Raw genomic sequence first — 288,358 nt, 5'->3', positions numbered from 1 at the left:
CGCAATGTACAGCCCCGCTTGAAGTCATTGTTTGCTATCTCCTGCAGACACACGGACTGGTGGCTCTGGGTGGGATGGAGAACCATCATAAAAGATGTGTATTGTCTGAGGTGTTTTCAGAAAGGCTCTTAATGGGGCTGTTTAATAGCGTGCTATTCATCTCTACAGGTACGATCCACTGGGAGTTACCCTTTTATTATATAGCAGGACGTTGGTTGATGCAATAAAAATAATTATTCATTTTTTGACTAATAAATGCAAAGTCGGCCGCTCAGGTGGCACAGCGGTAAAACACGCTAGCACACCAGAGCTGACATTTCAAACTCATCAATTCGAAACTCAGCTCTGCCATCCGGCTGGGCTGGGCGGCTCCATGAACAACGATTGGCTTGTTGTTCATTTAGGGAGGGAATAGCCGGATAGGGACCTCATAACTGATGCAATTATGACCTCTGCTGGCTGGTTGATGGCACCTGCACAGAGTTGAGGAATAATGCTGATCAGGGTGTGGCTCTTCGTACACAAGCTGATCGGCATATGAACTCGCCTCGTGCAGGTGAAAAGATGCAGTCGGCTTTATACTAATTCAAAAATTTGTAATGTGAATAATTTGAGTCATTTGCGTTCGAGCTTTCTTCGTGACCATGGTAAAGCAACCACTGTTTCATGTACTTTGTAATCGAAGAATAAATGCCTAGGTATGTCATATACTAAAGTAAAAGTTAAAAAAATTAAATAGCATATTTGACAATAACAACAAATGTATTGTTTGCTGGGCGATCAGGTGGCACAGCGGTTAAACATGCTAGCACACCAGAGCTGACATCTCAAACTTGTACGTTCAAATCTCTGGACAGTGATTGGTTTGTCTATTGGGTTGGATTGCCAGAAGGAATTCCTTTAACTGGTGTAATTACGACCTCTGCTGGCTGATAGATGCACCTGCACAGAGTCAAGGGATAATGGGGATCAGTGCGTGACTCTATATACAGGATACTGAGCACCGTATGAACTCACCTCATGGAGGTGAAAAGATGCAGTCGGCTACTGCATACGTGTCGGAGAGGGTGTGTTAGTCACGACTCTACTGGGTCAGGAGTGGAGGTCTGCAGCAGTAGAGGAAGTAGGAATGTAATCTGGCAACTGGATATGACAAATTATACCGATCAGCCATAACATTAAAACCACCTCCTTGTTTCTACACTAACTGTCCATTTTATCAGCTCCATTTACCATATAGGAGCACTCTGCAGTTCTACAATTACTGACTGTAGTTCATCTGTTTCTTTTCATGCTTTGTGAGCTCCCTTTCATGCTGTTCTTCAATGGTCAGACCACCACAGAGCAGGTATTATTAAGGTGGTGGATGATTCTCAGCACTGCAGTGACACTGACATGGTGGTGGTGTGTTAGTGTGTGTTGTGCTGGTATGAGTGGATCAGACACAGCAGTGCTGATGGAGTTTTTAAACACCTCACTGTCACTGCTGGACTGAGAATAGTCCACCAAACAAAAATATAACCAAACAGCAGCAATAGATGAGCGATCGTCTCTGAATTAACATCTACAAGGTGGATCAACTAGGTAGGCTTATCCACTCATACCAGCACAACACACACTAACACACCACCACCATGTCATTGTCACTGCAGTGCTGAGAATGATCCACCACCTACATAATACTTGCTCTGTAGTGGTCCTGGAAGAGACCTGACCATTGAAGAACAGAATGAAAGGGGGGTAACAAAGCATGCAGAGAAACAGATGGACTACAGTCAGTAATTGTAGAACTACAAAGTGCTTCTATATGGTAAGTGGAGCTGATTAAATGGACAGTAAGTGTAGAAACAAGGAGGTGGTTTTAATGTTATGGCTGATCGGATAATTGTTGGAATTGTACAGTGTGAACTTGCATGGCACTCATAAACACACTGGACAGATGGAGTCATAAAGTCCACTGAACATTTGCCAGTTTATGAAATCGTTGAACAGAATAGCAGCACCTGTGCTGTACGTTAAAGCTGGATACGTTAAATGAATAATATTTATGGTGAATCATAGGTGCAGACCTGTTTGAGTTCAGGACTTTGACTCAAGTCCAACTGGAGTTAAAATTTATATGTCTCGGACTTGACAGGCTCTCAAGTCAGACCTGGGCTATCTCCAAAACTGCCTGCTAGCATACTAAATAGCGTGTCAAAATATCACGCCAATACTGAAGTCAGACTCGATCGTCTGAGACGTGATAAACAGCATGCAGTACTAAACTCGATTAGAGCTACCAATCTGTATTCCACACACTCTCCCCGGAGAATACTGGTGCTACATGTTATACAATTGTGAAGAAAAGTCGGTAGGATTGAGATTTCAATGATTTCCTGTGACTCAAGGACTTCTTTGTCTGAAAACACATTAACAAATTTGAATTTTTTCATAACTGTTTTCTAAAACATGCAAGGTCAAAAATATACAACCCCAAATCAGAAAAAGTTGGGACAGCATGGAAAAAGCAAATAATAAAAAAAAAACCCAGAGTTTCTTATATTTACTTTTATTTGATTGCAGACAGGATGAACCTGAGATATTTCATGTTTTATCTGCTTAACTTCATTTCATTTATTAATAAACATCCATTCCTGCATTTCAGGCCTGCATCACATTCCAAAAAAGTTGGGACAGTAAAGCATTTACCACTTTGTAATGTTGCTATTCCTTTTCACCACACTTAAAAGACGTTTTGGCACCGAGGAGACCAAGTGATTTAGTGTTTCAGGTTTTATTTTGTCCCATTCTTCCTGCAAACACGTCTTAAGATGTACAACAGATGCGTATAGTCAAACTAGCCCTATTTATATTGGCACAGACAATTTCTGTGATTATGACTGACTATCGCTATCCACTTGAGGACATGTCAAACCCCCCCACAATAAACTGTAATAAGTACTTTAATTTGTTATGTTTGAAATAAAAAATTTCCATTTAAATGTATTTAATATTTAATTTGACCAGCTCCACTTACCATACAGAAGCATTTTGTAGTTCTACAATTACTGACTGTAGTTCATCTGTTTCTCTACATACTTTTTTAGCTCTCTTTCATGCTGTTCTTCAATGGTCAGGACTCTCCCAGGACCACTACAGAGCAGGTATTATTTGGGTGGTGGATCATTCTCAGCACTGCAGTGACACTGACATGGTGGTGGTGTGTTAGTGTGTGTTGTGCTGGTATGAGTGGACAAGACACAGCAGCGTTGCAGGAGTTTTTAAACACCTCACTGTCACTGCTGGACTGAGAATAGTCCACCAACCAAAAATATATCCAGCTAACAGCGCCCCATGGGCAGCGTCCTGTGACCACTGATGAAGGTCTAGAAGATGACCAACTCAAACAGTAGCAATAGATGAGCGATCGTCTCTGACTTTACATCTACAACGTGGACCAAATAGGTAGGAGTGTCTAATAGAGTGGACAGTGAGTGGACGTGGTATTTAAAAACTCCAGCACCACCACCATATGATTGTCACTGCAGTGCTGAGAATGATCCACCACCCAGATAATATCTGCTCTGTGGGGTCCTGACCATTAAAGAACAGGGTGAAAGAAGGCTAAAAAGGTATGTAGAGAAACAGATGGACTACAGTCAGTAATTGTAGAACTACAAAGTGCTTCTATATGGTAAGTGGAGCTGATAAAATGGACAGTGAGTGTAGAAACAAGGAGATGGTTCTAATGTTATGGCTGATCAGTGTATCTTTTAACTTTAAATGTATTAGTGCAAGGGGTGGCACTGTGGCGGAGTGAGTAGCACTGTCGCCTCACAGCAAGAATGGTCTTGGTTCGATTTCCTGACCGATCGTCAGGGTCTTTTCTGTGTGCAGTTTGCATGCTCTCCAAGTCCAAAGACATGCAGTCAGGTTAACTGAAGCTAGAATAAATTACCATGAGTATGTGTGTGTGTGCCTTGTGGCTTGTGGACTGGCGGGGTGTTTCCTACCTTTTACCCAATCAATCAGACCCACCGCAACCCTGACCAGTATAAAGTGACAATAAATTAATAAATGAATAGATGAATAAATGTAATACAAACTAATTGTAGAAACTGGAGGACCTTGAAATAGAAGAATAGTCTCAAAAGTAAGACTTAGAGGGTTATTATGACCACAGCTGGGCACCCAGGTATTGCAAAGGTCAATTATGCTAGCCCACTATGCTGAGATCTAGGGTTCAAATCCCCAGTGCTGCTATCGGCCGGTCAGGCGTTTACATACAGACATGACTGGCTCTGTCTAAAGGAGAGGGAATGGCCAAGGCCTAAGATTTAAGGTTTAAGTAGAAGACATGGAGTCATTTCGGACTGCAATCCAGTCCAATCTGGAAATCTAAACTAGGCACAAGTGGGCAACCATAAGCGACAATGTCATTAAGGCGTTAATGGGTCTGTTAGTAGTCTGTTCTACACTATAGCATGTTCTCACCATGTCTGTACATGTTTCCCTTGTGGATACTCTGCCTTGGACCCAAACTCATAAAACCATTCCATTAAGTAAATTAGGTTTCCTGGCATGGGCTCGGGACCTAATGCGACCACGACCAAGATCGAATCGATTACTGAATGTGAATAAATTATTTAATAAACGATTTGTGAATCCAAACTGATTAGAGCCATAGAAGACTAATGTTCATGTCTTGACACCAGGGGGCATCATTTACTTCATTTCATTTCCATCTTTTACCTCTGCTTCATCCTGGTCAGGGTTGCGGTGTGCCTGGCTTAGCTGGAATCACTGGGCGCAATGCAGTAACCTACCCTGGACAGGACGCCGATCCATCTCAGTGCCTCGGTGTACAATGGAGGTCTTTAAATCCTTCAGCTAGCATAATTGTACGACTACCCTGCAGGGACATGCCATACTAATGAATTCTCACTAGCTTGTCAGTACCAGAGCATAATGTTATGCCCAGTCCTCATTTGAACCCCATTGATTTTCCCTTCCCTGCTATTTTCCCCTCTGCCCCTAGAGAGTTGTCGCTCCAGGGGGCTTGTGGGTAATTCAGAGCCTGGTTTGATCTGAAGAGACTAAAAGGTGAGTGAAGTAAGCTTGTTCTCGTTTTTTTAGGTCTGACAATGGCACATAGTGAAAGAGAGAGATACAGGAGTCTAGTAATTGTATAGCTATAGATTCAGAAGTGGATTCTTTTATAGGATCTACTGGCGTGTCAGCGATTAGAATAAGTTTAAACACTGGCGTAGTTCCAATACCTGTCCTTAAGTGTTTGGTTATAAATTAAATATGGTTCTTCAAGTCTTTGGGTGGGTAGCACCGTCACCGCACAGCAAGAAGGTCCTGGGTTCTATCCCAAGGCGGGGCGGTCTGGGTACTTTCTGTGTGGAGTTTGCATGGTGTCAGTGTGGGTTTCCTCCCACAGTCCAAAGACATGCAGTCAGGTTAATTGGAGATGAATCTGTCATGAATGTAACCAAAGAGTGTAAAACATGATGTTAGAATCATAATGAATATACACTGATTAGGCATAACATTAAAACCACCTCGTTGTTTCTACACACACTGTCCATTTTATCAGCTCCACTTACCATATAGAAGCACTTTGTAGTTCTACAATTACTGACCATCTGTAGTCCATCTGTTTCTCTGCATGCTTTGTTAGCCCCCTTTCACGCTGTTCTTCAATGGTCAGGACCCCCACAGGACCACCACAGAGCATGTATTATTTGGGTGGTGGATCATTCTCAGCACTGCAGTGACAATGACATGGTGGTGGTGTGTTAGTGTGTGTTGTGCTGGTATTAGTGGATCAGACACAGCAGCGCTACTGGAGTTTTTAAATACCGTGTCCACTCAATGTCCACTCTATTACACACACCAACACCTAGTTGGTCCACCTTGTAGATGTAAAGTCAGAGACGATCGCTCATCTATTGCTGCTGTTTGAGTTGGTCATCATCTAGACCTTCATCAGTGGTCACAGGACACTGCCCACGGGGCGCTGTTGCTTTTTGGTTGGTGGACTATTCTCAGTCCAGCAGTGACAGTGAGGTGTTTGAAACTCAATCAGCGCTGCTGTGTCTTATCCACTCATACTAGCACAACACACACTAACACACCACCACAATGTCAGTGTCACTGCAGTGCTGAGAATGATCCACCACCCAAATAATACCTGCTCTGTGGGGAGTCCTGACCATTGAAAGGGGGCTAACAAAACATACAGAGAAACAGATGGACTACAGTCAGTAATTGTAGAACTACAAAGTGCTTCTATAAGGTAAGTGGAGCTGATAAAATGGACACAGTGTAGAAACAAGGAGGTGGTTTTAATGTTATGGCTGATCGGTGTACAGTGACATTTAAATAGTTCAAACAAATGTACAAATGCTCTTACTGCATGTGACCGAGGTGTAGAAAACTTCAATTAAATACAGAAAATGATTGGTAATTATGATTGTTGGCCACCTGAGCGGCCCTCTGTGGGTGTTTTTTTTACCAACCATCCTATAATGCTATCTTGTCTTTCTTCACCATTGAGCTTTTACTTGTGACAACTGTCCCTTGTTGCTGATGCAATCTCTCCATAATTTCTCAACCACCTGTAGGTGTTAATTAATTACTCCAGATATCGTCTGGTACCCTTTGGTAGCATTACTAAACCTATAAACCATCACTGAGGTACTGAAAACCTTTCTTTATTGCTTTTGAGTCGTAATTACAAAGTAAGCACATTATTTTTCGCTCCCACAGATAAGCAATGAGCCCGCCTAAGGTGTAGGAAGAAGCCACATTACATAAACACTGTTTGTTTTTTGTGTTTGTGGGGACGTGAACGAGCGCCGAGCGAGGCAGAGTTGAGCGATAGGAGCAGCCGAAGCGTTCATTAAGGTGAGCCATTAGCATTCTTTCAATTGCACCATATCTTGAAGTCTAAATGAGGGTTGGGACAGGACCCTGAGGAATCCTGCTCACAGGGTAATGAGTAAATAAATATATGAAAATATGATATTTGAAATAACCGAGCTTTAGCCCGGGACCTGATGATTCATAAATGCTTCATGGCTTTTTTATGACTACTTACAATTCAAAGCTAGTCGAGGTTTAAGAACCGCATGAGTGGCCCTTTTTGTACTCATTGTACTGTATGAAATAAAACGACAGACTTTATATCATCATAAATGTCAGAATAGATGATGATAAAAAGACACTACAAAAGACACCTTCCTGCCTTGAGCTCAGTGATCCCAGGTATTTCCTGGAGCCATCGTGAGTTGCTAATGGTTAATAAAAAGTATAATCTCCAATAATAGATGTGTAATGTGGGATATTTCTAGCTGTATGCCTGGATTTGGGCAGTTTATCCCATTGTTTATGGCCGATAATGGCAAGCTCTGTCAGATTAGATGATGGCAAGCATTTATGAACTGCAATCTTTTAATTTATATTTTTCCCCTCTTTTTCCTCCAATTTTTATCCCTCAGTCCAGTCGTGTCCAATTACCCTGATTGCGTCCTCTATACTGATTCGACCCTTCACCGCTGACTGAGGACGCCTCTCAACTGACTTGCGCCCCCCCTCCGGCACACACAGTCAGTACAGACTGCATTTTTCACCTGCACAAGTCGAGTTCATACACTTGACTGGCACTGTGTATGGAGGGTCACACCCCCATCAGCATTATTCCTCAGCCCTGTGCAGGAGCCATCAGTCAGCCAGCAGGGGCCGCAGTCGCACCAGTTATGAGGACCTATGATCTGACTTTCTTACCCTCTAACCCTGAACAACAGCCAATCGTTGTTCATACAGCCGCCCAGCCTAGTTGGAAAGGCAGAGCTGAGATTCGATACGATGTATTCGAAACCCCAACTCTGGTGAGCTAGAGTTTAAGGAGTTCTTTAAGGACGGTCTTGTATTATCTGCACTCAATGGTTTCTCAGTTTTTACTAGTCTTCCTTTCCCTGCTGCTGAGAAGCACCCCACTAGCACGATGCTGCCACCACCACGTTTCACTGTAAAGATGGATTTGGCCAAGTGATGTGCAGTGCCTGTTTTCTGCTCAAACAGACGGTATTGCTTGAGAAACCGTCATGCTACTGTAATAAATATAGTAGCATGGGCTGGGGAGTACATCAGAAAACCATTGTCACTTAACAGCAGCTTGTTACTTGGGAAAATAGATGTCGAGTTTACTGTGCCACAAATGAAAAGGACCATACCATCGTTTTGTTAATAGTGGAATGTGCAAAAGCCACATCTGTCATGGTATGGCGGTGCATTAGTGCTCGTGCCATGGCATATGTGTGAAGGTACCATTGTCCCGGTTGTGTATTTTGGGATTTTAGAGAGACACATGCTGCCATCAAGGTGACGTCTTTTCCCGGAAAGTCCAAGATTATTTCAGCAAGACAGTGTAACAGCGTGGCCTTTTAGACCCAGTGTGTGCTTGACTGGCCTGCCTGCAGTCCAGATCTATAAATGTATAGCGCAGCATGAAGAGGGAAATCAGACAATGGTGACCACAGACTGTGCAACTGATTGTCTCATATTAAGCAAGAATGGAGAAAAATGTCTCCTGCAAAACTGCACCAGTAAGTGTTCCTAGTTCTCAAACCATTAAAAAATCGAATTAATAAAAAAGTAATGAAACACAGCGCTAAACACGGGTCTGTCCCAACTTTTTTGGAATGTTTTCCAAGCATTAAATTCTAAATGTGTTTATATTTACACAATACACTACAGGTGATCAGTAAAAACATTGGAAATCTAGAATGAACAAATCACAGATTATTCTTTTTATTGGATTTTACAAACTGTCCCAACTTTTCTGGAAATGGGGTTTGTAATCACACACAACCAACATTCTCCACTTGCTCGTATTCCGGCTTCATTAGGGTGCTGTGGCTTCCTTCCTCTCTTCCTCTCTTCATTTTCATCAAAACATTGCAGATGAGGTCCTGAGCCCAATTAATCAAAGTGCTATGCTTCCTCACACACACACACACACACACTAATCAATCAGCCCACCGTGCATGCTAACGGACTTTCACCAATCCTGGCAGGTCTGTCAGCCATCACACACACGCACACGCACACGCACACTTCTGTGATCATCCAGCGTGACACATTTACAGAAAATGTCTGTCACATTCAAATTCACTCTTTCACACACAAATGCGGTGCTAACCACGCCCACACACCACACATTCAGAGATGTTTGTCACATTCATATTTATTGTTTTACACACACTTAACCCCCCTCCCACCCGAGCTCTCTCATCTCAACACCACACATTAATTTCTCACTCACTTACACCGATCAGCCATAACATTAAAACCACCTCCTTGTTTCTACACTCACTGTCCATTTTATCAGCTCCACTTACCATATAGAAACACTTTGTAGTTCTACAATTACTGACTGTTTCTCTACATACCTTTTTAGCCTGCTTTCAACCTGTTCTTCAATGGTCAGGACCCCCACAGGACCACCACAGAGCAGGTATTATTTAGGTGGTGGGTATGAGTGGATCAGACACAGCAGTGCTGATGGAGTTTTTAAATACCGTGTCCACTCACTGTCCACTCTTGTAGATGTAAAGTCAGAGACGATCGCTCATCTATTGCTGCTGTTTGAGTTGGTCATCTTCTAGACCTTCATCAGTGGTCACAGGACGCTGCCCATGGGGCGCTGTTGGCTGGATACTTTTGGTTGGTGGATTATTTTCAGTCCAGCAGGGACAGTGAGGTGTTTAAAAACTCCAGCAGCGCTGCTGTGTCTGATCCATTCATACCAGCACAACACACACTAACACACCACCACCATGTCAGTGTCACTGCAGTGCTGAGTATGATCCACCACCTAAATAATACCTGCTCTGTAGTGGTCCTGTGGGGGTCCTGACCATTGAAGAACAGGATGAAAACAGGCTAAAAAAGTATGTAGAGAAACAGATGGACTACTGTCAGTAATTGTAGAACCACAAAGTGCTTCTATATGGTAAGTGGAGCTGATTTTATTCTGGTCAGGGTTGCGGTGGGTCTGATTTCTTTGGTGAAAGGCAGAAAACACCCTGGACACAGGGCACACACACTCACACCAAGGGAAATTTCAGTAGTTACATTCAACCTGACTGCATGTCTTTGGACTGTGGGTGGAAACCAAGGCTCCCGGATAAAACCCACATGAACAAAGAGTAACATTTATTAATAAATAATAAGTATAATTATTATTTTGCATTTTTTTCCAATTTTCCTCCCAATCTAGTCGTATCCAATTACCTGATTGCATTACGCTTCCTCTCTACTGATGCTGATCTCCATTTGATTGAGGAGAGCGAGATGGCTACTGCACACGCCCCCTCTGACGTGTGGACTAGCCGACTGCATTTTTTCAGTTCATATGCAAATCAGCTTTGTGTATGGAGAGCCACACCCTGATCAACGCATTATTCCTCGACTCTGTGCAGGCGCCATCAACCAGCCAGCAGAGGTCGTAATTGCATCAGACTCCCCAGCCTGTATGAACAACAGCCAATCGTTGTTCATGTAGCCACCCAGCCCAGCCGGATGGCAGAGCTGAGATTCTAACCGACGAGTTTTCAGCTCTGGTGTACTTTGTCAGTGTTAGGGTTTTGTTTATTGGGGTTATGTTTAGGATAATGTATGGGTAAAGTTAAGGTTAGGGTTATGGTTGGGGCTATGTTTAGGGTAATTGGGTGGGGTTATGTCAGTGTTTTACCGCTGCGCCACCTGTAGGGCCTCCTTTTGCGGCCAATACAGCGTCAGTTCGTCTTGGAAATGACATATACAAGTCCTGCACAGTGGTCAGAGGGATTTTAAGCCATTCTTCTTGCAGGATAGTGGCCAGGTCACTATGTGATGCTGGTGGAGGAAAACGTTTCCTGACTCGCTTCTCCAAAACACCCCAAAGTGGCTCAATAATATTTAGATCTGGTGACTGTGCAGGCCATGGGAGATGTTCAACTTCACTTTCATGTTCATCAAACCAATCTTTCACCAGTCTTGCTGTGTGTATTGGTGCATTGTCATCCTGATACACGGCACCGCCATTGGATGCACATGGTCCTCCAGAATGGTTCGGTAGTCCTTGGCAGTGACGCGCCCATCTAGCACAAGTATTGGGCCAAGGGAATGCCATGATATGGCAGCCCAAACCATCACTGATCCACCCCCATGCTTCACTCTGGGCATGCAACAGTCTGGGTGGTACGCTTCTTTGGGGCTTCTCCACACCGTAACTCTCCCGGATGTGGGGAAAACAGTAAAGGTGGACTCATCAGAGAACAATACATGTTTCACATTGTCCACAGCCCAAGATTTGCGCTCCTTGCACCATTGAAACCGACGTTTGGCATTGGCACGAGTGACCAAAGGTTTGGCTATAGCAGCCCGGCCATGTATATTGACCCTGTGGAGCTCCCGACGGACAGTTCTGGTGGAAACAGGAGAGTTGAGGTGCACATTTAATTCTGCCGTGATTTGGGCAGCACCCGAACATCCCTTTCAGACAGCTTCCTCTTGCGTCCACAGTTAATCCTGTTGGATGTGGTTTGTCCTTCTTGGTGGTATGCTGACATTACCCTGGATACCGTGGCTCTTGATACATCACAAAGACTTGCTGTCTTGGTCACAGATGCGCCAGCAAGACGTGCACCAACAATTTGTCCTCTTTTGAACTCTGGTATGTCACCCATAATGTTGTGTGCATTGCAATATTTTGAGCAAAACTGTGCTCTTACCCTGCTAAATGAACCTTCACACTCTGCTCTTACTGGTGCAATGTGCAATTAATGAAGATTGGCCACCAGACTGGTCCAATTTAGCCATGAAACCTACCACACTAAAATGACAGGTGTTTCAGTTATTTTGTCCAACCCCTGTATTACCTTGGTATGTGTTTCCAAAATATGCTTCTAATCCACTGGGACCCTGACTAGGATAAAACTGTTGAATGAAACAATGAATGAATGAATGAATGAAAGGAGAGTAAACATTAAAACAAAGAATAATCCCTGGCTTTAAAAATGGTATTAGAGACCAAGGATGGATGCTCTCACACCTTGTTATCTTCAACACGGAGTAGATTTGTCCAGGCTGGTGAAAGTGGCACAGAAAAATGCTGCCCATTTTTGAACAATAGTACCATTTCTGTTCAGCTTTCTGCCAACTCCATGTGATAGGGCTTTGACATTACCGAGAGAGAGAGAGAGAGAGAGAGAGAGAGAGAGAGAGAGAGAGAGAGAGAGAGAGAAGAAATAGTAGAAAAGAAAGAGTAAGAGAAAAGACTTAGAATACATTATGATACAAAGTAGCTTACTTCTATAATTTAACCAATAATGTTTTAACACAAAATCAGTGGTCTTAATTTACACCGATCAGCCATAACATTAAGACCACCTCCTTGTTTTTACACACACTGTCCATTTTATCAGCTCCACTTACCATATAGAAGCACTTTGTAGTTCTACAATTACTGAATGTAGTCCATCTGTTTCTCTGCATGCTTTGTTAGCCCCCTTTCATGCTGTTCTTCAATGGTCAGGACTCTCCCAGGACCACTACAGAGTAGGTATTATCTGGGTGGTGGGTCATTCTCAGCACTGCAGTGACACTGACATGGTGGTGGTGTGTTAGTGTGTGTTGTGCTGGTATGAGTGGACAAGACACAGCAGCGCTGATGGAGTTTTTAAACACCTCACTGTCACTGCTGGACTGAGAATAGTCCACCAACCAAAAATATCCAGCCAACAGCGCCCCATGGGCATCAACTTGTGACCACTGATGAAAGTCTAGAAGATGACCAACTCAAACAACAGCAATAGATGAGCGATCGTCTCTGACTTTACATCTACAAGGTGAACCAACTAGGTAGGAGTGTCTAATAGAGTGGACAGTGAGTGGACACGGTATTTAAAAACTCCAGCAGCGCTGCTGTGTCCTATCCACTCATACCAGCACAACACACACTAACACACCACCACCATGTCATTGTCACTGCAGTACTGAGTATGATCCACCACCCAAATTATACCTGCTCTGTGGCGGTCCTGACCATTGAAGAACAGGGTGAAAGCAGGCCAAACAAGTATGTAGAGAAATAGATGGACTACAGTCAGTAATTGTAGAACTACAAAGTGCGTCTATATGGTAAGTGGAGCTGATAAAATGGACAGTGAGTTCAGAAACAAAACAAGGAGGTGCAACAGATTTCCACTTAGTCTGGACATTGTTAAACAACACAGCAAATGTTGGTACCACTGTGTCCCATCTTAATCTTATATTATCATGTTACCAATAAAGAAACTGATAATAAATAACCCAACTGACATTCTAAAGAAAAAAAAACCTCTTTTTGTTTAGAATTGTAAAACTTAAATCAAAATTAAATGCTTACAAAATTCTGGACTGCAGGCAGGACAGACAAGCACTAGTGATGGGTATTCCGGCTCTTTTTAGTTTTTTTGGCTCGGCTCACTAAAAAATGCCGGCTCTTTCGGCTCCCAATTGGCTCCTTAGATTTTTTTGTTACTTAAATTAATTTATTACCAAATTACATGTAAAGTGAATTACTAATGTAAAAACATTGTATCAAATGTTTATTATTTAAATTGCTTTATTTATATACTCAACATGGAACAGAGTGCTACAACAATAAATTATAAAATACAAAAACAAAGACCCATCTCAATTAGACCAAAAGGTCTGATTGTGTATATTATTTCTAAATTTGCATCTAGAGTGAAACAACACAACATAAACAAAGCATCACTTAACAAATTATAAATGAAAATGTGCAAAACAAAAAGAAAAAGCAGTATTTGTAAGTCTTTAGTGAAGGTTGGCATTCAGAAAAACCAAGGACCTCATCTTTGAGGGGTTGATCCTGTTTCTCCTTTCTGTTATGATCTGCCCTGTTTTGGAAAAGATTCTCTCTAAGGGGACAGATGTTGCTACTTCTCTGTAAAAGGGGTTTCTCGTGTCCAAACTTTACTATGTTTCCTGTCACTCATGTTCCTCACCTTTCCAGCGTGTAATGTCTGGCTATGTAAAGCGCTGAGTTCTCGTTCTCTCGTTCTCTCTCTCTCTCTCTCTCTCTCTCTGAGCGGAAGTGAGTGTGAGCGGAGGGCTGTGTGTGTGTGAGAGCGTCGCTGCTGCGTTTGTTTGAGTGAGTCTTTCTTACTTTTTTTCGCTCTCTGTGCTGCTTTTCTGGTTGCTGGTTTATATAGTAGTGTTAGTGTTATTGTAGGAGTGTAGTTGTAGTTAGGGGGGAGCGGGAGGTTTTTTGTTTATATCCGCCGGTTGCCGGTTTTTTGGCCGGTCGCCATGGCGGCGGGGGGGAAAACTAAGTATGAGCAGCTCACTCGAAAACATGCGATTAAACTCGCACCTGAGATAAGGTGCTCTGTAGAGGACTGTGTTTTGGCCGTGGGTGATGTGGTGGAGTGCAGCAGTGTTTTAGCTGCGGCCAGAATGAATAAAGGAGTTGTTATTTTTCTGGACAGTGTTGAAAAAGTTAACACGGTAATTACGACTGGTGTTGTGATTCAAGGAACATTTACGCCTGTAATGCCCCTAGATTACCCCGCTAAAAAGATCACTTTGTCCAATGTCCCACCCTTTATGACTGATGAGGTGTTAATTGCAGAACTTTCCCGTTTTGGCCAAGTCATGTCACCAGTGAAAATGATTTATTTTGGTGGTAAAAGTCCTCGTGCACGTCATGTTGTCTGTTATAGACGACAAGTTTATATGGTTTTGAAAAACGGCACAGAGGACCTGAACGTGAACTTTAAATTCAAAATCAATGGCTTTGACTATGTTATTTATGCTACCACTGACCACATGAAATGTTTTGGGTGTGGGCAGGAGGGGCATTTAAGGCGCTCCTGTCCTTTGGAGACAGGTGAGGGCACGTCACGAGCCACAGGCTCTTCATCTCCTGGAGATGGGGGGCGCTCAGCTGATACAGGTGCAGGAGTAGAGGCTGTTCCTGAGCCTAATGCAGCTGGGGGTCCTGGTGGAGAGGTTGAGCCTGGTGGTGCAGGAGAGGCTGGGTTAGATTCTGGGGCTAAAGTCACAGAGGGGACTAGTGCTTCTGATAGGCAGGTACAGGTTGAAGAGGGGGGTGCAGTATCTAACACAGCTAGTCAGGAGAATTCTAGACCCAATCTCCCTGAAACTGTAGCTGCTGCTAGTCAGGAGGAGAAGGTTAGTAATGCTGGGTTAGTGGAGGGAGGAAATATGGAGATTGATGCCATAACTGATGAAGCACTCTTTAGGGTGCCAGGAAAAAGGAAACTGAAGCGGGCTAGAACCGGGAGAAGTGATGGGAGAGCACAGGGACTTTCCAGGGGTGAAAAGCGCAAAGATACACTGGATAATGATTCAGGTACTTTAGAGGACTCTGACAGTGACATGTCAGAGCTAGGAAGTCAGTCAGGTTCACGAGAGGCTTACACCTTTGCAAAGATAAAAACGTTCCTTAACAAAACTAAGAATGTAAAAGGTGTGATAATTGAGGATTATTTTCCTGACCTCAAATTGTTTATTCAGTCAGTTCGGCCATTGATGAAGAGTAAAGGTGAAGAACGGTTCAGTAAGCAGGAGATTTACAGGTTGAATAAACTGTTGCTTAAACTGAAATTGGAGCTTAACAATGTTGATGGTTTTGAGACAACCTAGCTTCTTTCTGTTTCTCACCTTGTTGTGGCTCATACTGCTACCTTTCTTATTTTCTTTTATGAGTAAAATAAAGGTGGGGTCTTTAAATCTAAATGGGGCTCGCAACATACAGAAAAGAGCAATGGTATATGAATTAGCAAAGCAGAAGGGTATTGATATTTTATTTGTTCAAGAAACACATAGTGATCTTGTCAATGAGGTTGACTGGAGAAAAGAATGGGATGGGGAGATTGTTTTTAGCCATCTGACTTCAACTTCAGGGGGGGTGGCTATTCTGTTTGCAAAAAAATTTCTTCCAATGTCTTTTGAAGTAGAACATGTGGTGCAAGGAAGGTGCTTGATGGTTCTTGCCAAATTTGATAAATTTAAACTGGTTTTGTGCAATGTGTATGCTCCTACTCTTGGTCTTGATAGGGTTCTCTTTATGAACACTGTTAATGATGCTTTGCATAATATTTGTTCTGAAGATTTTTTGTTTATGGGGGGGGATTTCAATTGCACTGAGGATGATGTTTTAGATAGAAATCATACTGAACCTCATGCTGCATCACAGCGAATTCTTAGAGAGTCTCTGAAAGCATATAGCTTGTGTGATGTGTGGAGAGTCTTGAATAAGACTCTGAGGCAGTATACTTGGGCAAAGGTGAGGGATGGTTTTGTGTCTCTAGCCAGATTGGACCGCTTCTATTCTTTTAAACACCACCTTAATGTTTTTAAAAGTTGTGATATCACACCGGTTGGTTTTTCAGATCATAGCTTGGTTTTATGTTCTGTCTTTATTGCTAATATTAAATGTAAGAGTGCTTACTGGCACTTTAATGTATCTTTGCTGTCTGACTCTAATTTTAGGAAAGTCTTTGAGACGTATTGGAATAATTTTAAAATGCAAAAGCAGTATTTTCAGAGTTTACGTGAATGGTGGGATTGTGGGAAGGTAAACATAAGACAGCTCTGTCAGCAGTACACTTTTAACGTCTCAAGGTACATCACTCAGTCAATAAAGTCACTTGAGGCTGAAATTATTGAAATACAGCGACAACTGGAGTTTACTGGAGATCAGGGTCGGGCTGCAGTCCTGGAGTCCAGGACATCAGCCCTTAAGGACCTGTTGGGCGTCAGGGCACAGGGGGCCTTGGTCCGATCGCGTTTTCAAAATCTAACGCAGATGGATGCTCCATCTCAGTTCTTTTTCAGCCTTGAAAAAAAGAATGGACAGAGCCGCTTTATTCATGCCCTGCGCTCGGAGGATGGACAAGATCTAACAGAGCCAGTTGAGATCAGGAAACGGGCTGTGCGGTTCTATTCAGAACTGTACAAAAGTGAGTACAAGCCGGATGCAGAGCTGGCTAATGGTTTCTTTGATGGAATGCCCAAGATCTCTAGAAACTCTAGAGTGGCTCTTGAAAGGCCGTTAGAAGAACATGAGCTATATGCAGCTCTACAGGGCATGAAGGGTGGAACCACCCCAGGCATAGATGGCATACCTGTAGAATTTTACAAGGTCTTCTGGACTGAGCTTGGTGCCGATCTGTTAGCTGTCCTTAATGAGAGCCTGGATGAGGGCTGCTTACCTTTGAGCTGCAGACGGGCAATTATCACCTTGTTACCTAAAAAGGGCAACTTACAGGAGATTAAGAACTGGAGACCAGTGAGTCTCTTGTGCACTGATCTTAAGGTTTTCTCAAAGTGCCTGGCTAATAGGTTAAAGAATGTGATGGGGCAGGTCATACATTATGACCAGACCTACTGTGTGCCTGGTAGATCCATTAGGGACAATGTTTTCTTGGTGCGTGATGTTTTGGACATTTCCAGGATTCGTGGGCTTGATTTTGGTCTCATTTCCCTAGACCAAGAAAAAGCTTTCGATAGAGTTGAACACCAGTATTTGTGGCAGACATTAGAAGTCCTGGGCTTTGGCCCTGATTTTCTTAAAATGTTAAAAGTGTTGTATCAGGATGTTGAAAGTGTTTTAAAGATTAATGGGGGTTTGAGTGCACCATTTAAAGCTTGTCGTGGCATACGCCAGGGGTGTGCGCTCTCTGGGATGCTATATGCCTTGGCCATTGAGCCACTGCTTAATAAACTCCGCTCTAATATCGTTGGCTTAGATTTGGGACGGGGTGGACTATCTAGGCTTCAACTTTCGGCTTATGCAGATGACATTATAATAATTATAAGTGAACAATCAGATGTTGACAAACTGGTTGATATTGTGCAGGACTTTGGGTGTTTATCTGCAGCCAAAGTAAACTGGGAAAAGAGCGAAGCTTTAGCAGTGGGGCAGTGGCCTGGGGGCTTACTGCAGCTACCAAGCAACATGGCCTGGAAAAGAGGGGGGCTGAAATATTTGGGTATATTTTTAGGAGATGACTTGTTTCAGCAGAAAAACTGGGAGGGTACATTGGAGAGAATGACAGGCCGCCTGAAGAAATGGAAGTGGATCCATGGACAATTATCTTTTAGAGGAAGAGTGCTTGTAATCAACAATTTAGTTGCCTCAATGCTTTGGCACAGACTGTCTTGTGTAGAACCTCCTATTGGATTATTAGCACGTTTGCAAACATGTCTGGTGGATTTTTTTTGGGACCGTCTCCACTGGGTCCCACAGAGTGTGCTTTACCTGCCCAGGGAGGAGGGGGGGCAAGGACTCATCCACCTTTCCAGCAGAATGGCTACTTTTCGTCTGGAGTTCCTGCAGAAATATCTGACTGGTAATACGGACCTAGTTTGGAGGGAAGTGGCTAACAGTATTCTACACACTGTTGATGGACTGGGGCTGGATACAGCATTGTTTTTTATGGATTATAAACTATTACACCTGAATGGATTATCTCTTTTTTATCGTGGAATTTTTAAGTTTTGGTCTCTTTTTAAACACTGTCGACTGGAACAGAACTCTCTCTACTGGCTGCTGGAGGAGCCTCTGATCAAAGGGGCTCATTTAGATGTGTCGGCTGAAGGGACCCTTGGTCTTTCACACAGACTCTGTGCCTCAAAAACAGTTAAACTACAGAACTTGGTGGATGTGGCAGGACCGGACCTCAGTAATAATCATGCTGTTGCCTCACTGTTAGGGCAGAGGTCTTCACGGCATGCCAAGATCTTCCTGGACTTATTGAGTGGCAGGCTGTCTTTAGAGGACAAGTCCCTCCTGCAGGATTATGGGAGAGGGAACTTAACACCAGATAAAAAGGACCCTTTTCCAAAGACTGGTATAACACCTAACCTTGAAGGTGTGTCGGGTCCTTTATTGTCTGTTTCAGATTGCCAGGACTTGGACCTCCTCACTGTGTCAGGCCAGGTTTTATACAAATGTTGTGTGAAAGTTTTTAATAAGTCAGTACTCAATGGAAGGCCTGACACAGCGTGGAGGGACAAGCTTGGAGTGGGTTTGGACAAACAGCCAGTGTGGAGGGTATTGTACAAGCCCCCTCTCACAAAGAGATCGGGCGATCTGCAGTGGAGAATTCTGCATGGTGTTATAGCTGTTAACGCTTTTGTTTCAGTTATTAATCCAGAGGTCAGTGCTTTGTGTGTTTTCTGTGGTCTCAGAGAGACAGTTTTTCATTGTTTTTTAGAATGTCGGAGGCTAAAACCCCTTTTTGACACACTTGGTTTGATCTATCAGAGGGTTGGGGTTGATTTTAACCCTATTGTTTTTATATTTGGGGCTGGATATAGTAAAAAAAAAAGAGTTAAGTGGCAGTTGCTTAACTTTTTATCTGGCCAGGCAAAACTGGCTGTATATAACTCTAGAAAAAACAAAATGGAGGATAGATCAGGCCAAGAGGTGTTGCCATTGTTTCTAGCTCATGTAGAGTCCAGGATCCGTTTTGAGTTTGGCTTTCATAAGCTCATGAATACCATTGAGATTTTTGAAATAGAATGGTGTTACAAGGATATTTTGTGTAGTGTGGAGGAAGGAAAGCTAGCCTTGGCCAGCCCCTGGAACTGAGTGTGTAAAAGGTTTTTTTACTGTCTTTGTCTTTAAGTGTCTTAAGTTATTGTATTGTGTGTTTAAATTGTGCTTTTTTGTGCAATAATTGAATAAAGTTGTTTTTTAAAAATCAAAAAAAAAAATCTCTCTCTCTCTCTCTCTCTCTCTCTCTCTCTCTCTCTCTCTCTCTCTCTCTCGTGTGCTCAGTGTGTGTGTGTCTGTGTGTCTGTGTGTGTGTGTGTGTGTGTGTGTGTGTGTGTGTGTGTGTGTGTGTGTCTGTAACCCTCCTGCTCAGTGTAAACACACAAACGCCACCACTCATCTTGACCAATCCCGTCGTTCACTTTAAAGAGCCGGCTCTCACTAACAAGCACACACATACCATGTCTTCGTAGCCATGCTCTTGTAGCACATACAGAACAAGACCTGGCATCGTCTTGCTGAAATAATCTTGGACTTCCTGGGAAAAGACGTCACCTCTTTAAAATCCCAGGGTACACACCCGGGTCAATGGTCCTATCAAACATATGCCATGCCAGCTAGTCACCCATGGCATGGGCACCGATGCTTATCCATGACAGATGTTGGCTTTTGCATAATTTACTAATAACAATCTGGAAACCCTGGCACAGGAAACTTCACATTCGCCAAATAAAAGCTGAACCGTGTGACCACAGCAACCGCAGCACAGGGTGCATTTCTTGATGCCCACACAAAAATACAGAATAAGTGACCATGAACTGGTCATTTACACAATTTTTATTTATTCATTCATTGACTGTTTTATTACTGATTTATCCTATTTAAAGTCGTGGTGGGTTTGATTAATTGGGCGAAAGACAGGAAACACCCTGAACAGTTGAAAACACCCTGGAAATTTAACCCAGTAAGATTTAACCCACAATGTGGCTCAAGAAAACCCAAGGGGCCTGAAAAGTCAGGATCTTTATACACTGTCTGATGAGAGAAGTAGAGACTGAGAAACACTGTCTATTCATGTACAAAATTATAACAAGTATAAAACTTCTGTCCGCTACATATTGAACAATTGGCTTACTTTGTAAACCAGTGATAGGGCCGCTCAGGTGGCGCAGCGGTAAAACACATGCTAAAACACTAGAGCTGGGATCTCGAATACATCGTATCGAGTCTCAGCTCTTCCTGCCGGCTGGGCTGAGCAGCCACATAAACAACGATTGGCCTGTTGTTCATATAGGGGTGGGGTATTAAGCCGGATAGGGACTCTCTCATAACTAATGCAACTACGACCTCTGCTGGCTGATTGATGGCGCCTGCACAGAGATGAGAGAAGAGTAATGTCAGGGTGTGTCTCTCCGTACACAGTGCTGATCCGCATATGGACTCGTCAAAGTGTAGGTGACAAAATGCATACGCCTGCTGTTAAAGAGGGCGTGGATTAGCTTCGTTCAATCAGCCTCAATCAGGGCGGGGATCGGCATTGGTGGAGAGGAAGCATGACGCAATCTGGCAATTGGACACGCTAAGTTGGGAGAAAAAGAGAGAAAATGCATAAACAAAATATATATATAAAAAAACAGTGATATTTTACTAAAGGACAAAAGAGCGATTGTAGCTATTATGCAATTTAATAAGAGAAACTATACATCTACAAGCCCAGTGGGTTCCATTACTTGGGTTTATTTGATTTATTTCTGAATAATATCTTTATCTATCTTATGATATGCTTGATTTTTTTTTTTAATGAAAATTGACTTTGTTTTTAGGTTCCTTAGCATATTGTTAGGGGACGATGGCTAAGTGGGTAGCACTGTCGCCTCACAGCAAGAAGGTCCCGAGTTCGATCCCCAGGTGGGGCGGTCCGGGTCCTTTCTGTGCAGAGTTTAAATGTTCTCCCAAAAACATGCAGTCAGGTTAATTGGAGACACTGAATTGCCCTATAGGTGAATGAGTGTGTGTTTGTGTGTGTGTGTCTGTCTGCTCTGCGATGGACTGGCGCCCCGTCAAGGGTGTTACTGTGTGCCTTACGCCCATTGAAGAGCTGGGATAGGCGCCAGCTCTTCAATGGGCGCAGTCATCTCCTCAGACATGCAAATAAAATTTTGATCTTTTTGATCGTGATTTTGTAATTTAAAATTTATGAATAGAAACAAAACACGAAAGACAGAGATAAAGCAAGTGCATGTCAGAAAGAATAAGAAAAGCTAAAGAGAAAAGAGAGAGATAGCAAAAGAGTTAAAAAAAAATGTGAAGCTGTCCGAATCTCATTCAAGCACCCCTTAAAACCTCCTCAACATGGATCCAATTATGGAGCAGGCCTCACAGTGGTGCTTGTAGGAGTCAATGCAATTGTGTAACCCTAATTTTCCCCACCGCTGGTGCACTGACGCCTGACACCAGCCTGTCAGTGGTGCTAAGCCTCGTCTCTCCGCTCCGACTCTGAAATGAGATCTCTTAGCTGCCTTGATGCGGAGACTCAACATTTCAAAGAGAATCGAGCGGCACAAAATCACCAGCTGAAACAAAATCCATCCAAGCTTTTGCACACTTCTTAAGCAACGATTCTTGGTCTGCTGCCAAGCCTGAGACTAATAGTACGGTCTGTTCTCGAGTGATGGACCCTGCACAGGATACGTTAAAGCTTTAGCACCCACAGCGGTCATTTGTAGTTGTTCTGAACTAGGGATGCATCGATACCATTTTTTCCCAACCGAGTACGAGTACAAGTACATGTATTTTAGTACTCGCCGATACCGATACCTATTTAGAATGATGCAATCTGGAGTATTATGGAAGTGTAGTTTTTAGTGTAAAATAGTGCAGTGGAACAGTTGCTTGGGTTGCCATCACTAATTGTAAAAAAAAAACAAAAAACCCACAGACATCATTGAGAAAGCTTCTGACAAGCTAACGTTAACTATCATTAATAAACGCACATAATTAACGTTGTGCACATCATACATGCGATGCGATTCTGCTGATTGAAATATTTACTTTAAAAAGATAATACAGTCCGATCCCATCTGAGCCGATTCTATCAGCACATACAGTGTATAACAAAAGTGAGTACACCCCTCACATTTCTGCAAATATTTTATTATATCTTTTCATGGGACAACACTATAGAAATAAAACTTGGATATAACTTAGAGTAGTCAGTGTACAACTTGTATAGCAGTGTAGATTTACTGTCTTCTGAAAATAACTCAACACACAGCCATTAATGTCTAAATGGCTGGCAACATAAGTGAGTACACCCCACAGTGAACATGTCCAAATTGTGCCCAAAGTGTCAATATTTTGTGTGACCACCATTATTATCCAGCACTGCCTTAACCCTCCTGGGCATGGAATTCACCAGAGCTGCACAGGTTGCTACTGGAATCCTCTTCCACTCCTCTATGATGACATCACGGAGCTGGTGGATGTTAGACACCTTGAACTCCTCCACCTTCCACTTGAGGATGCGCCACAGGTGCTCAATTGGGTTTAGTCCATCACCTTTACCTTCAGCTTCCTCAGCAAGGCAGTTGTCATCTTGGAGGTTGTGTTTGGGGTCGTTATCCTGTTGGAAAACTGCCATGAGGCCCAGTTTTCGAAGGGAGGGGATCATGCTCTGTTTCAGAATGTCACAGTACATGTTGGAATTCATGTTTCCCTCAATGAACTGCAGCTCCCCAGTGCCAGCAACACTCATGCAGCCCAAGACCATGATGCTACCACCACCATGCTTGACTGTAGGCAAGATACAGTTGTCTTGGTACTTCTCACCAGGGCGCCGCCACACATGCTGGACACCATCTGAGCCAAACAAGTTTATCTTGGTCTCGTCAGACCACAGGGCATTCCAGTAATCCATGTTCTTGGACTGCTTGTCTTCAGCAAACTGTTTGCTGGCTTTCTTGTGCGTCAGCTTCCTTCTGGGATGACGACCATGCAGACCGAGTTGATGCAGTGTGCGGCGTATGGTCTGAGCACTGACAGGCTGACCTCCCACGTCTTCAACCTCTGCAGCAATGCTGGCAGCACTCATGTGTCTATTTTTTAAAGCCAACCTCTGGATATGACGCCGAACACGTGGACTCAACTTCTTTGGTCGACCCTGGCGAAGCCTGTTCCGAGTGGAACCTGTCCTGGAAAACCGCTGTATGACCTTGGCCACCATGCTGTAGCTCAGTTTCAGGGTGTTAGCAATCTTCTTATAGCCCAGGCCATCTTTGTGGAGAGCAACAATTCTATTTCTCACATCCTCAGAGAGTTCTTTGCCATGAGGTGTCATGTTGAATATCCAGTGGCCAGTATGAGAGAATTGTACCCAAAACACCAAATTTAACAGCCCTGCTCCCCATTTACACCTGGGACCTTGACACATGACACCAGGGAGGGACAACGACACATTTGGGCACAATTTGGACATGTTCACTGTGGGGTGTACTCATTTATGTTGCCAGCTATTTAGACATTAATGGCTGTGTGTTGAGTTATTTTCAGAAGACAGTAAATCTACACTGCTATACAAGCTGTACACTGACTACTCTAAGTTATATCCAAGTTTCATGTCTATAGTGTTGTCCCATAAAAAGATATAATGAAATATTTGCAGAAATGTGAGGGGTGTACTCACTTTTGTGATACACTGTACATTCGTGGTTCACCTCGGTAAATCGTAAACGACTCTGAGTCGGCTCCCGCTCTGTGGTAATAACCAGTATAATTAAGCCTGAGCTTTATAAGGTAAGCGAATCACACAGAATGTTCTGTAGTATTTGGTGTTTATTTACAACCGCATCATTCATTATAACAGTAAACACGGAGAGATGACTGAGAAAAGAAACTGCGCTTAAAATGAGTCGACTCCTGAATCACTTGTATCGACACTGTGAACAGAGTATTAAAGACACAACCACGTCCTATAACAGCGGTCGCTGCTTTTGTAACCGGTTATCTTCACTGTTAGCTCTATTTTGAAGGTTTTTTTTTTTTTTTTTCAAACGAAACTAAATAACATTAAACGTGCGTGTGAGCGTGGTCAGTGAGAATAATTCAATCTGTCTCCCGTGGGTGAAAAATGAATTGCTTTAGTTTTAGAAGTAAAAAAATCTCGCAATGTCACGCCCCCCCCCCCCCCCCCCCCCCCCCCCGGTCAGGCACTCACGTCCATTTTATCAGCTCCACTTACCATATAGGAGCACTTTGAAGTTCTACAATTACTGACTGTAGTCCATCTGTGTCTCTACATGCTTTTTAGCCTACTTTCACCCTGTTCTTCAATGGTCAGGACCCCCACAGGACCACTACAGAGTAGGTATTATTTAGGTGGTGGATTATTCTCAGCTCTGCAGTGACAATGACATGGTGGTGGTGTGTTAGTGTGTGTTGTGCTGGTATGAGTGGATAAAACACAGCAGCGCTGCTGGAGTTTTTAAATACCGTGTCCACTCACTGTCCACTCTATTAGACACTCTTTGTAGATGTAAAGTCAGAGATGATCGCTGATCTATTGCTGCCTTTCCTCTTATATTATGTATGCGTATTTGTAGAGTTCCCAAGCCTCCCGACACACATTTTGATATACAATTGCTGCTAACATTTGTACAAATGACAAATAAACTTGAAACCTATTATTGGCAGCATGGTGATTTGGTGGGTACCCCTGTTGCCAAATTTGAGATACAAAATTGCCCCAGATGTGTGTGTTTGCCCTGTGATGGACTGGCAACCTGCCAGGGTGTTACTTTTCACAGAGTGCTGAATAGGATAAAGCAGTGGTAAAACAAACAATGATTATTATTATTATTCCTACTACTGGCTCCCAGTACATAATTACACGTATGAACTATAAACACAGTAAAAAAAATAAGCATGGTCGAGCTTGTGAATTGGTAAAACCTCTGGTTTATGAATCCTAACAGGACTCTTGTTTACTCAGCTATTTTTTATTGTAACTGCATCATTAACATCAACAGTGCTGTAAAAGACACAATATTAAGCTTTAGGACATACAGTCCGTCCATCTGCCCATGCCCCATTTGCTACATGTATTATTATTTTTATTATTGGCAGCATGGTGGTTTGGTTGTACCATTGTCGCCTCACATCAAGGCCATGGTAAAACAAACAATGAATGATTATTATCAATATTATTATTATTATTACTATTAATACTGGCTCCCAGTACAAAATTACACATAGGAACTTTAAACAGCAAAAAATAAGCTTGTTCGAGCTTGTGAATTGGCAAGATTAATTTATTTAAAACTTCAGGTTTATGAATCCTAACATGACTCTTGTTTACTTAGTTATTTTTTATTGTAACTGCATCATTAACATTAACAGTGCTGCAAAAGACACAATATTAAGCTTTAGGACATACAGTCCGTCCATCTGCCCCTGCCCCATTTGCTACATGTGTTATCATTATTATTATTATTATTATAGACAGCATGGTGGTTTGGTCGGTACCCCTGTCGCCTCACATCAAGGTCCTGGATTCGATTCCCAGATGAGTGTCGAATCAGATAAAGCCGTGGTAAAACAAACAATAAATGATTATTATCAATATTATTATTACTATTATTATTCCTACTACTGGCCCAAGTACATAATTACACATAGGAACTATAAACATAGCAACAAAAAAACGCTTGGTCGAGCTTGTGAATTGGCAGGACTAATTTATTTAAAACTTCGGGTTTATGAATCCTAACATGACTCTTGTTTACGTAGTTATTTTTTATTGTAACTGCATCATTAACATTAACAGTGCTGCAAAAGACACAATATTAAGCTTTAGGACATACAGTCCGTCCATCTGCCCCTGCCCCATTTGCTACAGGGTAGGTCTTCAAACACTCAAAATCAGTCTTTCAGTGCACTCTGAGGTAAATGGGCCAGATTAATTAAAACTTGATAGCATTTCAGAGTAGCGGTGTGAATTTTGATTGGTCACATCGACGGTGGAAGGACAGATTCACCACAAGTCTGACATTTAGACCTCACATGCTGTCGCAGTTTGGCTTGGGATGACTCATAAATGCTTTATAGCTTTATTTATGACTGCTTATGATAGGACGATGGCATCTGGCAGAGCTGTGTAGGCTTGTAGGTTGCTTGGCCCAAAATAGGCCCCTGTTGCCCATCAAGATGTTAAATGAGTTCTCGGAGTAAATCCTTTACAGCAAACTGTTCAGCTGCTGTCTTTCAGGCCAAGAATTCACAAAACAGAGCTGAATACAGTGATTACAAAGCATAAAGCAGTGATTTATGAGCTAAATGTTAAAGGAGTTTGCATTTTGCTCTAAAATATGTCAATAAGAGAAATGAAGAGAGATGTTACGGCAATTTTGAAGTCTTTTCACAGATGAAGTGGTTAAGATTATGACATTAGGTCATCATTTTTCTTCATTTTAAAGCACTCCAGTAATGCTCAGAGTCATTGCCCTGCTGCAAAACAAACTTCCATTCCAGATTCAGCTTTCTGGGAATCAATTCTGACCTGACCTCTGTCCTTACAAATGAAAAGCATCTTCAAAGCAAGATGCTACCAATACATCTTACAGTGGGAATGATGAGACCTGGCTAATGTGCCTTCTTATATTTATACCATACATATCACTATATACCACTTCACATTCAGGCAGTAATATTACATTTTAATCTCCCATAAACATGTGATGTTTTTGTTTAGGAATGTTTTGCAAATGTCTCAGTCTTTCAGCTCTTCCATAGAGGTACTTTTTAAAATCTGAGAAACAACGTCAAATCAGTCATGAAGGGCTGTTAATGAGTTGCCTGATTCTCCTAGACCCCAAATACCAAGAACCTAAGTAAACAGTAGCTGTTGGCTATTCCGGTCGGCACAGTGGCTTACTGGGTAGCACTGTCACCTCACAGCAAGAAGGCGGGGTGGTCCGGGTCCTTTCTGTGCAGAGTTTGCATGCTTTCCCCGTGTCTGTGTGGGTTTCCTCCCACAATCCAAAAACATGCAGTCAGGTCAATTGGAGACACTGAATTGCCCTATAGGTGAATGGGGGAGTGTATGTGTATGTGTGTGTGTCTGCCCTGTGATGGCCTGGCGCCCCATCCAGGGTGTTACTGTGTGCCTTGTGCCCATTGAAAAGCTGGGATAAGCTTTAGCACCCCCATCCCGAATGGATAAGCGGTTAAGAAAGTGAGTGAGCGAGTGAGTGTTTGCTATTCCATATAATGGCAAGTTTAAATTCTGTTAGGAGTCAAGTGTGGGCACCACTGGGGCATAAATATTCCAAGGCAGGTGTCCAAACTACGGCCCACTGTTACCATTTTAAATGCCTGGCTGAAATAAAATTAAAGTTGCCCCACTATTAAGCAGGTTACAAAACACACACACACACACACACAGCTGGAACTGTTTGACTGTGTGTTGATGTTACATAAAACAAATCTACACATGTACAGTACAACAGAATTGTTTTCCCACATATCCCAGCTTGTTTAGAAGCTGATGCTGGGGTCAGAGCACAGGGTCAGCCATTGTACGAAGCCCTGGAGCAGACAGGGTTAAGGGCCTTGCTCTAGGGCTCTATATTGGCTGCATGGCAAAGCCTGGAATGGAACCTTTAATCTTCTAGCCCAAAGCTCTAACCATTAGGCTACCACTGTCTTAGCTCTGTAGCTATTCTTACATGGCTTTCATTCACTCATTCATCTGTAATAACCACTTCATTCTGATTAGGATCACTGTAGGTTTAATGCTACTTGTAAACGCTGGGCACAAGACAGAAATACAGCCAGGACAGGGCACCACACTCTCACCCATTCATTCTCTCCCTTACACCTGGGGACAATCTGAACACGAGAGGAACATGCAGTACTTGTCACAGACAGTGACAGGTGTGGAGGTTATGATTAAACCATGTTCTACAGCACCCACTCTACCAGCTGTGCCACAGCAGCACACTCAATATGGAAATTTAAAGTTCAGTTTGTGTCATTACTTTAGAATAATTGTGCAGCTCGTACAGAGGGTGCTGGATAGCAACTTGGGCCCTGGGGACCTGGGTTTGATCCTTACCTATAGCCATTGTCTGTGTAGAGTTTGGCAGGTTGTACAGGATTAAAAGAAATAGTAAAAATAAACCAATAGTTAAGGCAGAATATGTTGGTAAAATTTGTCAATTTTAACTTTACTTTGCATATATCTTGTTATATATCCTTTAACACATACACTGATCAGTCATAACATTCAAACTACCTACTTGTTTCTACACTCTTTGTCCATTTTATCAGCTCCACTTACCATATAGAAGCACTTTGTAGCTCTACAATTACTGACTGTAGTCCATCTGTTTCTCTACATACTTTTTTAGCCTGCTTTCACCCTGTTCTTCAATAGTCAGGACCCCCACAGGACCACCACAGAGCAGGTATTTGGGTGGTGGATCATTCTCAGCTCTGCAGTTACAATGACATGGTGGTGGTGTGTTAGTGTGTGTTGTGCTGGTATGAGTGGATCAGACACAGCAGCGCTGCTGGAGTTTTTAAATACCGTGTCCACTCACTGTCCACTCTATTAGACACTCCTACCTAATTGGTTCAACTTGTAGATGTAAAGTCAGAGACGATCGCTCATCTATTGCTGCTGTTTGAGTTGGTCATCTTCCAGACCTTCATCAGTGGTCACAGGACGCTGCCCACAGGGTGCTGTTGGCTGGATATTTTTGGTTGGTGGACTATTCTCAGTCCAGCAGTGACAGTGAGGTGTTTAAAAACTCCATCAGCATTGCTGTGTCTGATCCACTCATACCAGCACAACACACACTAACACACCACCACCATGTCAGTGTCACTGCAGTGCTGAGAATGATCCACCACCAAATAATACCTGCTCTGTAGTGGTCCTGTGGGAGTCCTGATCATTGAAGAACAGCATGAAAGGGAAACAGATGGACTACAGTCAGTAATTGTAGAACTACAAAGTAGAGCTGATAAAATGGACAAGGAGAAGGAGAAGGAGGTGGTTTTAATGTTATGGCTGATCGGTGTATATAATTTAATGACGGGAGCATCTTAAAGAAGAAGAAGACATAATTTAATGAATAAATTGTATCATATAGACAGCCAATTCTTACTGTGTGGTACTACTATGTGTGAGTAAATATATTTTTATTTGATTAGCATATGATTTATACATAAATACAGTCAGTATGAGGAGTTAATGTGATGTAGTATATTATTATACCTCTTTAAAGAAACCCAATTTTCTGAATCAGACTTCAAAAACTTCTCGGTAAACCAATCTGCTTGGACGATTCCTTCTAAATGAAAAAGGAGTGAGATTCATTGACAATCTTGACTGTTTGCCGACCAGAATTAATTCCCCCTATGTCTCCTACGCCAATCCTTATACTCACTACGGGTAGCCATGTCTTCCAATCAATGCAATTTTAACAAGAAAAAGGTCAGCTCTTCAGGTTTACCATGACAGTGTAAATTGTCATTAAAAGCTCGAAGCAACATAGACAGCGCACTTCCTTTAAAGCAACACTTCTTATTGATCCTACTTCAGTCTGTCAGATTTATTTAAATAAGACCTCAAAGCATCACTTCTCTGTTTCTATCTACAGTATCTGTCCATCCATCTATGTATCTATCTATCTATGTATCCATCCATCCATCATCTATCTATCCATCTATCTGTGTATCCATCTATCTGTGTATCCATCCATCCATCCATCCATCCATCCATCCATCTATCTGTGTATCCATCCATCCATCCATCCATCCATCTATCTGTGTATCCATCCATCCATCCATCCATCCATCCATCTATCTGTGTATCCATCCATCCATTCATCCATCCGTGTATCCGTCCATCAATCTATCTATCTGTGTATCCATCCATCCATCCATCCATCCATCCCTCCCTCCATCCCTCCCTCCATCCCTCCCTCCCTCCCTCCCTCCATCCCTCCCTCCCTCCATCCCTCCCTCCATCCATAGCAATTGCTTGTTTGATGCCTCATTGATGGACCATTTTACTTCCTTTATTATGACCTGGACTGGATTATGTATTAATAAGAGCAAACCCTTGTTTTGGGTGCTTTTTGTACCTGAAATCACTACATTGATGAAACCTTATCTATAATCATTTGCAATAACATGCTTGCATACTTCTCCTAAATTACAGACAAGAAGTTTGACTGACATGTGTCCAACAAAAATTTGATGTTAAATGGCCCGAAGATGTCTTCAGGCTAAAGCTGTCCTTGTCTAAACTTCATGTGCAGAGACGTATGACAGCGGGCATTTAGGGAATTTTTGTTGCTGTAATAACATCTTCACTACCTGTCACAGTTTTCTATCCCTAATCTACTTTTAGAGCTTTCTACACTATTACATCATACAATGACCAATCAGATTGACACATTTCTAATAAATATATGTGCACTTTTACAACTCTTCTTCTCTTTGTGGTCAAATAACACCATTGTTTTCTTTTGATGCATGCCCCATTTAGAGTACAGTTAATGTAGCTATTATTCTAAAGATTTGTGGTCTATCAGCTTTGGGGTAATGGCCCTCTGGTAGGCTGTGTAATGGCTGTGCATTGTCATGAAATATGAAGCGAGGGGTTCATCATTAATGTATGACTGCCTTCCTTTCGCCATAATGTTTTCCTTTTCCTGGCAGAAAGCCGTCTTTGATAATGTGAGACCTAGAGGTGCTCATTTTGGGATGTGTTTAATGGGACGACATGTTTCTTTAAACCCACTATTAAAATTTCTCCCTGCGTGTGTGGAATCAAGGATAAAAAGCAAATTGGCTCTCTGCAAACACGGCTATTTTTTTTTTTTTACTCATTTTTGTGATTAATTATTATAGTAATAGCTGCTGGTATTGTTTGAACTCTCGTGGTCCAATCTTACTGTGAGTGTTTGAGCAGAAATACAATTTTCAAGAGGTTTTTCATCTGCTAAATTTGGTCTGTTTTAATCGAATGACTCAAACCTAGACTTCTTGGCTTGAGCCTCTTGTCCTGAAAAAATAGTCAATTAAACAAAATGTTAATAAAAGAGCTGCACAGAGGAAGTACTGCTCTTAATAAAATGATAATAATAAAAAGTGCTGCACTGCTAAAGACTACCTGGGTGTTTTATAATGCTTTTAGGAAAGTCTTCTGTGGAGAGATTAGATGCACAACATTGTGTTTAGAGTAAGTTGTAGCCTAGTGGGCAGTTCTAGCCTAGTGGTTAAGATGCTGGACTTGTCCTTGAGCAAGGCCCGTAATCCTCAGTTGCTTAGACTGTATACTGTAAGCCGCTTTGGATAAATGTAAGTAGAGGACAATACACTCACCGTGTTCATTTGTGGTAAAGATTTGGTGTTTTTCCAATATGTTAAACACATTATTGTCTTTTAAATAATATTTATTGAATCTTATTGGTTAAAAATTATTATTGCCGCTCAGGTGGCGCAGCGATAAAAACACACGCTAGCACACCAGAGCTGGGATCTCAAATACATTGTATTGAGTCTCAGCTTTGCCTGCCAGCTGGGCTGAGCAGCCACATGAACAACGACTGGCCTGTTGTTCATATAGGGGTGGGACATCAAGCCGGATAGGGACTCTCTCATAACTGATGCAAGTACGACCTCTGCTGACGGGGAAGGAGTATGTTGGTCAGGGTGTGTCTCTCCGTACACAGTACTGATCCGCAGCTGATCTCGTCTAGTGTAGGTGACAAAATGCATACTTATTTTGCTGTTAACATTTTTTTTGTCCTACAAAAGCAGCCTCACAGCTTTGTGATCATTAAGCTACTAATGTAGCAGGGTGACAAATTAAAGAAAATCCCAAACCCAAACAAACTTTGTACTGATTTGCAATGATTAAGCCCAAGTCATGACAGGATAGAGCTTGTCACAACATAACAGACCCACAAGGAGGTCTTTTATAGGGGTCGTGCATTCAGGCTTGAACCAGTCTCTTGGTGTACACTACACATGCACCAGCCCACTTTTATAGGACATTAATAAAAGTCTATTTTATGATCTTTTCAGTAATCAGACCTCACCAGACCTCTTTATCTAAATCTCTGATGAAGGGGTACATTTTCAGAGACTCGTCAAATCCAGTTACGGCACACTAAAGCTGTTTTGATGCCTCAACCTCGTTCCAGGTCTTTATCTTGTTTTTCTTTTCTTTTTTTCTTAAAGTGATCACAGGTTTGTATGTGGACCAAAGTAACCTTCCACGACTAGTGTAAAGGCTTGTTAAGAGAAACCAGTCAACCCATAATCCCTAAATGACTTTATTTGGAGAAATACACATGTTTAAATGATTTAATTAATTAAGTTAAAATGTGAAGAGTAGAATTGTACCTCATAAAAACAGTGCTTGTATGGATCTGAGTGTGTGTGGGTGTGTGTGTGTGTGCATACAACTTGGTGAGCCTATGAGGGAAATGCATCATTGAGAAGGCATTGATTAATTGTGCCACACACAATTAGCCCATCCAATCGAGTGTGTCCTTTTTTCCCTGTGATGGGGTGATGTCAGAATTCAATGATGAGGTATTACTGTTTGTTCTGTTAGCCAGCAGAGGAGATGACTGATCAGTAATGAACTCCATCACTACATTGGATGTTTTTTTTTTTTTCTTCCAAGCATATGGTCAATGGCTTTGATCACATGATGTTTTTTTTTTTCTATTTTATTTATGCATTTTGTGTCTTCTGCTGCTGGGGGATCCCTGATTGCAGTCAAGGAGGGTATATTGCTGCTCTGTACATTGCAGCCCTTAGCGGAACCCTTTTTTACCCATGCACTCTCCACAGGCGCCTCTCTATCTGCTAATCAAGGTCCTTACACAGCGTTTAAAGACCCCAACCACATAGTCCGGCATCCCGCCCTAGCAGAACTGTGTCTGCTGCAGGCACTGCCAATTATGGCCGCTAGATGGCTCCCGCTGTGCCACCTGGGCGCCTTGATCACATTATGTTAACCGTTGTTGTTCCTGTGGTCTCACTGTTGTTTTTAATAAAAAAAACTGACCAGTGCAATGCATGCTCTCATTTTTTATTATAAAAATATCAAAAAGGCACAATTGTTTTCCTCATATTGTATTTTGTGTGAGAATGTGCTCATTAACCACAAACAATTTTTTAAAGCAGTTTTTACCAAGGGTGCAGATAATTCTAGAGCCGGCAATCAATAATTTCTACTTTTCTCTTTGGCAGATCTCCCTCTTCATTACCCCTATATATCTTTTCTTTTCCTTCCTCTATTGTATTTTACTCTTTCCTTGTTTTAAATCCACATTATTTTTCTTTACCACCTTACTGTTTAATTCTGGAACACTTAACATTGTCAGATGAGAACAGGAAATTGATGAGATGAGCATTAATGAAAGCATTCATTCATTCATTTTCTTATCCGCTTATCCAATTAGGGTCACGGGGAGCGGGGGACCCGGACCGCCCCGCCTGAGGATCAAACCCAGGACCTTCTTGCTGTAAGGCAACAGTGCTACCCACCGAGCAACAATGCTCATTAACCACAAATAATTTTTTATACCAATTTTACCAAAGGTGTCTATAATTCTAGTGCAAGCAATCAATAATTTCTACTTTTCTCTTGCAGATCTCCCTCTTCATTACCCCCTTATATCTTTTCTTTTCCTTCCTCTGGCTCTATAGTATATTACTCTTTCCTTGTTTTAAATCCACATTTTTTTTTTTTTTTTTACCACCTTACCAACTCTTTGCATTGTTTAATTCTGAAACACTTAACACTGTCAGCCAAGAACAGGAAATTGATGAGATGAGCATTAATGAAAGCATTCATTTATTCATTCATTCATTTTCTTATCCCAGCTTTTCAATGGGCTCAAGGCACACAGTAACACCCTGGATGGGACACCAGTCCATTGCAGGGCACACACACACACACACACACACACACACACACACATTCACCTATAGGGCAATTCAGTGTCTCCAATTAACCTGACTGCATGTTTTTGGACTGTGGGAGGAAACCGGAGCTCCCGGAGGAAACCCCCACAGACACGGGGAGAACTTGCAAACTCAGCACAGACAGGACCCGGACCGCCCCGCCTGGGGATCAAACCCAGGACCTTCTTGCTGTAAGGCGACAGTGCTACCCACCGAGCCACAATGCTCATTAACCACAAATAATTTTTTATACCAATTTTACCAAGGGTGCAGATAATTCTAGAGCCGGCAATCAATAATTTCTACTTTTTTCTTGCAGATCTCCCTCTTCATTACCCCCATATATCTTTTCTTTTCCTTCCTCTGGCTCTATTGTATTTGACTCTGTCCTTGTTTTAAATGCACATTATTTTTCTTTACCACCTTAGCAACTCACTGTTTAATTCTGGAACACTTAACACTGTCAGCCGAGAACAGGAAATTGATAAGATGAGTATAATGAGAGCAGAATAATGAAATTAACAATGCAGTCTGACCAACAAAATAAAACCAACAACCTCTAAGAATTTCCTATAAAAATGAAGTCTAGACAGTCCTGATAATTTTAGTTTTGTGATTTAAATGAGAGAATAAAAAGAAAAGAAAAGAAAAAAGTCTAATGTGTTGAAAGCAGGATAAAATAATTAAGCAGTGGATGATGATTATAGATGAGCGAGGCTATTAGAGATTCTCCTCACGCTTCTTATTTCCTGCTTCTTGGCCTGTCATCTCTGCCCCATTCAGCCCACATTAAGCAGAGGCTGTACCATGTTTCCACCTGTTCTTGTCTAATACGAAAGCAATAAAATGGCCTTGTAAAACTATGTATAAATCTTTCAGGGTGCTAATAAAAAGTCCCTCCAGGCAGTTAAAGCAGTTGCAGTTGATTGTGCAACACTAAGCATTAGTGTTCTCTGTCTCTTAGAAATAATGCTGTAAATATATCACAAGCAGCCATGCTAATGTAGGCCATCTCTCTGCCCATCATCGGATCTGGTCCTCACGATGTCTGATATACTCTTAAAAATAAGTGTTGTAATGCTGAAGTGCTCGTGAAGTGTCGTCTACACGTTGGACGGCCTTATAAAATCCTTTTAATTATTATATTGTAACAAAGACTCGCAGAAAGCTGTTAGGATGCAAGTGCAGGTTCATTATATATTCTTAAGCAAACAGTCCAAAAACAGATATCAAAATCATAGTCAGAAACAAAGCTATGATCAGTCAGCGCTCAGGTGGCACAGCGGTAAAACACACTAGCACACCAGAGCTGACATTTTGAAACTCAGCTCTGTCATCCGGCTGGGCTGGGCACCTACATGAACAACAATTGGCTGTTGTTAAAACAGAGTGGGAGCCGGATAGGAACTCCTCTTAACTGAGGCAATTACAACCTAGTGGAGGGATAATGCGTTAATCAGGGTGTGTCTCTCCGTACACAAAGCTGATCCGCATATGAACTCACCTCGTGCAGATGAAGAAATGCAGTCGGCTACTGCACACGTGTCTGAGTGGCTTGCTGTCCTTAATCAGGGCGGATCGGCATCAGTAGAGAGGAAGCATAATGCAACTAGGTAATTGGACACGCTAAAAGTCGGGAGAAAAAGGGTAAAAATGCATAAAAAAATGCACAAAAAAAAAATAAATAAAAATAAATAAATAAATAAATAAAATAAAAAAAATTATATATATATATATATATATATATATATATATATATATATAAACTATGATCAGTCCATCTGTAAACAGGTTTATTTAAACAAGGCTATGAAACATGGCAAAAATGGTACAGGCTGTGGTCAAAGGATGAGCCAGTAGAATTAGAACCCCACTCAGGACAGGCTCTGATAACGTTCTGATACTTCACACTGGTCTGCTCACACAAATGGTTAAAATAGGCAACAAACATAGATAGGGGCAAACTCTAGTTTGGGAGGAGTTGTGTCTAAATACTTTTGGCCATAAAGGGTATACATTTAGAGATTTAGGACCAGTCAAAACAAGACAGTTCGAGAGTTATTGTTATTGTAAGACCTGTGAATGGCAGTTTACACTAAAATAAAGATTAAATTACAGCATCAGGAGCTTCCAGGTGGGTTTATATGTGACTGTTAGTGATCACAGCGGGGGTCTGAATGGCGCACTGAAACGGGTCACCAAACAATCAAGCGGGCGACAGCTAGTGCCACAGCAGGAGTGCCACGGCAAGATCTCCCACAGTTAAGAGTGAGACGCAATCAGTTCTCAGTTCACAAAATTAGGCGCATTGCGAACGGAGAGTCAAGTGGGGTTAGCAATAACAACTAAAAGGCAAGTTTGGCTGCACTCAGTGGACAAGTATAATTTATACTAACATCGTCTAATGCAGGGGTGTCAAACTCATTTTCACAGAGGGCCACATCTGCATTATGGTGGCCCTCAAAGGGCCGATTGTAACGTATCCTGCTCTGATTGCAGTCTGCCTTTTAAGTCTTGTATAATTTGTTGTTTTTCTTGGAGGCTAAATTCTGTGTTTGGTGTCAAAATGTCAAATGTATACTGTATATTTATAATGTATATCTACATTTATATTGCACTCCTTTACCACAGACACGGCCTCATAACACAAGAGACGTACCGGTTTCTCTTCTTAAAGCACAAACGTGTATTTACTTTTCCTTCTTTCATTAAATACTCCTCCTTCTGCTTCAATTTTCTATTCTTGTACATTTGGGATTATTTGTAAATATTTCTCAACATCATCTAGTGGCGGGATGCGGTCACTTTGCGGGTCACAAAATCGGCATGCATTGTGGGAGATGCATTTTATGTACGATTGTACATTGTATTTTAAGACAATTGTTTTGCCCTCGCTAAGAGTTTTTTTTCCCTTTCTCAGTTAGACAGACGGACAGACAGACAACTCCCTCCAAAATACAGTTGGGTCGGTTTTATTTGCTTCCCAACTGTACACTGTGTGCATCAGAATGGAGTAAAACTACAAAATACAAACAATAAAAACAATAAAAGAACCTTCATACAGTACATGCACATTTACATTTACATCATTTAGCAGACGCCTTTATCCAAAGCAGCTTACAATTTAGTTACAGTGTACAGTCTGAGCAATTGGGGGTTAAGGGCCTTGCTCAAGGGGCCAACAGCAGCAACCTGGCAGTGGTGGGGCTTGAACCAGCGACCTTTTGATTACTAGTCCTTTACCTTAACCACTAGGCTACCAAACGTGATTGAACCAAACGTAAAATAGCGCTAACGAGTTAGCATTTTGTGTAAAAATACTACATTTACATTTTCGGCATTTAGCAGACGCTTTTATCCAAAGTGACTTACAGTACTGTGAAAGTATACTGTCTAAGCAATTGAGGATTAAGGGCCTTGCTCAAGGGGCCAACAGCAGCAACCTGGCAGTGGTGGGGCTTGAACCAGCGACCTTTTGATTACTAGTCCTTTACCTTAACCACTAGGCTACCAAACGTGATTGAACCAAACGTAAAATAGCGCTAACGAGTTAGCATTTTGTGTAAAAATACTACATTTACATTTTCGGCATTTAGCAGACGCTTTTATCCAAAGTGACTTACAGTACTGTGAAAGTATACTGTCTAAGCAATTGAGGGTTAAGGGCCTTGCTCAAGGGCCCAACAGAGGCAACCTGGCAGTGGTGGGGCTTGAACCAGCGACCTTTGGATTACCACTAGGCTACAACTTCCCTAGTGGGAACACTAATTGCAATAGTAACAGTAACAACCGTATTTAATTACGTAACTGAAACTCTGTAACATACTCGCTAAACATTTACAAACAGCTGAGAACATAAATGCCCGCTACTGACTTTACCCGCGTTCTTTTGCCGCTAAAACATAAAAGTGACATGGTTTCTGCCGCTCAGGTGGCGCAGCGGTAAATTACGCTAGCTCACCAGAGTTGGGGTTTCGAATACATCATATCAAATCTCAGCTCTGACTTTCTGACTGGGCTGGGCGGCAGTATGAACAACGATTGGCTGTTGTTCAGGGTTAGAGGGTAAGAAAGTCGGATCATAGGTCCTCATAACTGGTGGCTGACTGATGGCACCTTCACAGGGCTGAGGAATAATGCTGATGGGGGTGTGGCCCTCCGTACACAGTGCCCGTCGGTGTATGAACTCGACTCGTGCAGGTGAAAAATGCAGTCTGTACTGACTGTGCGTACCGGATGTCAGTTGAGAGGCGTCCTCAGTCAGCGGTGAAGGGTCGAATCAGTATAGAGGACGCATTCAGGGTAATTGGACACGACTGGACGGGGGGATAAAAATTGGGGAAAAAAGAGGGAAAAAAATATTAAAAAAAAAAAAAAAAGTGACATGGCTTCTTAGCGAAGATCAGTTAGTTGCCATGACTACAATGTCAACGGTTGCCGCTTAAAGGCGTAGGTGTCCCAATAAATTATAAGTGCGTCTCTGTAACTACTCGAACCATCACAACAATCATATGTCTTTTAAGCTCTTGTCGGTCACATAAAATGACGTGGCGGGCCGGATTTGGCCTGCGGGCCTCGAGTTTGACACCCCTGTCTAATGCATTTATTCATTCATTCATTTCCTTATCCGCTTATCCAATTAGGGTCGCGGGAAAGGGGAATGCTGGAGCCTATCCCTGCTTTTCAATGGGCGCGAGGCACACAGTAACACCCTGGACGGGACGCCAGTCCATCGCAGGGCAGACACACACACACACCCATTCACTTATAGGGCAATTCAGTGTCTCCAATTACCCTGACTGCATGTTTTTGGACTGTGGGAGGAAACCGGAGTTCCCAGAGGAAACCCATGCAGACACGGGGAGAACATGCAAACTTCGCACAGAAAGGACCCAGACCGCCTCCCCACCTGTGGATCGAACCCAGGACCTTCTTGCTGTGAGGTGACAGTGCTGCCCACTAAGCCACCATGCCGCCCCTAATGCATTTAAAATACACTATATGGCCCAAATTCTTTGGACACCTGACTAAAAGCTTGTTGGACAGATGCTATTAAAATAGGCTGATCTGGATGCAATCTTTTCAGCTGTAACAACAGCCACTTCTCTGAGAAGGCTTCTCACAAGACCTTGTGCTTAGAGTTCTGTATGCTTTCAGTCCCACCATGGCCCTCACCAGGATACAGCAATATAAATTTTTTCTAAGTTTGTATTATTTATTTATTTATTTATTGTTTTTAACACTGTGACATTTTGAAGCTTTAAGTGTTGAATCTGACAAAAAACCACCTTTATGTAGCACAACCCAAGATGTAAAGAAGCTATAATTGATGAAGTATAATTGATTGCATCCAGTATCTTTCCACTCACACATTTTCGGTCTCGCTCTGTTTTTCTCATCTGTTTGCTTCAGTGATTCTCAGCATCTCTGTGGTGCAGGTCATGGTCCGTACAATCATTTCCATGACAACAGTCTGGTGTGGGTCGGTCCAGGAAGCCAGGAGATAATTCTGCACTGTGCACACCTCATTTCCGTAGAAGAAAACGAGGATGCAGAGACACAGAGAGTGAATATAATAGATGGAGAGAGAAATGAAGAAAGAGTGAGAGAGAAGGAAGAGAAAGACCCACATTAACAAGTAGAAAAAACATACGTTTATTCATTAATTATCTGTTTTACCACTGCTTTATTCTATTCAGTGTCATGCTGGGTCTGATTCACTGGGTGAAAGACTGCATGTCGTTGGACTGTGAGAAAAAAAACTGGAGCACCCAGAGGAAACCCAGGCAGACACATGCTCTTCACCTGAATATCAAAACCAGGACCTTCTTGCTGTGAGGTGACTGTGCTACCCACCGAGCCACCAAAACAAACAGAATTCTTTTATATTTTGTAATATTATACTGAAGATGATCCGACTGTGGATCTGTATATGTATACACCGATGAGGCATAACATTATGACCACCTTTGTAATATTGTGTTGATCCCCCTTTTGCTGCCAAAACAGCCCTGCAACTGTGATGCACTGTGTATTCTGACACCTTTCTATCAGAACCAGCATTATCTTCTTCAGCAATTTAAGCTACAGTAGCTCGTCTGTTGGATCGGACCACACGGGCCAGCCTTCCCTCCCCACGTGAATTAATGAGCCTTGGCTGCCCATGACCCTGTTGCCGGTTTACCACTGTTCCTTCCTTGGACCACTTTTGATAGATACTGACCACTGCAGACCGGGAACACCCCACAAGAGCTGCAGTTTTGGAGATGCTCTGACCCAGTCGTCTAGCCATAACAATTTGGCCCTTGTCAAACTCGCTCAAATCCTTACGCTCACCCATTTTTTCTGCTTCTAACACACCAACTTTGAGGATAAAATGTTCACTTTCTGCCTAATATATCCCACCCACTAACAGGTGCCATGATGAAGAGATAGTCAGTGGTCATAATGTTATGTCTGGTTGGTGTGTGTATATATTACACATGATCAACTCTAGTAGGGAATTTCAACACTCAAGTCAACACTCAGTCTACAGTAATTAGCCAGCAGAGGTGGCAGGAAACCAAAAATAAGTACTTGATAACTGTACCTAGGTAAAATTGTAATATGCCATTGTATACTTGATGTATTTCTATCACTTAATACTTTAAACTACTAATTGACCACCAAAGTCTGCTGCGTGGGAAAAGACCGGACTAAGTGGGTGAGGTCTTCAAACGCTGTGCAAGGACCCTGGTTAGCAGACCGAGACGCCTGTGCAGAAGTGGATGAGCCTCATGTGCGAATCCACCGAAGCACGAGCAAAAAAGAAGGGGTTAAAGACTGCGCATGCGTCGGAAAGGGCATGGAGCAGGCAAATATGCCCTCCTTGAACGCAACCGGGATCCCCAGCAGCGGAAGAATAATTAGCTGGGCTAAATCAAGAGAAAAGGGGAAAAAATGCATAAATAAATAGGAAAAATTGCATTTTGAGAATCAATACAATGTATTCAAGATCCCAGCTCTGGTGCGCTAGCCTGTGTTTTTACCGCTGCGCCACCTGAGCGGCCCACAATCTGTGTTCTTAGTTTATGATGGAAAATTTCCCCCCCCTTTTTTCTCCAACTTTAGCGCATCCAATTTCTGTCTGTCAATCATCCTCTCACTAATGCTGGTCCCTGCTCCTGATTGGGGAGGACGAGGCTGCTCCACACCCCTCCGACACGCGCACAGCAATCAAACATCTTATCACCTACACTTGACGAGTGCAGTGCAGTACAGCGCTGTGTACGGAGAGCCACACCCTCTACCACACTCTTTTCCCATCTCCGTGCAGGCGCCACCAACCAGCCAGCAGAGGTCGTAATCGCACTAGTCTGAGAGAGAGTCCCCATCCGGCTTAATCCTGCCCCTTATCTGAACAACAGGCCAATCGTTGTTCATGTGGCCGCTCAGCCTTAGCCGGCAAGGCAGAGCCGAGATTCTATACGATGTATTCGGGATCTCAGCTTTGGTTCCAGCGTGTGTTTTACCGCTGCGCCACCTTAGTGGCGATATTTTGTATTTACTTGCTTGTAGTATTGTGTATTTATCAACATTTATTAACTTTATACTTTTTTGGCTTAATATTTTACTTTAGAAAGATAATTTGTTTATCTTCTGGCTATATTGGGCAGTAATGATAAAATCAAGCATACCACAATGCAGTCTTGAAACACGTACACCAGTAGTGGACAAGCTCTCTGGCTGTAAACTCAAACTGTTATAGTCACCTTTCCAAAAAAGAATGATACAAATCATGAGCAACTATAGATACAAACCATGAGAGCCTGATAAACTACTGACACAACTTTCATTCCCTCCACAAAACCCATGACTCCAGAAGAGAACTTGTCCATAATTAACCCCTTGTGTCTCTGCATTTGTGTTAATTACCCAACAATTACTCTGACTGTGTTGAGATCTACAGAGAAAATAATTGTCAGTTCATAATGTCAAAGGTCAACTGGTTTGGAATTTTTCAAAGCCTTGGCAATTAAGCGGCAGTGTCGAGTTGAGCTTGTATCACTCTCAGACTTGTCAGGCTTGAGTAGAACGAATCGACAGTTTCATTTGGTAAATAGTGCAGGACTATCATTTTTGTCAAACGCTTGATAAAAGAGGGAAGGTCTAATGCAGCCGGCCTCCATGTGAACCCGGGCAGCCATGCGTCATCTGAAGATGTGACAAAGATAATTCACCACGGGCTGAAATGCACATCGGATTTAGATAGGTATGCACTTATTGGTGTGGATCTAGCAGGACGGCTGACTCGCCACCATGCAGCCTTGCTATTCGAGCAAAATCTAGCTCTGGAGCGTTGGCTAAGCCCAATCACATGCGTGACATTTTTATCTTGCTGATTCAGTGGATGAAGTTAAGGCTGATTCCCCTGACACGGCTCATTTAGCATCCACAGACAGCATGGAAGTCCGAGTCAAAAGCTGATTTTTAGTTTTATCTTGTTTTTTGATTCAGCTCAATGTTTAAAAGTGCACTTCATGCAGTTCCTCAACTTTAGCATGGGTATCCAACATAATGTTTACAATGCATACTCTGTAGAGTCTTCTAATAATATTCAATGAGCCTTTTAAGTACATTTTCCCCTTAGTGTTTTATTCATGGCCCTATGTCCTGCTTTGAAGCTTGTGAAGCAAGGTGGACATTTTCCTTTTATTTATGGGTCAGTAAAGTGATTACTTATTTATCTAAATCACCCCAGGTGAAATGTATAAAGGCACACACATCTTATGGTATGCTAATTCCTGCGTCTTTATAAGGCACATGGTGAAATTTCAATTTTCCTGTAGATAGAAGATAAATAGATATACTTTATTTATCATATATACATATACAGTTGTACAGTACAATGGAATTCTTTCCTTACATATCCCAGCTTGTTTGGAAGCTGGGGTCAGGGTGCCCCTTGGAGCAGACAGGGTTAAGGGCCTTGCTCAAGGACCCAACAGTGGCTGCATAGCAGAGCCTGGATTTGAACCGCCAATCTTCCGGGGTCACTGATCCCATTATCCCTCATCTCTGTGCAGGCACCATTAATCAGCCAGCAGAGGTCGTAATTGCATCAGTTAAGAGGAATCCTCTTCGGCATTCATCCTACAGCAGCGGTGTCCAAACTTTTTTCAAGAAGGGCCAGAATTGATAATGTGCCCGAGGGCCAACAGTCCCTGATGACATTATTTTAAAAGATAAAATATGCATATAAATACACTGTTTTAATAATTTTATTTTCACATAGCCAACAACAAAGTAGCCAAATGTAAGCATTCAGATGAACAAATTAGAACATACAGAATAAGCTGTTTGAATTTCTAACAGTAATTTAAAACCGCACTTATTAAAATCCAAGGCAAGAGGAAAGAATCCCACCAATTCACTTAAACCAAAGGCCAATTTACAGGAGCCAGTCCAGCTTTCTTATTTTTTGGGAAATAGAGGGAAACTGGAGTATTTTCAGGAATAACAAGCAGGGCAGGGTTAGAACCCAAGTCTTCAGGACCCTAATGCTGTGCAGCCACACAACCACACTCATGCAGCACTGTGCCATCCACAAAAAACACAATAAAGATTTTATTTCATTTCCCAAATGCATTTTGTAATTATTATTTTGTTATTTTACAAAACATAAACCCAAGTTAAACACGTACAATATACATACTGATAACTTCTTGTAATTTAGCTAGGACTCCTTAAAATCAACCACATTCTGATATCTTTCTCAATTCATTATTAATTCTCAGATTTTTCTAAAGTGTCAACAACAACAAAGCAAACTCAAATTAGCTCTACTAATGTTAATGTTGATCAAAGTGAGGAAAACTGACAGTCCATGACAGCTTGTTGTTCAGATCTCTACATTAATCACATGCAAATAAATGTTGCATGTAAAATGTAAACAAACATATTGCTTAAGTAGTTCATGCCATGGGTTTGTTTTATTTATTCATCTTAGATTTTCTCTAATTAAGTTTTATTATAAAAATGCCTCAATGTGGGATTAGTTTGGTTAATTCAATAAAAATTACTTCCAATGGTTTTGCTGACCAAATTGACAGCATGTTGTAAATATATATATTAAACATCAATTCCAGGCAGACTTGTGCTAGAGTTATCTGTACCTAAGCTAATCTCTAAATACCATCCATTCCATCCAGAAAAATCTGCAAAATTTCAATATCTGGCATGATATGGGGTGATTAGCACCTATCCCATTTCACAGTTGACTTGCATATATGTAAAGGTACCACTGACGCAGAGGTGTATACTGGGATTTTAGAGAAACATGTGCTGCCATCTAGGTGACATTTTTTCCCCCGAGATGTCCATGGTTATTTCAGCAAGACAATGACAAGCCTCATTCTGCACACACCAAAACAGAGTGACAGAGTGCATGTGCTTGACTGGTTTGCCTGTAGTCCAGTTCTATCTTTTGTTATTATTTTATTATTTATTAGGATTTAAATGTCCTGTTTTACACACTTTCATTCATAACAGAAGCGGTAGTTACTCATTACACAAGATTCATCAGTTCACAAGTTAAATATTAAACAGTCATGGACAATTTTGTATCTCCAATTCACCTCACTTGCACGTCTTTGGACGAGCTCCCAGAGAAAACCCTCACAGTCAAGGGGAGAACATGCAAACTCCACAAAGAAAGGACCCGGATCGCTCCACCTGGGAATCGAACCCAGGACCTTCTTGCTGTGAGGTGACAGTGCTACCCACTGAGCCACCGTGCCGCCCCGTCTCTTATTGTAAATGTATGGCATATCATGAATAGCATGAACAGCTTAAGTCTTGTATAAAGTAAGGATGGAGAAAAATTCCACTGCAACATTAATGCCCCCAGTTCCCAAACGATTGTAATGTGTAATGAATAGGAAAGTCAAGTCAAGTCAAGTCAACTTTATTTATATAGCGCTTTTTACAATAGACATTGTCTCAAAGCAGCTTTACAAAATCCAGGACCAACAGATACAAAAACCCCTGTTGAGCAAGCCGAGGGTGACTGTGGCAAGGAAAAACTCCCTTAAAATTACAGGAAGAAACCTTGAGAGGAACCAGACTCAGCAGGGCCCATCCTTCTTGGGTGGCCTGGAGGATACTTTAAATAAATACACGATTTACACAAATCATACAAACACAGAATTAAATGATCTAAAAGTCATAACTGGTAATAAATAGATAAATAAACAATTAAATAATAATAGAGTTGTTATCCGCTCTAGTCTTCAATAAAGTCTGTAGTGATTTCTTGTCGTTGCAATTACTCCAGACCCGTCACATCTGACAGGAGCAGCATCGTTGTCCCGGCAGTCTCGACTTTAATCCTTAACCTCGGCGGGTAAACAGGTTTCCATCAGAATGCCCTCGGGGTAAAACAACAGAGAATGTAGTTAATAATGTAAAATGCTAGTTGACAAACAGTTTTACAGAGAGTTTTAGACTCCGGCAGCCCTAATTATTACAGCATAACTAAAAAGGAGAGCAAGCAGGTAACAAGATCATGAAGGTGAAGTAACACAGTGGAAAAGACGCAACTGTCCTAACCTTTGAGTGTGTTACAGGCGTCAATTTTAACATCTGTTCATATTTACAAACTACTATTATTTTGGTCAGTACAAAGATTAGTTACATAAAGATTCAAGAATATTAACAATCACAGCTTCTTCCCTTCTTTCTTTCCTTCTTTGCTGATCTGACTTCTTCCTCACTTTCTCTTCTTACTTTGCTCTTTATTTTTCTGACTAGAGACTGGGAAGTAGACTGTTCTTGAGCAGTAAATGCAATACCCCAAAATGAAGGCACAGATTCGCACCCCACAGTGTTGAATATTTCCCAGTGGTATTACATCACTCCCTCATCTGGAGGACGATGTCTTCATCTCCACCAGCCCTCAGAGCACCAGGCTTTTCTGAAACATCCACTTGTGATCAAATACGCTTTTCAAGCTACAGCTCAGTTCTTCACTCCACAAAACAATCCAGCGTTTGATGGCTTCTGGTACTGAGTTGCTGAGATGTTTGTGTTCTGTGCTGTATGAGCTGAGGATTCTGTGTTTTCAACTATTCAAATCATTAAAGAAACTTTGTGCTTCCAAATTATTTTTTTTGGTTTAAACTTGATTGATTTTGATTTTGTGTTTAAAACACAACAATTACTGATCGAAATCCAAAATGGCCATGTTAAAAAGACAGCAAAACCACAAAACAGTTATAGCTTCATTTTAGCATAAAACTGTGCAGCAATGTTTGCCTGCAATAAAGTGGTAGCTCAGCAGTTAAGGTACTGTACTAGTAATCAGAAGGTTGCTGGTTTAAGCCCCACCACTACTAACATGAGTGTTTTTTAACCTTAGAATAAGAATATTACCAGCTTTAAATATCAATGATTTACAAGGAGGCGACACGGTGGCTCGGTGGGTAGCACTGTTGCCTCACAGTAAGAAGGTCCTGGGTTTGATCCACAGGCGGGGGGGTCTGGGTCCTTTCTGTGTGGACTTTGCATGTTTTCCCTGTGTCTGCGAGGGTTTCCTCTGGGAGCTCTGATTTTCTCCCACAGTCCAAAAACATGCAGTCGGGTTAATTGGAGACACTGAATTGCCCTATAGGTGAATGAGTGTGTGTATGTGTGTTTGCCCTGCAATGGACTGGCGCCCCATCAAGGTAACATCTGACCCGGCCGCTCAGGTGGCGCAGTGGTAAAGCACGCTAGCTTTCGAATACATCTCAGCTCTGCCATCCGGCTGGGTGGCTGCATGAACAACGATTGGCTGTTGTTCATAGGGTAGGACAAGCCGGATAGGGAATTACAACCTCTGCTGGCTGCTTGATGGCGTCTGCACAGAGTCGAGGAATAATGCTGATCAGGGTGTGTCTCTCCGTACACAAAGCTGATCAGCAAATGAACTCGTCTCCTGCGGGTAAAAAGATGCAGTCAGCTACTGTGCACGTGTTGGAGGGGGCGTGTGACAGTCTCGCTCTTCTCAATTGGGGAGGGGTCAGCTCCAGTGGAGAGAAAGCATAAAGCAATTGGGTATAAATTGGATGCGCTACAATCGGGAGAAAAGGGAAGGAAATGCATAGAAAAAGGGAACATCTGACCCAAGAACAGAGGGGCAAAAACCTATCTGTTGTGTTTTGCTTTAATTTTAAGAATTTATCAGGTTCAACTCATGGAGAAATATCATTTCTTTTTTGTAAATGAGAGTGATCTGAAATGAAATCTGGAGACTGAATTTGAACCAACCAGATGTTAGCACGCTCCCCCACAGGCCTGCTGTGTGGTCTGACAGGGAAAGAAGTGTGTAGCTTCATGTGCGGCTTTATGGCTCTCTCCACTGGATCCAAGCCAGATCTACACATCATGTCAATAATTATAACTCCACTTCCTCCTCCACTTACGATTCTGGCATGGTAGCGTCTCTCTCTCTGCAGGCGGACCGTGTCTTTAATAGGGTGTGTGGTTTTTCAGTTGTTCTTATTAGCATAAGCACAGATCTAGCATGGCTTTTATATTCTACAGTCTGTGTCATTATTAAAGCTTCCTCTGGTCTGGGGAAGTGATACACACTGATACACTGATCTGCATCTGCAGGGTCAATTAAAATATTAAGGACTTAATGAAGCTCTGGCTTGATGAGCGGCGATAAGTGCAGCAGTGCTTGATCTGCTACAGCTACAGCGTATGAACCAATAAGCCCACAGCGCACACTGGCTAATCTGATTAAATAGATGCTGGTCAATGTATGATGTTTCAGACTAATTAATACAGACGTTTTGCTTATTTCATAAGTTAAAACTTTCGTGTCATGTTAATAATCATTGATGTAGTGTCATTAGCATTTTAGCATTTTATTGTGGCATGTTAGCCCATTTTCTTCTTCCTCGGCCTTTGTCCTGTTCGGTTGCGGGGTCGGCTCTCGGCGGATCGTGATCCGCATTGATTTGGCACAATTTTTTACGCCGGATGCCCTTCCTGACACAGCCCTCCCAATTTTATCTGGGCTTGGGCACTGGTTTGTGCATCTAGCGGCTAGGTATCTATAGGACAATTCAGTGTCTCCAGTTAGCCTGGTGGCATGTTTTTGGACTGTGGGAGGAAACCGGAGCACCTGGAGGAAACACACGCGGACACAGGGAGAACATGCAAACTCTGCACAGAAAGGACCCGGACCGCCCCGCCTGGGGATCTAACCCAGGACCTTCTTGTCGTGAGGCGACAGTGCTACCCACTGAGCCACTGTGCCGCCCCATGTTGTTAGCCCATTTATTTGATTTATAATTTTAAGTTAAGCATTAATGAATGAATGAACAAACCATCATTTTCTTCATAGCAACAACAACAAAAACAACTGTTTCATTCAGGTCAGGGTCATGTTGGGTCCAGAACCAGACAGAAACACAGCACAAGGGTAAGGATAATCTAGACGAGATGGGATAGGACAATTTAACATTCAACTGTTTTGTGTACGATTTGGCTAATTAAGCACACATTTTTCTTTCATGAGCATCTTTACCGAATGTGCCAATAATTCTGAAGTGGACCGCATTTGTATTCTGTTTTACAAATGACATGTAAAAGATCCACTCAATTTCACAGCAAAATTGCTTTGGACCCAGATGTTTGGAACAATGTTGCGTAACTAACTGTGGCTTGTATCCAAGCTGTAGGAAAATAGATGACAAAACAAGTTAGAAATATGCTAATGGCTGTCACAGCAGTTTAACTGGCTAGCACACTTCTGCTGAGAGTTTGAGCTGTCAGACTCAGCATGGCCGAGCACTCAACGGACACAATTAGTCATATGTGAAAAGAGATGAGGTGGAATAGTGTCTTCTAAAAGCGGCAACAACAGCGACTCTTGCTGATTGGTCAAGAGGCCAGCACTTGGGTCAGTGTGAGGGTGGTGCCCAATGCGTTGGAACTGTAATATGGATTTGGTTTTGGAATTGATTAAATCAGAAAAAAACTGGGGTTTTAAGTAACAAACGTACCTGTTCCTACACCAAATGTTTCAGTAATAAGTATTACTACTACGGTGGGTTCGATCCCCAGGTGGGGCGGTCCGGGTCCTTTCTGTGTGGAGTTTGCATGTTCTCCCCGTGTCTGTGTGGGTTTACTCTGGGTGCTCCGGTTTCCTCCCACAGTCCAAAGACATGCAAGTGAGGTGAATTAGAGACACTAATTTGTCCATGACTGTTCGATATAACCTTGTGAACTGATGATCCTTGTGTAATGAGTAACTACCGTTCCTGTCATGAATGTAATCAAAGTGTAAAACATTATGTTAAAATCCTAATAAACAAACAAACTAACTACTGAGGTACTAATACTAATAACATAAATACCTAGTTTAGTAAAATGGGTCCTGTAATAGAAAATTGGAATTATTACATTAGGGATATAAATGGGGATATAATGCAAAAATAAAATCCAGGAAAAAATGGAAATGTGTTTTTCTTTTTCTTTTAATTACAATAAAACAATGAAAACTTTTTATTTTTTCATCTCTATTAATTATTTCCTGAAATTCTGTACAAAGTACCAGAAAGCTTTAAACCAGAAAAATAAAACAATGCTTTTTCATTTTCCTCCATTCCAATAACAGATTCCACTTAAGGGACCACATATTCCACTTCCAATAACAAAAATACTAAATTTAGTTCATTTCCAGTTCCAGTAAAAAGGCACCAGTTCTAATCGCAAAGTTTCCAGTTGTAATATGCATTCATGCATGCATGCATTTAATTTCAAGTAACAGATGTTCCAGTAGTACTACAAAGGCACTAATACCAATATCAAAAGTACCTGGTTTAGTAAAATGGGTCCTGTTCCTTGAATATGGTACCACATTTACGATAACAAATAAAACAGCTCCACCACTACCATAGATTTAGGGTTCAAAAACCAAAGGTACTAGTTTTGGCAACAATGCTTTTTGGTTCTAGTGCCAAAGGTATGTGTTCAACTTCAAACATCCAGTTTTAGCATCAAAGACATAATAAAAAAGGTTCCATTTATGAAGAAACCAGTAATAATTATAAATCATAAAAATCATAAAAATAATTCATCACTTTTACTGGTGTCAGTGTAACAATTCCAGCTGTTCCATGATTTAATGAAAAATAAACCAGAACTGGAATCTATATTTCTGCTGGTTCCTGTTTGGCTTTTATTCCCCAATGTGAGCATTGCACTGTTATACAAGATTATTATTCCAATGTTTTCCCCTCCCTAGACTGTGATATTCTAACAGCTCATCATTCCAGTGTGGCTTTGGGTTGTTCTTTATGTCTGATCGGTATTTCTAAATCCATGTGCCAATACAGGCAATGAGTTTGCTCATAAATGAATTATCTGTTCAGTCAATACGCTTGAGCTAATATGGGACTGGGTTGCAAAAGGCTGATATCAGCCAAAAATATTGCTTCTGCCAATTATTTTGGGGTTATTATAGAAAATTGATTGAATGTAGTGCTAAGGGTCTTGTTTGTTGCGGTTAATTCTACCCACTTAATGTCTTTCTGTTTTGCTAGCGTCAGGATTCAGCCTGGATAATGTATACGTTCCTTCCTTCGGGGACTCTCATCATATCTGGCGTAGTACACAATATGTTATATCGACTTTCTGTGCAAGGCCTCTCAGCACAAATTGATCAGGCTTCTTTGCCTAAAAGCAAGCTAATTCCACACTGTGTTGCATGAGTAAAAGTTTAATGAAGCCACCGAGGCGTACAATAAGAGAATAATACATTGCTCCCCTTAATGGCCTTGCATTTCAGTGGTCAGCCATTGGGAAGCATTTAAATTGCCAGTATGGGTGCTGTTAGATTTACTTATCATCGGTTTTAGATGTAGTGTTAAAAAGTAAAGGCCTTCAACAAGACCTTTGATAGGTTTTCTAATGAATAAATCATAACAAACAGTCATTCATCATCTTGTAAGACGCAATCGATGCTGTCTTTTGCCAGGACATGGCTTTTAAATATTTTATACCTGTCAGAGTAGCTTGGAAAGGAAAGTGATGGAAGCAATTAATATCACAGCATTAGTCATCCACATTATCTATATAAAAATTAAAATTGATTGAATGTAGTGCTAAGGGTCTTGTTTGTTGCGGTTAATTCTACCCACTTAATGTCTTTCTGTTTTGCTAGCGTCAGGATTCAGCCTGGATAATGTATACGTTCCTTCCTTCGGGGACTCTCATCATATCTGGCGTAGTACACAATATGTTATATCGACTTTCTGTGCAAGGCCTCTCAGCACAAATTGATCAGGCTTCTTTGCCTAAAAGCAAGCTAATTCCACACTGTGTTGCATGAGTAAAAGTTTAATGAAGCCACCGAGGCGTACAATAAGAGAATAATACATTGCTCCCCTTAATGGCCTTGCATTTCAGTGGTCAGCCATTGGGAAGCATTTAAATTGCCAGTATGGGTGCTGTTAGATTTACTTATCATCGGTTTTAGATGTAGTGTTAAAAAGTAAAGGCCTTCAACAAGACCTTTGATAGGTTTTCTAATGAATAAATCATAACAAACAGTCATTCATCATCTTGTAAGACGCAATCGATGCTGTCTTTTGCCAGGACATGGCTTTTAAATATTTTATACCTGTCAGAGTAGCTTGGAAAGGAAAGTGATGGAAGCAATTAATATCACAGCATTAGTCATCCACATTATCTATATAAAAATTAAAATAGCAGAAAACTCATGGTACTAAACAGGAGGTAGTATTTGTATTTTGTGTTAAAGAGAAAAGTAATGTATTATTATTATAATTATGACATTTAGTATTGGGCACCATGTGGAACATTATGCTGCACAGTAAACAGACACTGATATCCCATTTTCTGCAAAAGTGCACAATTTCTATTTACTTGTTGGATTTATAACAATTTATATAGTATTTGATTTGATATATGTTTTAAATTGTACATTTTTTTGGAAAAGGAATATTTTACAAATTGCAATAAAACAAAAATCTGTGATTTATTAAAACCTTTATAAAACTGACAACAGTACAAAGAAAAGACTCACCACTTTGTGCCAAACTTTGTAGCCAATCATTTAAAAAAATCAGCATTGGAAATAATATTGGTCTTTCACCATCTCTTATGCATAATATTGTAAATAAAGATTCAAGGAATCCAGAGAAACCACTGTTGAATGTGTACAACCTTTGAGCTCTCAGCCAGCATTGCATGAGAAACAGTCACAACAGAAAACATAGCCACATGTGCTTAGGATTACTTCAGAAAACCATTGTTACTTAACACAGTCCGTCACCATCAGGAAATGCAACCTAAAAGGAAAAGCCATAATACAGAATGAGTTCTCTAGGCCCAAGCTCCCACACACACACGGTATCTCTAATGAATCTGACTGCCCCCCAATCTCAATCCGCTCCCTACTCACTCCGCCTTTTCACTCCGCCTCCGTTTGCACGTTCACGTGGAGTGCTCACCACACTAAGGGCTGTCCAAAAGTAATTAGGACGGAGGGGGAGTGGACTATAAAACCCTCCAACAGCGAGTGAACACAAGAGCACACTCAACCACGACACTCCACGGAAGTGCAGCTAGGAAAGGAGAATAGAGGAAACACCTTACAAATGTAGGGTCCGACATCATTTTCAGTAAAATATTATATTAGGTTATTCTCATAAGGTGTTAGGGCAAATTTAGGCACAGTCTTCTTCAGTCATGGAAAGTAATGGAATGTGTGATTGGTTAACTTAAACTTAATAAATGGCAAAATAATTTTACCCCAAATCTTTTTTAACCACAATGCACATACAAGCATGAATTATCACATGACCGCAAGGCGAGAAAAGCATCTATCTGTAGCCATGGTGATGGCAGCTTCCTTCGTCCGCTCGAAAGCAAAGAGGGCGTCCCAAAGTTGACTCCTGAATTTAGACCCTCCCCTTAATTGGAAGCACCCTTCACGGCACAGAGTGTGACTTCATATGGAGTGTCACTCTGTAGTGGAGTGTTAGTGAGGAGGGAACGATTTGGGAAAGGCTGTGCATGTCTTTAGACTGTGATAGGAAACAGAAGCACTGAGGAAACCCACTCAAAACTTGCAGTCTTCACACAGTAAAGACGAAGACCGCTCCGCCTGGGATTTGAAGCCACGACCTTCTTGCTGTGAGGCGACAGTGCTACCCACCAAGCCACTGTGCTGCCTGGGTTTGTATATAATGAGAATAATTATTTAATGTACACTGATTAGCCATAACATTAAAACCACCTTCTTGTTTCTACACTCACTGTCCATTTTATCAGCTCCACTTACCATATAGAAGCACTTTGTAGTTCTACAATTACTGACTGTAGTCCATCTGTTTCTCTACATACTTTTTTAGCCCGCTTTCACCCTGTTCTTTAATGGTCAGGACCCCCACAGGACCACCACAGAGCAGGTATTATTTAGGTGGTGGATCATTCTCAGCACTGCAGTGACACTGACATGGTGGTGGTATGTTAGTGTGTGTTGTGCTGGTATGAGTGGATCAGAGTTTTTAAATACTGTGTCTACTCACTCTATTAGACACTCCTACCTAGTTGGTTCACCTTGTAGATGTAAAGTCAGAGACAATCACTCATCTATTGCTGCTGTTTGAGTTGGTCATCTTCTAGACCTTCATCAGTGGTCACAGGACGCTGCCCATGGGGCGCTGTTGGCTGGATGCTTTTGGTTGGTGGACTATTCTCAGTCCAGCAGTGTCTTATCCACTCATACCAGCACAGCACAAACTAACACACCACCACCATGTCAGTGTCACTGCAGTGCTGAGAATGATCCACCACCTAAATAATACCTGCTCTGTGGTGGTCTTGTGGGGGTCCTGACCGTTGAAGAACAGGGTGAAAGCAGGCTAAAAAAGTATGTAGAGAAACAGATGGACTACAGTCAGTAATTGTAGAACTACAAAGTGCTTCTATAGGGTAAGTGGAGCTGATAAAATGGACAGTGAGTGTAGAAACAAGGAGGTGGTCATAATGTTATGGCTATTCGGTGTATATAGTAATATCTAAATATGTGTAATTGGCTACATACAGATTTTACATATAGACTCCCTGGTCTCTTTTGCAGTCAAGGTTGCATACAAGCTGGATAAACATGCTACCATGCTACATGCTGCTAGACAACATCTCACACTTTTTTCCCTAAATTTTGCTAATTGCTAACAAAGACAGTTCCAAACATAATAGAAAAATGTAAGAACTATGTAGGAGACTTAATTAACATTACAATAAACCACTTTATGGCTACTGACATGAAGTAAGATCTGAAACTAGAGCTTCTGAATATTAAATCCATGGTGCCGGAAGCACGGACTGAAAATTAAATTACCTCAGATAATAGTTTTGATTTACTTAGTCTGACAGAAACATGGCACAAACTGGATGAGAATAGTGGACTACATGAGTCAGCACCCCCTGGATATGGTTACAAACACAAACACCTCTTTCACATTCCTTTCAGGCAGTGGATGATAAGCTACTCAAAATTAGCAAATGAGACTTTCCTTCAGAGACTATCCTGATTTTTAAGGAGCTTAAATATTTTTTTTTTTCAAGTTTAGTGGTTATAACACATCTGGCATTACTTTCAAAATTAAATGTTTAAGATCCAATTGGGGGCAATTTGAAGGCCCCAAAGCTTCCACTCTTATTTGGACCCAAGTCATGCCATTCCAAGCCCTCGAAGCTGCTACCTATAGAGTTCTTTCCAGTCTGAGGCATATACGCTCCTGTGATCTCAAGGATTATAAATGTCAGTCATCACGGGCCACAGGCTCCCACAATTCCAAAGCCTATTGGGATTTTTATCCTCCCTAGCCTTATAAACTCCTGCCCTGGGGTCTAAAATGAGTAATCCTAGGACGCACAGAATTCTGCCACCCGGAGGCTCACAAACTACTGCTCTCCAGTGGCCCACATGGTAATGTGTTCTTTAAGACCACATTACAATTATCCAGTCTAGACCAAACATCTACAAATTCTCACAGGTACAATGCCACAGCTACCCAGTGGTAGGTAAGTATAATAATTGTTACTGACATATTCTCTTTCTACAACTCTAAATCAGGAAAAGTTAGGACAGTATGGAAAATGCTAATAAAAATGCAGTGTTTCTTACATTTACTTTGATTTTATTTGATTGCAGACAGGATGAACCTGAGATATTTCATGTTTAATCAGCTCAACTTCATTTCATTTATTAATAAACCTTCATTCCTGCATTTCAGGTCTGCAACACATTCCAAAAAAATTAGGACGGGGGCAATATAGGGCTAGTAACTAGATAAAAAAACTAAATAATGATGCGATTTTAAACAGGTGATGTCAACAGGTGATTGTAATCATGGTTTGGTACAAAAGCAGCATCCGGGAAAGGTTGAGTCTTTGATGAGTAAAGATGATCAGAGGATCTCCAGTTTATCAACAAATGTGTGAGAAAATAATTGAAATGTTTAAAAACAATGTACCTCAAAGAAAGATCTGAAGGGATTTGCATATTTCTCCCTCTACAGTGCATAATATCATTAAACCATTCCAGGAATCAGGAGGATTTTCAGTGCGTAAAGGCCAAACGAGCAAGCTTAAGCTGAACGCCCGTGATCTTTTATCCAGAGGCATCTAGGATGGACCATCACAAGTGGAAATGTGTATTGTGGTCAGATGAATCAGCATTCCAGGTCTTTTAAAAAAAAAAAAAAAAAAAAAAATGGACGCTGTGTGCTCCGGACCACAGATGAAAAGGACCATCCAGACTGTTATCAGCAACAAGTCATTAACACTTTTGTGATGGCAGCATTAATGCAGAAAAGTACATTCAGATCTTAGAGCAACATGTGCTGTCTTCAAGAAGTCATCTCTTCCAGGGACGTTAATGCATTTTTTAACAAGATAATGCAAAACCACATGGCCAAAGGCATGGCTGCGGAAGAAGAGGGTATAGGCCTGCCTGCAGTCCTGACCTGTCCCCAATAGAGAATTTTGAAAGGAAAAATGCGACAACGACGACCCCGTACCGTTGCACATCTTAAGACATGTTTTCAGGAAGAATGGGACAAAACAAAACCTGAAACACTAAATCACTTGGTCTCCTCGGTGCCAAAACTTCTTTTAAGTGTGGTGAAAAGGAATAGCAACATTACAAAGTGGTAAATACTTTACCATCCCAACTTTTTTTGGAATGTGTTGCAGACCTGAAATGCAGGAATGGATGTTTATTAATAAATGAAATGAAATTGAGCAGATTAAACATGAAATATCTCAGTTTCGTCCTGTCTGCAATCAAATAAAAGTTGTCTACTGAGGATTAAACCCTGATGTCTGTATAAGTTAAATAAGGCAAAATGTAATTTCAATAAAAAATATAAAAGTTTAATTTACAGCAGAGATTTTGAAGATAATCATGAACGACACATGCAAGCGGATGGTCATATTCTTTCATCTTCTAATTTAATCGCTAAAATGATGTGTAGGAGGAAGGAAAGCATCTATCATTTTTAAAATGTTATTGATTCTTAAATAGGCAGGGAGGCAAATTCTGCTGACATGCATAGCTTCTTAAGCTAATTACATGCATTAAACATCACCATGATGATTCATGTCTTAATAACGTGAGGATATTACACTCGCTTCCCAGGGAAATGCTAGCTGCTGTTTTGACATCAGCCATTTCCCCTTCCAAGGTCATTTCTAGTGTTGGGTTTGATCCTGGCTGTCTGGGAAATTGAAAGCATTAAGAAGCGATTCTTCACTCGGGAAGAAATAGGCTTACATTGCTCACTGTCACTGTAGGAAAGCTCAGATTGACATTTGTGTTTATTTTGGTAGGGGAACAATTCCGAGGTTATTACAAAGAACCCATTTAGGGTGAATACAGCTCACTCCGCTCCACAGTTAGAGCGCTCGGCAATATCCGTGCTCCAACAACAAGAGACGCAGAAGAGAAAGAAATGGCACAGTGCAGAGATCTGATTCAATGTCGTTTTGGGGTCAGCGTGTTTGTACATGAATGGTAGTACATTATCACTGCTCTCGTTTCACAGTGTTATGAGTTCATTCTGACTATTTTCGGTTTTATATTCACTGCTCTGGTTTCTATACTTACCACTATACCAATCACTTCAAGAACCTGAGCTGCTAAATACACTGATCAGCCAGAACATTAAAACCACCTCCTTGTTTCTACACTCACTGTCCATTTTATCAGCTCCACTTACCATATAGGAGCACTTTGCAGTTCTACAATTACTGACTGTAGTCTATCTATTTCTCTGCATGCTTTGTTAGCCCCCTTTCATGCTGTTCTTCAATGGTCAGGACCCCCACATGACCACCACAGAGCTGGTATTATTTAGGTGGTGCATCGTTCTCAGCACTGCAGTGACACTGACATGGTGGTGGTGTGTTAGTGTGTGTCGCTCATCTATTGCTCATCTGTTGCTGCTGTTTGAGTTGGTCATCCTCTAGACCAGGGCTGCCCAATTTGGGGCCCGCGGGCCAAACTTGGCTACTGTTTTTTTTGGCCCGCCTCACTATATCAAAGTAGCGCCTACTTTTGTCAGTAGCTGGGAATTTCTTTCAACAGGTGTTGAACTGCCTATAACGCTAGGCTGCAATTCATTAGCTGACCACAATTTTACATGAGACAGTGGATAGAAGAGGGGGGCGCTGTGGAGCTCCTGTCAGCAGACATCAAGTAATCTATGATGACACGAGTGAGGCTGTTAATCATGGAGTGTATGAGGCAGTGGCATACGGATAAACGGAAATTTTAAAACAGTTGGCAGCATGAATATGTTTTCACCGATATAGATTCAACTGCAGTTTGCCTCATTTGCAGATAGAGAGTGGCTGTACTAAAGGAGTACAACATTTGTCAACATTATGAAACAAAACATGCTCACCTGTTCTCAAAGTACAGTACAGTGGCGAGGAGAGAAAGGTGAAGAAAAATATTTTGCTATTTCTTTACAAATTTACATTTGTTCAAATATTTCTGCTCCTAAAAAGAAACATTCTCGATCATGCGTTGAAATCAATAAAAGCACTGTGAATTAAAATAGACAGTAGTGTTTTATTTAACAATAAAAAACGTGATATATTTTAATTTAATGCAATATTTTAAATTAGGGATGGGCGATTTTCACGATTAATTCGAATGAACATTATCACACGATGTTAGAAATGTGACAATCGCGATTAAAATATAACATGTCCCGAGAGTTTAATTCATGGATTCGAACACAGCTGAACTGAATCAAAACTCCCAAGCTTGAGGACCGATCAGGATTGGCTGACCAGGGACATGTGATAGTCACGTGACAGTCTGTGGGAGCATGGGAATTGTAGTCCATATAGTTAAAAGCAGACCATGCCCCCTCAATCCACCCCCATTCAAAAGAGGACAAAATCAAAGCTGAGCTGAGTGCTTACTTGATGACCCCCACCCCCACCCCCCAGTGTAGATACTGATACAGACTCACTTCATTGGTGGAAACAGCACAGTACAGGCTCGTGTTCCTTTTAAGAAACCTGTAAAGAACTTTTTGTGGTTTTGCACTTTTCTTAATGTAAGGAGGTTTTGCTGCACATTATTTAAAGTGAGTTGTTTGTGAGCTGTTCCTAAAAAGGATATAGCTAATTAAGATTTCTATTTTGTTTTGATTATTGTTAATTGTTGTTATATTGTTATTGTTATAAAGTTTGAGTCCTTTAAAAAGATAATCATAGGTGGTGCTGTACCTATTTTTACACTTCTGCAGTCTTTTAAATTAAAATGCAAAAAAAAGAAATCTAAGTCTTTTTTCAGTTGCATTATACAAAAACCAAAAAAACGCAATCGGAATCTTTTTTTTTTTTTTTTTTTGCAATATCGCCCAGCTCTAATTAAAATAACACAACCTTTTAGTTTTGGCCCGTGGCCCTTCACTGAGATTAAATTTTGGCCCTTTATAATGAATTATTTGGGCACCCCTGCTCTAGACCTTCATCGGTGGTCACAGGACGCTGCCCACGGAGAGCTACTGGCTGGATGTTTTTGGTTGGTGGACTATTCCCAGTCCAGCGGTGACAGTGAGGTGAAACTCCATCAGCGCTGCTGTGTCTGATCCACTCATACCAGCACAACACACACTAACACACCACCAACATGTCAGTGCTGAGAATGATCCACCACCCAAATAATACCTGCTCTGTAGTGGTCCTGGGAGAGTCCTGACCATTGAAGAACAGCATGAAAGGAGGCTAACAAAGCATGCAGAGAAACAGATGGACTACAGTCAGTAATTGTAGAAGTACAAAGTGCTTCTATATGGTATGCTTCTATATTTAATGTTATGGCTGATCGGTGTATATCTATGTGTAAAAACACATGCCAAAACAAAACCACCCAGACATAACACCAGTTGTGTTTATAAACTTATACAAATGAAAGGCGGGAACTACTCTAATGCACACTTGTACAAGTTTATAGTTTATCTATAGTTTATCTTTAAACTATAGAGAAGTTCTGTTAGTCTCTGCCATGCTGAAGGCCACAGGCTTCTTTTATCCCAGGGCCCAAAATGTCCTGCCAGTTTGTGGTCTTCACATTACGGCCATCCTGAGACTAACAACGTTTTTCCATTCCAACGCTTCAAGTTTCTGCCAGCCTGAGGCTCACAAGCTTGTGCCATCCTGAGGGCTTTAAACTTATTTTTCCACCTGAATCTAACACCTGCTATCAATTGGCATACTGGCTCCTGCCTTTCTCAAGAGATTTATTAAAACGTCAGGGGCCAAAATAAATAGCAACGAAATATTGCAATGAAATTTTGTCTTTATGTCCGACCATGTTCTTTAAACTTCCTCTATTTCTTCATTTTTCTGCATCCTTTTCTGTTCAATACTGTAAATGTGTTATTTGTTCTAAATCATCCACCAACTAAAGTCAAAAGTTTATATACACATGGAAGGTACAGGTAATATACATACAGTAGTTTTATGGTGTGGAAAGTTTTATATCATTTAATTGAAATCATTTAAACTCTTTCTTTGGGTGGCAAGGCTGGGCGATATGACTAAAAAAGTAGCGATATACGATACAATATAATGTAAACTTTACAAAGTACAATGGCAGACCACTGCCCATATCCGGAGTGTTTACATTTTGTATTATTACAACAAATCAACAGAAACTTACAATTACATTTCTGCTGTCTATTTTAATTCAAATAAATGAGTATTTAAAAAAATCCCGAAAAAAATTCAATTTGATAATGCTTTGCTATCATGGCAAAATGAAAGTGCACAGTAAACAGCAGCACTGCAACCCAGATCAACCACACAGCAGCATAAAATCATAACTGCTGCTTACCTGAGCTTCTCTTCTATAAATTGAGACCAAATCTACAGTATATCCGTGTGTTGTTCCATTAAGGATATAATCCACTTTTTTGTTCTTCATGTTTTCCTTTATGTTCCCAGAATATTTCCAGAATATTTACTGCACAAAACTCTACTCTACTCTACTCTGTTGCGCATCCTCCCTACGGAAGCCGAACCATTTCTAGACAACTGAACCATGCGCCGCTTTTTGGGTATTAAATCTTCGCCACTTCGTTCATTTTTCTCCATGGTTGCCGGACTTATTAGTTATTATTGAGGTAGACCTGAATGAGCTTAATGAACGTGGGGAAAATTAGTATAACGTTGCACACTGATAATGGTGGGCCCACATAATGTTCGAGTGTGTGTGTGTGTGTGTGTGTGTGCGCATGTGTGCGTGTGCACGTGCCCACCCGCCCATGCGCGAAAGAGAGCATGGTAACCTGTGTATCCTATGCATACTCGATATAACGATATGGTCATTTTCAACATTGTGCAAAAAGTAATATCAAATATATCGATATTTTTCTATATCTCGCCCAGCCCTACTTGGTGGGTAGCATTGTCGCCTCACAGCAAACAGGTCCTGGGTTTGATTCACAGGTGGAGCTGTCCAGGTCATTTCTGTGTGGAGTTTGCATGTTCTCCCTGTGTCTGTGTGGCTTTCCTCCCACAGTCCAATGACATGAGGTCAGGTTAATTGAAGCTACTAACAATGCCCTGTGCCTGTGTGTGTTTGTCATATGATGGACTGGCAACCTGTCTAGGGTGTTTCTTACCTTTTGCCAAGTGAATTAGACCCACCGTGACCCTGAGTAGGGTAAAATGGTGGTAAAACAGACAATAAATGAATGAATGAACTCTTTCTTCCATATTAGTGATTTTGTTTCTATAAACAAGGCTAGTTTAAATGTCATGGACAATTTATAACACATACAAATTAGTACATATTAGCTGAAATCCTAATGAATCAGGTCAGTATGAACTGCATTTTGTTGAGTCATCTTAGCATCAGACACCACAAAAGATGCTGCAAATGTCATCCTGCAAAGAGCTTTTAAATTGTTTGACTTTGTGAAACGTCACTTTTGATTTTAGGTATCGTGTTTAAAAGGTCTGTGATCCCTGGATAAAGGAAACAATGGCCAGGATGAAACCAGCTCACTTAGAAAATTACACTACTGTACTCTTTTCTCCCAATATTTCTCTAAGTGATTGATATGTTGTGGATAATGAAGTTTACTGCACATCTTACTTCTGAAATTACTAACAGCAATACTCCAGAATGTTCTTACCTGTTTATATGTCTACTACATCTAATCTATCCATGATTACCAACTTTGCTGAGATACATTGAGCTATAGCATTAAAACCACCTCCTTGTTTCTACACTCACTGTCCATTTTATCAGCTCCACTTACCATATAGAAGCACTTTGTAGTTCTACAATTACTGACTGTAGTCCATTTGTTTCTCTGCATACCTTTTACCACAACAGAACAGGTATTATTTAGGTGGTGGATCATTCTCAGCACTACAGTGACACTGACATGGTGGTGGTGTGTTAGTGTGTGTTGTGCTGGTATGAGTGGATTAGACACAGCAGCGCTGCTGGAGTTTTTGAATACCGTGTCCACTCACTGTCCACTCTATAAGACACTCCTACCTAGTTAATCCACCTTGTAGATGTAAAGTCAGAGACAGTCGCTCATTTATTGCTGCTGTTTGAGTCGGTCATCTTCTAGACCTTCATCAGTGGTCACAGGACGCTGCCCACAGGGCGCTGTTGGCTGGATGTTTTTGGTTGGTGGACTATTCTCAGTCCAGCAGTGACAGTGAGGCGTTTAAAAACTCCATCGGTATTGCTGTGTCTTATCCACTCATACCAGCACAACACACACTAACACACCACCACCATGTCAGTGTCACTGCAGTGCTGAGAATAATACCAAATAATACTTACTCTGTGGTGGTCCTGGGAGAGTCCTGACCATTGAAGAATAGCATAAAAGGGGGCTAACAAGGCATGTAGGGAAACAGATGGACTACAGTCTGTAATTGTAGAACTACAAAGTGCTTCTATATTGTAAGTGGAACTAATAAAATGGACAGTGAGTGTAGAAACAAGGAGGTGGTCATAATGTTATGCCTAATCGGTGTATATCACTATGACAAAGTTAATGACAATTGATTAATTTGAACAAGCACAAACTAACCACACCAAGGCAACACACATAAATACACACACAAAAGGAACAATTTTAAAGCAGTGTACTCTTTCAAGACTTGTATTCTATAGAAATACTTTTCATATTTAGCATATCCTGTTACCAGCTAGTGGTTTCGTGGGTACATTTGCATACTGAGTGACTCAACAGCTGCTTTCACCACATGGTCCAGAATCACAGTAGTTAATAAGGTGTTGCTGTCCCATTCATTACAAATCTAAGTGTGAACATGATGGCATTAAGTGCTAAAAAGGGGATGCTGGGAGTTGTTTTTAGAGTAGGAGTGAACATGACCCTAATGAGTGCATTTAATGAGAGTAAATTAAGATAAATCTATTAGTATATTATTAATTCAATTTAACTTCATTGTCCTTATACAATACAGGGTTGTACAGTATAACGAAACACTGTCAGGCTACATCTCCAGTGCAGATATATGAAAGACAATAGTGCAAAGACAATATGGGAGGGGAAAAAGACAAGGTGCATATATAAAAGGTGCATTGACAATGTGCAAAGACAGGTCTGAGGTAGTGTTAGCAGCTTACACCAATCAGGCATACCATTATGACCACCTTTCTACACTCACTGTCCATTTTATCAGCTCCACTTACCATATAGAAGCACTTTGTAGTTATACAATTACTGACTGTAGTCCATCTGTTTCTTTACATACTTTTTTAGCCTGCTTTCACCCTGTTCTTCAATGGTCAGGACCCCCCACAGGACCACTACAGAGTAGATATTATTTGGGTGGTGGATCATTCTCAGCACTGCAGTGACACTGACATGGTGGTGGTGTGTTAGTGTGTGTTGTGCTGGTATGAGTGGATAAGACACAGCAATGCTGATGTAGTTTTTAAACACCTCACTGTCACTGCTGGACTGAGAATAGTCCACCAACCAAAAATATCCAGCCAACAGCGCCCTGTGGGCAGTGTCCTGTGACCACTGATGAAGGTCTAGAAGATGACCAACTTAAACAGCAGCAATAGATGAGCGATCGCCTCTGAAGGTGGACCAACTAGGTAGGAGTGTCTAATAGAGTGACAATGAGTGGACATGGTATTTAAAAACTCCATCAGTGCTGCTGTGTCTGATCCACTCATACCAGCACAACACACACTAACACACCACCACCATGTCAGTGTCACTGTAGTGCTGAGAATGATCCACCACCTAAATAATACCTACTCTGTGGTGGTCCTGTGGGGGTCCTGACAATTGAAGAACAGGGTGAAAGCAGGCTAACAAGGTATGTAGAGAAACCGATGGACTACAGTCAGTAATTGTAGAACTACAAAGTGCTTCTGTATGGTAAGTGGAGAAGATAAAATGGACAGCAAGTACAGAAACAAGGAGGTGGTTTTAATGTTATGGCTGATCAGTGTATGTAAGTGAACAAGGAGTACGGCTCGGATAAAGAGTTTATTGTAAGCTACATCTACTATACAGCTAAGGTTTGTGGTTATACAATTACTGACCGTAGTCCAACTGTTGTTCTGTACGTATTGTCACCCTGTATTCAATTTGTCAATCAAACAAGACCCCAAAGGACGTGTTTAGATGATGTTTGGGTGGTGGGCAATTCTCAGCACTGCAATTACACTGACATGGTAGTGTATTGTTCTGGTATGTGTGCAGCAAGCGCAGCAATGTTGTTGTGATTTTAACTATTGATAAACTGACTTCTTTATTGGAAACACATACTTTGTTAGCTAGCACTCATCGAAGGTGTAGAGTTGGTCTTATATGTTTGGTTGGGGCACTATTCAGCTCACAGCTTCAACAACGAGTTGTTTACAAATCCCAACAACACCGCCGCACCTGCTACACTTACACTAAAACAGGACACACTGCCAAAATGTACAACTATCATCAGCATGTTAGTGGCATTACAGAGCTGAGAATGGTCCAGAACCCAAGAAATGGACAGTCAAATGGACAAATCTGGATAGTAGGGAGCCCTATGTGGGTCCATTTTGATTAATAAGTGGGGAACCTGAGGTAGGGGTGAGAAAGTATATGAAGCAATAGATGAGCTACAGACAGTAAATGTATTCCCAAAGGTGAATGTCACTTATTAAATATTCCATAAAAGTGCGTTTCATATTGGTGTACCTAATAAAGTACTTAGTGAGTTTATATAATGTATGAATATGTTGATTTACTTATATGAAGTCCATTTGTTTGTCATTCTCAATAATGCTAGTTATACCAAAATATCATTTTTTTTCCTATTGCACAAAATAAAGGACTCGGGCCTGTGGCTTATCACACTCGGTGATCTCCTGATCTCATTTCTTTTCATATAGCCTGCTGGCTGTCTCATATCATCTGTGAGCTCACTGCATAAAGAAGCGTATGGTAAAAAAAAATGCTTTGCATAATGTCTTCCCTCCAAGGTCGAGTAGTAAAGTATTTTTCAGATAATATAAAAATGTGAATACTAATGACGAATAGAAATATGATATTGCTCCCTGGGGGGAAGTTTGCTAACATCAGCAAACGTTAAACATAAGGGGCGCACATAATAAACAGATACATAATTACACAAAGAAATAGTGCAAAAGACACCGGGGCGGAAGATTGATAGTGCCTAACACTAGAATCCAGAGTGGAAAAAACATCAAATGAAAATGAGTAATACTCAAATATATTTGTACAATATTTCTCAAAGTATGTGAGGTCAAACGTGTAGGCCCTATTTTGTTTTTTTTTATTTAATACAATGTTTAAAGTAGGGCTGGTTGGTATGACGGTAGATTCGGTCGTTGATTCCTCATACAATTTAGATTTTTCGTTTACCGCCATACCGTAACACAGTTAATTTTTACAGCTGTAGGCCTCAAAAGGCAGCAAATCATATAATATTGTTCACTGCTAAAAGCACTGGGCAGATTAAATACAGCTCATAGTTTGCTCACAGATAGTTTTAGCATGACAGTGTTAACAGATAACAGAGGCTTCCTCCATATGGTAAAAAAAATAAACAAAAACAGATGGAGGATGAAGAGAGGGAGACCAAATATGCACCAAAAGAACCTTCCAAAGATATGAGGCGTGTCAGCAGTTTAGAACAGACTAAAACACTACTTATAAAACGGATAGTTCCGGTCCTAAAATCTGATTGGCTGAGCCGCGTTCGAAGCCGTTGTAAAATCCCCGATAAACGCACACCTATGACCACCTCACATCGTTCCATATTAATACGCCACTGAAAAGAAAAAGTGGATGTTATGTTCGCCCTCATGTTGCCTAGCAACACTGTTAACGAACTACCTGGGGTCGCGGAAGAAGGCTTTTTGTGTTTTTGTAAATAAAAACATTTAGAAATTGAACATTGTTGTATTTTATTATATTTTATGTTGACCGCCGTTTTATAAAAGCAATAAGCCACTCGAGACCGTGCGTTACTGCTATGATTTTATCACGGGGAAAGACGTTTTAAACAACCTTCCCCGTGATAAAATCGCAGTAACGCATGGTCTCTTGTGGCTTATTGCTTTAATGTATTATATACTATATACTGCACGGTTTGCTGAGCCACAGCTGTAGCAAACAACATTACAAACGCAGTAACAATCCACACATGCAAGGACACAATTCATCTACTGTCACTGGCATGCTAACGCTACCTGGCTAACTACTTGATCTGCACAACGCTCCATAGCACCTTCAGCAACGAACAATATTATATGATCTGCTGCCTTTTGAAGCATACAGCTGTTAAAATGAACTATGTTATGGTATGGCGGTATACAAAAAATCCACATGATACGAGGAATCAAAGACGGTATACCGAATGTACCGACATACTGCCCGGGCCTACTCGACGCCCTTCGTCAAGAAATTTGTACCCTTAAACTCTACGTTTCCCTTAAAGCCAACACTGTGTGGGACTGAGCGCTTGGTAAAATGACATCAAAGCAGGGCCGGCGCTAGGGGGGGGCTGAGGGGGGCATTGCCCCCCCCAAATTGTGTCTTTGCCCCCCCCAAGCACAATGCAAGCAACGGCTATTTTTAAAATTATCTCTGAACCAATCACAAAAATGCATTTTGTTTTACAGGGTGAAGATATTTCCTTGCTTATTCCTGATTGGCTCTTTGAGTCATATAAAAATCGGCAGACTGCCCCAAACAGTTCAGTTCGGCAGTATATGTTCTGTTAGTGTGAGCGAGAGGCAGGTATACTGGTAAACACTTTTTTTTACAGAATTAGTATTCTTTTGTTTTCTTTATATTTTAATTTCTCAATAATATAAATATTCTCACTCATTCCTATTTCCACGTTTGAATATTCTCAGTCTGTGTGTAGGTACATTTGTCAGCTTTGACTTAAATTTGTATTAAAGCCTTTCAAGAACTAATGTTCTATTAGTAATGGCAATTTAATTAAGGGGGCGTATTAAAATGAAATACAATTAGATAATCTTTTTTCTCCATTTACATAATGAACATGTATTTTTTAATCATTGGGTTTTAAGTTTAAGTTCGAAAACATGCATTTTTATTTCTTTACCTCATACATCACTTTAAGCCAGTATCAATAGCTTGGCTGTCATCATTCATGCACAAATCAAGCCTTGAATATATTTCTGGCTTCAAAAACATGACTATCAACATGCCCCCTCATTAGGTTTTACTGCCCCCCCAAGCAAAGCAGTCCAGAACCGGGGCTGCATCAAAGTATTAATATTGACAATATTTATACCAAACAAACCAGCAGAATCTCACAAACACATTTATGCTGTCCGTTTTACTTCAAATAAATGAGCTTTAAAAATCCCGAAAAAGTTCAATATTTGATAATGCTTTGCTATCATTGCAAAATGAATGCGCAGGGTAAACAGCAGCACAAAATCATAACCGCTTACCTGAGTTTCTCTTCTTCAAATTGAGACCAAATATACCCATGTGTTGTTCCATTAGGGATATAATCCACTTGTTTTTGCTTCATGGCGGCCATCTTGTATGTTTCCAGAATACTCCCAGAATATGTAAATCCATTTCCAACTGTGTTTGTCCTCCTAACTAATGAAAACCGTCCAGTCTGTTAAAAGCGGTTAAAAACTTAAACTGGTAATTCGTTATCTAAGATGTCATTATACCTCTACAAGAGAGAGTTTTCATTGCCAGCTCACCTAAATGACGCACATTTGAGAAATCCAAAAACAGTTAGCATATGGTGCTTTGGATAAGAGGAACAACTGAAATCCCGCCCAAAATTTGAATTCGGAAGCTCTGATTGGTTTATACAGCTGTTTATCAAGACATGAACCACGACTGAATCGCTGAATCAAATGCGCACTGATTCATGGAGTTGTTTAGAGTGAGCAAGATGAATGAATCTTTACAATAGGTCAGAGCACAGCTCCCTGATTCGTTTCCAATGAATCATTTGTGGTTTCTGACTCAGTGATTCAGTTTTCTTTTTCACAGACTGACGTGAATAAATGGGGGAGGGATAAATTTCATGTGTATAAACAGAATCTGACAAGGCTTTAGAGCCAAAAAGGCACAAATGTATTAAATAATGACACTATAAAGTACAAATCATTCATCTTATGTATTTTTCCTGCAATATACTGCCAATACTTCAATAAAGAAGTACAGTAATTGTAAAGTGCAGGTTTTATTGTATTTTTATATTGATTTTTAACTGTTTATCAGTTGTGTCAGTGTTTTAATATTATACTTGAGGTACTTTTAGTGTATAAGTGTCAAACACAAAAGTGTAAAAGTGTCAAATACCTTGAAACTCAATGCCTTTTAAACTCAACATCACTCCCAGAACCAACTGATGTTGAGTTTTAAGCTACCACTGTATGCTATTTAATGGCAAGTTCACACTACATGACTTTCCAAGTTGTCAGGTCGCTGTACAGTTCACACTACACAACTGGATCTCTTGTAATCGGGAGTCTTTCGGTGTGGCTTTCACATTACATGACTGATCGGTGACAGGGGGTTTCACACTACACCATCTATCACCAACTGGAATCGCAGGCGAGCTTCTCTGGTCTATTAACCTACGTTTTGTCACGAAAACAAACGCGAGAAGTGACGAGAGGTTAAGTCATACCATGTCCAAAAAACTAGCGAGTGATCAAAGTTGTTCGTGCGCTGATGTGCAGCGTAAAAGCAAAAATAAATGAATCTGAGTAAATTTGGCAATGCGATCAGCAGAATTTGATCTGTTCTGTAGCGAGTTGGAGGTTAATGAATATTTTATTTATAAATATATATTTTATAAAAATATTTTTGTAATGCAGCGTTGGTATTATGGTTTGGCGTGGACGACAAGTTCACAAATATTGTAAAGCTTGTGTGTGCCGATATATTCTGATAGAAACTATATTATCCCCCTCACCACACTCCTTGCCAGTCGCGACCAACTGATCCAGATATTCAACATGCTAGATATCTCTCCTCAATCCTCAGTCGAGCCGCTCGGATCGAGTTGTTGAACAGTTCACACATAGCGATTAAGAGCCGAGTTTAGATTGCCGAGCGAACGGCAAGTTGCTCCCGAGCTGCCACATCTAGCGGCGACATCTGCCACAGACCAGTCGGCGAGCGAAAATCAGGGCAAAAATCGTGTAGTTTGAACTAGGCATAACATCCATCACCACAAAGTCTGGAACAAATACGAGTATGAAGTCTGAATTTAGCATGTTTTTTAAACCACAAAACTGTATATTGCTTTAATTTTAAAGACTTTATCACTTTATTACTCTCTTTACAAGCTTGCATTTTTCATTTTTTTAAAAACTATTTACTACCATGTGAAGATTTTGTTGTCTTTTGTTATTTTCATGCCTCTCTCTTATGTTTTTAATCTGAAGCTTGTTTTGTAATGCACCAGTGAGCCACCATACTCCTGGCATCTTTAATTATTTGCTTATTTAGTCACAGCTTATGAAAAAAACAAAAAGGAGATGACACCAAGCATCTCGAGCCATTTCCCTAAAATTATACATGCTTCTTAGACACTAAAGGGATTTTCCTCTTGATAATAGAGATAAAAAGAACCATTACGGATTTTTGCTAAGTTAATTAAAAGCAAGAGGATTAAGCAACAGAAAAGCAAGAAAATAAAGAATTAAAACAAGAGGGTATTGATAGAGGTGTTCTTATTGCTTGAATTAAATATAGCTTCTGTATCAGTGATCATCATTTTTCCATATAGTGACAAATAAAGTAGGTCTAAACTGTTAAACTAGTCTCAAATGGCAAGGTACAATATGACTACTAATATTGGATCACTACAAAATTTTTGCATATTATTTTGTACAGTAGTATATACATTTAGTCAATATGAATGGGGTATTAAGATGGGTAAGGAACTTCAGCATAACAATTTCTTACCTATGGTTCAGTGACAGCATTTAGGCCTATACCCTTCTCTTGCTGTACTGCACATATGCATCTATTTGTTAAAAATATTAATAAAATATATGAATCTATCTTCAGACTTCAATATATTTTTTATTTGAACTTCAGTTAAGACTGGTTGAGGTTTGATGCCACTCTATAATATCTATAATATCTATTTCTATTTCTATTTCTATTATGACCATCATCCCAAATATAAATTCTTTAAATAGAATCCCAAAGATAAATGGTCAGGACCCCCACAGGACCACCACAGAGCAGGTATTATTTAGGTGGTGGATCATTCTCAGCACTGCAGTGACACTGACATGGTGGTGGTGTGTTAGTGTGTGTTGTGCTGGTATGAGTGGATCAGACACAGCAGCGCTGCTGGAGTTTTTAAATACCGTGTCCACTCACTGTCCACTCTATTAGACACTCCTACCTAGTTGGTCCACCTTGTAGATGTAAAGTCAGAGACGATCGCTTATCTATTGAGTTGGTCATCTTCTAGACCTTCATCAGTGGTCACAGGACGCTGCCCAAAAAGCGTTGTTGGCCGGATATTTTAGGTTGGTGGACTATTCTCAGTCCTGCAGTGACAGTGAGGTGTTTAAAAACTCCATCAGCATTGCTGTGTCTGATCCACTCATACCAGCACAACACACACTAACACACCACCACCATGTCATTGTCACTGCAGTGCTGATAATGACCCACCACCTAGATAATACCTGCTCTGTAGTGGTCCTGGGAGAGACCTGACCATTGAAGAAGAGCATGAAAGGGGGCTAACAAAGCATGCAGAGAAACAGATGGACTACAGTCAGTAAGTGTAGAACTACAAAGTGCTTCTATATGGTAAGTGGAGCTGATAACATGGACAGTGTGTGTAGAAACAAGGAGGTGGTTTTAATGTTCTGGCTGATCAGTCTATATATATACAGTATATATATATATGTATATATACAGTCATTTCCGATTCAATCCTGCTGCTGCTTAATCTCAACCAGTCATGAAATGGCTTTACGCAGCGGCAGACAGGGAAATCCCATGTCCGAACTCCCTCCCACAATGACTGCCAATTGTATATGTTGGACTCCTGGCCAGGAACCACCCCGATTGTACAAGTCGAGCATTTAGGCCTGTACCTTTCTTTTGGTGTTATATACAGAAGCACTTGTGTCTTGTGTGGACAATGTAATAATGTGACTTCAGATTTGGTTAGTCTTTACATGCACTTCACTTGGATCTGGGTTTTCAAGGTTTGGTATGATGGGATACCAGAATTTCTCAAAGTTGAAGCAGAAATATGGTTCTTGAATTATTACTTCTGGTTTCTGTATTAGGGCGCATTATTGCATAAGTGCTTGGTGTATCTGTGCGGGTGAGTGGGTAGGAAAATTGCAGAGTGCTGAGGACGAGCCTGCCGTGATTGCAACTCAACAGTGTGAACATTGATCTGGAAGCATGGAGCGAGGGAGAAGAGATAGAAGAGGATAAAGGGAAGAATGCTGGTGAGATGAATATGTATCATCTTCTGTAATGGGAGTCCAGAGCATGCAGTGTGTGTGTGTGTGTGTGTGTGTGTGTGTGTGTGTGTGTGTGTGTGTGTGTGCGTGTGGTTGTGGGAAAAGTACTGGAGCCTATAATGGCTCTCTGTGACAGGGGCCTGCCTATAGTGTCAGTCTTTGTGATGGAAAATGGTATGGCTGAATAATATTCACATTAAGTGCAAAGCCTGGAGTGACAATCCCTAATTGAGTCTGCATCCTATGCACATATAAAATATTTATTCTATATGTTCCAAGACCAAAGGTTTTCTCTACCCGCAGGATCTAAGGCCACTAGGACTAATAACAATATCAACGATACTAATAATAATATTTGAGTGGTAAAATTAATATTAGTAATATAATTATTAATTATAATTAATATAAGTAATAGAATTATTATTCTTTTCTTTATTATTGAGCAGTTGTAGCCTAGCGGTTAAGGTACTAGACTAGTAATCGAAAGGTCGCTGGTTCAAACCCCACCACTGCCAGGTTGCCACTGTTGGACCCTCAATTGCTTAGACAATATACTGTCACAGTACTGTAAGTCACTTTGTATAAAAGCAACTGCTAAATGTATTATTTATTGTTTTAAATGTATTTTAACATTTACAATAATGTCTAATAATAATAATACAATAATAATAATATCTGAGTGATAAAATTAATATTAGTAATATAATTATTAATTATAGTTAATATTAGTTATAGAACTATTATTCTTTTATTTATTATTGGGCAGTTGTAGCCTAGTGGTTGAGGTACTGGACTGGTAATTGAAAGATCACTGGTTCAAGCCCTGCCACTGCCAGGTTGACACTGCTGGGCCCTTGAGCAAGGCCCCTGACCCTCAATTGCTTAGACAATATACAGTCACAGTACTGTAAGTCACTTTGAATAAAAACAACTGCTAAATGCTGACAATGTAAATGTATTATTTATTGTTATAAATGTACTTCAACATGTACAATAATAATAATAATAATAATAACAATAATATGCCTTATAGAAATAATAATAATAATAACAATAATAACAATAATAAGTCTTATAGTAATAATAATAATACTAATAAGGATAACAATATGTTTTATAGAAATAATAATAATATCTTATAGTAATAATAATAATAATAACAATAACAATAATAATAACAATACCATGTCTTATAGTAATAATAATAGTAATAAAATTAATAATTAATGAAGTAGTTAATTTTAGTAATATAATTCATATTTTTTTTATAGGATAATTGTTTATAGAAAAAAAAACTATTAAAAAAACCCTGTGGGATTTAAAGAAAAGAGCTAAAACAAGAGCTAAACCAAAAGAGCTGAAAGTTTTTTCACAGAAAAAATGGGTGAAGATTTAACAAGAGAGGTGTCAGAAGTGACACGATCAAAAATATTTAGGACTTTGTTTTGTGCAAGTACAAGTGCAATATGATAAACCCATCAGCACATTATTTATTGTTCCAGTTTCTCCCCAGTGGTTATTTTTTTCGGGATTAGAAACTAACATGCTTGCACTGACTATGTAACCTGCTGCAATAAGGATGTGATGTTTGAAACCCATACCTCATAGGCATTATGTGACTTACTTAGGTACCAAACTGAAATAACAATACAAAACAATAATATCTGTGCTGGCACAATCTTAGCTGGACTCTGGTGTTAGATTTACACATTGACCACCCCACCCCCGCCCCCTTCACCTTTTAGTGTCTGAAGTTTGCATCTTCAGTTTTGTACAGGAGCCTTATGTAGGCTAATGGAGCTAAAAATCGATGGACGTCCATTTAACATTTCTTCTTAAGCTTCATTTACATAATTGGGAAAGTATGTAAAATGGTAATAAAACAGAAAGCAGTAACAGAAAGGAGTGAGTAAATTATATTGGAACTGACTAATTAAAACAGTACGAATATAATATTTGATGCTTTGCCTGAGGACTAAGGACAACAATTGGTGCATTTTAAAAAGTAATTGGTGCATTTAAAAAAGCCATTTTTCCAATAATTAAGTCTTCAGTTGTGAATTGTGTAGGAACATTATTATTTACATATTTTGTGCTTGTTTTTTTAAAATAATTTACAATTTAGCATAGTCAATTAGCATAGCCAGTTCGCTGCTGTGGACCCATATTGCATCTATAGAGTATGGAAGGGGTATCAAGTGGTCGGTGGACTGTGCACAGCACTCCATCCAATGCATTCACAGGGTCCATACACAGCGTCCAAAACCTCATACCCTTTTTGTCCAATCTTTTCAAACCCAGCAGACTAGAGGCCAATTTTGTATGCTGCAGGTGCTGCCAATTGTGCCTGCAAGGGGACACCAAGCTAACTGGTAGCAGAGCTGAGATCTCTCAAAGAGTTCAAAATACCAGTGCTGGTGTGCTAGTGGAATATCCCGCTGCACCACCTGGGTGCCCTTGCACTTTGTGATTCACCACTTTTTTTATTTGTCCAGGAAACAGGTCGGGTCTGCAAGCAGGTCAATATATTGGCTATGGTTTTTGATCAGTCAAGTATGCAACCCCATACACAAAAGGGTTTGATGCACTTTGTTTTGTGACATTCAGCTCATATCCAGTATTACAATGATCTGTAATTTGAGTCACAGTACCCCTTCTGTCAGTCTGCACCAGATGCCATAGTCTTCATGTCCTCTGGCATCAAGATGTCTTGGCTACCCAACAACTTGTCCCTTTTTAAACCACTGTCGGAAAGGTCTCACCACAGCTACCTGTGTGACCTCTGTGTGGTTTTGGTTTCATATGAACTCACACATGTAAAATGTATGAGTGTAATGAAGCTATTTATCCTTGCATGAGGAGTAACCTCAGCTCACAAGAGGTTAATGATAATATAGGAAAACCAAGCCACAGTGGACCACAGGCATCAGCTGACCAATGTACTTTATTGATTCTGGATTTGTTAGAGGGGAGATATGGACAGCTTTGCCATGAGTGATCGAAAGTTACTCTCCCTACTGAATATTGGAAAATGATTCAAGAAATTCCTTGGTGGATAATCAGTGATTGCTGACCCATTGATCCGAGTGAGCAAAGAAATTTAACAAGACATAGATGAATCATGACACAGTGCCAGTAGGTAGAGAGGAAAGAAGTTAAATAAGGCCAGGAGCATAAGAGGGCAGTAATCAGAAGGTTGCCGGTTACCCTTGAGCAAAACTCTTAACCCTCAATTGTTTGGATTGTATAGTCACAACTGTTGAGTCACTTTGGATAAAAACGTCTGGTAAATGCCAAAAATTTAAATGATTGTGAATTAATTTAGTGTCTCCAATTCACCTCACTTGCATGTCTTTGGACTGTGGGAGGAAACCTGAGCACCCGGAGGAAACCCACGCAGACACGGGGAGAAAGGACCCGAACCGCCCTACCTGAGGATCGAACCCAGGACCGTCTTGCTGTGAGGCGACAGTGCTACCCACTTAACCACCGTGCCGCCCTTGTGGATTAGCAACACGTATTAAATACATTAGTTCAGTCATTGTCAGTTTTACCACAGCTTTATCCTGATCAGGGTCACAGTGGGTGCAATACACTGGGCAAAAGTTAAAGGAAACACCCTGACAAGGTCACCATTCCATGACGGCAAATGCACACAGTTACACCTAGAGCAATTTTATATCTCTAATGAACTTGACTGTATGTCTTTGGACTGTGGGAGAAAACCCACATGGGAGGACATGCAAACTCCACACAAAAAAAAAACACCCAGATTGCTCCACCTGGGAATCGAACCCAGAACCTTCTTGCTGAGAGGTAACAGTGCTACTCACCAAGCCACTCATGCTTTATACAGTAGTCTTTAAACTCTATTAGTACACAAATAGTAATTATTATCCAATTATTAAATTTATGTGTTTCAGCCACAACAGTTGTTAACAGGTGTAATAAATCAATTACACAAAAGAAATTATATGCTTCCCACTTTGCAGCAACAGGAAGTCCCTTTCCTGTTCCAGCATGACTGTGCCCCACTGTGCCCCAAATCAAACTCTATAAAGACATGAATATAATTTAGGTTTAAAGAAAATCCAGTGGCCTGCACAAAGCCCTGACCTCAGCTGCACTGAATAGCTTTAAAATGAACTGAAACATCAACTGAGGCCTTTTTGACAACCATCAGTGCCCAGCCATACAAATGCACTTTTGACTGAATGGGCACAAACTTGCATAAGTCTTGAAAAGCTTATAGCTGAAAAGATCACACAGAGGTCACTCTATTTTAATACCAGGAGTTTTTGAAATAGAATGTCCAATAAGTTTATGGTAAGCTGTCCATACTTTCGGTCACATAGGGTGTGTTCGAAAACCTAATGAGCTGCCTTGCTGTCTTACTGCCTACATAGGCAGCTGCCTAAGTAGAGAGGATTCTAATAAGTCATTGACTTATAAGGCATGTTATTCGAACGCATTACTTAGACAGCGATTCCATCAGTTTTCGCTTACTACGCTAACACAGTTAGCCTCATGCCATTCAAACCAATGGGATGGGGTGGCACAACACGCTAGCATGTCAACTAACATCTCCCTTCATGTACCGAATTGGTTACATTCGCCGACAAGCCCGAATTTGCAAATACATGACACAAATGAAAAAAGTTTATACAAATTTATTTACATTTGAAAATAACTCTTTTTTCTGTGAGAAAAGTCGTGCCGCACTGAATGCTGGGATTGCCTCCACCGCTAAGGCAGCATCGGATGCTCACTCGTTCTTGAGTCAAAATACCGTTGAAATTTTAAGATACCTTACTAGTGAGAATATTAAAGCATCTAGGATTTCGAACAGCCTCCTTCTCGGAAGCACGCGTTGTAACGTTACAGACTGAAACGAGACGCTTGCGGTTAAAATTGGAATAGGCTTTAATTTGTAGGGCTGAACCAAACACAGTAGTCGCTGTACAAGCGCGGGTCAAAACAAGATGAACATCATTCTGGGAGTTTGAGTCCATTACGATGGACGAGTCTGCAGAGCGACCGGGAAGCGTGACACGCCTAGGATGACGTAAAATGCTGTCTATGTAGAGAGCTCCCTAGGTTTTGGAACACACCCATATTGTATATAGATAGACAGCACACAAATTTTCAAGCCTTTTTGCAACTAAACAACATCTCTACAATATTCTTAGAAGGGTAGTGGCAGAGAATAGATGGAGCAGCAGTGAGCTTTTCTGGTTCCTCCAAATCTAACTGCTTGGTTGTAAAGGATAAAAGAATCACATGTTAAAGTGCTCACAATGTTGTACAAGCGCAGGTCAAAACCAGATAAACATCAAATCCAAAACACAGTCCAAAAGGGAGAATGGTAGACAGAAACAGGATCAAAAACCAGATAACTCGGAAAACACGGTACAAAAAGGCAAGCCAAAAATCAAAGTGAATATACGAAAACTGGTCATAACACGATATAAACAATCAGAGAAAGAAGGCTCGGTATGCAGCTGAAATCAGTGGCAATACTTTTCTGGTTCCTCCAAATCTAACTGCTTGGTTGTAAATGATGAAAGAATCACATGTTAAAGTGCTCACAAGGATCTGCATGTTAGATTAGAAAATACAGTTGAAAACACAGAGTTGGACATCTTATTACAGGTGCTTTGCATAGTAAAGGGAATGTAGGATCATTTTAAAGATGGATTTTTCAATTGGCTCTAAAAAATACACAACTGGGTATAATAGTTATTATTTATAGCCAGAACTTGTAGCTGTTAAAATGTGTTATTGCCACAGTATAACATCTTCTTTCTTCTTGTGTTTTTAATACTTGTTCTTGTGCAGATCACAAACATACTGACCTGATTATTGTTGGAACTGATATACACATTAAGGCACAGCAAGGGAGCGACTGGGAAAAGACCAGATTACTAAGTGTTAAAATATAGGAATAAGTAATGAAAAACTTCTGAGACTGGTTTGAGCTAGATTTGGACTTACATCAGCTTGGATCTCCAGCAGTTCAAGTCTGTTTTCTCATACCATGTGAGTTTATAAGACTGAAGATCCCCAGCAAAGCAGATGCCACAAAACCTTGGTCGACATTAGCCTGCTTGTGCAGTAATCGTGGATGAAGTCTTATGACTCTAACAGTAATTCTAGTGTTGACTGACTGCACTAGAGTTTAGCCATGAAGCAATTAATCTAATGCCAAGACCAATCCTAATTAAATGCAACTTTGAGGATAAGATGTTCACTTGCTGCCTAATATATCCCACCCACTAACAGGTGCCGTGATGAAGAGATATTCAGTGTTATTCACTTCACCTGTCAGTGGTCATAATGTTATGCCTAGTCAGTGTATATAAAACAGTATATATAAAATATACTAAAACTTCTTATAGTATTTGCATTATATAGAAGATATAGAAAGCTATAAAACATGTACCAAAACAATACTGCTCAGCATTCTGGTCCTGGAGAACCTGTTCAATCTTTGTCTCTAATGTCTCCTGTCTCTGCACAAACAGAGCCTGGAGATCATGTTTGTTTACGAGACCTTATTTTTGACATTATTTGCAACTATACAACATTTCTACAACAGTTTTCAGGAGGGTAGTGGCAAAGAATAGAAAAGCAGCGGTGAACTTTTCCCTGGTTTCTACACTCACTGTCCATTTTATCAGCTCCACTTACCATATAGAAGCACTTTGTAGTTCTGCAATTACTGACTGTAGTCCATCTGTTACTCTACATACTTTTTTAACCTGCTTTCACCCTGTTCTTCAATGGTCAGGGCCCCCACAGAGCAGGTATTATTTAGGTGCTGAATCATTCTCAGCACTGCAGTGACACTGACATGGTGGTGGTGTGTTAGTGTGTGTTGTGCTGGTATGAGTGGATCAGACACAGCAGCGCTGCTGGAGTTTTTAAATACTGTGTCCACTCACTGTCCAATCTATTAGACACTCCAACCTAGTTGGTCCAAGATGTAAAGTCAGAGACGATCGCTCATCTATTGCTGTTCTCAGTCCAGCAGTGACAGTGAGGTATTTAAAAACTCCATCAGCGCTGCTGTGTCTTATCCACTCATACCAGCACAACACACACTAACACACCACCACCATGTCAGTGTCACTGCATTGCTGAGAATGATCCACCACCCAAATAATACCTGCTCTGTGGTGGTCCTGTGGGGGTCCTGACCATTGAAGAATGGCATGGGGGGGGGCTAACAAAGCATGCAGAGTAACAGATGGACTACAGTCAGTAATTGTAGAACTACAAAGTGCTTCCATATGGTAAGTGGAGCTGATAAAATGGACAGTGAGTGTATTATGATGATGATAATAATAATAATAATAATAATAATAATAAAAACATTTATTAATAGCAAAACTTTACCCTGTATTCACAAGTGGTGCTTTTATGTCAGGATACTCCATTTATTTTGGTACCTGAGTGAAGGATACTACAGTCCATTGCTCCTATCTCTCAAAAGCATTCACAGGGTGAACTGGCTACTCTAAATTGCCCCCGGCTGTGGGTGAGTGAGTAAATTTAAGTATGTGTCACCCTGCGATGAATTGGCATCTATCAATGAGTTCCTGCCTTGCTCCTGTGTGTCTCTGGGTAGCGCCAAACCCACCCTGCAACCCAATGGGTTTGTCATCACACTAATTAACTGAATTTGTTATTAGATAATTAAAATAATTAAGTGATAGTTAAATAACTATAGTAAATTAGTGTATGCAATAAAGATATAGTTCATCAGACAAGGTACAATACACCAGTAAAAAAACTATACTGTTACAGAATTCTAAGCTTAATCATATTACAGTTTACTTTCATGTAACAGAACCAAGCGCAAATAAATATAATAACAACAATAATAATAAAAAGAATAAAAAGAATACTACTACTAAAAAAATATAATAATAATAATAATAATAAATATAATAATAATAATAATAAATATAACAATAATAATAATAAATATAATAATAATAAATATAATAATTAATAATAATAATAAAATATAATAATAATAATAAATATAATAAATATAATAATAATAATAATAATAATGATAATAATAATAATAATAATAATAATAATAATAATAAAACAAGCTCATCAGCGCAAGATGTGTTGCTAATTGGTGTCACATGGCTGATGTTATGGCACAGTGGATCAGTGGGTAGCACTGTCACCTCAAAGCAAGAAGTTCCTGGGTTCGATTCATAGGTGGAGCGGTCTGGGTCCTTTCTGTGTGGAGTTTGCATGTTCTCCCTGTTTATGTGTGAGTTTCGTCCAGGAGCTCTGGTTTCCTTCCACAGTCCAAAGACATGCAGACAAGCTAACTGGAGCCCAGTGTGTGTGTGTGCTTGTGTGTTTGCCCTGTGATGGACTGGCGAACTCTCTGGGGTGTTTCCTACATTTCGCCCTGTGAATCGGACCCACTGCAACCCTGACCGGTGGTTAAAAAGATGACTAATAAATGAATGGTTGGTGTTATGTCAGGGTAATTTTAACCAACAGCAAATCTGGCAGGATCTCTAACAGGCATGAGATTAGACAAGGTAAAAATCATAATGAAAACTCTTCAATAAAAAATTGCATAAAACTGTATACGACGGCCAATAAAACTTAATACGACTGCAAATATCACACAGTTTACAGCTGGCTTTAAACAAACAGAACTGAATGGTAATGACTCATTATAATAAAAAACCCACACATTCATTAACATTTCTTCTGCTTCGACCATGCTCAATTTGCTCTAAAGCTTGGTTTCATACCTGCAATCATATCTTACAATATCAGTGATTGTTTGTGCATCACCGCTTCATTTAGCATTAACCACAGCGTTTGTTTGTCTCCTCTTTAATTAAGTTACTCTAATAGTCAGACCACCCGTCTGGATGCCGTGCTGTTTTGCCGAGAATGCCAGAGAGAAGCCTTTATTTCCGATCAATCACAGTCAGTAATGAACACCCAGTGTTGTTGTTAGATATCTGCACCATGATAAGCTAAACATGAACCAGCAGCTTGATCACCTCGGACAGTACGACGTGTCAACACGGCACATCACCGTCAGCACTTCAGACAGGAGACGAAGACAAAGCGGATGTCGGGATGTCCCTAGAGAGGCCAGTCTGACTTGAACATATCCATAAAATAAATGAAAAATGATTAGGCTATGACTAATTTCCCGTTTAGCATTGCGGAAAGTTGTTAAACAGACCATTGCTTTTTAATGGCGGAAGTAAGGACGGGATTAATTAAGCAGAAATGTATTCTTCCATCCTGCCAAGTGCTTCTGTTTTCAAATGCTGTGAAACATCAAGACATGATGGCTACGTCTTCATGGAACAGATGGAACATGATAGACACAAAATATTAGTTTCATACTGATTTCAGTATGAAAACATGCCAGCAATGGATAAACTTAAAATTAGCAATACTGGTACTACTCTGGAAAACAAAATAACAAATAAGCAACCATTTTTCTCACAGTAATACAGCGGTACCTTGAAACTCAACGTCATTTGATTCTGGGAGTGGCGTCGAGATTAAAAGATGTTGAGTTTCAAGGTATTTTTCCATAAGGAGATACTAAATTGTCCATGACTGTGTTCGATATAACCTTGTGAACTGATGAATCTTGTGTAACGAGTAACTACTGTTTCTGTCATGATTGTAACCAAAGTGTAAAACATGACGTTAAAATCCTAATAAACAAACACAATATACACTGAAAATAACACAAATATAATAAAAGAAACACTGACATACAACTGAAAAACAGTTAAATACAATAAAACTTGCTCATTACGCCAGCTGTGCCGTTATTTTCTATAGAGTATGTCAGTGCACATAGCTTAATGTGACTTATTGTACTAAAACAACAAGCTAGGAATTTCATTAGTGAAGAGAACCTATGAGTAGTAATAATTAAGAGAGGTTTAGTGTTCCTGTGTCGTTCTTTTAATACATTAAACCACGTTAAGCTTTTTAACAATAAGCGTTTTAGACTCTTTCGGAAAAGCCGATTCACACCATTTCTCAGAACCTCGAACTATAACACAAGTTTAAAAGTGAAACAGGAGGAAAAGTCGAGTTTAGGGTAAACTTTAGTTTAAGGGTAGAAATTTCTTGACGGGGCGCCGAGTTTCAAATATTTCAAGTTTAGTGGACGTTGAGTTACAAGGTACCACTGTATACATACAAAAACTATCTATTTATCTTCAACAACTAACTAAATACAGTTGTTGTTGAAAATGTGCCAGGACCCACCCAGGAAACTACATTTTTAACACACTCAAGTGGTACTCATTTATTGCAGGGTACCACTCTCTTGTATGTACAATCATGTAAATTGACTCTGCACAAGATTTTGTAGTGTGTCTGTGGGAATGTTTCTGTTCAGTCAGTGAATTTATAAGTTCAGGCACTGACGCAGGACGATAAACAGTTAACATTTCACACCCTGGATGGGGCACCTGTCCATCGCAGGACACACATACACACACCCATTTACCTATAGGGCAATTCAGTGTCTCCAGTTTTTGTGTCTCAGTGTCTCAGTGTCTCGCATGTTTTTGGACTGTGGGAGGAAACCGGAGCTCCCGGAGGAAACCCACGCAGACACGTGGAGAACATGCAAAAGCATAAAAGCTACACTTACTGGTTACATCTCAAACAGCATATTACTTACTAAACAGTTTGATGAATTGTTTTGATTTTGCTAATAATAATTTTCTCTTATAATGTAGTTTGTATTTTTTTTTCATAAACTTTGGTCATGTTTTTAATTTTACTTCCTCAGTTAATCCCAGCAAGACAGAGCTGTTACTTATTCCTGGAGATCAATCTCCAATCCAGGACCTAGTCATCTCTCTTGATGACTTCCAGATCAGACCATCCGATAATGTAAGAAACCTTGGTGTTGTCCTGGATAACCAGCTGACCCTCGCTCCTCATGTAGCCAACATTATTCCTGCCAACACATCATCTGACTACACACAATCTTAGACTGCACATGCAAATAATTATTTCTCACTCAGAACCTTAGTTTCTTTAAAAAAGCATTATTTTATTCTCCCGAGCCCTAATTTACTATCAACATGCTTGACAAATGAGATTTTGACATCCTAACGGTGATATTAAAATACTATAAAGGCTGCTGTCCTTTGTTATGTACCTGAAGATTTGCGGTCTCTGGGGTTTTGTGAAGCACTGCCAGCAGTGCAGCTCTAAAGTTCGTTTTTAGCCTCCCAGTTCCTCATGATGACAGACTCTTGGCTTGTCCTTTTATGAACAGACGTGAAGTACTTTTGAATTGGCCAATAAACCATCATCTCAAGCATGGTGTGAGTGTAAAAGAATATATGGGCAATTTGACGATGGATGAAGGTACCTAATAAAACTGTTTTTATGTGACTAAATGAGAGGATATTCTGTGAATTGAGATTTTATTAGATATTTTTGTGTTATGTATACATTAACTGTGACTGTGACTCTGAGGGGCTAGTGGTTATACTGTAGTAGAACTTTGCTGGTAAGTAATTTTCACTTAATTTGACTAAATGACCTCTAAGCTGGATGTATCAACCCATTTATAATAATTTACATTGTCCATTTTACTATTTCAAGTTCATCCTGCTTATCACATTTACTGAATTTCATGTAAAATTGCCATTTAACCTTTTATATGTTTTTGATAGATGGGAGGACACAGGGACACCGGGAGAAGATTAAACTCAGTTCCTCAAGACCTATTTTTGTCATCTAACTTCACCAGCCTTTACCAGCCTCATTATGGGTGTGTTTGAAAACGTAGTGAGCTCTCTACATAGACAGCATTTTACGTCATCCTACGCACGCTCCCGAGAAGTAGGCTGTTCGAAATCCTAGATGCTTTAATATGATCACTAGTAAGGTATGTTAAAATTTCAACTGTATTTTGACTCAGGAACGAGTGAGCATCCGATGCTGCCTTAGCGGTGGAGGCAATCCCAGCATTCAGTGCAGCACGACTTTTCTCACAGAAAAAAAAAAAATATGACAGACGATGCAGAGAAATGAATGTATTTTCAAACATAAATAATTTTTTTTTTTCATTTGCAAATTCGGGCTTGTCAGCGAATGTAACCATTTTCGGAACACGGAGGGAGACGTTAGTTGACATGCTAGCGAGTTGTGCCACCCCATCCCATTGGTTGGAATGGCATGAGGCTGTGTTAGCTTAGTTAGCGAATCGCTGTCTAAGTAGCACGTTTGAATAACATGCCTTATAAGTCAATGACTTATTAGAATCCTCTCTACTTAGGCAGCTGCCTATGTAGACAGTAAGACAGCAAGGCAGCTCACTAGGTTTTCAAACACACCATATGTCTTAATAAAGTCACTGAGACTGTACTGTAGGTGGCATGGTGGCTTGGTGGGTAGCACTGTTGCCTCACAGCAAGAAGGTCCTGGGTTTGATTTCCAGGTGGAGCAGTCTGGGTTCTTTCTTTGTGGAGTTTGTATGTTCTCTCCTGTCTGGTAGGGTTTCTTCAGGTGCTCCGGTTTCCTCCCGCAGCCCAAAGACACGAAGTCATCTCAATTAAAGATACAAAACACCCTCAATTTAGGATTTAGGATAAAATGTAAGGGAGTTTTTCCTTGCCAGTGTTGCCCTCGACTTGCTCAATAGGGGTTTTTGGTCTGTCGGTCCTGGATTCTGTAAAGTTGCTTTGAGAAAATGTCCATTGTAAAAAGCACTATATAAATAAATTTGACTTGACTTGACTTGATAGACAAAGAGCTTTGTGGTCAGATTGATCAATGGTTGATTAAATTGGCCATAATGGCCAGAAGTACTGTATGTTCCAAGCCAAAAGAGAAGAGGCATTTTAACCCAACAACACTGTACTATTCTCTAATTCTCTGCTGCTGTTTTACTGCTAGTGAAACTGGTGCATTGCAGAAAGTGGGTAAAATAATGAAGAAGGAAGATCACCTCTGTTGGGTGTTCCAGTAGGATAATAAACTTGAACACATGTCAAAGCTGGTTTAAGTACGGCTAAATCAGGCTAAATTAAGCTTTATGAATAGTCTTTCTAAACTCCTGACCTGAGGTCTATTAAGAATATATAAGTCTGTAAGGTTAGGTCTAATCAAATAAGTTTGCTAGTGACTTTTAAAAGTAGCTAATCAAGGTGAAAAGAGCTAAAGTTAAATATTAAAGGATTTTTATATTAATATTTTGTTCCAGCAAATGTCATATGTTTTGACTCAAACTGTGAGGCATGTTTATAATTATTCAGTCACAAAATAACAGTTGCAGAAATTATTGAAATCCTAGGACTGCTATGGCATCCATTAATTTACATTTTCGGCATTTAGCAGATGCCTTTGTCCAAAGCGACTTACAGTACAGTTAGTCAACTTTATTTATATAGCGCTTTTTACAGTAGACATTGTCTCAAAGCAACTTTACAAAATCCAGGACCAACAGATACAAAAACCCCTGAGTTACAGTATACACTATGAGGAATTGAGGGTTAAGGGCCTTGCTCAGGGGCCCAACAGCAGCAACCTGGCAGTGGTGGGGCTTGAACTAGCAACCTTCTGATTACTAGTGCAGTATCTTGCTTTTGCAGTGCATCCAGTTAATTGGACAAAAGGCAGGTAACACCTCGAACGGGTCGCCAGTGTATCACAGGGCAGACACACACACACACACACACACACACACACACACACAAGATCCAGTTGGCCTGACTGCACGTCTTTGGACTGTGGGAGGAAACGGGAGCACCCAGAGGAAACCCACAAGCACACAGGGAGAACATGCAAACTCCACACAGAAAGAGCCCTGGCTGCTTGGGGAATCAAACACAGGCCCTTCTTGCTGTGAGTCGACAGTGCTACCCACTGCGTCATGTTGCTGCATCTACGCATGCATGTTAACCTTTAATTTTAACTGTTTATATAAGTAACTTTATATGTTTACATAATGCTGGCATGGTGGCTCAATGGGTAGCACTGTCACCTCATAGCAAGAAGGTCCTGGGTCCGATTCCTAGGTGGAGCGGCCCGGGTCCTTTCTGTGTGGAGCTTGCATGTTCTCCCCGTGTCTGCGTGGGTTTCTCCTGGGTGCTCTGGTTTTCTCCTACAGCCCAAAAACATGCAGTCAGGTTTATTGGAGACATTGAATTGCCCTATAGGTGAATAGGTGTATGTATGTATGTGTGTCTGCCCTGCGATGGACTGGCGCCCTGTCCAGGGTGTTACTGTGTGCCTTGCACCCATTGAAAAGCTGGGATAGGCTCCAACACCCCCCTGCAACCCTGATTGGATAAGCGGTTAAGAAAGAAAGTGAGTGAGTGTTTATATAATAGTGGCATGGTGGCTCAATGGGTAGCCCTGTCACCTCACAGCAAGAAGGTCCTGGGTTCGATTCCCAGGTGGAGCAGCCCGGGTCCTTTCTAGGTGGAGTTTGCATGTTCTTCCCATGTCTGTGTGGGTTTCCTCCAGGTGTTCCAGTTTTTTAAAATGGGTTTCCTCCGAGTGTGTAATTGTGTGTATGTGTGTTTGCTCTGTAATGGATTGGCAACCTGTCCAGGGTGTTTCCTGCCTTTCACCCAGTGAATGGGACCCACAGTGACCCTGAGTAGGATAAAGCAGTGGTAAAATAGACAGTGAATGAATGAATGAATGTTTACAAAATTAATGTCCACATGTCATGGAAAATGCTTTGATAGCCTCAGTGCTTTGCTCTACAGTAGTAGCTGAAAGCCATAAACTAACACTAAAGTTCTGGTTTTATTTAACTGCCAGAAATGTTGATATATGCTATTTAGTCAAAACTAACTAATGATGCTTTGTTGAGACAGTGGTCACATCCGTCTAAAAAAAATAATTGCAATCAGCGTTAATGCATTCTTTCTAATATAGACACCTATTTGTCTAAATAGCCGTTGGCTAATCAGGGCACTCATTAGAATGCTCTCGGGACATGACTGGCATTTAAATATAATTATTTGAATGGTTTGTAAACTGTTTTCTTGCCTAATTCCCAAGTTTGTTTACAAATTAGTGCTACCAGCAAATTATCACAGCTCTCATTCATTACCTGCTATCTCAGTACAAGGTACCATGTGCAAACTGACCATTTTATGGCCCATTTCACATTACCTTTACTATTTACCCTGGAATTATTACTGTATTTTTTTTTAAATAAAGTAACATTTAGCCTTTTGATATAAATATGGCAAAAAGGGAAAAAACAGCTACGGGTAACTGTCAGGCCTCTTAAGGCAAACGACCAAAGTTTAATTACTTTTCCTCCATCAATTTTTTCCCCACTCCCCAAGCAAATGGCCTAATGAAATTCCATAGCTATTAATCTTTTAGCTTTACCTCTAAGCTACAATGGCAGTAAGCCACGGCGAGAGGTGGCAATGGGACATGACATTTGACTAATTGCTCTCATTTGAGAACGATCTCTTCTCCTATGTATTTGTGACATGGTGCAGGGGAAAAAAAAACTACACAAGAGAACCTCTGACAGGCCTGTCACACCATGTGCATTTCCAGTGTTAAAAGTTGTAAATATATCCAATTAAAAGAATAATTACATAAATTAATTAAACTTTCAGGGGGGCAAAGGGGAAATTAAAGCAGGGGAAATTCCTGTGTAAGCCCAACTGAATGGTTTATGGTTAACGCTCTGTAGGTCAGGGTCTCTAAAACAATTACTTTCCTGAGTTAATGTAATCTAGCATATGGGCACAGAAAGTCACCTGTAGCTGTAATTAAATTTAAATTTTTAGTGCCATGAATTTAATCTTTTCTAAACTTCTGATTACAAATAACAGTCAAATTTAATAAGAGAACCTAATACTTGTTTTTGTTATTTACATTACTTGTCATGTCAAGTCTCAAGTCTGGTTTGAAGCATTGTCTTAAAGCAACTAATAATAATACTAATAATAATAATAGTAATAATAATAGTAATAATGGTAATAATAATAATAGTAATAATACTAATAATAATAATTGTAATACAAATAATAATAATAGTATTAATAATAATAGTAATAATAATAATGGTAATAATAATAATAATAATAGTAATAATACTAATAGTAATAAAAAAAATAGTAACAATAATAATAGTAGTAGTAGTAGTAGTAATAATAATAATGATAATAACAATAATAGTAATAATAAAAATAATAGTAATAATAATAATAATAATAATAATAACAATAATAACAATAATGGTAATAAAAATAATAATAGTAATAATAATAATAATAGCAATAATAATAATAATGGTAATTAAAAAAATAATATTAACAATAGTAATAATAATAATAATAATAATAATGATAATAATAATAATAATAATAATAGTATTAATAATAATAATGGTAATAATAACAATAATAGTAATAATAATAATAGTATTAATAATAATAATAATAATGGTAATAACAATAATAGTAGTAATTATAATAGTAATAATAATAATAATAGTGATAATAATAATAATAATAGTGATAATAATAATAGTAATAATGATAAAAATAACAGTAATAATAATAATAATAATAATAATAATAATAATAATAATAATAATAATAATAATAATAAAAAAAAACTAATGAGCAAGCAGAGGTTCAACAAGCGCCTTTTAGGGTGACCTAGCGGATATTTAATCACTTACAATGATTAAAAAAAAATTACTTATAACAAAAGTTATAACAAATAAAAAGTGTAATGAAAGAAAATAGAGATCAACCTTTTGTCCCTTCTGTGTTAGAATAAAGACTGATGGTGAGTTTCTGGACATTGAGACTGCAGTTATTGCAGATTCACATCACATCCAGCAGTCCAGCAGGAATTGCATTGTTGGCATGGCAGCATCAAACCCACAGTATTCAGCCTCAGGTAGCTGAAAAGGATCACGTCACAACCACCTTGGGGTAAAAAAAAAAAACGAAGTACATTGTGCAGAGTATAACATGAGACTCCAGCATCCCTAACTATTACAACATAAGAAAAAAAATGGAGAACTAGGAGTAACCACAGCCATGAGGGCTTTTTCAGGACATCAACACCCACCTTCTCCACCATCAACAAATCTTGACTGTATGCGAGAGGCAGAACAAAAGCAACCCAACATCCCTGATCACTGCAGATCTCTATGACCATGAACCCCCAGCTCTGTGCCTCTGTGCATACATCAAATCTAGACAAACAACAGATACTTAAAAGTAGATTTCAAGGCCGCTCAGTTGGCGCAGTGGTAAAACACATGCTAGCACACAGGAGCTGGGACTCGAATACATCTTATCAACTCTCAGCTCTGCCATCCGGCTGGGCTGGGCGGCTACATGAACAGCGATTGGCCTGTTGTTCATGTAGGGGTGGGAGAGTAGTAAGTCGGATAGGGTCTCCTCGTAACTGATGCAACTACAACCTCTGCTGGCTGATTGATGGCGCCTGCACTAGGGCGGGGAAGAAGTGCGTTGATCAGGGTGTGTCTCTCCGTACACAGGGCTGATCCGCATTAGCACTCGCCTAGTTGATCAGGGTGTGTCTCTGTACACAGGGCTGATCCGCATTAGCACTCGCCTAGTGCAGGTGAAAAAGGTGTCGGATTGGGCGTGGGTTAGCTTTGTTCTCTTCAAATCGGAGCGGGGATTGGCATCAGTGGAGAGGAAGCGTGATGCAATCGGGCAATTGGACGTGCTAAAAGTCTGGAGAAAAAGGGGAGAAAATGTATAAACAATATATACAGTATATATATATATATATATATATATATATATACAGTGTATCACAAAAGTGAGTACACCCCTCACATTTCTGCAAATATTTCATTATATCTTTTCATGGGACAACACTATAGACATGAAACTTGGATATAACTTAGAGTAGTCAGTGTACAACTTGTATAGCAGTGTAGATTTACTGTCTTCTGAAAATAACTCAACACACAGCCATTAATGTCTAAATGGCTGGCAACATAAGTGAGTACACCCCACAGTGAACATGTCCAAATTGTGCCCAAAGTGTCAATATTTTGTGTGACCACCATTATTATCCAGCACTGTCTTAACCCTCCTGGGCATGGAATTCACCAGAGCTGCACAGGTTGCTACTGGAATCCTCTTCCACTCCTCCATGATGACATCACGGAGCTGGTGGATGTTAGACACCTTGAACTCCTCCACCTTCCACTTGAGGATGCGCCACAGGTGCTCAATTGGGTTTAGTCCATCACCTTTACCTTCAGCTTCCTCAGCAAGGCAGTTGTCATCTTGGAGGTTGTGTTTGGGGTCGTTATCCTGTTGGAAAACTGCCATGAGGCCCAGTTTTCGAAGGGAGGGGATCATGCTCTGTTTCAGAATGTCACAGTACATGTTGGAATTCATGTTTCCCTCAATGAACTGCAGCTCCCCAGTGCCAGCAACACTCATGCAGCCCAAGACCATGATGCTACCACCACCATGCTTGCCTGTAGGCAAGATACAGTTGTCTTGGTACTTCTCACCAGGGCACCGCCACACATGCTGGACACCATCTGAGCCAAACAAGTTTATCTTGGTCTCGTCAGACCACAGGGCATTCCAGTAATCCATGTTCGTGGACTGCTTGTCTTCAGCAAACTGTTTGCGGGCTTTCTTGTGCGTCAGCTTCCTTCTGGGATGACGACCATGCAGACCGAGTTGATGCAGTGTGCGGCGTATGGTCTGAGCACTGACAGGCTGACCTCCCACGTCTTCAACCTCTGCAGCAATGCTGGCAGCACTCGTGTCTATTTTTTAAAGCCAACCTCTGGATATGACGCCGAACACGTGGACTCAACTTCTTTGGTCGACCCTGGCGAAGCCTGTTCCGAGTGGAACCTGTCCTGGAAAACCGCTGTATGACCTTGGCCACCATGCTGTAGCTCAGTTTCAGGGTGTTCGCAATCTTCTTATAGCCCAGGCCATCTTTGTGGAGAGCAACAATTCTATTTCTCACATCCTCAGAGAGTTCTTTGCCATGAGGTGCCATGTTGAATATCCAGTGGCCAGTATGAGAGAATTGTACCCAAAACACCAAATTTAACAGCCCTGCTCCCCATTTACACCTGAGACCTTGACACATGACACCAGGGAGGGACAACGACACATTTGGGCACAATTTGGACATGTTCACTGTGGGGTGTACTCACTTATGTTGCCAGCTATTTAGACATTAATGGCTGTGTGTTGAGTTATTTTCAGAAGACAGTAAATCTACACTGCTATACAAGTTGTACACTGACTACTCTAAGTTATATCCAAGTTTCATGTCTATAGTGTTGTCTCATGAAAAGATATAATGAAATATTTGCAGAAATGTGAGGGGTGTACTCACTTTTGTGATACACTGTATACAGGGCCGGAGTGGGACCCTTTTTCAGCCCGGGAGTTTCATTCCCAAACCCGGCCCACTTTTTCCATGGAGGAGGAATTTGAATAAATAAAACAGCAGCTAGCTCTTACAATGCCTTTTTACTGGGTATAAGTTCAGGTATATGTTGGTAAGTTAACAGAAAACATGTTTAATTTAAATCAGATAAAGATTTAAAAGGTAAAAAATGTTATAAAGATGAAAATGTATTTACATTTGTACAGGAGCAATAAGTTGAAATAAAAATAATTTGAAATTAAAATTGCATTTGTCTTCCCCACAGAGAGGTGCTCTATTGTTAGGTTTACACTAAACTCTTAAGTAGCTTCACTACACGCATATTTAGTATAGGCTACTTACAGCATCAGAAGTAAGCAGTGCACTGGTTTCTGCAACTTTATTAATAACGGTGTGATTGTCTATAGACATGAGAATTTCCTTCTCTGTGTACATTAACATGAAGGCCTCCAAGAGTTCCTGTTTACCTATTTCATTTGGGCTGATTTTAATGCATTTTCAGCATTCTGAATATCTGGGTACTGGGTATCATTTAGAATCTATCCATCACATCTGTTCTGTGTGCAACTTGTTACATTAAATAGTTTTTTTAGTTCATTTTTATCCTCTCTACCTGTCTCTGTAGTCCTGGCCTCTCCATGCCTACTCGGTTCACCAGCAGGATCAGACTGGCTAAAAAAAAATTCATTAAGGGTTAGCTTATTTTGCTGAATAACATAACATGCTTGAAGTTTTTTTTATTTATTTGTTGCCTATATTATGCTGGTGTAAAATTGATAGTGATTTAGGCTATTTGTCTCCATTTGTTAAAATAAATTAGGCTATCATGCTGACATCTTTCTGAATGTCTGAACAATGTAACATATATCATGTATATTCTCTACGTTATTTTTTACATTACAAATAACTATCTAAGTTTAAATAAATCTGTTAGACTACCCTCTACCTGTCCCTTCAGTAGTCATGGATCATCAGTACAGTAGCCTCGGAACAAAAACATTCCATTAATGAGTTAGGCTATTTAATATATTACACTTCAAATTATCTTTATTATTTTCAGCTTGAAACTGGATATTTGTGATTAATGCTGTGTATTGGGTTCTAAAAAAACCACCGACTGATGATTTGCGAAAATCACCACTGACTGTTGGTTTGCGCTATTCTGTTGTAAGTTTACTTTTACCGGCGCTCAAGAAAAGACGACTCGTGGGCCAAACCAACTGAAACATTTGGGAGGGGGGGATTCCCTCAGATGGTAGAACCCATCTGATCTACTGCGATGTAGGTAAGGGCTGCGCTGTCAGATGACTGAATGAATGTAAGAAGAAGATTAGATAAGTAAAAGATAAATGTCAAAATTATTTTTTCCATCCAACCGGCCCAAACTCGAGACTGACATGAACCGGCCCATCGGGAATCTCCCGATTAGCCACTCCGGGCTTGCATATATACAGTATATATATATATATATATACAGTATATATATATATATATATATATATATATATATATATATATATATATATATATATATATATATATATATATATATATATATATATATATATATATATATATATATATATATATATATATATATATATATATATATATATATATTGTGGCGCCGGCGAGCAGGAAGGCGAGCGTCGGGGCCTCGAGTGAGCTGCCCTTGGCAGTTCTCTCAGTGGTTTAGGACGTACACTCATTCATACACACATACATTCATACAACAGACAAACACATAAGCTACCTATCCAGCTCTCACCGCAGCCACCCAGTCTCCCACACTGGGATACACGCTGACGGTAAGCCTGGATACCACGGCCGCAAGGCTTTCTGGGTATAGCCCTTGCCGACTCCTCCCACTGACGCTACATAGCCCCCTCCCTAAAGGTCAACCGTCCCGGTGACCTACTCACCAGCGACCACTAGGTGGCTCCATGTCCAGACCTCACCCCATTACACTGCCGAGCCGCTGTTTCAACACCCCTGCTGCACCTGGCTTTCCATGCCCTCCCAACAACCCCGGGGCCAGCGCACTCAGACAGATCGGGCATATTGGCCCACCGAACCATCAAAGCCACCCAGACATCACAATCCCACTTCTGACACCAATGTGGCGCCAGCGAGCAGGAAGGCGAGCGTCGGGGCCTCAAGTGAGCTGCCCTTGGCAGTTCACTCAGTGGTTTAGAGACAGACATCATTCATACACACATACATTCATACAACAGACAAACATGTAAGCTGCCTATCCAGCTCTCACCGCAGCCACCCAGTCTCCCACACTGGGATACACGCTGACGGTAAGCCTGGACACCACGGCCGCAAGGCTTTCTGGGTATAGCCCTTGCCGGCTCCTCCCACTGACGCTACAATATATATACTGATCAGCCATAACATTAAAACCACCTCCTTGTTTCTACACTCACTGACCATTTTATCAGCTCCGCTTACCATATAGAAGCACTTTGTAATTCTACAATTACTGACTGTAGTCCATCTGTTTCTCTACATACTTTTTTAGCCTGCTTTCACCCTGTTCTTCAGTGATCAGGACCCCCACAGGACCACCACAGAGCAGGTATTATTTGGGTGTTGGATCATTCTCAGCACTGCAGTGACACTGACATGGTGGTGGTGTGTTAGTCTGTGTTGTGCTGGTATGAATGCATAAGACACAGCAATGCTGATGGAGTTTTTAAACACCTCACTGTCACTGCTGGACTGACAATAGTCCACCAACCAAAAATATCCAGCCAACAGCGCCGTGTGGGCAGCGTCCTGTGACCACTGATGAAGGTCTCAAAGATGACCAACTCAAACAGCAGCAGTAGATGAGCAATCGTCTCTGACTTTACATCTACAAGGTGGACCAACTCGGTAGGAGTGTCTAATAGAGTGGACAGTGAGTGGACATGGTATTTAAAAACTCCAGCAGCGCTGCTGTGTCTGATTCACTCATACCAACACAACACACACTAACACACCACCACCATGTCAGTGTCACTGCAGTGCTGAGAATCATCCACCACCTAAATAATACCTGCTCTGTGGTGGTCCTGACCATTGAAGAACAGAGTGAAAGCAGGTTAAAAAGTATGTAGAGAAACGGATGGACTACAGCCAGTAACTGTAGAACTACAAAGTGCTTCTGTATGGTAACTGGAGCTGATAAAATGGACAGTGAGTGTAGAAACAAGGAGGTGATTTTAATGTTATGGCTAATCAGTATATATACAGTGTATCACAAAAGTGAGTACACCCCTCACATTTCTGCAGATATTTAAGTATATCTTTTCATGGGACAACACTGACAAAATGACACTTTGACACAATGAAAAGTAGTCTGTGTGCAGCTTATATAACAGTGTAAATTTATTCTTCCCTCAAAATAACTCAATATACAGCCATTAATGTCTAAACCACCGGCAACAAAAGTGAGTACACCCCTTAGTGAAAGTTCCTGAAGTGTCAATATTTTGTGTGGCCACCATTATTTCCCAGAACTGCCTTAACTCTCCTGGGCATGGAGTTTACCAGAGCTTCACAGGTTGCCACTGGAATGCTTTTCCACTCCTCCATGACGACATCACGGAGCTGGCGGATATTCGAGACTTTGCACTCCTCCACCTTCCGCTTGAGGATGCCCCAAAGATGTTCGATTGGGTTTAGGTCTGGAGACATGCTTGGCCAGTCCATCACCTTTACCCTCAGCCTCTTCAATAAAGCAGTGGTCGTCTTAGAGGTGTGTTTGGGGTCATTATCATGCTGGAACACTGCCCTGCGACCCAGTTTCCGGAGGGAGGGGATCATGCTCTGCTCAGTATTTTACAGTACATATTGGAGTTCATGTGTCCCTCAATGAAATGTAACTCCCCAACACCTGCTGCACTCATGCAGCCCCAGACCATGGCATTCCCACCACCATGCTTGACTGTAGGCATGACACACTTATCTTTGTACTCCTCACCTGATTGCCGCCACACATGCTTGAGACCATCTGAACCAAACAAATTAATCTTGGTCTCATCAGACCATAGGACATGGTTCCAGTAATCCATGTCCTTTGTTGACATGTCTTCAGCAAACTGTTTGCGGGCTTTCTTGTGTAGAGACTTCAGAAGAGGCTTCCTTCTGGGGTGACAGCCATGCAGACCAATTTGATGTAGTGTGCGGCGTATGGTCTGAGCACTGACAGGCTGACCCCCCACCTTTTCAATCTCTGCAGCAATGCTGACAGCACTCCTGCGCCTATCTTTCAAAGACAGCAGTTGGATGTGACGCTGAGCACGTGCACTCAGCTTCTTTGGACGACCAACGCGAGGTCTGTTCTGAGTGGACCCTGCTCTTTTAAAACGCTGGATGATCTTGGCCACTGTGCTGCGGCTCAGTTTCAGGGTGTTGGCAATCTTCTTGTAGCCTTGGCCATCTTCATGTAGCGCAACAATTCGTCTTTTAAGATCCTCAGAGAGTTCTTTGCCATGAGGTGCCATGTTGGAACTTTCAGTGACCAGTATGAGAGAGTGTGAGAGCTGTAGTACTAAATTGAACACACCTGCTCCCTATGCACACCTGAGACCTAGTAACACTAACAAATCACATGACATTTTGGAGGGAAAATGACAAGCAGTGCTCAATTTGGACATTTAGGGGTGTAGTCTCTTAGGGGTGTACTCACTTTTGTTGCCGGTGGTTTAGACATTAATGGCTGTATATTGAGTTATTTTGAGGGAAGAATAAATTTACACTGTTATATAAGCTGCACACAGACTACTTTTCATTGTGTCAAAGTGTCATTTTTTCAATGTTGTCCCATGAAAAGATATACTTAAATATCTGCAGAAATGTGAGGGGTGTACTCACTTTTGTGATACACTGTATATATAGAGGGTGTCCCAAAATTCACGCAAGATTTGAATTTGGCGCCATTTGTGCGGTACAGTGTTGCCAACAAAAAAAAAAGACAGCGTGACAGCTCACAGTTCAGGGTTATTAAAAATGGAGCGCTACACGAAAGAACAACGCGTTTTCATTGTTAAGCAATATTTTAAAAATAATGAAGGTTTGGCAGCTACAGTTCGCAATTTTCGTACAAAATATAGTCGGAATAGTGATTTAACTTCATCAACTGTGAAGAGATTAATTAAAAAATTCAGGGAGACTGGATCAATTAGTGATCTTAGACACTCTGGCCGTCCTTCAACAAGTCGTTCAACACAAAACATCGAAGCAGTTCGTGAGAGTGTTGCTGAGAGTCCAGGAACATCAATTCGGCACCGTGGTCAAGAATTGAACATTTCCAGAAGCTCTCTACAGCGTATTCTCACGAAAGATTTGAATCTTCATGCTTACAAAGTTCAATTGAGTCAAGAACTGAAGCCTACTGACCACGCACAGCGAAGAGAGTTTGTTGAATGGATTTTGGAACAACAACAAGTGGATGCCGATTATTCGAACAAAGTCATCTTCAGCGATGAGGCTCATTTTCATCTTGATGGCTTCATTAATTGTCAAAATTGTCGCATTTGGGGTTCAGAAAATCCACGAGTGATTGTTGAGAAACAAATGCATCCACAACGTGTCACTGTTTGGTGCGGATTTTGGGCTGGAGGCATCATCGGACCATTCTTCTTCGAAAATGCGTCTGGTCAGGCAATAACAGTTAATGGTGCTCGCTATCGCAACATGATAATCCAGCTTTTTGTGCCTAAATTGCAAGATATGGATGTGGACGACATGTGGTTTCAACAAGACGGTGCCACATGCCATACAGCCCGAGAAACAATTCAATTACTGCATGAGTCATTTCCTGGTCGTGTAATTTCCCGTTTTGGTGATCAGAATTGGCCGTCCAGATCATGCGATTTAACGCCGTTGGACTTTTTTCTTTGGGGTTTTTTGAAGTCTAAGGTTTATGCCATCAAGCCCACGACCACCCACGCCTTGAAGGAGGAAATTGAGCGCTGTATCAACGAAATTCAGCCACATTTATGCAAAGCGGTCATGGAAAATTTCGACAAAAGAGTGCGTATGTGCCAGCAAAGCCGTGGAGGCCATTTACCCGATATGCTATTCCATACATAACCCTATACTGTATACTTTATGAATCAATTAAAAATTTTAAATTTTTAATTAAAAACCTGTGTTCTCTATCAAAATTACTTCTTGCGTGAATTTTGGGACACCCTATATATACAGTGTATCACAAAAGTGAGTACACCCCTCACATTTCTGCAAATATTTCATTATATCTTTTTATGGGACAACACTATAGACATGAAACTTGGATATAACTTAGAGTAGTCAGTGTACAGCTTGTATAGCAGTGTAGATTTACTGTCTTCTGAAAATAACTCAACACACAGCCATTTATGTCTAAATAGCTGGCAACATAAGTGAGTACACCCCACAGTGAACATGTCCAAATTGTGCCCAAATGTGTCGTTGTCCCTCCCTGGTGTCATGTGTCAAGGTCCCAGGTGTAAATGAGGAGCAGGGCTGTTAAATTTGGTGTTTTGGGTACAATTCTCTCATACTGGCCACTGGATATTCAACATGGCACCTCATGGCAAAGAACTCTCTGAGGATGTGAGAAATAGAATTGTTGCTCTCCACAAAGATGGCCTGGGCTATAAGAAGATTGCTAACACCTTGAAACTGAGCTACAGCATGGTGGCCAAGGTCATACAGCGGTTTTCCAGGACAGGTTCCACTCGGAACAGGCTTCGCCAGGGTCGACCAAAGAAGTTGAGTCCACGTGTTCGGCGTCATATCCAGAGGTTGGCTTTAAAAAATAGACACATGAGTGCTGCCAGCATTGCTGCAGAGGTTGAAGACGTGGGAGGTCAGCCTGTCAGTGCTCAGACCATACGCCGCACACTGCATCAACTCAGTCTGCATGGTCGTCATCCCAGAAGGAAGCTGACGCACAAGAAAGACAGCAAACAGTTTGCTGAAGACAAGCAGTCCAAGAACATGGATTACTGGAATGCCCTGTGGTCTGACGAGACCAAGATAAACTTGTTTGGCTCAGATGGTGTCCAGCATGTGTGGCGGCGCCCTGGTGAGAAGTACCAAGACAACTGTATCTTGCCTACAGTCAAGCATGGTGGTGGTAGCATCATGGTCTTGGGCTGCATGAGTGTTGCTGGCACTGGGGAGCTGCAGTTCATTGAGGGAAACATGAATTCCAACATGTACTGTGACATTCTGAAACAGAGCATGATCCCCTCCCTTCGAAAGCTGAAGGTAAAGGTGATGGACCAAACCCAATTGAGCACCTGTGGCGCATCCTCAAGTGGAAGGTGGAGGAGTTCAAGGTGTCTAACATCCACCAGCTCCGTGATGTCATCATGGAGGAGTGGAAGAGGATTCCAGTAGCAACCTGTGCAGCTCTGGTGAATTCCATGCCCAGGAGGGTTAAGGCAGTGCTGGATAATAATGGTGGTCACACAAAATATTGACACTTTGGGCACAATTTGGACATGTTCACTGTGGGGTGTACTCACTTATGTTGCCAGCTATTTAGACATTAATGGCTGTGTGTTGAGTTATTTTCAGAAGACAGTAAATCTACACTGCTATACAAGCTGTACACTGACTACTCTAAGTTATATCCAAGTTTCATGTCTATAGTGTTGTCCCATGAAAAGATATAATGAAATATTTGCAGAAATGTGAGGGGTGTACTCACTTTTGTGATACACTGTATATATATATATATATATAAAGAAAGTATATATAGTTTTCTAGTCATTCAGTTACATAAAGATATTGTATGTTCATCTGCATAGAAGTATTAATCAGCATTAACAGCATGGATGTACAGTGTCATAACATAAGTGCAGAAACACAAAAGCTCAGTGTTGCTGATATATTCAAGGTGTTGAGTGCCCACACTAGTATTTTCTTGGGGGAAATGATCATATATGGTTTACATCTTTGCTGTCTATAGCTACAACATACAGACATTAAGTTATATTTTCAGAAGACAGCTATATATTTGACTGTCAAAAGGTATCAAATTGCTTCCAGGCTGTGTGAGTACTCTATCAATGTAATGCATTTTAAATAAATAGCCTCAGTACAATTGGCATCACTGGCTTCAACAATAGTCACATAGTGAAATTTGTGAAAATGGATTATGTGTTGGGAAGGATGGAGCAGGGAGGAAATCTCCACTTGTAAACTAACAGTGCTATTTACTACTTTTAATACTTCACACGATTTCTTTTTTTTAAATATATATTTTTATTTATGCATCTTTCTCCCTTTTAGCACGTCCAATTGCCCGATTGCGTCATGGTTCCTCTCCACCAATGCCGATCTGTGCTCTGATTGAGGAGAACGAAACTAACCCACGTCCCCTCCGACACGTGGGCAGCATGCCGTATGCATCTTATCACCTACACTTTGACGAGTGCAGTGCAGCTCAGCACTGTGTACGGAGAGACACACCCTGAGAGCACTCTTTTCTCATCTCTGTGCAGGCGCCATCAGTCAGTCAGCAGAGGTCGTAATTGCACTAGTCATGAGAGAGAGAGACCCCATCCGGCTTAGTCCCGCCCATATTTGAACAACAGGTCAATCGTTGTTCATGTGGCCGCTGAGCCTAGCCGGCAGGCAGAGCTAAGATTCGATACGATGTATTTAAGATCCCAGCTCTGGTTCCAGCGTGTGTTATTACCGCTGCGCCACCTGAGCGACCTTTCACACGATTTGTAAGAGAAGATCATGTTCAATTTCAACTTCTTGATGAAACTATTAATATGAAGCTTAATAAGTGTAGGAAATATTTGTTAACAGGAAGCTTAAACATATTTTTGTACAGACAAAAGACTTGTGGTCTGTGCTGATGATACATGCGTGGGGTTCCTATCTGCTCTCTACTCTCTGCTTGCATCCAGTGTTTTCCAGGCAGGCTCCAAACCTACCTTGACCATGATTAAGGTAAATAAATTAATAAATTAAATTTGTCTTTCATAAAGCTTTTATGTGTATAACCCCAAATCAGTAATGGAAAAACAGTTTTGTACATTTAAGCACTGACACATTCCCATACCTAGACAGACTCTGGCTGTTGGACTTGATGCTGATAACAGTCTGAATGGTCCTTTTCATTTTTGGTACAAAGCACATGGTGTCCGTTTTATTTTATATAAAAAATCTGGAATGCTGATTCATCTGACCACAATACACGTTTCCACTGTGTGATGGTCCATCCTAGATGCCTCAGAGCCCAGAGAAGTCGACACAGCTTCTGGACATGGTTAATACAAGGCTTCTTTTTTGCACAGTAAAGTTTTAAGTGGCATTTGTGCATGTAACTCTGTATTGTAGTGCTTGACTAAGGTTTGCCAAAGTAATCCCTCACCCATGTGGTTATATCAGCTATTGTTGAGTGACAGTTCTTGATGCAGTGCCGTCTGAGGGATCGAAGATCATGAGCGTTCAGCTTAAGCTTGTACCCTTGGCCTTTACGCACTGAAATTCTTCCCGATTCCTTGAATCATTTAATGATATTATGGACTGTAAAGGGAGAAATATGCAAATCCCCTCCAATCTTTCTTTGAGGTTCATTGTTTGTAAACATTTTAATCATTTTCTCACGCATTTGTTGACAGACTGGAGATCCTCTGATCATCTTTGCTCATCAAAGACTCAGCCTTTCCTGGATGCTGCTTTTGTACCAAACCATGATAACAATCACCTGTTGACATCATCTGTTTGAAATCACATAATTATTCAGTTTTTTCACCTCATTACTAGCCCTAAATTGCCCCCGTCTCAACTTTTTTTGAAATGTGTTTCAGGCCTGAAATGCAGGAATGGATGTATATTAACAAATAAAATGAAGTTGAGCAGATAGAACATATTAGATAGAACAAATTAAATGTAAGGAACACTGTGTTTTTTATTTATTTGCATTTTCCATACTGTCCCAACTTTTTCTGATTTGGGGTTGTATATATGGCATACATTTCTTACTATAAAAGAAAGAAAATCAATGGCTGGAGACATTCTATCCAGCTTCAGAAGCTCATCACTGCAAATGCAATACATTTCACAAACAGTTCCGATGTAGTCGTGCTATAACCCACATCACGTTCAACCTCCATTAATGACTTTTTGCATGTATTTTACTCTCTCAAATGATATTTTAACAAGCTGTCACAGCAACAGTGATTTACAAGTACATGACCTTTACATGTAAAAGGTCTTTTGAAATAGTCCTGAAAACAGGACTGTTCAATAATTAGTGCCAAATACACTGTGGCACAGCGGGTAGAGTGTCATACAGCAACATGGTTTTTAAGGTCATGGAATCCATTGAGGGAAATTATGAAGAAGTCAGTGTGTGTTCCCTGCAATAGATTGAATAGATTGTTTTTGTCCGCGCCCATTGTTTCCGGTTGGCAGTGGACCCATCACAGTCCTAACAAGGATGAATTAGTCAGTTTAATAAATAAATTACCATTACCTAGGTTTAAGTTTTATTAGAAAAATTAGTAATCATTGAAGTATGTATTGTTACTTGTTCAAACTAAATAAAAAAAAGCCTTTTTTAATCTCTGGGTAAGATTAGACCTGACATGACATACACTGATCAACCACAACATTAAAACCTCCTCCTTGTTTCTACACTCACTGTCCATTTTATAAGCTCCACTTACCATATAGAAGCACTTTGGTCACATGATGCTGCCCACGGGGCGCTGTTGGCTGGATATATTTTTGGTTGGTGGACTATTCTCAGTCCAGCAGTGACAGTGAGGTGTTTAAAAACTTCATCAGCATTTCTGTGTCTTTTCCACTTATACCAGCACAACACACACTAACACACCACCACCATGTCAGTGTCACTGCAGTGCTGATCCACCACCCAAATAATACCTGCTCTGTGGTGGTCCTGGGAGAGTCCTGACCATTGAAGAACAGCATTAAAGGGGGCTAACAAAGCATGCAGGGAAACAGATGGACTACAGTCAGTAATTGTAGAACATGCTAACTCCGCACAGAAAGGACCCGGACCGCCCCGCCTGGGGATCGAACCCAGGACCTTCTTGCTGTGAGGTGCCCTTAAAATATTTATCATAACCAAATTAATAATCTAAAGTGTAATTTAACTTTGCGTCATGGCCTCCTAATTTGTAGTAATAGTTATGATTGACTATAGCTGGTCACCTCTTAGTGCTTATATAAATAAGGCTAGTGTGTCTGCACTTAGACTAAGCCACAAACATCAGAATTGGGAAATCTATAGTGCTCTGTACAGATCTCCAAATGTTTTTTATAGAATTTCACAAGCCGCAAATATTATCTTAATTAATGGTCTTTTGTCTATAACTGATTACATTTTGTGATTTGCATTGATTTGTTAATGTGTTTTACAAGTCAGCTTTAAATATCTTGATATTTACTACATATGCTCACTAAACAGGATAAAACATAATAGCACTGTGACACCTGCATAGTGCACTACATATACAGTAGATCACCATTTGGAATGCAGCCTCAGAAAGAAAAGCAAGATAAGCAAGCCAAAAAAAATGAATTAACTATATTTCTATTTAAAATGCTCCTTGAGTAAACATAATGTTAACAATATCCATATCTAGTCCAGTATTATTCACACATCCTCCTTCCCTGCTGTGTCTCCTTGTGGTTTCTCTAAAGGTTTTATCAGTAGCTGGACTGTGTCTGTGCATAAATCACTTACAAAGCCCACTGAAAAAATGAGTGATGTTGAATGTGGCCTTGTACAGAATTCCCTTGATGGGTAATAAGGTCCCAATTCTCTCTCTGATTTGGTACAAAGTGAACATTCATCCTTACCTGTGGTTCACTTCTACACATGATGTGATTTTTAGTGAAGCTTTGATGAATAAGTACAAACAGATATGCTAATTAGAGATTTTACCCACATCTTGCTCCAACTGGTTGATATACTGAAATCAAATTTAAATATGAGTAAGCTTTCTCAAAATAAAACATATAAACATGCAGAAAAATGTAAATATCCTGGGGCATTTATACATACAATTATTGTAGGATTCATTCAATATTAACTTAACAGTAGTTAATTTAATATGTTGGGGTGGTTCTGCTGCCGATCACGAAAACACTTGCCAGGGCAGGAAAACACCTTAGACAAGACAAGGCTATTGCAAGGCATCATACCTTTACTCATCCATTTACCTGTTCATGCCCACCACCAATTTAGATTAATCAGTCTACCTTCCGGCATGCTATAGGGAAGTGGAAAGAAATGAAAGAATCTGATGATTTCTCTGGGAATTAACTCTGACTCAAATATATTGGGAACTAGTTACTTTTACTGTCACTGCTGGACTGAGAATAGTCCACCAACCAAAAATATCCAGCCAGTGGGCAGCGTCCTGTGACCACTGATGAAGGTCTAGAAGATGACCAACTCAAACAGCAGCAATAGATGAGCGATCGTCTCTGACTTTACATCTGCAAGGTGGACCAACTAGGTAGTGTCTAATAGAGTGGACAGTGAGTGGACACGGTATTTAAAAACTCCAGCAGCGCTCCACCACCTAAATAATACCTGCTCTGTGGTGGTCCTGTGGGGGTCCTGATTATTGAAGAACAGGGTGAAAGCAGGCTAAAATAGAATGCAGAGAAACAGATGGACTACATTCAGTAATTGTAGAACTATAAAATGCTTCTATATGGTAAGTGGAGCTGATAAAATGGACAGTTAGTGTGGAAACAAGGAGATAGTTTTAATGTTATGGCTGGTCAGTGTATATACACCAACAGGCATAACATTATGACCACTAACAGGTTTATCACAGCACCTGTTAGTGGGTGGGATATATTGGGCAGCAACCGAACATTTTATCCTCAAAGCTGATGTGTTAGAAGCAGAAAAATGGGCAAGCGTAAGGATTTGAGTGAGTTTGACAAGGGCCAAATTGTGATGGCTAGACGACTGGGTCAGAGCATCTCCAAAACTGCAGCTCTTGTGGGGTGTTCCCGGTCTGCAGTGGTCAGTATCTATCAAAAAAGGTCCAAAGAAGAAACAGTGGTAAACCGGCTACAGGGTCATGGGCGGGACCCATGGGCGGGACCCACGTGGGATCCGATCCAACAGACGAGCTACTGTAGCTCAAATTGCTGAAGAAGTTAATGCTGGTTCTGATAGAAAGGTGTCAGAATACACAGTGCATCACAGTTGCAGGGCAGTTTTGGCAGCAAAAGGGGGGGCAACACAATATTAGGAAGGTGGTCATAATGTTATGCCTAGTCCGAAGACTTCGGCAGACGTTGTACATTTTTGCAAAATTTAGTCAAACTTTTGCATTTTCTTCTTTGTAAGAAAATGCTTTCATTTTGCCATCCTACCCCACAGCCCAGACATATGTAGAATACAGGAGATTGTTGCCACTTGTACTACACAACCAGTACTTGCCATAAATTCCTGCAGCTTCTTTAATGTTGCCGTTGGCCTCTTGGAAGGCAACTGGACCATATATATTTTTTGTCCTTTCAGCAGTTTTAGAGGGACGTCTAGTTCTTGGTAATGTCACTGTTGTGCCGTATTTTGCCCACTTGTTGATGACTGTCTTTACAGTGTTTCATGGTATATGTAGGAGGGTTGTTCAAAAAGTTTCCACACTTTTTAAAACTCTATTTATTAAGAATTTCAAAATCAAATGACATCACTTTTCTACATAGTCACCTTCTGATGCATTTTTCCCGGCATCGTACCAACTTTTTAATGCCAACAGCAAAAAATGTTTTTGGTTAAGCACGTAGCCACTGATGCACCTCTGCTTTCACATCATCATCACATGAAAATCTTCTCCCCCTTAAAGCTTTTTTGAGCGTCCAAAATGGTGGAAATCAGATGGCGCAACTTCCGGACTATAAGCTCTCTCTCAGTCTCTTACATATGACCAATTACTATTCCTCCCACCCTCACTGTTTCCAACCAAAATGTAAAAGTGCGGAAACTTTTTGAGGATCCCTTGTAATTACATGGAAATGTTTTGTACCCTGTTCCTGACCGATACCTTTCAATCAGTGTCAGAAAAATCCAACTATTTCTATTTTCTCTTTCTGAACAATGTCAGTTTGTTACATACTTGAATTGCACAGAATACATGTCACATTAAATGTAAATAAATCTTGGTAAATGTCTTACGTTTTACCACTGCTTTTTCCTGGACAGGGTCATAGCGTGTCTTGCTTCTGTGGAATGCCTGACAAGACACCAATCTGTCCCAGGGCCTTGACCACCCCTTCAGTTTGTGGCATGTTGATGGGAGGGGAAAGAAAGACCATGCCAGGCATTGACTGGATGTGGAGATTGAACTTAATGCTCTGGAGCTGTGTGGCATCAACACCTAAACCCCTAAACACCATGTCAAAAAATGTTTTTCTTGACAAAAAGTGGATATGAAATTCAAGCAAAATGTTGCCAGAAACCCAAACATCACAAAGATGTTTCAGCAGGGAACAGCACTAGTAAATCTGATCTCTGTGCATCTGTTTTATTTCTTGTCTTGTGAAAACAAAATAAATTATTATTTTTTCCCTCAAATCAACTCTAAATGTAGACTCTGTTATGTCTGTTTCACTTAAATTTGACATCAAAGTGTTCTTATCCGAGACAATTTCCTGGTTCATGAGAAAAAATGAGTGGGTGAGAGAGAAAAAGAAGAGAAATAGTTTTTTTTTCTGGATGCAGCAGGACATAAATGACAGAGATGAAACAAATCAAGCCTGAGTAGCGATAGCGAGCCAGCCAATCCATAGTAATCAGTGTGACTGTATTGAGCTCTCTGCCTCACGGACTACCATTTGCCAAGCAAAACACACACCTGTCATCCATTTTCCACAATTTAGTGGAGGAGTGACCTCTAATGTCTGCTTGACATGAGCCTCCATCATTCAGAGAGCGTCTCATGGAGGCCACGTTGACTCCGGAGAAGCATTTCGTACAGCGATAACACACCCTGCAATGTTCTTCAATGTAATTAGACAGTGACGGAAGTTTAGTTCTTTTGGTTCAGCACTTTAGCAACATTAAATGAAACAAAGCCGACATTAACGCAGATGTTCAACACTTTAACCACACTGACATGGTTTTATTTCAAATCCAGTGTGCTGGAATAGAGAGCTGAGCTAACATACATTTCAGTTTGTACATAATTAGACAATGAGAAAAAAAGTCAGTGCTTTTTCTATAATTTTTTTTCCCACTGTAATATTTTAAGATGCCCAAATAGTAAAATAAAATAAATAAAATAAATAAATAATAAAAAAATAAATAAATTTGAAATAAATAAATTCATTAAAAATAAATAAATAAATTTTAAAAATAAATAAATTTTAAATAAATAAATAAATTTAACAATAAATAAATACATTTAAAATAAATATATAAATAAATAAAGGAATAAATAAATAAATAAAATTAATTAATTAATTAACAATAAATTAATTAATTAACAATAAATAAATACATTTAAAAATAAATGAATACATTTAAAATAAATAAATAAATTCAACAATGAATAAATTTAAAAATGAATGAATACATTTAAAATAAATAAATAAATTAAAAATTAATAAATAAATGAATTAATTAATTAAATAAATAAATAAATTAATTAATTATTTTAATAAATTAAATAAATTTAAAAATAAATGAATAAATTCAAAATAAATAAATACATTTAAAAATAAATAAATAAATTTAAAAATAAATGAATACATTTAAAATAAATAAATACATTTAAAAATAAAATAATACATTAAAAATAAATAAATTAATTAATTAAAAAATAAATATAAACATTAAAAATAAATAAATACATTCAACAATAAATAAATTTAAAAATGAATGAATACATTTTAAATAAATTAATAAATTAAAACATTAATAAATAAATACAATAAATAATTTAATAAATAAATTAATTAATTAATTTAATAAATTAATTAATTAATTAATTTAATAAATTAATTAATTAATTAATTTAATAAATCAATTAATTAATTAATTTAATAAATTAAATTAATTTAAAAATAAATGAAGAAATTCAAAATAAATAAATAAATTTAAAATAAATAAATACATTTAAAAATAAATAAATTAATTTTAAAAAAGAAATTTAAAAATAAATGAATGCAATTCAAATAAATAAATAAATAAAAATACATTTAACTTTTGGCATATTTTTATTTCATTAAAAAGATAAATCCTATTTGAATAGCAGTAAATACATAGTCTGTAACAAACATAATATTACAGTACTACAATGTTTTACTGACCTAGTACTTTATTATTCATGTGTGTAAACACAGATTGAAAACTGTGGCTTCTGACTGGAGCAGCAATATATCATTGGCTTTGTCAATAAGTAGTCTTAAGTTAGAATCTAGCCATGCCATAGCCAGAGAAGAGAAAAAAGAACAACATAATGGAGTTGCTCTCTTGGGGAGGGAGGGGGTAGAATAGCATTCCACCTTCTCCGTCTGTTAAGCGGATAACAGTCAGTTTTAGAGGCTGTCAGTTCATGTGTATGGAAGTGGACAATTGATGTCCTTCTTTTAGAGCAATGAACTGCCCACAGTTATTGCATTCAACAGCAGTTCAAAAGGAAGTGGTGTCTTCATGTGTCAGTAAAGAGGACACAAAAACATAGTCACTATTAAATGTATATTGTAGAAGGTTTTCTGTTCTGCAAACCTTAAAAGCTTCAACCAAACCAGACATTGCTGTCTTTATACAATTATACATGTCTTCATTTCTGGAATGTGCAGTCATAATATTGTCAATATCTGTACCTGTTTTGTACCTTGACTCAATAAATACCATCCTATGATATAGAATTATAGAATATAATAGATTATGTAACCATGAACATAAAATTTCTAGGAAAAGAGGACAATGTTTTGCCATGACTGTTGTTCTTTAGGCCTGAATTGAGGCAGTAGGTTATACCAGGTAAATTTCCTATGCAAAAATTAACTAAAAAGAAAAGATACAGCAAGGCAGGAAACATAATGTCAAATACAAAACTTAAATGATCAAAAGGCTTATTTGAAGAAAAAAAAACAACAGTTGGAGAGACTTACAATAAATACAAGTCACGCACAACAGACTGACCTTTCCAACGTGAAAAAATATATATTTGTATGATTAGTCATAAGGATTGTGTTAAAAAAGACTCTAGTTTTATGTATTCTGAACTCCATATTCCATACACTGCTATAAGACTCATACGGAGCTTTAGAACAAAACTCAACTGCATGATAAGTGATTTACAATGTATGACCAGGAGTATGTGGGCAACTCTCCGTATTGCTGAGTTTAGATCTTCCAGACGTGAAGTTCCTTTTCCTGCATAAATGTACCCCATCAACCAGTGGCGTAACCAGGGGCAGGAAGGGGGGGGGGGCAGGTGCACTGGGGCCCATGGCTGGGGGGGCCATCACAACATGAACTCAACCCCCCACCACACTGCCCCCCCATTGGCTGCATTCGCCAGGTTGGTATTATTATATTACAATAATGTAGGGGTGATATGTAAGTGACATTCAGCTCAGCCAATCAGAATGCAGCACCCGGTTTATACATGTGCGTTCAGACGTTCTGCAGTTAGTTACTTTTGTATATGAGACTCGCCGTATGGCCCCAGCAAGTTTGGGTGCTGGAGCTAGGCAGTCTAAAGTGTTGTAACGATCATTAAAGTCCTGACTAAACAGTTAAAGTGAACTCTACTTTGTCGTGTGCCTTTACTCCCACACCTCTGTGGTGTTTTGCACTGGGGCCCATGAGCCCCTAGTTAAGCCACTGCCATCAACAAAGTCCATAAATACATGCTTTGACATGCTTATTGTTGAGTAACTCCAGTGGCCTGCTTTTAACTCATTCCAATTAAACATACACCGACCAGGCATAACATTATGACCACTAACAGGTGAAGTAAATAACACTGATTATCTCTTTATCACGGCACCTGTTAGTGGGTGGGATATATTAGGCAGCAAGTAAACATTTTATCCTCAGAGTTGATGCATTCAAAGTAGGAAAAATGGACAAGTGTAAGGATTTGAGTGAGTTTGACAAGGGCCAAATTGTGATGGCTAGACGACGTGATGGGTCAGAGCATCTCCAAAACTGCAGCTCTTTGTGGGGTGTTCCCGGTCTGCAGTGGTCAGTATCTATCAAAAGTGGTCTAAGGAAGTAAGAGTGGTAAACCGGCGACAGAGTCATGGGCGGCCAAGTCTCACTGATGCACGTAGGGAGCGAAGGCTGGCCTGTGTGGTCCGATCCAACAGACAAGCTACTGTAGCTCAAATTGCTGAAGAAGTTAATGCTGGTTCTGAAACACAGTGCATCTTAGTTTGTTGTGTATGGGGCAGCAAAGGGGGGACCAACACAATATTAGGAAGGTGGTCATAATGTTATGCCTGATCGGTGTAGATTTGCTTATATGGTATTTCTTATACTGTATATTAATTATGTTAAATACAGTAGACCCTTGACTTACGAATTTAATTGGTTCCAAATAGGTAAACCTATTTTTCCCATAAGAAATAATGTAAATAGAATTAATCCATGCCAGACCTCCCAAACCCCCCCCCCCCCTTACCTAACCTTTCTAATGTCTTAAATGCTCTTTTTTGTTATAAATACAAGTATATTTTTCCTTAATCTTAAATTATAGAATATATATTACTGTAATGAACAATAATAAACAACAATACACAGTAGTAATGTACATAAAAAACACCGTCCGCTGTCCGAATGTTTGCTCACGGTATATACAGTGTATCACAAAAGTGAGTACACCCCTCACATTTCTGCAGATATTTAAGTATATCTTTTCATGGGACAACACTGACAAAATGACACTTTGACACAATGAAAAGTAGTCTGTGTGCAGCTTATATAACAGTGTAAATTTATTCTTCCCTCAAAATAACTCAATATACAGCCATTAATGTCTAAACCACTGGCAACAAAAGTGAGTACACCCCTTAGTGAAAGTTCCTGAAGTGTCAATATTTTGTGTGGCCAACATTATTTCCCAGAACTGCCTTAACTCTCCTGGGCATGGAGTTTACCAGAGCTTCACAGGTTGCCACTGGAATGCTTTTCCACTCCTCCATGACGACATCACGGAGCTGGCGGATATTCGAGACTTTGCGCTCCTCCACCTTCCGCTTGAGGATGCCCCAAAGATGTTCTATTGGGTTTAGGTCTGGAGACATGCTTGGCCAGTCCATCACCTTTACCCTCAGCCTCTTCAATAAAGCAGTGGTCGTCTTAGAGGTGTGTTTGGGGTCATTATCATGCTGGAACACTGCCCTGCGACCCAGTTTCCGGAGGGAGGGGATCATGCTCTGCTTCAGTATTTCACAGTACATATTGGAGTTCATGTGTCCCTCAATGAAATGTAACTCCCCAACACCTGCTGCACTCATGCAGCCCCAGACCATGGCATTCCCACCACCATGCTTGACTGTAGGCATGACACACTTATCTTTGTACTCCTCACCTGATTGCCGCAACACATGCTTGAGACCATCTGAACCAAACAAATTAATCTTGGTCTCATCAGACCATAGGACATGGTTCCAGTAATCCATGTCCTTTGTTGACATGTCTTCAGCAAACTGTTTGCGGGCTTTCTTGTGTAGAGACTTCAGAAGAGGCTTCCTTCTGGGGTGACAGCCATGCAGACCAATTTGATGTAGTGTGCGGCGTATGGTCTGAGCACTGACAGGCTGACCCCCCACCTTTTCAATCTCTGCAGCAATGCTGACAGCACTCCTGCGCCTAGCTTTCAAAGACAGCAGTTGGATGTGACGCTGAGCACGTGCACTCAGCTTCGTTGGACGACCAACGCGAGGTCTTTTCTGAGTGGACCCTGCTCTTTTAAAACGCTGGATGATCTTGGCCACTGTGCTGCAGCTCAGTTTCAGGGTGTTGGCAATCTTCTTGTAGCCTTGGCCATCTTCATGTAGCGCAACAATTCGTCTTTTAAGATCCTCAGAGAGTTCTTTGCCATGAGGTGCCATGTTGGAACTTTCAGTGACCAGTATGAGAGAGTGTGAGAGCTGTACTACTAAATTGAACACACCTGCTCCCTATGCACACCTGAGACCTAGTAACACTAACAAATCACATGACATTTTGGAGGGAAAATGACAAGCAGTGCTCAATTTGGACATTTAGGGGTGTAGTCTCTTAGGGGTGTACTCACTTTTGTTGCCGGTGGTTTAGACATTAATGGCTGTATATTGAGTTATTTTGAGGGAAGAATAAATTTACACTGTTATATAAGCTGCACACAGACTACTTTTCATTGTGTCAAAGTGTCATTTTGTCAGTGTTGTCCCATGAAAAGATATACTTAAATATCTGCAGAAATGTGAGGGGTGTACTCACTTTTGTGATACACTGTATATATATAGAGAGAGAGACGCTCGGAGTCAACTTGTTCGTGACGTCAAGTGTTTTGCAAATTTCGGTTCGTAATCCGAAATTTGTTCATACGTTGAGTTAAAAAAGATCATTTGTAACTCAAAATGTTCGTATGGTAAACCGTTCGTAACTCAAGAGTCTACTGTTTTATGAAAAGAGGACAGGACCTGTTTATTTCAGCCATCTGAAATATAAAATCTACATAAATTGTTTGCAAATCAGCATGAATTTTTTTCTCTCTTCATATTGGAAACTTTTGCACTTTTGACTTTGTTCGTTTGTTCTGAAAAGACTGAAAATGTTACTCTTTTGCTAAAACTTGATGTAATTTTCAGGCTGCTACTAAGCAGTTTTACAATTGTTTTAAAAAAAAATCATTTTAGTGTATTATTCCACTGACTATAAAGTGTAATCCAGAGTGAATTTAAAATACCAGACATTTTTCTTTGTCTTTTTTTCTGTTGATTTTAAGGCCAGGGATGATGCAAGACAAGAGTCTGATTTTGAAATGCTGTGTACATTTCACCAAAAGAATATTTTCCCCCAAAGAGAGCTTTGGCAGAAGAAAAATACCAAGCCCTCTCCTGCCCAAACAGAAAACACATTGTATCCATCGTTATTGAAGAAAATGTAACGCTATCCTGGAATTATCTGTCTCACAGTAGCTAATAATGTTGTCCAACCTTCTGCCTGTTTTCCAGACTAAAGCTGTGTTACTTACTGTCACTCAGATTCTACTTTTCAAGGACAGTAGACCCTTGACTTACGAATTTGATTGGTTCTAAAGGGTTCTTAAGTCAAAATGTTTGTTAGTTAAACCTATTTTTCCCATAAGAAATAATGTAAATAGAATTAATTTGTGCCAGACCTCCCAAACCCCCCCCCCCCCTTACCTACCTTTCTAATGTCGTAAATGGTCTTTTTTTTGTTATAAATACAAGTATATTTCCCCTTAAATCTTAAATTATAGAATAGACATTCCTGTAATAAACAATAATAAACAACAATACACAGTAGTACTGTACATAAAACACACATCACATTTCAGTACAGTACGTGTGCTGTACCATACATAATAAATTTCCTTCTTTTTTTATAAAATGTATCTAACAGAAAGAACAAAAACTCTCATATTTCTCTATTATTTCCTTCTTTATTTCAGTAGTATTGTATTTTGTAGGTGTAATTGCACGAAAGAAAGAATACTTTACTAAGTCGAATTCTTTTTTCTCTCTCGCTCACTGTCCCCTCTGTCTGATACACAGTGACAGCTACTGGCAGGAGTAATTATACAATACAACTCATTTTCTCAACACTGCACTGTCTCTGCACCTTCTTTGGGGACATTTTAATATAGAATTTAACAAAATATAAAGAAAACACCGGAAAAAACCCGTCCGCTGTCAGAATGTTCGCTCACTGTATATATATATATATATATATATATATATATATATATATATATATATATATATATATATATATATATACGTATATATAGTATATATATATATATATATACAGTGTATCACAAAAGTGAGTACACCCCTCACATTTCTGCAAGTATTTCATTATATCTTTTCATGGGACAACACTATAGACATGAAACTTGGATATAACTTAGAGTAGTCAGTGTACAGCTTGTATAGCAGTGTAGATTTACTGTCTTCTGAAAATAACTCAACACACAGCCATTAATGTCTAAATAGCTGGCAACATAAGTGAGTACACCCCACAGTGAACATGTCCAAATTGTGCCCAAATGTGTCGTTGTACCTCCCTGGTGTCATGTGTCAAGGTCCCAGGTGTAAATGGGGAGCAGGGCTGTTAAATTTGGTGTTTTGGGTACAATTCTCTCATACTGGCCACTGGATATTCAACATGGCACCTCATGGCAAAGAACTCTCTGAGGATGTGAGTAATAGAATTGTTGCTCTCCACAAAGATGGCCTGGGCTATAAGAAGATTGCTAACACCCTGAAACTGAGCTACAGCATGGTGGCCAAGGTCATACAGTGGTTTTCCAGGACAGGTTCCACTCGGAACAGGCTTCGCCAGGGTCGACCAAAGAAGTTGAGTCCACTTGTTCGGCGTCATATCCAGAGGTTGGCTTTAAAAAATAGACACATGAGTGCTGCCAGCATTGCTGCAGAGGTTGAAGACGTGGGAGGTCAGCCGGTCAGTGCTCAGACCATACGCCGCACACTGCATCAACTCGGTCTGCATGGTCAACATCCCAGAAGGAAGCTGACGCACAAGAAAGCCCGCAAACAGTTTGCTGAAGACAAGCAGTCCAAGAACATGGATTACTGGAATGCCCTGTGGTCTGACGAGACCAAGATAAACTTGTTTGGCTCAGATGGTGTCCAGCATGTGTGGCGGCGCCCTGGTGAGAAGTACCAAGACAACTGTATCTTGCCTACAGTCAAGCATGGTGGTGGTAGCATCATGGTCTTGGGCTGCATGAGTGTTGCTGGCACTGAGGAGCTGCAGTTCATTGAGGGAAACATGAATTCCAACATGTACTGTGACATTCTGAAACAGAGCATGATCCCCTCCCTTCGAAAACTGGGCCTCATGGCAGTTTTCCAACAGGATAACGACCCCAAACACAACCTCCAAGATGACAACTGCCTTGCTGAGGAAGCTGAAGGTAAAGGTGATGGACTAAACCCAATTGAGCACCTGTGGCGCATCCTCAAGTGGAAGGTGGAGGAGTTCAAGGTGTCTAACATCCACCAGCTCCGTGATGTCATCATGGAAGAGTGGAAGAGGATTCTAGTAGCAACCTGTGCAGCTCTGGTGAATTCCATGCCCAGGAGGGTTAAGGCAGTGCTGGATAATAATGGTGGTCACACAAAATATTGACACTTTGGGCACAATTTGGACATGTTCACTGTGGGGTGTACTTACTTATGTTGCCAGCCATTTAGACATTAATGGCTGTGTGTCAGGGCCGGCGCTAGGGGGGGGGCTGAGGGGGGCATTGCCCCCCCAAATTGTGTCTTTGCCCCCCCAAGCACAATGCAAGCAACGGCTATTTTTAAAATTATCTCTGAACCAATCACAAAAATGCATTTTGTTTTACAGTGTGAAGATATTTCCTTGCTTATTCCTGATTGGCTCTTTGAGTCATATAAAAATCGGCAGACTGCCCCAAACAGTTCAGTTCGGCAGTATATGTTCTGTTAGTGTGAGCGAGAGGCAGGTATACTGGTAAACACTTTTTTTTTACAGAATTAGTATTCTTTTGTTTTCTTTATATTTTAATTTCCCAATAATATAAATATTCTCACTCATTCCTATTTCCACGTTTGAATATTCTCAGTCTGTGTGTAGGTACATTTGTCAGCTTTGACTTAAATTTGTATTAAAGCCTTTCAAGAAATAGAGTTGTTCTATTAGTAATGGCAATTTAATTAAGGGGGCGTATTAAAATGAAATACAATTAGATAATCTTTTTTCTCCATTTACATAATCAACATGTATTTTTTAATCATTGGGTTTTAAGTTTAAGTTCGAAAACATGCATTTTTATTTCTTTACCTCATACATCACTTTAAGCCAGTATCAATAGCTTGGCTGTCATCATTCATGCACAAATCAAGCCTTGAATATATTTCTGGCTTTAAAAACATGACTATCAACATGCCCCCTCATTAGGTTTTACTGCCCCCCCAAGCAAAGCAGTCCAGAACCGGGGCTGCTGTGTGTTGAGTTATTTTCAGAAGACAGTAAATCTACACTGCTATACAAGTTGTACACTGACTACTCTAAGTTATATCCAAGTTTTATTTCTATAGTGTTGTCCCATGAAAAGATATAATGAAATATTTGCAGAAATGTGAGGGGTGTACTCACTTTTGTGATACACTGTATATATACTGTATATATATATATATATATATACAGTGTATCACAAAAGTGAGTACACCCCTCACATTTCTGCAAATATTTCATTATATCTTTTCATGGGACAACACTATAGACATGAAACTTGGATATAACTTAGAGTAGTCAGTGTACAGCTTGTATAGCAGTGTAGATTTACTGTCTTCTGAAAATAACTCAACACACAGCCATTAATGTCTAAATAGCTGGCAACATAAGTGAGTACACCCCACAGTGAACATGTCCAAATTGTGCCCAAATGTGTCGTTGTCCCTCCCTGGTGTCATGTGTCAAGGTCCCAGGTGTAAATGGGGAGCAGGGCTGTTAAATTTGGTGTTTTGGGTACAATTCTCTCTCATTCTCTCATTTGGATATTCAACATGGCACCTCATGGCAAAGAACTCTCTGAGGATGTGAGAAATAGAATTGTTGCTCTCCACAAAGATGGCCTGGGCTATAAGAAGATTGCTAACACCCTGAAGCTGAGCTACAGCATGGTGGCCAAGGTCATACAGCGGTTTTCCAGGACAGGTTCCACTCGGAACAGGCTTCGCCAGGGTCGACCAAAGAAGTTGAGTCCACGTGTTCGGCGTCATATCCAGAGGTTGGCTTTAAAAAATAGACACATGAGTGCTGCCAGCATTGCTGCAGAGGTTGAAGACGTGGGAGGTCAGCCTGTCAGTGCTCAGACCATACGCCGCACTTTGCATCCACTCGGTCTGCATGGTCGTCATCCCAGAAGGAAGCTGACGCACAAGAAATCCCGCAAACAGTTTGCTGAAGACAAGCAGTCCAAGAACATGGATTACTGGAATGCCCTGTGGTCTGACGAGACCAAGATAAACTTGTTTGGCTCAGATGGTGTCCAGCATGTGTGGCGGCGCCCTGGTGAGAAGTACCAAGACAACTGTATCTTGCCTACAGTCAAGCATGGTGGTGGTAGCATCATGGTCTTGGGCTGCATGAGTGTTGCTGGAACTGGGGAGCTGCAGTTCATTGAGGGAAACATGAATTCCAACATGTACTGTGACATTCTGAAACAGAGCATGATCCCCTCCCTTCGAAAACTGGGCCTCATGGCAGTTTTCCAACAGGATAACGACCCCAAACACAACCTCCAAGATGACAACTGCCTTGCTGAGGAAGCTGAAGGTAAAGGTGATGGACTAAACCCAATTGAGCACCTGTGGCGCATCCTCAAGTGGAAGGTGGAGGAGTTCAAGGTGTCTAACATCCACCAGCTCCGTGATGTCATCATGGAGGAGTGGAAGAGGATTCCAGTAGCAACCTGTGCAGCTCTGGTGAATTCCATGCCCAGGAGGGTTAAGGCAGTGCTGGATAATAATGGTGGTCACACAAAATATTGACACTTTGGGCACAATTTGGACATGTTCACTGTGGGGTGTACTCACTTATGTTGCCAGCTATTTAGACATTAATGGCTGTGTGTTGAGTTATTTTCAGAAGACAGTAAATCTACACTGCTATACAAGTTGTACACTGACTACTCTAAGTTATATCCAAGTTTTAGTTCTATAGTGTTGTCCCATGAAAAGATATAATAAAATATTTGCAGAAATGTGAGGGGTGTACTCACTTTTGTGATACACTGTATATATATATAGAGAGAGAGAGAGAGAGAGAGAGAGAGAGAGAGAGACGGTCAGAGTCAACTTGTTAGTGACGTCACGCGTTTCGCAAATTTCGATTCGTAATCCGAAATTGGTTCATACGTTAAGTTGAAAAAGATTGCTCGTAACCTGAAATGTTCGTATGGTAAACGGTTCGTACAAGAGATTACAAGAGATCCAGTTGTGTAGTGTGAACTGTACAGTGACCTGACAACTTGGAAAGTCGTGTAGTGTGAACTTGGCATTAGTAAGTTAAAACTGGGGGACAGTTGATCATGTAATCGCTGTCTAAGCAGTGCGTTTAAATATTCTGTCTTATATGTGTTATTAAAATCCTTTCTACTTAGGCAGCTCACTATTTTTTTTAATAAATAGACAAGATTAAAACATTTCCAGCTTTACCTTTTATCCGGATGTAAAATTGTTCAAATGTAAAAACAACAAAGCATAAAAGTGATTCAAATGTTCACATTTATATGGCCTAGTTTACAAGTGCTAATTTTCTTTCTGACTCCAGAAGTAGTGCTAATTATTGAGAAAGACGATCAAGCATTAGATGTAAGGTCCGGTGAATTAATGTGATGTAAAAAGCAGCTTAATGGCCTTTAATTTTTAGCTTTAAAATCCTCCCACTGGTATAGTAAATGAGCCCAACAGGCAGTTAAATAATCTCAATGGACAAACAGCGTTGATGATAGTATCTACAGTAATACTATTTATGATAACAGTGACTCAAAATTGCATAAGGTTAAATCGGATCATAAACTGGGCATACATAAATTTCTCTGTTAGTTTTATTATTCATTAATTAGACCGTTTGCATATCACATTGATCAAACTCACTTCTGAAGTGTATTTGTGGTCCTTCTCTGCTTGTACTGGCACCTTGTGTCTGTAGATCTATTGACCAAGCAGTACTGCTGATGTTGTATAGCAATTCATTTTGTACGACATATTCAATACAGTAATATGTGGTTTTGGACACAGCCCACTTTAACTGCCATCATTACTTCGAGCTCCGCCTTCTTGTGGTGTTGGATTGGCTTTAAATCTATTTGTTTCAGCCCTTAGTACACCTAATTTCCACCCACCACTCACTTATCTTATAGAAGGGCCCGCATCCTGGACAGGTCGACCATTCATTACAGGGCTGAACGTTCACATATTTATTCACACAGTAACACCCAGAAGCAATTTAGAGCTGCCACTCCATTCGCTGAATATTTTTGAAGGTGTGGGAAACCAGAGTATCATGTGCTGCTTAATGCATCTTGTGTCTTTGGTCATATAATGTATAAGGAACTGACCATGAGCTTGCTCCATATCCTATTTACATTTTCCGCATTTAGCAGACGCCTTTTGATTAGTCTTTTCAAACTAGGGGTGTGTGGCTCCGGTCCTGGGGGTCTGGGCAGTCTGGTGCTCTCATGTTTGTCAGATTTACTGGCGCTCCGTGTTGGCTTCTGGCTGCATCTGGCTTCTCGCCTCTGGGACCGGAGCTGCCCACCCCAAATATTGACAAAGGCGCAGAGCTTGGTGATTCATGACCTTGTTACCTGCTTGCTCTCCCTTTTAGTTATGCTGTAATAATTAGGGGTGCCGGAGTCTAAAGCTACTCTCTGTAAAACTGATATTTTACTCTTAATGATTTCACATTGTAACTACATCTTCTGTTGTTTTACCCCGAGGTGGTTCTGATGGAAACCTGTTTACCCTCTCGAGGTTAAAGACTGCAAGACCTGGAGACAATGTCCATTGTAAAAAGCGCTATACAAATACATATGACTTGACTTTATCCAAAGCGACTTACAGTACAGTTACAGTATACAGTCTGAGCAATTGAGGGTTAAGGGCCTTGCTCAAGTGCCCGAGAACAGCAATCCGGCAGTCGTTGGGCTTGAATCTGTGACCCTCTTATTACTAGTCCAGTACCTTAACCACTAGGTAATTCACTCTGTTTAACCACTGCTGTATCTTGATCAGTCTTGTGGTGGGTCCGACTCAATAAGCAAAAGGCATGAAACACCCAGGACAGGACTCCAGTCGATCACAGGGCCAGGGAATCAAACTCAGGCCCTTCTTGCTGTAAAGAGACAGAGCTACCTACTGTGCCAATGTGCCACTCCTATTTCAAATCAATGGGCATTTACATAGGGCTCTTATGCCTAGAAGAGCCTGTTTTTTCTAGATCGTTCTTCCACAAGGTTGTGCACTACGTCTATAATGTTTATGCTGAATGAGAAAACCTGTCTCACAATCAACTCTAGGGCAGTTGTAGCCTAGTGGTTAAGGCACTGGACTAGTAATACGAAGGTTGCTGGTTTAAGCCCCACCACTGCCAGGTTGCTGCTGTTGGGCCCTTAAGCAAGGCCTTTAGCCCTCAATTGCTCAGACTGTATACTGTCACATTACTGTAAGTCGCTTTGAATGAAGGCATCTGCTAAATGCCAAGAATGTAAAAAGCAGACTCTCCAATTTATCCCAGAAGTGTAAAGTAGTGTTAAGGTTAGGGGTCTGTGCAGGTCACCTTAGTTCCTTCACACCAAGACTGTCAAACCATGTCTTTATGTACCTGGCTTTGTGTGCAATCTGTTATGCTCAGACAGTAAGGGTGTGTTTGAAAACCTAGGGAGCTCTCTACATAAACAGCATTTTACGTCACCATATGTGCTTCCGAGAAGGAGGCTGTTCGAAATCCTAGATGCCGTAAAATGCTCCCTAGTAAGTATCTTAAATTTAAATGGTATTTTGACTGAATTATGAGGGAGCATTCGATGCTTCCTTAGTGGTGAAGGCAATCCCAGCATTCAGTGCGGCACAACCTTTTTCACAAAAAAAAAACTAATACGGCAGACGATGCGAAGCAACAAACCGAGTTCTTTTCAAATGTAAACAAAATATTCATTGATTTTTAATTTGTATAAATGTGCATAAGTGTCATTTATTTGTAAATTCGGACTCATCAGGGACAGTTAACAGTTTCCGGTACACAAAGGGAGACGTTAGTTGACAAGCTAGCGCATTGTGCCACCTCATCCCATTGGTTTGAATGGCATGATGCTAACTGCGTTAGCTTAGTAAGCGAAAACTGATAGAATCGCTGCCCAAAAAGTGCGTTCGAATAACCTGACTTATAAGTCGATGACTTATTAGAATCCTCTCTACTTAGGCAGCTGCCTATGTAGGCAGTAAGACAGCAAGGCAGCTCACTAGGTTTTTGAACACACCCTAAATGACTATATGCTTTCAACTCTGTGGCAACCGAATAAAGATAATGTTTCTCTGTTACAAGATTATGTCCATCTTTGCGAGACTACTGTGTTGTACAAAGTTCTGGTTATTCACTTACAGCATGGAACCGTCAGATATTAATTATATTACCAGTATGATGTTGTGCCCTATATGCCTGTAGTAAATCAATAAATGAGAGTAATGGAAGAGTGTGAAGGAGTCATGGCTTTAAAAGTCGGGCTTTGTTTCCATTTGACATGATTGATGCTCTTTCTGCTCGCCAATGCTAGTGAGCACTTTGTTTGTTCATGTTAATGTGTCTGGTGACCTGTTGGTCCTCAATCTAACTGAGAAAATGACAGTCGGACCAGCGGGGTGTGATCTTTAGATTGTTATTCAATGCATCCTTCTTGTGGAGCCCAGCTGATGTTAAATACACAAGACAAATGGAAATGTAACAAGATGTCTGGCTCCACTGTAGATAAGGTTTTGTCAGTTGTGGCTTTTTTACTAAAGATAAAAAAAATTTTCACTGTTTTTAAATAAACAAATTAATTAATTAATAAATGAAGTTATTTTCACCCAGTGAACCGGACCCATCGCAACCCTGACCAGGATGAAGAGGTGGTAAAAGACAATGAATGAATGTAAGTTATATTTATATAACATAATAAAGGAACATTACACAACCCCAAATCAGAAAAAGTTGGGACAGCATGGAAAATGCAAATAAAAAAACACAGATTTTGCTTTGACTTTTAATTCATTGCAGACAGGATGAACCTGAGATAGTTCATGTTTTGTCTGGTCAACTCCATTTTATTTATTAATAAACATCCATTTAGTCTCACCATCAGAAGATTGTGGGTTCACATCTCGCATCTGCCATGCAGCCATTGTTGGGCCCTTGAGCATGATCCTTAACTCTGTCTGTTCCAAGGCACTGTACAATGGCTGATCCTGTGCTCTCATCCCTGATAGAAAGAAGAATGTCATTGTACAGTACATATGTATATAAATATATGACAAATAAAGGCATTCTATTCTATTCTGTTCTATTTTTCATTAGTCTTAAGGGGTTTTTTAAAGTCTACAGAATCAAAGTGGAGACACTATCCTGTTGATAGTTACAAATTCCAGGATGAGAATGTCTGTACACTATACTTACAGTGGATTCAAAAAACCACTTATCTTTTTTCCCACAATATTTATTTAATCATTTGTAGTACCCATTGTGGCTGCAATTGCATCTGCAAGCTTTGCACATCTGTATTTGGGCAGTTTATCCCATTGTTTACAGCAAAACCAGATAAAATGGTGAGCGCCCATCAACTGCCATCTTCAGGTCTCTCCACATTTATTTAATGAGGTTTGAGTCTAGGCTTGTCTGGGCCACTCAAGGTCATCCAAAGACCAGCCCCAAAGCCACTTCAGAGTTTGTCACCTCAGACTTCCTGTTCACAAGGGAGGAGCATTGAAGGATGTTGCTATATATGGCTGAATTAGTGTATCCCTCAGTTCTTACCAGTCTTCCTAACACTACAAGGTACAAGCAGGTACAACATAGTTCTTGATTTGAGCCAAAAAAAAATCTTCTCAGAGTCCTTTCTCTGGAGTGCTGGTACTGGTAATATAATTAGAGGATTGTCTGCCAACCAGGTTTTTAAATCTTTGAACAAGAAAACTGGAACTCTTTTAGAGAGAAAACATTCTTACCTTTTTGACCAAGACACTTTTGGCCTGGATGCCCAATTTGGCTGAACAACCAACCAAAGGAAGGACCAAGTTTTCCATTTCTAATTTTCTGAGGCCACTGTAGTCATGGGACAGCTCAAAGTCGTGTTTGTATCCTTGGCCTCATTTATGCATTGTCACAATTTGATCATATAGATCCACAAGGGTTTCTTGGACTTCATGTCTTGGTTTTGTAATGTAATTTGTGGAGACTCCTTTTACTGAACTACTCAAATTATTAAAGAATGAGGTGGGATGTGGTTGACCACCATTCATGACCTCCCTATTCACCAAATTTAAACATTATTAAAGCTTTATTGGAAGCAGTAGAAGTGGTGGCTTAGTGCTTATGACTAAAAGTAAAAAAAAAACAGATCTTGATGGTGGATTCAAACCTTAAAGTCTTTACTGTGCTGTTAAAGCTATCGGCATAAAAGCCCTGAAGATGAAGCTTGTTCATATAGATCACCAGGGAGGATCTAATGCCTTCAACACGCCCTTGGGAGATGATTCAGCATTAGGTGATTGGGAAGTAAATGATCACGTTTGGGGGGTAATTAAGACCAATCTGTCTTCAGCTGCCTCTTTACAGGGCTGTTTTGTCCTTCATTTATAGCCTCCTCCCTCCCTCTCTCCGTTTCTCACCTCCACCATGCCAACCTCAGGATCGTTTTTCCCCCTGTAGATTAAATACCATGATTTCTGATGGAGAGGTGGGTTTTGTTAAAGACTCTCTGAGCACACAGAGTGGAAGCCCACTCACCGGGCCTTGAACCAACGCTATTGATCGAGCGCTATTGGCATGGTCTCTGTGAATAAAACACACTACTTTTGAGTTTCAGCACCCCGCCGGGCCTTCGAATGGAGAGACATAACCTTTTGCATCTCAGCTTTGTGCTCCGGGATGCAAGTCTTCACCCCGAACATCCTTGCCATGCTGGGTAGAAAGGTGAAAGGCAAGGAGGGAGAGATTAAATGTCAGAAAGCAGATGAGGTGCTTGAAAATATTTCTTCACCCCTTCAACATTTAGCAGACTCAGGAGCAGATGAAGGAATACATGGATGCTGAAATTATTAATAATAAACAAGGACAGAGACCATGTTCTGTGACTTTAGTCATATGTGGATCACTGCTCACAATAATGTATTTTATGTTATGTAGCTCTTTTGCAAAACTACACTACTGAGCCAAAAGTGATATATATATACAGTGTATCACAAAAGTGAGTACACCCCTCACATTTCTGCAGATATTTAAGTATATCTTTTCATGGGACAACACTGACAAAATGACACTTTGACACAATGAAAAGTAGTCTGTGTGCAGCTTATATAACAGTGTAAATTTATTCTTCCCTCAAAATAACTCAATATACAGCCATTAATGTCAAAACCACCGGCAACAAAAGTGAGTACACCCCTTAGTGAAAGTTCCTGAAGTGTCAATATTTTGTGTAGCCACCATTATTTCCCAGAACTGCCTTAACTCTCCTGGACATGGAGTTTACCAGAGCTTCACAGGTTGCCACTGCAATGCTTTTCCACTCCTCCATGACGACATCACGGAGCTGGCGGATATTCGAGACTTTGCGCTCCTCCACCTTCCGCTTGAGGATGCCCCAAAGATGTTCTATTGGGTTTAGGTCTGGAGACATGCTTGGCCAGTCCATCACCTTTACCCTCAGCCTCTTCAATAAAGCAGTGGTCGTCTTAGAGGCGTGTTTGGGGTCATTATCATGCTGGAACACTGCCCTGCGACCCAGTTTCCGGAGGGAGGGGATCATGCTCTGCTTCAGTATTTCACAGTACATATTGGAGTTCATGTGTCCCTCAATGAAATGTAACTCCCCAACACCTGCTGCACTCATGCAGCCCCAGACCATGGCATTCCCACCACCATGCTTGACTGTAGGCATGACACACTTATCTTTGTACACCTCACCTGATTGCCGCCACACATGCTTGAGACCGTCTGAACCAAACAAATTGATCTTGGTCTCATCAGACCATAGGACATGGTTCCAGTAATCCATGTCCTTTGTTGACATGTCTTCAGCAAACTGTTTGCGGGCTTTCTTGTGTAGAGACTTCAGAAGAGGCTTCCTTCTGGGGTGACAGCCATGCAGACCAATTTGATGTAGTGTGCGGCGTATGGTCTGAGCACTGACAGGCTGACCCCCCACCTTTTCAATCTCTGCAGCAATGCTGACAGCACTCCTGCGCCTATCTTTCAAAGACAGCAGTTGGATGTGACGCTGAGCACGTGCACTCAGCTTCTTTGGACGACCAACGCGAGGTCTGTTCTGAGTGGACCCTGCTCTTTTAAAACGCTGGATGATCTTGGCCACTGTGCTGCAGCTCAGTTTCAGGGTGTTGGCAATCTTCTTGTAGCCTTGGCCATCTTCATGTAGCGCAACAATTCGTCTTTTAAGATCCTCAGAGAGTTCTTTGCCATGAGGTGCCATGTTGGAACTTTTAGTGACCAGTATGAGAGAGTGTGAGAGCTGTACTACTAAATTGAACACACCTGCTCCCTATGCACACCTGAGACCTAGTAACACTAACAAATCACATGACATTTTGGAGGGAAAATGACAAGCAGTGCTCAATTTGGACATTTAGGGGTGTAGTCTCTTAGGGGTGTACTCACTTTTGTTGCCGGTGGTTTAGACATTAATGGCTGTATATTGAGTTATTTTGAGGGAAGAATAAATTTACACTGTTATATAAGCTGCACACAGACTACTTTTCATTGTGTCAAAGTGTCATTTTGTCAGTGTTGTCCCATGAAAAGATATACTTAAATATCTGCAGAAATGTGAGGGGTGTACTCACTTTTGTGATACACTGTATATAATATATATAAATATATGCATCCAACTTTGCAGCAACAGTAGGGAATGGAACAGGCCCACTGAACAGCTTTGGAATGTACTGGACATCAATTGAGGCTTTGTTGACCAGCATCAGTGCCCAGCTGTACAAATGCTCTTTTGACTCAATGGCACAAATTCCTACAGATATTTTATCATTCCAAGTCTTGTGAGAAGTCTTCTCAGAAACGTGGATCACGAAGAGGTCACTCTATTTTAATACCATTTGTTTTTAAAATGAAATGGAATGAAATAGTCAGGTGTCCAAATACTTTTGGCCATATAGTGTATACAGCAATAAATTCCCCCAAGTGAAATGACATGAAAGCATGTGATAGTTCCCCATATATCATTTCTTTATTTAGTAATTCATTTAATAATTTGGATTTTAATCTAGTATCTATGTATTTGATATTAAATATTATACAGTCACTTTAATACTTTCAGTTTTCATTTCTGTGTTCAAGGTCTATTCAAGGATCCTTGCTTTTCTGTTTAGCCGAGATGTAGGGCAATACTGTCTGCGTGCTTTTGTCTGAAACTGTCTGGGTGCTGCTGTTGCGCAGCAGTTTTTTCCTCCCACCCGGTTTTAATGGACCTTTTCTAGGTAGCGTATGTGGTCCGAGCATGGCCACCTTAACGGGTGACGGTCCAGCAGAAGAGGTTTCCCGCCATTTGTGAATATTAGACGAGCATTCGGAAGAAGAGGACAGAGGAGGGATGGGTGAGGAAGCCAAAGGGCTTGGCTCGCTGTCCGTGTCCGGCATCCCACAGTCCACTTTGTCGTCCTCCTCTCCTCCGTCCTCCTCTTCAGGCTCGTCTTCATCGTCGTCGTCGCAGCATAGCGCATGGTACAAAACTTTGTCGCTGAACCGAACTCTTTCTCTCGTCCCAGAGGTGCGTGATGTTTTCTGACTGTGCGTCGAGCTCGACGCTTCCTCGCTGGAGGAGTCCGGAGTGAATATCAGGGGTCCGTTAGGGATTGGCAGGCCGCCGTTCATCTGCGAGTATGCATTGACGGTGGGTGTGGGCGTGGCTGAAGCAGAGCTCCCCAGCTCCTCCTCCTCCAGCAACTCGTCCTCGTCGCGAGCCGTTTTGCGGTAGCCACAAAAGTCCCAAGCATCTGTGAGCGTGTCATGGCTGAGGAAGTCGAGTCGGAAGGTCTCGGCGAGGCCACGCTCGCTGCTCGATGTGCTGCTTGCCGTCGCCACCGTCCACTCGTCTGGCTCCGGGTCGAAGTCGAAGTCTGCCGTCAGCTTGTCGATCTGACCTACCACCTAGCACAGAAAAAAAAAAAAAAAAAAACATTATGATATCATTTTCTGGTATTTTTTCAAAGAAGTTTAGTAACAATCTGATTGTTCCTTGCTTTGGTCTATCCACTTTTGACACTTCTTCCACATCTGGAGTGTTTTAATTTTACTTTGGCTCTGACTTTACCCTGACACGACCCGGTGTCAAGTCACGAGACTTTTGGAAATGTAGGGCCAGTGATAGCTCAGTGGTTAAGGTACTGGACTAGTAATCAAAAGGTTGCCGGTTCAAGCCCCGCCATCACCAAGTTGCCACTGTTGGGTCCCTGAGCAAGGCCCTTAACTCTCAATTGCTCATCGTGTTCAGCTCATTGTGTAAGTCGCTTCGGATAAAAACGTCTGCTAAATGCTGAAAATGTAAATGTAGTGTAGAAATAAACAAATAATATGCATGTTCAGATAAAAACAACAACAGATTAGTGACTGTATTTTGAAGTTTTACTTAGTGCCTTTACTTTCCTAGTCATTGTGTAAATGAATGTAATTTCCATAACAAGAAGGTACCAGTTAAAAGCTTAAACTGATATGTTTTGTTTTCATTGCAAAACAAAAGCGTGCGATAAATCACGACACAGCGGCCAAAATCCCAAACACAGCAAAGAAAATCATAACCACTGCTTACCTTAGCTTATGTTCTTCCAGATGCTATTAAATTTATAACTGTGTGTCCCATTAGGAATATAATCCGTTATTTTGTAAATGTGCTTATAATTAAAAACCTCCAAACTTTTCCCGGTTGTGAAGTAAAACACCAACTCGTTAGAAAACCAATCAAGCGTTTCATTAACACATTATCTGTGTGACGCAAACTGAATGAATGCAAATAACAGCATTTCTTACTAAAAACTAAAACCAGAAGGTCTGATTGGTGAAGTGAACTTCAAACTGTGTAGGGAGTAGGGAGTGACACTTGTGTGCCTTGCGGGTTAAGACAGCCAGGGCGTTATTAGAGAGCAGAATATTTATAATAATATATATATATATTATATATGTTGATACATGTTACTAATGTTAACACATGCTGACGCTAGGGACTCGTCTAGTGACTTGTTGTTTACGAGTCATTTTTTTTGCAAATCATGAGTCAAGTCCGAGTCATTTGAAACGAGTCCGAGTCAAGTCTAAAGTCGCTGTGTGTGTGTGTGACTTATGTGCTACTCGGACTGGAGTCACAGACTCGAGTCCCCATCTCTGCCCCTTGATGTCCTATAAACCTGCTAATGCCATTGTTCAATTGTTGGTCTATCCAGCTAACACAGATTCTTTTTCTCCAAACCTCTTAATTTTACCTCTTAATTTTACCTCTAAATTATATAAAATTGTCTCTTTGTTTAATATCTTATCTTCACCGGACACAGTTTTAGCTAGCTAGTTGAAGCAGCAGCTAGTATTTCACTTAGGCACCAATACAAGAAGGTCAAGGTATTTAATCTTAGCTTTATTTTATCTTTTTAATGAACTGGCACCAACATTTTACAAATCAGTTCCAGATGTCACACTCTGGCTGCCAGTATTAAATAATGTTAGAATAATATTTATATTACAAAAAACACCTTTGTGAGATTAAAACCCTTTATATATAAAATAAAAATTCTTGCCACTTCTACAACTTATTATAAATAAGAAAAATCACACATGTGCCACCAATGAAGTCTCAAGATATTCTTACACAACAATGACTTTAAAAGATCAATTAAAAACTGTAAACCCGTCTACGCCTCAATGCACATTAGAAGACACGAATGTCAGTGATCTGTTAAATCAGTGATTTGCTGTATGATTTAACAGATGAATTAGCAGATGTATTTGTCTCCTCTGTGTATGTAATCGCTTAATGTGACGTTAACATTGTTTATGCTCTTATACGCTGGGTGTACAGTTACGGAAAAGAGTTTTGCACCCTCTATATATATATATATATACTTACCATACCAGTGCTAAGAATGACCCACCACCCAAATAATACCTATTCTGTAATGGTCCTGGGAGAGTCCTGACCATTGAAGAACAGCATGAAAGGGGGCTACCAAAGCATGCAGAGAAACAGATGGATCCCAGGTTTAAGGTCTCTTGTGTTTAGAAAAGACACGACTATCACAATAGTGAGCATCTTTGAAAATGTGGTTTCATTTAGTAATAGATAAACACATTTTGATGGAGTTCTCAATGCAAATTCAAGTATTTTCATCAAGTTTGTTTCACGTTCAATTTAGACACAAATAAAAATCTCAGAGCCGGTGTATAGACAGTCGCACCATTGTTTCATGAGGACTATAACTGATATTTTTGGTGTTTATTCAGTGCCTATATTTGAATTATTGGAAGAAATGAATTCAAGCTGTCCATCCAGCAAATGCTAGCACACTGAGCCCAAAGTGTGGGTTTCTGGCAGTATATGAATACCAATGTGAGAAAAAAAAAATAAAAAAAATAATAGAAAGCCTGGACTGAATGGTCGTGCTGATTCCAATCCACTACAGACAAATTATCATCCTGGTTTTTTTTCCAAGGTCTTGCTGTTCCAGAAAGTGTTTCACATTTCTGTCAGTCAAAGCACTGACCTATTTTTGTCTCCGTCTGATCCATTATGACTCACAGTATTTTTAATATTAATTACTACCGTAACACATTTTGCACGGAACAAATGAACTGCCAGTCAAGATAAAGCTCCATTCAATAACATTATCATAGTCTGTTTAAACAGTTCAGACTTCAATATGCACCAGTACATTGAAATTATTATATTTCTAAACCATTCGTTCACTTTTATAAACTTCTTATCCTGGTCGGGTTTGCAGTGGGTCTAGCAGTGCCCACAAACAGATGCCAAGAACAAGTAATCGCAGGAGAGCAAATTTACACATTCACATACTAATTTAGTCAGACCATTTAGAATAGCCAGTCCAGGGCACTCAGGTGGCACTGTGGTTAAACACGCTAGCCCACCAGTGCTGAGATCTCGAGCTCTTGAGGTCAAATCTCAGCCATGTTATCAGCCAACCAGGCTCCTATACACACACAATCATCTGTGTGTCTGTAAGGGGCGGGACAATAGCTGAGCAGGGTTTCCTCATAACTGCTGCAATTCTGGGCTCTGCTGGCTGATTGATGGCGCCTGCACAATAGGACGGGGGATGATGGAGATCGGTGCGTGACTCTCATGCCCAAAACATATCCCCATATGGAGCAAGCCGTAGCCTAGAGGTTAAGGTACTGGACTAGTAATCAGAAGGTCGCTGATTCAAGCCCCACCACCGCCACAACATTGCTGTTGGGCCCAACAGCAGACTGTATGATCTAACAGTACTGTAAGTTGCTTTGGATAAATGTAAACTAGTCTCACGCAGGTGAAAAGATGCAGTCGGTACTGCACATGTGTTGGAGTGTGACTCTCTTTGGTCAGGAGTGGAAATCTACAGCAGTAGAGGCGAAATACGATTGGGTAATTTGGGAGAAATATGCATAAACAGAAACAAATGAATAGCCCATAGTCCATTTTCTGCATCTTTAGGAGGTCGGAGGACACTAGAGTACCTTGAAAAATAAACCTATACTGATAATGCCTGCTTTTCGTTTAAAAAAAAGTTGGGACAGAGACAAAATAAGAGTGAAGAGTTTGTAGAATATTTAAGCAGGTGAATTGGTAAGAGATGAGGGAATCATAACTGAGTATAAAAAAGAATCCACCATAGGATCGGTCTTTATAAGCCATGATGGGTTGTGGCTCACCACTTTATGCCAACCATCATGAGAAAATAATTACCAATTGTTAATAATGTTTACTTGCAACTTTTTATGGAATAAAATGACACAGAATTTTGTTTGTTTTTGAGCTAAGTGAAGACAAAAATAAAGTGCTGTGTTTCAAATCACAGTCTACCATACTAAAGAGGATGTACCATTTTGCATGCTGCCAATTATGTTATTAACAATTTAGCATTCTGTGCAGTATAATAATGAATAATAATACTAAGTTTGAATTATATAGCACCTTTTATAATTTCAGGGTTGCTTATGGTAACAATATGATGTTTGGGATGTTCCTTAATTACAAAAATTTTGTTTCTGTTTTATAATCTGCTCTACTCCAATTAATCTACACTTTATTCATAATTGGATATTGCTAACTGCTTGATTATATAGTGCACATATAAGCTGCACATACTTAATATATTATACATAATATATACCTGTAAAAATGTTTATTTTACTGTGTATTTTAACATATCTGTAGTGAATACTGATACGTAATAAAATATACAAAATTGGGTCATTACGTCTACGCTGCACAGTACTCTCGGCTTTCAGGGCAGTGGTAGCTCAGCAGTTAAAGTACAGGACTAGTAACTGGAAGATCACTGGTTCAAGACCCACATATGCCAGGTTGACACCATTGGGCCATTGAGCAAGGCTCTTAACCCTAAACTGCTTGCATTGTATACAGTCTCAATTGTAAGTCGTTTTAGATAAAGGCGTCTGCTTAATGCTAAAAGTGCAAATGTTCTCTTCTCTGTTATAATAAGAGAGTATTTTAGTCTCCAGAGTAAACCAAATCATTTAAATAAGTTCACATTCGACTGTCTCTGCACACATGCTGTAACCTGCAGATCCACCAGCAATTTAGCTCCATAACTGCGCCAACGGCTCGGGGAGGGGAAAGGGGGGTTGGTGCTAAAGCTTTCTAGGTCACAGATGGGCTTGACAGATCCACAATGAGCTAAAATTTTTGAGCGTTTTCTTCAAGATGAGCACTAAGCGAGTGGGCTATGGGGTAAATTATTGGGTAAACAGATTGCCTAAGTGCAAAAAGGATGAATGAACCCATCAGGAACAAGTCATTAACAAAGGGACACAGTGCGTTTTAAATGGAAGAAACACAATGAGGACCTGCAACCGTAATTACAGCCTATAGACTAAAAATCACATCCTTTTGTCATCCCCGTCCCCCAAAATGGCAGAGATTGCAGCTGGATTATTCACAGCAGGAAAAAAAAATGTTCTCATCCTTCTCATCCTCCGCCCTGGCTCTCAAATACAGTTTGTCTTACCAGATCTAAATTACATGGCACAAGGCTGCATAAAAAGTACTCGCAGGCCACATGTGGAGCCTGAAAGTGATATGAATGCATGCATCAGGGAGCACTAATGTTTGGAAACGAATAGGAACAGATTGTTTTGCACTGCTGGTTGAGAATTCCTGCGACAGAGTTACGTGTTCTGAGTAAATATACATGCAGATAAACGCCTCAAGAGATCTTATACTGTATTTCAATGGATAGGGTTCAAGTAAAGTTTAAACCAGATGTCATATGCAATCATGAGTGGTCATAACCCTTGATGTCAGGTATTATGTCAGTCATTAGTTGCCATGGAAATTACTAATCCAGGTCACATATTATGTAATGTCCTTACAGCTTACACTAATGAGCCAAACATTAGGACCATCTTATCTAACATTCCTACATTTAAAGGATTCCTTTTGTATTTGGTACCTGGACATTCCTAGAAGGTCCTTTAACATCATCATGTTGTGAGGTCAGTTGTCCTACAGTACATCCGGGTAAACAATGTACACATGCTCAGTCACAGATCTTGGAGAAAACCAGATTTGTCAGACCTTCTTCCAGTTACGATGCCTGCATGCCAATTACAGGTGACGTGACAGTCACAGGCCAGTCTAAGCGCCCATACTAGCTTCCCTAAGTTCCCTGAGCAGCCCGTACACAGAAGGGTTTTGTGCACTGTGTTGTGACACATTTACTTTATTATCAGGATTAAAATGATCTACAGTTTGAGCCACAGTAGCCTTTCAGTAGCATTTTCATTTTTTATTTTTGCATTTTTCACCCTATTTTTCTCCCATTCTAGTCATATCCTAGCACCATATTTAATTATGCTTCCTCTCTACTGATGTTGACATCCACCCTGGTTGAAGAAAGCCGTGACTAACACACGTCCCCTTCCGACACGTTTGCAGAAGCCGACTGCATCTATTCACCTGCATGAGGTGAGTTCATATGTGGATCAGCTTTGTGTACGGAGAGCCACCCCCTGATCCTCATTATCCCTCGTTTCTGTGCAGGCGCCATCAATCAGCCAGCAGAGGTCATAATTGCATCAGTTATGAGGTAACCTAGAGCACCCTGCCCTTAAACAACAATTGTTCATATAGGCGCCCAGCTTGCCGGTAGAAGAGCTGAGTTTCAAACCGACAAGTTCGAAGTGCCAGCTCTAGTGCACTAGCGTGTTTTACCTGAGCGCTTAGTAGCCTTTTCTTTATGTCATCTTGCATCGATGAGCCTCGGCTGCCCAACAACCTGTCAGTGGTTGTGACTAGTCCCTCCTCAGACCAGTGTTTTAGTAGGTCTTTATCACGACTGCATGTGTGGGTCGCTAATAATGATCAAAGATATTTCTGGGTTGAAATCAAAGATGTTTCAACCCAGTTGTCTGGCCATACCAATGTGGCCTTTATCAAACTCGCTCATGTCACTCTTACAATACCTGACCATGCAGATGGACCATCATAGAGCCCCATCTATGACATCTGAAATGACTGGTTTATAACATGTTTATGTCAGTATTCTGGTAGAGATTTTCAATACACTGTTCCTGGAATTATTATAAGCATGAATGAATATAAAACACTATGATGAAACCTATTGGTAAGTCATCCCATAAGTCCTGCATTTATAATGAGTAATGGGTAAGGCCCTACCTAATTTACGCCCGTAAAAACGGCCGTTTCCCATGAATTATGCAATTTGCTGTGTGGTCCTAGCCTAGTATATTAGATTTTTCTGTGGTGTAGTGCACTGACAATGTCTGATGTGTGTGTTTACGTATTGGGTGCATTTTGTCCCTTTTGGGGATTCCATGATCAGGAAAAGTGTGCTTCTCTACACACGTGATCATCTCTGTGCTGCACCTCAAAAGAACAAACCAGTAAAGTATTATGCTCCTGATAGTTTGTCTATGTACAGTTTATTTCTTTTGTTAAAAACTCAGCAAACTGTAAAGACGTTTGGTTACATTAGCAATCGGTTAGACAAAATGTCCAAGATGTCAAGGTCTAAAGCAGATAAAAATACGACTCAGGTAACCGAGTTTGGAAAACTCCCAAACGATCATGTGGACGCAGACGGGGATGTGTCAAAACACGGACATCATTTAATTTATGAGTGTTATGCCGTGAAGTGTGACACTTCTCTTTACAAATCTGTAAAATCTGAAAGTCCATGAAATGAAGCACATTTTCCCGTGAATTTAGTAGGGCCCTAATAATAGGTGATTTTAACATGTTATCAGTCATGCAGCTGGTAGAGTCAGTGCAGCATAACAACCTGGATTTCCTCCCTCAGTTTCTTTCCTATATGTCAGAATGCTTTTCCATTGGGTACCGCTGTCTCTCACAAGCCTGTAGAAGGCAGACTGGCAGTCTTAAATTGTCTCTAGGTGTCAGTGAGTGAGTGAATGTGTGAGTGTGTAGTGCTGTGCAATGAATTGATGTGTTCTTGCTTCCTGACAGGAGCAGTTAGATACAATTATTAAATATGTGAATGAATAAATTAATTAGGAATGCACAGTCTACAATGTGATGCTTAACAACCTTTTCTTTTAAAGCATTTTGATCCCTGTGATGTCACCACATACACTGATCAGCCATAACATTAAAACCACCTCCTTGATTCTACACTCACTGTCCATTTTATCAGCTCCACTTACCATGTAGAAGCACTTTGTAGTTCTACAATTACTGACTGTAGTCCATCTGTTTCTTTAAATACTTTTTTAGGCTGCTTTCTTCAGTGGGCAGGACTCCCACAGAGCAGGTATTATTTGGGTGGTGGATCATTCTCAGCACTGCAGTGACACTGACATGGTGGTGGTGTGTTAGTATGTGTTGTGCTGGTATGAGTGGATCAGACACAGCAGCGCTGTCACTGCTGGACTGAGAATAGTCCACCAACCAAATATGTCCATGGGGCCAACAGCGCCCCATGGACAGTGTCCTGTGACCACTGATGAAGGTCTAGAAGATGACCAACAAAAACAGCATCAATAGATGAGCTATCGTCCCTAAGTTTACATCTACAAGGTGAACCAACTAGGTAGGAGGGTCTAACAGAGTGGATAGTGAGTGGACACGGTATTTAAAAACTCCAGCAGCGCTGCTGTGTCTTATCCACTCATACCAGCACAACACACACTAACACACCACCACCATGTCATTGTCACTGCAGTGCTGAGCATGATCCACCACCCAAATAATACCTACTCAGTAGTGGTCCTGTGGGGGTCCTGACCATTGAAGAGCAGCATGAAAGGGGGCTAACAAGGCATGCAAAGAAACAGATGGACTACAGTCAGTAATTGTAGAACTACAAAGTGCTTCTATATGGTAAGTGGAGCTGATAAAATGGACAGTGAGTGTAGAAACAAGGAGGTGGTTTTAATGTTATGGCTGATCAGTGTACTAAATCAATTCAATGTTATTTCTATATCTACAAGGTGTATTAATTCAGGTCATACATATTCTCCTGTTGATAAAGACTGGTTTAAAATTAAAGTACTTTAAATTAATAATAGATTTTTCCTCTCGTTCTCTCTCTCAGCATACATGTGTGAGGTTTTGCCTATGTCTGCACTAAACAAGTGCTTGTCATAGCACATGTTGGTTTGAATCTGTGAACAACTCCAGCTGAGCTCCATCTGTAAAGATTGGGTCGGGTAATTAGGGGTCATAGTGGAGCCGACCAGTTTCCACTATTTCAGCGAGGGTGGGCTGCCGTAACCGAGAGTGACAATTGACACCCTGACTGAGACGGCTGCAAAATGGCATTGGCAGCGGTGATCCGTAAATGTAACCCCCTGGCGCCCCTGAAACAACAGCCAATTCGCCACTACATCTCATAATCAAGTGAGATATACCATGAGCACATACAGTACATACAGGTTCTTGAGATCAACAATCTTTGTGTTTACACACTTCTACCATGTTTTCTTCTATACAAGAGTGTTCTACTTTATAAGAGTGCTGTTTATGTTTCACGCTCTGTTTGAATTCAATCTCTGAGCTGATTTTATAACGTTAGGTTCGTTACAACTCCAGATTGTGTTGCTTTATTTGGACTCTTGAAACCAAAGCCAAGAAATCTACGAGCGCAGTGTGAACACACACACGCACGCACGCACGCACGCACACACACACACACACACACACACACACAGAGATGCAGTTGGGGACTATATGGATTTAATGTCAATGTATTTTTTCATGTACCACTTAATGTGTTATTTTAAACCAGTAACTATTACAGTGAGTTAGACATATGGTTACTAACTGTACCCATATGTTGCTCTGCACAATCTATCTTTGAATGTAAGGGAGCTACCATAGGCTTACTGTTACTGGTAATAATATATATATACAGTGTATCACAAAAGTGAGTACACCCCTCACATTTCTGCATATATTTAAGTATATCTTTTCATGGGACAACACTGACAAAATGACACTTTGACACAATGAAAAGTAGTCTGTGTGCAGCTTATATAACAGTGTAAATTTATTCTTCCCTCAAAATAACTCAATATACAGCCATTAATGTCTAAACCACCGGCAACAAAAGTGAGTAAACCCCTAAGAGACTACACCCCTAAATGTCCAAATTGAGCACTGCTTGTCATTTTCCCTCCAAAATGTCATGTGATTTGTTAGTGTTACTAGGTCTCAGGTGTGCATAGGGAGCAGGTGTGTTCAATTTAGTAGTACAGCTCTCACACTCTCTCATACTGGTCACTGAAAGTTCCAACATGGCACCTCATGGCAAAGAACTCTCTGAGGATCTTAAAAGACGAAGTGTTGCGCTACATGAAGATGGCCAAGGCTACAAGAAGATTGCCAACACCCTGAAACTGAGCTGCAGCACAGTGGCCAAGATCATCCAGCGTTTTAAAAGAGCAGGGTCCACTCAGAACAGACCTCGCGTTGGTCGTCCAAAGAAGCTGAGTGCACGTGCTCAGCGTCACATCCAACTGCTGTCTTTGAAAGATAGGCGCAGGAGTGCTGTCAGCATTGCTGCAGAGATTGAAAAGGTGGGGGGTAAGCCTGTCAGTGCTCAGACCATACGCCGCACACTACATCAAATTGGTCTACATTGCTGTCACCCCAGAAGGAAGCCTCTTCTGAAGTCTCTACACAAGAAAGCCCGCAAACAGTTTGCTGAAGACATGTCAACAAAGGACATGGATTACTGGAACCATGTCCTATGGTCTGATGAGACCAAGATTAATTTGTTTGGTTCAGATGGTCTCAAGCATGTGTGGCGGCAATCAAGTGAGGAGTACAAAGATAAGTGTGTCATGCCTACAGTCAAGCATGGTGGTGGGAATGCCATGGTCTGGGGCTGCATGAGTGCAGCAGGTGTTGGGGAGTTACATTTCATTGAGGGACACATGAACTCCAATATGTACTGTGAAATACTGAAGCAGAGCATGATCCCCTCCCTCCGGAAACTGGGTCGCAGGGCAGTGTTCCAGCATGATAATTACCCCAAACACACCTCTAAGACGACCACTGCTTTATTGAAGAGGCTGAGGGTAAAGGTGATGGACTGGCCAAGCATGTCTCCAGACCTAAACCCAATAGAACATCTTTGGGGCATCCTCAAGCGGAAGGTGGAGGAGCGCAAAGTCTCGAATATCCGCCAGCTCCGTGATGTCGTCATGGAGGAGTGGAAAAGCATTCCAGTGGCAACCTGTGAAGCTCTGGTAAACTCCATGCCCAGAAGAGTTAAGGCAGTTCTGGGAAATAATGGTGGCCACACAAAATATTGACACTTCAGGAACTTTCACTAAGGGGTGTACTCACTTTTGTTGCCGGTGGTTTAGACATTAATGGCTGTATATTGAGTTATTTTGAGGGAAGAATAAATTTACACTGTTATATAAGCTGCACACAGACTACTTTTCATTGTGTCAAAGTGTCATTTTGTCAGTGTTGTCCCATAAAAAGATATACTTAAATATCTGCAGAAATGTGAGTGGTGTACTCACTTTTGTGATACACTGTATATATATATATATTAGGGCTGTCAAACGATTAAAATTTTTAATCGCGATTAATCTCAGAATTTCATGTAGTTAATCGCGATTAATCGCATTAAAAAAAATCTGTGTAAATGTTATAGAAAACAAGGATTTTTATGTGAAATGTTACAATTAAAATGGTGAACACATTTTATGCTAAATGTACTGATGTTAAAAACTGCTGGGACAAGAGAAAACTGTAAGGGAGTTTTATTCACTCACATACTAGGCAGTAAATGTCAGATTGTAGTTTAGAATTTCTCCATCAGCAAACATTGTAGATCAGCGGTGCTTTAGGTGGGATAAGGCGTAGTTATTGTATCAGACTTTTCTGTGGTTGTATTGTGACAATGGTTTGATGGCCGTTTCTACACGAAGTGAGTGTGTTTTGACCCTTTGGGGCTTCCATAGTTCATGGACTAACGTGCTTGACTCAGCTTTCCGGTATTTGGTACCTTAACAGAATAAGTAAAAATAAAGTGTTCTGCTCCCGACAACTTGTGAATATAGCGTGTATTTATTTCTTTATAAGTGCATCACTACAACGCTCGGTTACATTATGCTAACAAACCGCAAATGAAAAACGGTGGCAAGTCCGACATTAAAACGTTTGTTTTAACATAATGTAACCGAGCGTTGTAGTTCTACCAGTCAAGTCTCAACATTAACTAGAATTTGCGTTAACGGCACTATTATTTTTAATCGCGTTAAATTGAAATCGCGTTAATGCGTTATTATCGCGTTAACTTCGACAGCCCTAATATATATATATATATATACTGTGTATATATATATATATATATATATATATATATATATATATATATATATATATATATATATACAGTGTATCACAAAAGTGAGTACACCCCTCACATTTCTGCAAATATTTCATTATATCTTTTCATGAGACAACACTATAGATATGAAACTTGGATATAACTTAGAGTAGTCAGTGTACAGCTTGTATAGCAGTGTAGATTTACTGTCTTCTGAAAATAACTCAACACACAGCCATTAATGTCTAAATGGCTGGCAACATAAGTGAGTACACCCCACAGTGAACATGTCCAAATTGTGCCCAAATGTGTCGTTGTCCCTCCCTGGTGTCATGTGTCAAGGTCCCAGGTGTAAATGGGGAGCAGGGCTGGTAAATTTGGTGTTTTGGGTACAATTCTCTCATACTGGCCACTGGATATTCAACATGGCACCTCATGGCAAAGAACTCTCTGAGGATGTGAGAAATAGAATTGTTGCTCTCCACAAAGATGGCCTGGGCTATAAGAAGATTGCTAACACCCTGAAACTGAGCTACAGTATGGTGGCCAAGGTCATACAGCAGTTTTCCAGGACAGGTTCCACTCGGAACAGGCTTCGCCAGGGTCGACCAAAGAAGTTGAGTCCACGTGTTCGGCGTCATATCCAGAGGTTGGCTTTAAAAAATAGACACATGAGTGCTGCCAGCATTGCTGCAGAGGTTGAAGACGTGGGAGGTCAGCCTGTCAGTGCTCAGACCATACGCCGCACACTGCATCAACTCGGTCTGCATGGTCGTCATCCCAGAAGGAAGCTGACGCACAAGAAAGCCCGCAAACAGTTTGCTGAAGACAAGCAGTCCAAGAACATGGATTACTGGAATGCCCTGTGGTCTGACGAGACCAAGATAAACTTGTTTGGCTCAGATGGTGTCCAGCATGTGTGGCGGCGCCCTGGTGAGAAGTACCAAGACAACTGTATCTTGCCTACAGTCAAGCATGGTGGTGGTAGCATCATGGTCTTGGGCTGCATGAGTGTTGCTGGCACTGGGGAGCTGCAGTTCATTGAGGGAAACATGAATTCCAACATGTACTGTGACATTCTGAAACAGCGCATGATCCCCTCCCTTTGAAAACTGGGCCTCATGGCAGTTTTCAAACAGGATAATGACCCCAAACACCAACCTCCAAGATGACAACTGCCTTGCTGAGGAAGCTGAAGGTAAAGGTGATGGACTAAACCCAATTGAGCACCTGTGGCGCATCCTCAAGTGGAAGGTGGAGGAGTTCAAGGTGTCTAACATCCACCAGCTCCGTGATGTCATCATGGAGGAGTGGAAGAGGATTCCAGTAGCAACCTGTGCAGCTCTGGTGAATTCCATGCCCAGGAGGGTTAAGGCAGTGCTGGATAATAATGGTGGTCACACAAAATATTGACACTTTGGGCACAATTTGGACATGTTCACTGTGGGGTGTACTCACTTATGTTGCCAGCTATTTAGACATTAATGGCTGTGTGTTGAGTTATTTTCAGAAGACAGTAAATCTACACTGCTATACAAGTTGTACACTGACTACTCTAAGTTATATCCAAGTTTCATGTCTATAGTGTTGTCCCATGAAAAGATATAATAAAATATTTGCAGAAATGTGAGGGGTGTACTCACTTTTGTGATACACTGTATATACACACACACACACACACAGCCGGACGAGAGCTCCTCATAACTGATGCAATTACAATCTCTGCTGGCTGATTGATGGCACCTGCACAGAGTCAAATAATAATGTGTTGATCAGAGTGTGGCTCTCTGAACACAAAGTAGGTCCACATATGAACACTCCTTGTGCAGGTGAAAAGATGCAGTCGGTACTGCACACATGTCAGAGGGGGCATGTGTCAGCAGTGGAGGTTAGCATTGGTAGAGGGGAAGCGTAATGCAATCAAGGCAATTGGATATGAATATATTAGGAAAGAAATTGCATATTTCTAATAAATAAATAACATCTTCCTCATATATAAAGGAACATGACAGGGTATATTTGTTCTCTAGCTTTAATAAATACATTAACATACATATTTGTTATTGCACTAATGAACTTGACATTAGTTTTAGCAGAAAAGTGCTTCTGTAGAACAGAATAATAGCACTTTGAGTTTGCTTGTGCATCTGTTTAATGTAGATTTTTGTTTTTCAAGCTTTCCAGACCATTTTAATCACATATTTATCACATTTCTACTTGAAATTAAAGGGACTCTGTAGATGGGCTGCTTCTGATATTGACAGAGCCTTTTTCTGCAACATATCTTTTCCCAATAGCCATCAAAAAGTTTATTACATAAAACTTTCTTAGTTTCCACTGATCCTTTATGGAAAATCAACCCGTTTTCCCCTGAAACTGAATGAAAAGAGAGTAGTAGGAATACGCTTTGCTATTCAGCTGCTTCTCCACTGCTACATCCTGTGCATGACAATTAGAAACTGTGCAAGTGATTACTGCAACATTTCTTACATGCTGACTACAGCACAGGATGCCTGCAAATATCATTTTAGTTACTTTCACTCACACGGCATCGCTGTTGCCTTCTTAAAGGTTTCTGTCGCTCATTTTTGCTCTCTTTGTGTTTATGCCCGTACCCAAGTGAAGCGGACTCTGTTGACTTTGCCTCTGTATTGTTTATTATATCCTGCTGAGGCAAATTCATCATCCTCCACATTTTTCCGAGCAGCAGGGATACTCCATTACTGCCAGCACAAAATGTGGAGTAGGTCTTTAGTTGATTACGGCTGCTTCTAAAAAAAAAAAAGTGTGCGTTTCTTCATGTTTTTCAATCAGTTTTTGATGAGTTTCAAAGGCTTTTCTCTCTAAGGACCTTATTTGGAGTTGGTGACTTGAGTTGGCAACTTTAATTGAAAGCCGACATGCAAGGAAAGTTTTTTTTTCCTGGCAGTACCATGCAGCAGTATGGAAATTACTTGTGTGCAGATCACACCTTTGAGGTTGCCAGGCTCTTCCTGAATAGGAAGCTTAGGGAATTAGTTTTAACAAACATGCCTAATCTGCTCAATTAAAACAAGCACTAATGTATAGATCTTAAAATAGGGCAATAAAAAACTGATAGAGCAAGTGCATTTGATAAATGAAATATGCAGAATCTATAGTAAGCACAGAAGCTTTCGGGTAACTTTAAAGCCAAATAGTAGATGAATCATAGAATTTTTTTTAAATTACAAACATACATTAATTATTCGTTATTTATATATGTGTAATTTGTTGTGATTTTCTTTTTTAATATATTGTTTATGCATTTTCTCCCCTTCCTTCACGCTTCCTCTCCACTAATGCCGACCCCCGCTCTGATTTGAGGAGAACGAAGCTAACCCATGCCCCCTACGACACGTGGGCAGCAGCCTTATGCATTTTTTCACCCACACTAGGCGAGTGCATATATGCGAATCAGACTTGTGTACGGAGAGACACACCTTGATTCGCACTCTTTCCCCGTCTCTGTGAAAGGCAAGGCAAGGCATAAGGATTTGAACGAGTTTGACCAGGGCCAAATTGTTATGGCTAGACGACTGGGTCAGAGCATCTCCAAAACTGCAGCTCTTGTGGGGTGTTCCTGGTCTGCAGTGGTCAGTATGTATCAAAAGTGGTCCAAGGAAGGAACAGTGGTAAACCGGCAACAGGGTCATGGACGGCCAAGTCTCATTGATGCACGTGGGGAGCGAAGGCTGGCCTGTGTGGGCCGAACAAACACACGAGCTACTGTAGCTAAAATTGCTGAAGAAGTTAATGCTGGTTCTGAGAGAAAGGTGTCTGACTCCATGCCTTGACAGGTCAGGGCTGTTTTGGCAGCAAAAGGGGGACCAACACAATATTAGGAAGGTGGTCATAATATATATATATATGGCAACCTTGGAGACATAATTAGCATACAGATAATGAAATAATAATCTCAACGGGCACAACCAGAAAATACCAGTTCCTGTGGTATTGGTGTGGGGGCTGGATATCTTTTTTTATGTACTGTCTATTTATATAAATTGCCCGCCTAAGTCAGCATCTCTGAATGTAGCCCAATTTTCAATCCAGAGAGTCTTTGTGTAGAAGTCTGGTCTGGTTCCGCCAGGCCTGATTTGTTAGAAATGTCACTGGCTCTTTGCTTTGGTATAAATAAATTGAGTCTTTGAAGTGCTCCCACTGACCATTAGTGTCTAATTATCATGTCATACATGGGAGTATTAGCTAGCCTGTTCATTAAGACTTCCTCTTTTTTATCTCCTCCAAAATTGCACTTTACCAAGACCTTAGCATGGCTGCGTGCATTCTTAAAAAACACCATAGTGACGAGTGCGTTAACGGGCCTCTCGACAGCTGGCTAATCAAAGGCTGCATCAGGACGTTAGTGGGTAATGGGTACGGAGCATCAGCAAGGACGGGCAGCCTGGACTCACCCCGGACCGTCTGATCTGCTGTATATGGATCACGCTGCCCCTAATTGCTTGTCAAAACAGGTCATTATTTTTGCTTCTATTTCGCCGGACCTTGGCTGCCATGCAACAGTGATCTGGAAGTTACAGAGCATGGCAGCACTGGGAATTAAGTGGGCCACGGCTATATATATGGGCAAGACTATCTTTAGATATGGGTTTGGCTATTTCAGGATGTGGGTTTGCTGGTTATTAACGAAACTTCACAGATGGTGGGGCATTTTTAAATCTTTTTTACATTACCTGCAGCAGGATTAAAGTAGGCTAGGCTGGTAGCAGATAAATTAAAAGGTTATCTTATTAGTAATGGAAAAAAAACTAATACAACATGGCAAATAATGTAGATTTCATAAACAGAATTTATTTTTCTTATCTGATTTAAATCTAACTTATTTTGTTTATGCATTTTCTCTTCTTCTCCACCAGTGCAGACCCCTGCTCCGATTTGAGGAGAACGAAGCTAACCCACACCCCCTCTGACACGTGGGCAGCAGCCGTATGCATTTTTTCATTTTGTGTACAGAGAGACACACCACGATCCGTACTTTCTCCCCGCCTCTGTGCAGGCGCCATCAATCAGCCAGCAGAGGTTGTAGCTGCATCAGTCACAAGGAGTCCATATCCGGGTTAATACCCCACCCCTATATGAACAACAGGCCAATCGTTGTTCATGTGGCCGCTCAGCCCAGCCGGATGGCAGAGCTGAGATTCGATACGATGTATTCGAGATCCCAGCTCTGTTGTGCTAGCATGTGTTTTTACCGCTGCCCCACCTGAGCAGCAGTCTAACGTGTTTATTGACTGAAAGCAGTAAGAATGATAATATTTAGCACATACAGAACTGTACTTATTACATTAAGGAAAGTAGGCATTACAATTAACACTGTATCTTGAATATACCTTAACATAATTTAATATCTCAGCATAGTTCAAAACATTTAAACATGTATGGACATGTATTTAATATTCCTAATTATAATTTGTAACCATATATATATACAGTATATATATATATATATATATATATATATATATATATATATATATATATATATATATATATACTGTATATATATATACTGTATATATATATACTGTATAGCCACTGTGTATGGAGGGCCACACCCCCATCAGCAATATTCCTTAGCCCTGTGCAGGCGCCATCAGTCAGACAGCAGTTGCACCAGTTATGAGGACCTATGATCCGACTTTTTACCCCTAACCCTGAACAGGCCAATCGTATAAAATCAGCAAAATAAAATAAAAAAAGCTAAAATATCTCTCAACACAGCACAGATTTGATTTTTAGTAAACTGTCTAATATAGAAGGAATAACCTCATAATCCCCAAATTTGAATATTAATCTAAAAGCAAACAAAAATGTTCAATTAACCTTTAATATTATTAATAGGATACCATGTTAAGAGCAGATTTGTATTTTACTATTTTACAATTAAAGTAATTGAGTGGCAATGTACCAAGTACAGCTGGTTTAAGCCCACCACTGCCAGGTTGTTATTGTTGAGCCATTAAGCAAGACCCTTAACCCATGATTGCTTAGACAGTATACTGTCACAGTATTGTAAGTCGCTTTGTAAAAAACGTCTGCTAAATGCTGAAAATGTAAGTCTTCAATCATGTATTCATTTATTCATTGTAAGTAATGGCTTTATTCAGGTCAGGCTTGTCCAGATTCCATCCTGGAGGCTCTGGGTGCAAGAGAGCCTGAACAGACCACCAGTTCAATCCATGCATGAATGTACAAATGTATTAATTCACACATATTCACTGAACCCAGTTCTCTGGTGTGTACAACATCCATACAGCCTAACAGAGACTATTTAAAGTTAAATAGAGTTATTTAAAGTTCAAATGTTTTTGCACTGGCAGAAATAAACTAAAATCAATATATATATATATATATATATATATATATATATACTGTATATATATATACTGTATATATACGTATATTGATATAATCAGCCATAACATTAAAACCACCTGTTTGCTTCTACACTCACTGTCCATTTTATCAGCTTCACTTACCATATAAAAGCACTTTGTAGTTCTACAATTACTGACTGTAGTCAATCTGTTTCTCTACATCCTTTTTTACCCTGTTCTTCAATGGTCAGGACCCCCACAGGACCACCATAGAGCAGGTATTATTTAGGTGGTGGATCATTCTCAGCACTGCAGTGACAATGACATGGTGGTGGTGTGTTAGTGTGTGTTGTGCTGGTATGAGTGGATCAGACACAGCAGCGCTGCTGGAGTTTTTAAATATCGTGTCCACTCACTGTCCACTCTACTAGACATTCCTTCCTATATTGCATAGTAGTGTGCCTCATTTGCATTTGTAAGCATTATTTGTAAGCATTTACATACACTGTAAATTTGTAGTTAACTGGTCATCCTGGCCAATCTATTCAAGAGATTCTCCAAAATCAGAAAATCAGGATACTCGGGCAGATATGATGGGAGCTTGTTCAAAGAATAATAAAAAACGGAAAAGTATTGGCTCTGTAATATTTTACGCTCATTTAAGATCTCTGGAATAAAGAAAAATTTGAGTAGGATCCACTGAATCTTACCGATTAGAACTCACCCCCACGCCACCCTTCGTGGCCCTTCATTCTCTTCACCGGCCAGCAAATTCTATTTTATTGCTGCTATCCGAGATTATACTGAGGTATAATATTTTATAAGATATTATATTATATTAAGGTATTTAAAATACACCCTTCTCGACCCTTCAGTGTCTTCACTGGCTGGCAAAAAACCTGCAAGTTAAATGCTCCCCAGGACTTCTTGTCCAACATCATTGTTTGACCTTACAAATGCTGTTTCGACTAAGTGGGCACAAATTTTACAGTTATAGTTCAACATTGTGTGAAAACCTTTCCACTAGAATGGAGATTATTAGAGGTCCAATTTTATATCTATGCCCATGCTATTGAACTGGGGTGTCAGATGTATCTTTACATACAGTATATTACTTTAAATAATGTGATCATATCACTTAATAAGTCTAAGTAAGTATAATTAGTCACTTATCAAGAGCATATTTTCTTTGTGTCCTTTATTGATATCCTGCCCAGAGTGTATTGGAGGCCCACCATGATGATTCCGATCGGGACGACAACTGGTTATTCAAAATATTGAATCATGATGAAGGTTCACAGCACGTTCCCACGAACAGCATGAAAATGACTCAGGGACTCTGAGTGTCTTTCCTCCTTCTGTAGGTGAGCACTGCAGTGATTGTGTGTGTAGGAGGACAATCCTAACCCCTGAGTCACTGGATCAGGAGGAGGGAGAATCTGTTCAATCTGTATTTTGCAAGCAACACATGCATCAAGTGTAGATCTGCAGATACATTTTAACCTCGATATTTATTTCAAATTGCCAATAATTCAGGATTGGCCTTGAAGACTCTAGTCTTTAGCCTTGGTTTCTCAGAATTGTGAAATGAATAAACACAAAGTTGAACATGTCGAAAATGGTCCAGAAGTGTAATGTTTTGACCGATCATGAGTAAAATCCGATACCGATACCGATACCAATCTTATACAGTCTTTTCTCCTCTCAAATAATTAAGCAGTAATAATACATGTATCAGTGCACCATGGTTAAACTAGCTATCTAAATAACAATGCTCAGACTGTGAAACAAATATTCTAAAGGAATAAATACAGAACCTACAACATCACACTTTAACTTTTACACACAGAACATTTAGCAGCATTTTTGGTTTCACTTACGTTCAAGCTGTTGTTCACGTGACACATCTCGCTTTACGGTGTGTCGTCCAAAGTGTCTACAATTGGAAGATGTGGATGTCAATCAAACGCTATGGACCAATCAGAATTGATGCAGAGTTGAAAATTCCCGTTAAAGTTCTGTCATGTTTTTAGATTATTACACCCTGCTGGATTTTGAAGAGGACGTCTGTGGCTTAATGGATTAATCGTTGAGGATGTGAGATATCTCCAAGCCGGGACCAAATAGGGTTTTTTTTTATCTCAGGTGAGCAATTAATCATTTATAAAGTGATTTTTATTGTGTTTAAACAGTGTTTTTAGATGTGGCAGTAGTAGATGATTTTTTTAAATGCAAAAAGTTTAAGTAGATCAGTGTGTTTTAATTTCTGAATGGCTGTTGCAAATGAGTTGTAGATCAGTAACACATGTTAATGATGTCATCAAGATGCACCTTGTTACGCCAGTTGCCGAGTGAGTGGCAATAAACGGCACTCTGTTGGAACGTATCTTCATGTGTTATTTGCTTTACACACAAACAATGGCCTTATTTACATTAAGTGTTATTTACATTAAGTGTTATTTACATTAAGCAACAGTATCGGATCACACAGATTTTTTTCTTTCCGATATCCGATCCAGTGATTTGGGCCAATATCAGACCGATACCGATACAGAGTATAGGATCGGTGCCAACCCTAATTATAACTAAGCAAACCATTGAGTAATGAAGATGAACTAGTATCAAACAAGTATTTTTGCTATGTAAATGCAATGCTTCCCCCAACCTGTACAACAATGTTTTCTTTAAATGGTTTACAGCTAGATGATATTAAGAGAAAATGTAAATCTAGTTCATGTTTAATAACCAGTATCATTTCTCTACGCTGCAGTGGTTGAGTGGGTTTCCAATGTGTTTGTTCTTAGCAACCACAGATTCTAAAATAGTTTTCCATCTGTTTCCAAAAAACAGTAGGGATTTAATTTATTCGCATAATGAAGGTTTAAAGAAGGTGATTTATAAGTTACACAAAAATAAATGGGCCTCTTTGTGTTTGCGTGGTTTTACTGCAGCTCTGTGCTTTACACTGCGTAGCAGAGGAAATTAGAAGAGTCCTTGTGTAAGGAAAGACTTAATAAGAGTTCATTGGCACTAATGAATTCACACACATTTCCTTTCTACCCCCCGATGCATTCGTCAGCTTTATAAGCTTTCATATATTGCTCACTAAGGACAAGGAAAAGACGTTGAGAAGCAGAGAGAGAGTCGATATGTATTGGTTTACTAACTGCTAAAACAGCTCCACAATGCATTGACAGCCATTTTAAATACAACTGAAGGATGCTGTGGTTTCACATTAATTTTGCTGTGTCTGCTCTCAGAGAACTTTGGTTGAACAAAGGAATGAATGAATAAAAAGAGCATCTATATTAAAGTAAAATATTAGCTCCTTAAAATCTAGCAAATTTGGGGATGGTCAGAGTCCACAATCTGGTATTACAGATTATAGGGGAAAATAATCATTAATCAATAAGCAAAATCATTATTTCATTTATATGTTCATACGGGCTCAGTGGGTAGCACTGTCACCTCACAGCAAGAAGGTCCTGGGTTCCATACAGTCCAAAGACATGCAGTCAGGTTAATTGGAGATACAAAATTGTCCATGACTGTGTTTGACATTAAACTTGTGAACTAATGAATCTTGTGTAACGAGTAACTACCCGTCCTGTCATGAATGTACCCAAAGTGTAAAACATGACGTTAAAATCCTAATAAATAAATAAATAAATAAATATGTTCATACATTTTTACAAACAGATTTTATATGGGTTGGCACCACAGTTGGATGGGTACCACCAGGTACACCAAATAATACACCAATCTTCACACAGACAGTGACCAGATATAAGGTTCGAACCTATGTCCTTAGGGTTAAAAGAATTCATGTGTTTCAGCCACAACAATTGCTAACAGGTGTAATAGTTCATGCAAGACTGTGCCCATGCATACAAAGCAAGCTCTATAAAGACATGAAGAAAAACCCGGTTTAAAGAAACTCCAGAGTCCTGACCTCAGCCCCAGTGAACAGCTTTGGAATGACCTAGAACATCAATTGAGGCTTTCTTGACCAACATCAGTGCCCAGTCATACAAATGCTCTTTTGACTGAATGGGCACAAATTCCTGTGAGAAGCCTTCTCAGAAGAGTGGCTGCTGTTGTAGCTGAATAAAAAAAAAAAGACAATTACATGCAGTTGTCTTAAGTCTTGTAATAATGTAATATTTATATACCACTGATGATGTAACTTTAAACATTTTAACCCTTTGATGCACAACCTGGGTCAAAAGTGACCCAACTGAGTTTTTATTTTCTATATCTTTGCAATAAATTAATTTCGTCATTCAAGCTTCCATGAATTTTTCAATTAACTTGTTTTTGATCATCACAAATCCTTATTTCAGTTTTATATATTTTTTTGCTTTTTTAATACAAATCATTTTTGTATCACTACCCTTCTAATGCACTACATGGGTCAAAAATGTATTTACTATGGAATTTGACAGAAACTACTGACATTTGTAAGTGTTTGTAGTCAAAAACATATTTACTGATCTTTTGAAAGACAACCAAAGATTAGGCTCTTGAATATTGAATATGTCCAATACTATTTGCTTGCTGGCTGTTTACATATTCTAGTATAGATAGCTTTTTTTAGGTAAGACAGCAAATACATGAATAACTGACAAATGTGCATATGAAAATATTCTTGAATGGATGAATATGGGTCATTTTTGACCCATGTTGTGCATTAGAAGGGGTTTGCTTAGCTTGTGCATTAAGATTTAATCTCACTAACTGTATTCCTAGCACCAGATACCAGAATACAGGAAATATAAAAAGTATCACAAGCATTACTGGCCAATAAGTCTTTACATTTATAGAATTATAGAAATTTTAAAAGTCATTACATATATAAGTTAAAGTATCCACTCACAACCTCTCTAAATGCTGTGGATCACTGCAGTACCACTGCAAACCGATTTTAAACAGCCTTGTTAAAATTGTTACTTTTATATTTTTATTTATCAAAACAGTGTAAAACCCCCTTACGGCCAATCATACCAGTCACAAACAGAGAAAATCGCATTAAGATTCCAGCCTTTTGCCCTCAGACTGTGCACATGTCCCTGTACCTGTGAGTAATTTTTTATTTTATTCGTCCTCCAGGTGGCTCTAGGAACAACAGTGGTCTGGTGGAGTGCAAGCATTACCAGATTCCTTCCCTTTATCTTCTCACCTCAATTGGTTCAGGTTCCCCCTGGAAATATCGCTACTGAGCTGGATCAGCTTGGGTTCATTGCTCTGGGGATTGGCGTTTTTAGTCCTTGACTAAAAACTGGTCAGATTTGACAGTCATGTCAGTAATGCCTTTCACATTTGTAACTGAATTACATCAATAACATGTCTTTATTTATTTATTTATTTTAATTACTAAAAATAAAACACAGTCTAACAATTACTACATACATTTAGCATTTTAATGACTGAAAATGTAGCTGTATGTGATGTTTTATGTTTCTTAAAAGCTTTAAAAGTTTGAATGTTATTGTTACTGAACAATCTTCACATAACAGATTGTTATTCAATAATAACTGTAGACTGATTATCATGTATTATCATAAATATCAGAAAATGTAAATGTAAATAAATGATCCTTGTTTATTAAAAAAAATTATTTTATTGATATTAAAATGCCATATTTCTGTTTCTCCAATTTTCCCCCCAATTTTCTCCCTAATCTAGACTCTGTGTGTGAGCTTCGCAACTGACACAACTGACACGTGCGCAGTACCGACTGCCTCTTTTCACCTGCACGAGGCAAGTTCATATGCGGATCATCCTTGTGCACGGAGAGCCACACCCTGATCAGCATTATTCCTCAACTCTGTGCAGGCACCATCAATCAGCCAGCAGAGGTCGCAGTTGCACCAGTTATGAGGAATCTAGGTCCGGCTTATCCCACCCTGAACAACAATGTAACAATCGCTGTTCATGTGGCCGCCCAGCCCAGCCGGATGGCAGAGCTGAGATTCGATATGATGTATTTGAAATCCCAGCTCTGTTGTGCTAGCGTGTTTTACCACTGCGCCTTGTTAACTTTCTTAACAAGTTTTCTGGACCAGATCTGGTCCCAGGTCAAGTAGCATATAACAAACTCCAGGTTATATACTAAAATAATTACATTTAAAAGGCTTTTCTAAGCACAGTTCCTAATTACATTGTTGGCATACAGTATATGTGGCATGTAATTGTAGATGTAGATACTTAGCGATTTATCTATCCATCCATCCATATATCCATCCATCTATATATCCATCCATCCATCTATATATCCATCCATCCATCTATAAATCCATCCATCCATCCATCTATATATCCATCCATCCATCCATATATCCATCCATCCATCCATCTATATATATATATCCATCCATCCATCTATATATCCATCCATCCATCCATCTATATATCCATCCATCCATCTAGCTATATATCCATCCATCCAGCTATATATCCATCCATCCATCCATCCATCCATCCATCCATCCATCTATATATCCATCCATCTAATAATCCATCTCTCTCTCTCTCTGTGTTGTATTATACTCGGGATATAATAAAGTCAGAAGAAAAACACCAGAAAGAAATGCTCATGATGTTTCACTTATAATACCACAATATTATCTGAGCACAGAAACATTCATAATGCATAATCTTGACACCTAGATTTGCTTAAAATGGCTCTAAGTGAAGTTCCTGACTTGTGTTAAGACATTTAATCTTCCGACTGTAATACTTGTGTCTCAGTTTATATGGATATGGGATGTCACCAGCTATAGACAAGTATAATCCTCAGTGATAAATTAGGTGGCTATACAAGAAAATTAAATTATAGAGCTTTATACACTACAAGATAAATAATCCAAGTTGCTGTATCTATTACAAGACACACCAAAGAACTCAAGTATTTGTCTTTAATGTAATCATAGAAAAAGCACACTTTCAAAAATTATTGCCATAACATTAAAACCACCTCCTTGTTTCTACACTCACTGTCCATTTTATCAGCTCCACTTGCCATATAGAAGCACTTTGTAGTTCTACAATTACTGACTGTAGTCCATCTGTTTCTCTGCATGCTTTGTTAGCCCCCTTTCATGCTGTTCTTCAATGGTCAGGACCCCTACAGAACCACCACAGAGCAGGTATGATTCTCAGCACTGCAGTTACAATGGCATGGTGGTGGTGTGTTAGCGTGTGTTGTGCTGGTATAAGTGGATCAGAGACAGCAGCGCTGCTGGAGTTTTTAAATACCGTGTCCACTCACTGTCCACTTTATTAGACACTTCTACCTAGTTGGTCCAACTTGTAGATGTAAAGTCAAAGATGATTGCACATCTATTGCTGCTGTTTGAGTTGGTCATCTTCTAGACCTTAATCAGTGGTCACAGGACGCTCCCCATGGGGCGATGTTGGCTGGATGTTTTTTAGGTTGGTGGACTGTTCTCAGTCCAGCAGTGACAGTGAGGTGTTTAAAAACTCCATCAGCATTGCTGTGTCTAATCCACTCATACCAGCACAACACACACTAATACACCTCCACCATGTCAGTGTCACTGCAGTGCTGAAAATGATCCACCACCCAATACCAATCCTATACCTACTCTGTGGTGATCCTGTGGGGGTCCGGACCATTGAAGAACAGCATGAAAGGGGGCTAACAAAGCATGCAGAGAAACAGATGGACTACATTCAGTAATTGTAGAACTACAGAGTGCTTCTATATGGTAAGTGGAACTGATAAAATAGTGAGTATAGAAACAAGAAGGCGGTTTAAATGTTATGGCTGATCAGTGTATAATACAAGTGTATGTAAACTAATTGTATGGTCGACCTGCTAATTCCAGCGAGTCTTTCCTGAGGATGAAATACAAAATAAAATTCACCTCTTGCACCCAACACCAGTCCAGTGTAAAACACCCAGCAGCTAAAGTTAAAACTAATTAATCAGATTTAGACTTTATAATATGTCAAAGAAAGGTTGTTTGACCATAAATCTGCACACTAAGCAGCTCAAGGCCACATCTCTAAAAGAGAATAATGCTACTGTAGGTTTCAGCAAGTCACTTTATGCCTAGAACTCCAAAGTTGCGGAGCATTAGGAAAAGAGCTTATTTATGCAGTGCTTATGCAGTGTAGTACTACATTAGAAAGTTTTAACAAGTCTGCCGTTAGTAAAATTCTGAGAGAGTGGTTGTCTATGTTGTGAACTCGAACAGCCTGGTTTTGCATGACATTCAACCCGAGAAAACCAGAAGGAATGAGGCAAGTAGTGCTCGTTTTACTGAACTTTAACACAGATGTATGCATTGTTAGCTATTACCACAACTTGCTTGCAGTGTTAATAGTGTTTTTTTTCCAGTGTAAAACACTCACTCACTCTCTTAAACCTTTATCCAATTGGGGTCGGGGGGCGGGGGGTGGAGCCTATCCCAGCTTTTCAATAGACACGAGGCACACAGTAACAACCTGGACAGGGCACCAGTCCATTGCAGGGCAGACACACATACACACACATACACACACATACAAATACACATACTGATGGCAATTCAGTGTCTCCGGAGCTCCCGGAGGAAACCCACGCAGACACGAGGAGAACATGCAAACTCCGCACAGAAAGGACCCGGACCACCCTGCCTAGGGATCAAACCCAGGACCTTCTTGCTATGAGGCGACAGTGCTACCGACCGAGCCACCGTGCCGCCCCCAGTGTAAAACAATACTTCCAAAATAGAAGTGCTAACTTTAGCCATCCCAGGCTTTAGGATTTTATACAATATTAAAAATAGATAACAAACAAATAAAAATGCTAGTCAGTCTGCAGGCTGAATTAGATTATTTACATTTTTTTACTCTCATTACTTGTTAGCTACTTTTGCCCTGGACCATTGGGGCTCATAAAACCCAGAAAACTTGAGCTATTTTACCTACATTGAGGTTAATATGGTTTATGGTGGTATACACTGATCAGCCATAACATTAAAACCAGCTCCTTGTTTCTACACTCACTGTCCCTTTTATCAGCTCCACTTACCATACAGAAGCACTTTGTAGTTCTACAATTACTGACTGTAGTCCATCTATTACTCTACATACCTTTTTAGCCTGCTTTCACCCTGTTCTTTGATGGTCAGGACCTCCACAGAGTAGGTCTTATTTGGGTGGTGGATCATTCTCAGCACTGCAGTGACACTGACATGGTGGTGGTGTGTTAGTGTGTGTTGTGCTGGTATGAGTGGATCAGACACAGCAATGCTGATGGAGTTTTTAAACACCTCACTGTCACTGCTGGACTGAGAATAGTCCACCAACCAAAAATATCCAGCCAACAGCGCCCCGTGGGCAGCGTCCTGTGACCACTGATGAAGGTCTAGAAGATGACCAACTCAAACAGCAGCAATAGATGAGCGATTGTCTCTGACTTTACATCTACAAGGTGGACCAACTAGGTAGAAGTAGAGAATAGAGTGGACAATGAGTGGACACAGTATTTAAAAACTCCAGCAGCGCTGCTGTGTCTGATCCACTCATATCAGCACAACACACACTAACACACCACCACCATGTCAGTGTCACTGCAGTGCTGAGAGTGATCCACCACCTAAATAATACCTGGTCTGTCGTGTTCCTGTGGGGGTCCTGACCATTGAAGAACAGGGTGAAAGCAGGCTAAAAAAGTATGTAGAGAAACATATGGACTACAGTCAGTAATTGTAGAACTACAAAGTGCTCCTATATGGTAAGTGGAGCTAATAAAATGGACAGTGAGTGTAGAAACAAGGAGGTGGTTTTAATGTTATGGCTGATCAGTGTATTTTAAAAGGTTTTGCTATAAGTTGATACATACTTGACAATATAATAATGCAATCTGAGAAACATGGACAGGCAACCATAACGCTTCTATTTTATAAATGATTATTATATTCATCATACGTATTGCATGCCACGTTTCTTTTTCTCCTGCTAATAAAGCTGCATGTAAGGGGGACTTTTAGCAATAACAAAGTAAAACCTTTCTGAAAGGTTTGCTGACCCCCTTTAGGTATTCATAGATTGCCCATGTGTCTGCAAAGGGCAAGCTAAGCCTTAAAATAGAATAATAACTAAAGATACATTAAGAATATACATCTCTGATTTCCTCTCTTTCTCCCGTATAGGGCATTGGATCAATTGGACTTTTGCATTTCTGTGCATTACTTCTGTTCCTTTGGCCTACAGTGCCATTTTAATAGCCCCCCTCTTCCCATTCGAGTTTTATTGTGGTGTTTTAGGTTCCATATATCATTACCCAACAAATGTAGCTAGCTCGACCGTAGCTTAAGTGGAAATACTGAAGCCCAGGGGGAGAAACAATTTATGCAATTTATTTTTACATTCACAAAGTCACTTGGTTGCTTTGTGAAGCATAGCTACAGCATATTTTACTTTCTTTTCAAGTCAAGGCCTCTGTAGCCATTATAAGCTGCATGCTGTTAGAAAAAAGTTCTCAATCAATAATGCACTGGCTGTTTTTGTGAAAAGATGATCAGGCCTAACAACACGGGGAATCACCTCCAAAAGTTAGTGCAAAATGCAGTAGGTTTTAGTAAACAATGACTGTTTACACTGCTTCGTTGTGATTTTCTACTTCAAACTGATTGATACAATGCTGTTAATGTATTTTAATGTGCTTTAAATCTGACACTAATCTAAACAGTTTATACTAACGTCATTTGTAACTTCGGCTTTTAGAACAAACCCAACTGTGCTAATACTATTCATTTCAAACATACTTACATTTTCAGGGTCAAAAATACACATCACCTGCCTGACAATTACATCAAAGTACAATTTCTAAATAAACAAGTCATAAATTTGTCTTTTAATCCATGTAATTTACTGATTTATGTTTTTAAATTTTAATTACCCCTGACCCCTGTCCATCGCCGAAAGCGCCAACAATGGGCACGTGAGCATTGGAACTGGACCACGGAGCAATGGAAGAAGGCGGCCTGGTCTGATTAATCACGTTTTCTTTTACATCACGTGGCTGGCCGGGTGCGTGTGCGTTGCTTACCTGGGGAACACATGGCACCAGGATGCACTATGGGAAGAAGGCAAGCCGGCGGAGGCAGTGTGATGCTTTGGGCAATGTTCTGCTGGGAAACCTTGGGTCCTGCCATCCATGTGGATGTTACTTTGACATGTATCACCTACCTAAGCACTGTTGCAGACCATGTACACATTTTCATGGAAACGCCTGCCACAAAGCAAAAATGGTTCAGGAATGGTTTGAGGAGCAGAACAACAAGTTTGTGTTGACTTGGCCTCCAAATTCCCCAGATCCCAATCCAATCAAACGTCTGTGGGATGTGCTGGACAAACAAGTCCGAACCATGTTGGCCCCACCTCACAACTTACAGGAGTTAAAAGATCTGGTGCTAACATCTTGGTGCCAGATACCACAGCACACCTGTAGGGGTCTAGTGGAGTCCATGCCTCGATGGATCAGGGCTGTTTTGGCAGCAAAAGGGGGACCAACACAATAGGAAGGTGGTCATAATGTTATCCCTGATTGGTGTATATATATATTTATACAACAGGTAGTTCCGACCTTACAATCTGATTGGTTGAGAAGCGTTCTAACTGTGCTGATATTCGTGATAACAGCACGGTCTTTTCACACCACAATGGTATTACTCCGCTGACGCGTTGCCATTAACGACAAGCTTCATGCACACAAACGCGCACGCAGGCGACACAGACTTTTTTCCCCGGTTGGGTTTTAAATCCGTTATCTGATATACAATCTAGCGCACTGTGTAGGGAACATAAATCAATTGTCTAATTCACTATCTAGTGCACTATGTAGGGAACATATATCCATGATCTGATACACAATCTAGTGCACTATGTAGGGAACATGAATGTGTTTGTAACGCGAACAGTTAGTTAAGCCCAGTTAGCAGCTCCTAGTAGTTCTGTTTTCATCCATAGCCTTTGATGTGTGCGAGAGGTTTTTTTAATTTATTTTTTTCCCTTCGGAGGTTCTTGCCTTCTTCTTCTTGTTGTTGTTCTTACCTCCCTAAAATGAGTTTTTGCAACTTGGGATGTCTGCTTTGTAGTGTTAAACTTTATATTCATTGTAGAACTACTTTTTGGCGGAAGGTATTGTCAATATTAAAGCATATTTATTATGAAATTCAGGGCTTCTGATCCTTCGGTTCGTGCCTGCGACCAAATCACAGCCGTGATGTTATTCGCGATAACACACTCCCTCTCATGTTCTATTGCTTATATACAGTGTATCACAAAAGTAAGTACACCCCTCACATTTCTGCAAATATTGTATTATATCTTTTCATGGGACAACACTATAGAAATAAAACTTGGATATAACTTAGAGTAGTCAGTGTACAACTTGTATAGCAGTGTAGATTTACTGTCTTCTGAAAATAACTCAACACACAGCCATTAATGTCTAAATGGCTGGCAACATAAGTGAGTACACCCCACAGTGAACATGTCCAAATTGTGCCCAAAGTGTCAATATTTTGTGTGACCAGTGACCACCATTATTATCCAGCACTGCCTTAACCCTCCTGGGCATGGAATTCACCAGAGCTGCACAGGTTGCTACTGGAATCCTTTTCCACTCCTCCATGATGACATCACGGAGCTGGTGGATGTTAGACACCTTGAACTCCTCCACCTTCCACTTGAGGATGCGCCACAGGTGCTCAATTGGGTTTAGTCCATCACCTTTACCTTCAGCTTCCTCAGCAAGGCAGTTGTCATCTTGGAGGTTGTGATTGGGGTCGTTATCCTGTTGGAAAACTGCCATGAGGCCCAGTTTTCGAAGGGAGGGGATCATGCTCTGTTTCAGAATGTCACAGTACATGTTGGAATTCATGTTTCCCTCAATGAACTGCAGCTCCCCAGTGCCAGCAACACTCATGCAGCCTAAGACCATGATGCTACCACCACCATGCTTGACTGTAGGCAAGATACAGTTGTCTTGGTACTTCTCACCAGGGCGCCGCCACACATGCTGGACACCATCTGAGCCAAACAAGTTTATCTTGGTCTCGTCAGACCACAGGGCATTCCAGTAATCCCTGTTCTTGGACTGCTTGTCTTCAGCAAACTGTTTGCGGGCTTTCTTGTGCGTCAGCTTCCTTCTGGGATGACGACCATGCAGACCGAGTTGATGCAGTGTGCGGCGTATGGTCTGAGCACTGACAGGCTGACTTCCCACGTCTTCAACCTCTGCAGCAATGCTGGCAGCACTCATGTGTCTATTTTTTAAAGCCAACCTCTGGATATGACGCCGAACACGTGGACTCAACTTCTTTGGTCGACCCTGGCGAAGCCTGTTCCGAGTGGAACCTGTCCTGGAAAACCGCTGTATGACCTTGGCCACCATGCTGTAGCTCAGTTTCAGGGTGTTAGCAATCTTCTTATAGCCCAGGCCATCTTTGTGGAGAGCAACAATTCTATTTCTCACATCCTCAGAGAGTTCTTTGCCATGAGGTGCCATGTTGAATATTCAGTGGCCAGTATGAGAGAATTGTACCCAAAACACCAAATTTAACAGCCCTGCTCCCCATTTACACCTGGGACCTTGACACATGACACCAGGGAGGGACAACGACACATTTGGGCACAATTTGGACATGTTCACTGTGGGGTGTACTCACTTATGTTGCCAGCTATTTAGACATAAATGGCTGTGTGTTGAGTTAGTTTCAGATGACAGTAAATCTACACTGCTATACAAGCTGTACACTGACTACTCTAAGTTATATCCAAGTTTCATGTCTATAGTGTTGTCCCATGAAAAGATATAATGAAATATTTGCAGAAATGTGAGGGGTGTACTCACTTTTGTGATACACTGTATATATATACATAAAAACATACAGTCTTTGAAGTTACTGTGTATCCCTACTACAACTGAAACAGTGTGGGAGAGTAAAATTTCCTCACTAAGCCTCGAGTGGCATTTCTACACAATTCTGCTCTAGCAGCAGGCGGCTGGTGACGAAAGCGGGAGAGCGGCACTATATCCTTCTAGGAGAGGGATGAGAAAAGAGTGTTCTGATGCCAGGGATCAGTCAATAAATGGGACTGGCATGTTGGCAAATTTAAAGGGAGATGGAACACGATATAGGGCGATGAGAATGGGTGTTAGATAGAAGCAGCTAGAGAAAGTAAAGAGAGGATGAAGAATGAGTGATGAGACGTAGATAAAGAGGTAAAAGTGATAAGAAACCAGAAAGAGATTAGATTCAGACCAGAAAGATACTAAATATATAGAACCAAGGAGATAATGAATGAGAAAAGAACAGTAGAGAGAGAGGAGAGAGAAATATGAGAGGATAAAGCATCTGTTGTGGCTGAGATTCTCTCAGTAGGGGGTGGATTACGTATCGCCTTCTCCATCTTGCCCTTCTCTATACGAGGACAAAGACGACGTCACAAGGGATCACCAAAGGCCCAGTTAGCGAAAAAAGAAAACTAAAAAAAACAGTATTGACCAAAAAATAGTAAGATACAGAAAGGGAGGGGTATACTGGAGTGTTCTCCTTCAGAAGATTTCCCTTAACTTGTATGAAAGAATTTGTACATACAATACATGCATTCCATCATCTTAGCACATGTTCAATAGAGGTGAGATCTGGCAACCGTGAATGCAATAGCATATAATTAATAGTATTAGTCTTGTATGTTTATTGAGCAATTCAGTGATGTCATATGAATTGTTCCATAATTAGACAGCAAGTGAACATTTTATCCTCAAAGTTGATGTGTTAAAAGCAGGAAAAATGGGCCAGCGTAAGGATTTAAGCGAGTTTGATGAGGGGCAGATTGCTAGACGACTGGGTCAGAGCATCTCCAAAACTGCAGCTCTTGTGGGGTGTTGCTGGTCTGCAGTGGTCAGTATCTATCAAAAGTGGTCCAAGGAAGGAACAGTGTTAAACCGCCAACAGGGTCATGGGAGGCCAAGGCTTATTGATGCACATGGGGAGCGAAGGCTGGCCCGTGTGGTCCGATCCAACAGATGCTTGTTCCGATAGAAAGGTGTCAGAATAGTTGTCAGTGCATCTCAGTTTGTTGTGTATGGGGCAGCAAAAGGGGGACCAACACAATATTAAGAAGGTGGTCATAATGTTATGCCTAATCGGTGTAGTGTCTTGTTAAAAGAGCTGGTTATACTGTATGTCTCAGTGTTATACAGTCGGAGCCAAAGTTTCAGCTAAGAGACACGTATTCCATGCCAGTTTGCGATTCAAACCCAGGACCTACTTGCTGTGAGGCAACGGTGTTACCCACCAAGCCACAGTGCCTCCCATGACAGCAACTGAAGTACATATTTCAGATGAATAAATGAATGAACAAACAAACAAAAAAAAAGACAGGGTGTAGGGCGCATAGTAGTCCACCACTGCAGCAATTTGGAGCTCTTAAGTTTGAAACCCAGGCGGTGCTATTGACCCGTCCGGGCCTTCAACAGGCACAACCTAAGGGACGTCATGTGTGTTTCATTTCTGCTGTAAAATTGTGCTATGCTGTCTGGTGAAGGTTCCTGAACTAGTAGTGGTTCTGTCACTGGCAGGTGAAAAGATGTGGCGGCGACTGCATGCGTGGCAGATGTGTGGGGTAGTGCAACGGCAAGTGAACTGGCAGCAAATAAATTCAAACAGGTTCTGCGTGTATGTGTTGTGAGAGGTGTGTGTGGACCATGTGTGTCATGTATGTGCGTGTGGGCAGGTGTGTTATGAGTATTGTTAACGTTACGCGTGTGTTGTGTGTGCGAGTTCTTTAAATAGCTCCTGATCCTAATCTGCAGACAGCAGCACAGTACTGACAGTTTCTCCCGCAAGCCTCCTCCTCCCACTGCATGACACATTCTTTATTTATTTCTACCATTCTCACCCTTTTTGTGTATATTTCTCTTCTTCTGTCGTCCGTCCTCTCTCAGTCTCTCTATACATCTCTTTATACGTCTTTATCTCTTCCCATCTCTCTTTGTCCCTGGCTGCCTGGCAGCCGTGGTCCTCCAGCCCCTGGAAGCCGTTGTCACTTCTATTCTGCTTCTGTGTCTGAAAAAAGCCAATGGATTTACTGCTTACTGTCTACTCTCTCTCTCTGTGTCTCTCTCTCTCTCCTTTCACCCTCGCTTTCCGCACCACATGCTATTTCATTTTTCACGCCATCCTCTCAGTCTGTTGACACTGTCCTTATTCTCATTACGGTCTCTGTGCCATCGATGTCTAGCTCATCTGAGAAAGCCGTAGACATATAAACACACGGTGCCACTATCTAACTTGTCTTGTGTGTCTATTTCTGTATCCCAGGTTATATTTGTGAGTTCCTCTGTCTACACAGTGCCTTAAAAAAGAATTTAACCCCTACTAAAAAGATTGAGTATTCTAAATATGGTGGGAGCTGCGCCATTTCTTGTACTGGTACACTTGTTTCTGTTTCTGTCTGTGGGAAACTTTTTCTTGAATGTGCAGGGGTTTCCTCTGGGCAGTCCAGTTTCCTTTCACCCGTAAAAACATATAGTAGATGAAGTCGTTGTTGTGTCTTGGCATACAATAGTTGGATGGATTGGTGTTAGCATATACACTGATCAGCAATAACATTAAAACCACCTCCTTGTTTCTACACACATTGTCCATTTTATCAGCTCCACTTACCATAAAGAAGCACTTTTTAGTTCTACAATTACTGACTGTTATCCATCTGTTTCTCTGCATGCTTTGTTAGCCCCCTTTCATGCTGTTCTTCAATGGTCAGGACTCTCCCAGGACCACTACAGAGCAGGTATTATTTGGGTGGTGAATCATTCTCAGCACTGCAGTGACACTGACATGGTGGTGGTGTGTTAGTGTGTGTTGTGCTGGTATGAGTGGATAAGACAAAGCAACACTGATGGAGTTTTTAAAACACCTCACTGTCCCTGCTGGACTGAGAATAGTACACCAACCAAAAACATCCAGCCGACATCGCCCCATGGGCAGCGTCCTGTAACCACTGATGAAGGTCTAGAAGATGACCAACTCAAACAGCAGCAATACATGAGCGATCGTCTCTGACTTTACATCTACAAGGTGGACCAACTGGGTAGGAGTGTCTAATAGAGTGGACAGTGAGTGGACACGGTATTTAAAAACTCCAGCAGCGCTGCTGTGTCTGATACACTCATACCAGCACAACACACACTAACACACCACCACCATGTCATTGGATCACTGCAGTGCTGAGAATGACCCACCATCCAAATAATACCTACTCTGTGGTGGTCCTGACCATTGAGGAACAGGGTGAAAGCAGGCTAAACAAGGATGTAGAGAAACAGATGGACTACAGTCAGTAATTGTAGAACCACAAAGTGCTTCTATATGGTAAGTGGAGCTGATAAAATGGACAGTGAGTGTATAAACAAGGAGGTGGTTTTAATGTTATGGCTGACTGGTGTATATGCTTTTTTATTATTTTAGCACTGCAACTCAACATGCCTACTGATGTTTCTGTCCACCATTTACATTTACATTTTTGGGATTTAGCAGACGCTCTTATCCAGAGCGACTTACAGAAGTGCTTCCATAGTAGACATTACCTTACTCTGGTTTAAGTAAACAACAGTCCAAGGATACAAACCTGCAGAAACCCTGTTAGAACAAAAGTGTTTTTAAAAAATTTGATGCTGCAGAAGGTAAGTATGTGTATGTTATTGCTCAGCCTACATGCTTAGTACAGAGTTTAATCGTCTTTTGAAGACTGTAAGAGACTGCACACTGATGTGGCTGCATTCCAGGATACAAATGTGCCTGAAATTAATGTCAATACTAATATTACTAAGCCTGTAGTTTTTTCCTTTTATGTAGACTGCACTTAGTGCAATTAGCAGACTGTAGCACAACTATTTAATGTATTCTAGTTGAATGTAAAGGTAATTTAATTACATGTGGAAAATGGGACCTTGCTCACTAGAAAGTTTATTATTTATTTTGTTTATTAGGATTTAACATCATGTATTTACACACTGGTTACATTCATGACAGAAATGGTAGTTTCTCTAGGCACAAGTTTAATGTCAAACACAGTCATGGATAATTTTGTATCTTCCTTTTGTATCTACCTCACTTGCACGTCTTTGGACTGTGGGAGGAAACTACGTATATTGGACCCAAGAACCGAGACAGAGCAAAATTAGAAACACACACACACGAAAGATAAATTATGTGTGTATATAAACACACATACATCATTGTTCAAGATGTGATTCATTACAGCACTGTAAAGAAGGAAGTTGCTCTACAGCATGATCTATTTGGCTGCCCAACAAGACAAAAGAAAGAAAGTCAAATCAGGAGGGTGTCAGGGAATCACTTCATTTGCAGGGATTTGCCCCAAACTAAAAAAAAAAAAAAAAAAAAAAAGAACTAACTAAAGCTAAGAAGAGCGCTAGGTGTAACAGCAACTGTGGTCAGTGCATCAGCTACTCAATCCACCAACACATATCAACCAAAATGTGATACTGGTGCGTGGAAAACAGGTGCGTGGGTTAGCTTCGTTCTCCTCAATCAGAGCAGTGATTGGCATTGGTGGAGAGGAAGCATGACACAATTGTGGCAATTGATGCGCTAAAAGGGAGAAAAAAGGGGAGAAAATGCATAAATAAAAATATATAAAAAAAAAAAAAAAAAAAAATAAAAATAAAAAAAAAGTGCGTTATACCCTTTTAGACAGTCAAATTACTCAGTGTTGCGCCTTTATTCCGGCTTCTCCTAAATAGGGATGAACACAGATACAACCGATTAGCATTGAAGCAGCAGCTTCTACAATTTGTAGTCTTGTTGGGACTATATCTGGAGAATTTATGCTTCCTGATTAAAAAAAAAAAACCCACTAGCATTAGCTACTCAATCCACCAATACACTGACTCGCAGTGACTCGCAAGAAAAAGGGAAAGAATGGGGAGAGAATATAACCAAAAGAACACACTGGTGCAAGAAAATAGTTTTTGATAAGCCAGGACCGATAAAAGTGGAGAGATCTCTCTCTGTCAGAAAGGGAACATTACACACTGGACGTCTACTTTACTGTCTCAGTCAAATTACTCAGTGCTGCACCTTTATTCCAGCATCTCTCAAATATGGATGAATACAGATGAAACTTATTAGCGTATCTGGAGAATTTATGCTTCCTGATCCAAAAAAAGAACTAACTAAAGCTAAGAAAAGTGCCAGGTGTAACAGCAACTGTGGTTAGAGCACTAGCTACTCAATCCACCAACACAATGACTCACAGTCACCCCGCTTAACAAAAGAGAAGGAATGGGACTCAATCAAATCAAAGAGTATAACCAAAAGAACACTGGTGTGTGGAAGATAGTTTTTGATAAGCCAGGACTGATAAAAGTTGAACTCGCGCTCTCTCTCTGTCAGAAAGGGAATAACACACTGGACGTCTACTTTACCGGCTCAGTCAAATTATTCAGTATTGCACCTTTATTCCGGCTTCTCTTAAATAGGGATGAATACTTATTGCAACGTATTAGCGTTGAAGCAGCAGCTTTTAGAATTTGTAGTCTTGTTGGGACTATATCTGGAGAATTTATGCTCCCGATCCAAAAAAAAAAAAACCTAACTAAAGCTAAGAAGACAGCTAGGTGTAACCACAACTGTGGTCAATGCATCAGCTACTCAATCCACCAACACAATGACTCACAGTCACCCTATTTAACAAAAGAGAAGAAAAAGAGGAGGAATGGGACTCAAATCAGAGAGTACAACCAAAAGAACACACTGGTGCAAGAAAATAGTTTTTGATAAGCCAGGACTAATAAAAGTGGAGCTCGATTTCTCTGTCAGAAAGAAAATAACACACTGGACGTCTACTTATTACTTTTTTCTGGCTTCTCTTAAATATGGATGAATACAGATGCAACTTATTAGCATTGTATCAGCATTTTTTAGAATATGTAGTCCTGCTAGGACTATATCTGGAGAATTTATGCTTTCTAAACCATTACACCACCTCTAAAACCACCTGAATACTTCCTAATGTGCTTTATATTCTCCTCATTCTACCGTTTCATAGCTTCCTTTTTCTTTTCAACACTTCTCACAATTACCTGTCTTTTTAGATGCAGCCCCTGAATGCCCTAAACAGTTCTTCCCTCTTACAGTGCCTTTAATTCTGGGGCTGCATTTTGCTGTTCCTGTTCCCAGTGTGCACAAAGCATGTCCATAATGACATGATTTGACAGGTTTAGTGTGGAGAAAGTTCAGCAGACTGTACAGAGCCTTGACCGCAACCGCTCTGAACACCTTTGGGATGCACTGTAACACTGATTACAAGCCAGGACTTCTCATATATCATCAGTGCCAGACCTTACAAATAACTGAATGGGCACAAATTCTTACTGACACTTTAAAATCTTGCAAAAAAAGCCTTCCTAATATAGCGAAACAGCTAAGATGGGCCAGCTCTAATTAGTGCCAGTAGTTTTGGAATAGAATGCCTAACAAGCACATGGTTAGGGGTACACATACATATTGTACTGCAATATTGCATTATGACTAAATACAGTTTGAGCAATTGATAGTTAAAGGCCTTACAGCAATGGCAACTTGACCCTGCAACCTTCTAATAACTAGTCCAGCACCTCAACCACTAAGCTACCACTGCCCATGTATACAAATACAGTACAATAAAATGTCTTTTCTGCACATTTCAGTTTGTTTGAAAGTAGAGCACTGTGCCATCAGAGTTGGGGGTTGGGGGGTTGGGTGGGGTAAGGGTCTTGCTCATGGGCCCAATAGTGGCTGAGATTTGAAACCATAACCTTTCAATTGATGCTACCATTGTACTGCAGAAGAGAGTTTTTTAAACCCTTGGTCGCGACCCTCAGGTGAGTTGCTAGCCAAAAATAATGGGTCCCAGAGAAAAATAATAATAAATAAATAAACGTGTACAAGAACACCCCCTTGTGGAGGCTTTATGTTACATGTTGTATAAAGAAAGTAAGATGCATTGTGTTGCCTGGGTTGCGTAAAAAAATCTCTTGCCGTAGAACACTTGTTTTACTGTCTGCTTAGGCTACAGCTGTCCAGTAAAACACTTGTTGTGCTGTTCCTGAAAAACTTTTTTGGAATTGGGTTTGTTATGGGCTCATTCTCAGTAACTGCTTTATCCTAATCAGATATGAAAAATCACCTGCACTGGATGCCAGCTCATCACATTGCATCACACACTCACATTCACTTACTCACTCATCTAGAAGCAATTGAGAGTACCTACGCTGTTACGTGTTTTGCCAACTCACCATCTGCATGTTTTGGATAATAAAAGGAAACTGAAAGACTCAGAGAAAAAAATAATAACACACAGTGAGAACATCCAAAACTTCTCACATACAGTGACCAGCTTCAGGACCAGACTCACAAGCAGTGGCGGCTGGTGCTAAAAAATTTGAGTGGGTCGCATACAAAACAACAAATTAAAAACAAAACAATAAAAAACAAGCCTTTAAAAGTAGCACTATTTGAACATGAATTTTGCCCTTTTTTACTTTTTTTCTTTAAGTGAACGCTTTGTGAAAGCGTTTTTTGTAAAGACAAGACTGAATTATCTCTCATTTTGGAAGAAATGCTGCTCCAATCTGCAACTAACTGTTTAACGTGAACCAAGCTGACGAGCCGAAGCTGAATGAATCAGTTAATGAGTCGACTCGGGGATTGTCCAATCACACGGCGTTAAAAAAAAAAAAGCCAATAGTGACACACTTCTAATAAGAGTGGGTGTGTACGGGGCGCAGAGAGCTGCACCCCTGTGGAAAATTTAAAACAACCAATTAAAGAGCAGCCTCAGACCATGTGCTTGCCAAAAGTTCGTGCACATACATAGACACTCATTAGACCGGCGCCCCACGCATGGGATGTGTGCACAATGTAAACAATTAAATACAAATATTTATTTTAAAAATGCTATCATGACCATTAGATAAACAGTTAATTAGACAAACAGACTAATTTCATAATTATTTTGCAGTATGTAATTTACTTATTTTAACATCTTAATAATTTTAAGGGGGGCGGCGCCTCCTGTATTGACCAGCCGCCACTGCTCACAAGCCATGTTGCTGTGCATTTATTCATTCATTCACCACCGCTTTATCCTATTCAGGGTCGCCGTGGATCTAATTTACTGGAAACCCCCTGGATAGGTCGCCAGTCCATCATGGGGCAGACACACATACACACATTCACACACTCATACCTAGGGGGACTTTAGTATCTCCAATCACCTGGGAATCCAACCCAGGACCTTCCTGTCACTCACTGTGCCGCCCATGTTTTACCATCGCTTTATCCTATCCTATTCGGGGTCATGGTGGGTCCAAATCACTGGGCGAAAGGCAGGAAACACCCAGGACAGGTCGCTAGTCAATCATAGGGCAGACACATACACACATTCACACACACTCAAACCTAGGGGGACTTAAGTATCTCCAATCTTCTTGCTACTCACTGTGCCGCTCATGTTGCTGTGCATTTATTCATTTTATTGTCTGTTTTACCATTGCTGTATCCTATTCAGGGTTGTGATAGGTCTGATTCACTGGGCGAAAGGTAGGAAACACCCCGGACAGGTCACCAGTCCATCATAGGGCAGACACACATACACACACACATATACCTAGGGGGACTTTAGCATCTCCAATCACCTGGAAATCAAACCCAGGACCTTCTTGCTATTCACTGTGCTGCCCATGTTGCTGTGCAATGCCTGGTTCTAACGCTGGTACATCCCAGATTATTAAATGTCTGGCAGATGTGTGTAGGACATACAATCTCACATGTGGCATCATGCTGCCATACTCTAACCTTTTGGGAAACATCGGCTCTGAGCATACATTATGTGACAACAATATGACCCACTGTAATAGTGTAGGTGAGCAATAGGTGCACACGTGGCTATGTGCCCCAGATTATAAAAGAAGCTGACCTTCTGTCGCCCCTAAGAGAGGTGTTGGGATATAAAGTCCCTTAAAGCACAGTCTCTAATCTCACTGACTAATATTTACAACACAGCAGCGTACACGCACACGCACACGCACACACACACACACAGGGCTTTTCCATTATCTTCGTCCCTTTGAGTCATGCAATTCCTCAAACAGTGAATGATTTCCCCGCCCTCGAGGAGAACCAGTAATATTTAAACACTACTGAGCGCCTGCATCCCTGTCTTTTGGCATTTTAATTTGGAATATATTACACACGAGAGCGGATGAGTGAAGTGCGAGCAGCATAGTGCGTATTTTTGAGCAATAACACAGAGGCAAGGTGAAATCCATTTCTGTGAGTTATTCTCCTCGCCCTGTCGCCAGTATGCACAATTAATTTAATACAAGCCCCCAACATAAATCCCCCAGTGATTATTTGGTGTTCAGGAGAGAGGCGCGCCGGCTCCGATCCGCCACCACACGCTAGGCGACGAGTAGAGTGTTTTGTTGTATTATGCAAAGGTTGCTGCGTGGCTGTACGACACTCGAGGAAGAGGAGTAAATATTAGATTAAAAATGACAATTTATAATGCTCTGTTTCTTATTGATGCTGTGTACCAAAAACAATCCGTGTTTACGATTTGTGGTGGTGTTTGCTCACTTTTTCTGTCTGATTCTTTATCAAAAGCCTGAAATGTTAAACATCTTTTATATTGATTTATTTTATTGGTCTTTTTCTTACTGATAAAATCAAGTCAAAAGTTTGTCATTTTAGGTTTGGAATTGCTAGGATTTTTTTTTCCCCAATGAAGGAATACACTGATCAGCCATAACATTAAAACCACCTCCTTGTTTCTACACTCACTGTTCATTTTATCAGCTCCACTTACCATATAGAAGCACTTTGTAGTTCTACAATTACTGACTGTAGTCCATCTGTTTCTCTACATGCTTTTTTAACCTCCGTTTACTCTGTTCTTCAATGGTCAGGACTCTCCCAGGACCACTACAGAGCAGGTATTATTTAGGTGGTGGATCATTCTCAGCACTGCAGTGACACTGACGTGGTGGTGGTGTGTTAGTGTGTGTTGTGCTGGTATGAGTGGATAAGACACAGCAATGCTGATGGAGTTTTTAAACACCTCACTGTCCCTGCTGAACTGAGAATAGTCCACCAACCAAAAATATATCCAGCCAACAGCGCCCGGTGGGCAGCGTCCTGTGACCACTGATGAAGATCTCAAAGATGACCAACTCAAACAGCAGCAATAGATGAGCGATCGTCTCTGACTTTACATCTACAAGGTGGACCAACTAGGTAGGAGTGTCTAACAGAGTGGACAGTGGGTGGATACGGTATTTAAAAACTCCAGCAGTGCTGCTGTGTCTGATCCACTCATACCAGCACAACACACACTAACACACCACCACCATGTCAGTGTCACTTCAGTGCTGAGAATGCTCTACCACCTAAATAATACCTGCTCTGTAGTGGTCCTGTGGGGGTTCTGACCATTGAAGAACAGCGTAAAAGGAGGTTAAACCCTGATTTAACCCTTTCAACCGCATCTTTAATCTACATCAACGTCAAATGGTTTCACAATGCAATTTGCTCATCCAGAAAGAATATTTGCTGCCTGAGGTGGTTCAATCAAGTATTAAATAAGAAGACAGAACGTTATAAATTAATGCCTATCAGGGCTCCTTTTTTAATGTATTTCTGTACAAAGGGAATAAAACATATGACTAAAAATCAGATCCTTCATCAAATTGAAACAAACCCTAGATTGCAAAAGAAGGGGCACTGTACTGCGACATTTTAAAATGCAGTAATGCAGTCTCATTTTTTGTGAGGACGCTTGCACCCTCCAGACACAATTAAGACCAGATGTTGAGAATAAAAGGGTTTCGATAGGAGTTCAATGACTCTCAGCCAACCAGTGCCATATGGCCAGACACGACGAAGTAAAAGCTGGCACATGTACAGAAACAACTGACCAGTACAGGTTAAGATGAATGTGGGTGACCCTGTCATGATCATGATGGGTATAAACACATAAAGATGCAGGAAGATGTAGTGCAGGAGCAGTGACAGCACCCGAGCGGAATTCTGGACCAAGGCCAGATGAAGGGAACGTATGAATCTCGGCCAGACGGCGAGTTGACCACTGGCAGTGGTACGCCGGCACTCGCACACACACAGACACAGACGCCGCATGACCGCTGTTCTTGTCAGCAGAGATGATAAAGCACTTTGACACTCCCTCTCTCATTCCCACGACTCATTTTCCCATTTGAATCTCACACACACTCTCTCTTTCTCTATTGTAATGTGTTGTCCTTTTTTGCAGTATTATTTCAGAATTTCTCTTCATCCTGTCCATCCTTCAGTATCCTTCAACGTTCTCTGCTCTGCTTTGATTTCCCTTCAACACCTCCGACTCTTGTTCCTTCTCCATCACTTACTCTTTGATGTTGGTTTGTCTTTGACAGTCCTTTTGTTCTGTTTCTCTTCGAGGTGATTTTGCACAAACCTGTTTGATCAGCATCCTGGAGCGTTCCATCTTGGAAAGGGAGGTATGGGAAACCCAAGCCAATGCTGCCAAACTGTATTATAGTACTGAATTCTCAGGTTGTCATTAAATGTGTTTATAGACACACTGACAGTTTAATTATAATGCGGTGAGGTTTCAGTAGTCAAGTACAAGCAAAGTAAAATGTGTCAAAAAAAATAAAAGTGCTATAATCAGGTCAGTCAGTGTATGAATCCACTATATAAAATCTCTGTCACTACTCTACACATGCATTAATTAATACCCAACCAATACTCATGCAAGCTTACTTCAAATAATGCAGCCACACCGCTGTACTCAGATCAGCCATAACATTAAAACCAACTCCTTGGTTCTACACTCACTGTTCATTTTATCAGCTCCACTTACCATATAGAAGCACTTTGTAGTTCTACACTTATTGACTGAAGTCCATCTGCTTCTCTGCATGCTTTGTTAGCCCTCTTTCATGCTGTTCTTCAATGGTCAGGACTCTCCCTGGACCACCACAGAGCAGGTAGTATTTGGGTGGTGGATGATTCTCAGCACTGCAGTGACACTGACATGGTGGTGGTGTCTTAGTGTGTGTTGTGCTGGTATGATTAAAAACTCCAGCAGTGCTGCTGTCTTATCCAAACACCTCACTGTCCCTGCTGAACTGAGAATAGTCCACCAACCAAAAATATATCCAGCCAACAGTAGGCAACATCCTGTGACCACTGATGAAGGTCTAGAAGATGACCAACTCAAACAGCAGCAATAGATGAGCGATCGTCTCTGACTTACATCTACAAGGTGGACCAACTAGGTAGGCGTGTCTAATAGAGTGGACAGTGAGTGGACACTGTATTTAAAAACTCCGGCAGCACTGCTGTGTCTGATCCACTCATACCAGCACAACCTACACTAACACACCACCACCATGTCATTGTAACTGCAGTGCTGAAAATGATCCACCACCTAAATAAACCTGCTCTGTAGTGGTCCTGTGGGGGTCCTGATCATTGTTTGTTTGTTTATTAGGATTTTAATGTCATGTTTTACACTTTGGTTAGATTCATGACAGGAACGGTAGTTACTCATTACACAAGATTAATCAGTTCATACAAGGTTATATCGAACACAGTAATGGACAATTTAGTGTCTCCAATTCACCTCACTTGCATGTCTTTGGATTGTGGGAGGAAACCGGAGCACCCGGAGTAAACCCACGCAGGCACGGGGAGAACATGCAAACTCCACACAGAAAGGACCCGGACTGCCCCACCTGGGGATCGAACCCAGGACCTTCTTGCTGTGAGGCGACAGTGCTACCCACTTAGCCACCGTGCCGCCCCTCCTGACCATTGAAGAACAGCGTGAAAGGGGGCTAAAAAGGTATGTAGAGAAATAGATGGACTACAGTCACTAATTGTAGAACTACAAAGTGCTTTTATATGGTAAGTGGAGCTGATAAAATGGACAGTGAGTGTAAAAACAAGGTGGTGGTTTAGTGTATACAGTACATTTGTGTTATATATTTATCTTATTAATTTAATGGTATAATTATCTAGTTTCGAAGCTGCATGTATATTCAGTGATTTTAAACCAATATTTTCTGTGAGCTTTGAATTAATGCCTTTTTTCATATTTAATGTGTATTTATGCATACACGTGCTTGGATGCAGCATTAGTTATGCAGGTGCATTCATATCAGCCTAATGTTATATTTTGGCAAGTGATGCTGTACACAAGAGAAAAAGTGAGATGGAGTGAGAGAGAGAGAGAGAGAGAGAGAGAGAGAGAGAGAGAGAGAGAGAGAGAGAGAGAGAGAGAGAGAGAGAGAGAGAGAGCAATATTAAACAGGAGGAAATGAACAGATGAGGTTGGCTGGCACTGTAAATCTTGTGTGATTGTGCCATGTTATCCAAATTCAACACACCAGCTCGACCATCCATGTGCCACCCAGCTTTACCCATTAGAGTCTCCTGAAGGGGCATTATTTAATACCCCAGACCTTGTTGCATTTTCTTAAAACATTGGTGAGCAATATAAACTGAATCTTTATATTGCATTTAATTTAAACCAGGCATTACTTTTTTCCTCATTTTGTCTCCCAATCTAGTCATATCCAATTACTTGATCCCATTTCACCTTCTCCACTGCTGCTGATTTCCACTCCTGACCAAGAAGAGCCGTGACTAACACACGCCCCTTTAACACATTTGCAATAGGCGGGTGCTCTTTTTTTCACCTACACGAGGCGGGTTCATATTGAGAACCGTATCGTGCATCCCAAGTCACGCACAGATCCTCATTATCCCCCACCATCGACCAGCCAGCAGAAGTCATAGCTGCAGCAGTTATGAGGAATAACTTGGATGTGCCAGTCATTTTCCATGTGTGCTCGGCCTGCAGGTAGCAGAGCTGAGGTTGTAATCAGGGAGTTTGAGATGTCAGCACTGCACCTAGGGGCAATTTGGATCAGGCCACCCACTGGCATGTTTTGGAGTATGTGGAAACAAAAGTAAATAAATAAAAAAAACACATAGGCACAGGTAGAACGTAGTCTTGGTTGAATCCAGGATTCTTGTGATGGAGCCTGGAGTGCCATCCTGTTGCCAGTAAATTAAATTGTAATAATGTTAACAATAATAGACCTACTGTTCTTTTTATTTGTAAATATTTTACAGGGGACTTAACACAATTACTTTTAATAAAATAACAATAATAATTAATAATTATTACATTAGTAATTTTTAAATTAAGGATTCAATTAATAATTAATCCTTTCCTACAGATGATCATTGAATTCAGTTTATATCTTGCGGGTTTCCAGAGTACACCTCTGTTACATTTAGTCTACGCTGATCAGCCATAACATTAAAACCACCTCCTAGTTTCTACACTCACTGTCCATTTTATCAGCTCCACTTACCACATAGAAGCACTTTGTAGTTCCACATTTACTGACTGTAGTCCAGCTGTTTCTCTACATACTTTTTTTTAGCCTGCTTTCACCCTGTTCTTCAATGGTCAGGACCCCCACAGGACCACCACAGAGCAGGTATTATTTAAGTGATGAATCATTCTCAGCACTGCCGTGACAATGACATGGTGGTGGTGTGTTAGTGTGTGTTGTGCTGGTGTGAGTGGATCAGACACAGCAGTGCTGCTGGAGTTTTTAAATACAGAGTCCACTCACTGTCCACTCTATTAGACACTTCTACCTAGTTGGTCCACTTTGTAGATGTAAAGTCAGAGACGATCACTCATCTATTGCTGCTGTTTGAGTTGGTCATCTTCTAGACCTTCATCAGTGGTCACAGGACACTGCCAACGGGGCGCTGTTGGCTGGATATATTTTTAGTTGGAGGACTATTCTCAGTCCAGCAGTGCTGCTGTGTCTGACCCACTCATACAAGCACAACACACACTAACATACCACCACCATGTCAGTGTCACTGTAGTGCTGAGAATGATCCACCACCTAAATAATACCTGCTCTGTGGTGGTCCAGTGGGGTTCCTAACCATTGAAGAACAGGGTGAAAGCAGGCTAAAAATGTATGCAGAGAAACAGATGGACTACAGTCAGTAATTGTAGAACAACAAAGTGCTTCTATATGGTAAGTGGAGCTGATAAAATGGACAGCGAGTGTAGAAACAAGTTGTTGGTTTTAATGTTATGCTTGATCTTCCTGAAAGGCAGGCGTTTAAAATAAGCAGTTTAAAAAATGTCCTTTCCTCAAACGGTGGTCTAATTAGTAAGTGTAATGTATGCACATGCCTTAAATTGGGGGTGGGGAAGGTAATCAACCAGGGATTAACCTTAATGGATTTTAAAATAATTGAATTCTGCAGGATAAATTGGGACCTGACCTGGCAACCTATTAACCACATGTGTGCTGCTCATTTCCACTTGGCTGAAGTAGCAACCACTAACTGTCCTCATCTTTAAATGGTTTCACCTTTATTTAAAAGGACTCCCAATTTGTGGACGATCCTGCTACATACGCATGAAAGGGGAAGAATGTACAGAGCACATTAACATGCAAATATTTCAGACACTCTGCGGCTTAATTGTGCCTGAAAATCGGTGCAAAGAGCCTGGTACATGTGTGTAAAAGCTATAGCGGAGCTCTCTCAGACACAATGACAACTGCTCATTGCCTGTGGCACATCTGTAACTGCAGACTGTTCGCTACATTAGTATATATGGTCGGACATCGCCACAGAGAAACTGCAGCTTATTGCTTAAAAAATGTGCTTTCATCAGCCTTTATAGCATTTGCTCTGTATCGATATACCAACTTAGCCAGGCGTGAAAACGTTTTTCCAATTTTTAGCCGTTTTGTGGCGTTCCCAGCTTTTTATGTGCGGCTTCAACATTTGCATGTAAACAGGTGGCTGGAAAGCCCACTAAAGTTTCTGTTTCAATTTCTCCACCATATTGGTGAATTTAGCATGTGAAGTGAACGTTATTAGGCTGAGAGATTATAGAACCCTCGGAGATGAAACGTGCACGCCCGTGCGAGTGCGTGTGAGCGAGGAGTTTAACGGTGCAGAAAGATGAGTCTGCCACTTGCACTCGGCGCTTGGTGCTTGGGTATTGCACTACACTCATTAGTATTCTATCTGCAGAGGAACAGGCCACGCTAAATATAGCCAATGAAAACAAGTCCAGTAGCACGGCGCTTGTGAAGCACAATGCCTGACCAGCCAGATGTGAACATCCTGTCCAGAAAATCTGCACATTTCATTATTGATTTTAAAATTGTCCTCTGTTGTACCTAACAGGTCATGTATTAAGCACTGATTTATTTATGTAAGGCAAAGCTTGTGCCAAGGGGAAGAACAAACAAAACAAACAAAAAATTAGATTATATGGACTATTTTAGACCTTCCCATAATGCATTATTAATTTAGCAGATACACCGATGGGGCATAACATTATGACCACTGACAGGTGAAGTGAATAAGACTAATTATCTTGTCATCATGGCACCTGTTAGTGGGTGGGATATATTAGGCAGCAAGTGACCATCTTATCCTCAAAGTTGATGTGTTAGAATCAGGAAAAATGAACAAGCGTAAGGATTTGAGCGAGTCTAACAAGGGCCAAATTGAGATATTGAGATAATAGACGACTCTTGTGCGGTGTTCCCGGTCTGCAGTGGTCAGTATCTATCAAATATGTGGTCCAAAGAAGGAACAGTGGTAAATTGGAGACAGGGTAATGGGCGGCCAAGGCTCATTGATGCACGTGGGGAGCAAAGGCTGGCCCATGTTGTTTGATCCAACAGACGAGCTACTGTAGCTCAAATTGCTGAAGAAGTTAATGCTGGTTCTGATAGAAATGTGTCAGAATACACAGTGCATCACAGCTGCAGGGATGTTTTGGCAGCAAAAGGGGAACCAACACATTATTAGGAAGGCGGTCATAATGTTATGCCTAATTGGTGTATATTGGTGGTGTGTTTTTGAAAACTCATACATTTTTTTACCCATTGTTACTATTAGTTACGACAGCTATGTGGTAGTCATGACAGCTACATGAACGGGGTATAAAACACCTGAACAAGCTTGGGTGGCATTACTAACTGCTTTATGCTGTAAAAGAAAGCTTCAAAACACCCAAGATAGTGAACCTCTGATCGAAAAGTAGCGATAAATGCTGTATTCTCTCATAAACAGCACCACCAAGTATGCTCTCTTGGACTTCTGGCCACAGATAGCTGTAGTATTGCAGGTTCAAGCTGTAATGTGTTTGTCTTACTGTTGTACCACTTGTAGACAAATACAATTAGTGTAATAAATCAACTACATAAGGGAAATGACATGCTTCTAACTTTACTGAAACAGGAAAGGGGCCTCCGCTAAACCATCACTACAAAGTCTATAAAGGCATGAAGAAAAGCTCGATTTAAAGAAACTCTGGTCTGCACAGAGCCCTGACCTTGGCTCCACTGAACAGCTTTGATGTTGGTCAAGAAAGTTTCAACTGATGTTCCAGTTTATTCCAGTGTTCAGCCATACAAATGCTCTTTTGACGGAATGGGCAAAAATTCCCACAGACATTTCCCTCCTGTGTGAAGCCTTCTCAGGAAAGTGACCATTGCTGAATATAGCTGAAAAGATCACATATAGGTCACTATATTTTAATACTAGGGATGTAACGATGCACCACAAGACAGTTAAAAATCGGTGCACATGTGCCACGATTCGAATCGGTTATTCATTTAAGATAAATCGATATTCACTTTAAACAGCAGAGGGAACTGGTGCTATTCACCTCGTCTGGTTGACGTCACTACAGGGTTGCCAGGTTCGGAATTTTCCAGCCAAATTTATTTGTGAGGATACTTTCTTTGTATAATTAATTAATTAATTAATTATTTATATAATGTTGGATTTTTTTTACACAATAAGCATTTGGCATAGTTTGTACCTACCTAAATAAAAGATAAGCACAAATACAGTATTTTATTTTATTTAAAGAGAAATAATAAAAGGAAACTTGGGAAAAAATCGTATTGTGAACCCAGTATCGTGAATTGTATCACATCGTGGGTAGAGTGTATCATTACATCCCTATTTAATACCGTTTTTTTTTAAAGGATTCTCTAACAAGCTAATGGTCAGTTGTCTGAATACTTTTGACGTTATAGTGTATATCTGTTTAATAACAGTATGGGACTTTATAATGCATGCTTGCAGGAGGAAAACCTCCACAGTCCATAAAACACTTGCAAGCTGAGAAAAGGCCCTAAAACTTTAGTGCGTTGTCAGTAAAAGTTGGAAACGCAATTTTGCTCAATTAATGCTGACTAATGAGGTAGCTCTCACAAAGCCATATGCTTCGGTATCCCACCAGTGCATAAACCACCCAGCATAGTGTCCAAGTCCAATAACCCAAAATATACTAACCTGTCTAAGATCACAAGTTTGTCAATCTGACAGGGATTAAAGCTTTAAGAGGCACGATCACAGAATCCTGGCAAAGCTGAAACTGATATCAAAATCATAAGACTGGCATGTGTTGGTGTGGAAGGTGTAAGTCTTGACTAATGAGGCTTGCAGCAACCTGGCAGAGATCTGACGGGGCGGAGAAACGAATGGAGTTATTTTCAAACGTAAATAAATTTTTTTAACTTGTATACACTTGTACCGAGTGTTTTTATTTGCAAGTTCGGGCTTGTCAGGAAATTTAACCGTTATCGGTACATGAAGGAAGATGTTATATTGACGTTAGCGTGCTGTGCTACCTCAGTTTATTGGTTTTAATGGCAAGATGCTAAATGCTAAACGCGAAACCCGATGGAATCGCTATCTAAGTAGTGCGTTCGAATAACCTGCCTTATAAGTCATTGACTTATTAGAATCCTCTCTACTAAGGCAGCTGCCTATGTAGACAGTAAGGCAGCTCACTAGGTTTTCGAACACACCCATATTGTCAAGCTAGCCTATTACATTTAGCTTATACACTGATCAGCCATAACATTAAAACTACCTTCTTGTTTCTACACCCACTGTCCATTTTATCAGCTCCACTTACCATATAGAAGCACTTTGTCGTTCTACAATTACTGACTGTAGTCTATCTGTTTCTCTGCATGCTTTGTTAGCCCCCTTTTATGCTGTTCTTCAATGGTAAGGACCCCCACAGCATCACCACAGAGCAGGTATTATTTGGGTGGTGGATCATTCTCAGCACTGCAATGACACTGACATGGTGGTGGTGTGTTAGTGTGTGTTGTGCTGGTATGAGTGGATCAGACACAGCAATGCTAATGGAGTTTTTAAATACAGTGTCCACTCACTGTCCACTCTATTAGACACGCCTGTCTAGTTGGTCCACCTTGTAGATGTAAAGTCAGAGACAATCGCTCATCTATTGCTGCTGTTTGAGTTGGTCATTTTCTAGACTATCAGTGGTCACTGGACGCTGCCCACGGGGTGCTGTTGGCTGGATATATTTTTGGTTGGTGGACTATTCTCAGTCCAGCAGTGACAGTGAGGTGTTTAAAAACTCCATCAGTGCTGCTGTGTCTGATCCACTCAAACCAGCACAACACACACTACGACACCACCACCATGTCAGTGTCACTGCAGTGCTGAGAATGAGCCACCACCCAAATAATACCTGCTCTGTAGTGGTCCTGGGAGAGTCCTGACCATTGAAGAACAGCATGAAAGGGGGCTAACAAAGCATGCAGAGAAACAGATGGACTTTACTCAGTAATTGTAGAACTACAAAGTGCTTCTACAGTATATGGTAAGTGGAACTGATAAAATGGACAGTGAGTGTAGAAACAAGGTGGTTTTAATGTTATGGCTGATCAGTGTATGTTATGCAGTTAGTCATTTAAAACTTTATTTTGCTATTAATCCATATGCAGCACTTTCTAACTCAGCGAATCTTGTTTTTGCATCATAACCCTGAATGATTTACCCACTTACTCACCAATCACAGTTATCAAACAGCTTTCGGCACGCTGACATTTTGACGCCCGACGTGACTGAGCTGCCACGAAGCAGCCGTCATATTGTTTTCGACGCTTTAGAAATCAGCTAGCCGCTACTCGTGCCACTCTCCTGCCAGTTATCTGAATTATCTCTACTTCTAAAACTATTTTGAAACCAGCTTCATACACCATTCTGCCAGTCATCCCGGAGCAGGAAACACTTCTGACAGAAATCTCATAAAGCGCTGCCAGCTGAATGTTTGGCTTGTCCTTTTAGAAAATGCTCTGCTCTTTTTTTTTTTATAAGCCAGCCCTTTAAACCTCTTTTCCCTCCTATTTTAATAGCTTAATGCCTCTTATGGAAATGATGCCGTGAGCGTAATCGTGCTCTGTCTTAAATTCTCTGCATGGTGTGTCTTTCTTTCTCTGCGTGCATGTGTGTTTGTTTAGTCGTTCAGAAGAGCTGGAAGCTGATGGGTTAGAATTAAAAAAAATGTAACAGCAGTTATGGTGTATGGAGTGGCTTGGAGGTACACTATATTGCCAAAAGTATTCACTCACCCATCCAAATCATTGAATTCAGGTGTTCCAATCACGTCCATGGCCACATGTCTATAAAATCAAACAGCTAGGCATGCAGACTGCTTCTACAAACATTTGTGAAAGAATGGGTCGCTCTCAGGAGCTCAGAGAATTCCAGCGTGGTACCGTGATAGGATGCCACCTGTGCAACAAGTCCAGTCGTGAAATGTCCTTGTTACTAAATATTCTACAGTCAACTGTCAGTGCTATTATAACAAAGTGGAAGTGATTGGGAACAACAGCAACTCAGTCACGAAGTGGTAGCCACGTAAAATGACAGAGCGGGGTCAGCGGTTGCTGAGGCGCATAGTGCGCAGACGTTGCCAACTTTCTGCAGAGTCAATCACTACAGACCTCCAAACTTCATGTGGCCTTCAGATTAGCTCAAGAACAGTGCGTTCTCTGGAGTGACGAATCACGCTTCTCCGTCTGGCAATCCGATGGACGAGTCTGGGTTTGGCGGTTGCCAGGAGAACGGTACTTGTCTGACTGCATTGTGCCAAGTGTAGTTTGGTGGAGGGGGGATTATGGTGTAGGGTTGTTTTTCAGGAGTTGGGCTCGGCCCCTTAGTTCCAGTGAAATGAACTCTTAATGCTTCAGCATACCAAGAGATTTTGGACAATTTCATTTCCAACTTTGTGGGAACAAGTTGGGGATGGCCCCTTCCTGTTCCAACATGACTGCGCACCAGTGCACAAAGCAAGGGCCATAAAGACGTGGATGAGCGAGTTTGGTGTGGAAGAACTTGACCTCAACCGATAGAACAGCTTTGGGATGAATTAGAGCGGAGACTGTGAGCCAGGCCTTCTCATCCAACATCAGTGTCTGATCTCACAAATGTGTTTCTGAAAGAATGGTCAAAAATTCCCATAAACACACTCCTAAACCTTGTGGAAAGCCTTCCCAGCAGAGTTGAAGCTGTTGTAGCTGCAAATGGTGGCCGACATCATATTAAGCTCTATGGATTAAGAATGGGATGTCACTCAAGTTTATATGTGTGTAAAGACAGATAAGTGAATACTTTTGGCAATATAGTGTATGTTAGTAGTATGGTGACTGTCCAAAAGCGTAAATCAGACTGAGCTGGCCTTACTGGTTGATGAGGACTTCAGCCCACACATGCTAATTAATTCACGAGGAAAAAGCTATCATGCTGTACACCAAGGCTTAAATGCTAATTGCAGCATTTCTATCACTTACAATACTTATTATTGATCTTGATATGACCTTTGTGTTGAAGCTTTTTAAAGGTTACGACTCATCTACTGTTAACCGTCACTGAAGGCGACCTTTTCTACATGTTCTAATTATTATATATTTTTCTGATGGTTGCCAGACTTCATGTTGTTCTATTTTTAGGACTAATATGTAAATTAAGTTTATTCTGACGATAACGAACAACTTTTTGAATAAAGTGCCGTGGATAATTTAATTTATCATTTTATTAATTGATTTATTACTACAAATTTCAAACACTGATTAAAAAATGATACACACAGATCAGCCATAACATTAAAACCACCTCCTTGTTTCTACACTCACTGTCCATTTTATCAGCTCCACTTACCATATAGAAGCACTTTGTAGTTCTACAATTACTGACTGTAGTCCATCTGTTTCTCTGCATGCTTTGTTAGCCCCCATTCATGCTGTTCTTCAATGGTCAGGACTCTCCCAGGACCACCACAGAGCAGGTAGTATTTAGATGGTGCATCATTCTCAACACTGCAGTGACACTGACATGGTGGTGGTGTGTTAGTGTGTGTTGTGCTGGTATGAGTGGATCAGACAGCAGCGCTGCTGGAGTTTTTAAATACCATGTCCATTTACGGTCCACTCTATTAGACACGCCTACCTAGTTGGTCCACCCTGTAGATGTAAAGTCAGAGACGATCGCGCATCTATTGCTGCTGATTGAGTTGGCCATCTTCTAGACCTTCATCAGTGGTCACAGGGCGCTGTTGGCCGGATATTTTTGGTTGGTGGAGTATTCTCAGTCCAGCAGTGACAGTGAGGTGTTAAAAAACTCCATCAGCATTGCTGTGTCTTATCCACTCATACCAACACAACAGAATCGAATTGAACCCAGGACCTTCTTGCTGTGAGGCAACAGTGCTACCCACTGAGCCACCTAGCTGCCCAGACTGTAATGTTATGAGTCTGATGTAATGTAAGTCTGTCATAAAAGAAAAGTTCTTTAATGCAAACTTTACAAAAATATGTGATGCCTGTATCTAACTGTTTAAATGAACTGTGTGAACTGGGACAAAATAAAGGTTTATGAACTGTTTTTTTTGCCAGGACAAATGCCCAAAAGGTGTTCATTCATTATTTATTCACCATCATTAACCATCCTGGCAGCGCATCCTGCAGTACCCTAAAGCACAGGCTACAGGGAAGTAAGAGGAACCTGGAGGAGATCCAAACTAATCAAGACCACAACACACAGATAATCCCTCTACATACATATAGCCTGACATACAGTATATAAACACCTGACCAGCTTATTGGGAATTTTATTTTAAAACCATATTAATATTGAGACCCTCTACATGGAAAAGATCTTTTTTTTTATAGGATCTGTGGGATTCTGGGCTCATTTAGTCAAAATAGCATCTGTAAGATCAGGTTGGATACATTTCTGGACCCAAGCTAACCCATTTTGGACAACTTTATTCATTTATACTTATAATTGTTTAGACATTGTTAATAATCACGTCATCATGACAAAGAATAACTGACTTATTCGTCATATTTCTGAATGTTTTTGGGGGGTGGGAAAGGGGAATTTGGATGAAACCAGTTTTGATCAGCTAAAACGAATTATACAGGTTGTTTAGGTAGTTTTAAATGATGAATCTAAGCACATGTGGTTACCAAAAATGTGTAATGTAATAAATAAACAATAAAAAAATAAGCATATATAAACAATATATATTTAAACACATTCATGTCATTACATACACTATAATATACACTGATTTGTAGTTCTACAGTTACTGACTGTAGTCCATCTGCTTCTCTACATACTTTTTAGCCTGCTTTCACCCTGTTGTTCAATTATCAGGACCCCCACAGAGCAGGTATTATTTGGGTGGTGGATCATTCTCGGCACTGCAGTGACACTGACATGGTGGTGTGTTAGTGTGTGTTGTGCTGGTATGAGTGGATCAGACACAGCAGCGCTGCTGGAGTTTTTAAATACTGTGTCCACTCACTGTCCAATCTATTAGACACTCCTACCTAGTTTGTATGTAAAGATGTAGCCTTGTAGATGTAAAGTCAGAGACGATCGCTCATCTATTGCTGCTGTTCGAGTTGGTCATCTTCTAGACCTTCATCAGTGGTCACAGGACACTGCCCATGGGGTGCTGTTGGCTGGATATTTTTGGTTAGTGGACTATTCTCAGTCCAGCAGGGACAGTGAGGTGTTAAGAAACTCCATTAGCATTGCTGTATCTGATCCACTCATACCAGCACAACACACACTAACATACCATCGCCATGTCAGTGTCACAGCAGTGCTGAGAATGATCCACCACCCAAATAATACCTACTCTGTGGTGGTCCTAGGAGAGTCCTGACCATTGAAGAACAGCATGAATGGGGGCTAACAAAGCATGCAGAGAAACAGATGGACTACAGTCAGTAATTGTAAAACTACAAAGTGCTTCTATATGGTACGTGGAACTGATAAAATGGACAGTGAGTGTAGAAACAAGGAGGTGGTTTTAATGTTATGGATGATCAGTGTATATAAGTATGTGGACACTCCTCCATTAATTCGTTTATGTGTTTCAAACAAACTCACTACTACAAGATGTCTGAATTGAATGTCATGTTGCAACAGTTTGGAGAAGGAACACTTCTGTTCCAGCAGGACTGTGCCCCTATGCTCAAAACAAGGTACAAGGACAAGATAGGCAACTATGGTGTAGAGGAACTCCAGTGTACTACATGATTTTGACCTCAAAACCTTGTAGAAACCCTTTCCAAAGAGTAAAGGCTGTTATGGCTATGTATTAGTGGCTATGCTTTTGTAATGGTCAGCTCCTAAAGGGCGTTATGATGGAGGGTTCAAAAAGCATGTTAGCAGTAGCACATGACTAAAAAGTGATTAGCAGAATACTCCTCTGCTAAATCTGTGCATATGTACTTCAAAACCTCTCAGCAGTAATATTAAAGGCCATTTAACATTTAAATTAAACATACGTTTTGAATACTAGAACGTTTAGCAACACTAAGCTCTTCACCAGTCGCTAAAAGCTTCCCTACTGTTTAAATTATGCAGAATGCCTAGTCCTGTTAACATGGCGTTATTGTTATACTGTACGTGATTGATTAGATGCTATAAACAACAGCTCGGAGATTGCACGCGTAGCAGCAGGTATTGCCTCATGCTGCCACACCTCGCTGGAGCTCCACCTCAATCTACCCCCCACCGGTGCTGACACAGACAGCGTAAAACACCCCGAAGATGGTGATACCTCAGGGACCCTTCAGGCCTTCACATCCACCTGCCAATCAAACCACGAAGAAAGTCAAGAGAGACCGGAGCTGTTACATACCGTAGCCACATTCGAAAGCACCTGTCTCATCGGACCTAGAGGAAACATTGGCAGGCGTTACATTTGGAAAGCACTTAGGTGTCATCATAACCTTGCAGTGCTTGTTATGTTTGTGTATTCTGTCTCGCTTGCTAATTTTTCAGCTAAGGGTCTATCCAAATTAGCAGCAGCTGTTATTCTGGTGATGAATTAGACCACCAAATAACCTAGTTAGCAGAATAATTCTAATGTTATAAGTTAGTTTGTTTGTTTGGGTTTATTGCCATATTAAAACTGTACATCATTATTTGTTCAGAACATTTGTTTTATATCAATTCTGTCTAAAAAGTTCAGAATTTTCATTGGAAGAATCTTCTAGAACAAGTCTTTCATGTTCTCAACCCTATAAGTCATCTCTGGTGGCTAAAATTCTAGGACATTCTAACAAAATATGTTTAATTGTAAGAGTTGCTCGCCAACCAGGAGGTGTCGGTGGGTGAGGGCAGTATGACCAATTCGACACCTGGTTATAATTGTCTGGTCTTGCCTTGCTTTTTTTCCCCTTTTTCTCCCACTTCAGCGCATCCGATTTCTACCCGTCAATCATCCTCTTACTAATGCTGGTCCCTGCTCCTGATTGGGGAGGACGAGGCTGCTCCATGCCCCCTCCGACACGTGCACAGCAATCAAACATATCACCTACACTTGACGAGTGCAGTGCGGTACAGCGCTGTGTACGGAGAGCCACACCCTCTACCACACTCCTTTCCCATCTCCGTGCAGGCACCACCAACCAGCCAGCAGAGGTCGTAATCGCACTAGTCTGAGAGAGAGTCCCCATCCGGCTTAATCCCGCCCCTATCTGAACAACAGGCTAATCGTTGTTCATGTGGCCGCTCTGCCTCAGCCGGCAGGCAGAGCCGAGACTCGATACGATGTATTCGAGATCCCAGCTTTGGTGAACAGCGTGTGTTTTTACCGCTGCGCCACCTGAGCGGCTGGTCTTGCCTTTTTTTTTTTTTAAGAAGTCTCGGTTCAGTGTGATTGCTGGACCAATCTTCTTGCCATTATATTCTGCAGTAATCTTTGATTTCTGTGTAGGCATCAGTTATTGGGATGTATCTCCAAGCAATCTCTTTGCTTCTCGCTTCCTTCGCCAAGCTATCTGCTTTTTCATTACCTTCTATGCCACTATGACTGGGAATCCATCAGTGGACGATGGAAACTCCTCGGGTGTAAAGTTCTTTGTCCAATTTAAGAAGTTCTTGGATGATTGGGTGATCTGCATGCAAAATCTTGAGTCCATTAGAACAGGATTTAGAGTTAGAGCAAATCACTTAGTGTTTATGGGGACTAATAATTACGTGTCTGATGGCCAAGAGGAGTGCATGAGCCTGTGCCGTGAATATTGAGGCATGATGAGGGAGACGGATACTGTTACAGTGGCCATTGGTAAAAAACGCTGAACCCACATGGGTCTCTGTTTTAGATCCAACCGTAAAAATAAAGCTGTTTTGGAAATATAAGTCAGATTGAGTTCTATAAGTATAGGTAGTCAAGTTGTGACTAGTCTGTTTTGAGGACTTTGTTACCTTAAGTATTACAATCAGCTTCCTCAGAGTCCAGGGAGCAGGCAGAGGGGGCTTGGTGGGGCCTACCGGGATATTTAAAGTGATTGTAAGTTAGAACTAGTTACATAACTAGCAGTGAGGTTAGCTGGTTAACTGTATCAAAAACAACACCTAGCAATCAATGAACATAGGTAAAAAGACAGTTACCTCCAAGCTAGCAGGTAAGCTGTTAACAATGAGCTTAATTATTCATGTAAGCTAGCTAGAAAAGCTGTAACATCATTAGATTACTAAAATGACAATGGTGTCTTATGCCAAGTTCACACTACACGACTTTCCAAGTCATCAGGTCGCTGTAAAGTTCACACAACACAACTGGATCTCTTGTAATCGGGAGTCTTTCAAGTCGGTGTGGCTTTCACACTACACGACTGATCAGTGATAGGGGGTTTCACACTAGGGCAGTGATAGCTCAGTGGTTAAGGTACTGGACTAGTAAACAGAAGGTTGACGGTTCAAGCCCTGCCACCACCAAGTTGCCACTGTTGGGTCCCTGATCAAGGCCCTTAACCCTCAATCGCTCATCTTGTTCAGCTCATCATGTAAGTCGCTTTGGATAAAAGCGTCTGCTAAATGCTGAAAATGTAAATGTACACGATCTATCACCAACTGGAATCACAGGTGAGTTTCTTTGGTCTCCCAAACTACGTTTTGTCATGAAAACAAATGCAAGAAGTGACGAGGAGTTTAATGATACCACGTCCAAAAATGCATGTCAACAAGTAGCGAGCGATCAGTTTGTGTGCTGATGTGCAGCATAAAAGCAAAGAGGAAAATAAATGAATGAGTGGATTTGGCTACGTGAACAGCATGGATTGTTCTATAGTGAGTTGGAGGTTAGGAAATATTTTTTGCAATGCAACGTTGGTGTTATGTTTTGTAGAGAACAATAAGGTCAGAAATACTGTATAAGGTGTGTGTGTGCCGATGTATTCTGATATAAACTATATTATGCCCCTGTCCCACCTGTTTACAGCTCCTCCCCTGCGTTTCCCCTCACCCCGTATCTTGTGTAACTAGTTCTAACTTATAGCAATGAGTGCTTGGCTGTTCAACATAGCACTCATTGCCAGTTGTGCGACTCAGATCCAGATATCTGACATGCTAGATATCTCTCTTTGGTGCTCAGCGAGCCGCTCGGATCGAGTTGTTGAGTAGCGTTCATACATAGCGATCGAGAGCCGAGTTTCCCGAGCCGGCAAATCTAGTCCAATCGGCGAGCAAAAATCAGGGCAAAAATCATGTAGTGTGAACTAGGCATTACTTGTTGGGGTGCAGGACTGTTGAGAAATGAAAAACATCCACACACTGGGACCTAAGGCAAAGATGAAAACCAGGTCCCCATACTGAGTGCACCTAACACCAACAGTTCTTAGAACTTCCAGCAATACTGAATAATTGCATACAACTCTGTAACTGTTGAATATTCATTAAACTAATAAATTAAATAGTAGTCGCTTGATCCTGGATAGGATTGTGGTGGGGATGGAACCTAACCTAAAACCAGGGCATTACAAGAAATTACTCACTCGTTTACACCTAGGGGTATTCTAAACGGTCATAATCTATATGAAGATCAAACCTGGGTCACTGGAGCTGTGCAGCACAAACAGAATATGCACCTCTGAATGTATTGACTTGATTTCATTAACTTTTTAATTCATTCATTCATTCATTTATTTATTGTCTGTTTTACTACCACTATTCAGGGCCATTTCAATCAGATTCACTTGGCGAAAGGTAGAACACCCCCTGGACAGGTCACTAGTCCATCACAGGGTTAGGGCACATGCACACACCCACACACCCTAGGGGGACTTTTGTGTCTCCAATTAACTGTGGGAGGAAACCAGATCACCCGGAGGAAACAAGCAAACTTCACCCAGAAAGCACTCGCATCACTCTATCTGGGAATCAAACCCAGGACCCTCTTGCTGTGAGGCAACAGTGCTACCCACTAAACTGATTTCATAGGTTTCACAATTCCCTATAGCTAAATTCTCTTTGGTTCAAATGTAGAATTTATTTACTGGATTCAGTTTCCACATTGCTGGTTTTGCTGGCATCACACTCTCCCAGGTGTTTTGACGTCCTCTATATGCCCAGTTTGGATCCATTTTCCCAATGTGAAATTTCCTGCAGGTGCACATTTATGCCTTGGATACGGCATACTGGAGTGTCACACAGACACGTTTTGTTTTTCTCAGCTCCGGGCAAAAAGTGGTTTTATATTTTGAAGGTTGGAAAAGAGGGCCTGGCTCACAATTTCCATTCTAGTTCATCTTAACTGTGGGGTTGGTGCCAGTCAAGTTCTTCCACAACTCATTCAACCTTGCCTTTATGGACCATGGACCCTGCTTTGTGCATTGGGGCACAGTCATTGGGGAACACAAAAACAGCCTTCCCCCAACAATTGTCCAAAATGTCCTGCTATGCCAAAGCATTAAGATTTCCCCTTCACTAAAACTAAGGGGCCTGCACAGGCCAACCCTTAAAAAAAAACCAGACTCCAACTGAGTGCCAGATAGAAAAGCGTGATTTGTCACTCCACAGAACAAGTTTCCACTACTCTAGAGTCCAGTGGCAGAGTGCTTTATACCACTCTATCCGAAGCTATAAGCGCAGAGGAGGTTTGGAACTCTGCAGTTACTAAGTCAGCAAGTCAGTGTTATTACCAGTGTTACATTCTTTCAAGATATGTATGTAACATGGTTATGACGACATTTGTCTCGAGTTTTTATCCATCTTGTATGCAATTTGACAAATTACACTGATCAGCCATAACATTAAAATCACCTGCTTGTTTCTACACTTCATTTTATCAGCTCCACTTACCATACAGAAGCACTTTGTAGTTCTACAATTACTGACTGTAGTCCATCTGTTTCTCTGCATGCTTCGTTAGCCCCATTTCATGCTGTTCTTCAATAGTCAGGACTCTCCCAGGACCACTACAGAGTAGGTATTATTTGGGTGGTGGATCATTCTCAACACTGCAGTGACACTGACATGGTAGTGGTGTGTTCGTGTGTGTTGTGCTGGTATGAGTGGATAAGACACCGCAGCGCTGATGGAGTTTTTAAACACCTCACTCACTGCTGGACTGAGAATAGTCCATCAACAAAAAACATCCAGCCAACAGCGCCCCATGGGCAGTGTCCTGTGATCACTGATGGTCTAGAAGATGACCAACTCAAACAGCAGCAATAGATGAGCAATCGTCTCTGACTTTACATCTACAAGGTGGACCAACTAGGTAGGAGTGTCTAATAGAGTGTACAGTGAGTATTTAAAAACTCCAGCAGCGCTGCTGTGTCTGATCCACTCATACCATCACAACACACACTAACACACCACCACCATGTCATTGTCACTGCAGTGCTGAGAATGATCCACCACCTAAACAATACCTGCTGATAAAGTGGAGCTGATAAAATGGACAGCGAGTGTAGAAACAAGTAGGTTGTTTTAATGTTATGGCTAATCAGTGTACACCCCCCTTTTTAGAAATCCACTTCAGCCATCTAGGTCATTACAGCCTTCTGCTGCATATAGAGGGACTTGTCAAAACGCCCTGCCATGTCATTCCATTATAATTAAACTGTTGTTAAATAGAATAGTCGCTACTGATTTTGTAATTCTCGGGTCTGTTTATAAAAATCACACTCTTGTACATGCTTAACGAAGCATATTATGTTAATAAAGAACAGCTGTAATGGTCACAGTTGGAGGTATCTTCTTTTCCCACTGGATTTTAACCAGCACACTTCATTCTAAGTAGAAGGGATGTATTTGTGCCTAGCTTTTTTCTTCTGATGTATCAATGATGACATGGTTTTATGATGCTTTACTTGAAGCCTGCGTCATAAACTGACATACTGTAACCATGGACTAAATAGATTATTAAAGATATTGTTAAGCTTAGTCAGACTACATCATTGTTCCAGCTTTTTTAGCCACACTTGTGACCCATTGTGGTAAATTAACCCGTTGTTTGTTTATTAGGATTTTAACATCATGTTTTACACTCTTTGGTTACATTCATGACAGAAATGGTAGTTACTCATAACATAAGATTCATCAGTTCACAAGGTTATATCAAACACAGTAATGAACAATTTTGTATCTCCAAATTTACCTCATTGCACGTCTTTGGCCTGTGGGAGGAAACCGGAGGTGGTGGTGGATGATTCTCAGCACTGCAGTGACAATGACATGGTGGTGGTGTGTTAGTGTATGTTGTGCTGGTATGAGTGGATCAGACAGATCAGTTTTTAAATACGATGTCCACTCACTGTCCACTCTATTAGACACTCCTACCTAGTTGGTCCACCTTGTAGATGTAAAGTCAGAGACGATCACTCATCTATTGCTGCTGTTTGAGTTGGTCATCTTCTAGACCTTCATCAGTGGTCACAGGAAGCTGCCCATGGGGCGCTGTTGGCTGGATACCTTTGGTTGGTGGACTATTCTCAGTCCAGCAGTGACAGTGAGGTGTTTAAAAACTCCTGGGAGAGTGTGATGCCAGCAAAACCAGCAATGTGGAAACTGAATCCAGTAAATAAATTCTACATTTTAACCAAAGAGAATTTAGCTATAAAGAATTGTGAAACCTATGAAATCAGTTTAGTGGGGTAGCACTGTTGCCTCACAGCAAGAGGGTCCTGGGTTTGATTCCCAGATAGAGTGATGCGAGTGCTTTCTGGGTGAAGTTTGCTTGTTTCCTCCAGGTGATCTGGTTTCCTCCCACAGTTAATTGGAGACACAAAAGTCCCCCTAGGGTGTGTGGGTGTGTGCATGTGCCCTAACCCTGTGATGGACTAGTGACCTGTCCAGGGTGTTTTCTACCTTTCACCCAGTGAATCAGAACAGGATGAAAGCAGGCTAAAAAGGTATGTAGAGAAAAATATGGACTACAGTCAGTAACTGTAGAACTACAAAGTGCTCCTATATGGTAAGTGGAGCTGATAAAATGAAAGTGAGTGTAGAAACAAGGAGGTGGTTTTAATATTATAGCTGATTTGAGAAATTTTCAATATTGGTTGTATATGACATTGCACTGTAATGCTTTGTAAAATTGGGAATGAACCCTTGACCACAAACCCTGACCTTAAATCCATTCACATTTGGAAACACCAACAGTATGGCACTGTGGCTATACAGTACATTGCTGTATATCAAAATCTTTAATTAGGGAAAGTGTGTATGAATTGATTTTAACCCATGAGTGTAACTAAGGCTGCCAGTGCGTCTGTGTCCTGACCTCCAATCTGCTCTTTAACACAGTAGTTGCCCGCTTAACATCCATCAATACCACTGACCTTCACTGTTCACCTCAAGGCTGTTTTCTCAACTGCAATCGCAAACACACACTGCTTTATTTATGTCAGCTGGCCTCTTAGTCCAATAAGCACAGAAATTAATGTCTCTACCCATTATTCATTTAATTGCTTTCTGGGTGAGTGACATGCATGCTGAATTAGTGCCTGTCAGAGGACACAGGGTCAGATTTGGGTGGTTTATGACATCTAATAGAGCCATGGCTAGCTAGCAATGTCTGATTTAGTTATTTTAGTCAAGCCTTTGTACTGTTTGCATGCTAAAACAAATATAATGCTAATACCAATATTTTTTACTACTCTAAAATACATTTTAATAAATGCAGTACAAATTTGATGTCAGGCACAATGAGCTCACAGACAATTATAATACCCACAGCTGAGGAAACTGGCAGCTGCTGAGGTGACAGACAGCTTGCATTAGAGTTTAGATGAATACAAATACACATTTCTTCTGTCAATCAGACAGATCAGCCATGAATGTGCCCTGTAAATAATCAGAGCATGATCCACGATTTGCTTCAAGCCCAGTGGTAAAACCGCAGTGTTTGTCCTGTCATCTGGAGGTGCCTGTGCTGGCAGAGCTGTTAGGCATTTTCGAAATGGCATCATGTTTGCTCTGGAGCTTTACATTCATTTTGGTTATACTGTATAATAGAACGCCTTTATTTGTCATATATACATATCAGAGATGGGGACTCGAGTCTGAGAGTCGAGTCCCACGTAAGTCGCACACACAGAGACTTCAGACTTGACTCGGACTTGTTTCAAATGACTCAGACTCGACTCACAAAAAATTACTCGTAAACAACAAGAGTCCCTAGCGTCAGCATGTGTTAACATTAGTTACGTGTGACAATTATATTTGAAGTTCACTTCATTTGAACATTTTCGTTACCTTTGGATTGGAATCTCACTTAAAATGGTGGAATACCCTATGTAGTGCACTTCACAGGAACAACTGGGGTGAATGGAACGCTCCTACAGAATTGGCGCTAATGGCTGAAAGCTTTCTGAACCAATCAGACCTTCTGATTGAAATTTTTAGTAAGAAATGCTGTTATTTGCATTTATTCAGTTTGCGTCACACAGATGATGTGTCAATGAAACGCTTGGTTGGCTTTCTAACGAGTTCGTGTGTTACTTCACAACCGGGAAAAGTTTGGAGGTTTTTAATTATAAGCACATTTACAAAATAACAGATTATATTTCTAATGGGACACACAGTTATAAATTTAATAGCATCTGGAAGAACATAAGCTAAGGTAAACAGTGGTTATGATTTTTTTGCTGTGTTTGGGATTTTGGCCGCTGTGCCGTGATTTATTGTGCACTTTTGTTTTGCAATGAAAACAAAACGTATCAGTTTAAGCTTTTAACTGGTATCTTCCTGTTATGGAAATTACATTTATTTACACAATGACTATGAAAGTAAAGGCACTAAGTAAAACGGCAAAATAGTCGCTAATCTGTTGTTTTTTATTTGAACTTACATATTATTTGTTTATTTCTACAAGCCTAAAGACTCGTGACTTGACTCGGACTCTAGCCTAAAGACTCGTGACTTGACTCGGACTCTAGCCTAAAGACTTGACTGGCTCTAGTCTAAAGACTCGTGACTTGACTCAGACTCTAGCCTAAAGACTCGTGACTTGACTCGGACTCTAGCCTAAAGACTCGTGACTTGACTCGGACTCTAGCCTAAAGACTTGTGACTTGACTCGGACTCTAGCCTAAAGACTTGTGACTTGACTGACTAGTCTAAAGACTTGTGACTTGACTCTGACTCAAGCCTAAAGACTTGTGACTTGACTCAGACTCAAGCCTAAAGACTTGTGACTTGACATGGACTTATATTTTGTGACTTGTGAACATCTGATACATATACAGGTGTACAGTACAACAAAATTATTTCTTTGCATATCCCAGCTTGTTTGAAAGCTGGGGTCAGAGCGCAGGGTCAGCCACTGTACGGCACCCCTGGAGCAGAGAGGGTTAAGGGCCTTGCTCAAGGGTCCAACATGGCAGGGCTGCATGGCAGAGCTGGGATTTGAATTCTCATCCTTACAGTTGATAGCTCAAAGCCCCACTCATTAGGCTACCACTGTCACATAACCTTAGCGTATGACGTTGTAAAGTTGTGGTGACATGGTATGTTAATGCCTTACAGACAAAGGAACAAAATAGGCACGTGTACTCATTTGCACATTCTTTTTGGTGTCATTACTAATATGTTGCATAACCTTCAGAGATCAACACATCAATTAAAAAACTAGCTTTTATGATATCTAATATCAGGTACTAAGTTATATTAAAAAGTATGTGGATACCTGGTCATGACAACCTTTTGTTGGACAACCTATCTCCCCCAGGATTTCATACATGTGGAGTGAAGGAGTTTTTAAACACCTCACTGTCACTCAGGGCCGGCGCTAGGGGCGGGCTGAGGGGGGCATTGCCCCCCCAAATTCTGTCTTTGCCCCCCCAAGCACAATGCAAGCAACGGCTATTTTTAAAATTATCTCTGAACCAATCACAAAAATGCATTTTGTTTTACAGTGTGAAGATATTTCCTTGCTTATTCCTGATTGGCTCTTTGAGTCATATAAAAATCGGCAGACTGCCCCAAACAGTTCAGTTTGGCAGTATATGTTCTGTTAGTGTGAGCGAGAGGCAGGTATACTGGTAAACACTTTTTTTTTACAGAATTAGTATTCTTTTGTTTTCTTTATATTTTAATTTCCCAATAATATAAATATTCTCACTCATTCCTATTTCCACGTTTGAATATTCTCAGTCTGTGTGTAGGTACATTTGTCAGCTTTGACTTAAATTTGTATTAAAGCCTTTCAAGAAATAGAGTTGTTCTATTAGTAATGGCAATTTAATTAAGGGGGCGTATTAAAATGAAATACAATTAGATAATCTTTTTTCTCCATTTACATAATCAACATGTATTTTTTAATCATTGGGTTTTAAGTTTAAGTTCGAAAACATGCATTTTTATTTCTTTACCTCATACATCACTTTAAGCCAGTATCAATAGCTTGGCTGTCATCATTCATGCACAAATCAAGCCTTGAATATATTTCTGGCTTCAAAAACATGACTATCAACATGCCCCCTCATTAGGTTTTACTGCCCCCCCAAGCAAAGCAGTCCAGAACCGGGGCTGCTGTCACTGCTGGACTGAGAATAGCCCACCAACCAAAAGTATCCAGACAACAGCACCCCGTGGGCAGCGTCCTGTGACCACTGGTGAAAGTCTAGAAGATGACCAACTCAAACAGCAGCAATAGATGAGCGATTGTCTCTGACTTTACGTCTTTAAGGTGGAACAACTAGGTAGGAGTGGACAGTGAGTGGACACGGTATTTAAAAACTCTGGCAGCGCTGCTGTGTCTGATCCACTCATGCCAGCACAACACACACTCACACCACCACCATGTCAGTGTCACTGCAGTGCTGAGAATGATCCACCACCTAAATAATACCTGCTCTGTGGTGGTCCTGACCATTGAAGAACAGAGTTTGTTTGTTTGTTTATTAGGATTTTTACATCATGTTTTACACTTTGGTTACATTCATGACAGGAACGGTAGTTAAGGTTATATCGAACACAGTCTTGGACAATTTTGTATCTCCAATTCACCTCACTTGCATGTCTTTGGACTGTGGGAGGAAACCAGAGCACCTGGAGGAAACCCACGTGGAGAACACGCAAACTCCACACAGAAAGGACCCGGACCGCCCCACCTGGGGATCAAACCCAGGACCTTCTTGCTGTGAGGCAACAGTGCTACCCACTTAGCCACCGTGCCGCCCTGAAGAACAGAGTAAAAGCAGGTTAAAAAAGTATGTAGAGAAACAGATGGACTACAGTCGGTAATTGTTGAACTACAAAGTGCTTCTATATGGTAAGTGGAGCTGATAAAATGGACAAACAAGGAGTGTAGAAACAAGGAGGTGGTTTTAATGTTATGGCTGATCAGTGTACAAGTGTCATTCTGGTGATGGGTAGGTGTAGCTTACTTCATCACAGGAGCATTTAAATATTTTGTCACATTTCTCACTCAATACTGCAATCTAGGGCCAGTGATAGCTCAGTGGTTAAGGTACTGGACTAGTAAACAGAAGGTTGTCGGTTCAAGCCCCACCACCACCAAGTTGCCACTGTTGGGTCCCTGAGCAAGGCCCTTAACCCTTAATTGCTCATTGTGTAAGTCGCTTTGGATAAAAACGTCTGCTAAATGCTGAAAATGTAAATGAAAATGTAAATCTACAAAATAAAGTATGATACAATAAAACCAATTATTTCCAATTTCGTTGGAAAAGAAAGCAGTGAATACAAACATAATTTCACTAAGCACAGCCAACCATTTTTATTTCAAACCCAAGAGAATGCCTCGATTTAAACTTTGCCATTATTGTTTTTTTTTTTCCTGTAAGTGCTTGGATTTTAATGAGCACTCCTTCAGCCATATTAGGATTCTGTAAAAGCCGTGCAGCCCAGGGCCTGTTCGGCCTATTTTAAAGCGAGATGTTAATTCTGCCTAGGAACGGCTACTAAACTGGTCAAAGGGCAGTTTAAACTGTAACACCTTAAACTTATCATTTTTTACACTGCTCTGCGACTGTCAGATGTGAAACGTTAACTCGTAGGAACCAGGAGCTCATACGTACAGCTTTTAGTCTAAAAAAATAAATAAAACTTCATACACAACAGTTGTAACATTACATGCTAAAACGGAAAAACATGACAGGTGACTGCTGAAAAAGCACCCCCATAACCCCTAGATAATAGAGCGGCAAATTGGTGAAAAATATGTGAGAGCACCATAGTGCCATGGTCCTGAGGACAGTGGTTAAATCCTATTTTTTCCCCCCTCATGCGTTTTACATAAAGTGTAATCAATGAATCCATGCTCTGTTCTGCACCTGTTGGATCACCGTCTATTCAAAAAAAAACATTAATGGGCTCTAGATATACACTGATCAGCCATAACATGTTTCTACACTAACTACGTCTATTTATCAGCTCCACTTACCATATAGAAGCACTTTGTAGTTCTACAATTACTGACTATAGTCCATCTCTGCATGCTTTTTTAGCCTGCTTTTACCCTGTTCTTCAAATGGTCAGGACCACCACAGAGCAGGTATTATTTAGGTGGTGGATCATTCTCAGCACTGCAGTGACAATGACATGGTGGTGGTGTGTTTGTGTGCGTTATGCTGGTATGAGTGGATCAGACACAGCAGCGCTGCCGGAGTTTTTAAACACCGTGTCCACTCACTGTCCACTCTATTAGACACTCCGACCTAGTTGGTCCACCTTTTAGATGTAAAGTCAGAGATGGTTGCTCAGCTATTGCTGCTGTTTGAGTTGGTCATCTTCTAGACCTTCATCAGTGGTCACAGGACGCTGCCCACGGGGCGCTGTTGGCTGGATGTTTTTGGTTTGTGGACTATTCTCAGTTCAGCAGTGACAGTGAGGTGTTTAAAAACTCCAGCAGCATTGCTGTGTCTGATCCACCCTTACCAGCACAACACACACTAACACACCACCACCATGTCAGTGTCACTGTAGTGCTGAGAATGATCCACCACCTAAATAATACATGCTCTGTGGTGGTCCTGGGAGAGTCCTGACCATTGAAGAACAGGGTGAAAGTAGGCTAAAAAAAGTATGTAGGGTAGCTGTAACCTAGCGATTATGGTACTGGACTAGTAACCGAAAGTTACCGGTTCAAGCCCCACCACTGCAAGGTTGCCACTTTTGGGCCCTTGAGCAAGACCCTTAAACCCTCAATTGCTCAGACTGTATACTGTCACAATACTGTAAGTCCCTTTGGATAAAAGCGTCTGCCATATACCGAAAATGTAAATGTAGAGAAACAGATGGTCAGTAATATTATAATGTAGTAAACTACAGGTCAGTAATATTATATACAGTATTATATATACAATATAAAGTGACACTGATTTACACAGGTAGAGGCTAGTTTTTATATTTAAAGCGGTTATAGATAAAGCGGTTAGTTCCAGTGAAGGAATGAAGTGTTAATTTTCAGTATATTATAGTTGTAGTGGTGAGTATGAAGCCCTTTCCCAGGATTAGTGGATACCAGGTGGGCAATTCTGCATATGGAGTCAGTCATGGTGCTTATAACTGAAGCCAGGAGCCTGAAGCTGTGGAACTAACAGTATCTGCGACACCACCATGCCACAATAAAGCTACAATAAATATAAACTGGTTGAGATGCAGGCAAACGGAAGCCACTGTTCACACTCGCAGCACTTGTGTGTTAGTTTAATTCCAGACACTCTGCAATATAACAGTCCGTTTTAAACCACAATTTTGTCAACAAGTCCTCTTTAAATCCATTCGGTAGACTAAGGGAAGATGCAGCTACGTTTTGTCAGGAGATGCTGACATGTTTTGTCCCCCTGCCTTTCACAGTGAAGCGTGAATAATGAATCCATGCTCTGTTCTGCACCTATTTCCTCACCGCCTGCTCAGAACAGACACGTGTGAACCTGAGCTGTTATATGGATGGATACAGGGACGTAGGACGACCATGCCATGCACTTACGTATAAACCAGCCAGCGGCACGTGTTTAAAAGGTAAACGTCACATCAGTTTGTCCAGATAGAGTCTACGTTTAATATGATTAGGATAATTCTCATATTATATTAATCATTTTAATTCATTTTGGGTATGAAGGACGTGGCGCTGTCTCCGTTTGGAAAAATGGTTTTGGTGGTGGGTTTAATTGATCAACAATTAGTTTAGATTATTTGCTTAGAATTTTACCACCTGTGTCAATTAAATATCATTGTAATCAGGTCAAAAAAATAATAATATACTGAGTTTTCACTTTTTGAAGAAGAAAAAGATGGCAGTCCTAGTTATAGTCTGAATCATATTTTGCACATATTATCAGGCCCATCTCTCAAAGCTCCAATCTCTCAATCCCTCTGGCATCATTAGTTGATTAGGTTACCCCAAGTCTTCAAGATAAGAAGAATCCTCAGAATATGTAATTATTAATATCTGAAAGCTTATCTAAGAGCAAATTTATCTTCTATTTCCTAGATAAGTGACTATCAAACAGTTCTCTGATTGCTAAAGCTAGCTGAGTTATTGCTATTCTGAAGCAAATTCATGATTTTGTACACGACCAAAGCACAAAACCTATCTATTAAAAAAATAAATGAATAAAAAAATAAGACAATTGATTTATTGTTTTACCTTATAGTTTATACACCAATCAGCCATAACATTAAAACCACCTCCTTGCTTCTACACTCACTGTCTATTTTATCAGCTCCACTTACCATATAGAAGCACTTTGTAGTTCTACAATTACTGATCAACAATGGTCAGGACTCTCCCAGGACCACTACAGAGCAGGTATTATTTAGGTGGTGGATCATTCTCAGCACTGCAGTGACACTGACATGGTGGTGGTGTGTTAGTGTGTGTTGTGCTGGTATGAGTGGATCAGACTCAGCAGCGCTGCTGGAGTTTTTAAGTACCGTGTCCACTCACTGTCCACTCTATTAGACCCTACTACCTAGTTGGTCCACCTTGTAGATGTAAAGTCAGAGACAATCGCTCATCTATTGCTGCTGTTTAAGTTGGTCATCTTTGAGATCTTCATCAGTGATCACAGGACGCTGCCCATGGGGCGTTGTTGGCTGGATGTTTTTGGTTGGTGGACTATTTTCAGTCCAGCAGTGACAGTGAGGTGATTAAAAACCCCAGCAGCACTGCTGTGTCCAATCCACTCATACCAGCACAACACACACTTACACACCACCACCATGTCAGTGTCACTGCAGTGCTGAGAATGATCCACCACCCAAATAATACTTGCTCTGTAGTGGTCCTGGGAGAGTCCTGACCATTGAAGAACAGGGTGAAAGCAGGTTAAAAAAAAGTATGTAGAGAAACAGATGGACTACAGTCAGTAATTGTAGAACTACAAAGTGCTTCTATATGGTAAGTGGAGCTGATAAAATGAACAGTAATTGTAGAAACAAGGAGGTGGTTTTAATGTTATGGCATATAGATGTCGTAAAAAACTCATGTCAAAAAATAGGATTTGGGAAAAAAGGACACGTCTGAACCTCCTCCCACTCCTATTTGTCTACCTGTATGTTCAATCATTCTATTTTCTCCTCCTTGATGAATCTCTGCACCCACCTCCTCCCCAATTTCCTCTACAGCTCTGTGTTTTGTTCCTCAGTATGACATTCCTGAACAGTGTTAGCCATTGTCTTATTTTTATTCATTTGCTTATTTTAACAGCACAGAAGCTACAGTGAGAATTTAGTGATAAACATTAGTTATACCCATTGCCAGCCAGGACATTGACACTAATGTCATTTTATACAGAGTGACTTACAATTGTGGCTGAATAAAATTCAGAAAACTGAAGGTTAAGGGTCTTGCTCAGGGGCTTAAACATTTAGATTACTAGTCCAATACCTTAACTTCTGAGCTACCACTGACCATAGATTGTAGCAAATAGGGTGAATCAGGTAATTTGGGACACTTTTTTGTTAGATTACCAAGAAAACCACTTCTTGGAGACTAGTTCTTATGAATCTCTATATTTCTATAAAGAAGATGAGTTGCCATGGTAAATTACCTTAGAAACGTTTGACCTTCAAATGCTTTAAGAACGCTTACATCACTCATATGTCATGGTCAGGTAAAATGGGACAACTGCTAAGCTAAAATGCCACAGTCAATGAAGTTCTTACTGTACAGGTTACTTACAGGTATTTGTGTGAATGATTAATCAGTCATTTTGATTGAATATGTAATAAGCTTAGTAGGTCAATTTGTAGCCATTTCTTTGCATTCATTAATTTTCCTACTACTATTATTACAATAAAAAACATACACTGATCAGCCATAACATTAAAACCACCTACTTGTTTCTAAACTCACTCTCCATTTTATCAGCTCCACTTACCATAGAGAAGCAATTTGTAGTTCTACACTTACTGACTGTAGTCCATCTATTTCTCTACATACTTTTTTTTTTTAGCCTGCTTTCACCCTGTTCAATGGTCAGGACCCCACAGGACCACCACAGAGCAGGTATTATTTAGGTCTTGGATCATTCTCAGCACTGCAGTGACACTGACATGGTGGTGATGTGTTAGTGTGTATTGTGCTGGTATGAGTGGATCAGACACATCAGCGCTGCTGGAGTTTTTAAATACTGTGTCCACTCACTGTCCACTCTATTGGACACTCCTACCTAGTTGGTCCACCTTGTAGATGTAAAGTCAGAGACGATCGCTCATATATTGCGGCTGTTTGAGTTGGTGATCATTGTAATGTATCATCTAGTGCGCTTTAAGATCGCAAAAGGGGATAGGGTGATTATAATGAAATACTACCTAACTTTTTTTTTTCTTCTTCTTCTTCTTCTTCTTCTTGATTATTAACTCTTACTTATGTACTATTTAATTGTTTTATATGTATGTAATTCTGTTTGTTGGACCCCAGGAAGAATAGCTGCTATGGAAATAGTAGCTAATGGGGATCCAAATAAAACAAAAAATAAAACAAACAAACTTTGCAGGTCACAAAATCGGCATGCATTGTGAGAGATGCAGTTAATGTATGATTTTACAGTGTATTTTAAGACAATTGTTTTGCCCTCGCCATGTTTTCCTCCTTACTCAGCTAGACAGACGGACAGACAGACAGCTCCCTCCAAAATACAGTAACGTCGGTTTTATTTGCAACTGTACACTGTGCATCAGAATAGAGTTAAACTACAAAATACAAACAATAAAAACAATAAAAACAATAAAGGACTTCATACAGTACAACCGTATTTAATTACGGAACTGAAAAGCTGTAACACTCACTAAACATTTACAAAGAACTAAGAATATAAATGTCTACTACTAACAGACAATGCATCTGTATGGGATTGCAAGATAATTAATTTCTATTTATTATTGTTTACGCTACCGACTTTACCTGCGCTCTTTTGCCGCTAAAACGTAAAAATGACATGGCTTCTTAGCGAAGGTCAAAGTTAGTTGCCATGACTACAATGTCAATGGTTGCTGCTTAAAGGCGGAGGTGTCCCATTCAATTATAAGTGCGTCTCTGTAACTACTCGAAGCATCACAACAATCATACGTCTTTTAAGCTCCCGCGGGCCTCGAGTTTGACACCCCTGTCTTAGACCAATCAAAATTATTGTTTTAAGGACATTTGTAGCAAGAGTATAGTTTGTCCCATTATGTCTTATGTCCCAAATTACCTGACCTTACCTCTACTGTATGTCTTTATTTGTTACTCTCAGCAAATGCTTGCTTGTTTGTTTGTTTATTAGGATTTTAACATCATGTATTACACTTTGGTTACATTCATGACAGGAACGGTAGTTACTCATTACACAAGATTAATCAGTTCACAAGGTTATATTGAACACAGTCATGGACAATTTTGTATCTCCAATTCATTTCACTTGTGTCTCTTTGGACTGTGGGAGAAAACAGGAGCCCCCGGAGGAAACCCATGCGGACATGGGGAGAACATGCAAATTCCACATCGAAAGGACCCTGACCGCCCCAACTGAGGATCGAACCCAGGACCTTCTTGCTGTGAGGCGACAGTGCTACCCACTTAGCCACCATGCTGCCCCTCAGCAAATGCAAAAAACTAATTTGTCTATTATCTTTGTTATAAAGCATTTTTTTTTATATGCTGAACCTGGATTATTAGTCTATTTTAATGCTACACTGAGCGGAACCGCTTGCACCCACTTTTTAATGTATTTATGTATTATTATTTATTTAATGTATGCAAAATGTTTGCTTAGTGAAACTCATCATGCATTCAAGCCGTAACACAATCCCACTCAACACTGATAAAAGCATTCTTTCCCCTCACTCCGTGTTAAGCATGCTTGAAAAACAATTAACTCATGTAAGTCAGAGTGCCATTTCTCACTCCATTAAGTTCAGTCCAGTGGTTTAATTCATAGTGCAAAAAATGAGGCTGTGCTGTTCCCGATCACGCCCATCGGTGCGACTGCTGCCATTGATCAGAGCTGGTGTACCCATGCTGTCAACATCCAGCCCTCTCTTTCAATAAATGAATGTGTTCAGACCAGAAGGACGAGCTATTATCCCCTCGGTTCCTGGATGCACCAAATTTATTTCTCCTGGAGGAGTGCAGAACTTCGGAGCAGTCATCGTTTGGTATGATATAAATGTATTGCTAAGCTAATAGATTTGTCAAGGGTGTGTTTATGTTTACAGCCATTCTGTTTCAAGTGAGCAGCATCCACACTGTCACAAAGTAATAAATAAAAAGACTGGGCTATAATGCTAAGTTGAATGAAATGTCTTCATATTTGTGATGTTTGTAGCCTGGAGAATTTGGTATGAAATTTTATTCAAGCATTTCAGTTTTTTTTTTATTTATTCATCCACCACACAATTACATCCTTTTTCTGGGCTGGATTGCAGCGAGTCCAAAGCCTATCACACAATATTAAGAATAGTGGATGTTTTATAACTGTGCTTATAGAAAGACACCAACTTCATGAAGTACCAGGAGATTTTCAAAGAAACTCTGGTTAACTGGCAGTAATCTAAAATGGTTTATTATTGAATTCTTTAGTAAGACCATTATTCAAAGCATATACCATGTAAAAATGTACACAATCATTGTTGGATTCCTTTTTACCTTGGTCATCCCAGTGCCTCAATCTTAACCTTATTAAAAAGATGTGGGGCGAGTTGAAAATCCAAAAGAGGAGAAAGAAATGCATACATCTAAAGAGATTCAGTATTTATGACTGTTCTCATATTTCTTACTTTGAATGTTTAAATCAAGTATTATGTAATGAGAAATACAGTTCCTTCAGTTTAAGTTTAGACTAATATTTTAGTGTAGAATTAAGGTTTATGAATATAGATCTCACAATGAGAACTTGAACAGTCCACCATATTAAACTGGTAAGCCAATTTAGGTCTTTAAAAATGAATCTTACTTTTAAATCCAGTTCAAGTAGCTGTCGAAACTTTCAACATAAACTTTACATGATCTAAAGAAAATTCCTCTACATTAATGTAAAATAGCTGTATTAAATAAAAAATGCATCAAGTTGCAGTCAATGCTGCTAAATGTGGTGTAACCAATTATTATATGGGATTTACACCTGTATCCAACAACTGTATGAGTTATACAGTTGTATAAATAACATACATTTTACAGTGAATGTCTAGGCTGTTAGTGGTCACTAATTTTACATTTTAAGTTGTATTCTATATATACACTGATCAGCCATAACATTAAAACCACCTCCTTGTCTCTACACTCACGATCCACGTGTGGATCAGACACGGCAGCACTGCTGGAGTTTTTAAATACTGTGTCCACTCACTGTCCACGCTATTAGACACTCCTACCTAGTTGGTCCACCTTGTAGATGTAAATTCAGAGACAATCGCTCATCTATTGCTGTTGTTTGAGTTGGTCATCTTCTAGACCTTCATCAGTGGTCACAGGATGCTGCCCACGGGGCAATGTTGACTGGATGTTTTTGGTTGGTGGACTATTGTCAGTCCAGCAGTGACAGTGAGGTGTTTAAAATTATCAGCATTGCTGTGTCTTATCCACTCATACCAGCACAACACACACTAGCACACCACCATCATGTCAGTGTCACTGCAGTGCTGAGAATGATCCACCACCCAAATAATAGCAAATAATAGTGGTTCTGGGAGAGTCTTGACCATTGAAGAACAGCATGAATGTGGGTTAACAAAGCATGCAGAGAAACAGATGGACTACAGTCAGTAATTGTAGAACTACAAAGTGCTTCTATATGGTAAGTGGAACTGATGAAATGGACAGTGAGTGTAGAAACAAGGAGGTGGTTTTATTGTTATGGCTGATCACAAACCTATGTCTAATCAAGCACTGAAACACTTTGGTTGGTAAAATGGACAGCCCCCCCCCCTTCCCCCCTCCAAACAGCAGGCTTAAATTGCTTCAATGCACCAGGTTGATAACAACTTTCCCTTAATTGTGTTTAGTGCAATGTGATCCAAAATATAATAATAATATTAATCAGGGTATACCTCACCAAGTTCCTCACACTTCACCGACCAAATCTAAACTAAGATACCTTAAACATTTTAGAAACCTTGGTCATACCATTTTTGGTCAATTATTTAATACTACCTAAGACAAATCTGATTTAATTATATAACGATTTCCAGTATTGAAATAAAAACATGTAAATGAAAAAAAACATTAGGATTGAAGAACTCCTCTTGTTCACAACATCTGTACAGTCGTGACTTGACTGATGGTGGGAGATGGACACTACTACACAAACTATCAGCCAATTCTATTCAGACCCTTTGACACCAAAGACAAAGTTGTTGTTGTAAATTGAGACCAATGAGATCAAGGTAGTGATAACATAATTTTAAAAAATAGATAGTGCCCAGCAGTGAAATAATTAAAGAAATAAATACATAAATAAATCATGGTTATTGGAACAAGTATTAACAGTTTGAATGTATTTGTAGTCAGTAACAACTTTTTGTGCTTGTTTGCTTGGTTCAGCCTCTGTGTTTATGGATATCGGTTTTGCCAGTGGGCACAGGGCACCTTTCTTTTGAAGCTAGAAACTGGCAAATGTCAGCTTTTTTCCTAAAATTTGATAAACTGAGCTACCAAATGGTGCAACAGTAAAAGCTTTCAGCTTATCATAATAATTCTGAATTCAGTCAGTGCTGCTGTAAGCATGGGGATCATGCTTCATCATTTTTCTAACTTTTTCGTAAATTACTTTTGTGTTGCGAGTGCAGATTCGAGCAGAAGTGTAAATATTTTCTAACTTGAGTTGTCTTAGTTTCCTTTACATTGCCTTTCTCCTAGCTTATTGACTCCCCTAGGTGCCGTAAATCACACAGGCTGATGTCCTATACTGTTGACGCAGATACAAACAGAAGAGAGTACATTTTTCTAATGGAAAAATGTTGCAAGAATGTGCATGAATTTATGCTGCACTGTTTTGTTTCGATTTTGGCCATAGGTCAGATTTCTTGGGCAAACAGCAATATTGAAAGCTCAGTAAGTAAAGATACACTGATCAGCCATAACATTAAAACCACCTCTGTTTCTACACTCACTGCCCATTTACTATATAGAAGCACTTTGTAGTTCTACAATTACTGACTGTAGTCCATCTGTTTCTCTACATGCTTTGTTAGCCCCCTTTCATGCTGTTCTTCAATGCTCAGGACTCTCCCAGGACCACTACAGAGCAGGTATCATTTGGGTGGTGGATCACTCAGCACTGCAGTGTCACTGACATGGTGGTGGTGTGTTAGTGTGTGTTGTGCTGGTATGAGTGGATAAGACACAGCAGCGCTAATTGAGTTTTTAAACACCTCACTGTCCCTGCTGGACTGAGAATAGTCCACCAACCAAAAATATCCAGCCAACAGCGGGGCGCTGTTGGCTGGATATTTTTGGTTGGTGGACTATTCAACCAAAAATATACCCCTATACATGGGGCATGGGCAGCATCCTGTGACCACTGATGAAGGTCTAGAAGATGACCAACTCAAACAGCAGCAATAGATGAGCGATCGTCTCTGACTTTACATCTACAAGGTGGACCAACTAGGTAGGAGTGTCTAATAGAGTGGACAGTGAGTGGACACAGTATTTAAAAACTCCAGCAGCGCTGCTGTGTCTGATCCACTCATACCAGCACAACACACACTAACACACCACCACCATGTCAGTCACTGCAGTGCTGAGAATGATCCACCACCTAAATAATGCCTGCTCTGTGGTGGTTCTGTGGGGGTCCTGACCATTGAAGAACAGGGTGAAAGGGGGCTAAAACAGTATGTACAGAAATTGATAGATGACAGTCAGTAATTGTAGAACTACAAAGTGCTTCTCTATGGTAAGTGGAGCTGATAAAATGGACAGTGAGTGTAGAAACAATGAGGTGGTTTTAATGTTATGACTGATCGCATTTGACTTAAAATAAATAAATGAATAAATCTGCAACAATGACATTTAGCAGCCTTGTGCAACTAACCAGTAAGCCTGAAATTCATTTAACTGTACATTTTGAGTCTAGAACTCCTGCCATTTGGACCATTTGTGCATATTGACATTGCCACTGGGCACAGAGCACATTTCTTTTAAAGCACCTGGGTCAGGCTTCAAAATCTATGAGCCATAACCGTTATGAGTTCTGCAGTGTAATTGTGGAGTCAGTATATCTACACGGAGGAATTACAGAACCATTCATTGGACTCATTACACACATTTAGTTAGCATGTCTTTGCGGGTAGTTTATTATTATCAGTGGATCATAACTGTCAGATCAGATTTGCACAACTAACTACTAAGTCAGTGATGTAACACATGGAAATTTAGTCTTGAGCTCAGGAAAAGAACTCAAGTACTAGATATTTAATCAATGTAGAACAATTCGGTAGCTAATGGGGACAATCACATATGTATAATATAAGTCAGAATCTCTTGATGCATGCTTAATAATCAAGGTACACAAATCCACAAAGTTGAATCAGTTCATCTGGACACAAGTTTGTTGTAGAGACATGTTTCGAGACGGATATTCTCCAAACACCGTGTTTCAGTTGCTTTCAAACCCCAAAACACACTACGCCAGAAATTAGTTCAGGCTAAGGACCGGGTTCCTCGACACAGAGTAACTTAGTGTATGCTGTTAGGTGCCGGGAGGATTGCCGGGAACTGTACATCGGGGAAACTAATCAGCTACTGGCTAAACGGATGGCCCAACATAGAAGATCGACCTCTTCTGGCCAGGACTCTGCGGTTTACACTCACCTGCAAGCCAGCAGCCACTTATTTAATGATGACGTGCAGATCCTTGACAAGGAGGAACGCTGGTTTGAACGGGGAGTCAAATAGGCCATCAATGTGAAGAGGGAACGGCCATCTCTGAACCGGGGAGGGGGCCTGAGAGTGCATCTATCACCATCTTACAACGCCGTAATAGGAGCTATACCCCAATCATGTGTGAAAGGCACACATGACCATTGTAATTAATGGTCATTGTGATTTGCATAGGGACCTGATCACCGTTTCCATTGTTATGCAATGGCGGTGATCGGTCGTTATGCAAATCGGCTGCATATAAGATTGGGGTATTCACCACCAGCTCAGACTAAAGAAGTCACTTGGATTGAGTGGCGAAACATATCGCTACAACAAACTTGTGTCCAGATGAACTAATTCAGCTTTGTGGAGATGTATAATATAAGATGACCAAAATAACAGAAACCAACTCACAATAGGATACAAAAAAGGTCCTTGGCCCACAACGGAAAAAGTCAATAAAATAGAGATAGTACAGAACTGAAAACTGATTGCCACAATATGACAGGCACCTTTGATCATATGGGACAACTCAGTTCTCAAAAAAAAAAAAAGATAGGCCACCCACAGAACCAGCCAGTACTGGCAAAGCATGAGTGGCACAAGAACCCCACCGACCGGCGCAACCCAGACAAAACAAGGATTTGCGAGTTTGCTCAGCTCTGGAAGAGAGACATCACCCCGCCTCTGGGGCCCTCCCAGGGTGGTTCTGTCTTGAGGCCCAAAAATGCTGCAATACCATGCGAGTTCGCAGAAAGAAATAAATGTGCTGGCATTGCACACCGGCAGAAAACTAAACCAGACCATGCAGCACATCTTAAACATATTTCATCTCAAACACAGACAGACTTACCTGTCTTCACTGTGTCATTGGTCACATGACTTTAATAAGCCTATAAATATTGGCTTTTGATGCTTAAAAAGGCCAGTTTATTCCCTGCTCACAATGACCAAGATAAAAGAGCAGCCTTAGCAGACCAGAAATGCTATCATCACCGATATACACTGATCAGCCATAACATTAAAACCACCTCCTTGTTTCTACACTCACTGTCCATTTTATCAGCTCCACTTACCATATAGAAGCACTTTGTAGTTCTACACTTACTGACTGTAGTCCATCTATTTTTCTACATGCTTTGTTAGCCCCCTTTCATGCTGTTCTTCAATGGTCAGGACTCTCCCAGGACCACCACAGAGCAGGTATTATTTAGGTGGTGGATCATTCTCAGCACTGCAGTGACACAGACATGGTGGTGGTGTGTTAGTGTGTGTTGTGCTGGTATGAGTGGATCAGACACAGCAATGCTGATGGAGTTTTTAAAGACCGTGTCCACTCACTGTCCACTCTATTAGACACTCCTACCTAGTTGGTCCACCTTGTAGATGTAAAGTCGGAGACGATCGCTCATCTATTGCTGCTGTTTGAGTTGGTCATCTTCTAGACCTTCATCAGTGGTCACAGAACACTGCCCACGAGGCACTGTTGGCTGGATGTTTTTGGTTGGTGGACTGTTCTCAGTCCAGCAGTGACAGTGAGATGTTTAAAAACTCCAGCAGTGCTGCTGTGTCTTATCCACTCATAACATACCACCACCATGTCAGTGTCACTGCAGTGCTGAGAATGATCCACCACCCAAATAATACCTATTCTGTAGGGGTTCTGACCATTGAAGAACAGCATGAAAGGGGGTTAACAAAGCATGCAGAGAAACAGATGGACTACTGTCAGTAATTGTAGAACTACAAAGTGCTTCTATATGATAAGTGGAGCTGATAAAATGGACAGTGAGTGTAGAAACAAGGAGGTGGTTTTAATGTTATAGCTTTGATGCTTAAAAAGGCCAATTTTATTCCCTGTTCAGAATGGCAAAGAAAAGAGAGCTGTCTGAGCAGACCAGAAATGCTAATATCACCGATATATATTGCTAATATATGCTAAAATGTTCTAAAGATATTTCTCACTAGCGCTTATTAAGTACAACACTAATAATCTGTTATATTTAGCAGTGAATAGCTAAACGTACATTGTGAACGTTCATTTAGCTTTAGCTGACGCACTCAATCCTGATGTGGCGCTTATTAATTTTAGAGTTTAATTTGAGCAACTAAATTAGGTCAAGAACAAAGAGAAACAGGCCAATACCAATAAAAGATATGAGGAAGCTAAAGTGGCTCCAGGCGGGTAATGTCATGCCCATTTACAAAACTACAGAGAATACTGATCTATAATCTAATCTGCTAATTCCAACATTAAATTTTACATGCACTTTCATTTATGTAAAAATATTTCATTAAAAAAGAGAAAATGAAAGATTAAATGAGAAATGATCTACAGAATTAATAGAGCATTATAGACAACAATATAATTTAAGACTGTATTGAATTATTCATTATTCACTAACCACTTCGTACTGGTCGGGGTCACGGTCATTGCGGAACTACCTGGAAACATTTAGCCCAAGGTAAAATACCTCTTAGATAGAGTGCCAGTCCATCACAGACTCACACATGTATGTACTCCTATGTATGTAGGTGTTTTTTTCTCCTCAGGAGCTCAAGTATGGAGAGGATACCCCATTCCAGCAAGAAAGAACATTACCAAATTTTTATAGTAACTGTAGCATCTGCACCACCCTTCAAAACAATAAATAAATAGATGCATAACTAGATTAGTAAATGATTTAATAAAAATATACCAGCAAGTGGAATGGGCGCAAACTTTGCCATTGTGTACATGAATCTGTGATGCTTTGAAAAACGAACTGAACATAATGAATTCCACACATTACCTGTAATTTTTGTGTTTTAGCACCGATTTATGCATGTCTTTGGACTGTAGGAGGAAATCGGAGCACACGGAGGAAACCCATGCGGACACTGGAAGAACATGCAAACTCCACACAGAAAGGACCCGGACCGCCCCACCTGGGGATCGAACCCAGGACCTTCTTGCTGTGAGGCGACAGTGCCACCGTCTGTATGTAGAAGCCTGACCAGCGGAGAACCAGTGGGGATTTGAACCATTAATCCCAGCAGTGATGAGTTAGCATAATTTACTGCTTTGCCAGCCGAGAACCCAATTCCAAACATAATTCTCTTATTTTATATATTACTTCATTCAGACAAATAAAATAAGCTTTAATGCTTTAAGGGTTAATTTGATATCAGAATATGTTTTTATTCATTTATAATCCACATTTTTGTGTACTACTACAGGACTGCACTAATATTTTATGGAACTACAAAGGTCTGGAAGTGAATCCCTGAAACAATCATAGGGCAACACATTCTACAGCCACATACTCATAAATCTTTGAAAGCAAGATCCAGAGTAGCTGGAGATCCATGCAACATGTAAAACACTTATTTATTTTTGACAGTGCCCAGAGGCATGGATACAAATTCTGGTCTTCTGTACCCATGCTGCTGTGCTCTTTTTCACTTTTTCCACTAAGGGAAGTAGCATTAAATTTTTATTATTATTATTATTATTGTGACAGTGAAAGACAATGAATGGCACTTATTCCGGTTTAATGATACAATTACATTCATCTAATTTTTTTCAAAATCCTGATCGGGGTTGCACTGAATTCTGATCCACTTGAAAACACAAGCATTTTAGAGCAGCTGTTTCACCCTCTGTGTATTTGGGAGGTAGGAGAAAAAAACAAACTGAAAGAACTGGAAGAAACCTATACAGACTTTAAAAGAAAGTACTGAGCTTTTCACAGAACTCATGTTTCTAGTTTGCAGCCGATACCCTTCACACAGCACCTTAGCTGAGCAAAACACATGCGGTGAAAGATTCTGTTTGGCATTTTTGTCTGCTTTTTCTTTTTCTTTTTGCCATAAACAGTGGTCTGCAGTGGTGTTATGTGAGCAGACTCCATATGTACACCCCCAATCCCTTGATGCCACATGTGTACAGACCTCCTTGAGGTCTTTTGTTTTCTCCATCCACACATTTCACTACTTCCTTTTGTCTCATTTGTATAACACGGCAGCGGGCACCATGTCTTGGTTCTTTATGAATATGTCGTACAGGGTGGCCATTGTGCTGAGGTTCTACTGGTCTGTTTTGCTAGATTAAGATCTGCAACGTGTCACCGCTCACGACCTACTTATTGAACCAGAAGGCACTCAGTGTGAACTGGAACACATCAATGCTGGTGGTGCTGTTCAGTCTGAGAAAAACAACTCAAAACACTCCATGGCCTGTGTAGTAAAACATCTGACCACAAGTATATGGACACCCCTTATAATTAATGAGTCAAGGTGTTTCAGCTGCACCCACTGCTAACAGGTTTATACAATTAATTATATAATTATATAAAATACCTGCGCAATTTTGTGACAGCATGACTGTAACCCACACTCAATATTAGGTCCATAAAGACATGGTTTGATGAGTTTGGTGTAAGGGAATATCAGTGTTAACAAATTCACTTTTAGTTGTTGCCTATTCAAAGCGACTTAAAACTAACTAAATACAATGCAAGTAACTCAGAGGTAAGAGATTGATTGCTTAGGTGTCCAACAGTATCAACAGGGCAGTGGTGGGGCTTAAACCAGCAAACTTATTACTACAATAGAACAGAATAGAAGGCCTTTATTTGTATTTTACAGGTATATACATGTACAGATGTACAGTACAACTAAATTCCTTCTTTGCGTATCCCAGCTTGCTTGAAGCCTGGGGTCAGAGCGCAGGGTCAGCCATCATATGGAGCCCCTGGAGCAGAGGGGGTAAGGGCCTTGCTCAGGGCCCCAACAGTGGCTGCATGGCAGAGCTGGAATTCGAACTCTCCACCTTTCAGTTGGTAGCCCAACACTCTCTACCCACTGTTGTGTGTTTTTTTAGGCCAGTACCTTAAAAGCTAAGCTACCAATGCCCCTTATTTCCCCATGTGGGTTTCCCCCTCAACATTCTGTTTTCCTACCACTTCCCAGAAATACGCAAAACATGGCTTGGCTACTTTTAATTGCCTCCGTCATGCATTTCTGCCTCACATCCGGTGTTTCCAGCAAATGAATGATACTGTACTTATACAACTCTGCAAATACCTCTTTTCAAAAAAAGAAGCAAATCATACACCTAAAAAAGGTGATTGCCTAAAACTGTGAACTTTCTTCTCCCCCTGCAGTGCAGCTGATCTGATTAAAGATTAAATATTTCACTCTTGGTCCAAGTTCACTATCTGATTTCAAGTAACAAAACATACTAGACCTGTAACAGGATGGTTAAGGGCAACAATTTTAAAATAAATAAATAAAAATAACCACCAGGCTAAATGCAGGACCCAGGTGCAATAATTGCACATAATCAAAACGCAAGATGAGACACAATACCCTTTCATTAAAAAAATTTAATAATTTAATAGCCGTTTGATAACAGTAAAATAATTTAATACACTGAATGCGAGCACAAATTCAGAGATTCAGAAACAGATTAGAAGCTTTACAGAACACCAGCCGGTAGTGGTGGGTGGATCGATCCAAATATCGATATTATCGATACCAACGTTGGTATTGGTTCGATACTAGTGTGATGGGATCGATACTTTAGTTTTACTTTTTCTCCGCTATTCAGCACGATTCTCCCGTTTTGTCAGAAACAAAAGACCATGTGTGTACAGACTCGCTCCTCTCACATCTTACATGCACACCTCGCTCCTCCCCTCCTGCTCTGCTGTGTTTTGTTGTGGTACCGTCACCTTGTTATAATCCTAACAGACATCGGTACATTGGTAGGCATTGGAAGATTGTAAGTTTTTGAATACTTTGCTTTGCAGATACAGAAATAGGGGCAATTTTATGGAAATAATAGTGTAAACTATACGTACGTAAAGTACGGACGCACCTTATGCACTTTGCGCACCCCACGCAAATAAATCGGAGCATGTAGTGAGGCTCTTATTTCGTGTTTTGGTGAATGAGAGCTCTTTTCTTTTGACTTTGTGCTAATAAATTTAAACAGAATAGCATTGATTTTTTATTTTAAATTAACAAGGACACGTATTCTGTCACTATTAAAAATTTACAAATGTATTTACCCAGCAAACACAACTATGAGTTAGCCGTTTGGTGGCGATACACCATGACGGTAATGTTGTGAGAAAGTAAAGCACCAGAAACAAGAAATCAGACCACTTTAAACATCTGAATTTATTGACAACCCTACTGAGAGCAGCTACTTACAAAAAAAATTATGTATTACAATACACCTAAAAGTCATGAAAATTAATTCAGATTTAGCAATTTGATGATGCATCTACCTTAATTATTAAAAAGTATCTGCATCAGTATCGATATCGGCGATACTGGCCCTGTATTTACTAATTTACTAAGACAAGTTAAGAAACGAGTGCTTGCTGGAACCTCAACCAGGATCAGTATGTTAGTTACTCGGTCCACCAACACCCAGATACACGATCACAGCCCAAATGCTTCTCACCAACCCTAGCTATTAAAAAGGATAAACTAAATCTTTGCAAGAGTCGGTTCACTATCTAGGAGTTGCTTAGAAAAAGACCGGAACGCGGATCACCGATACGATTTCAATGTACGTTTTTTTCCCTTATTTTTTTATTTTTTTCTTACATCATAATCAGCGGAGTACTTATTGTACAGTGACAATTAGGGGGTCAACTTTACAAATTATTGACCCCCCGCCTTTTTTTTTTAAACGTCCAAATATTAATTAGGAGGGTCAGAGCCCACAATCGCCCCATAATCCGAACCATGATTAATTAGAGCAGGGGTGCCCATACTTTCGTGGCTTGAGATCTACTATTTCAGTCGACAGGTCATCACAATCTACTTTTTAAAAAAAGGCTTTGAAGCTTTTTAAAATGCGCTTTAGTTGCCTATATTGATATTTAGCTTTACAGGGCAAGCGATTAAAATATCACTAACCTTATTCTGATTATTTGCACTGTATGGACAATAGCTGCTGATGCCAATTCTGAAGCAGGCTTCCAAGTGTTCATCATTAAGGGTGGACAGATAATTAGACTTAATTATTTTCATGTGGGAAAAGGCTGATTCACACAAGTAGGTTGATCCAAAAATGATGTCAAATATGTGGCACATTCGCTTACTTTGGATATTTTTCCTTAGCCAGCAAGTTCCAAAATTGTCCAGCAGGGCCTTGACTTCATATGAATGGCAATATTCAGATCTCATGTTGCATACAGAAATTTTAACCCTGCAATCTGACAGTCAGCTTCTGCCACGTATGAACGAAACAGCCGTATTTGCAGTGGTCTTGCCCGAATCGAACCGTTTGTGTTTTCTTTGTGCTTGGTTGCGCACTCATTTTCACAAACAGTGTAGGTTACAAAAGAAAAAATGCGAAAATGGTGCAAACTGGCTACTGATGAATGAAAACTTTCAAGATTCACAGTGCTTTAGGTGGGCTGAGGTGTAGCTATGGTAACAAACCACAAATTAAAGAAACAGTGGACACATTCCATGTCAATCATGTTGACCTGTTTGAATGAGGCACAATCTACCAGCGTCCACTGTGCGATCGATGTATCGGCCACCCCTGAATTAGAGTATCTAACACCTGGTCCGGACATAAGACTGCATAGATGAAACAGATGCCGGGACCATTTGACTAACCAGTAAAATCAGCAGCACGGTCATCCAAGTTCACTGGCCTTTATTTCAGTTTTTCAAAGTGCACTTCCCTCACCCCTAATTAAATTTTTTTTAGCCTTCACCGAACCACCAAATGTTTCAAAATCATGTTCAGAAGTATGAATTCAGCTTACCACGCTGATTTGCATCTTGGAGGATGGTGGATCCTTTATATCTCTCAAAATTCTGCCTTAAAACTGCAATGCATTTGCCTCCCTTTCCAAGTTAATCCCAAGATACATTGTTCAGCTACTCATATTTCATTAATGCGATAATCCATATGCATTCTGTCCTTTACAACAAGCTATGCTTGATTCCCAGGTTACAAGCCTGCCATGTTTGCAGAAGCTAGAGGGGATTTTCACACGCTGTGCTTGGTGCAGTTTACCTAAGAACAGTTTATCTACAGGAGTATTTTAGCATGTTAAGAAAGAGCCATGTTGTTTACTTGTAAATGAAATATATTGATTATTCAATTTCTGTGCAGCTTCTGGCCACCTCTTGGGCATGTGCTCACTGTAGCGAGTGCAACAATTATTTACAGTTTGTATTACAGCCATATTAGTGTCTAAGCACACAATGTTAAATAAGCTGTTTCTTTGGAGCAGGAGGCAAGATAAAATAAATCATTTAAAAATGAATTGAGTTTCAGAATGAGATGGGCTACGTATAGGTAAACAATTGGTCTAATACCCCAAATTGAGTCAATCAGCCAAAACGCAACATATGGACTATAGTACTGGGGTACAGGTATATGTTTTCAGCTTAGCAAGTTAAGGAAAGGCCATTTCTTGTTACAGCATAACTGTGCCTCTGTGCACAAAGCAAGGTCTATAGGGACATAAAGAAAAGCTTTAATATATATATATTTAGCTAGTTCAGAATGCTGAAGCCTGTCTTGTTACCATGGAAAGTCTGGCTCTTATATATATATATAAGATATACTGTATATATATATATATATATATATATAAACAAACTCCAGTGGCCTGTACAGAGCCCTGACCGCAACCCTACTGAACAGCTTGGAATGAACTGAAACATTATTTGAGGCTTTAATGACCAACATCAGTGCTCAGCCATGTAAATGGGCACAAATACCCACGGACAAAATATGAAGTTTTGTAAGACGCCTTTTCAGAAGTGTGGCTGAGGTTACTGTTTTAATACCATTGTCCAACAAGCTAGTAGTCATGTGTCCCAATACTTTTGGCCACCTTAAGCCAAACTGCTGCAAAAAGCTAATTGTTTCTAAGCATATACGTATATATCAAAGCTGTAATTACTAACAAGGCAATTTTACTCACTGATGACTTTTCCCCCCCATCAAGACAAATATGTTTATGTTTGTCTGTCTAGAGTACGGGCAAATTGCTAACCCATTGCTAACAGGTGTATAAAATAATTTTTTTTAAATAAAGGCTCACTTTTGGTTCTAGGATCTGGGGTTTGAATCCTCAGTGATGCTATTTGCCGGCCATGCATCTACATATAGACATGAATGTCCGAAGGGAGAGGGGATGGCTGAGGTCCTGCGATGGATTGGTTTTCGGTGGTCCCTGCACTGCAACCCTGACCAAGATAAAGTGGTAAAACATGAAAATGAAATAACATGCTTTTAATTTGGCAAATGCTGCTTGGGTGCACAAAGCCAGGTTCATTAAGACAGGGTCTGTCAAGCCTGGCGTTATATTAACCTCCATGGTTTTAAGCATGGAATAAGCTGTTCAATAATTGCCTTCCTACATGGAACAGTGGTTATATTGCCAGGGTGGGTAAGACAACATTGTAACCTTAAGCTTCTTTGAAAAATCAAATGTAATCAAGGAACCACAAAAAATAAGTATGCTATAAACTGGAAGCTGCTAAAACATGGGTGACACTGTCCATAGTCATACAGGCTTTACATCACCATGCGCTTAAAGGCTGTCTATGTGAAAAGTACACAGGACGTTTGATAATATGCCTTTCACAACCCACATCTTGTAAAATTACATGATAAATATAAGTACAACAATCTTGCAAAAGCATTATATAAAATAAAATAGCTGAACATTTGCACTTTCACTTGGCTTACAAATTGTTTAACAAGCTGGGTTTATTAGCTGTTGATAAACAATATATTTTTTAAATGAGTGCATTATTTCATCCCTCCGTTTTCACATTGCTAAATTAGCTTTACAGCTTTGGTCCAAAACTAAAGAAGTGAACTTACTTATCCAAACACGTTTGGACATTTTACAAGTTAAACTGGTGCTTTAATGCAAGGACATAAGTAGCAAAGACTGGTTTCTTCATTTGAGCAATGAATAATAAATAGCTGACCCAGTCTTGACCTTTAGATATTTGTCTCTAGGAAGTGGCTCTGTCGGAAGGGCACCGGCTAAGTTAAGCTTTCCAAGCACGTACTGCGGTAGAAATGTAGCAGTGTGAGTAGATTTCTGCCATGTCTGAGATTGCACAGTCTTCCAGAACAGCAGGTCCGATGACTAACTTCCAACTGCTTGGGTTGTTTTATGTAAGTTACTGGCAGAGTTGCATAAGGGTTTGCTTCCACTCTCCTATTCACAGTTGAATTACTTAAATGTGTTTTCTTACTTATTCTGGGTCTAAAGGGACAGCTAGGTCAAGAAACACCTAACCATGTCACCCATGGTCAATATTTGGTTGGCATTGGACCAGAAGCCTTAAAATAAAGATATACTTTATGGACCTTCTACATATTTCAAGGGCAGTAATAAAAAGGGGCCAGTGCCCCCCCCCTAAATATGGTGCAAGTCAAAGGCTTTGTATTTGTTTATTTATGTACAGTATAAAGCAAAAAAATTAAGGCTAAAATCTCACAATGTGTTTACTAGTTTACAGAATAGAACAAATTGTAGTGATTTAATGTTAAGTGATTCAAGTAATTCATTAATGCATATAAAGTATTTATTTATAAATAATGCACAATGCTTTTGTTTTTATTTATTTTACCATTTATATTTTATGCTGTTATATATTATAGTTACATGGGCATAATATGTATGGGCAAAAGTATTGGGACACCCTGCTAATTTTTGAATTGTTTCAGCCACAATAACTGCCAAGACATTACGTTACATTAGCACATGCAACATTTAGCAGACACTTATCTAAAGCGACTTACAGTTATGACTGAATACAATTTGAGCAATTGAGGGTCAAGGGCCTTGCTCAGGGGCCCAAGAGTGGCAACTTGGTGGCAGTAGAGGGGCTTGAACCAGAAACTTTCTGATTACTAGTCCAGTACCTTTAAGGCCTCAGCATACTCAGCCCTCACTGAAATGGTAAAGAATCATCACTTCGCCGCTCAGGTGGCACAGCGGTAAAAACACACGCTGGAACCAGAGTTGGATCTCGAATACATCGTATCAAATCTCAGCTCTGCCTGCTGTCTAAGGCTGAGCGGCCACATGAACAACGATTGGCCTGTTGTTCAGATGGGCGGGACTAAGCCGGATGGGGTCTCTCTCATGACCGGTGCAATTACGACCTCTGCTGGCTTATTGATGGTGCCTGCACAGAGATGAGAAAAGAGTGCTCTCAGGGTGTGTCTCCATACACAACGCTGAGCTGCACTGCACTCGTCAAAGTGTAGGTGATAAGATGCATACGGCATGCTGCCAACATGTCGGAGGGGGCGTGGGTTAGCTTCGTTCTCCTCAATCAGAGAGGGGATCGGCATTGGTGGAGAGGAAGCATGACGCAATCGGACAAATGGACGCGCTAAAAAAGGGAGAAAAAGGGGAGAAAATGCATAAAGAAAATAAACTTTAATAAACATTACTCCACATAACTTTACAGCTGCATGTGTACATAGGGAAAATTATTTATCACTAACTCGCTGACATGTTTGATATCTTACTTACCTCATTTGGAAACAGATTAAAGATTTTATGGAATATTAACAGTTGTTCCAAGCTACCGCACCCTGAACGAGCAGAGCAGCCTGTGGCACTAACCGCAGTGAGGATGATACCACATTCTTATTCATATTCTCAGTACAGAATGCTGTATTTGTCAACCATTGGTCATAGTTGTCTTGGTGTGATAGAAAACATTCCTGTGCTGCCTGGCATCTATTTATAGTGTTTATGCATATGTGGCGTGGGTGTGCTGGGCCGTGGTTTTCACTGGGGTTTATAAATAGCTGGAGCTAGCATTATTTCCACTGCCTGCCTCTGATGGTCATCAATCACATTAAGGTCTGGAGAGAACGGGAGCTTTGGCAGTGTACAACGTGCTTCCAAGTGGCCTCTCCTTTCCGTTCTGAGTTATTGCTGAATGAAGACGGAAGTGCAGGATAAATGTCAGATGATGAGGGATGAAAAAGGAAGATGAGTAAGGAGTGATGAGGGGATTGTGGAAGTGTGAAAGAATGGCAGAATAATTTCATATATTTCATATAAGTTTTTCCACTGGACACTGAGGTGTGGAACAGTTATAAATCCCAAATTATCTAGTATTTATTATCAAGCTACCAATACCATACCTGGTTGGTCTTTCTGGCAACAGCTAAAGCTAGAAATAATGCAAGCCATTGATTGGTAAAAGTAATTATCAGACCAGTCATTTTTCTTTGGGAAAGTAATATACTTCTTAAGCTTAATGCAGCAAGACCTGTATAGCATAGAACAGAAACAGAACAGTTGCATTGTGGGTTAGTAAACATGCCCAACAATAGGTTTTGTCCATACTTACATACAGTGTATCACAAAAGTGAGTACACCCCTCACATTTCTGCAAATATTTCATTATATCTTTTCATGGGACAACACTATAGAAATAAAACTTGGATATAACTTAGAGTAGTCAGTGTACAGCTTGTATAGCAGTGTAGATTTACTGTCTTCTGAAAATAACTCAACACACAGCCATTAATGTCTAAATAGCTGGCAACATAAGTAAGTACACCCCACAGTGAACATGTCCAAATTGTGCCCAAATGTGTCGTTGTCCCTCCCTGGTGTCATGTGTCAAGGTCCCAGGTGTAAATGGGGAGCAGGGCTGTTAAATTTGGTGTTTTGGGTACAATTCTCTCATACTGGCCACTGGATATTCAACATGGCACCTCATGGCAAAGAACTCTCTGAGGATGTGAGAAATAGAATTGTTGCTCTCCACAAAGATGGCCTGGGCTATAAGAAGATTGCCAACACCCTGAAACTGAGCTACAGCATGGTGGCCAAGGTCATACAGCGGTTTTCCAGGACAGGTTCCACTCGGAACAGGCTTCGCCAGGGTCGACCAAAGAAGTTGAGTCCACGTGTTCGGCGTCATATCCAGAGGTTGGCTTTAAAAAATAGACACATGAGTGCTGCCAGCATTGCTGCAGAGGTTGAAGACGTGGGAGGTCAGCCTGTCAGTGCTCAGACCATACACCGCACACTGCATCAACTCGGTCTGCATGGTCAACATCCCAGAAGGAAGCTGACGCACAAGAAAGCCCGCAAACAGTTTGCTGAAGACAAGCAGTCCAAGAACATGGATTACTGGAATGCCCTGTGGTCTGACGAGACCAAGATAAACTTGTTTGGCTCAGATGGTGTCCAGCATGTGTGGCGGCGCCCTGGTGAGAAGTACCAAGACAACTGTATCTTGCCTACAGTCAAGCATGGTGGTGGTAGCATCATGGTCTTGGGCTGCATGAGTGTTGCTGGCACTGGGGAGCTGCAGTTCATTGAGGGAAACATGAATTCCAACATGTACTGTGACAACCTGAAACAGAGCATGATCCCCTCCCTTCGAAAACTGGGCCTCATGGCAGTTTTCCAACAGGATAACGACCCCAAACACAACCTCCAAGATGACAACTGCCTTGCTGAGGAAGCTGAAGGTAAAGGTGATGGACTAAACCCAATTGAGCACCTGTGGCGCATCCTCAAGTGGAAGGTGGAGGAGTTCAAGGTGTCTAACATCCACCAGCTCCGTGATGTCATCATGGAGGAGTGGAAGAGGATTCCAGTAGCAACCTGTGCAGCTCTGGTGAATTCCATGCCCAGGAGGGTTAAGGCAGTGCTAATAATGGTGGTCACACAAAATATTGACACTTTGGGCACAATTTGGACATGTTCACAGTGGGGTGTACTCACTTATGTTGCCAGCCATTTAGACATTAATGGCTGTGTGTTGAGTTATTTTCAGAAGACAGTAAATCTACACTGCTATACAAGTTGTACACTGACTACTCTAAGTTATATCCAAGTTTTATTTCTATAGTGTTGTCCCATGAAAAGATATAATAAAATATTTGCCAAAATGTGAGGGGTGTACTCACTTTTGTGATACACTGTATATACACCAATCAGCCATAACATTAAAACCATCTCCTTTTTACACCCACTGTGCATTTTATCTGCTCCACTTACCATATAGAAGCAATTTGTAGCTCTACAATTACTGACTGTAGCCCATCTGTTTCTCTGCATGCTTTGTTAGCCCCCTTTCATGCTGTTCTTCAATAGTCAGGACTCTCCCAGGACCACTACAGAGCAGGTATTATTTAGGTGGTGGATCATTCTCAGCACTGCAGTGACACTGACATGATGGTGGTGTGCTAGTGTGTGTTGTGCTGGTATGAGTGGATAAGACACAGCAATGCTGCTGGAGTTTTTAAACACCTCACTGTCACTGCTGGACTGACAATAGTCCACCAACCAAAAATATCCAGCCAACAGCACCCCATGGGCAGCGTCCTGTGACCACTGATGAGGGTCTAGAAGATGACCAACTCAAACAGCAGCAATAGATGAGCTATCATCTTTGACTTTACATCTACAAGGTGGACCAACTAGGTAGGAGTGTCTAATAGAGTGGACAGTGAGTGGACACGGTATTTAAAAACTCCAGCAGCGCTGCTGTGTCTGATCCACTCAGACCACCACAACACACACTAACACACCACCACCATGGCATTGTCACTGCAGTACTGAGAATGATCCACCACCCAAATTATACCTGCTCTGTGGCGGTCGTGTGGGGGTCCTGACCATTGACGAACAGGGTGAAAGCAGGCTAAAAAAAAGTATGCAGAGAAACAGATGGACTACAGGCAGTAATTGTAGAACTACAAAGTGCTTCTATATGGTAAGTTGAGCTGATAAAATGGACAGTGAGTGTAGAAACAAAGAGGTGGTTTTAATGTTATGGCTGATCAGTGTAATACCAAAAGCAAATATATAATTATTATACTATTCTTCACTCAAAATGAAGCTTGTCAGCAAACAATCTTGCTAACTTTAGCTAGTTGGTTACAACAAATGCTATTCCAGAGGTTCAGCAGTCTATTACGCTAACTCATCACTGCCGAGATCTGGGTTCAAATCTCAGTTGTGCTCTCAGCTGGCCAGATGTCTACATAGACATGATTGGCTGTGTTTGAGAAGGGGTGGGTAAATAGGTAAAGCTCTGCGATAGTGTTTCCCAGTGGAACCAGACCTGATGTGACTCTAACCCAGCTAAAGCAGCTGAAGTTAAATGATTGTTACATCTATTGTTGTAGATACATTTTAAACAAACGCCCAGAGCATTTACATTGACAGTATAGTACTTGGTGTTGGGTTCATATTTTATTCAGTTTAGTTATTTATTTTATTTTTTTATTGGTAGGGTTAATATGTGTAGTCTAGTGTGTAACCAAGAGCATAAAGTAATTGTAAAAAAAGGATAAATTTAAACCAAGCACTGTTTGAACAAGAGCTGGCTCAATACCACTTATGTCTGATACTGCAAATTGAGTATCTGCTGATACCGAGTCATTTCTTCTCTCAAACAACTAAGCAGTAATGTCTCAATGCACCATGGTTAAACTAGCTATCTAAATAACAATGCTCAGACTGTGAAACAAATATTCTAAAGGAATAAATACATAACCTACAACATCATACTTTATGCTTTACAGCATGTTGTCCAAGGTGTCTACAATTGAAAGATGTGAATGTCAGTCAAATGCGATGGACCAGTTAGAATTGATGCAGAGTTGAGCTTTTCCCTTAAAGTTCTGTCACGTTTTCAGATTATTAAACCCTGCTGGATTTTGAAGAGGACATCTTTGGCTAAACGGGAAATGGTGTAGTTTGTTTTATTTCATAACACTAATGAATTAATCGTTGAGGATGTGAGATATCTCCAAGCCGGGACAAGACAATCACTTCTTTATTTCAGGTGAGTGATTTAGCATTTAAAAAGTGATTTTTATTGTGTTTAAACAGTGTTTTTAGATGTGGCAGTAGTAGATGATTTTTATTGTGTTTAAACAGTGTTTTTAGATGTGGCAGAAGTGAATGATTTCTAAAATGCTAAAAGTTTAAGTAGATCAGTGTTTTAACTTCTGAATGGCTGTTGCAGATGATTTGTAGATCAGTGGCACATCCAATTAATGATGTCATCAAGATGCACCTTGTTACGGCAGTCGCTGAGTGAGTGGCAATAAACGACACTGTTGGAACGTATCTTTGTGTGTTATTTGCTTTATGCACAAACAATGACCTTATTTCCATTAAGTGTTATTTACAACAGTATCGGATTACACTTTTTTTTTTTCCTTCCAATATCCGATCCAGTGATTTGGGCCAATATTAGACTGATACCAAGTATCGGATAGGTGCCAGCTCTAGTTTAAACACAAAAAAATATACACTAGATGCTGCTATTCCAAAAACAAAGAACTGTTTTAGTATAATACTGTTAAAATTTGCTTAATAACAGCTATTTTTTACAGTGGCCAAAACCACATCTTGCAAATCGTGCTGATTTTTGATCAGTAAATGTGCTCCATGTAGGTTTTCTACACGAGTATAAAACTGAAAACAGTGGGTGGAGATCCAAATATTGCAACATTTTACTGGTAAATTTAGAAAGGTACAACACACATTTAGAAAGGTTTGTTTTTATTTTTAAGCACATGCAATTTATATAGATTAAAGGCTGATGCCTATGCCAAACAAATAAAATACAATTAATATACCAAGATACTAAACCTCAGCCCATGATTCGTGGATATATAACCAGGGTTCTGTAACTTCAGCCCAGTACACAGTGAAATATGTGCCTTCCCTGCATACACATCTTATTAAAATCAACATTCACTGACCACACTTACTGGTACCATTCTGTACTAGACTGGTTGATGTAAACTCCTAAGAGGGAGAGATTTGCTCTAGTTTAGCTTTTTTCTCCTAAGAATGTCCTCACGTTACCCTGTTCCCTTTACCTGTCTCTCTGTTGTATACACTTTCTCACCTTTGTTTCTTTTTATTAAGCTTTCCAGCACCTTGCAGCATAGGACAGCACAGAGTCAGGGACAAGCAGATCTTATTCTGACATTCAGGGTCAGCCATGCTTTGTTATTCCACACAGAAGAGCGAGCATGCACACACACACACAGTTTCTGCTGGACACACACTTACACACAGCTTCCGGTTTATATAGATACAAACGTGCAAATATGATTGGGGGGGGGGGGGGGGGGGGGGGTAACGTCTCATAGAACTTTTGAGACTTAATAATAATAATTATTATAATTATTCTGGTCTGAATACCTGATGCAACTCTCCTTAATTTCCATCCGGGCTTGGTACCATCACTGACGGCGCACTGACAAGTCCACCTTTCGATGGCTAGGCTGTTTGATGATAGTGTGAAGGAACCAAAACTCCAAGGAAAACCCACACTGACATATAGACACACAGAACCTTGAGCCAGGATTTAAGCTTATGATAGAGCTTTGATGCTACTGTATATGGTACCACAATACCTGATGTTCCACGTACACCATGTTTAAATCTTCTTACGCAGTTGCCAGTGTTCCAGAGAACCAAATATGGTAAAATGTTCAGAACTATGCAACCCTCCTTAATTTACATCCGGGCTTGGGACTATCACTGAGAGCGCACTGACAAATGCACCTCCCAATGGCCAGGCTGTTTTGCCACCTTACTGCTCTCTTCAGACACAGCCAATCATGTCTGTCTAGACTCATGACTGGCTGATAACACCACTGCAATTCACAGTGAATATACTGCTGTGCCACTCGAGCGCCCTATAATAGCCCAGTTTACACAAGTATTTATAAAATTTTAAATAAGACAGTCTGGAGTTCTAATATTGCTTGAGACGCTAGTGGAATTTACGAATGGATGAATTGCTAGTGATTATGAGGACTGACAGAAGTTCTGTATCAGCTGAATAAACTGATTAGGATGGGCTATAATGCTTTAAAAGAACAGCAAAATGTGCAAATGTGCAAACTATTCAGTGCTTAAAAAGTTAAAACCATGACTTTTAATGTAAACTGAATAAGACCTGAGTAATATGATTAGCCTGACCATTCAAGTCAAGCCAAGTCAAATTTATTTGTATAGCGTTTTTTACAATACTGTCTCAAAGCAACTTTACAGCATCCAGTACTGACTGACCAAAAACCCCTGCTGAGCAAACCAAGGGCAACAGTGGCTAGGAAAAACTGTAGTTAAAGAAAGAAACCCTGATAAGAGCCAGATTTTCCATGGTAACAAGACAGGCTTCAGCATTCTGAACTAGCTAAAGCTTCAATACACTGCAGGACACCCAGCCTGCAACACTTTGCAGCTGTTCAATCTAGAGGTTATAAAAGCCTATGTTGGGAGAACATGGGTTTTAGTTCTGCTGTGTTTCTCAAATATTGTGCATTACTTGTTACACCAAGGTGCTCAACTGTAGCTTCTGGGTTCACAAAACAATCCTGAAGCGTTTGGGTAATATTAGTCATCTTCTCTCAGGCAGACTAAGTACCTGCAATGGAGCTAAGCTATTGTTTGACTACTGCAATGTACAAACACCACAATCATTAGCTTGGTAAACAATGCAAACTGTAATTACCCAACTGAAGGTGTGGATGATTTTAAGAAGTGGGACAATTAAACAGTGCTTGGTTAGCAGTGTTAACTTTGTTAAAAAGGTGGGTTTAAGTAATTGTACTTGCAGGTTTATATCAGGCATGCAGGCAGTTGTGCTGGGAGTCAAAGGACCTGAGTACTGATGGTTGATGGTATTTGAAGTCCTTTGGAACGGTGCTATTTTGAATATGGGGGGAGGAGTGTTGATATAATTGTGTTAGTGTTATTGAGGTTCTTGAGGTAATTAATATAGAATTATTTAAACATGTAATGATGTAAAGTCTTGGTCTATCCTAGACTAATGTATTTTAAATAATGGTGAACTTGTGGAAATGCTGAGTTACCTGTAGTTGGTTTTGTCCAGTATTTAAGGAGCAGACTTCAGCCAATGGGGAAAAAGAGTTTTTTCTTTTGTCATGGTGGAGATGTAATAGCAGGGCTGTAGTTGAGAAGCACTTTAGCTTAAGTTTATTTTAAATTGTAGCTTTTGGGTTTACAGAACATTCATGAAGCATTTGGGCAACATTAGTCATCCTCTTTCAGGCAGACTAAGTACCTGTAACTGAGCTAAGGTCCACTTTATGGTATAAACATGTACAATTTTAAAAGAGAACAAACACAGCCCCTACAATATCGTTTGACCGCTGCAATGTACAAACACCACAATCATTAGCTTGGTAAACAATGCAAACTGTAATTACCCAACTGAAGGTGTTGATGATTTTAAGAAGTGGGACCATTTGTTATGTTTGGTTAACAGTCTTAACTCTGTTGAAAAGGTGGGTTTAAGTAATTGTACTTACAGGTTTACATCAAGCATGCAGGCAGCTGTGCTGGGAGTCAAAGGACCTGAGCACTGATGGTTGATGGTATTTGAAGTCCTTGGACTGCACCATTTTGGAACGGTGCTATTTTGAATGTATGGGAGAGGGGGTGTAAATTATCCTTTATATGGTGTTCTAATATAATTGTGTTAGTGTTATTGTCTTAAGGTAATTAATATATAATTATTTAAACATGTAATGATGTAAAGTCTTGGTCTATCCTAGACTAATGTATTTTAAATAATGGTGAACTTGTGGAAATGCTGAGTTACCAGTTGTTGGTTTTGTCCAATACCACAGAGTATTTAAAGAGCAGACTTCAGCCAATGGGGGAGACATAATGGTGGTGCTGTAGTTGAGAAGTACTTTACTTTAAGTTTAATATAGTTGAGTTAAAGTTTAGTTTAGGTCTTATCTGTGGTTTGGTATATCTAATTAAATTACTTTTCTTTATGTATGACATTGTGCACCTTTTATAGGACTTGGAGAAATACACTGATCAGCCATAACGTTAAAACCACCTCCTTTTTCTACACTCACTGTCCATGTTATCAGCTCCACTTACCATAACAAAGCACTTTCTATTTGTACAATTACTGACTGTAGTCTATCTGTTTCTCTGCATGCTTTGTTAGCCTGCTTTCACCATGTTCTTCAATGGGATCCCCACAGGACCACTACAGAGCAGGTATTATTTAGGTGGTGGATCATTCTCAGCACTGCAATGACACTGACATGGTGGTGGTGTGTTAGTGTGTGTTGTGCTGGTATGAGTGGATCAGACACAGCAGCACTGCTGGAGTTTTTAAATACCGTGTCCACTCACTGTCCACTCTATTAGACACTCCTACTTAGTTGGTTCACCTTGTAGATGTAAAGTCAAAGATGATAGCTCATCTATTGCTGCTGTTTGAGTTGGTCATCTTCTAGACCTTCATCAGTGGTCACAGGACGCTGCTTACAGGGCGCTTGTGGCTGGATATTTTTGGTTGGTGGACTATTCCTAGCCCAGCAGTGCTGCTGTGTCTGATCCACTCATACCACCACCATGTCATTATCACTGCAGTGCTGAGAATGACCCACCACCCAAATAATACCTGCTCTGTAGTGGTCCTGGAAGAGTCCTGACCATTGAGGAACAGGGTGAAAGCAGGCTAACAAAGCATGCAGAGAAATAGATGGACTACAGTCAGTAATTTTAGAACTACAAAGTGCTTCTATATGGTAAGTGGAGCTGATAACATGGACAGTGAGTGTAGAAACAAGGATGTGGTTTTAATGTTATGGCTGATCAGTGTAAATCACCATTACTGCATCACAAATTCCTGATCCTGATCACCGATCGCCTCTCCTGTAACAGTACCCGACACATTTAGAAAGTTTTTGTTCATCCAAAATGAACGATTCCTTTGTGCATAAAGCGTATATAATTCCCCCTTCATAACTGTTATTCTAACACCATCATGTCTTTAAACAAACTGTGCTGCATCTATTTCTCACTTTCCATCGTGTAAATAAACACCCTTACATACACACACACACACACACACACAACCGCAAACATATGCACACATTCCTCCTTTCAGCTCAAATGTGACATTGGCGTAGACACACAACCCATTTGTATTCTCATCACTTCACTCCACACACGAACACATACAATGGAATCTTTTGATCTTGTTACCATGGCAGTCGGTTGAATACAGTAGGAATCCAGCTGATGGCAAAGTGCTTACATAACGATTGCGGTGCCAAATCCTACCTAGTGGAACGTATTGCTCCCCCTCCTCCTCGCTCATCTCTTTGATGATCGGTGATTTTTTTTCCTTACTGGAGAGAAAAAAAGTCTTTTGCCACCTGTAATGTGTCCATTTTAGTGATGCAGAAATATTGTCATGTGGTCGAAGGCAGATTTATCTCACCATTACATTAAGTACCCTCACCCTGTGAGCCTGCACCACCACTAACACCCTTTTAGCCTCCATCACAGCACCGTGTGACGAGACAAAGACAAGAAGAAAAAGAACTACAGCTTCATTCAACAATGTTAACTTTGGAAGGGCTGGTATGATTTATGCTAACATTTTAGTATTATCTACGTATTTTCCTCATCGGTTCATCCTTGTATGGGGGAGTTGAATGCTAACCAGGGTAGGAGGAGGTCCTCAGGCAGACAATGACCCATGGAGACTGATTTGGACAAAAGTTTGTTTGTTTGTTTATTAGGATTTTAACATCATGTTTTGCACTTTTTGGTTGCATTCATGTCAGGAACGGTAGTTACTCGAGTCTTGGACAATTTAGCGTCTCCGATTCACCTCACTTGCATGTCTTTGGACTGTGGGAGGAAACCGGAGCACCCGAAGGAAACCCACGCAGACACAGAGACACATGCAAACTCCACACAGAAAGGACCCGGACCGCCCCACCTGGGGATCGAACACGAACCCAGGACCTTCTTGCTGTGAGACGACAGTGCTACCCACTTAGCCACCGTGAGAATTAGCTTTTCCAAAGTGGTTCCACTGTGTGTCCATTTTTGTGATGCACAGACCCTGTAATGCTGTCTATACCAAGGGTACCACACCATTACATTAAGTGCTAACTTGTCTTCACCCTGTAAGTCTGAACCTTTGCTAACACCCCTTCAGCCATCACAACATGGTGTGAAGCATGATGTAACAAGTCAGCAACAAATGGAGACGAAGCCAGAGCTCTAATCCACACTGTTATCCCCAGAGAGGGAGGTACAGTTTAGACTGGGTACTTCACATTCTTTATTCTCTTCATTATTAGGATATGGATCTATTTTAGGGATGATGGATCATACTCTGGGTAATGGTAAGTTGGGATGATTCTGAGGACCCCACCTAACCAGCAGCCCAAGGGAAACACTTGAATGGCATTAGCTCTACTTGCTGAAAGCACATATGTTCTAAAATGTCCTAAAATGTCTTACTGTTGTTACAAAACTTTGTGTTGCGACCTAGAGAATGGTTAATCATTTACCTTGTAAAAAAGATGTACATTTAAATTTAATTTGAAATATATGGGGATTACATTTTAGTTCCATTATATTTTCATTTTGTACATATTGTCCATATTATCTCATTTATGTTATTAGTTGATATAAATTGTAGTCCAGCTTAAAATGGCAGTAGAGCGCACTTGGGAAAGGGAAGGCGATTGGAGCTGAACTGAAAAAAAATAAAGTTGCCAACAAAAGAGAAGACGGAGTCATGTCTGCTTTAAGGGTGCAACAGAGGTGATACTTGGACCTAGAAACTGGCCATGTCGCTGTAAGTCATATTCACAGATATTTATGTGTCTGAGTTTGTATAGTTAAATGGAGATTAATCTTGCCCTACATTCCAGTAATTTTAGCTTGCCAGTACCATGTGTGCATTTACCTTTGCTTACACCTTTTAAGCTATCACAGCACAGTAACTTGTACTGTAACATGTACTGACATCAATTATGAGGCAATTATATCTATTCTATTTCCCCCAATATAAAACAGCAACAACTGAATAATATAGCATTGGTTAGATGTCACATAGTTTAGTGTCACATTGTTTATGGGATGTGAAGAAAAATCCATATATTTCTATAACCATATATTTCTTAATATTTCCTTGCTGATAGCACCACCATTTTTCCCTATTATTAGTTTAGCAAATTAGATGATATCCTGTGCAGTAAGGCTGGCTACAGGAAGCACGTATAGCTGTTGAACAATACTTTATTTACCTATAAGGTTGAATACTCAAGTGTCTCTACTTTCCAGATCATATTAACAAAGATGACACTCTTACCTAAAAATTATGGCTTGGTTCTTGGTTATACCTGCATGTTTAGCCCAAAGAGCAACTTCATCAGTACTTGCTGAGCTTTAGTCTAGATTGCCTGGAACGCTAGAATAAAATTAACAAATGTCGCTAATTCTATAAAAAGTCTTTAATTTAGTATCTGCAAAGTCTATAGTGAGGGTGGTCGGTTTTACTAATGGGTGAGGGTGGGCTGTTATCCTATTGGTAACACGTATATCCATACAACAGCATAAAATAGAAAACACCTGTACATGGTTAGGACCAATCTTCCTTGATACGCTTCATTAATGAAGTATCTATCTATCTATCTATCTATCTATCTATCTATCTATCTATCTATCTATCTATCTATCTATCTATCTATCTATCTATCTATCTATCTATCTATCCATCCATCTATCCATCCATCCATCCATCCATCCATCCATCCATCCATCCATCCATCCATCTATCTATCTAAACACCCTTTAAGGTATCACAGTAACTTGGGTTAAACATGTTCTGACTTCTCAGTTATGAGGCAATTAAATCTATTTTAATTCCCCTAATACAAAACAACAACAACTAAATATTACTCGATGGTTTAGATGGCGGGTACAATTTTAAGACCTACATACAGAGTGTCACATTGTTTATGGGATGTGAAGAAAAATCCATGTGTTTAATTTAATTTTTTTATATTTCCTTGCTGATAGTGCAAATGAGATGAAATCCTGTGCAGCTTGGCTGGCTGCAGGAAGGCTGAATACTTAAGTGTCTCTTCTTTATAGATCGTATTAACAAAGATGGCCTGGTGGTCAGTTTTAGCTGCATGTTTAGGCCAAAAAGCAGTTTAATCTGAACTTGCGTAATACTGAACTTAAGTCTAGATTGCCTTGGATGCTAGAATAAATCCACAAAAGTCACTAATTCTTAAAAAAAGTATTAAATTTTGTATCTGCAAAGGATGGTCGGTTATACTAATGGTAACAAGTATATCCATACAGCAGCATAAAATAGAAAACACCTGAACATGGTTAGGACCAATCTTCCTTGATACGGTTCACCCAGTTCCTTGTGTCCCAATTTGCCAAATGTGTTGTAACAACCTTAATTACTTTGGTACACAATCATCACACTTTGTGCAAAAGTGGGAGCTAGCTGACAGTATATGTGAGGGAAATTATTTGCAGTAGCCATAAACATTGTAAAAAACAGATTTACATGTTACATCTTGACTCCACTTGCCTGAAAAAAACCCAAATTCCACTAGTGTTCCCACCTACTTATTCCAAGTCTGCAAAGTGTACAATGAACCTTATTTTATAGACAATTCAGGTCAACTTAGGTATTTCGGAAATGCCTTTAAATACCTCAAGTCAATTGCCCTATTACAGAATTACAATATCTGACTTTTAAAGTACCACATTGGTACCAAATGTGTTATTTTTTTCTAATGCTATTACAATATAACTGAAATTGTAAATAATTAATTTTGCTTCATAGTTGGTATGCATACTAAAAGAGCAAAGAAATCTAAATTAATAAAATATATTTATATGCCTAACCATTGCCCAAAGTGCTTTAATATTAAGGCGAAATATTATTATTATTATTGTATTTCTTCTCTGTAAAATGAATGGATTTAGCTTAATGGTTGGTATGAATACTGAGTTAACAAAAAGTCGAAAACATGTACATTTATAAGCCTAACCATTGCCCAAATATCAATGCATAATATTATTTTTTCCCTCTCTGGTACATTAATTTATAGCATAACTATAAAATGTAGTACAAGGTACAATTAGCTTAGCTTAATTTACCACGCCAACAATACAGGGGTGCCCCACTTTCATATTCAATTTCTTTTAAGTGTATGGTAGGCTGTATTTTATGGGGCCTGGGTTAATGTTAGTTTTCCTAGTAAATACAACATTCTATAAAATACTTTCAAGTCTTTAATCCTATTCCAGATTACCAAGCTTTTCTGCTAAGTCTCTTCCCAGAGCAGATACCAGTACAAGACCAAAACCGAAACAAATCCAGAAAACTCTCCAGTCTTACCTCCCGCAGCTCCCTGGCCACATCTTTGAGCTCTGTAAGGATTCCTTCCAGCTGCTCGATCACCATCTTCATGTGGCAGCGGATGCGCTCTCTCTGGCTGGGGATCTCAGAGGGTTCCTGGGCAGGAGCTTGGCTTTTGGACATCCTTCACAAGCAGAGCAGGGGCGGGCGGGCGGAGGGATGAGCACGGAGGCAGGCCGGGCCGCGGCCCATGTCTGGGGCCACCAGGAGCCGCAGTGCTACTGATCCGATCGCTGATCCGATCTCGGGCTCGGGCCACACAGGCGGGCTCCAACATCTTAAAAACACCCGCAGAGCCAGGAGAGCTGGTGGGGCCTGAGTGCAAGCCTCCTCCCGCACGACACTGTGAAACGTCCGAGAGCTCCGGAGGAGAAGAACGGTTGGGGAGACGCTGGAATCATCGATGAATGTTTAAAATCCCAAAAAAAAGTGTTGGGCAGGGTGCAATCCAGAGACAGAGAATTAGAAAGAGATAGAACTATACTAGGGACTGGTACTTTTGAATCGATACATCATGAATGATTCAATTTTTATCAGATGTGCAGTTGGTTTGAGATATATTGTTGATCTTTAAATGTAGTTACTCAATTAAATGTGTAGGTGCCTCAAAAGATCATATTCATTTATGGAAAAGGCTGAAAAGAAAGAGGCACTGTGATTGTTAGTGGTTCAATTTTAACACCCACACGAAATGTGGATCGGAAGAAAAGACTCATCAGCAAATTCATTATTTTTGCTTTTAAAAGTTAGGAAAGGACAAGCTTGATTAAAAATGCTGCCTTAAAACTATGTCATTTTATAAAGGGAGCAAAAGGCAGCAGAATCCGGAAGAGTAAATATTCCAGGTATCTTGAAATTGTAGTTAGGGGTTTGAAGGACCTAGACCAAGCAGAGAACATTAAAGATTAGCTTATATTTCATAAATAAATACATTGTTTCAGCATGCAAAATTTAAAGATGTCTTTCTGTTTTCATCTTTACTTTAATCATTTAATAAATGCATGATGAGCAAGCTAAAAAAAACTATACTCACAATAGAAGTCCTCTGAGGAAGAGTATTATGAAGACCTTTTTATCAAAAGTAACAAATGTAGTCCAACTAGAGCTTTCAGCACCATTAGCATGTCCTTGATCCAAAATGTCCTGTTGTGCCTCTTCTCATGGTGATTGAACAATAGCTCTCCTGGTACTTCAGAAAACAATTTTGCAAATTGTTGCTGAGTTGCTTTTATTTCAGGTCCTTATAAAAGTGTATAAAATCCAGTCCACTAGAAAAATGTTTCCTGGAGAGTAGCACAATTTTGTAGAAGTGACCCAAAAAAGGTAAATTCCTTGGTGTTTTACCAAGGAAGATTGAGAGGTGAAGATTGGATGCTTCTCACATGGCACCTGGGCTTGAAGTATGGTACATCTACTCTCGCTCCTTCAACTTTTTAGTCGATATTTTGCTACTTTAAACCTTCATCTTTTGTCCTTTGTAGACAGAACTTTAACAGCACCAGGAAAAAGAACCGAAAGCAGTGCAGGTACAAAGACAGCAAGGAAGGGAATAAAGGAAGCTGGAGTCCACCGTCTTGGCCTTGGACAGTACGTAAAATAACCTAGCAGGCTGAGGGGGACAAAAGGGTGACCTACTCAATCCCATCTGCCCAGGTTACAGATGGAAAAAATTTTCCTCACCCTTTCCCTTATCCCATCAGTGCCGTTGCAGACTCACTTATTCCTCTTCAATCACACACAGTGACACACACTCCCTCACATGAACCTTATACACTCACATTTAATTTTCTTTTCAGTCTGCTACCTCCCTACCTCACTAAAACCAGTCCATCCGGGATGATCTCGCTCATCATCTGAAGGAATAGTAGAGACAAAAAAAAGAAGACAGGGTACGAGAGTGGAACCCTGGAACTCCTGTCCTCGAGGAAACCTGTGTTGCTGCGGCGATGACAGATTTCTGGTGCTGATGCTACTGCCTCCGTCTCTACGGCGACGCCTCCCCTTGTCCGTGACAACAGCCTGGGTCTGAAGAAGAGATGTATCCTCTGTCTCTTAGCGATAGCCCCATAGACAACATACGCACCCCATTACGTACATATCCGTTCCTCTCTCTTTCTCTATCTCTTGCTCTTCACTCTTTGTCCCTTCTTCTTGCCCCCTCACTTACTGGCGGATGCAGGTTGCTAGGAGCAGGAGTTTATCGAGTGGCTCAGGTGGCTGCCAGAATCGACTCTCTCTCTCCCTCTCTCTTGCTTTTCCATTCTCTCTTTTTTCTCGCTCTCCCTCTCTCTCGATCATGCTCCAGTCGTGATGGGAGGAGCCAAAGAGCTTAAACAGACAGCAACAGCTAACAGTATCTGCTGCCTCTCTCTCCCTCTCGCTACCCCTCTCCCTTCTTTCTCTTATTATTGTAAATTGTATCCCGTACTGCATCTCTTCATTTCCCAATGGGCTGTTTCTCCTTCACCCCTCACACCACTTCACTTTAGTTACATTGGTGAATATGTGCTATGCAAAGAACCCTGTCTAAATATGGCATGACAAATGTTCTCCTAATCCCTCAGCTATACGTACATACATTGTTATTGTGCGTATTTATCTATCTGTGTCATTCCAGTGACAGAACATATCTTTTTTGTGTATAAAGGCTGTTCATTTAACAAAGTTATCATTCAAAGAACTGTACATATCACCTGAACCAGGAAGCTGCATAAACATTGGTGATACTGCCTACAGTCAAGGAAGCTTTACAAACTAGAGACTTGGAGCTGGGTTTTATGAACTTTTTTTCAAGCAACCCACATTTTGTCCATTATTTTCTATGCGATCCAGGCAAATTAAACAATGCATCTGTCTCTGTACAATCTGGTCCATCTGTGATTTACAAAATGTAACAGAAAGCCTCCACCGGGGGGCGTTCACATACTGTACATTCATTTCGCTTATCCAATTAGGGTCGCGGGGGGGGGTGCTGGAGCCTATCCCAGCTTTTCAATGGGCCAAAGGCACACAGTAACACCCTGGACGGGACGCCAGTCCATCGCAGGGCAGACACACACACACCCATTCACCTATAGTGCAATTTAGTGTCTCCATTTAACCTGACTGCATGTTTTTGGACTGTGGGAGGAAACCGGAGCTCCCAAAGGAAACCTACACAGACACGGGGAGAACATGCAAACTCCGCACAGAAAGGACCCAGACTGCCCTGCCTGGGGATCGAACCCAGGACCTTCTTGCTGTGAGGCGACAGTGCTACCCACTAAGCCACTGTGCCGCCCTGCGTTTACATACAAGTTTACTTAATTATTTTTTTCTGCAACCCAATTTTTTTGTGACCCAGGAGTGTGATTAGTCAGTGAAACACCTTCTGCCGCTCTTCTTTTGTGATTAGCAATAAACAACATTTACGATGCTGATTTTGGAGTAAGCATCTCCATGTCAAGTTCACTTGACTGTAGACAGTAATAGCCACATTCCAGCAGCTTCAAATATATTTTTGGAATTCTTAGAGAGAAACATTAAGCACTATCAGACCAGAAAATATTGTTCCTTATGTCATTTAGCAAACTTCTGGTGTGCTGTAGCTGTGGCTTCTGTCCAACCAATTTGCCATAAAGGCTTGATATCTGAAGTGCAGTAGAGACAACAGGTTCTTCCACTTGTGCTTATTTCTCAGTACAAGGACCTTCTTGGTTGGGTGCCCAATTTGGCCAGACAGCCAATTTTAGGAGGGTTCAAGTTTGCGCCATGCTTCTTCTATTTCAAAATGATTTACTCTAATGTCCTGGAAAAGCTCAATTCCTTATTTTATATTCCAGCCCTAATCTATGCATTGTTCTAATTTGACACAGAGATCCACAGACAGTTCATTTTACTTCATGGCTTGGTTTTGTCCTGACAATGTAGTGTAAGTGACACGTATAGACCCAGGTATATGTCTTTCCAAACTATGTCCAATTAATTAAAATTGCTACTCATCTCAAGGATAAGTAAAGCTATAACAACAATACGTATTTATACACTATGAGTCAAAAAGGGACATCTGTACCTCTGACTATAACTTGGCTGAGAACTGACTTGTTGACCAATGTGTCTGCGGTTTGTCTTCTTTGCTGAATACCAGTTCTTGAACTTGCTATGTTGTCATAGGTACGCACGCTTTTTGGTGTCCACGTCACTTTCGTCCACAGCAGGTGCTCCTTTGTACCAGTTTTTTCTTCAAAAATTCAGCAAGTAATCTCATACAGTTTATACATTTTAAGCACATACAAGTTCTTAATTAAAATCATGTGATTTTATCTTGTGTAATACACTGTAATTTGCTGTTGTTAAGAGGAAACCAAATGGCTGTCATGGTAACCCATATTTTAAATAAGTACAAAGACCGTGTTGTTGTGTTCAACTGTAAAATAATAATAAGTTGATCAACATTTGCCAAAATTATGGACAAAGGTACAGTGGCAGTATTTGATTTTTTATTTGATTTGTAATAATATTTGTTAGTACTTGATACTGAGCTCCATATGAACTTGCCTTGTGCAGGTGAAAAAAGACACGACCAGCTACTGCACATGTAAAAGGGGGCGTGTGTTAGTCACAGCCTTCCTTGGTCAGGACTGGAGCTCTGCAGCAGAAAGGAAGCGAATACAATCGGGTAAATGGATAGGACTAGATTGGGAGGAAAATTGGGGGGAAATGCCAAGACGTTTGGCCCCCCAGTGTGTGTGTGTGTGTAAGACTAGGTGACAGAAGGTTGCTGTTTCTAGCCACAACACTAACAGATTGAGTAAGGCCTTTAATTCCTAGGATTGTTTTCTGCCGCTTTGGATAAAACCGTCTGATAAATGTAAAATAACTGAACATAATTAAAATAATAATGCAATAACAATTTCCTTCGGGATTATTAAAGTATCTATCTATCTGTCTGTTTGTCTATTTACCTACACTATATTGCCAAAAGTATTTACTCACCCATCCAAATCATTAAATTCAGGTGTTCCAATCACTTCCAAGGCCACAGGTGTATAAAACCAAGCACCTAGGCATGCAGACTGATTCTACAAACATTTGTGAAAGAATGGGTCGCTCTCAGGAGCTCAGTGAATTCCAGCGTGGTACCGTGATAGGATGCCACCTGTGCAACAAGTCCAGTCGTGAAATTTTCTCGCTACTAAATATTCCACAGGCAACTGTCAGTGGTATTATAACAAAGTGGAAGCGATTGGGAATGACAGCAACTCAGCCACCAAGTGGTAGGCCACGTAAAGGTCGCCAACTTTCTGCAGAGACAATCGCTACAGACCTCCAAACTTCATGTGGCCTTCAGATTAGCTCAAGAACAGTGTGTAGAGAGCTTCAGGGAATGGGTTTCCATGGCCGAAGAGCTGCATCCAAGCCGTACATCACTAAGCGCAATGCAAAGCGTCGGATGCATTGGTGTAAAGCACACCTCACAAATGCGCTTCTGGAAGAATGGTCAAAATTTCCCATAAACACACTCCTAAACCTTGTGGAAAGCCTTCCCAAAAGAGTTGAAGCTGTTATAGCTGCATTATCTTAATAGACATAATATTAAACCCTATGGATTAAGAATGGGATGTCACTCAAGTTCATATGCAAGTTGAAGGCAGACGAGCAAATGCTTTTGTCAATATCTATCTATCTATCTATCTATCTATCTATCTATCTATCTATCTATCTATCTATCTATCTATCTATCTATCTATCTATCTATCTATCTATCTATATGAACAATATATGAAGTATGTGAATTTTTATCAGTATTAATGAACAGCACAGTATTAGATGGTATCTTGTGTAGGGTATATCAGCTGTATTTTGGTTGTGTTCACTAATTAAGGGTTTATTGATCAGTGGCTGTGAAACATCTCTTGGGTGAATTCTTCATTACCGAAGGGAAGAGCGTCCCACAAGCACTACTTTCCTAGTGCTCTGTAAAATGAGCTTATCAGTTCGTGCTAGTCTGCACCAGTGTGTGTACATTTCACTTATACACTCACGGCCATGTAGGAGGAGGCCAAATCAGCCCTATTCACACACAGTGCTCTGCTACATCAAACCTTACTATTAAGAGAAATGCAGAAATCATATTTGAATGTCCTTGGGAGAGTTTCTAGCTTGCTGCCTGTGTGTATTCTATTTTATAAGACTCAGAAAAAAGCAGCCCCTTTGCTAAATGTATATATTTTTTCCATTTATTTATGCATTTTCTCCCTTTTTCTCCCGATTTTAACGTAGTCAATTTGTCTTCCACTGCTGTGAATCCCTGATTTGGTGTGCAGTCCTAACAGACTCCTCTTTACGATCTGCTAACCAGGGTCCTAAACAGCGTTTGAAGACCCCACCCACTTAGTCCAGTCATCCCACACAGCAGACTAGGTGGCCAATTTATGTCTGCTGCAGGCACTGCCAATTGTGCCTGCTAGATTGCACCCAGCCGACCGGTAGCATGAGCGAGAGACCCCATCCGGCTTAGTCTCACCCATCTGAACAACAGGCCAATCGTTGTTCATGTGGCCGCTCAGCCTTAGCCGGCAGGCAGAGCTGAGATTCGATACGATGTATTCGAGATCCCAGCTCTGGTTCCAGCGTGTGTTTTTACCGCTGCGCGACCTGAGCGGCCTGCACCCAGGACCTTCTTGCTGTGAGGCGACAGTGCTACCCACTAAGTCACCGTGCCGCCCTGGTAATGGTTAATATGAGTAAAATTCATATTTTAAAGAGCTGGCCTGTATTAAATTAGCTACATAGGCTTCTATATTAAAATAACTGGTTGATTTTATTTTTAAATGCTGTTTTTGTACCTTTTTTAAAACAAAATAACAGAAGAGTTTGTTGGGTGTTCTTGCTTTTTTGTTTTTTAACATGATACATGGTGTGTTTTTTTTCTTTTCCTTTGAGAATGCTACTCTACAATATTGAGAAGACTTCAGAGCACACAATTCTCATGTGAAAAGAAAAGATGAAGTGACTGCATGCATTCAGCATTTTTCCTCTCACTGTGTTCCTCATATATAATAAACCCTAGGGTCATTTGACCGGGTTTTTTTTACTAGACAAGCTGGAGCCATGCCAGAAAATATAAGCCCCGGTTAATATTTCTAGTACAGATTTATTGCACCTGCCCAGTTATGGTCAAGTTTTATAGAACACTATATTTTTTTCTTGCAGGTCTCTTGCACATGCTATCACGGGTGTACCTCTAGAGGAAATCGCTCAAATAATGTAGTACTACAACTGAGACGCTGGGATCCGGTCAGCCAGGTGATGTTTTATTTGACTGACAGTGTTTATTTGAAGTCGAGCAGTCACAGTTCAGTTATGCGCTACTCCACCATCAAGCATCTCGTCATTAGACGAGCCAACGTTTGACTGCATTCTCAACTGCCAGGCCTGCCAGGTGTGTGTGTGTGTGTGTGAAAAAGATAAAGCAAAGGATTTACTCTAGTTGACACAGTGATCACTGCTAGCGGCTCTAGGCGGTGCTGCACTCACCCCCAGAATTTGCTCAGCTCCCCCTCAGCATCCCTGAAATTTGTTTTACCAACATTACTTCTGAAAATTCAATATTGTCAATGGGTTTATTGCAGCTGCATTACTAAGGTCTCTATTTCTTTGTCTGTTCACAGCCAATCAGAGCAAGCCATAAAACACCAAGGGTTGTGATTACTTGAACATGGAAATGGATTAAAATAAACAGTAAAAACTGAACAGTAAGATGCAGAGATCAAATGTTTATGATCTATTAACCTCGGTGCATATTAACCTATTAGAACCTCAGTGCTTGGCCGCTCAGGTGGTGCAGCGGTAAAAACACATGCTGGAACCAGAGCTAGGATCTCGAATACAGCGTATCGAATCTCAGCTCTGCCTGCCGGCTAGGCTGAGCGGCCACATGAACAACAATTGGCCTGTTGTTCAGATATGGGCGGGACTAAGCCGGATGGGGTCTCTCTCTCATGACTGGTGCAACTACGACCTCTGCTGGCTGATTGATGGCGCCTGCACAGAGATGAGAAAAGAGTGCTCTCAGGGTGGGTCTCTCCATACACAACGCTGAGCTGCACTGCATTCGTCAAAGTGTAGGTCATAAGATGCATACGGCATGCTTCCCACGTGTCGGAGAGGGCGTGGGTTAGATTGTATGGACAATTATAAATTGTATGGACAAGCTGTTATCAATTACTTCACATAAAAAGTGGCCAATAAAATTGGCTAAGAAGGTAAATCAGAGACCATTTCTAAAACATAAACGCAAATGAGCATATAAATCAACGCCAAAATCTTGAGCTACAGTCACACTATATAGGTCAGATCATTTATCTGAATGCCTCTATATTGAAATAGAATGATAATAGTAACTTTTGCAACAAGCTACTGTGACAGTAACTGTCACTTTGAGTTTCAGAAGTCAGTAGCTGTGACTAAAGGCTGTAGTCATGAATCAACCATATTCAAGAGGCCCTTATTACACAAAAATTAAATACGTTTCTTCACTGCAACTCTTCTACTGACACTAAAGACTCCTGAACAGAGTGACAGAATGTCTTTTGGCCTGATAATACTAACATAGAGGTAGTGCTATATCAAGCCCACGTTTAAGAAGAAACATGAGCTAATTAATGTCATTTCCACCGTAAACTATGCTGGTGGTAGTATCATGTCATAAATGCTTTTTACCAGCAAGGACAAGCAATCTGGTAAGAAGTAGGGATGTAACGATACACTCTACCCACGATGCGATGCAATACCACGATACGATTTCCCCCCGATTTTTTAAACAAAATGAAATTGAAGACAAATGATAAAGTTTCCTTTTATTATTTCTCTTTTTAAAAAAATAAAATATATATGTTTTATTTATCTAAATAATGAATGTCCTTTTATTTCTGAGGTAGGTACAAACTATGCAAAACAATGCTGCACATTTCCCTTTTTGTGTAAAAAAAAAAACTGAAATGAAATAAATCCCACATTAAATAAATAAATGAATAATACCAAATAAAGAAAGTATCCTCACATAAATACATTTGGCTGGAAAATTCCAAACCTGGCAACCCTGTAGTGACGTCAACCAGGCGAGGTGAATAGCGCCAGTGCACTCTGCTGTTTAAAGTGAATATATTTTTAACTGTCTTGTGGTGCATCGTTACATCCCTAGTAAGAAGTAATTGGAAAATGAATGCACAATACAAAGAGATTAAAATACAAAAGTGCTTCTCTTTACCTAAAAGCTAAGTGTATTTAGGGTCACCATTTTTCAAAAACTACTGTATAATAAAAAAAACTTTTAAAAACAGAAAAATTAATGTCCTTGAATGGATCATCTCAATGTCAATCAAAATTTGCTAAAGATTGCTATTTTTTAATTTAAAAAATGTATTTATTATTATTATTATTATTATTATTATTATTATGGTTTTTATTAATAATTAATTATTATTTATTTATTTATTTTTACGTTAGCATCTTAATTTGAGGCAGCACAGTGTCACTGTCGCCTCACAGCAAGAAAGTCCTGAGTTCGATTCCCAGGAGGAGCACTCTGTGTCCTTTCTGTGTGGAGTTTGCATGTTCTCCCCATGTCTATGACGGTGTTGATATTAAACTGGAACTGATGAATCATGCGTGTGTGACCTGTAACTACTGTTTCTGTCATGAATGTAAGCAAAGTGTAAAACATGACGCTAAAATTCTAATAAACTAAACTAACACTTACATTTTAAGTTCCAGGACAAAAGTTCCAAATAAAATGTGTTTTAAAAGAATAATAAAGTTCCTACTCGAGTGAGTACAATTTGTACAAGCTGACAATTAATTTTGTTAAAAAAGGAACCACAAGCACGACACACAAACAAACACACACACACACACACACACAAACACACACACACACTTTTCACCCTATCTGCATTTATCTTATTGTGCCATGCTATGCTACAACCATCTACCACACACACTTCATCCACTAGCAAATGTGCTAGTATTCCTCACACACTTTATTCCAAAGCTAAAGTGCTAAAGTATCTTTGTCGACCATTTGCCAGCAGCTATAAACAAGTGTAATAGAATTGCAGTAGAATTAGCAACCATGCTAGCTGACTAACTGCACATCCCAATCCCCCTTAGCTTCCCCAATGGGGTGCTAACAGGGCAAAATGCTTCATTGTGTATTCAGGAGCACTTACTCCAATTTGGGTCATCACTGTTGTCTCTCTATATCTGTCTTCTAACGTCTCTCACTCCGGTTATATAGCTTGTTATTTAATTGCTTGTTTAATAATTTAAGTGTATAAGGCTTCCTGCTAGGGTTACCCTGTAATACTCTGAATGCTAATATGTATGTATGTAGTATGTAATATTTCACATCGCCTTCATCATTTAGAGATGTTAAAAGTCTCTGCTGTGTTTTAAATATGAAGCTAAATGTAATGCTTTTTAGGTGAGTGCATTTTTTGATGACACATTCCCCATCCTCTAAAAAATGTTAATGATGACATTTATGAAACGAATGAAAACCTATAAACAGACGTTTATGATCTTCAAGCAGCCGTGATCTCTTATAGGGGTTATGTCTTTGTCCTGGCAAGAAGTACTTGGAGGTACAGTGGGGGCCAAAAGTCAAAGACCACTAGAGTCAATTATTGCATGTAGCTAAAAGAAATAAGGGAACACAATCATTACAGCATAACACCAACACAAACATGAAGTTCATATTGTGCATGTGATTGTAAACAAGCCTGTCCAGCTTGGCGGTGGGTCAGTGATGGTCTGGGGAGGCATATTCTTAGAGCAGCCACATGGCCACATGATAACCAGCACAACCCTGACTGCTGTGAGTTACTGGGATAAAATCCTGCAGTGGGCCTTGGGTTCTTCCTGGTGCAGGACAGTGGCTGGCCCCATGTAGCCAGAGTGTGTAGGCCAGGGGTCATCAAACTAACAGTGAAAACAAAAATTGGCCATCCGGAGTATACGTAGAATATACACTGATCAACCATTACATTAAAACCACCTCCTTGTTTCTAAACTCACTGTCAATTACTGACTGTAGTCCATCTGTTTCTCTACATACCTTTTTAGCCTGCTTTCACCCTGTTCTTCAATGGTCAGGACCCCCACAGGACCACCACAGAGCAGGTATTATTTAGGTGATGGACCATTCTCAGCACTGCAGTGACAATGACATGGTGGTGGTGTGTTAGTGTGTGTTGTGCTGGTATGAGTGGATCAGACACAGCAGCACTGCTGGAGTTTTTAAATACCGTGTCCACTCACTGTCCACTCTATTAGACACCTACCTAGTTTGTTCACCTTGTAGATGAAAAGTCAGAGACGATCGCTCATCTATTGCTGCTGTTTGAGTTGGTCATCTTCTAAACCTTCATGGTCACAGGACTCTGCCCATGGGGCGCTGTTGGCTGGATATATTTTTGGTTGGTGGACTATTCTCAGTCCAGCAGTGACAGTGAGGTGTTTAAAAACTCCATCATCACTGCTGTGTCTTATCCACTCATACCAGCACAACACACACTAACACACCACCATCATGTCAGTGTCACTGCAATGCTGAGAATGACCAACCACCCAAATAATACCTACTCTGTAGTGGTCCTGTGGGGGTCCTGATCATTAAAGAACAGCATGAAAGGGGGCTAACAAAGCATGCAGAAAAAAAGATGGACTACAGTCAGTAATTGTAGAACTGCAAAGTGCTTCTATATGGTAAGTGGAGCTGATAAAATGGACAGTGAATGTAGAAACAAGCAGGTGGTTTTAATGTTATTTAAACCCCCCCGAAAGACTGAAGAACAGTGATCTGGCCCTTTGGTTGAAAATTTGAGGACCCTTGGTGTAGGCAGTTCATGGATGACTACAGCATTGATACCAATGACTGGCCATCACATTCCCCACACCTGAATCCAATTGAGAACCTCTGGGACGTTGTTTATCAGTGCATCTGACCGCCAAGGAGTACAACAGAGCTTGCTGATGCCCTGACCCTGGTCTGGGAGGAGATCCTCCAGCACAACATCCACCCTTTTATCAGGAACATGTCCAGACATACACCTGGTTTTAGACCACAATAATTTATTAGTATGGTGTAGGGCCTCCTTTTGCGGCTAATACAGCGTCAATTCGTCTTGGAAATGACATATACAAGTCCTGCACAGTGGTCAGAGGGATTTTAAGCCATTCTTCTTGCAGGATAGTGGCCAGGTCACTACGTGATGCTGGTGGAGGAAAAAGTTTCCTGACTCGCTTCTCCAAAACACCCCAAAGTGGCTCAATAATATTTAGATCTGGTGACTGTGCAGTCCATGGGAGATGTTCAACTTCACTTTCATGTTCATCAAACCAATCTTTCACCAGTCTTGCTGTGTGTATTGGTGCATTGTCATCCTGATACACGGCACCGCCTTCAGGATACAATGTTTGAACCATTGGATGCACATGGTCCTCCAGAATGGTTCGGTAGTCCTTGGCAGTGACGCGCCCATCTAGCACAAGTATTGGGCCAAGGGAATGCCATGATATGGCAGCCCAAACCATCACTGATCCACCCCCATGCTTCACTCTGGGCATGCAACAGTCTGGGTGGTACGCGTTTCTTTGGGGCTTCTCCACACCGTAACTCTCCCGGATGTGGGGAAAACAGTAAAGGTGGACTCATCAGAGAACAATACATGTTTCACATTGTCCACAGCCCAAGATTTGCGCTCCTTGCACCATTGAAACCGACGTTTGGCATTGGCACGAGTGACCAAAGGTTTGGCTATAGCAGCCCGGCCGTGTATATTGACCCTGTGGAGCTCCCGACGGACAGTTCTGGTGGAAACAGGAGAGTTGAGGTGCACATTTAATTCTGCCGTGATTTGGGCAGCCGTGGTTTTATGTTTTTTGGATACAATCCGGGTTAGCACCCGAACATCCCTTTCAGACAGCTTCCTCTTGCGTCCACAGTTAATCCTGTTGGATGTGGTTTGTCCTTCTTGGTGGTATGCTGACATTACCCTGGATACCGTGGCTCTTGATACATCACAAAGACTTGCTGTCTTGGTCACAGATGCGCCAGCAAGACGTGCACCAACAATTTGTCCTCTTTTGAACTCTGGTATGTCACCCATAATGTTGTGTGCATTGCAATATTTTGAGCAAAACTGTGCTCTTACCCTGCTAATTGAACCTTCACACTCTGCTCTTACTGGTGCAATGTGCAATTAATGAAGATTGGCCACCAGACTGGTCCAATTTATCCATGAAACCTCCCACACTAAAATGACAGGTGTTTCAGTTTCATTGTCCAACCCCTGTAGTTATTGCATACAGATTTGTTAGGGCCATACACACTACAGTGTAATTTTTATTATCCAGGTTTCAATGGATTGATGGTTTTGGTTTCTTACTGACCATTGTTATGTCATTTTGCTCTCAAGAAATTACACAATTTATAACATTTACATTTACATTTTCAGCATACGCTTTTATCCAAAGCGACTTACACAATGAGCTGAACACGATGAGCAATTGAGGGTTAAGGGCCTTGCTCAGGGACCCAACAGTGGCAACTTGGTGGTGGCGGGGCTTGAACCGGCAACCTTCTGTTTACTAGTCCAGTACCTTAACCACTGAGCTATCACTGGCACATTTACATTTAAGGCATTTAGCAGTGCTTCCATAGTAAACATTACCTTATTCTAGTTTAAGTACACACCAGTACAAGAACACGAATCTGCTGAAAGCCTGTTAGAACCCAAGGTTTTTTTTTTTTTTTTTTTTTTTTTTTTTTCTTTTTAAGAAGAAATGGATAAGAGTGTTAGTAAGTAATGTACATGTCAGCTTAAGTGCTTGGTAAAGAGGTGTGTTTTTAATCGTTTTTTAAAGACAGCGAGAGACTCAGATGTTCGGACAGACAAGGGAAGCTCGTTCCACCACTTGGGTGCCAGTACAGATAAGAGCCTTGATGCTTGTCTTCCTCGAGTCCTGTGTGGAGGATCAAGTCGAGCCAGACTAATGGCTCGGAGGTACAGATTGGGGTTTGATTAGACCATGAAGGTAACTTGGGGCTGGTCCATTTTGGCTTTGTAGGCAAGCATCAGTGTTTTAACTTGAATTCGGGCAGCTACAAGAAGCCAGTAAAGAGACAGCAGCAATGGGGTGATGTGGCAGTGTTTAGGTTGGTTAAAAACCAGATGGGCAGCTGCATTTTGAATTAGCTGCAAGAGTTTAATTATGGACATGGAAGCACCTGCCAGGAGGGAGTTGCAGGAGTCCAACCATGAGATTACAAGTGACTGGACAAGAATCAGAGTAGCTTCCATGTAGAGAAATTGCAGAATCTTCTTGATATTGTAGAGGAGGAACCGGCACGATCTTGTCATGTTGGCTACATGAGAAGAGAAGGTCAGCTGGTTATCCAGGACAACACCAAGGCTTCTTACATTATCAGATGGTCTGATCTGGGAGTCATCAAGAGAGATGACTAAGTCCTGGGTTAAAAATGGATCTCCAGGAATAAGTAACAGCTCTGTCTTGCTGGGATTGAGTTTTAGATGATGAGCGGAATCCATTGTGAGATGTCTCGCAGACATGCTGAGATGCGAGCTGAGACTTGTCTAAAGGAGGAAATGACAGAATGAGCTGAGTATCATCTGCATAGGAGTGATAAGAGAAGCCATGGGTGTCTATGACCTTACCAAGAGAGTGGGTGTAGATAGAGAATAGAAGTGGGCCAAGTACAGAGCCCTGAGGAACACCGGTTGACTGTAAACTGTAAACATTTTCACTTTGACTCTTTCATGCATCAGGATCTGAAATGTGATTTAAGTGTTGCTTTAACGTTTTCATTTTGTAATTAGCATAGTGTTGTAACGACAGCACACACATGAGCTTGGATAGACTCCACAAGTTAGCAAAATCTGATAATCCATGTAATTCCAGCATGACTCACAACACTTCTAGGCGGATCCTGTGATGTTACTGAATTCTTGGCTTTTTTTAGATGTCCCCACAAATGCTTGATGGTGTTTAGGTCAGATTGTGGAAGAATAGTCAACACTCATTGATCTTTTTGGTTTAAAATAATGATGTAAGTGGAGCCCAGGTGGGATATTCCGCCTGTATACCAGCACCGAGTTTCTGAACTCCTCGGTTCGAAACTCGGTGTTGCTTCCGGTCGGCTGGGTGCCATCTAGCGGGCATAATTGGCAGTGCCTGCAGCAGATACTAATTGGCCACTGTATCTGCAGGGTGGGGGCAGGACTATGTCCAGGTGGGCGGGTCTTCATATGCTGTGTAAGGACCCTGATTGGCGGAAGAGACGCCTGTGCAGAAAGCAGGGGCGAGATAAGGCGGAAGAGGCGTGTAGAGCGACGTGCTCTCCTCGGATGCAATCTGGTATCTCTCAGCAGCGGAAGACAAAATTGAGTGCGCTAAATCGGGAGGAAAAATGGGGTGAAAATGCATAAAATGCGTAATGAAACACATTGTAGAAAATTTTAACAAAATGTGCAACTGCATTTTTTTTTACTTGTAGTCTAAAAGTTTTTGGCCACCACTGTATCTAGGCCAGATGAAAATGGAAACTTGGAAGTACTGGGTGATTACTTATTTGCTATTTTTGTTGTGTTTTTACAGATTAGCTTGTATTATTGCCAACAGAATAATAATATTGCAGCTTAATGTTAAAGCAATGTTGATGTTATTAGCAAAATTCTTAAAAGTGCTAAACAGAACAACACATCAGCCAGACTTAGTAACACAATCAAGTTATTAGAGGAATTTATACCCTCAAAGCCTACATTTTAAATAAACTACAAAAAATTGCAATGATCGATGGTGCAGCAGTTTTATAAGCTCTCCTGGGTCCCTAGCAGGTAAATACATTTAATGTTTTTTTGGTCCTTCACTGATATTTAGCTAGAGCTGAAAAACAGCATTAACTAAAAAACAGCACCACACTAAGCTGCAAAAAAGTTCTATGTATGTTTGTTTTTTTAAATAACTTTACAAACTGACAAATCTTCATGTCCTTACTAGGTATTTAATTCATTTTCTACCACGCTATTGAAAACCCTCAACTCTGAATGGCTGCCAGGTGTGTATTTATTCCTCATAACATGACAGCTGTAAAGTACATCGGGTCAAACACCTGACAGAATGTAACCATGTTGGAACCGAATAATCATTGCAATGAGCATTCTTACATTTTATTGTCATCAGGTGCTTTAGCTTGGTCAGGGTCACAGTGGGTCTGAAGGAAAAATGAGGAAACACTGTGAACAAGGCAATAATATCCTGAATAATGTTATTTCTGTACTTTACTGATATTTTGCTAGAGCTGAAAAACAGCATTAACTAAAAAAGTTCTATGTCTGTTTTTTAAATAACTTTGCAAACTGACAAATCTTCATGTCTAAGCTAAATATTTAATTCATTTTCCACCATGCTATTGAAAACCCTCAACTCTGAATGGCTGCCAGGTGTGTATTTTATTCCTCATAACAGAACAGCTCTAAAGTACATCGGGTCAAACACCTGACCTGAATGTAACCATGTTGTAACCGAATAATCATTACACTGAGCAGTATTACATTTTATTTTCATCAGCTGTTTTATCTTGGTCAGGGTCACAGTGTCACACCTAAGCTGCAAAAAAATATATCTAACTAGGTATTTATTAATAACTCGGTGTTATTCTGTTTAGGGCAGTTGTAGCCTAGTGGTTAAGGTATTGGACTAGTAATCAAAAGGTCGCTGGTTCAAGCCCCATCACTGTTAGGTTGCCACTGTTGGGTCCCTGAGCAAGGCCCTTAACCCTCAATTGCTAAGACAGTATACTGTCACAGCACTGTAAGTCGCTTTAAATAAAAACGTCTGCTAAATGCTGAAAATGTAAATGTAAATGAACAGGGCGCCAATCCACTGCAGAGTTTTGACCATCCCTGCTTCCCCACACAGCCGATAATGTCTGTGTAGAAAGTGGGCCAGCTAATAGGATCACTGAGATTAGAACTTGGTTCTTATCGATAGTGGGCTACCGTAATAAACCACTGTGCCACCTGAGCACTATTATTTATTTCATTTTTCTATTTATTTATGCATTTTCTTCCATTTTTCTCCCGATTTAGTCATTTTGTCTTCCGCTGCTGGGGATCCCTAATGCGTACTGCACAGGAACCTCTATCTGCTAACCAGGGTCCAGACCACATAGTCTGGTCATCCCGTCCTAGCAGACACAGTGGCCAATTAGTGTCTGCTGCAGGTACTGCCAATTATGCCTGCTAAATGGCCAACCGGTTGCAACGGCAAGTTTCAAACCGACGTGTTCAGAATCTCTGTGCTAGCGGAATATCCCACTGTGCCACCTGGGCGCCTGAGCACTATTATTAACAGCCACGTTTACATTATTTCATCATGCCACCATCTATAGTAATAATAATAATAATAATAATAATAATAATAATAATAATAGTAATAATAATAATAATAATAATAATAATAATAATAATAATAATTATAATAATAATAATGATAATAATAATAATAACAACAATAATAATAATAATAATGATAATGAATAATAATTAATAATAATAATAACAATAGTAATAATAATGATGATAATAATTATAATTAATAATTATAATATTAATAATAATAACAATAATAATAATAATTATAATGATAATAATGATTAATAATAATAGTATTATTAATAATAATAATAAATAATGATACATTTATTAATAATGAATGATTTTATACACCCAGAACTGTGTTGCCTTTTAAACTGCATACTACTGCATTATACTGTATAGTATGTCAGATAAGTGCACTACCAGTGATGTTCTAAGTCTTCTGACACTTTGTAGTATGCAGTGTGCTATTTGGGATGCATCCCAAATCACAGCCAAGTTGAGCAGTAAAGTGCAGTTACACCAAATTACATTAGTCACAGATGAAAACAAGACAAATGTCAGTATCTGAGTATTAAGTTCAATCACTATGTTTTAAATAGAGTCTTTAATGATGAGCAAATAGGTCAAAAGGACGTATTTTTTTAATAAATTGATCTTGTGTTGCAATAGTAAAATCAAAGTTGTACATTTTTCTATAGACTGAAAACAAGGCTGAGCTGTATGTGCGGGTATGTTGGTGTGTTGAAGCGGTAGGCAATATCACCCATCACCCAGACAGCAGGAAGCCAGAGCCCTCTGCTCATCAAGGCCTTCTCAGTTCCTGCCATCCCCCCTACAGGCTCATATCTGTTAGCCCAAACTCAGCCAGCCATGTCAGTACCCCCGAGTACAGGCTCATACACACATTCACACAACGGGTGAGGACTCACTCTCAAGACAAAAAAAAAAAAAAAAAAAACATTAAGGCACGCAGAGCACGCCCCTGGAGAACCAGAACTCCATTCTGGGCACGCGTTGTTTAGCAAAGCTGGGTAAAAAAAATGGCAGCTACTCGGTTAAATCTCTGCACTGAGGGAAAACTGATACGATCCGACCATTAGTCAGTCCTCTCCTCTACTCAGGACGTGGCGCACACAGTGATGCTTATGTGCTGAGAGATACGGACCACACTCACGAGATAGAGCAGCTCTGAACTCAGGGAGGAATAACAGATCAATGGATAAACCACCTGGAATGACTAATAACTCTGCCTACGTATGGGCTTGTGTAGGAGAGATTAAAGTAAAGAGAACACCAAATATCTGAAATCCTCCTGCGATTTATACAGCTCACTGTGAGCTGCTTCACAAACCCGGTATAAATCAGAATCAAATATCAAATCTGCAGATCCCCAGCTGTTTAGCATGGCCTACATTTACATTCATGTACCGATGTACTTGTAAGTCTAGTAGCAGCTGCAGAGCTAAAAGTCCCAGATCCAAAGTTGCTGATAGAAATTTGTGTACACTGTGTTTGATACAGGGGGCTATGTCCACTTCAATGACACACTTTTTTCCTTATGCCAAACCCTTGAGAAGTGCTTCTGCGTATGTGCGCCTACACTGATAAGCCATAACATTAAAACCACCTCCTTGTTTCTACACACACTGTCTATTTTATCAGCTCCACTTACCACATAGAAGCACTTTGTAGTGCTACAATTACTGACTGCAGTCCATTTGTTTCTCTACATTTCTTTTTAGCCTGCTTTCACCCTGTTCTTCAATGGTCAGGACCCTTCTACCTAGTTGGTCCACCTTGTAGATGTAAAGTCGGAGACGATCGCTCATCTATTGCTGCTGTTTGAGTTGGTCATCTTCTAGACCTTCATCAGTGGTCACAGGACGCTGCCCATGGGGCACTGTTGGCTGGATATTTTTGGTTGGTGGACTATTCTCAGTCCAGCAGTGACAGTGAAGTGTTTAAAAACTCCAGCAGCATTGCACACTAGCACAACACACACTAACACACCACCACCATGTCATTGTCACTGCAGTGTTCTGAATGATCCACCACCTAAATAAAACCTGCTCTGTAGTGGTCCTGTGGTGGTCCTGACCATTGAAGAACAGCATGAAAGGAGGCTAACAAAGCATGCAGTGAAACAGATGGACCACAGTCACTACAAAGTGCTTCTATATGATAAGTGGAGCTGATAAAATGGACAGTGAGTGTAGGAGGTGGTTTTAATGTTATGGCTGATTAGTGTATGTGATTATACATTTCCAACATTTAGTGTTAGGTAATAGAACAGTTTATCTGTGCAACACCAGCTGAATCATTGTAATCGTTAAAATAAATAAATGAATTAAATTAATAATACTTAAAAAATAATAATAGTAATAATAATAAATGATATAAGAATCTGTCATTTTAAGTTAATTGAGTTTTCTCAATGAAATTCTAGGTGTAAGTTCAATGACATTAACATTTACTAAGCACTGTGATGCTTAAAAGCAGAGGGGCAAGATTGATTTAGAGTTCAATCTCATCAATAGCAAAAATAAGAGACTTTCACTCAAATAAATGTCACTAGTTAATGAGCGTTTTTAAATGCCATTCTATAAATCAGCTACAATCTGTCAATCTGCACCAAGTGTAGGTGCAAAATAAAACTTTAAGCATTTGTGGTAAAAAGATGTTGTCAGGTTTGGATGTTTTAATAGTGAAAACTACTGTAACATTTCTCAACATGCAGCGACTAAGAACATCTTAATGGTTTTAATGTATATATATATTTTTTTCCAGTATTATGTTTTATGATTTCACATTCCATAAGGTGTAGCAGTTGAATGCAAATGTTTAAAACAGAGCTGCAGTTATTTTAATGATTGATTAATCTGTTGATTAATTCTTCAATTAATTCTTTAAGATAAACATTTTAAAATGTATTGCAGCATTATCATAATAATATAGTTATAAAATGATCTATAGTACTGTATATACACTAAATAGACAATTACTGAGACACCTTTTCTAGCTACTGAATTCACATGTTTTAGCCACAACAATTGCTAACAAGTGCATGAAGGTAATAATATGCTTCCAATTTTGCAGCCACAGTTTAGGGAAGGCTCCATCCTGTTCCAGCGTGACTGTGCCCCTGTGCACAAAGCAAGCTTTATAAAGACACTTTTAAAGAAATTCCAGTGGCCTTCACAAAGCCCTGACCTCAGCCCCACTGAACAGCTTTGGAACATCAACTGAGGTTTTACTGATCTTCACCAGTGCCCAGTCAAAAATATTTCTCTACATACTTTTTTAGTCTGCTTTCACCCTGTTCTTCAATGGTCAGGACCCCCACAGGACCACCACACAGCAGGTATTATTTAGGTGGTGGGTCATTCTCAACACTGAAGTGACACAGACATGGTGGTGGTGTGTTAGTGTGTGTTGTGTTGGTATGAGTGGATCGGACACAGCAGCGCTGCTGGAGTTTTTAAATACTGTGTCCACTCACTTTCCACTCTATTAGACACTCCTACCTAGTTGGTCCACCTTGTAGATGTAAAGTCAGAGACGATCGCTCATCTATTGCTGCTGTTTGAGTTGGTCATCTTCCTGAGTTTTATCAGTAGTCAAATGAGGCTGCCCACGGGGCGCTGTTGGGTGGATACTTTTGGTTGGTGGACTATTCTCAGTCCAGCAGGGACAGTGAGGTGTTTAAAAACTCCATCAGCACTGCTGTGTCTGATCCACTCATACAGTGTCACTGCAGTGCTGAGAATGATCCACCACCTAAATAATACCTGCTCTGTGGTGGTCCTGTGGGGGTCCTGATCATTGAACAGGGTGAAAGCAGGCTAAAAAGGTATGCAGAGAAACAGATGGACTACAGTCAGTAATTGTAGAACTACAAAGTGCTTCTATATGGTAAGTGGAGCTGATAAAATGGACAGTGAGTGTAGAAACAAGAAGGTGGTTTTAATGTTATGGCTGATCGGTGTAAATATATTCTTGCAATACCTGGAGATCTTTCACACTGCTATGGAGACTTTCGGTTCACTCTTTTGCAGAACTGCTTTAATTTACCCCATCAGGGGGCTTTTGAGCATTAACTACCCATTCACATCACCTTAATTAGATTAAAGTCAGGACTTTAAATAGGCCATTTCCAAACCTTCATTTTGCTTCTTTTGAGTCATAAAGAGGTGACTTTGCTCTTATGCTTTGGTTTATTATGTTAAATTACTGGACTGTAAATGGTTTGGTTCTAACCTTTACTGAATGGGCAACACAATATGCAATTTTACATTATGTTACCCTTGGATGAACTTACATGTCTGTAACTTTTTACCATTTAAAGTGTAAATCAGTAGATTTTTAGTTGATTGTCTATGAGATCAAATTCATGAATTACTGTCCCATGTATTTCAGATTTTTTAGAATTTGACTTTTTTTATATGGCTATATTTACAATAGGTAAACAGTAGGGATGTAACGATGCACCACAAGACAGTTAATAACCGATTTAAAAATACACCTCGTCTGGTTGACGTCACTGGCGCTATACGCCTGGTTGCCAAATTCGGGGTTTTTCAGCCAAATTGGGCTTAGTTCAAAATTGTTTTGCATAGTTTGTACCTACCTCAGTAATAAAAGGGCATTTATTATTTAGATAAATAAAAGATCTCAAATACAGTATTTTATTTTCTTGTTTTTTTCTTTTTATTTTACGCATTTTCTCTCCTTTTTCTCCCTTTTTAGCACGTCCAATTGCCCAATTGTGTCATGCTTCCTCTCTACCAATGCCGATCCCTGCTCTGATTGAGGAGAACGAATCTAACCCACGCCCTCTCCGACACGTGGGAAGCATGCCGTATGCATCTTATGACCTACACTTTGACGAATTCAGTGCAGCTCAGCGTTGTGTATGGAGAGACCCACCCTGAGAGCACTCTTTCTCTCATCTCTGTGCAGGCGCCATCAATCAGCCGGCAGAGGTCGTAGTTGCACCAGTCATGAGAGAGAGACCCCATCCGGCTTAGTCCCACCTATCTGAACAACAGGCCAATCGTTGTTCATGTGGTCGCTTAGCCTAACCAGCAGGCAGCGCTGAGATTCGATACGATGTATTTGAATTCCCAGCTCTGGTTCCAGCATGTGTTTTTACCGCTGCGCCACCTAATCGTATCGTGAACCCAGTATCGTGAATCGCATTGCATCGTGGGTAGAGTGTATCATTACCTCCCTAGTAAACAGTGACTGTAGATGTGTTTCTGCTGAGTATAGGAAATCCTTCAGCTCAAAGTTGTCTTAGCATGTGCTTCAATGAAAAGGATGAGATTCAAGAAAATCTGACCTTTCAACAGTGGCCCAAAAGTAGCAAACTGACAGTAGTTGTGATGCTTTATCCAGCAACCTACTGGGCAATAGTCCAGTAACCTTAACTTAGTTGCCCATAAGAAAAACATCTACCTCACTCTGAGAGGTAAACTTGCTGAACTTATTAAGGCCCTAGCATCTAACAGTGGCAAGAAAACTTTGATTTAGATATTTGTACTGGGTACACTTAAACTGTTCCACATATACATGTCCCAATGTTAAATAACATCATAAACATCTCTGTACCATTATGATTTAATGCAGCACCAGTAATCTGATTGTGCACACTTAGTTAATATATCTGCTTATTTCATAATACATCCAGAAATACACTTTAATCTTGTGCACTAGGAACTGCAAAAGGAATTTTGTGAAGTTCATTCACTGTCGGCTGACTGCTGACAGCTGAGATAAGCAGACAGCGAGTGTCAGGATCAGAGAGACAGGGATAGCCCAGCAGATGAGAATAGATGACCTGGTTTCAATGTGCTTACTGGCCAGTAAAGTAAATTGTAGAATCAGGAAACGAAGGCTAAAACTATAAATTTTCAAACGGGGGAGAAAAGGGTCAGTTGGTATTGAAGGGCTTGGTTATTTAACACAGAAAAGACCCAAAAGAGCCTATCACGCTTCACACTTGGTGGCATCAACCATAACAATAAAACCAGCTCCTTGTTTCTACACTCACTGTCCATGTTATCAGCTCCACTTACCATATACTGACTGTAGTCCATCTGTTTCTCTACATACCTTTTTAGCCTGCTTTCAGGGTGTGTCCTACCCTGTTCTTCAGTGATCAGGACCCCCACAGGACCACCACAGAGCAGGTATTATTTGGGTGGTGGATCATTCTCAGCACTGCAGTGACACTGACATGGCGGTGGTGTGTTAGTGTCTGTTGTGCTGGTATGAGTGGATCAGACATAGCAGTGCTGCTGGAGTTTATGAATACCGTGTCCACTCACTGTCCACTCTATTAGACACTCCTACCTAGTTGGTCCACCTTGTAGATGTAAAATCAGAGACAATCGCTCATCTATTGCTGCTGATTGAGTTGGTCATCTTCTAGACCTTCATCAGTGGTCACAGGATGCTGCCCACAGGGCGCTGTTGTAGTTATATTTTTGGTTGGTGGACTATTCTCAGTCCAGCAGTGACAGTGAGGTGTTTAAAAACTTGCTCAGCATTGCTGTGTCTGATCCACTCATACCAGCACAACACACACTAACACACCACTACCATGTCAGTGTAACTGCAGTGCTGAGAATGATCCACCACCTAAGTGCATGCAGAGAAACAGATGGACTACGGTCAGTAATTGTAAAACTACAAAGTGCTTCTATATGGTAAGTGGAGCTGATAAAATGGACAGTAAGTGTAGAATCAAGGAGGTGGTTTTAATGTTATGGTTGATCGGTGACCATCTGTGGCCTTGAGTCTAAAACAGCAAAGTTAGTCCTCTACCTTGGTTAGTCCTTTCCTACAATTAGCACTGTTACTGTCCTTTCTGTGTGGAGTTTGCATGTTCTCCCCGTGTCTGCTAGGGTTTCCTCCAGGAGCTCTGGTTTCCTCCCACAGTCCAATGACATGCAGTCAGGTTAATTTGAGATATTAAGGTCTCCCTATGTATAAGTGTGTGAATGTGTGTCTGCCCTGTGATGGACTGGTGACCCGTCCAGGGTGTGTCCTACCTCTCGCACATTAACTTTTCAAAAAATGTATAAACAAATCCAGATGTGAATGGAAGAAGCAGCAGTAGTTAATGTAAATTTAAATTAAACCATGATTTACCACTTTGGCTTCCTTGTACCTCATATTGGGCATGCCGTAGCCTAGTGGTTAAGGTACTGGACTAGTAACCAGAAGGTTGCCGGTTCAGGCCCCACTACTGCCAGGTTGCTGCTGTTGGGCCCTTGAGCAAGGCCCTTAACCCTCAGTTGCTCAGACTGTATACTGTAACTATACTGTAAGTCACTTTGGATAAAGGTGTCAGGAAACGAAGATTGCTGTTCTAAATGGTATAATTATTTAATTGCTAACAACATGACTGTTACTAATTAGACACATTAAATGTTATGTAGTGTGATTTCAGTTAAAGCCTCATGTTTAATATACTGGTTATTTTTACTTATGCTGTGTTGTTCTGGACTGAGTTTGGTAGTTTGGAGGTGTAAGCAAATGTAGAAATCTGTTTTCGAGTCTCTGTGCAGTTTAACAGTCCATTAGAGTGCATTCTTGTGCCTTGTGCTTCTGACTCAGAACATAAAACACTTGGCTTTTAATCACACTTGATAAAACTTTGATCACTGAGAGGGCGGCACGGTGGCTAAGTGGGTAGCACTGTCGCCTCACAGCAAGAATGTCCTGGGTTCGATCCCCAGGTGGGGCGGTCCAGGTCCTTTCTGTGTGGAGTTTGCATGTTCTCCCCGTGTCCGCGTGGGTTTCCTCCGGTTTTCTACCACAGTCCAAGGTGTGAGGTGAATTGGAGATACTAAATTGTCCATGACTGTGTTTGATATAACCTTGATAAATCTTGTGTTTGTTTGTTTGTTTTGTTGGGATTTTAATGTCATGTTTTACACTTTGGTTACATTCATGACAGGAACGGTAGTTACTCATTACACAAGGTTAATCAGTTCACAAGGTTATATCAAACACAGTCCTGGACAATTTTGTATCTCCAATTCACCTCACTTGCATGTATTTGGACTGTGGGAGGAAACCGGAGCTCCCGGAGGAAACCCACACAGACACGGGGAGAACATGCAAACTCCACACAGAAAGGACCCGGACCACCCCACCTGGTGATCGAACCCAGGACCTTCTTGCTGTGAGGCAACAGTGCTACCCACTGAGCCACCGTACCGCCCGATGAATCTTGTGTAATGAGTAACTGCCGTTCCTGTCATGAATGTAACCAAAGTGTAAAACATGACGTTAAAATCCTAACAAACAATGATCACTGAGAATTAATGGGTTTTTTTGTGTGTTCTTCAGCTGCCCAGTTTTCCTCCCACCCTTAATAAATATGTTTTGAGTGGAGCTAGACCCACCATGACCCTGACCAGGATAAATCAGTGTAAATAAATGAATAATTAATATTGATGATCCAGCTGGTGTGCCTACCCCTTTTTAACCTTGAGTTTTTAGAACCATTACCCCTGTTCTACATACCACCAAGTGTGAAGCGTGATAGGCTCTATTGGGTAGCATGTGCACACAATAAGGAAAGTCAATGCTGGAGCGATTTTATAAGACAAAAAGCTAAATTACTTTAAATTTCTTTGCAGTTCTACGGCGCTGAGCTGAGAATTGTAGGAAGGAAGGCAATGAAATGAAATTGTCAGGCTATTTAGGAGAGTACAGCAGAAGAGTTCTATCTCTTTTACAGCATTCAGGTTCTCTATTAAAGGGCTACTCCCCCTCCTTTCTTCCTCCGCTTGCTCCCTCTCTCACTATCGAGTCACCTAACACAGTCGGACTTGAAAGAGCATTAGGCCAGGAGTTGCCGATCACCCAGTTGATTGGACCTGTCACCTCACATTGTCACAGAGCCATTCAGTTTTAGTGTTGTTGAGCTGCCTCTTCACGTAGCTCTGCCCTGCTGAATGTGTGTTCACCTCTCACCCGCAGGTTTCTCAAACACCGCCACAATTTTATGGCTAGCATGTCTGTCAATCTATTAGTGACAAGGATACAATGTCTTGAACAAATATCCAACCCCCCCCACACCATATTCTATTTTACAACATTTTAAAGACAATAATACACTTACAGACCACTTTTTGAGAAACACATACATTTTCTCTCTTTTTCTTCCACATTTAGTGCGTCCAATTGCCCGATTGCGTCATGCTTTTTCTCCACTAATGCCGACCCCTGGCTCTAATTGAGGAGAATGAAGCTAACCCACGCCCCCTCCGGCACGTGAGCAGTAGCCATATGCATTTTGTCACCTACACCTGACGAGTGCATATGCAGATCAGCCCTGTGTACTGAGAGACACACCCTGAGAGAGTCCCTATCCGGCTTAATATCCCACCCCTATATAAACAACAGGCCAATCGTTCTTCGTGTGGCCGCTCAGCCCAGGCGGCAGGCAGAGCTAAGCCTCGATACGATGTATTTGAGAACCCAGCTCTGGTGTTCTAGCGTTTGTTTTACCACTGCGCCACCTGAGCGGCCCACACATACTCGTTCTAATCAGTTCTATCACATCCCAAACTACTTTACTGAATTTAGCTTTGGTGACTGGGGAGTCAATTGAACTTCTCATAATTTTATAATAGCTTTTTGGTGAGGAACATTAAAATGGAACCTTAAGTTCATAACGGAAAGCACATAGTCACCAAAATTGTCAATTATTAGGGTGTCTAATGGTTGATTAAAAAAATCCCCACACTATTACATTAACATGGCCAGTCTAAATAGAACCAAAGTTGTTTGGGGTCCCATACAGTTTCGGGAACTGCTGGGCGAACTACGGCTGTTTATTCCGGCCAGGTATTTAGAAAGTTGTCCTACAGGCTTTTTTCTGCAATACCCTGTGTTTCAGTTGATTCCACTCGATGGCGCACTCCAAACACTACCGACCCCAAAGTCAAGTCTATCGTCTCTACTCACAGATACTCATCCTTTGAGTGATAATTTATAATTTGGTTAATTCCCCCCATCTGCTAGAGGCCCGGCCCGTCTGTCAAATTTTAAAACCCAGTGTGGCCCCTGAGCCAAAAACTATGTCCACCCTTGGTTTAGACCAGGTTCTGACCCTATAATCTGAATGTCACAACGGAAATTAAGAATCATCAGGCCAGGCAATATTATTCTTCCTTTACAACTGTCTGGTTTTAGCCAGACTGTAGACTACTGTAGACTCAGATTCCTGGTTTGGGCTGACAGAAGTGGAACCCATGCACCTCAAAGTCAGTGATGTGCATATTGAGATGTCTTACTTCTCACAACAACTATAAAAAGTAGTCATTTGTGTTACTGTAGCTTTACAGTAAGCTCGAAGTTTGAATCTGGTCACTCTCCTCTAAGATCTACTACTAAAAAGGCATTTCTGCCTGTGGAACTTTCTCTCGCTGGATGTTTTACACAAAATTCCCTGTAAACTACCAAAACTTTCCATTTTGATGTTTGATGTGAACATAAATTAAAGCTCTTGACTCTTGATTTTATGCATTTGCTGCTGCCATATAAACGGCTAATTATTCAAAGAATGAGCAGTTGGTCATAAGGTCCCCATACGTAACAAACTGTGATGCACTGTGTATTCTGACACCTTTCTATCAGAACCAGCATTAACTTCTTCAGCAATTTGAGCTACAGTAGCTCGTCTGTTGGATCAGACCACACGGGCCAGCCTTCGCTCCCCACGTGCGTCAATGAGCCTTGGCCAGTCATGATCCCGTCGCCGGTTTACCACTGTTCCTTCCTTGGACCACTTTTGATACATACTAACCACTGCAGACCGGGAACACCCCACAAGAGCTGCAGTTTTGGAGATGCTCTGACCCAGTCATCTAGCCATCGCAATTTGGCCCTTGTCAAACTCGCTCAAATCCTTACACTTCATCATTTTTCCTGCTTCTAACATCAACTTTGAGGATAAAATGTTCACTTGCTGCCTAATATATCCCACCCACTAACAGGTGCTGTGATGAAGAGATAATCAGTGTTATTCACTTCACCTGCACCATGTTCTGATAATACTTCTGATCAGTGGAACACTAAGTGGGTAGTACTGCCGCCTCACAGCAAGAAGTTCCTGGGTTTGATCCCCAGGTGGGGCGGTCCGGGTCCTTTCTGTGTGGAGTTCTCTCCGTGTGCACGTGGGTTTCCTCCGGGTGCTCCGGTTTCCTCCCACAGTCCAAAGACATGCAAGTGAGGTGAATTGGAGATACTAAATTGTCCATGACTGTGTGACTTGTGAACTGATGAACCTTGTTTGTTCATCATGAATGTAACCAAAGTGTAAAACATGATGTTAAAATCCTAATAAACAAACAATTAGTGGAACATTTGGGAAATATATTTTCTTAACTCGTTGTTAGTGCTAGTAACAGTTTATATGGTGGTGGGGTCGAACTTTCACATTAAAGGTAAAGAAAAGGTTAAAAGAAACAAATTCTTACCAATGCACATGTTCAGGTAATAAACTTACATTAAGGCTCTTTAAAGCAGCACAAAACCCACTGAGACGGTTTAAGTTACATTTGAGCCGAGCTGACTCTCTCTGGCACTTGGTCTCACTCTATTGCTCTATAAACTCCTACTTTGGCAGTGCCTATGTACTTCATTACATCCTTATTGAATATTTGGGTAGCAATGGCAGCCAAAGGAGTGTCCTTCCAATAATACAAAGAAGTGACCTCATCTGGCTCTGGGTCAGTACCAATAAACACAGCACAGCACAGGAGAGGAGAGGAGCGTCTGAGCCCTAATTTTCTGTCTGGATGAAGGACTCATAGAAGGAAGTCACATCCTGTTTCACTTATTCTCTCTCTCTCTCTCTCTCTCTCTCTCTCTCTCTCTCTCTCTCTCTCTCTCTCTCTCTCTCTCTCTCTCTCTCTCTCTCTCTCTCTCTCATTCTCTCTCTCTTTCTCTCTGTCTTTTTCTGGCTTTATTAAACCTGACCTTTCACTGAAATTAAGCTCACTGACACCTAGTCATTCAGGGCAAAGTTTAAACCAATTAACAAGCATTTTGCCAATCAGGCTGCAAAAGGAACTGTCATACCAATGTACCAATGGGCACAGTTGCATCAAAGAAAAAAAGCATGATTGGAAATACTGTTGGTGAAAAGAATGTTTTCTCAGCTTTTCCGATCTGTTAAGTATGTATGAATTTGGCCGCTCAGGTGGTGCAGCGGTAAAAACACATGCTGAAACCAGAGCTGGGATCTCGAATACATCGTATCGAATCTCAGCTGTGCCTGCCGGCCTAGGCTGAGCGGCCACATGAACAACGATTGGCCTGTTGTTCAGATGGGTGGGACTAAGTCGAATGGGGTCTCTCTCTCATGACTGGTGCAATTATGACCTCTGCTGGCTGATTGATGGCGCCTGCACAAAGATGAGAAAATAGTTGTCTTAGGGTGTGTCTCTCCATACACAACGCTGAGCTGCACTGCACTCGTCAAAGTGTGTCTCCTGTCTCCCACCACCTGCACTGGGTCTAAGGGGCTCCTCAGGACAGAACCGGCCCTCTTAATGAGTTTGTTAAGTCTCTTCCTGTCCGTTGTAGAGATGCTGCTGCCCCAACATACCACTCCATAAAAGATGGCTGATGCCACCACTGTGTCAAAGAAAGTCCTCAGGAGTGCCCCCCGCACTTCAAATGACCTCAGTCGCCTAAGCAGGTAGAGTCTGCTCTGACCTTTTTTATAAAGAGCAGTAGTGTTAACTGACCAGTCCAGTTTGTTATTTAGATGAACACCCAGGTACTTATAAGAGTCCACTCTCTCAATGTCCATTCCCTGGATGTTCACTGATGGCAAGGTGGATCTGCACCTGCGGAAATCCACCACCAGTTCTTTGGATATGCGAAGAAATAATTTCATTGTACTGTACACCTGTATATGTACACCGATCAGGCATAACATTAAAACCACCTCCTTGTTTCTACACTCACTGTCCATTTTATCAGCTCCACTTAAAATATAGAAGCACTTTGATGTTCTACAATTACTGACTGTAGTCCATCTGTTTCTCTACATACTTTTTTAGCCTGCTTTCACCCTGTTCTTCAAAACCACCACAGAGCAGATATTATTTAGGTGTTGGATCATTCTCAGCACTGCAGTGACAATGACATGGTGGTGGTGTGTTAGTGTCCACTCACTGTCCACTCTATTAGACACTCCTACCTAGTTGGTCCACCTTGTAGATGTAAAGTCAAAGACGATCGCTCATCTTTTGCTGCTGTTTGAGTTGGTCATCTTCTAGACCTTCATCAGTGGTCATAGGACGCTGCCCACAGGGCACTGTTGGCTGGATATTGGTTGGTTGGTGGTCGGCAATAGTATAGAGGAAGCATGACGCAATCGGGCAATTGGACGCACTAAAAAGTTGGGATAAAATGCATAAACAAAATATAAATATATAAAAAAAGAGAAATTACACACTTAGAGCTACATCAGACTAAGAGCTGGTTCTTATTATCAAACCTGATATGACATCAGAATCAATTACTTGCTGTAAGTACCAACCATACAGAACCATTCATTATGACATTAAACTGTTAGAAGATGATGGTTATCCCAGCTAGCAAGTGCACTTAATATGTTGTGAATAAAATTCCATTGAAATGAGATATTATCCTCATGTTATGCTATTGCTCTTGTTATCAGGGCTTTTCACTGATAAGACACCTAGCCTCAAGGTGAGCATTAATATAAATGTTTTTATGTAAGACATGTGCTGTGTACAGACTTTCAATCATGGCTAATGAGGACCTTAGTGTAAAATAGTAACATTTAAATATAACCAACTGATTATAAACAGCCACACACCATCTCTTTTATCAAAGGACTAAGAAAGATCTGAATGATACATAAGGCGATAAGACATTAATTGAATCTAATAGCATGAATAACACATGTTTGTGGTGCAAATCTAGGTCCTTGTCTTGGGACAATTTCTGCATAAATATACACTGATCAGCCATAACACATAAAACATAAAACCACCTCATTGTTTCTACACTCACTGTCCATTTTATCAGCTCCACTTACCATATAGAAGCACTTTGTAGTCTATCTGTTTCTCTGCATGCTTTGTTAGCCCCCTTTCATGCTGTCCTTCAATGGTCAGGACTCTCCCAGGACCACTACAGAGCCGGTAGTATTTGGGTGGTGGATCATTCTCAGCACTCAGTGACACTAACATGGTGGTGGTGTGTTAGTGTGTGTTGTGCTGGTATGAGTGGATAAGACACAGCAATGCTGATGGAGTTTTTAAAAACCTCACTGTCACTGCTGGACTGAGAATAGTCCACCAACCAAAAATATCCAGCCAACAGCACCACGTGGGCAGCGTCCTGTGACCACTGATGAAGGTCTAGAAGATTTACAGCAGCAATAGATGAGGGATCGTCTCTGACTTTACATCTACAAGGTGGACCATCTAGGTAAAAGTGTCTAATAGAGTGGACAGTGAGTGGACACGATATTTAAAAACTCCAGCCGCACTGCTGTGTCTGATCCACTCATCAGCACAACACACACTAACACACCACCACCATGTCATTGTCACTGCAGTGCGAAGTATGATCCACCACCTTTGACTACTGTGCAACCACCAGCATATTTCTAAATTCCTGCAATAGGTACAGTGTATCACAAAAGTGAGTACACCCCTCACATTTCTGCAAATATTTTATTATATCTTTTCATGGGACAACACTATAGACATGAAACTTGGATATAACTTAGAGTAGTCAGTGTACAGCTTGTATAGCAGTGTAGATTTACTGTCTTCTGAAAATAACTCAACACACAGCCATTAATGTCTAAATAGCTGGCAACATAAGTGAGTACACCCCACAGTGAACATGTCCAAATTGTGCCCAAATGTGTCGTTGTCCCTCCCTGGTGTCATGTGTCAAGGTCCCAGGTGTAAATGGGGAGCAGGGCTGTTAAATTTGGTGTTTTGGGTACAATTCTCTCATACTGGCCACTGGATATTCAACATGGCACCTCATGGCAAAGAACTCTCTGAGGATGTGAGAAATAGAATTGTTGCTCTCCACAAAGATGGCCTGGGCTATAAGAAGATTGCTAACACCCTGAAACTGAGCTACAGCATGGTGGCCAAGGTCATACAGCGGTTTTCCAGGACAGGTTCCACTCGGAACAGGCTTCGCCAGGGTCGACCAAAGAAGTTGAGTCCACGTGTTCGGCGTCATATCCAGAGGTTGGCTTTAAAAAATAGACACATGAATGCTGCCAGCATTGCTGCAGAGGTTGAAGACGTGGGAGGTCAGCCTGTCAGTGCTCAGACCATACGCCACACACTGCATCAACTCGGTCTGCATGGTCGTCATCCCAGAAGGAAGCTGACGCACAAGAAAGCCCGCAAACAGTTTGCTGAAGACAAGCAGTCCAAGAACATGGATTACTGGAATGCCCTGTGGTCTGACGAGACCAAGATAAACTTGTTTGGCTCAGATGGTGTCCAGCATGTGTGGCGGCGCCCTGATGAGAAGTACCAAGACAACTGTATCTTGCCTACAGTCAAGCATGGTGGTGGTAGCATCATGGTCTTGGGCTGCATGAGTGTTGCTGGCACTGGGGAGCTGCAGTTCATTGAGGGAAACATGAATTCCAACATGTACTGTGACATTCTGAAACAGAGCATGATCCTCTCCCTTCGAAAACTGGGCCTCATTGCAGTTTTCCAACAGGATAACGACCCCAAACACAACCTCCAAGATGACAACTGCCTTGCTGAGGAAGCTGAAGGTAAAGGTGATGGACTAAACCCAATTGAGCACCTGTGGCGCATCCTCAAGTGGAAGGTGGAGGAGTTCAAGGTGTCTAACATCCACATCCTCCGTCATCATGGAGGAGTGGAAGAGGATTCCAGTAGCAACCTGTGCAGCTCTGGTGAATTCCATGCCCAGGAGGGTTAAGGCAGTGCTGGATAATAATGGTGGTCACACAAAATATTGACACTTTGGGCACAATTTGGCCATGTTCACTGTGGGGTGTACTCACTTATGTTGCCAGCCATTTAGACATTAATGGCTGTGTGTTGAGTTATTTTCAGAAGACAGTAAATCTACACTGCTATACAAGCTGTACACTGACTACTCTAAGTTATATCCAAGTTTTATTTCTATAGTGTTGTCCCATGAAAAGATATAATAAAATATTTGCAGAAATGTGAGGGGTGTACTCACTTTTGTGATACACTGTACATAAACAATCAGAACATACACCGACAAGGCATAACATTATGACCACTGACAGTGAAGTGAATAACACTGATTATCTTGTCATCACGGCACCTGTTAGTGGGTGGGATATATTAGGCAGCAAGTGAACATTTTATCCTCATAGTTGATGTGTTAGAAGCAGAAAAAATAAACAAGCGTAAGGACTTGAGCGAGTTTAACAAGGGCCAAATTGTGATGACTAGACAACTGGGTCAGAGCATCTCCAAAACTGCAGCTCTTGTGGGGTGTTCCCGGTCTGCAGTGGTCAGTATGTATCAAAAGTGGTCCAAGGAAGGAACAGTGGCAAACCGGCGACAGGGTCATGGCCGGCCAAGGCTCACTGACACACGTGGGGAGCGAAGGCTGGCCCGTGTGGTCCGATCCAACAGACGAGCTACTGTAGCGCAAATCGCTGAAGAAGTTAATGCTGGTTCTGATAGAAAGGTGTCAGAATACACAGTGCATCAGCACTGTGGAGGGGGGGGGGGGACAAACACAGTATTAGGATCGGTGAATCGGTGTATTTTTGTGCACTGCACCTATTTCGAAGTAAAACGAATTGATTTGAAAACAAAATAATTGCCACAGTACTTTTGGCTGGTATAACATATTGTCAGCACAATAATGAGATCTGTAGCCCTGGTGTGTGCTGCGAGGAGCAGCTGTGGAGGAATTACAGCAGCCACTCTGTATTCTCAGTGCAGGACGACTCTGGTCCCTTATTGACAGTTTTTATACTCAGTGTCACCTTGTGGATCAACCTTGCCAAGTAAAGAACTAAATGCCATTAGTTCTCTGGGACAGAGCGAGCATATATTGCATGTCAAAACCCTTCTATCTCTGATGATGTGTGGCAGGAGCCACCCACAGTGAGGAGAAAAGCCAAAGTGGAGCCTATAAATTCAAATGGTTTTCTCCAGACAGAACAGCATAATGTCAATTAAAAACAGAACCTTTTAAATGTTTGTCTCAATTTACACATCACATCACGTTTAGACAATTTAGACCCCTCATGAGCTATCTAACTTGTTCTTTCTTTGACCTTGTTGTGTGGCTTCTTTTCTTATTTTCCTCTCTGTCTTATTTCCTTTCAGTTTTATTTTGCTTTACATCCTTCCACTTCTAATTCTGTTCCTGTGTTCTCTAATACTAGGGCTGGCTTGATACCACTTTTTATGCCCGATACCGATACAGATACTGCAAATTGAGTATCTGCCAATCAGAGATGTTTACAAGTCACAAAATATGAGTCCGAGTCAAGTCACGAGTCAATATAATATACACAAAACATATATTGGAAATGTAGCGTAGAAATAAACAAATAATATGTAAGTTCAGATAAAAACAACAACAGATTAGTGACTGTATTTTGCCGTTTTACTTAGTAACTTTACTTTCCTAGGTACCAGTTAAAAGCTTAAACTGTTATGTTTTGTTTTCATTGCAAATTACGGCATAGCGGCCAAAATCCAAAACACAGCAAAAAAAATCATAACCACTGCTTACCTTAGCTTATGTTGTTCCAGATGCTATTACATTTATAACTGTGTGTCCCATTAGGAATATAATCCGTTCTTTTGTAAATGTGCTTATAATTAAAAACCTCCAAACTTTTCCCGGTTGTGAAGTAAAACACGAACTCGTTAGAAAGCCAATCAAGCGTTTCATTGACACATAATCAGTGTGATGCTGCAAACTAAATTCATGCAAATAATATCATTTCTTACTAAAAATTACAATCAGAAGGTCTGATTGGTTCAGAAAGCGGTTCTTACAATCATTAGCGCCAATTGTGTAGGAGCGTTCCATTCACATTCTCTGTTACTGTGAAGTGCACTACGTAGGGTATTCCACTATTTTAAGTAGGGAGCAACACTTTATCACTACGCCGGAAGCTGGCTGGAACGTTTACCTATTGCGTGCGTTGCGGGTTAAGATGGCCAGAGCGTGATTAGAGAGCAGAAAATGACACGATCAGAATGATGTCGTATCATATATATATATATATATATATTGTCCCACGTAACTAATGTTGCTGACTTTTGTTGTCCAGAAGTCATTTTTTGCGAGTCACGAGTCAAGTCCGAGTCATTTGAAACGAGTCCAAGTCAAGTCTGAAGTCGCTGTGTGTCCATCTCTGCTGCCGATACTGATACCAGTCCAATACCATCATTTCTCCTCTTAATTACTGCAATTTCCCTCTGGGATCAATAAAGTATTCTGATTCTGATTCTGATGATTTAAACAACTAAGCGTAATAATACATGTCTCAATGCACCATGGTTACACTAGCTATCTAAATATCAATGTTCAGACTGTAAAACTAATATTCTAAAGGAATAAATACAGAACCTACAACATCACACTTATGCAAAATTGCTGTTTTTATTTTAATGTTTACACACAGAACATTTAGCAGCATTTTGGCTTGTTTAACAGCACCATACAAACATTTAAAATAAAAATGCAACTTTATCGCTATTTAACAAATACATTATAACTTCAATATAAAATTTTAGATCTGTCGACTCTCAAGTCTACACCTTGAAGATGCAGCAAAATATTGTTTATAAACAATAAAAATGAAACAATTAAATAATAAAAAATAAACAGATGTATCTATCTTGTCCCGGCTTAGAGATCTCTCACATCCTCAATGAAATTTAATCCATTCAATCCATCCAGTGACAGTGAGGTGTTTAAAAACTCCAGCAGCACTGCTGTGTCTTATCCACTCATACCAGTACAACACACACTAACACACCACCACCATGTCAGTGTCACTGCTGTGCTGAGAATGACCCACCACCTAAATAATACCTGCTCTGTAGTGGTCCTGTGGGGGTCCTGACCATTGAAGAACAGCATGAAAGGGGGTTAACAAAGCATGCAGAGAAACAGATGGACTACAGTCAGTAATTGTAGAACTACAAAGTGCTTCTATATGGTAAGTGGAGTTGATAAAAATGGACAGTGCCAGTCCCATCAGCAAATTGTCCACATCATTTTTGACAGAAGGTACAGTGTTAGATTCAAATGACTGTTTTGAACTTTCCTCATACTGTGATAGTTCCTCTCTAACTACGTTTTATATTAAATGTAATTTAATTTTGACCAAACTGTTATTTTAGGGATCTGCCTTGTCCTTAGTGAACTGTGTAAATAGTGAACTACTATTTTTCACAGGCTGCAGTGACATTGAAAGGGTCAGCTCTGAGCGACATTCCTCATGTGTGTTATTAATGGCCGTGTGGCCTCGTCCTGCAGAACCTGGATTAACTTGTCTGCTACGAACCTCATGAGGCCATGAGGTTCACATTAATCGGCCCGGCCATGTGCCCGAGTACACCCACACATATCAATCTAAAGTGAAGGCGGAGGTGATGGAGGATGGGCCATGAAATTAATGAGTGATTGGGGAAACAGGAAGTGAAGGATCAGAGACAGAATGTGTCTTTATGATCTGTCTACTAAACCAAGATTCTGTTTTGTCACAGGCGAATGAGAGGGCAAGGAACACATTGGAGATCTTCCCGGGTACAAAAGTGATAGAAGTGAGATCCACAGAAGTATAATATCATGATCCACCTTTCATACTATGATTCACACAGTGATGTAAGATGCTTTTTACAACTCTGTATTGAGTCATTTTGCTTTTTTTTCTTCAGTATTAGTCAGTATTACTCAGTCAGTAGTAGTGATTCTGAAGAGCTGCCAGTTTATCAGGTACACCTTTTATTGATGTACATTATGTAAGCACATAATTGCAGACTTTGTTGGATTTTTACATGAATGTAAGACAATTTGTCCCAAATTACATTAGTATACACCGATCAGCCATAACATTAAAACCACCTCCATGTTTCTACACACATTGTCTAATTTATCAGGTTCACTTACCATATAGAAGCACTTTGTAGTTCTACAACTACTGACTGTAGTCCATCTGTTTCTTGTAGACCACCACAGACCAGGTATTATTTAGGTGGTGGGTCATTCTCAGCACTGCAGTGACAATGACATGGTGGTTATGTGATAGTGTGTGTTGTGCTGGTATGAGTGGATCAGACACATCAATGCTGATGGAGTTTTTACACACCTCACTGTCACTGCTGGACTGAGAGTAGTCCACCAACCAAAAATATCCAGCTAACAGCGCCTCATGGGCAGCGTCTTGTGACCACTGATGAAGGTCTAGAAGATGACCAACTCAAACAGCAGCGATAGATGAGCGATTGTCTCTGACTTTACATCTACAAGGTGGACCAACTAGGTAGGAGTGTCTAACAGAGTAGACAGTGAGTGGACACGGTTTTTAAAAACTCCAGCAGCTCTGCTGTGTCTGATCCACTCATACCAGCACAACACACACTATCACATAACCACCATGTCATTGTCACTGCAGTGCTGAGAATGACCCACCACCTAAATAATACCTGGTCTGTGGTGGTCCTCTGGGGGTCCTGACCATTGAAGAATACGTTGAAAGCAGGCTAAAAAATAATATAGAGAAACAGATGGGCTACAGTCAGTAATTGTAGAACTTTAAAGAGCTTCTATATGTTAAGTGGAGCTGATAAAATGGACAGTAAGTGTAGAAACAAGGAGGTGGTTTTAATATTATGGCTGATCAGTGTATAACCACTATTGAACTGTGTATACATTTTGACCCTTTCTGTATTGTTGTATTTTTATTAATTTCTGTTATTAAACTCTAAGAGGTCAAACAAAAGTTATGTAATGAAAACAACACCCACTAAACAAAGCCGTTAAGACTAAAACACACTGCATCTAATCTGGTTCCATCAGCACTTATCACACCGTCTTCTTCGACACCTTACATTTCAAAATTATGCCAAAATACAAACCTATTTGAGAGTCTGTTTCACTATAACTTATCAGAAAGTATCAGAATTGTTCTTTACAAACTGCTCTCTGATACCATAGCCTTATTTGAGGATGTGGAACAGTGCTTTACGAGCAGGCAGTAAAACAAATCCATGTCACAACTTGATGACAGCAAGCTTGGCTTCCCTAAATGCAGAGAAAGTTGACTATGAAATACATACACCAATCAGCCATAACATTAAAACCACCTCCTTGTTTCTACACTCACTGTCCATGTTATCAGCTCCATTTACCATATAGAAGCACTTTGTAGTTCTCCAATTACTGACTGTAGTCCATCTGTTTCTCTACATACTTTTGCTTTCACCCTGTTCTTCAATGGTCAGGACCCCCACAGGACCACCACAGAGCAGGTATTATTTGGGTGGTAGATCATTCTCAGCACTGCAGTGACACTGACATGATGGTGGTGTGTTAGTGTGTGTTGTGCTGGTATGAGTGGATCAGACACAGCAGCGCTGCTGGAGTTTTTAAATACCGTGTCCACTCACTGTCCACTCTATTAGACACTCCTACCTAGTTGGTCCACCTTGTAGATGTAAAGTCAGAGATGATCGCTCATCTATTGCTGCTGTTTGAGTTGGTCATCTTCTAGACCTTCATCAGTGGTCACAGGACGCTGCCCACGGGGTGCTGTTGGCTGGATATTTTTGGTTGGTGGACTATTCTCAGTCCAGCAGGGACAGTGAGGTGTTTAAAAACTCCAGCAGCGCTGCTGTGTCTGATCCACTCATACCAGCACAACACACACTAACACACCACCACTATGTCGGTGTCACTGCAGTGCTGAGAATCATCCACCACCCAAATAATACCTGCTCTGTAGTGGTCTGTGGGGGTCCTGACCATTGACGAACATGGTGAAAGCAGGCTAAAACAGTATGTAGAGAAAGAGATGGACAACAGTCAGTAATTGTAGAACTACAAAGTGCTTCTATATGGTAACTGGAGCTGATAAAATGGACAGTGAGTGTAGAAACAAGGAGGTGGTTTTAATGTTATGGGTGATCGGTGTAGGATTATAATATAATCTTTAATGATGTATTATAAGGTAATGCACATGAATAATGTATTAGGTTACTGCACAGGGAGCAGCCTACAAATGTTTCTTTTTGCTTGAATAGGTGGCCACTGGGTTCGATCCTTGCCTCCTTTGTAAGTTCTTCCTGTGTCTACATAGATTTTACCCAGCTGCTCTAATTCTCCTGCACCTATTAAAAACAGATGGTGAAAACAATGCTCTAAGGTGCCTTCCGGAGTAAATTAGTGCATAAAGTGTGCATTTAAATGTTCAAGTGTAAATGTGTGTTGCCCTGTGACAGTTTGCTTCCCTGTCCAGGGTCTGTTCCATATGTATTACATTAGTAAAGTCTACAAAGCTGTACATTTATTTTACACACACAGATTGACCTGTTTATCTTAAGTAAACAAGGCTACATATGTATTTATCAACACTTTATTCACACACACACCACAAACACAGTGATACTAGCTCAGCAATGTGGTAAAATAACACATTAGCATTCAGCGCTACATGTCCACCCGCTGCTCATCCCTTCAGAGTAAACACCAGCTGTGAGCATGGATAGAAACGTTAGTAGGGATAGAACGAGCGAACGCAGAGGCGAGCGAGAAAGATATTGAATCAGTCCATGGGAAAGAAGAGGTCAGGTTTGTTTTGCTTTCTTTATGTGCTTACTTACATAGAAATGGGAATAGAGTCCATTTTTAACTGAATTTTACAATGTGGTATTTTGAGAAATAAAGTCCAGGCCTCCCTGAGTGTGTTCTTCAACTTCTGCTGCAGAAAACACTCCAGGACTTTTTCACTGAAAAGATGTTCGTGTAAAAAATACCAAAGCAAGTGAAGGAAAGCCTAGATTTATTATGGTAAATAAAACTAAAAAATTGAGCCAAAACTGAAACATATTTACAGTGAGTACATGACAAAAACTTAACAACAAAGTTTGTTAACAGTTCAGGCCATATTACAGGACCTAGCCCAAGGATATCTACTAGTATGGACTCACTTCCTCTGGGCGGCACGGTGGCTCAGTGGGTAGCACTGTCGCCTCACAGCAAGAAGGTCCTGGGTTCGATCCCCAGGTGGGGCGGTCCGGGTCCTTTCTGTGCGGAGTTTCCATGTTCTCCGCGTCCGCGTGGGTTTCCTCCGGGTGCTCCGGTTTGCTCCCACAGTCCAAAAACATGCCACCAGGCTAATTGGAAACACTGAATTGTCCTATAGATACCTAGCCGCTAAATGCACAAACCAGTGCATTGTAGTGCCGGTCCCAAGCCCGGATAAAATAGGGAGGGTTGTGTCAGGAAGGGCATCCAGCATAAAAATTAGTGATGTCGCGAGTGACACCGAAGCGCCGAAGCTTGCGTCAAAAAAAACAAAGCAGTGGTAATAAAGCAGTGTATCGATGCTTGATTTGTTTAACCGCAGTCACGTGACCAGTGACGTCTGAAGCTTCGTTCTGTACCGAATCATGTGACTGCTGGACGGGTTAAGAACGCTACAGCAAGTGCTACTGTTGAGGTGCAACGATACCTCAGTAACCCAAATATATCGCGATCACATACTGTTTCTAAACAAAAGTATGGCTTACTTTCACAAGCACCCCATAAGCATATATATATAATTTGGATTAGTTCATAATAATCATTTTATAAATAAATCATTTTTATATAAAAAACATTTATAATGTTCACTTTATTACATGAAAGAAGCATCACTTCAAACTAGGGTACAGTGCACTACTTGGTTTGACCACAGGGGGCCGCTTTGAAAAGGTTCGAGCAATGAACCCTTTTCCGAACCAGTTTGCAGGAAGGCTTCATTGCTTCAGAACGCTTCGTTTTGCCATCACTAGTAAAAATTGTGCTGACCCCGCAACCAAACGGGACAAAGGCCGAGGAAGAAGAAGATGGACTCGCTTCCTCTGTGGCCTAAACAACTGCTAGGTGCCACTTAGCACTTAGCTAAATAGCCTCAGCCCTGCTTTTAGGCCAATCCAACTACAGCAACTTTAATCACACTCGAAATTCATAGAAAAAGAAACATTTTACAAAGGCAATATACTCAATACATAAACCCAGACACTGTAACTCGTAAGCATAAACCAACAATGTTCATAGTAATCCATAGCAGGAAACCATAACAGGACAATTATATACTAACCCCCTGTTCTAGCTCCAGGAATGATACCTCCTTTCCTAATGGCGGGAAACCTCCCTATAACTGATCTGAATGGTACAGCTGCCTCTGTTTGTGAGCACCTCAAGACTCAGGTAAGTTTGTAATTCTGAGATTGTAAATAAAATGTAAACAAATGCTTAACTGAGTAACATAAAGTAACTGTTGTTATTTATCAAATAATGAAGTAATACCAATAAGAATCAAATGAAAGCTAATCTTATCTTTTTCAGTAGATCTGTTGAACCCAAGCACACATTAAACAATATTCAGGTAATGCTAACAGACTTAGCATTTAAACAACAGCCCCTCATTGCCAGCAAGAACGTACACTGCGTTATTTACTTACTTAATATGTGTTAAACAAAGGTTAATAAAAAGCAGAAAGAAATTCATTTGTGTGTGTACACCGATCAGCCATATTATTAAAACCACCTCCTTGTTTCTACACTCACTGTCCATTTTATCAGTTCCACTAACCATATAGAAGCACTTTGTAGTTCTACAATTACTGACTGTAGTCCATCTGTTTCTCTGCACGCTTTGTTAGCCCCCTTTCATGCTGTTCTTCAGTGGTCAGGACTCTCCCAGGACCACTACAGAGTAGGTATTATTTGGGTGGTTGATCATTCTCAGCACTGGAGTTTTTACACACCTCACTGTCACAGCTGGACTGAGAATATCCCACCAACCAAAAATATCCAGCCACTAGCGCCCCGTGAGCAGCGTCCTGTGACCACTGATGAAGCTCTAGAAGATGACCGACTCAAACAGCAGCAATAGATGAGCGATCGTCTCTGACTTTACATCTACAAGGTGGACCAACTAGGTAGGAGTGTCTAATAGAGTGGACAGTGAGTTGACACTCTATTCTGATCCCCTCATACCAGCACAACACACACTAACACACCACCACCATGTCATTTTCACTGCAGTTCTGAAAATGATCCACCACCCAAATAATACCTGACCATTGAAGAACAGAGTGAAAGCAGGCTAAAAAGGTATGTAGAGAAACAGATAGACTACTGTCAGTAATTGTTGAACTGGAGCTGATAAATTGGACAGTGAGTGTAGAAACAAGAAGGTGGTTTTAATGTTATGGCTAATCAGTGTATGTGTTGGTAAAGCAGCACTTGGGATGCTGACCCCTCACCTCGCTTTCTTACTACTAAGAAGGTTAATTAATACTAATGCTTACATGCTATGAGAAAATAAAAAGCTACTGTGGCAAACTCGGCTCTTCGGTCAAAAATCACGCTTTCCCAGTAGTGATTAACAAGGGTAAAAGTGATGAGAGTGATGGTTTGAATAATGGACGCTCAGCATGCATTTCGCTACACGTTCAGTCAAAAGTGGATTGCAGTGACGGCATGTTTTAGAAACCTGCCTAACAGAGTAACATTCAGCGCTTATGTAAGCACATTGTGAGTCAAGCAATTCAGACCGAAAATGCCATTATATGAATAAATAACTCTTATTTAAGCATTTCCCAGAGGCAGCCTAATTCCAGCTATCAGTCAATTTATTTCATGATTATTTTTTTTTTTTACAAATAGCCACTGACTTGAATGCTGGGAGATGCCTCCTCGGCCGAGAACCGCCGGGTAATTTGTTAGAACAACCCGACTATTTTGCAATTATCTCATCAATTTAGGGGCTGCGTGCATGGAAGGGTATAATTACTAAAGTGTGTGCAGTGGGTTTGAGCTGAACCGGTGCTGTCAAACGTGTAACTCATGAGCCAGAGCATCATTTCATGCTCACTACATCCCACAAGTTTTCACTCGGTGTAGATCTCTGCCTCTTCATTTCACCCAGATCTCAGTATCACAGTATCACTTACTAATTTCTGCTACATTTCATTTAGCTTATGACTTCATTCTAAGTTTTCTAGATTGATTTATTTATTTATTGCTGCTCAGGCGGCACGGTGGCTCAGTGGGTAGCACTCTTGCCTCACAGCAAGAAGGTCCTGGGTTCGATCCCCAGGTGGGGCGGTCCGGGTCCTTTCTGTGTGTTTGCGTGTTCTCCCCGTGTCTGCTTGGGTTTCCTCAGGAAGCTCTGGTTTCCTCCCATAGTCCAAAGACATGCAGGTGAGGTGAATTGGAGATACAAAAATTGTCCATGTCTGAGTCTGACATTAAACTTGTGAACTGTTGAATCTTGTGTATTGAGTAACTCCCGTTTCTGTCATGAATGTAACCAAAGTGTGTGTTTTTTATGGGTCTCCACAGCAGATCTGGTCTTGCCTGATGCAACCCTCCTATGCTCTTCCCAATGGCTAGGCTGTTTTAGCCACCCCTCCTCTAGTCAGTCATGTCCATGTAGATGCCTGACTAAGCAGATAGCACCACTGCGATTTGAACCACAGATCCCCAGATTTTAGCAGTAGTGAATTAGCGCAACGCTCACTCACTTTCTTAACCGCTTATGCGAGGGGGAGCCTATCCCAGCTTTTCAATGGGCGCAAGGCACACAGTAACACCCTGGATGGGGTGCAAACACACACACACACACACACACACACATCCATTCACCTATAGGAGAATTCAGTGTCTCCAATTAACCTGACTGACACAGACACGGGGAGAACATGCAAACTCCGCACAGAAAGGACCTGGACCGCCCCACCTGGGGATCGAACCCAGAACCTTCTTGCTGTGAGGTGACAGTGCTACCCACCGAGCCACCGTGCTGCCCAGTTAGTGTACCTGAGTGTCTTAAATCCATTTGCATATCATGTATTTGGCAGACACTTTTATTCAAAATGACTTAACAGTATTGATTCAGACAGGATACAATAACAGTGCCCAACAGTGGCAGCTTGGCCATGGTGAGGCTTGAACCTTTGAGCTTTCTATAGAAAAAGTTCACTATATTAACTACACCAGTGGTGGACATGTGGAAAGTCTAGACACAATGCAAGAATAATCTTGGCCGCTCAGGTGGCGCAGCAGTAAAAACACACACTGGAACCAGAGCTGACAAAAGATGGCTCTCAGGGTGTGTGTCTCCGTACACAACGCTGTGCTGCACGGCACTCGTCAAAGTGTAGGTTATAAGATGCATATGGCATGCTGCCATATGCCAACCGGCTTTGCCTGGGTGGTATTGTATAACTAAGACAATCTACAGTAATGCATTACATCCTGGCCATCCATTAGTTTCACACCTCAGCTCCCATGGCACACCATCATCGACTTTTATGTAGGTTTTGCAGAGGAAAACATTGTGTGTTCAATATTGTTATGATTGCTGATACTTTGAAATGGTTGACGAGTTTGTCAATAAGGGCCAGAAAAGTGTGAATTTGCAGCTGGGTAATAAGACTGTGAGTTGTGAGCACAGGGTTGGAAGTCACCAGAGCATTGCAGAACCTTTATCAAGCACGTCTTTTATCTGCGGAACTAGGCTTGGGAGGCAGAAGTCAGCCTGCCTGTAAAAAAAAATAAAGTAAAAAAAAAAAAGGAATTGTGTTTTTAATTGTTTCTGGGGGCAGGAGGTGACCTTAATGCGACCCTCACCAAAATAATAACATCCTGGCTTTCAAAATTAAAGCACCACAGCTCTCATAAGTACCCCTGACCAGATCAACCTGATTAGTACATACAAAGTAAAGCCTTAATAAAATAACTGCAGAGATTTGGTGTGATTACAAAAGCCTTTTTTAACCATTAGCTTGTAATAACGTGCTGATAGCCTGTGATTAAGTAAACACAGACATAAATAGATGGAGCCCAAACACTTTGCACCATTAGCTAAGCTCATTGGAAATCTGTGAAGCGTACGCCAGGGTCTTGCTAACAGCACAGTACTCATGTAGCTGCGTTCATGAGTGTAATGCAAGATAAATGCACTTATTGTAAGAATCTGAAGTCTGGGGGAAAAAAACATTTACTACACTTGTTACATATACACTGTATACACCCATCAGCCATAACATTAAAACCACCTCCTTGTTTCTACACTTGCTGTCCATTTTATCAGTTCTACAATTACTGACTGTAGTCCATCTGTTTCTCTGCATGCTTTGTTACCCCCTTTCATGCTGTTCTTCAATGGTCAGGACCACTACAGAGCAGGTATTATTTAGGTGGTGGATCATTCTCAGCACTGCAGTGACACTGACATGGTGGTGGTGTGTTAGTGTGTGTTGTGCTGGTATGAGTGGATTTTAAACACCTCAGTGTTACTGCTGGACGGAGAATAGCCCACCAACAAAAAACATCCATATATATATATATACAGTATATATACAGTGTATCACAAAAGTGAGTACACCCCTCACATTTCTGCAAATATTTCATTATATCTTTTCATGGGACAACACTATAGACATGAAACTTGGATATAACTTAGAGTAGTCAGTGTACAGCTTGTATAGCAGTGTAGATTTACTGTCTTCTGAAAATAACTCAACACACAGCCATTAATGTCTAAATAGCTGGCAACATAAGTGAGTACACCCCACAGTGAACATGTCCAAATTGTGCCCAAATGTGTCGTTGTCCCTCCCTGGTGTCATGTGTCAAGGTCCCAGGTGTAAATGGGGAGCAGGGCTGTTAAATTTGGTGTTTTGGGTACAATTCTCTCATACTGGCCACTGGATATTCAACATGGCACCTCATGGCAAAGAACTCTCTGAGGATGTGAGAAATAGAATTGTTGCTCTCCACAAAGATGGCCTGGGCTATAAGAAGATTGCTAACACCCTGAAACTGAGCTACAGCATGGTGGCCAAGGTCATACAGCGGTTTTCCAGGACAGGTTCCACTCGGAACAGGCCTCGCCAGGGTCGACCAAAGAAGTTGAACCCACGTGTTCGGCGTCATATCCAGAGGTTGGCTTTAAAAAATAGACACATGAGTGCTGCCAGCATTGCTGCAGAGGTTGAAGACGTGGGAGGTCAGCCTGTCAGTGCTCAGACCATACGCCGCACACTGCATCAACTCGGTTTGCATGGTCGTCATCCCAGAAGGAAGCTGATGCACAAGAAAGCCAGCAAACAGTTTGCTGAAGACAAGCAGTCCAAGAACATGGATTACTGGAATGCCCTGTGGTCTGACGAGACCAAGATAAACTTGTTTGGCTCAGATGGTGTCCAGCATGTGTGGCGGCGCCCTGGTGAGAAGTACCAAGACAACTGTATCTTGCCTACAGTCAAGCATGGTGGTGGTAGCATCATGGTCTTGGGCTGCATGAGTGTTGCTGGCACTGGGGAGCTGCAGTTCATTGAGGGAAACATGAATTCCAACATGTACTGTGACATTCTGAAACAGAGCATGATCCCCTCCCTTCGAAAACTGGCAGTCATGGCAGTTTTCCAACAGGATAACGACCCCAAACACAACCTCCAAGATGACAACTGCCTTGCTGAGGAAGCTGAAGGTAAAGGTGATGGACTAAACCCAATTGAGCACCTGTGGCGCATCCTCAAGTGGAAGGTGGAGGAGTTCAAGGTGTCTAACATCCACCAGCTCCGTGATGTCATCATGGAGGAGTGGAAGAGGATTCCAGTAGCAACCTGTGCAGCTCTGGTGAATTCCATGCCCAGGAGGGTTAAGGCAGTGCTGGATAATAATGGTGGTCACACAAAATATTGACACTTTGGGCACAATTTGGACATGTTCACTGTGGGGTGTACTCACTTATGTTGCCAGCCATTTAGACATTAATGGCTGTGTGTTGAGTTATTTTCAGAAGACAGTAAATCTACACTGCTATACAAGTTGTACACTGACTACTCTAAGTTATATCCAAGTTTTAGTTCTATAGTGTTGTCCCATGAAAAGATATAATAAAATATTTGCAGAAATGTGAGGGGTGTACTCACTTTTGTGATACACTGTATATACGTATATACAGTATATATATATATATATATATATATATGTATATATGTGTGTGTGTGTGTGTGTATATGTATATACTGTATATGTATATATAAAGAAGTAGAAAACTTAAAAAACAGTTTATTTCTGGTTACAGACCAGCAAAGGGCAAAACTCTCAACTGACCAGGATGACCAAAACATCACATGACCTACAAACAGTTTGACAAATGGCAGCTGGGGTAAAGTGTATGGCAAGGATGGTTTGAAGCAGGCTTCTAGGGGCAGGGCTGACATCATGCAAAGCTAGAAAAAGGCCTTTCATCAATGAGAAGCAAAAAAAGAGCCAGGCTAAGGTCCATATAGACTGTACCATAAAACACTGGAGTAAGGGCATCTCTGAGTCCAATTTTTTAAACACACACCCACTATAAAACCTGATGGACTGGTGATGATCTGGGGGTGCTTTAACAAGGCTGGAATCAGACAGATTTGTATTTTTACACAGCCAGGTCAAACAAGATGTGGATAAAGGATCCCCACAATTATGAACTTGTTTTGGCCAGCCCAATCTCCAGACCTGAACCGTGCTGAAAACTTTTGAAATGTGATTAAGTTAAGATTAATGGTCACAAGACATTAAACAAAGCCTAGCTGCTTGAATTTTCTTTCAGGACTTGCATAGTGTCACCTAATAGCAATATGAAATGTGTAGGATTTTAGTACTACATATGGAAATGTCCCAAATCAGAATTGCAAATGTCAGTTTTCATGTATATGATGCTGTATACACTGTCATTAAAAAGACATTTCAATTACGGATCACCTTCACCTCCAGAGATGACATAAACATCCCCATGCCATAAAAATATACCTATAAATTCATGTAACCACCACCATATAAACTGAGTATTGCTTAGTATTCAAGCTAAATGTTCACTTATGTCTTAACTGTTATTAAGAAAATCCTTGTGAGCATAAATACAATTTTATCTGATGTTTTTATTCGACAAATGTCATTTGAAATAATTGTTTAAACATTCATGATAAATTCTAAACATAGGTCAGTTGAATATTTAAAAAATTGAACAGTCATATATTGATTCTTTTTTTTAAGTAAAAAAAATGATGGTGGTTTTTGCGTCTTTTAAAGTGTAAAGCCATTAGAGTACCTGTGTAGCTCTGTCGCCTTGGGAGATCCATCGATTCAGCAGTTTCCCACGTCAAATGCATTAGTACACACATCAATAATTGCAAATCAGCAGGGAGTATCCTTTTATAATCCTGAGTGGAAACAACCATATGCACTGTCCTGCTTTTTTTCTAAGAGCAGTTATTCTAACATTCAAAAGCTAGAGACAGTCGGATGTGTTCTAAGTCCGTTTATGGAACCAATTCAAGAAATTATTCTAAAAATCTAAAACAAGAGAAGAATGGTTGGAAACAAGACGCATCCAAAACTGATCTTTAACAACAACAATAATAATAATAATAATAATACGTTTTTTTTTGTTTGTTTTTTTATTATCTATTTTTTCCCACAACTTTTTCTATCCCCATTCTAATCGTGTCCAATTACCCTGATTGTGTCCTCTATACTGATTCGACCCTTTATTGCCGCTGACTGAGGACGCCACTCAACTGAATTGCGCCCCCTCCAGCACGCAGTCAGTACAGCCTGCATTTTTCACCTGCACGAGCCGAGTTCATACACCGAGAGACACTGCGCACGGAGGGTCACACCCCCCTCAATGTTATTCCTTAGCCCTGTCAATCAGATCATAAAGAACTGTGAGTGGTGAAAGTGGTAAGCCATATCTTTGCTTGCAAGGACTAAGCCTTTGGTGGATACACAGTCCCTCACCAGTTACAACAGGCCAGCTTATGCCTAGTTCACATTACACGATTTTTGCCCTGATTTGCGCTCGGCGGCTGGTCGATGCTAGATTTGCCGGCGTGGGAGCAACTCGGCGTTTGCTCGGCGATCGAAACTCAGCTCTCAATCGCTATGTGTGAACTACTCAACAATTCGATCCAAGTGGCTCGCCAAGCACTCAGCGACTGAAGAAATATATCTAGCATGTGAAATATCTGGATATGAGTCGCCCAACTGGCAATGAGTGCTATGTCGAACAGCCAATGAGAACGCAAGATACAGTGTAACGGTGTAAGATACAGAGGGGAAACGCAAGGGAGGAGTGTAAAAAGGTGGGACAGGGGCATAATATAGTTTATATCAGAATACATCAGCACACACACAGGTTTTACAGTATTTCTGACCTTATCGTTCTCTACCAGAGATGGGGACTCAGACTCGACTCGGACTCATTCCAAATGACTCGGACTCGACTCGTGACTCGCAATAAATGACTTGTGTACAACAGAAGTCAGCAACATTAGTTAAGTGTGACAATTATATATATATGATCCGACATCATTCCGATCGTGTCATTTTCTGCTCTCTAATAATGCTCCGGCTGTCTTAACCCGCAACGCACGCAATAGGTAAACGTTCCAGCCAGCTTCCGGCGTAGTGATAAAGCGTCACTTCCTACTTAAAATGGTGGAATACCCTATGTAGTGCACTTCACAGTAACAGAGAATGTGAATGGAACACTCCTACGGAATTGGCGCTAATGATTGTAAGAACCGCTTTCTGAGCCAATCAGACATTCTGATTTTAATTTTTAGTAAGAAATGCTGTTATTCGCATGTATTGCAGCATCACACAGATGATGTGTCAATGAAACGCTTGATTGGCTTTCTAACGAGTTCGTGTTTTACTTCACAACCGGGAAAAGTTTGGAGGTTTTTAATTATAAGCACATTTACAAAATAAGGGATTATATTCCTAATGGGACACACAGTTATAAATTTTATAGCATCTGGAACAACATAAGCTAAGGTAAGCAGTATTTTGGATTTTTTGCTGTGTTTGGGATTTTGGCCGCTGTGCCATAATTTGCAATGAAAACAAAACGTCAGTTTAAGCTTTTAACTGGTACCTAGGAAAGTAAAGGTACTAAGTAAAATGGCAAAATACAGTTACTAATCTGTTGTTGTTTTTTATCTGAACTTACAGATTATTTGTTATTTCTACGCTACATTTCCAATATATGTTTTGTGTATATTATATTGACTCATGACTTGACTCGGACTCTAGCCTAAAGACTCTTGACTCGACTCTGACTCGTATTGTGTGACTTGTGAACATCTCTGCAGTAAACATAGTTTTCCAAAGTATTTCAAAGCCCAAGTAGTTAATGTAGAGTCATCTTGGTTTTCAATGCAGTGCTGTCTGGGTTAATGACGATCACAGGCATTCAAGATTGGCTTAGTAAAAAGAGAATAATAAAAAATAGCCTTCCTTTTATAGCCAGTCACTGACTGCATCAACTGTGGAAAGTTGTTGATAATTTTAAAAACTAACATGTCCCATGTTGCCCTTGTCCCATTTTTTGGAATATGTTGCAACATCAAATTAGAATTTAACACACTATGGTCAATATTAATCACGAATGAGGAATTTGAAGGCCATGGCATGAGGTAGAATAACATTATAAAAACTTTCTATTCCAGCAAATGAATCAAGTTACTGTACGCATGTACAGATATCGTCATATTCTCCACAGGCTTTGGGGGAAGCTAAAAAGAAGCTCTAGTCTGTTGCAATTTTAGCTTTGTGTCAACACATGTTGTCCTAGAAGTCAGAGACGGACACAGTGACTTCAGACTCGACTCTAACTTGTTTCAAATGACTCGGACTCGACTCATGACTCGCAAAAAAATGACTCGTAAACAACAAGAGTCCCTAGTGTCAGCATGTGTTAACATTAGTTACGTGTGACAATTCTATATATTTTCTTAACCCGCAACGCACGCAATGGGTACGTTACAGCCAGCTTCCGGCATAGTGATGAAGCGTCGCTCCCTACTCCCTACACAGTTTGAAGTTCATTTCATTTGAACATTTTCATTACCTTTGGATTGGAATCTCACTTAAAATGGTGGAATACCCTACATAGTGCACTTCACAGGAACAACTGGGGTGAATGGAACGCTCCTACAGAATTGGCGCTAATGGTTGAAAGACCGCTCTCTGAACCAATCAGACCTTCTGATTTAAATTTTTAGTAAGAAATGCTGTTATTTGCATTTATTCAGTTTGCGTCACACAGATGATGTGTTAATGAAACGCTTGATTGGCTTTCTAATGAGTTCGTGTTTTACTTCACAACCGGGGAAAGTTTGGAGGTTTTTAATTATAAGCACATTTACAAAATAACAGATTATATTCCTAATCAAACAACACACGGTTATAAATTTAATAGCATCTGGAAGAACATAAGCTAAGGTAAGCAGTGGTTATGATTTTTGCTGTGTTTTGGATTTTGGCCGCTGTGACATGATTTATTGCATGCGTTTGTTTTGCAATGAAAACAAAACGTATCAGTTTAAGCTTTTAACTGATATCTTCCTGTTATGGAAATTACATTCATTTGCACAATGACTAGGAAAGTAAAGGCACTAAGTAAAACGGCAAAATACAGTCACTAATCTGTTGTTGTTTTCATCTGAACTTACATATTATTTGTTTATTTCTACACTACATTTCCAGTATATGTTTTGTGTAGATTATATTGACTCGTGACTTGACTCGGACTCTAGTCTAAAGTCTCGTGACATGACTTGGACTCTAGCCTAAATATTCATGACTTGGACTTCAGCCTAAAGACTCATGACTTGGACTCCAGCCTAAAGACTTGTGACTTGACTCGGACACTAGTCGAAAGACTCATGACTTGACTTGGACTCTAGCCCAAAGACTTGTGACTTGACTTGGACTCTAGCCTAAAGACTCATGACCTGACGGACTTATATTTTGTGACTTGTGAACATCTCTGCTAGAAGTACATAAATGTTGACTTAAAGTCTTGTGTTAGTGTTTGCTTTAAAAATGGGTTGTTTTTTTCAGTTCGTTTTAGGTATTCTATACCAAATATAAAGTCACCTTAGCCTCTCCATTAATAACCATCCATTCCTCCTAAACCTCTTAAAGGTTGTACAGTGAGTGTGCTCCATTTAGTAGTTGAAAGTAGTTTAGCTGTTTGCAGAACAACTGTGATACCCAGTTTGCATTGGTATTTAATTAGTGATGATAGAGTTTAACTTTATGGAACACTTAAATGTTAAATGGAGCGGCAGTTGTAGCCTAGCGGTTAAGGTACTAGACTAGTAATCTAAAGGTCGCTGGTTCAAGCCCCACCACTACCAGATTGCCACTGCTGGACCCTTGAGCAAGGCCCTTAACCCTCAACTGCTGTAAGTTGCTTTGGATAAAAAGTGTCTTCTAAATGCTGAAAATGTAAATGTGAAGCACTACGATTTTACTTTAGTCAAGGTATTGCTTAATCAATTAGTGTGCCAGTCTGTGCTGTTTCCCCAATTTCCTTTCGGAACATTTTATATCAAATAATACACTGCACTGGTTAATTCCAAATGCCCAGCCTAAAATTAAGTTGGCATATTGGGTCTAAATTAGTAGTGTTGTTTACATACTATGCAGTGTGCTTCAACAGTCGCAGCTACTAACGCAGCCTTCTTTAGAATAAAATGTAGTGATTTTAATAAAGCATAAGGTTTTGGCAAGTGCTCGAGTGTTCAGTGCTGCAGAATGCCAGAATGTGCACAGATATATTTTGTATGCTGCATGCATATGAAAACAGCAGATCGGCAGATTTACTGCCATCCGTCCATGTTTCACATCTGCCACTGTTTCAATTACAACTGACAGCTTCACTGCACATCACGAGCTATTTGCCTCATGGTGTTTATTTGTCCAACCAAAAGGCAATTGCTGAGCTTTGCTTAATAGCTTTTGTATTAAAATTTCTCTCATATCAGAGATTTATAAAAACGTCTCTATCATATTGATGCCTTTTCCTTACATCCTTTTCATTTAGATAACATGCTGCTTTTTAGGTAGTTGTAAAATGTCAGCATGAGATATGGGTAATCAGATAATTCATCTTGCTCACATCAAAGCTTTTTATGTGGAACATTAAAAAAAATTATAATAATTTTACTATAATGATAATAAAACAAGATGTCACAAGTCACAAGATGTTCTGAGGATTTAACAAAATCTTTTGATTTAAAAATATACATACAGCATATTTAAGACTAACAATGTGGTGAATTTCAAAGTTCTATAACTTGAATAAATTTCTGCCATGGCTTTCTGAATTCATCTTAGTGATTATGATTGATTATACACTGATCAGCCATAGCATTAAAACCACCTCCTGGTTTCTACACACATTGTCACATAAAAGCACTTTCTATTTTTCTACATACCTTTTTAGCCTGCTTTCACCCTTTTCTTCAATGGTCAGGACCACCACAGAGCAGCAGGTATTATTTGGGTGGTAAGTCATTCTCAGCACTGCAGTGACAATGACATGGTGGTGGTGTGTTAGTGTGTGTTGTGCTGGTATGAGTGGATCAAACACACCAGCGCTGCTTGAGTTTTTAAATACCGTGTCCACTCACTGTCCACTCTCTTAGACACTCTTACCTAGTTTGTTCACCTTGTAGATGTAAATTCAGAGACGATCGCTCATCTATTGCTGCTGTTTGAGTTGGTCATCTTGTAGACCTTCATCGGTGGTCACAGGATGCTGCCCACGGGGCGCTGTTGGCTGAATATTTTTGGTTGGTGGACTATTCTCAGTCCAGCAGTGACAGTGAGGTGTTTAAAAACTCCCATGCCTTTATTTCACAGCGAGCCTCCATATCTGAAGGTTGTTTCTCTATCCGCCACCTGAGGGCGCGGTTGGTAGCCTGCGGCTCGACCCACAACAAAATCCAAATAAATAAATAAATATACCAAATGACAAATCATTGAAATTGCTGTATGTATAGTTTTGACCCAACAGATATTGTAATAAGGGTGGCACAGTGGCTTAGTGGGTAGCACTGTCACCTCATAGCAAGAAGGTCCTGGGTTTGATTCTCAGATGGAGCAGTCTGGGTCCCTGTTGTGTGGAGTTTGCATGTTCTCCCCATGTCTCTGTGGGTGAGCTCTGGTTTCTTCCTACAGTCCAAAGACATGCAGTCAGGTAAACTGAAGATATTAAAATTGCTTATAGACATGTGTGTGTGGTGTTCGTGTGTCTGCTCTGTGATCGACTGGGATGTTTCTGTGTGCCTTGTGCCCACTGAGAGCTGTGATAGGCTCCAGCATCCCCTGCGACCCTGATTAGGATTTAGCAGCAATAGAACGTGAGATTGTAATATTCCCAAAAAACATACAAAAATATGTTATAGTTTCTTTTTTTAGACAGGAAAGTACGTATGTGTACATGTTGTAATCAGTTAGTCAGAGACAAATAACAGTTGGAAAAATCGTGAAAATGCGTAAATGTGCATAATATTTTTTTTAAATGTTCATCTGAATTTCCAGTGATCAATTCTTCCACCAATGTTTAAGACACTGAAGCGAGAGGCGATGGCAGCATGCCTGGTGCCGCTTCCAAAAGCCTCTGATTACATGAGTCAGTCGCCCCTGTGCATCTTGTTTGCTTTGAAGGAATATCGCTTGCAGCACTCATTCCTATGCTGGGTAGACTTCCAGATTTTGATGCATCTTGTTTAGCCCTCTGACTGTTTAAACATTTGGAAATATTAAGGGCATTTATTGCAAGTCAGGCTTTCACTTTCAACATCAGTGCCTGACCTGAAAGTCTTCCCAAAAGAGTAGAGGCTGTTATAATCACAGGGGAACTTCATATCTTTTTGTTCCTCAGCCTTTGTCCTGTTTTTCGATTACGGGGGCGGCATTTCCGGCTTCCGGGTAAGAGGTCGCCGGCGGGATTTGGCACAGTTTTTACGCCGGATGCCCTTCCTGACACAACCCTCCCTATTCATCCGGGCTTGGAACCGGCACTACAGTGCACTGGTTTTTGAATCTAGCGACAATTCAGTGTCTCCAATTAGCCTGGTGGCATGTTTTTGGACTCTGGGAGGAAATCGGAGCACCCGGAGAAAACCCACGCGGACACGGGGAGAACATGCAAACTCCGCACAGAAAAGACCCTGACCGCCCCACCTGGGGATCGAACCCAGGACCTTCTTGCTGTGAGGCGACAGTGCTACCCACTAAACCACCGTGCCGCCCCACAGGGGAACTTCATATAAATGGTACTATTTCATTTCAAAATCATGAACAATCTAATGCTCAGGTGTCTTTTGGCCATATGGTGTATCATTATATAATGTAATTTATGGCAATCAAATTTTATTTTTGTTATAATTATTATTTATTCATCTCCCCCCCCCCCCTTCCCCACTAATTTTCGTAGTCATATCCA

At 40.7% G+C, this 288,358-nt stretch overlaps 1 protein-coding gene across 1 annotated transcript; it reads right to left on the bottom strand.

Moving 5' to 3' along the window:
* Positions 1 to 125,763: 125,763 nt before the first annotated feature.
* Positions 125,764 to 232,764, bottom strand: insyn1 (inhibitory synaptic factor 1). The gene is made up of 2 exons (XM_063004445.1): positions 232,277 to 232,764; positions 125,764 to 126,708 (listed from the first exon to the last, which is right to left on the bottom strand). The coding sequence occupies exons 1-2, from the start codon at positions 232,418 to 232,420 to the stop codon at positions 125,905 to 125,907; spliced, it is 948 nt and encodes a 315-aa protein (XP_062860515.1). The 5' UTR covers positions 232,421 to 232,764; the 3' UTR covers positions 125,764 to 125,904.
* Positions 232,765 to 288,358: the final 55,594 nt, after the last annotated feature.

Source organism: Trichomycterus rosablanca, chromosome 11, assembly GCF_030014385.1.
Source record: "Trichomycterus rosablanca isolate fTriRos1 chromosome 11, fTriRos1.hap1, whole genome shotgun sequence".
NCBI lineage: Eukaryota > Metazoa > Chordata > Actinopteri > Siluriformes > Trichomycteridae > Trichomycterus > Trichomycterus rosablanca.
Note: the sequence above shows the minus strand (reverse complement) of the source record. Positions and strands in the feature narration are given on the sequence as shown.

Bases quoted from the DNA above. Each gene is read 5' to 3' on its own strand.
- insyn1 (XM_063004445.1), bottom strand. From the start codon at position 232,420: ATGTCCAAAAGCCAAGCTCCTGCCCAGGAACCCTCTGAGATCCCCAGC. The intron at 126,709-232,276 runs GTAAGACTGGAG...TTTCTGTGCTAG, and splicing joins TGGCCAGGGAGCTGCGGGAG to GTGGTAGGTCAGATCGACAA.